This window comes from Petromyzon marinus, chromosome 21 (genome assembly GCF_048934315.1).
Source record: "Petromyzon marinus isolate PM22_M1 ecotype Great Lakes invasive population chromosome 21, UKy_Petmar_22M1.pri1.0, whole genome shotgun sequence".
Taxonomy (NCBI): Eukaryota; Metazoa; Chordata; class Hyperoartia; order Petromyzontiformes; family Petromyzontidae; genus Petromyzon; species Petromyzon marinus.
Window position 1 is genome coordinate 13,171,267 of NC_133687.1, and position 282,801 is coordinate 13,454,067.

Sequence of the window (282,801 nt, forward strand, 5' to 3'; positions counted from 1 at the left end):
TACTAGTGGTGAGTGTAGTCGTGGTGATTGTCTATTTGTTTGTGTGTTTCCCCTTGTGATAGGACGTTGTAGAATGAACGTTGAGATTTATAAAGGCACGGGGTGACCAATAAGGTCTGAATTTTTCTGTTATCAGGTAGGCACTAATAAGGGATTGACAGGTATGTCTGTTAGACAGGAAAACAGACTGCCTAACCTCACGCAGACTGCAGTAATCCATTGTGTATCAAACCACTCTCTGCTTTTTTTCCCTTGTTCTAATATACTCGACTCTGGAATTCCTTCCCATCGTCTCCTTGGCGAAGTTCTTATAAATTTCAGAAATGTACTGTGTGAACTCTTTATCTTACAGCACCGTGATGTTTGTTGCTGGGTGTTTAGCGTGTTAGGCCTGTGCTCACCGAACCGTGATGGGGGGGGGTTTATTTTTCTCGGCAGGTTTGCTAAACATAAAACTTGTTTTATTTGTGTGTGCACAGTATTGGCAGAGACAAGGCATACGATTAGTGCTGGATACAACCACATTTGGAAATGTCACGCGTAACTTTGATCCTTACCCATGCGCCGAATGTTCAATTTTAATGTACCATTTTATTGAGGGACTGTGTATTTGTTACCTTGCTGTGGAAGGATGGGGTTGGTTTAGTTTTATTTGTATTTGTTTAGGGGCCCTCCATAAATGACGTCACGCACCTGGGGGGGGGGGGGGGAGGTCAGACATTTGTGACGATGTGTGACGAGGGGGGGGGGGTTGAGAAATGTGACGTCACATCAAAATGCGCAACTTTAAATATAGACAACACGTTCTACTTAATTAAATATACTTTTTTATATAAGTGTTTTCTCCTACAACATCAGAGTACAGAGCCACATTAAATACGCACTACAATGACAATAATTTAAAGCGATTTGAAGCATGTTTTATTTTGTGGGGGGGGGGGCAGAGCTTTGTGATGTCATATTTGAGGGGGGGGTCTGACTTTTGGTGACGCCGTGTGACAAAGAGGGGGGGGGGTCAAAAATCGTCCAAACCCGCGTGACGTCATTTATGGACGGCCCCTTACCTTTCTTGTACTTTGCACAATTATCGTGTTTTTGTACTTTTTGTTGTTGTAACCTTCTTACCCGCCCCTACTGGACATCTGTGACAAAGAGCTTTATAGCTCATCGGATTCCTCAAGTATAAAGATTCTGATTTATGTGACTGTTTTTGTTGCTGTCTTTCCCAAGCTTGTATTTAGTATTTGAAAATCTGAATTAATGTATGTACTGATGAAGTTTGTACTTATGTAATAAGCGACTTCCGCGACGCGTCGTGTAGAGGGTACTTCTTTCATTCTTACACGGGCACAACACAGGCCAACCTTATCTTTCTCACTTTGAGTACAACACTTAGATATTAGCGTCTCTACTGGCTACACACACACGGCCGATCACTCGGCGCGGTTCCACCGTCCACACTCGGCCACGCCGCTGGCTGGCGGCGTGACGAGGATGGCAATGGAAGCCCCGCAGGAGATCTTCCACGTGGCCTGACGAAGAAGAGAGATGACGGCGAGCAGCGACACAGTCCGGGCCCAAGAATCCACCCACGGACCCCGAACCCCGGGTCCGCCCCCGCTTATATCCCCCCAGGCGTGGCTAGGCTCCGCCTCTGGCCACGCCCTCTCGTGGAACCTTCGAGCAGGTTCCCGGAGCATCTCGGCAAACCCCGCCTATGACCTTTGCCCCAGATACTTCTCCCTCTCTGATTGGATGTTGTCTTAGCGGTGCCCGTACCCGTGCTTCCCTTTCCCAGCCAGCAGGTGTCATCATGTCATTACACTTATATACCGTACTTTATTTATAGTGACTCATTTGACCTTTTCTCTATTCCACACTCCTTTCGTGTGTTTGTATTGTTTGTTGCTGTAACTCGCTGACCCGGCCCCTACTGGACACCTATGAGAAAAAAAGAGCTTCATAGCTAATTGGATTCCTCCTCCAGTCTAAATAAACATTCTGATAAGTGTTTTTTTTACTTATTTTGAAGCTTTCGTGACTCAAATCAAGTTTGAACCACCTCTACGGGAAGGATGTAAGTTGTTTTCTCTCGCTGTCAAATTTCAAAGGCCTCGACACAGAGGCATTGTGTCTCTGTGTCTATGTTGTCTCTCTCTCTCTGTGCGTCTGTTGTCTCTCTCTGCTTGTGTGTCTGTCTGTGTGTCTCCGCGTCTGTGTTTTGTCTCTCTCTAAAATTTAGTTCTACCTGATGACGGTTGCTTGTGATGCAATCAAAACGTCTTACTCTATTACTTATTTATTTTTCTTTCTACGTTAGTTTACCGAAAGAACCAAAAAGTGGGTTTTAGTTTAAACTGACAATTGCCACACTGAATTTCAATACAGTATTGTCTTTCATTGATGGCTGTCCCTTATCATTAACAGTATGTGGGAAGTGATCCGATACTTATCATCATTTGCAAACGTATTAACTGAACAATACTACCACGAAAATCACTCGAATTAGAAGTCGGAATATTCTATGGGTCTTTCGGTAAAGTCACGACAGCATCAAGTCAAGAAGTCGGAACGTTTATTGCCGGACAGCCTTAACACCGGTTTTTTTTTCCCACCCGGACTCTTCAAAGAGACTCAACCCTCGAACATTTTCGGTTCCGCCCTCGAGCGCGCCGTTTCCGCCCCCGGATGGCGAAAGCGAGCGGCACCCACTTCCGGTCGTGACGCGGCCACCCCCCCCACCTCCTGGTGGGCGCGCACGTGGTGGGGGGCAAAGTGAATCGATTCAACAATCGTACGCGTCTGTACAATTGCACCAAATCGATTCCTACCGGCGTTGTCCATTAATCCGATAATTGCGCGCCAAGAATCATTACGATCCTCATAGATTCCAACATCCCCACAAGACCCGCGCACCGATTTTGGACTCAACGAGGCGCAACGAAGTCCGGTACCGTACAGGTGCATCGATCTATTCTGGAATCGATTCACGCGAAGTGCCGGGCGATTCGATGCTTCTTTAGACCACGTGCTGCAACTGAGGTCACCCAAGAGCAACTTACCGAACAACAACAACCACCACCACCACCAAGCGATACAAACAGCAACCACAACAACAGACACAGCCCGACGGTCACAGCTCTGCAACAACACCGCCACCACCGCCACCACCACCACCACCGCCGCCAATCAACAACCACGGGAACCACGCTTGCAAAGACCACCGCCGACAACATCAACGCCACAATCGCCGCCACAGCTACCCCGGCAACGGCAATCGCAACAGCCGCGCGCGCCACGGTCGCAACAGCACACTCAACAACACCTACCACCACACTCAACAACACCACAATCAACAACACCCAACACCACACTCAACAACACCCAACACCACACTCAACAACATCTAACGCCACACTCAACAACACCACACTCAACAACACCCAACACCACACTCAACAACACCTAACGCCACACTCAACAACACCACACTCAACAACACCCAACACCACACTCAACAACACCTAACCCCACACTCAACAACACCACAATCAACAACACCCAACACCACACTCAACAACACCCAACACCACACTCAACAACACCACAATCAACAACACCACAATCAACAAACGCCAACAAGCACAATCGCCTGTTAGCCACAGTCGCAATATCACTTCCACCAACGACCACACAACTCGACACATCAGCAGCGGTGGAGAGTTGCGAGCGAGCGAGCGGTGTTGGTGGCGGCGGCGGCAGTGGTTGTCACGCCGGGAGGGTTTGTGTGTGTGGTGTGTGGCGGGGGGTTTGGGAAACCATGGTGTTGCGGTCCTTGTTGGCGAGGCTTCTCAACTCGCAGCAGCTCATTGAGCGCCTCTCCGAAACGCGGCTGATGCGGCGCGCCGCGCAGCTCACCGTGGCCTCCATCACGCGCGCTCAGGACGCGATCCGGGATGCGGTCAGGGCAGCGGCCTTGGGCAGTGGGCAACAACAACAACAGCAGCAGCAGCAGGTACAGTATCTGTGCCGTGTGTGTTGTAATGTGTTGTTGTTATTATTGTACAGGGGCGCCACGGTGGCTAGGAGATGTTAACTCGCTCGCCTGGTGTGCAGGAGGTCGTGGGTTCGGTCCCGACCCTGATGCCTGCTGCTGCTGTATATTTGAAGTTTGCGGTGTCTCTCTCCCCGTGGTCGCGTGGATTTTTCTCACCGGGTCCTCCGGGTTGTCCCCTCCACGTTTAGAATCAACATCACCACGCGTTCCTCTAAATGTCCACCTGATAAGCCACTTCGTTGAGCTATCACGTGTGGCCTGGTTGCTTCTGAAAAAGAGCTACATAGCTCAGTGGGCCAATATCTGGTCAAGTAAAAAAATATATAGTTTCGTAAAATTGTTATGTGTGTGTGTGTGCGCACGCATGTGGGGGAAGCCGTAGTGTAGTGGTTATCGCACTGCGCAACGATCACGACGAATATCTTGAGCATGACCTGGGCCTCCCCAACCTTGATTTAGTACCTGGTGCGGTGTGTGCATGTCACAAAGGCGGCCGGGCGCGTGGTCTTGTTGGCCCATCCTCTCTCGTGCCGACCTTAATGAGGCCCTCTCGCCAACCCGAACGCGTGTTTCCGACGACGCGGAACGGTATCTTTTGCCAGTCGTCTCGGTCAATTCACACGTTGTTTTTTTATGATTATTACACACTTTCTATTAACTCACTCTGTCTGTTGTCGTTGTTGTATCCTGAAATCGTGTAACTCAATTTTAACCCGCTTCCAAATGTGGTATCGACTGTAAACTTGGTATAGGTATGTCATACTGATGACAATAACTATATTCTATCATAAAAACAAATATAGTTTTAAACAATCTTTTGTATATGTTGTGTTTCGGCTTGGGTCTAATTGTCCACGGTAAACTGACGTTGGCTGTAATTGGCCCACGGTCCCTTACGTTGTGGCAAGCTTCGGGCCCACTTCCTGGAGTCGTGGAGTTCTTCCATTACTAGTACGGTACATTCCATTAAAGCGTGTTTTTTTTTAAAGTGTATTTTTAATATTACTTATTTTACGGTACGGTAAGTTACTCTGAACACTGGCGTCTCGTCCGTGACCTGCGAGCGAACCTTCCGACACTGCTCTATTGAGTCAGAAGGCACCTAGTCTGGCACAACCGCCGATGTGATGTCACAATCACTTCGTGGTGAAATTGGTGTCTACATTTCCACACCCCGTACACAGTACGGGCAGTCGTCGACTGACGAGCGTCATTTGTTCCCGAGACCCGTTCGTAAGTCGAACGGGGGGGTCGTAAGTCGGGACACAATAATGCACTCTTTAAATGCCCACACACTCCCAGCACGAGGCTGACTGTCTTGACATCTCGCGGAGGATAGCTCGGCTGAACAAAAATATTTACGCGGTTCAATTTGCAAGTGACAGTTCGTGTTTTAAAAAAAAAATACTTCTTTCATAGAATCTGGTTCATAAGTACGATGATTCGTAAGTCGGGAGCTGCCTGTATACGGTACTCGTGTGTGTAATCATACGTATCTGTGTTTGTGCAGCAGAGGCCAGGCAAGTCGCCACAGGGAGATGAGCAGAACCCCAGGAGTGGCCCACAGTGACTGGTATAAAGCACCCCCAACCCTTCACTTAATGCCACTGAACCAGCGGTGGCAATTCCACGTTATGATCACAGGGCCATTCTCACCATAGTTAACTTGCAGAGTTCATCATTAACATTGTGCATGTCTGGGTGGAGCGGTAGTGGCCTCAAAGTGCACCTAGCCTGGCACAGGCTCTGTGGTGATGTCACCGTCACTAATTGGGGAATGGCGGGTATTGGTGCGGTAGTCTAGCGGTTAGCGCGCTATACTACAAACCCGGTTCAATTCGTGTTCACGGCCAACACCAGTGACGAGTATCTGAATATGTCCTGGCCACCCCTAGGTCGACTCAGCCTCAAATGAATACCTGGTGCGTTGTGTAAACATCGTCATGAGCAAGACAAAGGCAGCCGGGCATGGTGTTGGCCACCCACCCCTTCATGTGTCGTTTCATAAGTGCTTGCTAACAGCACTTGCCCCAAGTCTTTGAGACAATACAGAATGGGGTAAACGCACAGCCACTGTGCATATACAAAAAAAAATCAGCATTTACTGAAATTCATTGTGGTCCTGTCTTTGATCAGCCATCAAAATAAATTTGATCACCAAACGTGACTGACGCAGCAATCACGAACTGTGGACCGGTTTCCATCCTAATCAGGATTCAACAGTTATTGTTATGATCACTGGCGATGGGATTTTTCTTACAGATTTGATGCGTACGTTTTTTTGTTTCAGGAACTTGCCCAGCGACCAGACGAACATCCCCCACTCGCGATTCCCCTGTGCTTGGTTCCTCCTCGTCCTCCCCACGCCCCAATGGGAACAACGCACAGCTTGAGAAGCCAGTATTCACGCGGAGGGGGTGTGGGTGGCATTATTGGTGCCTGTGAAAATGTTTGGTGGCAGTAATTGCTGTGTGCAGCAGGGGGGCACAGGCTACATTTCCTTTATTATATCTCCAGGACTTGAAGTCCTCGTTGGAATTCCTTACGGGGCCTTGGTTTACGTGGAGATTCCCAGCGTGCGAGATGGAATTGTTACATCGCGCAACGATGCGTCGAAATCACGGCTTAAAATTACTCACGTTGACGACACGGCAAATTGTACGGTTAACCGATGCGCGGGTTACAGATTGGCCGTGCTAAGTAAATCGTTGCGCGTGTCGGTTGTTTGCTGCTCCTTACTCGTCGAGGGAGTTGTCATCGGGACTACAAACTCGTTGGCAAGTAAAGCGATTACTTGACGCAGCAGTAAAACCAGACGATGTGTTCTCAATCCGTTTTTATAGCCGCATCTCCACGTTTTGCACTATCCGTGTTTTTTTTATCCACACCACCCCTTCAAGCGATTGCCTCGGATAATCGTGACATTACTGTAAATGCAGACGAGATGATCACGTTGCGTTGAGGCTAATGAGGGGGCGAACACAGCTGCTGTAGCAGGCAGGAATGGATTTTTCCATCCACTCGCAAATCCGAATGACTTTAATCCAGGCGCCGACGGAACTGGCAATAACTTGTTTTGATTCTGGCGGTCATCATGATTGTCATACACAATCCATCATACACCATCCGCCACTGAATGCCAGCTTTGCAGGGATGAATCAATGTTTTTGCCATCAGCCATTGCTTTTTAAGTTTCTGCATTTATATTGGTCCTGTTATAAATATTTGTGCGAATACCCCGGGGAAGTAAAATTGAGCGGTGTCCTGAAAAACAACTTGATAACCCACAATCTGGTTTTCCAGAAAATGTGTTTCAAGGGGGAGGGGAGAATGGTGGCATAGGAGTTTATTGCACTGCCATATGAACCCAGCGACCACTGTATTTATACCCCCACGTGGCCAAAATCGGTAGCAAGTGACATCACAAGCCGGCCCCGAGCCCTCTTTCACCAAACCCGCAATGACCAGTGCGGTAAAGTATGGTCAAAAACCACCTTTAACAGACACTTGTTTGGGAGAGGTCTTTTACCCAACAGTGGATCAGCAAAGGTGATGTGACCAAGTTGGAACTGTTACACTTGCCACACAACACAAACTGCCTTACGATTAAAAACCTTCCACAATAATCAATAAATCGACCTTTATTTGTCCAGCAGAGCCTCGATGAGTCTCAATATTTTCACGATTATTTAGCCAGTCATTTTGCCAGATCATTACGTGGATTAATCAACGTAAATCAAGGTGTTAGTGGGCTTCGATTTGAAAACACCATCTCTAATCTCACATTCACATCAATTGGGAAGGTGCAGATTGATCGTGGCATATTTTTTTTACACACATTTTACCCCGACTGGTGTGGTGTCATGATGAAGAATTCATTGGGATATCTCGCATAATAGGGTTTCGTCCTTCGTGTGAGAACGTTCCACCCGAAGCGGATAACGCAGAGCTACAGTGAGGGAAAAAAGTATTTGATCCCCTGCTGATTTTGTATGTTTGCCCACTGGCAAAGAAATGATCAGTCTATAATTTTAATGGTAGGTGTATTTGAACAGTGAGAGAATAATAAAATCCAGAAAAACGCATGTCAAAAATGTTATAAATTGATTTGCATTTTAATGAGGGAAATAAGTATTTGAACCCTCTGCAAAACATGACTTAGTACTTGGTGGCAAAACCTTTAGGTCAGACGTTTCTTGTAGTTGGCCACCAGGTTTGCACACATCTCAGAAGGGATTTTGTCCCACTCTTTGCAGTTCTCCTAGTCATTAAGGTTTCGAGGCTGACGTTTGGCAACTCGAACCTTCAGCTCCCTCCACAGATTTTTCTATGGGATTAAGGTCTGGAGACTGGCTAGGCCACTCCAGGCCCTTCATGTGCTTCTTCTTGAGCCACTTCTTTGTTGCCGTGGCCGTGTGTTTTGGGTCATTGTCATGCTAGAATACCCATCCACGACCCATTTTCAATGCCCTGGCTGAGGGAAAGAGGTTCTCACTCAAGATTTGACGGTACATGGCTCCGTCCATCGTCCCTTTGATAGTGAAGTTGTCCTGTCCCCTTAGCAGAAAAACACCTTCCAAAGCATGTTTCCACCTCCATGTTTGACGGTGGGGATGGTGTTCTTGGGGTCATAGGCAGCATTCCTCCTCCTCCACACACGGCGAGATAAGTTGATGCCAAAGAGCTCCATTTTGGTCTCATCTGACCACAACATTTTCACCCAGTTGTCCTCTGAATCATTCAGATGTTCATTGGCAAACTTCAGACGGGCATATATATGTGCTTTCTTGAGCAGGGGGACCTTGCAGGCGCTGCAGGATTTCAGTCCTTCACGGCGTAGTGTTACCAATTGTTTTCTTGGTGACTATGGTCCCAGCTGCCTTGAGATCATTGACAAGATCCTCCCGTGTAGTTCTGGGCTGATCCTCACCGTTCTCATCATCATTGCAACTCCGAGGTGAGATCTTACATGGAGATTGACAGTTCTTTTGTGTTTCTTCCATTTGCGAATAATCGCACCAACTGTTGTCACCTTCTCACCAAGCTGTTTGGCAATGGTCTTGTAGCCCATTCCAGCCTTGTGTAGGTCTACAATATTGTCCCTGACGTCCTTGGAGAGCTCTTTGGTCTTGGCCATGGTGGAGAGTTTGGAATCTGATTGATTGCTCCTGTGGACAGGTGTCTTTTATACAGGTAACAAGCTGAGATTAGAACACTCCCTTTAAGTGTGCTCCTAATCTCAGCTTGTTACCTGTATAAAAGACACCTGGGAGCCAGAAATATCTGATTGAGAGGGGGTCAAATACTTATTTCCCTCATTAAAATGCAAATCAATTTATAACATTTTTTGACATGCGTTTTTCTGGATTTTTTTGTGGTTATTCTGTCTCTCACTGTTCAAGTAAACCTACCATTCAAATTATAGACTGATCATTTATTTGTCAGTGGGCAAACGTACAAAATCAGCAGGGGATCAATACTTTTTTCTCTCACTGTACTTCTGAGAGCCCTTCAAGTGAATCTGGCCCACACATTGGAGGCCGGCACACTTTCCCACACACTCTGCGCTTCACAAAGAAGTATTTTCAGTGTAATTTTACACTTTTCAGCAGCAGAATAAGTTCTGCAATCTTGACACTCCTTTTGAAAAAATACATTAAAGAGAAACGATCATTTTCGCGTTAAGACAAAAATAAGTTAATCCTTTTATCATTTTGACCGCCCGTCTGCAACTCCGCTGGGCAGCCTCACTCCAGCGACCGATTATAAATGTGGATGTTAGAGTGAATAACGTGAAGATGAGAGGATGACGAAGGAGATGAGGGGGATAGTGAGAGATGAGATGAAAGCTTCGTTGTTGATGCAGAATTATGGGAGGCAATGGTAGGTAAAGGGAGAATGAGGTGAGACGAGCGGATGGGCATGAAGGCGAAGTCTTCACTTGTCGACAGCGATAACTCCCTCTTGAATTTCATTGAAAATTCTCCTCCGGATGCGGGGAATGTCGGCCTGGGAGAAGGAGAATGGGCGATCTAACACCAGACAGCGGCAGTACTGCACGCACGGACACACACACGGACACACACAGACACGCGCGATCAATGCCCTGCACGTTAACCCGCCGTAGTGTGTTGCAACTAAAGTGTTGCTAGCAGAGCCGCAAAAAACCGTGCAAGGTATCCACAATGCCATGTAGTGTGGGGAACGCGCGAGTGAGTGACATTGTAATTGTGTGGGCAGGTGTTTTGAGTGTCAGGTGGTGTGGTAAACGCGTGAGTGAGGGACGTAATTAGCTAAGTGGGTGGGTGTTTTAGTGCTGGGCAGTGTGGTTCATGCATGAGCAAGGGAATGCGAAACTAAAACGTTTTATTTTCCCAGCTAAGGCCAACTGAGCTATAATAGCTCTTTTTAGAAGCGACCTGGGCATCATAATAGCCCAATTAAGTAGCGGCTTATCATTTGGACATTTTATCGCAACCAAATACTTAAAACGCACCTTGGCGAGTGGGTGAGCAAGTAAATGACAAGAGGGTGGATGAATGAGCGAGTCACTGCATGAGAATGTGGGTCGACTGAATTGGTAGGTAGTTGAGTTCATGGGCGAGTGCCAATGAGTTGGCTAGCGAGCGACTAAGTGAATGGATGCGTGAGCGAGCAAGTAGGTTCGTGAGTAGGTGGGTAGGTGAGTGAATTAGCAATTGTACGGGTGGGTGAGTGACCAAATGCATGGGCGAGTGAGGGAGCAAGTAGGTTCGCGAGTAGGTGGGTAGGTGAGTGAATTAGCAATTGTACGGGTGGGTGAGTGACCAAATGCATGGGCGAGTGAGCGAGCAAGTAGGTTCGCGAGTAGGTGGGTAGGTGAGTGAATTAGCAATTGTACGGGTGGGTGAGTGACCAAATGCATGGGCGAGTGCTCGCACCTCTAACCAACGTGAGTTGAGAGTTGATTGACCAAGGTGAGTGAGCGAGTGATTATTCAGAGTTAACCGAGGGAGCGAGTAAGTGGGCGAGTTCTCACTTAAGTAGGTCGCCCAGTGATTAAGCAAATGAATCGATGTGTGGATGAGCGAGCTAGCGCCTTTAAACGGGGGCGAATGACTCCGCTCACCTCCAGCACGAAGACCCCGCAGTCGTTGCCATTCATTTGCCGCGGTAAATTCTGCAAATATAAAACAACGATTAGTCTTACTCTTTAACCATCATCATCACCGCCTGTTATTTAAGTCTGCGCTGCAAAACGAGCACGACACAAGGTAGCAAGCACACCCACGAGTGAATGACCCGAAGCAGTCGAAACAGAATTGGTCCGATTCATTCTGTTAAAACTATGAATGATGATGGGAGGTGATCGGGTGGGTCAGAGGTCAGAGCGCCAAGCTGACGCCATGGAGGCCCTGGCTTCAAATCCGGGTCTCAAGTCTGCCGGGTTCTCGGTGTTGGCGCAGGAGGGGGGGAGGAGATGAGTGTCTCAGCCAAGTCATCATTGACTGCACGTGCACACAGAGACCCACAGACTCACCGAGATCCACTCACCTCAGAAAGCACAGAGGAAAGCATGGGGAGATGCGGAGAAACACAGAAGCATAGAGATGAACGTAGCAGCATGGAGGAGCAGAGAAGCCCCGGGTAGCAGGAGGAAGCTCTCACCTTGGGGAGGTGGATGCTCCAGGGCCCCTTGAGGTCCGGGCGATCTCGCGCCTTGGCCTCCTCGGTGAGGTACCGGGACATGATCTGAGAAGGTGACACAGGACGAGCGCGGGTCACTAACATTTGGGGACAACGCTGTATCGATGAGTCCTAATAAGGACGAAGCCGGCCCACGAGTCGTCGATCTCGCTGCATCTGCTACCATTTGTTTGGTGACCTCGGCAAAAGGTGGCCACCGCGATGTATTTCTTCAGGAACTGTTGATGGATTTTTTCACAATGCTCGAGGCAGATTGATTTTTGTACTCGTCGGATGTTGTTAGCAAAGAGCACAGGGCAGCGAGCGGGGAGCCTTTTGGAGAAGCCTATATTGATGCTCTTTGGTTCTTTCGGTAATGTCACGTAGATAGAAAAAATAACGAATAAATCGTGATGTTTCGATAGCAACACAATCCATCGTCTTCAGGTGAAACAATACAGCCCGAAACGTCGTGATTTATTTTGTTTTTCTACCTACGTGACTTTACCGAAAGAACCAAAGAGTATGGATTCACAAAAGCGTAAAATCGAGATTAACCTATATTAATGACTCGTAAGTGTGGTTATCTCAGCTAGTTACTGTGATTAAGCTGGGCAGTGGTTGCTGTGGATACCATGAGTCAGGCAGTGGTTGCCGTGGTTACTGAGGCAGGCAGTGGTTGCCGTGGTTACTGAGGCAGGCTATGGATGCCGCGGTTATGCTAGGCAGAGGTTATGCGAGGCAATGGTTGTCGTGGTTACTGTAAGCAGGCGAATGTTGCCATGGTTACGATATGCGGTAGTTACCGTGGTTACCGTGAGGCGAGCAGTTGTTGCCATGGTTATGCTAGGTGGTTGCTGTGGTTACCGTGAGGCAGGCGGTGGTCGCCGGGCTTGGGGCCGAGTCGTAGAGTGAGATTTCGTGCGTTTGGAGCCGCACGACGCCTAGCGCCCAGTGCAGACCCAGGTGCAGGGGCAGGAGGAGCAGACGGCGCGAGAACACAGACACCTACTCACACGCAGAGACACCGCTGAGAGCTACTCACACACAGAGACACCGCTGAGAGCTACTCACACGCAGAGACACCGCTGAGAGCTACTCACACACAGAGACACCGCTGAGAGCTACATACACCGAGAGACACCGCCGAGAGCTACTCACACCCAGAGACACCGCCGAGAGCTACTCACACACAGAGACACCGCCGAGATCTACTCACACCCAGAGACACCGCCGAGAGCTACTCACACACAGAGACACCGCCGAGAGCTACTCACACGCAGAGACACCGCCGAGAGCTACTCACACGCAGAGACACCGCCGAGAGCTACTCACACGCAGAGACACCGCCGAGAGCTACTCACACACAGAGACACCGCCGAGAGCTACTCACACGCAGAGACACCGCCGAGAGCTACTCACACCCAGAGACACCGCCGAGAGCTACTCACACCCAGAGACACCGCCGAGAGCTACTCACACACAGAGACACCGCCGAGAGCTACTCACACGCAGAGACACCGCCGAGAGCTACTCACACCCAGAGACACCGCCGAGAGCTACTCGCACGCAGAGACACCGCCGAGAGCTACTCACACGCAGAGACACCGCCGAGAGCTACTCACACGCAGAGACACCGCCGAGAGCTACTCACACACAGAGACACCGCCGAGAGCTACTCACACGCAGAGACACCGCCGAGAGCTACTCACACCCAGAGACACCGCCGAGAGCTACTCACACCCAGAGACACCGCCGAGAGCTACTCACACACAGAGACACCGCCGAGAGCTACTCACACGCAGAGACACCGCCGAGAGCTACTCACACCCAGAGACACCGCCGAGAGCTACTCACACCCAGAGACACCGCCGAGAGCTACTCACACGCAGAGACACCGCCGAGAGCTACTCACACAGAGACACCGCCGAGAGCTACTCACACGCAGAGACACCGCTGAGAGCTACTCACCCAGAGACACCGCCGAGAGCTACTCACACCCAGAGACACCGCCGAGAGCTACTCACACCCAGAGACACCGCCGAGAGCTACTCACACCCAGAGACACCGCCGAGAGCTACTCACACGCAGAGACACCGCTGAGAGCTACTCACCCAGAGACACCGCCGAGAGCTACTCACACCCAGAGACACCGCCGAGAGCTACTCGCACGCAGAGACACCGCCACCCTCTACCAGTGACGACAGCGCTGACGATGACACCAGTGATGAAGATTATGATGATGTTGATACTTCTGATGAAGATGGTGCCAATGCCAGTGATACAAGCAGTGATGGCGATGGCAACGGCCATGTTTATTACAAGCAACGATGGCAGCGGTGATGTTGGCGTTTAATTCCCGAGCTCCGTACCTTCTTGGTCCATCGCTTCACGCCGTCGTAGCCGCGACGTTTGAGGTGGCTGTAGAAAAAGCTGGTGAAATAGTACACCTGGGGGAGACGAAGAGAGACGTGAGTGGGAGGAGACAAAAGAGAGACGAGGGGCGAGACGTTTGAGAGACGCCAGGAGTTACCGTCGATAAGATTTGAGCGCGACAACGAACTGCGTTTAAGTTCTGTGATGGGTACAGCAAGATCCAACCGCGTTCATTCAGTGCTCACTGGAGCTGCATTGGCTTCCGGTTGCCGAACGAATGCATTGTAAGGTCACATTACACACAAAATGCTTGGCACAAATGAACCACAATATCTTGCTATCTCGTTAAGGAGCATAAACCATGTGAACTCCGGTCATCCTTGCAGTAGCGGCTTTTAGCTCGCCATCGAACAAAGACGGTCACCGTATCGTGCGCTTTCAGATGCGCTTCTGCGACCATCTGGAACGCTCTTCCTTCCGATATTAGGAAGCCACTGGAGCTATGCGCTTTTAAATCTAGATTGAGAGCTCATTTCTTTAGAACTGCTTTTTGTATTTAGTTTGTCATTCCCTGCGCACCTCCGATTTAGGACGGTTGGCTACGTATGGTGCTAAAGAAGTTAAACATGCATACATTAAAAAGGGATCCTTACCTCATCTGGTTTCAGGTTTGCCAGCATCTCCCCGTATACATTGATCACCTGCGCACCGGGAAATAAATAGATGATGAGACGATACACGCCTCCTTCACCCCTCTCTCTCCGCATAACAAAAACATTTTTTTTACACATCTCATAGACTGCACACGGTCTTCTGGGTGTGATTTTTGTTTCAGCAGCATTGGTTCAACACGAGCAAACGTCAGAATGGTTTTCAGCTCTGCAAAGCAAACGATTAGCTTTTGTGAAGTATTCCACAGTTTTGCATAGAATTAAGACCCGTAACTAACAGAGAGCATCCTTGCCTGCAAATATCTGGCAGTTCACCAGCGTCGGTTTGAGACAATGAACGCTGAAAGATTCGATTACCAAGTCGATTAATAAATTTATATTTTTTTATAACCGATTTCTTGTGTATGGTCAATTACTCAGACCCCTTTAAAAATGACAGCCATCCCCACATCCTACCTTCCCGAAGGCAGGAAACCCCCTACAAGCCACGCCCAGTGTGACGCTATGATGATGTCATCAAGTCCCTCCCATCACCTATCCAGCGATACATTCAAACCTGTTCCTGGAGTCAGAGATCAGATCGCCATTCTTCCCCTTGAGGATGGTGATGATGGGGGTTGTGCTGTATGCGATTTCCTGACAGTATTTAAAAAGGCGATTTGTGATCATGAGCTGCCGGGGTAGTTTACAGCACAGGTACACACAGAGACCCACAACCACACGAAGATGAAGACCCCCCCCCCCACCGTAGACTTAACATACTCTTTGTGCAAGTGCTGTAATGGCGAGCACCTATGAAGGCCATCACAACACACGAGGGGGTGGTGTGGTTTGCCCCACACCCGGCCACCCTTTGTCTCCTAAATGGTGATGTTTTATACATTGCACTAAGTACTCGTTTCTAAGGCTGTGTAGACCCAGGCGAGGCCCAGCACCGATTCAGACAGTCATCACCGAGATTAGCCATGAACAGGAATCGAATTCGGGTCTCCGGGTTTGTAGCGCAGTGCACTAACATCATTGTGCCACCGCTCCTCATGAACGCGCGCACACACACACACCCATGTGGACACATACGCGTATTCTTTAGTCTCATAGCCCATTGGGGAAAATGCTTTTGGAGAGCTATGATGCAACAACAGCAACCCGCGTTCACCACTATGTGGTGGTGACATCACCATGGCGCTTGTGCCATGCTGGGTGCACTTTGAGGCCACATGAAGTGTCGAAGGCCCGCTGCTGGCAGGTCACGGAACAGACCCAGGTGCCATGGGTTGACTGAGATGGCAGGCAGATGCATTCGGTGCGCACACACACACACGACGGTACACAGCCCGGCAGGCACCTGATCATTGAGCCACGCACTCCCCTGCAGACACATCAGATCCTCTCTGGTCAGCATGTTCTTCTTGTAAGTGACAACGACGTCACGCTGCCTGTCGCCAACTCCGTCATCGTCATCCTCGCTGTCCACGTAGATTTTGTTGCCACCGCCATTCCTCATCGGGCCTTGTCCAGCGGAATCCGTGGAAGCATCAATATCCACTTCCCGACCGACAGTCAGTCCGATTTTCCAAACTCCGGTGTTCTCGAGTCTTACGATTTTACCCGAGCCGCTCTTCCCGATCCTTCCTTGTTTTATTTGATTGGTCCCGATTGTTCCACATTCACCCTTGTCAACGGTCCTGATCGCTCTTGATCTACCATCGTCATTCCTGTTTGCTTTCAATTCCAGGTGTCCACAGCTTTGCATCATCACCATTTTCCCCGTACCATCATTCCCAATTATCCCAGATTCCTGTTCATCAGATTTGCAAAAGATTCCCAAACCCTGGTTTCCATTATTCACGACGGTTCCCGATCCACTCTCGCTACCAATGCAGATCGTTCCCAATTCCTGGTCAACATCGCTTCCAATCGCTCCCAACAGTCTACCACCTTCATCAATGCTCGTTATCAACTTTCCTCCATTGTCACTACAAATCATACTAAATGTATTCCCTCCAGAATTTTTCAACGCTCTCAATTCCTCTGTACGGTTCTTACTAATTGTTTCAGATTCACAAACTCCATCACTCACGGAGATTCCAGATTTTTCATCGCCGGCGCTCCCCATCATTCCTGTCTTTGGTTGAAGCGAGGCCCTCTCTGTGTGCCTCTCCTCCCCTCTGGGGCGCTCCTCTGAGCTTCCCACATCTCCCTTTCCCTCATTGTCCCCCTTTGTTCCCCTGCTGCTGTCTGTCTTCGTGTCTCTGGTGTCAGTCACTTTCATCTCTGCGTCGACATTGTTCGTGTCTCCTGAAGCAGTCTCTTGCCCTCGTGTCTTCCCAGCGCCGACTTCCAGATCATCTCGCCGCCTCTTGCTTGGCCAACCACCCTTCTCCTCCTTATCCCGGTCTTCATCTCTCCCCCTGTTTCTGTCTCTCCCCTTGTCTCTGTCTCTCCATCTGTCTTTATCTCTCTCCCCGTGTCTTCCTTCCCTGTACCTCTCTCTGTCCCTGTGTCTCTCTCGGTCGCCCCTCCTGTCCTTGTCTCGGTCCCAGTCTCGGTCCCTCTTTCTGTGTCTCTCGTCGTGTCTCCCTCTGTCTTCCCTTCTGTCCTTCCCTCTGTCTCTCTCTTCCCATCTCTTTCTGTCCCTCTCTTTACGACTCTCTCCCCATCTCTCCCTGTCTCTACCAGAATCCCTCCGTTCATCTCCCTCTGCATCTCTCCACCACCCTCCTCCCCTATCTCCATCTCTACACCGATCTCTATCTTTATTCTCTGTCCCTTGATCTGTCCGCCTACAGCTCTCTCTTCCTTTTCTCCCTCCATTTCCTCTCTCCCTCCACCTCTCGCCTCCACTTTCCCCTCCTCTGCTTCCCCCTATCCCTCCTGTCTCATCCCTCCCACTACCTTTCCCCCGACTACGCTTGCGCCTTCCCTTCCCTTCCTCCTCCATCTTCCTCCCTCTCCGTTCATTCTTCCTCTCCCCATCGCCTGCTCTCATTCCACCCCCACACCGTGGCGTCGCACCACGCCTCCCCACCCAACAACCGCCAAATAACAAGGGGTGGAACAACCGTAAGATTTCCGGCGCCCAAACCAACCGCAGCCGCCGGAATCGATTCAACCGCCTCACTCCCCCTGGCCTTCGCTTCAGGCACGGACGCCTCTGCCCCAGATCCGGACGACCATACTTCTCTGCAACCTGGGACGCAGCCTCCTCTGCCTGCAATGGTGGCGAATTTCTGGCAGCCGACGCACACGGTGGCACCGCCAGCTGCTGCAAGACACGGCCGGAATTGGGATCGCTCAACAGCGACGATGATGGTGACGATGATGGTGATGTCGGAGGACAAGGTGAGGTTGACAATGCTGTCAACATTTTCGGCGAGGTCATTAAGGGCGGCGGTTTCCCAGCCGTGTCCCATCCATCGTCCGCATGATTTCGGATTGTTTCAGTGTTGAAGCCAGAGTACAGGAAGTAGGTTTGGTGCTGACTACCTATCTGCACAGCGGGGCATTGAGCATCGTCCCCTTGGCCACTTGCAGGTGTGGGTTCTCTCCTGGCACCCAGGTTGAATTCCCACATGCAGGACCCTCGTGAGAACGAGTCTTGAGACTCAGAGAGGGTAGATGAAGAGCGCTGTTATCTCCTCTCCCATTCATCCTCGAACATTTCTTCTGCTGCTCAAAGGAACTGGCTCTTGCCCGCGAGAGTTCAGTTGCTAATTTATTGTTGGCTTCTTGCACCACTGTAACGACAATCACAAACGAGAAAAGTCAAATGCATCCAGGTACTTATTCTCTCAACCAGTGGTGGAAATTCCACATATCTATGTCAGGGTTAACATGTACACACGTACACACGACACACCATGTGCATGCATCGGATCCAACACACACACACACACGCACCCAACAATACGTTCTCACACGACGCACCACATATACACACAAAGATACCACATACAACCTTAACAGACTGTTCGGGCAAGTGCTGTTAGCGAACACCGATAATGGCCGGCACGGCACACAAGGGGGTGGGTGTGGCCAGCTCAACTACTCTCCACACATACACCAATCATACACAATATACATACATGCACGTGGACACACATGTACACGTATTGCACACGTGTCTTTGTGTGTTCTCCCTTGTGATGGGACTTTGTAGGATGAATGTTGAGATTTATAAGGGGCACGGGGTGACCGATACTATCTGAATTGGTCTGTAATAAAGGAGGCACTGATAAGGGGTTGACAGGTATGTGCCCACTCCACATACAAACGCCACACACAAAGTGGACAAACCAGACATACACACATCATGCCATGTACAGACGCCCAACTCACCAAGTACATACACTAAAACACCATCTACCCATTGCACCAATGAGCACACGCCACGCACTAGCAACAATAACAATCGCGATTCGCCACCGAGTGGTAGTGACATCACCACGTTGCTTGTGCCAGGCTAGGTGCACCTATCCCCATCACAGATTCACATACTACACATCAGACTTTACGTATGCTGCACAAACCCTGCACACCATGCGTTCACCCCACACACACCCCTGGAATCACCCTTCCCCACACAACAACCGCCGTTTACCACAAAGTGGCGGGTGATGCCACCATTTGGCTTGTGCCATGCTAGGTGCACTTTGAGGCCACGTGAAGTGTCGAAAGCCCGATGGCAGGTCACGGAACAGACCCAGGTGCCATTGATTGACTGAGATGGCTGGTAGATGCACCAACGGTGTTCCCCACTGTGCCAACTCTCTGCGTTTTAGCTGCCATCATGAAGGCCCTTCATGATTGCGAGTAGGTGGTCTGGGACAAAAGCAGAGCTTCTCGCTTATTGATGGTATCATAGCAGCCATAGCAGCTGCACGAGTCGCTGTCTTGAAACTCGCCCATTTTCCCTCGGCGTCTGGAGAAGGGGACGATGCCATGCAGAACTTGTGACAGACACGCACACAACATACACAACCTGTGAAAGATACGCACAACTTCTGATACAAAGATCCCCCGTATAAACTTAACAGACTGTAGGAGCAAGTGCTGTTAGCGAGCACCTACAGTGAGGGAAAAAAGTATTTGATCCCCTGCTGATTTTGTACGTTTGCCCACTGACAAAGAAATGATCAGTCTATAATTTTAATGGTAGGTTTATTTGAACAGTGAGAGACAGAATAACAAAATCCAGAAAAACATGTCAAAAATGTCATAAATTGATTTGCATTTTAATGAGGGAAATAAGTATTTGAACCCTCTGCATAACATGACTTGGTACTTGGTGGCAAAACCCTTGTTGGCAATCAGAGGTCAGACGTTCCTTGTAGTTGGCCACCAGTTTTGCACACATCTCAGGAGGGATTTTGTCCCACTCCTCTTTGCAGATCTTCTCCAAGTCATTAAGGTTTCGAGAGCTGACGTTTGGCAACTCGAACCTTCAGCTCCCTCCACAGATTTTCTATGGGATTAAGGTCTGGAGACTGGCTAGGCCACTCCAGGACCTTAATGTGCTTCTTCTTGAGCCACTTATTTGTTGCCTTGGCCGTGTGTTTTGGGTCATTGTCATGCTGGAATACCCATCCACGACCCATTTTCAATGCCCTGGCTGAGGGAAGGAGGTTCTCACCCAAGATTTGATGGTACATGGCCCCGTCCATCGTCCCTTTGATGCGGTGAAGTTGTCCTGTCCCCTTAGTAGAAAAACACCCCCAAAGCATAATGTTTCCACCTCCATGTTTGACGGTGGGGATGGTGTTCTTGGGGTCATAGGCAGCATTCCTCCTCCTCCAAACACGGCGAGTTGAGTTGATGCCAAAGAGCTCCATTTTGGTCTCATCTGACCACAGCACTTTCACCCAGTTGTCCTCTGAATCATTCAGATGTTCATTGGCAAACTTCAGACGGGCATGTATATGTGCTTTCTTGAGCAGGGGGACCTTGCGGGCGCTGCAGGATTTCAGTCCTTCACGGCGTAGTGTGTTACCAATTGTTTTCTTGATGACTATAGTCCCAGCTGCCTTGAGATCATTGACAAGATCCTCCCGTGTAGTTATGGGCTGATTCCTCACCGTTCTCATGATCATTGCAACTCCACGAGGTGAGATCTTGCATGGAGCCGCAGACCGAGGGAGAATGACAGTTCTTTTGTGTTTCTTCCATTTGTGAAGTCGCACCAACTGTTGTCACCTTCTCACCAAGCTGCTTGGCAATGGTCTTGTAGCCCATTCCAGCCTTGTGTAGGTCTACAATCTTGTCCCTGACATCCTTGGAGAGCTCTTTGGTCTTGGCCATGGTGGAAAGTTTGGAATCTGATTGATTGCTTCTGTGGACAGGTGTCTTTTATACAGGTAACAAGCTGAGATTAGGAGCACTCCCTTTAAGAGTGTGCTCCTAATCTCAGCTCGTTACTGTATAAAAGACACCTGGGAGCCAGAAATCTTTCTGATTGAGAGGGGGTCAAATACTTATTTCCCTTATTAAAATGCAAATCAATTTATAACATTTTTGACATGCGTTTTTCTGGATTTTGTTGTTATTCTGTCTCTTACTGTTCAAATAAACCTACCATTAAAATTATAGACTGATCATTTCTTTGTCAGTGGGCAAACGTACAAAATCAGCAGGGGATCAAATACTTTTTTTCCCTCACTGTATGAAGGCCGGCGCGGCACACGATGGGGCGGGTGGCCAGCACCACGCCCGGCCGCCCCCATCTCCCTAGTGGCGATGTTTACTCACCGCACCAGGTACTAATTTTGAGTCTGAGTCGACCTAGGAGAGGCCCAGGACCGGTTCAGATGATCGTCGCTGATGTTGGTGGCTGTGATCGGGAATCGAACTTGGGTGGCCGGGTTCGTAGCGTGGCGCGCTAACCGTTATAAACTACCGGTCCCCACATGCCTTCTGATATACAGATAACATGCACGGACGTGACAGACACGCAAACCCTATGGACCTTTATGATAGACCCGCAAACACACACCCCACACTCACACCATACACAAATCAATCACCACCACATCACACCACGCCACACACCACGCCACACATCACACCACGCCACACACCACGCCACACATCACACCACGCCACACACCACGCCACACATCACACCACGCCACACACCACGCCACACATCACACCACGCCACACACCACGCCACACATCACGCCACACATCACACCACACATCACATCACGCCACACATCACACATCACATCACACCACGCCACACATCACATCACACATCACACCACGCCACACATCACACCGCGCCACACATCACACCACACACCACGCATCACACCACACATCACACCACACATCACACCACGCCACACATCACACCACACACACCACACACCACGTGAGCCGCTGCGATGGACGCCTTTGGGCCCTTCCTCGCCGAGCGCGCCTTGGGAGCGCGGCCTTTCCGCTCGCGGGTCCCCGCGCCTCAATATCTCCGCGCGGCCCCGCTCGCAGCGGCGACGACAACCACCGGCGGCGATCGCAGCGGTAACGACCGCAGCTACAAAAGCCGCGGCGATAACAGCAGCAGCAGCAGCGGCGGCGGCGGCGACGACACAGAGAGACTCCGTCCGCTCTGCGTCCCGCGGTGCCATGGACCCCTCCACACAGCACCTCCCCCTCCAAAAGCAACGAGCCACGCGATTGGCTCAAATTTGTCGGCACGTGACAAAGGACGGGCCTATGAGAGTTCGAGATGGGGGAGGGGAGGAGGGGCTGGAGTTGGGGGGGCTGGAGTTGGGACATTCACTTCACCCCCCACTCCTACACCACCCCCACCTACACCACCCCCACCTACACCACCCCCACCTACACCACTCCCACCTACACCACCCCCACCTACACCCCCACCTACACCACCCCCACCTACCCCACCCCCACCTACCCCACCACACCACCCCCACCTACACCACCCCCACCTACACCACCCCCACCTACACCACCCCCACCTACACCACCCCCACCTACACCACCACACCACCCCCACCTACACCACCCCCACCTACACCACCCCCACCTACACCACCCCCACCTACACCACCCCCACCTACACCACCCCCACCTACACCACCCCCACCTACACCACCCTCACCACACCACCCCCACCTACACCACCCTCACCACACCACCCCCACCTACACCACCCCCACCTACACCACCCTCAGCACCCCACCTACACCACCCCCACCTACACCACCCCCACCACCACCTCCATCTGGTGGACAAAAGACAAAGATGCCCCGCCGTGGCCTTTTTAGCGGACCGTTGAGGCAAGTACAGTACAGGCGTTGTTCGTGAGCACCTATTAAGGCCGGCACTGTGGCACACGACGGGGGTGGGTGGCCAGCACCACGCCCGGCCGCCTTTGTCTCCCCCCCCCCCAGCAGTGGCGATGTTTGCACACCCAGTAATTATTAGCACCACACCAGGCGCAGCACTGTTCCTCAATTTGAGGATGAGTCGACCTGGTGGTGGACGTGGAGATGTGAGAACGGATAGAGAGACAAGTGACCCAGCAAGCAGCGAATTGGAAAATTGTCTTCTACTCTTGTGGGAGGCAATACGTTTAGGGGTTAAATGGCAATTGCCAAGGTCTGCTAGCCAGGAGAGGGCTTCAGGAGAGAGTTCATTGAAGGAGGGCACACTAACAACAGTGGTTTATGGTCCATAGTTTAGGTTGCATTGCCGCAGCCGCACTTGTTGTGATTTATCTTTCATTTTCCACGAATGAAGAGGATGTTCTGAATGCTGCGGTGCAAGGCCGTAGCCATGGAGTCAACATTGGGGGGGACCAATTCTTCGAGGGGGTCTGGGGGTCCCCCCCCCCAGAAAAGAAAAAAATCGAAATTTGAAAGTAATTTCCTGCCTAAAATATAAAAAAAAAATTCACTAACACATGGGATTGACTTTTTATTTATTTTTAACAATAATGTCTAATAGTGTTATTGTATTACATTGCTCTGTTTTTTTCTTTTTTACCTTTTCTTGTTTTATTGTATGTAATGGCAGAGATTAGGGATTTATTCAGTACAACCGTAACCACAATCATATAAACAGAAATCTATTTTATAGCAATATATTGGGGGGACATTATGAGAATATTTGAATATTGGGGGGGGGGGTGATGTGCCCCAATATATATTATAATTACGGCCTTACTGCGGTGTAAGGTTACCCCAGTGTGTTCGGGGAATGCCAACGCCAATGTGTCCCCTCGTCTTGGATTGACGATACATTGCGTCATGTTTACGATGACGTCATAGCGAGCAGTGACGTGTTGTCAAGCGGCGAACTACTTACATTTTACTTCGAGCGTGCGCGGAGCGATACGAGAACAAACAAAAAAGTGGGAACGAAACATAGTCCACTGTGTGTGTTTAAGAACTGTTTTTTCAGATCTGACTGTGGAACTGTAAACTGAGCGTGCGTAAAGGTTAAAGCACGGTCATTTTTGTGAAAGCAAACTTCGGCTAACAGCGCGTATACAATGGCCATTTCACGAAGTTTCGTTTTCATTGGAAAGTGTCGGAAGAGTCATCATCTCATGAATATATATGAACGGAAGTTCCTAATGAATAATTAATCAGCTACCCGTGTGTTGAATATCAACAATAAGACACGCAAATCATGAATAATTAAAATGTATGATGTGTGCATTACCTCAATACCGTATGATCCACATTACAGGACGCTTTGGAAAACAAGATGCATCCTAAACCTTGTGCCCGGTGTCATAAGAAGTTAAACACACCCCCGCAACTTTACCTCTTAAAATTGGGGGTGGAAAGGCGCGTCTTATAATCCGGAACAGTACGGCATATTCCCGCGAGCTCATGAATAATTAATTATGCGAAGACGTCACCTATAAGAGGGGGGGGGGAGGCTCGTGAATAATTAATTTTGTTAGACGTCACGTGGACGAAGGGGGAGGCTCATGAATAATTAATCAGGTTAGACGTCACGTATCAGAGCAGGACAAGAGGGGGGTGCTCATGAATAATTAATCAGGTTAGACGTCACGTATCAGAGCGGGTGAAGGGGGGGGTACTCATGAATAATTAATCAGGTTAGACGTCACGTCTCAGAGCAGGACAAGGGGGGGTGCTCATGAATAATTAATCAGGTTAGACGTCACGTATCAGAGCGGGTGTAGGGGGGGGTACTCATGAATAATTAATCAGGTTAGACGTAACGTCTCAGAGCAGGACAAGGGGGGGTGCTCATGAATAATTAATCAGGTTAGACATCACGTATCAGAGCGGGTGAAGGGGGTGCTCATGAATAATTAATCAGGTGAGACGTCACGTATCAGAGCGGGTGAAGGGGGGGTACTCATGAATAATTAATCAGGTTAGTGGTCACGTATCAGAGCGGGTGAAGGGGGGGTACTCATGAATAATTAATCAAATCGCCATGCAAAGGGTCTCGGGTTCATGAATAATGCACAAAGCTCCACGTCACGAAGCGAGCGAGAGGGAGAGAGGGTTCATGAATAATTAATCGTTACGTCACGCATAATTAAAGCAAGAATAATGAGCCGAGGCCTGCGTTGAAGAGTTTTTTTGTGTGTTGGGGGAAAGTTTGAGGATGCGAAGGCGACGGCGCCTCGCTTCGATAATCCTCGCCGCGTCGTCTCCGCCGCCGCCGCTGTTCTAGCCAACTACGACCGAGCTCGAAAAGTCGCCAACAACGACTTCGACCGAAACTCACCGCGCGCTTCCCCCCCCCCCCCGCTACTACCACCACCACCACCCCCCCGGGTGAGGAGAGAAGGCGACTCGAGGGCGAGTGGAGGGGAGCGAGAGAGTTGAGGCGAGAGGAGGAGGTGGTGGTGGGTGGGTGGTGGGGGGAGAGACTTTAAAGTCGCGAGTGACTCAACGACGACGGCGGCGGGGTTGGGTGGTGGGGGGTTGAAGGCCCTCCTGCCGCTGAGAGGGAAGCAGAAGAAGGAGGAGAGTGGGACTCAACTCGGGAGACTTGTCGTCTCAACATGTTTCCTTTCTCATGAGAAGTTTGTTTTCCCATTGTTGTAAGTTCACACTCAGAGTTTGTTGTTGTTGTGTTGTTGTTGATGATAGCTGTAGAGTTGCTGCAACGGTGTAGTGGTTTGGTTGGGAGCAGTTCGAACAATCGCTAAAGTTTTTTTTCCCTTCAACTTGTTTTTGTATTTGCGTTGGGTGGTTTATTGGTGCTTTATTTTTGTTAGTTCATCTACAGTTAATTACACGCTTATTTTTTTATTTTTTCGTCATTAGCTTTGCTTTTTAGTCATCGTACCTATGTCACCCGTCAGCTGTTAAAGTTTGTTGTCAATAATAGTAACCAAGTGTATACAGCTCGCACACATCACCAAATTTGTGGCTACAATAATTGCATTAAGACTCGACAGTAGTGGTAATTAACTCCGTAAGTATACACAATTGCCGATATTATTAACGCTAAAAAATACAAATCACAACTGACCACTATCACCACTACCAATAACACTGCTCCTAACACAGCAGTACGAGCTATTACACTACAATTACTACTAATAACGTGACTAATAACGTAAAGATTACCAGTGATAAAATTACGATTGCACACTACAATTAACTACGACTAATTTTTATATCACTAACAAAATTGGCATTTTGCATTCACTTCACGATCACACTGATTATAATTAACACTAAGTGACAGACCTTTCATAATAATAAAGTAACGAGTGCCAAATCTCTAATAGTGCCAAATATAAGTGTCACCAGACTTAGAAAAGTTTAAAATCTATAGTCATTAAAGATATCGGTACTTTAGTTTCAAATACAAGTGATCTACGTTCAGCCCTTAAGTGCCATCGAAATAGTGCCAATCTATCAAACCCAAGTGATATCAACCATCTAAATCATAACACCTGTGTCAAAACTTTAACAAGTACCATAAGTGCAAAATCCAACCAGGATCATCAAGCCTTGACGAACCATCACAACAGGCACCGACTCAATCCTAACATTGCCAGTAATCTAAGACTACCAAAACCAGCAAGCACAATGGACGAAGACAACAACAACCATCACCACCATCCCGACCACCACCTCCAACGCCATCAGCAGCAGCAGCAACATCACCAACAACATCAACTTCAACATGAACACCAGCAGCAGCATGTGGTGACCTCCCGCGCCGACTCAGCCACGGACCTGGAGGCGCTCTTTAACGCCGTGATGAACCCGGGCGCCGCCAACATGCCGCAGTCGGTGCCCATGCGCAAACGCAAGCTGCCCGAGTCGTTCTTCAGGCCGCCCGAGGCCCGCGCCGCAGGCTGCCCGCACGCGCGCCAGGCGAGCTCGGACGCGGTGCTCTCGGGCGGCGCCGCCTACGCCGGGCTCAGCGCGGCCGAGGCCTGCGGCGCGGGCTTCCCGCAGGCGCGTCAGGCGAGCCCGCTGCTGAGGCCCGCGAGAGGTAAAAAAAAAGTTTTATTTTTAATTATATAATACAAACTTATTAACTTTCCGTACAGATTATAAGACGCAACTTCCCTCCCGGCTTGTGTTTTAAAGAAAAAAACATTCTACGTCCGTAGTATAACCTTGTGAGCGTTGTGTGATGTATATTATAACTATTGGCACCGGGCACAACTTGGGAGAGTTGCGTCTTACTTTTCCATATCGTCTCGTAATGCCTTACACTTCACAAGCCTTTTGTTTGATGCGCGCGGACGCGACACGCACAAAAACCCCGAGAAGATGGAACGATAATGAAAGAAGCTTTTGTGTGCAGGTACTTTGTGGGATTGTTGTGTCCTCCGCGAGATCGTGAGAGATGGCCGTGGATTGTTGGGATGGGGGGGGGAGATGAATTCATCCAGCAGTGGATAAGATCGTGGGTGATTGATGATGCGGATGTCGAAAAGTTGTTGGGGATTGTGAGCGGTGGGTCTTTGGTTGATTGGATGAATGTTGTGCCTATTTGTTTTGTAACTTCAACAGCACATTGGCAGATTCAGGAAAATCTTTAACTTTCACTCGGTTCGTTCTCTCCTCGGTTGAGTTTGTGAAACTCGTATTCTTGGTTCTTTCGGTAAAGTCACGTAGAAGGGGAATAATAAAATAAAAATATTTCCCTTCTACGTGACTTTACCTAAAAAACCAAGAATATGAATCCCTGCAGTCACGAAAGCTTTAAATCGTAATTTGTGAAACTCGTCCACGGTTTCGAGAGTTTGAGGTAAAATACTTTCAGGGTTTTCTGTTAAGCTGGTTTATTAAACGTTTGCGCTTTTTTTGGAGCATTACATTTTAATACCTCAAACGCGAATTCCCGTAAAATTTCCCTTCACATTTATTCAAGCTGGTTTATTAAATTCTAAGACGCATTCAAGAGTTGAGGTAACTTTAACCCATGGCGTTTCTTCAAAATACACTGCCTTTTTACAATACTATTGTATTCTTAGCTCTTTCGGTAAAGTCACGTTTTATTGTTTCCCTTCAACGTGACTTTACCGAAAGAGCTAAGAATATGAATTACTGCAGTCACGAAAGCTTTAAATCAAAATACTATTGTACTTAAGTAAAAGTTTGAGCCAATACTAAATCACAACTTGCAGAACACATTCCGTGAAATCCCTTAAACTTTCCGCTTAGATTGGTTTCTGTAACTCTTACACTTAATCAAGCGTTAAGGGACGAACGAACTAAGATAAATTCCTTAACTTTCATTTGAGGGCTTTCTCCAGTTGTATTCTGCAACACCATTAGTCTACTTAATCGCGAATAGTTTACACTCGGCACACTAAGTATAATGAACGGGAAATGTCTCAATCTTCACTTAAGCTGTAATCTTTAAGGAGGTTTCTGCAACACCCTTAACAGTCCAGCGCAAATTTTAAGACGCGATATACTTTCAGTAAATATTAAACGAAATAATAGAACTTTCCCTGTGGTAAACACTTCCTTTCCAAGGTGGTGACTGCAAACTCGCACTTAAGTTAGTGTCAGGGTACAGAAAATAACCGAAATAAAAGTTTCGCGAGATAACATTTTCCATAAGTTATTTAAACAAAACAAAATTAAAGTCACTAACATTGTCCACAGTACCTAGAAGCGGGAGATTAAGTGTTTAGCAGAATATTCGCACACAGCAGAAATCGTCAGATCATAATCAGAATATTTACGTATACTGGAGGAATTAAGATGAGCTTAGACGCTCTTTTTTCACAGCTGACTATAGCATCTGCTATGTGATGTGGGAGGGCACGAAGATCACAGATTATGCGCGTGATGCTATCCGCTTAACTGGAATCAAAACAGCCAATCGAGTGAATAGGAAGACTACAGCGATGGATAATAGGGAGTTTGTGTGGCCCCTGAAACAGCGACCGCGGTTAATTGGAGTCACGCGTAATTGAGTCATGGGTAAGGCAAATGTAGTCAGTTTGTTGTTTTCGAGTCAATATACGCTCTCTTAGGATTAGGTGCTCACAATGTCACGTGAAATGGCTTTTTGTTGTTGTTGTTTAAATGTTCCTGTTGGTTTTTGTGGACTGAAATGTGATTTTTGCGTATTTTGAGGTGGGTCGTCTGGATGGGTATTGCTTTAAATCTGTGATTTTTTTTTGACAATCACTTGCATTGTTCAATCACTAATTGAGAAGTATATTATTGTACAGTTCGTTTCTTTTACATTGAACGTTTCTTAAATGTTTATTTTCGTAATTAAGCCTACTTTGGCTTATGGTATTTGTTAGATTTTTGTGACGTAAATTGGAAGTTTATTATTTTGTCCAAATAGTTTCATAACCCAGAGTTCTCGCAGAATAAGATGAATATTTTATTTGTTTTAACCTTTGTGAGGTAAAACGTATTATACATTAGCGTTTTTTTACTAAATTCCAACATTCCCAACATTGCTAGGTGAAAATGGCTTCAATGTGTGTTTTTTTGTATTAAACATACTTTGTTGTTATGTAACTTTACTTATAGCGGGAGGAATTTTGATAGTTTCCAGAGCTGGGATGCTTAATCGATGAGTCGATTCATAAACTAAAAAGGATTTTTTTAATCGCCGAAAATAAAGTTGACAATTTTTGTTCATTCAGTTATACTCGGGCACATAGAGAAATAGCTACTCAAACATCCTCCTGGCCTCTTAAAGGTGGCAACCCACCCCGATATTTCATGCACAGCATGACGATGTGTGATGTTGCAAAGTGTATCAGCTATACAATACGAACCATCTGCTTCACAGTGGACGTTAAAGATCCTGTAATGTCACTCTAAAAGGTATAGGCCATTGTGTGCCGCGTCTCGAGGTCCAAATTGGCCAACTTTGAATATTACCTGCGAATTATGGCATTACTAAAGTTTACACAAAAACCTTGTCCCCCACTAAAACCGCAGCTGGGGCGCCACGGTGGTGAGATGTTAACTAGGTCGCCTGGTATACAGGTTGTCGGTTCGATCTCCACCCTGGCGCCTGTATATTTGGAGTTTGTGTGTGTGTGTCTCTCTCTCTCCCCCCATGGTCACATAGATTTTTCTCCGGGTCCTTCGTTTTTTCCATCCACATTTAGAGTCAACACGTGTTTAGAGTATTCGGCTGCTATAAATTTACACATGATAAGCCACTTGAGCTATCATTTGTGGCCAGGCCGCTTCTGAAAACGAGCCATATAGCTTAAGTGGGCCTTACCTGGTGAAATAAAAAAGAATTACTTCGTTTCATTTGGACTCCTCTGAGAGTCATGTCTCTGGTCGGAGTTGGTGCGTCTCTCCTCCAGGATGGACTCCACTCTGCTAAAAAAAAAAACTTGGAGGAGGGCTAGATTAGTTTTAGTTTACTGCAGAACTATGCAAAACATGGGCATCTTCGTCATAGCCTTGCGCTGTAAGAATGGTACGGGCCAATGGCCGAGACTGTTGACGGAATGGCCATTGGAAGGAGGGAACGCGTTCAGAAGAAGAACCGCTGTGGAGCAGGAGTAATGAGATTAGCTGACATGCAGGAGTGAGATGGGTGGTAGTAAAAGCACTGGGCAGTGAGGGATGACGATGGCGTGAGGAGGCATTCATCCAGCAGTGGATAAACAATGGGGCTGCTGATGATGTGTGCAATTGCAGAAACACTTTGAGAGGAAACCCTGAGGGAGGCTAAGGGATTTCACTTTAAGTGAGTGTTACGTGCGTTTCAGAAAGGCACCTAAGAAGAGGACATGAAACTGGAACATTGCACAAGGGTGTTTGTTTTTTGGGCTCCCTTGGGTATAGAAATGCTGTCTTAATGCATGCCCTTTAAGGCAGGTGAGAGGCTATTGTGGCCAAAGGGGACACGGTGATGAGCAAGCCTGTTGTAGGGCTCACATTGGAATACAACACGCACGAGAGAACTTACAATAAAAAAATATATATACATACAGAATAGCAAGCAGATATAGAGCAAGGTTGGCATGTAATGATTCACCTCTGGCAAGCGATTTGATTGTGTTGCTTTTCAGGCACACGAATTGATTCGACAATTTTATTCAAGAAACATCGTTGAACCTCGTGAGTGTAGCGGCCACTGGTGGCTGCGGCAGTCACGTGAACCCATTGCATCCTGCATGAATTCATCTGTGTTCACATAATTATCATGAGGGTTAGATAATCAATATTTATTGGTGTATTGTTACACTCTTAAAAAGGTCTGCGATAAATACTTAACTACATAATTAAAATGTAGTTTTGGAGGAGGTGCAAGCAGTTTATTTATTAGAATGATTTATAAATGCTTTTAATGCAATGAATTACAAATAATTACTTTTTGCAAGAGTAAACATAACAGTACAGTATATCGAATTTTTAACTTAACATCCGTAAAGACATTGCACTGTGAAGCGTACTGCAGTATTGCGTATTCCTTTTCAGTCTGCAAAAGCCAGTCCTCGTGGTGTCTGAAACTCAAGTAGTCTTCTATAATCGTATTGGTAGTGTTATGTGGGTCAATCGTAGAAAACCTCTTCTGAAACCAGCTTTCTCTCGTGGTTGACTAGCATCTACATTGACCGTTTTGCCTGGATTGTGCAAGCTATGTAAAGGCATTCGATTCACTGGAAACTAATGCAGAGTGATCCAAGCTCTCAAAAACAAAGACCTTCAAGAAAACCCACTAGACATTAAAAAAACACATTTACAAGGATAGAACAACTAACACTGGGAGTGTGTGAAGAAATAAATTACAACCAAGAACAAGGGTCGTGCAACGTGATGTGCTCTCATCAGGACTACTGGGCAAAACGAGAACTTTTCTGTTTAAAACATAGGCTTCCGCAACCAATATCCATAATTAAGTTTTTTTTGTATTAGATCGTGTAAATGTATATTTTATATTTACACGATCTAACACAAAATAACGTTTATTATGGATACAGTATAACGTTTCTTTCAAAAATTGTATTAAATAATAAAGCATACAATGAAAATGGTGATAGTGTGAACCATCTTATAGTGGCGGATAATATAGCAAATTTTTAGCAGCCAGTAGTAATCAATAACAATAAATAATTGAACTTCATAATGAATGCTTTAAATTTGAGCACAAAATGAATGATCAAGACAAGAGTTATTTATCAGAGGTTTGCTAAACAATTGAAGATTTTATTTGGATGGACACAACTTGAAAACACACACTAGAGTGTGTATACCCCTGCGGATTGAAGGCACACCTGCATTAAAACGATTATATAAAGAGGCCAGTGAGTGCATGTTGGAGTGATTTTGAAAACCTGAACGTTATAATGCAAAACAAAATATCAATGTGGTCAAACAAGACGGTGTTTAGTCAGTGCGTGTGACCAGCTACGGCGTTTATTAAAAACATGGACGTCGACAAAGCAATTTTTTACAAAAGTGCACAGAGAGGTGCACACTTGGAAATACACGACAGAGGCACAAACAGAAACCTGTGGATCAGAGAAAAAAATACAAATTAGAGACCTCGCATTGACCGAAAATAAAAGTTAGTGGGCTTGGGCATGCCTCAGACATGGCTAGAAGGGGATGATGGCCGATTATCGAGACTTAACAACAATGCCAGCCAAAGGGGGGAGTGAGTGCAAGCCATATCAGACTCTGGGGCACGTGGTGGGGTGGGAGGTAGAGAAAAGTATAGCAACTATGATAGATGTAAATGGGCTCGTCCCAGCTTCTAAACCTAGCAACTTGTCCTTGGAGTCTTAAGAGCCATAAACCTGTCCTTGATGTTAACCCCAAGCAGTGTGACGGAGGCCGGAAATGAAGGGGGGGGGGGTGTCTGCACAACTTGTTCTGTAGTAGCTGGGTGGGTTTTTTTTCGTAACTCCTTTTTACAATCTCCGAGTTGTCAACTTGCAGCCGCTTCTGAAACCGCATACAGTATCTTCATTTCCTGATCGTGTCAATTGAGAAAACTCTGCGGCTGTTCGTTAATGATTTATGGAGGGTCACCTGTCAGGCACTTTTATGGCGGCATCTTTACAGTTTTTTTTACTCAATCAACACGCAGCAGCCCTGATTTATCTACTGCTGGATGAGAGCTTCCCCAAGCCGCAGCCATCTCTAATGGTTTCGCCATGCAATTATCTGCCTAGCTCCCAAAAGACGAGCTGCACTCATCGCTGCATCTCCACATTGATCATGCATTCATTCAGGCGTGTTTCTTTGGCTGCGATTCTGTTAGCATCAACCGTTGTCCCATCATCACTTCTGCACATGCCCTGTCCACAGTTTACTTTTCTTTAAGGTGAAGTGATGTTTCTAACTTGCGCATGTTCTCTAATGCATGCGTTAATCTATTGTCTCTCAGTGTGATTTCGAACGTCCATTTCTCCGTGCTAGTTATCGCAGTACCTCCTCACATATCTGACTCGCTTAGAACTGACGTATAGGCGAATATGTAAATAGGTCAGATATGTGAACATTTATCGCAAATGACAGTTACACCGTGCACTGCATACTGCAGTGGTAGTGGGCCGTTAATTGGTCAGGGTGGATAAGCGATCGATATGTGACCGATATGACGTTCAATATTATGCTTGTATTAATTGGCTCCACGGTAGAGTGAGAGAAGCACAATTGAAATGTTGCGAATTCAACCCTGGTTGAGAGTTGATTCAGCCCATCATTTGTCCAGGGTGGATAAATTGAGTACTGCTATATAAGGAAGGCAACAGTATTTGTCCTCTCCCAGACTTATCCCTGTCATATGAATGTGGAATGTTTACCACTGGCTCAAGGCCGTAGAAAGGCAATGCGTACCGCTTAGATGCTCACTTGAGAAACAAAATCTCAGATTTTTAAAAATATTTATCTTGTGGTGGAATTCCTTATCTTCAAGTTGCTCTCTTCCTACATACAGCTACTCCTTTAGAAACATTTTTCCCAGAACATACAGACCACAGGCATGATTGAATTTTGTTTATTATGTCATCCCAAGGCTTGCTTTGTTGGATCGCTTGGAATTGCACTGATAGGAACAGGAACCATGTAATCAGAAAACATGCAAATTTGAGACATCAAATTGTCTGTTGACAAAGGTAAGTGCGCTTGAGCAAGACACATCATGGCTAGAAGGGTGATGGACGGTTGAAGAAACTAATGAAGTGATACCGGCATCCTAGAGGACTTCCACTATAGAGCTATTGGTAGAGTGGTGGCACAGTCCTTGGCTCACTGCGCCATGAACCACTTGACCTGATTTTGATTCCCGGCCATATATGTATGTATATATCCTAAACTTCTTTTGCACCGTACGTAGCCAACCATGCTAATCAACCGGTCATGGCTAACATCCTTGGCGAGTGATAGCTGAACCATCCTGGGCCACCTCCGCTCTTCGCTGACGTGCACTGACCAGTGTGATGAAGTATGACCAAACAACCCCTCCGACCAAAACTGCATGGGGAGGCCTTCACCCACCCGTGGATTGACAAAGGTCTGTGAATAAATATTCGGCCAGATGTGCTTATATCCAGTGACCTTGTATCCGAAGTGGCCCTTTGGCTTCCCTCCCATACCAGTGTAATGTAATAATGTGAACGTATTGGCGGTACACCGGTGCGCAGTGTAAAGTAAAATAAAAATCGCAAAAATGATTTATTTTGCCCGAAATTCGCAACCCTGGTCAGAAAATCTCACGGGGTGCGTCAACATTGGTTCTCGTGATGTTGAAACAGTGGGAAGATGATTGTTATGAGCAGCTGAATACGAAGCTTCACAGTCTGTTGCCGTATAGCACCCAGCCTGATGATTGGTTCCGTGTTCCAAAGGCAAATTTGACTCATGCCCGAGACTTGGTCAGACGGTTGCTCGATTCAACGACACAAATCAACGGTCAATATTGACCTGTTTTTAGAAAGTCTCAGTAGACTGAATAAACCTTCGAATCTCATCAAACTTGGCAGCTGGGTCAATTTAAAGACTTGATAAACAGATTTTCTGATGAAAATTTAGATTTTAAACAGTTATATGAGGACCGGTTTATTATACTGCACCGGTGTGTCCCGCCAATATATCCATGTATTCCTTTTAATCGAACTGGGCTTTATAAACCTAAAGGATGACGTTGAACGTGCAGCCCTGCAACTAATTGCTCACGCAACTGTTGGCAGAAGAGCCTCCACAATAATCCACTCTCGACATATTTGGCCTACTCTTCTATGCTGGCCAGACGTCTTGGAAGAGGTGGGAGTGACCACATGAGATGCCGATCCACTGTGGCATACACATTTAGATGCTGGGCGGAGGAATATACGACACTTACCTATTGTTTCTACTGTTGTTCTGGGTGATCGAACGGGCAACCTGTCCCGTGTGCTAACCATCGCACGCTACTTATGCAGCATCCCTCTGCCTATATGAGGTGTGCATGTATCATATATCCACAGTATTAGGGTCGGCATGAAACTCGCGCTGTGTGAGGTCATCCCCTCAATGCATGTAACCGCCCCTCCCCTCCTCTACAGGTGCCGTCCATGCGCAGCACTCGCGCTCGCACTCCTCGCCGGCACTCCTCGAGCCCATGTCGACCCAGCAGCAGCAGCAGGCGCAGCAGCAGCAACAAGCCCAGCAACAGCAAGCCCAGCAGCAACAGGCGCAGGCGACGGGTTTCCCACACCCCCTGTCCCCGCAGCAGCAGCAACAGCAGGTGGTGGTGGCTGCGCAAGCGGCGATGGTGCAGCACAGCCGGCAGGGATCGTACGAGCTGTTGGACCAGAACGATGCCCCCTTCCCACCCGGCTGGGAGGTGGCATTCACGGCCGCTGGGCAGCGCTACTTCATCAAGTAAGAGAGGGTTGGGCGACTTGTGCAGGGAGATGGACAGGGAGAGAGGTAGTCGGAGAACGGGCTACAGGCTGGGAGGTAGCGTACATTGCCATCAAGATAGCATTTCTTCGTCAAGGGGAAAAAGGGGGGGGGGGGGGCGTAGGAGCAGAAGAGAGATGGGAGAGAGTGCGTCGTGCGATGTGGGTGGATGGCGATTGGAAGAGTGGCAGGGAGAAAGGAGGTATAGAACCGCAGAAGTGTGCAATGGTGAGAAAGAGCAATGGGCGAACGGGAGAAAGAGATGGGTAGAGTGAATGAGATTGCTAGACGGAGTAAGGTAGAGAGGGATATATGGAAAGATGAAAAGAAAAGGGATTGGGGGGGGTGAGAAGAGAGGGGGGATGCAGGACAGATTGGGATGGAAAGTGAGAGAGATCAGGAGAGATTGATATTGATAATGGTGGTGACGATGATGTTGACGACAATTATGATAATGTTGAAGATGGTGACGACTTTGGTGCCGATGTGTGAATGTTTCAGCCACAACAACCAGACGACAACGTGGCACGACCCGCGCGGGGTACTGGCGGCGGAGAGCGGCGCCGCCAACCCTGGCGCGAGCCTTGTCGCAGCAAACCGCACCAGCGCACAGGGGCCACAGCAACTTGGTGAGAGGCGCGGGGGGAAAAAAGATGCTGGGGGGGGGGGGGATGGGGGGAGAGACGCGGTGGGGGAGAAAGGGTCAGAGGGGTTTAAAGAGGCCCGGTGGGAAACGCGGGGGGGGGGGGCAGGGAGAAAAGCGTGGAGGGTGGTGAGAGAGGCGAGGGGGCGGGGAGACACGTGAGGGTGGAAGAGAGACGCGGGGGGGTAGATAGACACGTGAGGGTGGAAGAGAGACGCGGGGGGGTAGATAGACGCGGGGGGGGAGGAGAGAGACGCGGGGGAGGGAGAGAGATGCGGGGGGGGGGGAGAGACGTGGGGGAGGGAGAGAGACGCGGGGGGGGGAGAGAGACGCGGGGGGAGACAAGTGCGGGGGGAGAGAAGCATGAGGTCGGGGGTGAGGAGATGCGTGGGGAGAGAGACAAGGGGAGAGAGAGAGTAATTAAGAGAGAGATGGAGAGGAGAGAGAGGTGGAAAGAGGGTGGATGGAGTGATAGAAGAGGGAAAGGGTGAGAGAGCCGAGGAGAAATAAGAGACAGAGTAAGATCAAGCAACCATTTCTAAGTCCGTCGCCTCTACTTTGTCGCGTCGTGGTGCACGCCGCTAATCTTAAACATCAACAGCTCGATGATAAAGGCGTAAACTCATCTATGGGCTGTGTGACAACGCATGTGCGATGAGGTGGGGCTTGCTGCCTATGCAATGATATGCTGATGGTGATGATGTGATGGCTGGTGTGTGTGTGGCAGGACCCCTGCCCGATGGCTGGGAGCAGGCTGTGACTCCCGATGGAGAGGTTTACTTCATCGACCACAAGAACAAGACAACATCCTGGCTCGACCCTCGCTTGGAGCCAGCTTACAGTAAGCGGTGACGGCGGCCGCCTGCCATCATCACCATGACCGCCACCACCATCACCACCATCATTACTATAAATGCCACCTTTGCCATCCAAACCTGAACTAGGCCTACGGCATTTTCAATGCTATCCAACTAAGTTTGAAAGTGTCGCCCAATACGTGGCACTAAAAGCCAGGGTTGAAAGGGACCAGCCTTATCGACCCCGTCACGCATGTGCCTCACCTCCCCATGTAATCAGCGCTCAAGGTTATCTCGTGGCGTCACGTAATGTGTGACGTCTCACTGCGCAGCTCAGAACGTGATATCACTCATTAAAACTGCTCAAGACAAACGCACATAGAGTTAAATAATTTTCTTGCTTAGTTTTCAGAACTAATTTTCCCTCTATTCCCCCTCCCCACAAAAACAGAATCTCCTCAGCAGCGGCTGACGCCCACCCCAGCTTTCCCCACACACGGCCACGCACCGATGTCCCCGGCGGCCAATCAGGCGGCTTCTGGCCGCGGGCTTCCGACCTATCAGGCGACGGGAGGGCTGGGTGCGGCACAGAAGCTGCGCCTGCCTAAGGAGAAGATGAGGGTGAGACACGACATGAGACAGGTGCGTCATGTTTGCTCGAGGAGAGCTGGGATATCCCACTAAAATAACCGATTAAAAAGGTTAATTTGCAGCCCTGCAATTGCTTGCTCGAGTCACTGCTAATGGAAGGGCCTCCATTAGAGGGGGGGGGGGGCGGTGCCAAAGAGCCCCTTGAGAGCAGTGGTTCTCAATCGGGGGTACACGGGCCCCTTGGGGTCTGTGGCAATGTCCCAGGGGGGTACCTAAGGTGATTTATTCGTGAAATTATATTATACATGAGTAATTGAATAATCATGTCTGAATCTGCCAATTACTGTATATAATGAGCCAAAAATGTCTGTGTCCTGCGTGTGACGTCACCCCACGTCGGTCAGCCCCCCTCATTAATACTCATGAACAGGTGACATCCTCCACATGGACCCCCCCTCATTAATCATGAGCGGATGACGTCACTCCACATGTAGCCCCCCCCATTAATAATCATGAGCAGGTGACGTCAGTCCACATCGAACAGCCCCCCACATTAATAATCATGAAGAGGTGACGTCTTCCAAATGGGCACCCCCATTAATATTAATTAGAGGGTGACGTCACTCCACATGGGGGGGGTGAGGCACCTCCTCCCCCCTCCTCAGCGTCAACTGCAAAGGCAGAACCCTCACGTCACGCGATCTCCGTAACGCTATTGAGACATCGAAGTAAAAAGGACGTCATGATGAATAAGGGATTATAACCTTTACATGAAATAATTCTTATCACCACGGCCTTACAAATTGCACACGAATTGATGCAATGAATATCACGTCGCGGTCTGATTTTCGCTTGCAAGTTTCAGATTTACTGAAATACACCCGTCCTTGGACAGGGAAAAGGCTAATATAAAATAACTACAATAAAATATAAATCCATATGGTAACCTAGATTGATATAATAGACCCTTCTAGACTCATTGATTCTAAACAATGTGGTTTCGAAGAGTAACAGAGAGCGTGAACAAATTACGTCATGCATGCGGAGCGTGCATTGAAATGTTTTTAGTGACTTGCAGTTATTAGCTAGTTAGGATACCTGACAAAATGGACAAGTGATTAAATGTTGATGTTCATTATTCATACATTTATTTCACAGAACCATGTTGGGACAGGCAAGGGGGTAATCGGTTGAAACAAAATTCAACCAGGGGTACAGTAGCCAAAAAAGGTTGAGAACCGTTGCCCTACAGGGTATTTGACATCTTACAAATGGTCAGAGTACCCCTACACATTACCGCACAACATATGAACTGCCTAGTGCTTGTACTCCTTGATACTGCTGGGTAAGCATAGGTAGGTTGATAGAATACAATAGTTGCAACTTGCAAGTATTTCTGGGAAGTCTTTGTCCAACTTCCATGATTTTCAAAATAACTCGGGAAAATTGTGGACATGACACTTTTTCCCAACACGTTACCATTGAACTCTCATTTGGGGATAAATGAGTTAGCTCAGGGCAGCTCAGGCCAGCGCGAATCCAGCTAGTTGTCCCAAGAAAATGCGGCATAATCAACCACTTTGTATAAGAGTAAAGAGGAGAAGTTAAGTGTGGGGGAGTTGTGTAGTTGAGGCAGTAGACTTTAAATTGCTTCTCTCACCCAACACGACCTAAGCTTAGATCACATGGCCATCATCATCTAAGACAACAATGCAGGTGACAGACACCGCAAAGCTGCTTCTGACGTCACTTTATCCACAATGGGAACACACCTTTTCATATGTCCTGCCAAGCATGTTTGCTTATAAGTCAAAACATAATTGTTAATTCTCAGAGCTGAAATGTGACCAAATTAAGTGAACAACCAAAATGAAATTTGGTGGGACGTGCATGCAGTCATTGGTGACTGGACTGCACCAAATAAACTCTATACCTGGAAACATACTCTTTGGTTCTGTCGGTAAAGTCATGTAGGTAAAAATAAAAAAATTAAGTTAATCAAATCACGACGTTTCAGAGGCAACACAAGCTTCCGTTATCAGATCTAACTAGCACAGTAAAATTACTGTAAAAAAACAAGTTTAAATTGCCAGTGTCTGATACCCGTTTTTGCTGGAAGGACATTGATGTGTGTCTACGGATGTGTGCGTGAGAAGGGGTGACGCTGTGGATAGTGCACTGCACTCTGTTCATGGGAAGTTTAATTTCCCTGCACAGTTAAAAGCGGTGATAGAGTTGGTTCTGGGCTGCCTAAAGTCAACTCAGGTTTAAATGAGTACCTGCTGCAGTGTATAAACATCGGCACTGCCCTGTGGCTGCACTTGCCCAGGCTGTAAGGCTACACGAGGGAGCTTTATTTCGTGTGGCTCTTATTGTGTTTGTGGGTGTGTGTTTATGCATATGCATTTGTGTGTGGGCACCTGCATGTGTAATTATGTGTGTGGGCATGCACTTGGGGAGCAGTGGATCACACACTGCTCGGGGAACCCAGATGTATAAGTTAAATCCCCGGCCATGGTTAACATCAATGACATGCATCTGAATCTTCCCTAGTTCGACAAACTCAGTTTAAATTACTGTAGTACCTTGGGCCGTGTGTTAACATCAGTACTCAGGAGATATGGAGGTGATTGGGTGACCACACACCACCTCCATCATAGCTCTCAAACAGCATTTACTCCAATAGTCTATAAGACTATTAGGGATGTCTATGTCTTCATGTGTGCGAGTGTGTGTGTGTATGCCTTCATAGGTGCTCGCTAACAGCATTTGCCACAACAATTTGTTAAGGCTATACGGGGGATATTTGTCTTTGTAGATGTGTGGAGTGGTATTGCAGTGGTTAATGCGCTGGGCTCCGAACCCGGTGACCCGAGTTCAACACCGGCTCACAGCAAACACCAGTGACGATTATATGAACCGGTCCTGGGCCTACCCTCGGTCGACTCAACCTTAAATGAGTGCCTGGTGCAAGGAGACAAAGGTGGCAGGGCGTGGTTCTGACCACCTCCCCCCTCGTGTGCCGTGCAGGAATTCATATGTGCTTGCGAATAGTACTTGCCACACAAGTTTATGAAGGCTATACGGGGATCTTTGTCTTGTTTATGCATATGTATGAGGCATGGGGGGGGGTATCTGTGTTTGGGTGTGGCTGTGTGGGTGTATGCCAATCCGTGCGAGTCCCTGTGCAAGTGCATGGGGAGTGGTAGCGGTGAGCGCGCTGTGCTACGAACCTGACGACCTGAGTTCAATTCTCGCTCACGAGCAATAAACAGTGGCGATTATCTAAACAGGCCCCGAGCCTCCCCTAGGTCGACTCAGCCTTAAATGAGTACCTGGTGCGATGTGTAAAAATAATGCCATTAGGGAGACAAAGGTGGCCGGGCGTGGTGCTGGCGACCCACCCCCTCGTGCTGTTACAGCCTTGATAAGTGCTCACTCACAGCACTTGCCCCAGCAGTCTGTTAAGGCGACACTGAGGGATGTTTGTCTTTACATGCCTGTCGATATGAGTCCCTGTGCAAGTGCTTGCGTTTGTCTGTATGTGCCTGTGTATGTCTCTTATTTGTCCAATGGCGTGTGCATGGGTGCGTCCCTGTGCATGTGTGTGCATGCATTTCCGTGTGTATGTGTGGGTGTGTGTAAACATGGAGCTGTTAGGACTTGTCGGCAGATACCTCCGGTTTTCCGGAGCTGGTAAAGCGTGGGTGTGCCTGCTCTGACGTTGCCAGTTTTATCCCGAAGGTGAAATGGGAGTCCCAGAAACAGGGGAGGAAAACCACACAAACCTGTTATTCCCCTGCCCTGATTTACGAGCTATACCAGTGTGGGGGTGCACGGCAGTGCATGCACATGTGTATAGTAGCGTTTGTGTGTGTGTGTGTGTGTCGGCAAGTATGTCTCTTCTTGGGTGTGCGTGCACACGCATGTGTGTATGGGGGGGGGGGGTGCGTGAGTGATTGCGTGTGCGCGAGTGCTCGAGTGTGGGGAACAGTGGCGCAGTGGTTACTACAAACCCAGATACCAGAGTTCGATTCCCGCTCACCGCCAGCATCAGTGGCGAATATCTGAACCGGGTCAGGCACTTCCTTGGGGAGACAAAGGTGGCCGGGCACAGTGCTGGCCGCATCCCCAACCCCATATGGCCTGCTGGCCTTCATAGCTCCTCGCCAACAGCACTTGTGTGCAGGCACAAACATGTATTTATTATGCTGTTGTCCACATATATCAATGGGACAGTATTCATGGAGCAGTCTTCCTATATCATCAGAAATCGAGGCAGTATTTGTTTAACAAACCACACCTGATGAGAAGCAGAGGTTGGAACTCATAAAGAGTTTGCTGCTGATGTAAATGCTGCTGGAAAACATTGATTGTATGTATGTTGAACTTCTTTCGCACTGTGCATAGCCAACCGTGCTCATTGAAGGTGCATTAGATGAGGCCCCTTTTCATTACCTTCATTAATACTTTATGTAAAAGCAGTTGAGAGTCATGGTGGTCGCCTGCGGGTGGGTACGAGGACAGCATTGAACCACGGAACCTTTGAGTACCTGGGTTCGAATTTGAGTTTCGGTTGTGCGTGCGGTGACCCAGAATGCCCTTGAAAAAGAGACTCGGTGTAAATAAATAGGCTCTCATATGCTTCTGTAAATACCTTTTATCCCAAATTTATCCAGATTTGCGTTATCGTTTTCATGTCGCGAGATGCAGAATTTCTCACTATTAAACTCTTAATTCTCAAATTAAACACGTTTCACTGACGAATCATCGTGTGCTCGGCTGTTGGCGATTAATAAACCGATTCAGAATCAGACTCGGAATGTTTATTTACAGATATCCATTAGAGGCGGGTAAGAACGTTACAACAACAGATGGATTGATCCCCGTGCCTCTGGTGTTTTTTCTGCAGGAGCTGGCGATGCGGGGGCAGATGCCCATGGATGTGGAGATGCTGAACGGAGTGCACACCCCCTCCCCGGGGAATGGCGCAGTCCAGGACATGAGGGCCATCAACACGTCTGGCTCCGACCCATTCCTTAACAGGTTTGTGAGCCACTTGTCAGACCGAGCCATTCACGTGGCAGTCTGGGCGCCACGGTGGCTAGGAGATGTTAACTACCTCACCTGGTATACAGGAGGCCGTGGGTTCGATCCCGACCCTGATGCCTGCTGCTGTATATTTGAAGTTTGTGTGTTTTGCTGGGATCCTTGCGTGGATTTTTTTCCAGGTCCTCTGGTTTTTCCCTCAACATTTAGAAACACGTGTTATGAGTAATTGCCTGCTATTGATTGCCACATGATAAGTCACTTTGTTGAGCTTTCATTTGTGGCAAGGTTGCTTCTGAAAAATAGCTATAGAGCTCAGTTGGGCCTTACCTGGTGGTAGGTAAAAAAACAAACCATAGCACCGTGCGAGGCCTCGTAATTCCTCTCGGGAGGTAACGTCATTCTCGCTAAACACGTCCTTCGCAGAGAAGTGCAACATTTGTGTGATGTTCCTTCCGCGTTGTCTAATGAGCGCATACTGCTCATTCCCAGCGGGGCGTTCCACTCCAGGGAGGCGAGCACGGACAGCGGCCTCAGCGTGGGCAACTACAGCCTCTCGCGCACGCCTGAGGAGATGCACGGCAATGGCGCCACCGACGACATCGATGGTAGTGAGAATGCGCACGCATGCGTGTGTGCATGAGTGAGTGCGTGCGTGCGTGTACGAGTGGGGAGCGGTAGTGGAGTAGTTAGTACGCTGCGCTACGAACCCCGGCCACCCAAGTTCGATTCTGACTCACGGCCAACACCAGTAACGATTATCTGAAATGGTCCTGGGCATCCCCGAGGTCAACTTGGCTTCAAATGAGTACCTGGTGTGGTGTGTAAACATCGCCACTGGGGAGGCAAAGGTGGTCTGGTGTGGTGTTGGCCGTGCACCCACCTCATGTGTCATGCCGGCTTTTCTAGGTGCTCGCTAACAGCACTTGCCCCAACATTCTGTTAACCGCGCACCCACCTCATGTGTCATGCCGGCTTTTCTAGGTGCTCGCTAACAGCACTTGCCCCAACATTCTGTTAAGGCCACATGGGGGAGCTTTGTCTCTGCATGTGTGTACGGTGGCGCAGTGGTTAGCGTGCTACGCTACGAACTCAGTTCGATTCCCGCTCACGGCCAACACCAATGGCGATTATCTGAACCGATCCAAGGCCTCCTTTAGGTCGATTTGGTCTCAAATGAGTACCTGGTGTAAACATCCCCACTGGGGAGGCAAAGGCAGTCTGGTGTGGTTTTAGCCACCCACCCCCTTGTGTGTCATGATGGCCTTCATAGATGCTCCCTAACAGCACTTGCCCCAACAGCCTGTTATGGCTATACAGGATATATTTATCTTTGTTGTGGGTGTATTTGTGTGAGTGTGTGAGCATCTCTGGGAGGGTGTGAGTATGCATGTGTGTGAATATGAAGTGCACGTGTAAGTGTGTGAACGCTTGTGAGAGTGTCTCCTTGTGTAGTTATGTTAATTTGTGGGGCTGCTTGCGTGCATGGTGTGCGAGTGCGAGTATGCGAGTGTGTGTATTTTGAATAGGTTTTTGTGCACCTGGCCTGGCACAGGCACTGTGGTGACATCACCGCCACTTAGTGGAGATTGGCGGGTGTTATGTTGTATGCGAGTGTGTGTATTTGAATGTTTTTGTATAAATGTTTATTTACAGTATGTGGGGGTGTGTGCTTGTACGGTTTGTGTGGGGGGGGGCTGGTTCTTTTGTGTGTACACAGCATCTGGAGGGGGCATGTGTTTGTGTTTATGTCGTATGTGGGTACGTGTGTGGATGTGTGTACAGTGTTTCGTGTATGTGTTAGGATGTCACTCGCCACTGTTCCGACACGGCCATGTTAACCACTTAGTCACCATATTACTAACTCGTGGCTGCGCGCGATTGCAGGCGCATCTAATCAATTATGTTAGGACACTACCAAACTTTTGTGGGTTCCCAAACTTGCTGGCGTTCAGCAAATGGGATTACAGCACGTGGGTTTCTGAGCCCATCTGTACAGACCCTTCTGCGTTATCCTCTTATACTTTTGGTTGCTTTTTTTCTCTGGGTATTTCCTTGCATATATACTTGGCTATAGAAACCAATGTGGGACCCTGATGAGAAAAAGTATTGAGACTCTGGGAGGCTTTCCTGGATAAATAAATAAATATGTACATTTATGTTAGCCTCCATTCACTTTGTAGGGGTTATTGAAAAAAGTCCATGACTTGGGAGAGATGTGGTGATACAAATAACAACATCAAGCATCTCTAAAGCATGTCATACAGAAGACTGATTATGTTGTTTTCACAGATCATCTTGTTTTAAATAACATTACTTGTAAACTTAACTTAAAAATGTGAAGAAAAAAACATGACAAATCTGGACACCAACAACGGAGAATCTGGATTTCCTCAGAGAACATTTTGAGATCTGGTGAAAGTGATGCCCCATTCGCCGGGTTTACACGCGACCCTGTCAGTCCGTGTAGAGCTTGGAGATGATCAATGTTTGCCCCGTTTCCAAACTAAAAATGAAACTATTTTATTTTACCAGGTAAGGCCCACTGAGCTATACAGCTCTCTTAAGAAGTGACCTGGCCACAAATGATAGCTCAACAAAGTGGCTTATCCTGTGGAAATTTATACCAGCCAAATACTCTCAGGGCCTGTTTCGAAATGTGAAAGGGAAAAACCGGAGGACCCGGAGAAAAATCCACACGGCCACGGGGAGAACATCCAAACTCCAAATATACAGGTGTCAGGGTCAGAATCGAACCCACGACCTCGTGCATACCAGGCGTAGTAGTCAACATCTCGCTAACACGGCGCCAAAGAAAGATCTTGCACCCACACACAACCGCAACCCTAACACCCGTCTCCCCTCGTGTGCCGGCAGCTTGCGACAGCTTGCCCCACGCAGGACATGGTGCTGTCCCCTTCACCGCCGCCGGTCATAGCGGCGGCAACAGCACCGGCATGAAGGCAGCGGCGCAGAAACCATCTCCATTTCCACAGTCTCCGTTGCGCGCTCACCAACACCAGCAGCCGCACCAGCCACAACAGCAGCAGCAACAGCAGCCGTTCTTTGAGTTTCTGGATGCGCTGCCGGCCACCCACGTCGATTACGGCATGATGGACACGCTCGGGGCAGGAGCAGGGGTGGCACCAGTGACGGCTGGGTCCGGCGTCGGTGCCGGATTCTCCGGGGGCGAGGAGGAGGGCGGCGACGTCAGCATGGACACGGATGACCTGGTCCCCAGCCTACAGGAGCCCATCTCCGCCGACCTCCTCAGCGACGTCGAGTCTGTGCTGGGCCCAGCCAGGCTGGACAAGGAGAACTTTCTCACATGGCTGTGAGACTGAAGGAGGATGGGAGAGAGAGAAGGAGAAGAGAGGAATGTGTGTGAAGGTGTGAAGGCACGAGTGTGAGCACGGTTGTGTGTGGTTCCATGTGATGGTGATGGTAGGATGTGTGTGAAGCATGGTGGTGATGATAGGATATGTGTGTGTGTGTTTGAGCTCTGGCAGGCGAGACTGTGTTGGCTGGGTCATGTAGCCCACATGCCCAGCTACTGCATGCTCAAGTAGCTTTTGTTTGGCTGTATAGAGGGGGCTAAACGAGTACGACATGTGCTGGAGAAGAGATGGACTGATGTGGTACGGGTGGATGTGGAGCTGAGTGGACTTGCCGACAACTGGTACCAACGGTGTCAAGATTGGCCTCCATGGAGAAGGATCGTGAAGGACGCTACTGGGCAGTTGGAGGCAGTCGTCCTCCAACAACAACGGAGGGCAGAGGTGTGACTCTCACAACAACGAGCTGCGCGCCGGAAAGATAAAATTCAGCAAGTTGGCATAGTAGGGGGGGTACAGCTGGTACATCTGCCAGACATATCGGTCAGCCAACCCTTGCAACCTGGGTCTGTCCTGTGACCTGTCGGCGAGCCTTCGACACTTTGTGGCCTGATACAGGTGCTGGGGTGACGTCACCGTCACTTGGTAGTGAATGGCAGGTATTGTTATTGATGGTGGTAATAGGGTCTTCTCCAAAAGTTTCGGTATCCACCCAGGATCTTTGGATGTAATCAGATAGTTCCATCATGGTACCTAGGCAGAGTTCGTGCTCACTCAGGCGTATCAGATGCATTTAACATTTCGAATGGAGTGAGCTGTGCTTGGGCTCCAAATCTGTTGAGCCATGGTGGATGAAGCTATGAAGGACCTGAACGCAGGAGTAGTGATCGAGACCTGCACAGATGGTTGGCTTTAATATCTTGTCACCTTTATTTGAAAAAAACTCTCATTTGAGCGGTCCATAGTATGTGAACTTCAGTATGCAAATGACTATTTTTTGACCATACAACAACTGCTAAGCAGCTCCTCCTTTGCAAATTGAGCCAGATAATTTGGTCTCACTGTGAGCCTCAAGACAACCGAGGTAACTCATAAACTGGCTCCTGGGAGCAGTCGAGCTGGAGGAGAAACACAAATTGACCAACATCTCACTTTACTCAATCAGCAAGTTCACATATTTGGAGAGCACAGTGTGACAAATTATGGTAGCCGGACCAAGAGATAAAAAAATGTAGAATAAACAACATCGTCCAGTTTTGGTCCCCTTCGAGGATGTCTTATGGGACAAACCAGGCATCCACCGTAAGGACTAAGTGTGCATTCTTGGTTCTTTCGGTCACGTAGAAGGGAAAGAATAAAATACAAATATAAAACAATAAAATTCTCACGACGTTTCGACTGCAACACAAGCAATCAGCATCAGGTGTGAAAACCACAGCAAGAAAATTAGAAAAAAGTGGCGTTTTTTTTTTACGTTAGCACCACGGAGAGCGATTTGGCAGTTATTCAGATGGACGAGTCCATCTATGTTCGGAAAGAGGAGGGGGGTGACGAAAATAATGGATGCCAAATCGCTCTCCTTGGTGCTAACGTAAAAAAAAACGCCACTTCAAATTTTCTTGCTGTGGTTTTCACACCTGATGATGATTGCTTGTGTTGCAGTCGAAATATCGTGAGAATTTTATTGTTTTATATTTTTATTATTTTATTGTTTCCCTTCTATGTGGCTTTACCGAAAGAACCAAGAATATGAATCCCTGCAGTCACGAAAGCTTTAAATCAAAATTTAAGTGTGCATTGTTTTACAAAGCCGTCGTTGTTGTAAGTGCTTCTCCTCGACGGCTCTGACACTTGGACCCCTTACAATCTCGAGCAAAGACATCTGGGACGCCTGATGGGGATCAAATAGCAAGATAGAGTAACTAATATTGAAGTCCTTTCTCTAGCAGGAATGACTGCTGTGTCAACTATGGTCACCATTGGCCAGTTTTGCTGGGCTGGACACGTAGAATGGAAGAATACAGAAGTCCAAAACAAATTGCTCTGCCCAGTTGCATGAAGGTTCAAGATGTAAAGAAGGTCTGTATTATAACGATGTACCTCAAACTTGAGAAGATACGGAATTCCTGTAGATTCATGGGAAAAGCTCCCGACAAACACTAGTAGCATGCAGCTTGGCTCAAGCTACTCTGTTGCTCGAGAGACAGCGTTATCAAGACAAGGAGAAACAACAAGCCAGGAGGTTGAAGGTCAGAAGTGGTGGTTAGTGTCGACTGGTGATGCTGGATCTCAGTGGTTACCCTCGGCCCACTGTGCGTGCGATCTCTGTGGAAGGGTGTATCGTTTAAACGCTAGTCTCCCTAAGTCACAAACTCGCAGGAACCAAACATAACCGTATAAGATGCTGAAGGATTCCGACTCCAGATGTAAGAGAGGTCATCATCCTTTGGGACAGACTGCATGATGGTAATAGGGTCTTGAGTTTGTGTTTGACAGTGGTCATAGGACGTGAGTGTTTGTGGTGGTTATTAGACGTGAGTGTGTGTAACAGTGGTCGTCACCCATGGTACTTGGGTCCCGTGACCTGCCAAAAGGCGTTTGACACTTCACGTGGTCTTAAAGTGCACATAGCCTGGCACAAGCGCCGTGGTGACGTCACCACTACTTAATGGCGAATGGCGGTTGTCATAGGATGTGAGTGTGAGTGTTTGTGGTGGTGATTGGATGAATGTATGAAACGATGGTGATAAGATGCAAGTTAGTGCATGTAACAGGAGTGGTGACGGTGGTTATCACACTCCGCTCAGAACTTGGTAAACCTGGGATAAATTCCCTGCCATGGCTATTATCAGTTACAAATAATATCTGAACCAATCTCTAGTCCTCTCTTCGGTCTGGTCAGATTTCATTGAATATCTGTTGTGCAGTGCGTAAAATTCGGCACTGGAGAAGCAAAGGTGGCCGAATGTGGTACTAACCGCATCACCCTTAAGTGCACTGTCGGCCTTTATGGGTGCTCGCAAACAGCACTTGCCCCAGCCGTTTGTGAGTTATGCAGGGGATCTTTGGTGGTGGTTGTAGGATGTGAGTGTGTGTGCCTTAAAATTCTGCCCTTATTACACAAGGACACCAGCGGTATCACCATTACCAAGTTTCTGATCCCGTTTTGGGGTTTCTCCTAGGTCTGCTCAGCCTTAAGATGGCTGGGCATGAGTGATGCTTACGATGCCACCCATGCTTGTGCCTTCCCCGGGCTTAATAGGTGCTCGCTAAGAGCACTTGCCTCTGAAGCTTCCAGGTCTGAAACAGGCGACCCTTGTGCCTTTGTGTGTGTATTCAAAATACGTAGCAACGGTTGTGTTGAATGATGGAGGTTTGTTATGTGTGCATTCCTCTTTTTTAAATGTGCACTGTGAGTATCTGTGCATCATGTGACCACTACCGTCACAGTCACTACCATTATCGTCATCTTCACCACCACCACTGTTGTCGTCACCACCGTCATTGCCATCACCACCGTCATCGTCACTATCACAGTCGCGTTAAACGCCAGTCTGCCTCGCCCGTCTCGGAAAAATGTAAATAGCAAAGAAGGAAGAAAAAAACGCTGAACTGCAAAGCATTTCAGATAAATTAGAACAAGCAATCCACGACAAACAGAACCTCAAGTGTCGATTGCGTTTGTAGGTTTTAGCGAGAACAAATGGAGCCACGTGAAAAATGAGCACGTAGCCGAAGCTGAGGAATTCTTTAACCCTCTGCTTAGAACAAATGTTAACTTTTTAATTGTCATCACAGCAGAACAAATTGCTGCGTTGTCGGCCATGGCTGCTTTCAAAACCGCATCTCCCAACGGTGTTCACACATAGCCTGGATAACGCCAGAACTGAAAAGCGATGAAAATTGGGACTTGGCTTGATATTGGAGAGGAGGGGACAAAGATTTGGGACTGGGTAATTGGATACAAGCTCTAAGCCTCACGATAATGCATCACCAAGCCGTCTTCCAGCATTAACTCCATCCTTAAGCTTAACCATACTGACCAATCAGACATTACCCTCCTAACCCTAATCAATTCCTCAAGCACTTCCCCTGTTCTAACCATACTCGCCAATCATACTCTGGCACTATCCCTACCCTAACCTTGCCAACCAATCATACCCTGACACTAACCCTAACCACAAGCCAATTAAACTCTCGCTTACCTCTAACCACAACTAGCCAATTAAACCCTAGCATGGGCTCTGACCCCTGTGACCCCTTACCCTAGCTCCAACTGTGCCGTTTCACCTCTCATCCCGATTATATTTTGTTCACTTTTCACGTTTGGTGTTTCAATGCGCTCCGTTTATACCATTTCTTACGTGCACGTATCTGCCAAATAATGATCAACTTTTAAGTTCTATTTTTTGAAATCGAAGTTTTTAACAAAAAAGTACACCTTTTTACACTGCTACCACATGCAACTCACCGTCACCTCGAGCCAACCGTGCCTCGCTTCCTCAACACTTTTGTACTTTTCGTTTTCTCTCATTGTGATGACGGAGGTTGCCGAGACAGGTCAGCGGATGCTTCCGTGGTGGATTCGGGGGCGAGTTCTTTGGGTTGCATCGCCAGGTTTATCGATTGCTAGCCAGGCTAATAAGTTCAAATCCGAGTCGCCGTCATTATATTCTTCCTTGGGTGAATGATATAAGTAGACCCCTTTGGATAAAGTCAACAGTGAGACCATTCCGTGCTTGGTTTCTCACTGAATATTTGCGGGGTCACTGCTTTACTGAAGTAGGCCTAGAGACAAGACTATAAGGGTGGGGGGGGGGGGGGGCACCTGGCTTAAATTAGGAAGTCAAGAAAAAATGTGGTGACTGCGCATTGTCAGAACACCTGGACGCGTAGATAACTCTTTGAGGTTCACACACACGCTTCGTTTTATCTCGTATGGCATATGCCTATAAGCCACAGCCCTCGCAAGAGGAGTATACTGGATGTGCTTGTGCCAGCTGTAGAAATGTTTCCTGGGCCATTCACCCGTACAGACCTGGCTGAAATGAAGCTCTGAGAATACCTATGGGGATGGCCTTGTCTCCCCCTGCTATGGGAATGTGGAATTTCCTCCTCTGCCTTGGAGCTGACAAACGGAGATGAGCGCCATTGAGCACTCGTTAAGACCGGAGGAGATGCTGTGGAAGAGGGCGATGGGCTCTTGTTGCTTTGTAGCCACATCGCTAACTTCCCTTTTTTTACGACGTACTTCTACTTTTTTATCATGGTCATGATCACGTTTTAAACCGCATCGATTTTAAATGGAGCGCAAATTTTAAATAATATAACACTTTAAGTCAAACAGAATTTTGCAACAAATACGAATGCAATATTTTCCAATGGGAAAATGACGGTTTTAGTTTACCCTTACACAAAATACGTTTCTCGGTGGGGGGGGGGGGGGAGAATCTTTTCTGCTGCTTGGCCGAAACGTCTGACCTGTGCTCGCGAACACACGGCTCCACTCGACGTTTTTTTCGTATTTTGTTTTAACCCTTTCCGCAGCCAACGCCTCCCGTAGAAAGCGAGCGGTCCAGACGGTGCGAGTTTTAATGGGAGAGGTATCGTTATTAATCGCTCGCGTTTTAATTTTTATTGTTGCTGTCGTCGGAAGAACAAGAAAGGTTTTTAATTCCCGAGACGTCGCCGTACCTTTATACACCCATGTCGTTTTTAACTTTCTTTGAAATTTTATTCTTTTTTGTTTGTCACGTTGTTGCTCGTAAACGTATTATTACTGAAACGCTCCTCGGAATTTTTAAGAAGCTAGAAAATCAAGGTTTCTGCAGTGGGGTGGTGCCTTTGATGACCCAACGTTACGCTAATAAATTAGGGTCCGTTAATAACACTATATTCATTACATTATGAACATTAAACACTACATTCTTAGCTGACCGATGTTACGTGAATATTGAAACACTAAATCCTCTGTAACCTTTATATGATGTCGATTGCAGGGACCTTTGTTGTGCCAATTTCCAACAGAACCGTTATTCTTATGAGCTGTGTTTACAGCCTTTCAGTGGATGGGGAACTGGTTTGATCAGGTGAATTTTTTAAAACCACAACATTTGCAGAGCATCTGCTGGATTTGCATCGGCCGCAGTCCTTCCACGTGCAATGCCAAAGATGGCTTTCTTGGCATCCGATGGTTCGACTTTGTTAGAAATTTCACCGTTGCATCTACGGCCGGGTCTACTCTGTTTTGAGAGCTTAGTTCGGAGGAGACGACTGTCACCATTTGGACACGTTGCCGTGTCTTGATGTGCAAACTCCAGTGAATTGCGCTCACTTCAGTTGGCGGATGACATTCGAAGCAGACTGCGACCCTCTGAAGGTTTGCGTCGCTCCCGCGATAACGTGTATCAAACAAATAATTTGATTAGCACGGTTGGCTACTTACGGTGCGAACGAAGTTCTACATGGCAGTAAAATAAATTTTTGCGAATGCTGTCCAGTAGTTACGTTTGGCGCACCGGTCCTTTGCCGAATGTGTGATTGATCTCCTTATAGCCTTTACTCGCATAGAGATCTCTTAATTCAAGGGCCCATTCACTGCCATTGAGATATTTAAGTCCATTCACTCTATAGCAATCTGGTAATTCAAGTGACTTCTGCTCAGAATCAATAGCAATAATTTTACTTATCCAGCAAAGCCTGAGTCTCGAGCCTCTTCTTTCAGGAAAGGGCTCTGCGTTTGGGACGTTTAGTCGCTTGTGAAGTGTTTGTGCGAGGGAGAAAACGCACACAAGAGGAGAGAAGATTTTACAAAGAATTATGAAAACTAACCAGAGCAGACATCTTGATTATCCCCTGTAAAGAATCGTGGTCGCTTTAAGAAACGGATCTCTGAACCGTGATTGGCTGACGATCCAATGACAAACGTATTCACGGCATGTAAACATTGTATCAGATTTTGATAAGTTTCACCTCCGGTGCCATAGTTCGCTGTAGAAATATTCTCAATATTCCGCGCGTTTGCCAATTTCTTCCCAAAAATCTTAGCAATTTCACATTCCATTCCTCGCAATATCGAGTCGGCACGGGCGATGGTAAAAATTTCACGAGGTGTGCAAAATCCCAACTTGGCGATGGCAACTCGGCCCGTTTTCGTCCATCCAGGGTGAATATAAAATGTATGTTGCCACGTGTGGGGAAGTCTATGGGGGGGAGGGGGGCTGGGGAGGGTCGCCATACATTTTGGCTTGCTCCCTTGCCATGCAAATGTGGAATTTCCACCATCGGCTGTCGACACGCACATAAGTGTTGCCCAACGCTCGTTATAGGTTGGGGGGGGGGGGGGGGGAGCCGCTTTTTAAACATTTGACCGCTAACGCCACTTAGAGCAAATGGGAAATTAATGTTATCGATTTTTTTAAAGAAACCCAACCAGTAAAAATCAGTGTTCACAACGTCGTTCTTTTTTTCCCCTTATCGTAATATTTTTTTTTTAACGCGGTAGTTTAGATGTAGCGTATATTATGAAATCACATACATTATATTTTTTAAACGATTATAGCCGAAGGTTCGTTACAAGTCTCGTCGTTGGTTTTGTATTTTGTAAGGTTTTGTTGGATGGAGCAAAGAGAATGTGTGTGGGTAGCGCGGTGCTGTCACGTGTACCGAAGCACGCAGTGCATTGTGTGTGGGGGTGGTGGGGGTTGGCGTCTCATCCAGTGGTCTTTCGCCTGGTGGACGAGCCGTGATTGTGTACAATTTTAACGAATAAAGAGAGGCTTGGAAAAGAAAAACGGATGACATTTTTGTTTGTTAATGTGTCTCCAAAAATACACGTTTTGCCAATGGTATACAGTTTCTCGATTGCTTGTCGGGAATTGCGTCGTCAGAAGCTAGTCGTTACCCATGCGGAACTGGCAGAGCGGTGCTGACTGCCTATCCCTTCGTGAATAGGAATGGCCCAACCACGGAAGTGGATACCGTAGAGTTACTTCTGAAATCCCTTGAAGTGAGCACGTATCCACACCGTGAGCAGAACTCCTCCCCACCCTGCCATAGAAAGTTATGTTCATAGATTTAGACTTACAACTTTCGTGACTGTTTGAATTCATATTCTTGGTTCTTTCGGTAAAGTCACGTAGATAGAAAACAAAAATTTAAAGCAAAAAACCCACGACGTTTCTATCGTGGTCTTCAGGTGGAGAGAATTTAATTTCACGTTAATCAAGATCGATTTATTTTTAAAGAGATTAAAAGTTATATACTTTATTGAGGTCTGTTAATGAGAACGGCTTTCCTGGAGATGTTCATTCAAGCGGCCTCAATTCACAATCGTCTTCTTTCGTGTGACCGATGTCGATGCAAAGCAACAACTACAATTTCATATTCGGGTGGTCAAGCCAGATAACCGCTTCAGGAGTAACGGAGTGGGTCGCAGTAAAGTCTTTTTCGTATTTGTGGATCGGGGCATTTGTGTCGTCATGTTGTACTACGGTCTGTTCTGGATGACCACAGTCGCGCACTGGAGAGTTTTTTTTTCTAATTGTGCATCGGGTTTCCGCACAAATGGGACATTTAAAAACTCTCACAATAAATATCTGCTTAAGCGACTGCCATTTACTTTCACGTACATCTGCAGTACAGCCCTGTATGTCGATGCATTGCCGGATGAGGGTCCCCTCCCTACGCCGTGTGGATCGTAGGAGTTATTTTGACCATACTTCACTTAGGTCAAAGGGCGCTGCAGAGTCGACGTTGGGTGGCAGAGCGCAGTCCTGGAGAACAATGCAATTTGCTGTACTGCCCTCTGCTGACTGCCCCCACAGAGAGGAGAGATCCACGGGCAAACCTCGTGGCTTCCGGGGTTGAAGCAAGCACGGCCCCGCCCCTAACACTGGCTCCTCCCACAGAGCTTGTGGACAGAAACCACGCCTCCCTTATCGTAATCTCGACCAATCACAACAACGAGGTCCCAACCCCCCCCCATCTCCCCCCACACACACGACACCACGCCCCCCCACCCTTCGCTATGGCCAATCAGCACGGGAATCCTACCCGCGGAGCTTACTTTTGGCCAATCGGAACGCGTCGTCTCGGCCCAACCCCCCTTCCCCTCCCCTCAATCTCTCTGAGATTGGAGCGCGCACGTGGAGTCGAGACTGCAGCATCAACAGCTGCTTGCAAGAACAGCAGCAGCATCGCGAGCGTTGTCATCGACAGCAGCTTCGGCAGCTGCATCTGCGTCATTAGCAACAATAGGAACGGCATCATCATCATCACCAGCAAAATCGGCAACATTGCTACCACCAGCAACATAAGTCAGAAATATCACCAGCAGCAGCAACAGCAACATCATCGTCAGCATCCTCTGCAACATCACCATCATCAACCACCACGATCGGCAACATCATTCTCATCATCAGCAGCAGCCCCATCAATCCGCCAAGCATGCGGGCAGCGCTGCTTGCAGTGCTGGCGACACTGGCTTGGGCAGCGGAGTCGGGGGCAGCACAGGGACCCCCGAGGGGTCGCGGGCGGCTGATGGGGGACACCGGGGATCCGGAGGGCCTGGGGGACCCCGGGGACCCAGACCCCGGGGTCCGCGAGGCGCGCTGCTCGGCGCGGTGCCTCTCGCTCCACACGGCGCGACTCGTGGCGGCCTTCGCAGGAGACCTGCAGGTGAGGGGGGGTTGCGGGGGTCGAGGGGGTCGTGGGTGGGGTGAGGCGGGTGAGGGTTTTGGCAGGGGGGTGATTGATTGGGTGAGAGGGGTGATTGGGTGAGGGTGGTGCTATGGGTGAGGGTGGTGCTATGGGTGAGAGGGGTGCTATGGGTGAGAGGGGTGATTGGGTGAGGGTGGTGCTATGGGTGAGGGTGGTGCTATGGGTGAGAGGGGTGCTATGGGTGAGAGGGGTGATTGGGTGAGGGTGGTGCTATGGGTGAGGGTGGTGCTATGGGTGAGGGGGTGCTATGGGTGAGAGGGGTGATTGGGTGAGGGTGGTGCTATGGGTGAGGGTGGTGCTATGGGTGAGGGTGGTGCTATGGGTGAGGGTGGTGCTATGGGTGAGAGGGGTGCTATGGGTGAGAGGGGTGCTATGGGTGAGGGGGGTGCTATGGGTGAGGGTGGTGCTATGGGTGAGGGGGGTGCTATGGGTGAGGGGGGTGATTGGGTGAGGGGGGTGCTATGGGTGAGGGTGGTGCTATGGGTGAGAGGGGTGCTATGGGTGAGGGTGGTGCTATGAGTGAGAGGGGTGCTATGGGTGAGGGGGGTGCTATGAGTGAGAGGGGTGCTATGGATGAGGGTGGTGCTATGGGTGAGGGTGGTGCTATGGGTGAGAGGGGTGCTATGGGTGAGGGTGGTGCTATGAGTGAGAGGGGTGCTATGGGTGAGAGGGGTGCTATGGGTGAGGGTGGTGCTATGGGTGAGAGGGGTGCTATGGGTGAGGGGGGTGCTATGGGTGAGGGTGGTGCTATGGGTGAGGGTGGTGCTATGAGTGAGAGGGGTGCTATGGGTGAGAGGGGTGCTATGGGTGAGGGGGGTGCTATGGGTGAGGGTGGTGCTATGGGTGAGAGGGGTGCTATGGGTGAGGGTGGTGCTATGAGTGAGAGGGGTGCTATGGGTGAGAGGGGTGCTATGGGTGAGGGTGGTGCTATGGGTGAGGGTGGTGCTATGGGTGAGGGGGGTGCTATGGGTGAGGGTGGTGCTATGGGTGAGGGTGGTGCTATGGGTGAGAGGGGTGATTGGGTGAGGGTGGTGCTATGGGTGAGAGGGGTGATTGGGTGAGGGTGGTGCTATGGGTGAGGGGGAGAGTTTGCCGTGCGTGTGGGGGGTGAGGGGGGTGGAGATGTGACGACGACGACGACGAGGTGGTGGATTGGAGAATGGGGAGGTAAGGACGAAGGGGTGAGGTGAAAGGGAGGAGGTGAGACTGGGAAGGTGCATGGGGTGAGGAAGTTCAGGGTGAGGAGGTGATGGGGGTGAGTGGGGTGAGAGGGTAGATGTAAGAATGAGGGAGGCGGTGAGGAAATGGAAGCGAGGGGCTTCGAGGGCGAGTGAGTAGTCGGGCTGAGACGCAGAGGGCATAGGGTGAGGAGGAGGTGATGATGAGGAAGTCCACGTGATGATGAAGGACTGGGGATAAGGATGGAGGGGGTGAGAGGGTGCAGGAGTGAATATATATTAGAGGATGACGGTGTCGGGGTGAGATGATGGAGGTGAGGAACTCAACTATTATTATTCACCCATAAACGTTTTTTTTATTTTACCAGGTAAGGCCCACTGAGCTAATAATTGCTTGGTCTTCATCAGTATTAAAATACGAGAAGAGGTTTTCCCCTTTTTTTTCTGGCAACAAAACAGATATTAACCACAATATATGTATTGTGGTTAAGTATTGTGGTCAATGCAGACATGATTCTTTGTAAAGGGTTTCAGTTTGGTGTTTTAACGTCTTAACACACCTGTTTTGTTGCCAGAAAAAAAGGGGGAAAACTTCTTCTCACAATAGCTCGGCCTGTTTCAGAAGCGACCTGGCCCACAAATTAAAGCGCAACACCAAGTCGCGTGGAAATGTTGTAGCAGCCAAATAGCCCAGACGCAGCCGCCACCGGGAGAGAGAGACACACGCAAACTCCAAATATACAGCAGCAGGCGTCAGAGTCGGGATCGATCCCACGACCTGTACACCAGGCGAGGTAGTTAACATCTCCTAGCCACCGTGATGATGATGAGAGAGAGACACACGCAAACTCTAAATCTACAGCAGGCGTCAGGGTCGGGATTGATCCCACGACCTCCTGTACACCAGGCGAGGTAGTTAACATCTCCTAGCCACCTTGATGATGATGAGAGAGAGAGAGAGACGCAAACTCTAAATCTACAGCAGGCGTCAGGGTCGGGATTGATCCCACGACCTCCTGTACACCAGGCGAGGTAGTTAACATCCCCGAGCCACCTTGATGATGATGAGAGAGAGACACACGCAAACTCTAAATCTACAGCAGGCGTCAGGTTCGGGATTGATCCCACGACCTCCTGTACACCAGGCGAGGTAGTTAACATCTCCTAGCCACCTTGATAATGATGAGAGAGAGAGACGCAAACTCTAAATCTACAGCAGCAGGCGTCAGGGTCGGGATCGATCCCACGACCTCCTGTACACCAGGCGAGGTAGTTAACATCCCCGAGCCACCTTGATGATGATGAGAGAGAGACACACGCAAACTCTAAATCTACAGCAGCAGGCGTCAGGGTCGGGATCGATCCCACGACCTCCTGTACACCAGGCGAGGTAGTTAACATCTCCTAGCCACGCCACGGTGGCCAGGGAAGAGGTGGTGAGAGGTTAACAGTGAGGCGGTGAGGATGAGAAGTGGTTGGGTGAGGGGGTTAGGATGAGGGATCGGGGGGCGAGGGTGGAGGTGAGGGGGGTGGTGGTGGGTGAGGGAGTTGAGGGCGGGGAGCGGTGGGGCAGCGCTTAGCGTGCTACGCCACGAACCCGGCCACCTGAGTTCGATTCCCGGACACGGCCACCAACACCAGTGACGATTATCTGAATCGGCCCTGGCACTCCTCTAGGTCGACTCAGCCATAAATGAGTCACCCGGTGCGGTGTGTAAACATCGCCACTCGGGAGACAAAGGCGGCTCGGCGTGGTGCTGGCCACCCACCCCCTCGCTAACAACACTTGCCCCAACAGTCTGTTAAGGTGATACGGGGGATCTTTGTTGTGATAAGAACGTGGGGTGAGGGGGTAGGAAGGTGGTGGGGGGAGAGGTGATGAGGGTGAGATGATCAGCGTGATAAACACTCGTGTCGTTATTACTATCCCCCTCCCCTCCGTTCTCCAGATAATTATAAGTACCATTGCGAGGGAAGTTACCAGTGGTATCGCTTTGGATGAACTGGCCCCCGTCACAGTAATGGGGAATTTCCACCACTGGGCAAGAGAGCGGCACCTAATTGGGCTTTTATCCAAGGGCATTGTCTCCTGGGTGACGGCAGAGATGGGAAGGCGGTGACGATGATCATGGTGGTGGTCACAATGATCGTGATATGCTGATGACTTGAATAGGTTGCTGCCGCTGCCGCTGATGGTGATGATACTTGTGTTCGTTGTTGATGTTGTATGCATGCTGAACTTCTTTCGCACCGTACATAGCCAACCGCGTTGATGATGATGATGATGATTGAGGTGTTGCTATTGGGGCTGATGATTTTGATGTACTGATGATGACGACGATTTTGGTGAACCTGCTGATTCTGATGATAATGCCGAAGAAGATGATGCTGATGATAGCGATAATTCGATTTTGCTGCTGTTAATGATGATCCTGGTGACGCTGATGCTACTGCTTCTGAATCTTATTCTGCTCCTGTTAATACTGATGCTGGGCTTTATGTATGTGTATAATATGTTGAACTTATACTGGTAGGAACGAAGTTGTAAACTGAGTGTACCAGCCTGCAATAGATTAATGTGTCCGTCCCCTTTCAATACTTTAACGAAGTGAAAAATTCCAATGTTCCTACCAGCCCACCCTGCAGGGACCTGTTTTCGCATCAATACGTAGCCAAGCGTGCTTATTCAGTGGACCTGGCGATGGAGAGAATGTGAAGATCCTAATGCTGCTGCTGATGATGATGCTGATGGAAGTGGTTTAGTAGTCTCAGGGGGTTGGACCACAGACACGATGGTCAGGGGTTAGAGGTCAAGGGTCAGAGCTTTCCTTCAGCCCCGTCGTCTGGGAAGCGATGAATGTGACGATGATGGATGATGCGCGTGATGCTTCCACTGCTGACGATCATCATGCTGTTGACGATTGCTATTCCTGCTGCTGCTGATGATGATTCTGCTGCTGTTGTTGTTGCTCTTGCTGAAGATGATCAGCAATGGTGGATGATGATGATGATGACACTTGTAGTCAATAATGATCGACGATATTGGTAGTATGTTATTATGAGTGATGATGGTTTTATTGATTATGATGATATTGGTGATCCTGATGGTGATGTTGAGTGTGGATGATGATGGTGGTGGTGGCGATGGTGATCCTGATGGTGATGTTGAGTGTGGATGATGATGGTGGTGGTGGCGATGGTGGTCCTGATGGTGATGTTGAGTGTGGATCATGATGGTGGTGGCGATGGTGATCCTGATGGTGATGTTGAGTGTGGATGATCATGATGGTGGTGGCGATGGTGATCCTGATGGTGATGTTGAGTGTGGATGATGATGGTGGTGGTGGCGATCCTGATGATGATGTTGAGTGTGGATCATGATGGTGGTGGTGGTGGTGGTGATCCTGATGGTGATGTTGAGTGTGGATCATGATGGTGGTGGTGGCGATGGTGATCCTGATGGTGATTTTGAGTGTGGATCCTGATGGTGGTGGTGGCGATGGTGACCCTGATGGTGATGTTGAGTGTGAATGATGATGGTGGTGATCCTGATGGTGATGTTGAGTGTGGATCATGATGGTGGTGGTGGTGATCCTGTTGATGATGTTGAGTGTGGATCATGATGGTGGTGACTTTCCTGGTCTGTGTAGGACCCACGGGTCATGTCTTGGTGTCAAGCAAACAGACGATGTCAGCAGGTAACATCGCCATCGCCACAATATTGTTACAGCATCACCGTCGCCACAACCTCATCATCACATCATCACCACAACATCATCACAAACTCGTCCCATCATCACCAAGACCTATTCATCATAACATCATCACTATCACCAAGACCTCATCATCACATCACTATCACCACCACAACATCATCCCATCATCACCACCACATCATCCCATCATCACCACAACATCATCACAAACTCGTCCCATCATCACCAAGACCTCTTCATCATAACATCACCACTATCACCACAACCTCATCATAACCTCATCATCACCATCACAACATCATGCCATCACCACAACCGCATCCCATCATCACCATCACATACGTAGACTATTGGGGCAAGAACTGTAAGTGACTGAAACGTCGCATGAGGGGGTGGTGAGATCAGCACCACGTCCTGCCCACCTTTGTCTCCCACAGTGCTGGTGTTTAAACACCGCACCAGGTACTCATTTGAGGCATGGTAGACCTAGGGAAGGTCCAGGACCGGTTCAGATAATCGTCACTTGTTGTTGGCCGTGAGCGGGAATCGAACTCGGGTCGCCGGGTTCGTAGCGCAGCGTAGCGCTAACCGCTGCGCCACCGCTCCCAATAGCCCTCACGAGCACGCACACGCTCTCACACTCGAGCTGGGGCGGTCGCGCGTCATTAGTCACAGCTCCAATTAGTCACGGCCCCATTGGTCACGGGCTGCATTAGGTCACGGGCTGCATTAAGTCACGGGCTGTGACGCTCAGTGTTTGTGAGGTGGGTGGTGTGAGGGGGGAGAGGCGTGTGTGAGAAAGTGTGCGTGTGTGTGCGTGTGTGTGTGGGGAGCGGTGGACAGCGGTTAACGCGCTGAGCTACAAACCCGGCGACCCGCGTTCGATTCTTGTTTATGGCCGACATCGGTGACGATTATCCGAAGCCGGTCCTGGGCTTCCCTGAGGTCGACTCAGCCTCAAATGAGTACCTGGTGTGGTGAACATCACACCACGGTCGAGCGTGGTGTTGGCCACCCACCCCCTCGTGTTGCCCTGCCTGCCTTAATCAGTGCTACTCACTAACAGCACTTGCCCCAACAGTCTGTTGAGGTTCTACGGGAGATCTTTAACTTTGTGTCAGCATACCTCGATATACCTGACTGTGTGGAAGTCGGATGGTTTGCTCTGAATATTTTTAACGATTCTCGGCCCCCCCCCCCCAGGTCGACTCGGCCTCAAATGAGTACCTGGTGTGGTGTGTAAACATTAGCGCTGTGGGCAGACAAAGGCGGCTGGGCTTCGTGCTGACCACCCACCCCTAGCAGCGCTTGCCCCCACAGCCGGTGTAGGTTACACGGACATCTGTACAGTATATTATTTTATTACAGTTTTCCCAGCAGAAAAGCTAAGTCCCATGACTCCTTTTCAGGAGGGTCCTACCAAGTTTCTCACGGTAGGGGGGTGGGAAGGGGGGGGGCGATGACGGCTCTGTATATTTTAATTGAGTAATTTGCGGTGTAATATTTAGAAGAAAAAAAATCTTGAAAATGCATGTGTGTGTTTTAACAGCAGCGTTGCCTGTGTGTCTTGGCAGTGCATGCAACCCTGCCAGCCATCATGGGACACAAACTCCACCTCCTGTCACAAGATATGCGAGGTAATCATCATCGTCATAATCAGCCATGATCTATCAACTGCTGGACGAAGGCCTCCACACACCGTCGCCGCCCCTCACGGCCATGAGATGTCACGATCCATCCACCTCACAGGATTGGAAGGATGGCACCTGCTGGGGGTCCCCCTTTGTATGCATGTCGAACTTCTTTCGCGCCGTACATAGCCTACCATGCCAATCGGCGGTGCAGGGGAAGGACGACAAACTAAACATAAAAAGCAAGTCCTAAGAAATGTGTTTTCAATCTAGATGATGATTTAAAAGTGCATAGCTCTAGTGGCTTCCTAATATCAGAAGGAAGGGCGTTCGAGATGGCCGCAGAAGCGGATCTGAGAGGGCGCGATGCAGTGACCGTCTTTGTTCGATGGCTACAGGTAAAAGCGGTTCTCGTGAGATGGCTTACGCTCCTTGACGAGCTCGTCAAGGTATTGTGGTTCATAAGAAGGGGGATCGCACTGATTGTGTAACAACTACTGGGGCATCTCTTGAGTGTGCCAGGAGAGGTCCCTGGCAAGGATTACTTCGGCATCTCCTTGCCAGGCACGCTGAGGAGAAGCTTGCAGAGTGCCAATGCGGTTTCAGACTCGGACAGTCCTACGGTGGCGAGATGTTAACTGCCTTGTCTGGTATACAGGAGGTCTTGGGTTCGATCCCGACCTGCTGTATATTTGGTGTCTCTCTCCCCATGGTTGCGTTGATTTTTCTCCGGGTCCTCCGGTTGTTCCATCCACATTTAGAATCGACGTCACGCGTTTAGAGTATTTGGCTGCGTTACATTTCCACATAATCTAAGTTTTCTTGTTGTTGTTGTTTGACTTGCATCCCACTGGGATTTTTTGCACACAGCGTTGGTGTACAGTGCTTTTTTCAGGAATATTTTGCTGTTTTTTTCATGGATTTTCTGTTTGCAGTCACATAGTCACTTTAAGATTGTTTTCTTGTTCGTGTTTTTGTTTTTTTGTTTGTTGCGGTTGCACCCGATTCAAGAGCCGAATGGCTCACAGGGCTATACCAAAATAAAGAAACTGAAACATGATAAGCCACTTCGTTGAGCTATCATTTGTGGCAAAGTCACTTCTGAAAAAGAGCTATGTAGCTCAGTGGACCTTACCTGGTCAAATAAAAATCGTTTCGTTTTACAGCAGAGGTGTAGGGAATTTCAGTAGGACCTACATCTCTGCTTTTGTGACCTGGTCAAGGCCTATAATACCATCAATAGGCCAGAGCTTTGGATTATTTTTCATACTTTCAGCATCCCTGACCTGTTCACAATCATTAAGGACTATCATGATGGTGGGCAGGTCTGTGTAAAGCTGCATGGCTGGAAATCGGAGCCATTCCCTATTCACCTTGGGGTGTGGTATATGTCTTCTGGCCCCTACACTATTTACCATTTTATGACCACGTAGTTTTAGAAGCTTTCCATGACTGTACCAGAGGAATTTCTATCTGGCACAGATGAAATGGGAGGCCGATCGATGCCCTGGGTAAGGTTATGGGATGATCAACATTGTTATGCTGATGATCTGGTAATTGAGTTGGAGACTCTCCTACTGAACCTGGAGCGTGCCAATACGGCGTGGTGCCTTACCACAAGCCTCACTTAAACAAGCACATGCCTGGGTATTTGTTGCGTGTCTGAGTGCCGCTATGAGAGCCATGTGCTTGCCTGTGTGTTTCTCCCAGGCTCGCTACGAGTGTTGTCCGTGTGTGTCCGTGTCTCCCAGGCTCGCTACGAGTGTGTGTCCGTGCTTCTCCTAGGTCGACTCAGTCTGAAATGAGTACCTAGTGTGGTGTGTAAGCATCATCACGAGGGAGTCAAAGGCGGTCGAGCGTGGTGTTGGCCACCTATCCCTTCGTGTGCCGTGCCGGCCTTCATAGGTGCTCGCTAACAGCACTTGCCCCAACAGTCTGTTCAGTATATTTGGGGGATCTTTGTCTGTGTGTCTCCCAGAGCCGCTACGAGTGCTCTGCGAGCTGCGAGTTCGCTCACTCGCTCCTCTCCTCCTCCTCCTCGGCGCGGCCCGGCTCGTGTGCCCCTCCCGCTCGCGCTCGCGGTTTCGCCGCCGCCTGCGTCGCCGGTTGCCGTAGCGATGCCGACTGCCCGGCTCCGAGGAAGTGCTGCCCCAACGGCTGCGGCCGGACCTGCCAGGCGCCCAGGGGCCTCTACGCAGGTGTGAGGGGCCTGCTTGCTCCCTCCCCGCACACCCCCGTGTCTCCCCGTGCACCCCCATGTCTCCGTATGCACCCCCGCATCTTCCTGTGCACCCCCGTGTCTCCCCGTACACCCCCGTATCTCCCTGTGCACCCCTGTGTGCAACTCTTCGTGTCTCCCCATTGCTATCTTGAATCTCTCTCCGTTTCCTCGTTTCCCCTGTCACCTCCTATTAGCACCGCACCTCCCGATCAGCACGGTTGGCTACGCACAGTGTGCAAGATGTTCAACATGCGTGCATATACACACGTGACGCTGCTCGATGAGTGTGTTGAGCGGTGTGGCGGAGGCAGTGTGCCTGCTCGTGCATGTGGAATGAAGAAGGGGCCATCGCCCGAGAGACATCACCCGTTATATATTTTTCATTTTAAAGCCACGGTGTGTTTGTTTGTTTGGTGTAAATTGCTGCCGCTGCCAACGCAGCAGCAGGGGTGCCACGGTAGCGAGATGTTGACTCCCTCGCCTTGTATGCAGGAGGTCGTGGGTTCGATCTGGAGCCTGACGACGCCTGCTGCTGCTGCTGCTGTAGATTTTGGAGTTTGCGTCTCTCTCATCATCATCACGGTGGCTAGGAGATGTTGACTACCTCGCCTGGTATGCAGGAGTTCGCTCCCAACCCTGATGCCTGCTGTGTATTTGGAGTTTGCATGTTCACTCTCTCCCCGTGGCCATGTGGAATTTCCTCCAGGTCCTCCAGTTTTTCCCTCCACATTTGGAAAGGTGAGGTTGAGTAATTAGCTGCTTTCACTTTCCACGTGATGTATGTTGAACTTCTTTCACAGCACACGTCACCAACCGTGCTAATCGGAGTGTGGTCCCCCTCTTGAGTCACGGCAGTCGGCCACTGGGATATTCCACCCTCACAACCGAAGTCAGTGCGTGACGCTCCGCCTGTCCCCAAACGCATCCCCCGGTTACTCCCCGTGTCTTGCTATGCATCTCCATCTCCCCGCGCATCTCCATAACTTCCCCGTGCCTCCTGCGTGACTCCCCCGCGTCGCTCCCGTGTCTCCCCTTTAACTCCCCGTGTATCTTCCCATATAACTCTCCGAGTCTCCCCTCCGCCGGGTTCCCCCCCCCCCCCCCCCACAGGCGTCCCCCTGCGTCCCCGCCCCTCGCTGTCTCTGCGGGAGTCCCCGGACGGAGACGCCAAGGGCGTCTCTCTCCTCGTCTCGTGGTCCTCACCCGCTCGCGTCTCCGTGGCGACAGCGCTGCACGTGCTGCAGGCACAACAGCAGGGTCACGGGACAGGTCCCCCATCGCCGTGGAGGACAGTTGCCATGGTGACAGATGGGGGGAGGAGACGGGGGCAGGGCATGATGACGATGTTGATGATAATGATGACTGTGTGTGCCTGTGTGTGGGAAGCGGTAGTGTAGCGGTTAGCGCGGTGCGATATGAACCCATTCTCTCATGTGCCGTGCCGGCCTTCAGAGGTGCTCGCAAACAGCACTTGCCCCAAAATATGTTTAGGATATACGGGTGATGTTTGTATGTGTGAGTACCTGTGTGTTCCCGTGTGTGTGTGTTTACCAATGTGTGTGTGTCAAACCATGGCACATCAAACTACACTAGCGCCGTGGTGACAGCACCACAATCATTTTAATGTGTGTGGATCTGTGTGTATACATTGTGTGTGTATCTGTGTGTGTACATTGTGTGTGTGTGTGTACATTGTGTGTGTGTATCTGTGTGTATGTATGTGTGTGTACATTGTGTGTCTGTGTATCTGTGTGTGTACATTGTGTGTGTGTACATTGTGTGTGTGTACATTGTGTGTGTGTGTGTATCTGTGTGTATGTCTGTGTGTGTACATTGTGTGTGTGTGTATCTGTGTGTATGTCTGTGTGTGTACATTGTGTGTGTGTGTATATTGTGTGTGTACATTGTGTGTGTGTATCTGTGTGTGTACATTGTGTGTGTGTATCTGTGTGTGTACATTGTGTGTGTGTGTGTACATTGTGTGTGTATCTGTGCGTATGTCTGTGTGTGTACATTGTGTGTGTGTACATTCTGTGTGTCTGTGTATCTGTGTGTGCACATTGTGTGTGGGGGTATCTGTGTGTGTACATTGTGTGTATCTGTGTGTGTACATTGTGTGTGGATATCTGTGTGTGTACATTGTGTGTGGGGGTATCTGTGTGTGTACATTGTGTGTATCTGTGTGTGTACATTGTGTGTGGATATCTGTGTGTGTACATTGTGTGTGTGTACCTGTGTGTGTACATTGTGTGTGTGTGTATCTGTGTGTGTACATTGTGTGTGTGTGTATCTGTGTGTGTACATTGTGTGTGTGTGTACATTGTGTGTGTGTATCTGTGTGTGTACATTGTGTGTGGGTGCATCTGTGTGTGTACATTGTGTGTGTGGGTGTATCTGTGTGTGTACATTGTGGGTATCTGTGTGTGTACATTGTGTGTGTGGGTGTATCTGTGTGTGTACATTGTGTGTGTGGGTGTATCGGTGTGTGTACATTGTGTGTGTGTGTGTATCTGTGTGTACATTGTGTGTGTGTATCTGTGTGTGTACATTGCGTGTGGGGAGCGATAGTGTAGCGGTTAGCGCGCTGCGCTATGAACCTGGCGACCCGGGTTCGATTCCCGCTCACAGCCAACACCAGTGACGATTATCTGAACCGGTCCCGGGCCTCCCCTAGGTCGACTCAGCCTCAAATGAGTACCTGGTGCGGTGTGTAAACATTACCACTAGGGAGACAAAGGCGGTCGGGCGTGGTGCTGGCCACCCACCCCCTCGTGTACCGATTCGGCCTTCATAGGTGCTTGCTAACAGCACTTGCCCCTACAATCTGTTAAGGCTATATGGGGGATCTTTGTTGTACATTGTGTGTGTGTGTGTGTACACTGTGTGTGTACATTGTGTGGGTATCTGTGTGTGTACATTGTGTGTGTGTATCTGTGTGTGTGTGTGTATCTGTGTGTATCTGTGTGTGTACATTGTGTGTGTGTGTATATCTGTGTGTGTACATTGTGTGTGTGTGGGTATCTGTGTGTGTACATTGTGTGTGTGTATCTGTGTGTGTACATTGTGTGTATCTGTGTGTGTACATTGTGTGTGTGTGGGTATCTGTGTGTGTACATTGTGTGTGTATCTGTGTGTGTACATTGTGTGTGTATCTGTGTGTGTACATTGTGTGTGTACATTGTGTGGGTATCTGTGTGTGTACATTGTGTGTGTGTATCTGTGTGTGTGTGTGTATCTGTGTGTATCTGTGTGTGTACATTGTGTGTGTGTGTATATCTGTGTGTGTACATTGTGTGTGTGTGGGTATCTGTGTGTGTACATTGTGTGTGTGTATCTGTGTGTGTACATTGTGTGTATCTGTGTGTGTACATTGTGTGTGTGTGGGTATCTGTGTGTGTACATTGTGTGTGTGTATCTGTGTGTGTAGATTGTGTGTATGTGTGTGTGTACATTGTGTGTGTGTGTGTACACCGTGTGTGTGCGCCCGTAGACCCCGGGGGAGAATGTGCTTGTGCTGGGCCTGCGCCCCGCTCGCTGGTTCCGATTCCGCGTGGCGGCTGTGAACGCGCACGGCACGCGCGGGTTCACCCCGCCCAGCGCCGCCTACAGGTCCTCGCTTGGTACGTGTGTGTGCGATTCTCTGAAATGGTCCTGGGCCTCCCCTAGGTCGACTCAGCCTCAAATTAGTACCTGGTGCGTAAACGTCGCCACTGGGGAGACAAAGGCGGCCGTGCGTGATGCTGGACACTCGCCCCCTCGTGTGCCGTGCCGGCTTGCATAGTCTATCCCTCGTCCTTGCGTGTCCGTGCGTCCGCTTGCAGTGTGTGTTCGTGTGTCTGTCCATACATGTGTCCATATGTTTAATGTGTCCACCCATGTGTCGGTCCGCCAACGTGTTTTATATATCTGGTGTGTGTCCATCCCTGACCGGTGTGCATGTGTGTGTGTTGGTCTGTGACAGCTGCTTCACCTGGAGCGTGCCATTGAGAGGGTGGGGCTTTACCATTGGCCACGCTAAAACAAAGCCCCGCTTGCCTAGATACTTTGTGCCGTCAAAGTCAAATCTCTGCGAGCATTGTGGTGGTTGTGGAGAGAGTGGAGGAGGAGTGACTACGGCTGGTGCCGCAGTGCTTATGGCCAGTTCCAACTCGGCAGCGGACTTTTTACCCCGTCCGATGAGCACGGTTGGCTACGTACGGCGCGAAAGAAGTTCAACACACATACGGTGGAGCAACCATTTATTTTCAGTGACTGCGTAACGCTGTGCCTAGGGGATGGCTTCCTCTCATGTTACAAAATGCTGACCATTTGCTAATTGGTCAGCTAATTGGTGCTGTGGCGGCGAGATGTTAACTTCCTTGCCTGGTACGCAGGAGGTTGTGGGTTTTATCCCGACCCAGACGCCTGCTGTATATTTGGAGTTTGTGTGTCTCTCCAGGTCCTCCGATTTTTCCTCTGCATTTAGAATCAACATGCGTTAAATGTATTTTGGCTGCTATAAATTTCCAAATGATAAGCCACTTTTGTTGAGCTATCATTGGCGGCCAGGTCTTTTCTGAAAAAGAGCCATATACAGCTCAGTGGGCCTTAAGCTGGTAAAATAAAGTAAGTTTAGTTTTGTTTAGTTAATTAATTGCTGCTCACTGTGACAAGGAGTTAGGAGTCTCTCCACTTCAGAACCTGGTGCCTGCCACAAGAGAGTGAGTGAGGGTCTGATAGACTTAGCATTACATATACAGTGAGAGTGCCATTGATATATAGAGTGAGTGAATGAGATTCAGCAGCTCTCCGCCCATACCTCTTCCCCTGTCCACATCTCCCATTGAAACCGCCCTCCCCAGTGAATTGAGGCTTCTTATGAAGAGTTGTGGAGGAAGAAAAGAGAGGGGGACAAGCGGATAGAAGAAAAAACCCTCCGTCTCCTCCCTTCCTCTCTCTCTCTCCTCTCTCGCTGTCTCTCTCTCCCTATGTAACAACGCGGAGAATTTTCAAAGGCGCTTGAGAGAGAGAGGGAGATTTGTCGAGGCTCTCCCCCCACCGCCGCTGGTTTCACGCCCAGAGTTCTTTACGTGAGCAAATGTCCTTTTCTTTGCTTGCTCAAGCGTAACGGCGGCGTCCCGGAGGCACCCAGAGCCGCATTCACGTGCCAGGAAACCCGCATTCATTAGGGATTAATCTCCCGCTGTATGCCGCACAAGTGCCCTCTATTTATTCGGCGCCCGAGCGGACCTGGAGGGGGGGGGGGGTGGTCCCTGCGTTTGTTTATTCGCTGTCACCTCCTTCTAATCGTCGTTGAGAGTGTCGTCGTCATCAATATCACCGTCATCTTCATCGTCGTCGTCGTCATCACTGGGATCACCACCACCAATATCATCATCATCTTCGTTGTGTGTGTACGCGTGTGTGTGCAGGTCTGTGTGTATGTGCTCATGTGTGGTCGTGTCTGTATTTGTGTGTGTGTGTATCTGCCTTTGTGTGGGGAGCAATAGCGTAGCGGTCAGCGAGCTGCGCTACCAATCCGGCGGCCCGAGTTCGATTCCTACTCACGGCCGACACCAGTGACGAATATCTGAACTCGTTCCGGGCCTCCCCTAGGTCGACTCAGGCTTAAATGAGTAGCTGGTGTGATGTGTCAACATCGCTACTGGGGAGACAAAGACGGTCTGGCGTGGGCACCGATCCCCTCGTCTGCTTTTTCGGTGTTCATAGGTGCTCGCTAATAGCACTTGCCCTAACAGTCTGTTCAGGCTATGGGGGGGATCTTTGTCTCTGTGGCTGTCTCTATATGTGTACATGAATATATACTCGTGTGTGTCTATGTACTCGTGTATATCTGCGTGTGCATGTGCACACACGCGCGCGCGCGTGTGCGCGCATATTTTCCACAACCCCCTTCACCCTCCACTGAAGCCACTAAAAGCGCAATTGGTCAAGGTTGAGAATTTTGACCTCTTGAGGATCTAAAGGGTTAGAGGTCAAAAGGTCATTATTTTTGCGTCTTAGATAAACAACAAACAAATAAAAAGATCCCCAGTATAGCCGAAACAGACTGTTGGGGCAAGTGCTGTTAGCGAGCACCTATGAAGGCCGGCACGGTACACGAGAGGGGCCAGTGGACAACAGCATGCCCGGCCGCCTCACCAATGCTCACGTTGTTTACACAGCGCACCAGGTGCTCATTTAAGACCGAGTCGGCCTCGTGGAGGCCCAGGAGTGGTTTAAATATTTGCCGATGATAATGGTCACGAGCAGGAATCGAACTCTGGTCGCCGGATTCGTTGCGCAGTCCGCTTACCACTGGATTACCACTCCCACGCGTGGTCATGCAGCCACACAGTCGCGCGTGCAGACACGCATACACGCACAGTCTGACCTCGTCACATAACAACAGTGCAAGTCTCACAACACAATAGCACAAAAGATGTATTTTTAAATCCCCTTTGCAGTTTTATGTACATATGACAGCATCACTTGTGATGTAAACAAAAATAGAAATATGAGTATGCATGGGTGCGGAAGTACATATTTCATTAGCGGATAGTAACGTTATACCTACACGGGGTGGTGAGGCACGCGCAGTGGCTGGTGGTTTCATTGCTTTGGCCGATAAGTCTTCTCCATTTAGCGCTGGTCTCTTTCACCTCCACGTTTTCGGCAAACCTTTGATATAAGTGTGGCCGGTTTTCTCTCGGGTAAGTCCCTCGCAACAACAACTCAACTTTTTACACGAAAGTTTTTGTTCAATTCGGATCACCATGTTGGGAGTTTGCTTGACCCCATCTTTCAGACACACAGGAGGACAGAGCAAATGCATTGAACATTTTCAGCCACGTACTAGAGCAGTGTTCTTCATTGGTGGCCTTTAGTGTGGCACCCGACAATAGACAAATAGTGAAAAACACCACCCCATCATCATCGTGCTGTCCAATCCCCAATGGTTTCAAATGTGTGGCGGCTCTCACACTGATGTTTTATCGGCGAAAGTGGCCCTCCCTCTGAAAATGAGTGAAGAACACTGCCCTAAAGTGTTAAATATGTCCTTAAATCCACTTGTGGGTGTGTGTGTTTCCATCGCCACAGCTCCCTCGCCTCCCCCTCCGCCTTCCCCCTACGTTGAGTGGTTCGGACGTTCTGCCGATGGAGGCCTCTCATTGGCCGCCCACCTGGCCTGGAACCCGGCAGCTGACACGGATCTACCAATCGCGCGCTACAAGTTGTTCTACGGGCGGCCCCGCACCACGGCAACGGGCGAGAGGCATCAACGACTCGCCATCAACGGGGTGAGATCCTCGACGTCCTCTTAGGGGGGACATGTAAGGGTTATCGCATTTCTGGGACGCCCAACCGGAGCACGTGGTGAGCTGTAGAATAGTTTGTTGTAAAACAATTCTCAGAACCAGTTTAGCAATTAGATACATTTCTTTTGAAACTGCATCAAGCATCTTCAAGACAATTGTATTGTGACTGCTGGTGCTGCTCGCTACTGTTACTGCTTGTATTAATACTACTGCTGCCCCTGCTGCTGCTGCTGACTAGTCGGCACGGCACGTGACGCTGCAGCCTCTGAAGCCGGACTCGGACTACGTGGTTCAAATGCAGGCCCTGAGCGAGTGGGGTCAGAGGTCGCTCAAGAGTTCGAAGGTCGTGCTCACCTTCCGCACCCCGCCCCTCGACTCCTCCGGTGAGTCTGGGTTGGAAATTCCACATTCCCATGGCAACGAGATCAGCATGTGTCTGTAACAGAGACACGTCGACTTCTCACAACAAAGTGTTTGTGCTGATCCTCGTTTTATCGACCGGTGAGCAATGATGATGGGCTGAATTAACCCTTAACCCAGGATTTGAACTCAAGGTGTACCGACACTGGGAGTCACGCAAATATTTTTTTAACTTTCCAAGAAAGGTTTAAAATGTTTGTGCATTATGCTTCTGCGGCCGTCTGGAATGCTCTTAATTCCGATATTAGGAAGCCATTGGAGCTATGCACTTTTAAATCTAAGTTGAAAACTAATTTCTTTAGAAATGCATTTTGTGTTTTGTTGTCCTTCCCCCACACCTCAGATTAGCACGGTTAGCTACGTACAGTGAGAAATAAGTTCAACCTACATACATTAGCTCTGTCCAGCCGTTCGTATATAAAAATCCAGTGCTAAATGGAGATCAAACTTTTCAGCCAAGGCGATAACATGACACACCGTGCGCACTCCTCGCCTTCCCCCGTGACGTGTGATGTCGTCTTGCATGTCACAGCTAATGTTATGAATGCTAATTGATGACTTTTGAGTAGAAGCGCTTGTGGGAAAGTGAGTATAGAATCCATTCATATGGATGATTTTTGTCCGCTTCTGATTGCATTTCCGCCCCCTCCACCCCTATTTCAGCATTCGCGACCAAATTACTCCACAAAGATGGGAAAAATCCCTCTACTTCAGAAAGTAGTTCCTTTTCCATTGCCAACGGTAACTGGACGAGAGGATCTGATTGGCTGCCGGGAGGAACTGTGGAGGAGTCCGAGAAGCAGGAAGAGGGGGGTGTTGAGAATTCCCTCTCGGAGTCCCACATCGCGCCACACGGACACGACAAGAGTGAGGGATCGTCATTCTCAAGCTATTTCTCTCTCACACACTGTATTTTTTTCCTCCAGTGCTCTCCCGATTGTGCTATCGCCATCATGTTACACAACGGTCGATTGTCCGGGGTAATGGGGATGAAAAACATAGAATGTGTCGTCTCTATTGCTTCTTGGTGGAATTACCTGTCGACGTGTTTGCGGTCACGTCGGCAAAATCACTGACCCCCAACGAGTGAGGAGCAGCTGATAATTACGTAGAGATCCGCACCTCTGATTAGCGCAGTTGGTTACGTACGGTACGAAAGAAGTTCAACATACATGTATAATTAAACCAGCACATGGCGTGTAAATATTTTTTGTTTGTTTTTTTGCACGGTTAATTGAAAACTCAGATAATCTGCAGACAATCTAGAGGGAGGACGATGGCTAAAATATTCCCAGGCTTTGCATCATTGTCTGCCTTCATCGCCATCAACTTCACTCTGCCATCGTTTTTTGCACTACTTGCTGCCACGATGTCACTTCCTCTCCTGATAATGTCACTTCCTGTCTTATTGTGATGTGCCCACGCAGGCCACGCCCACCGCAAAGATGGCCGTTCAGCGATGGGCCACCACGTGGAGAGGAGGCAGCACAGAAACTCGTAGAAGAGGGGAGGCCATTTTACATACATAGCCCTACTCATTGTTTTGTGAACATAATTGTCACCAGCCATGATATAGCCATCACAGAGAGACCAATAAACTCAAATAGAAACGCATAGACCAGCAGTGGCCAATTGTCGTCTCCCGAGCCGCATGCAGCTCTTTAATCCACCACACACGGCTCTATCAAAGGGGCATAACGTAGAACGTACTTTTACAGTTGCAAAGAATATTGAATGTCTCCCGTGCTGTGCCGAAAACTGTCAATATACACACATTAATATATACACTTGGCTCTTTGCAGAACTCATGAGTACTTTTTAGATATTGGTCTGTTGCAGGGTGGTCACCCCTGGCATATACTGATGTGTAAACCCATAGACTCGCATAAAGATTCATAGACTCGGAGACTTGACAGAATCGCATTGACTCGCACAGAGACCCACAGATTACAGAGACTTACATAGAGACCCACAATACTCACATTGAGACCCATGGGTTTCACATAGGGACCCATAGAATCACATGTACTTATCGACTCACACAGAGACATGTAGACTCACCTAGAGACCCATAAAGTGACATTCTGCGTTGTGATTAAATTGAGTTATCAAGAGTAGGGAGTTAATGATATCAGCCTGGCCACCACTAGACTTATAACGATTTAACCCTTGGCAATATGATGTCCCGTACTGGTTGCAATTCGATTCAGGAATCAATTCTTATCGTTTTATGTCGCGTTTGTACATTTTGTTCTGCTAGGTCTGCATAATTCTTACAGTATCACATCATTTGCGTATTATTTGCATAAATCGTCAATCGATTTTTTTCGCCCACATATCGGAGAGCGAATGCATAATATTTCGTCGATTAATCTGTGGCTCTTATAATGTACGACTCCTCCGTCAAACCACTGCTGGACGAGGGCCTCCTCACGCTGTGCGGGCCGTGGGGGTTATTTGACCATACTTCACCATGCCGGTCATTGTGGGTTGGTGAAAGGGGAGTCCCAAGACCGGTTAAGATTATCACTTGCAGCTGGTGTTAGCCGTTGCCGGGAATCAAACTCAGGTGTACAGGGTGGCACGGGGGTTATATTTATTTTAATAAGTCACATCGAATTATTGAATTCATTTTAACAAATGTTCAAACTGACTTCGAATTAACATTAATCCACGCTTGAATGATCTTTTCGAAGTCATTTAGGTAGTTTGTTTTGTATAGATGACAGGTGTAATCTGTAAACATTAATAAAAAAATGTTTGCCCCTAAAATAGACGTTTTATTTTACCAACTAAGGCCCACTGAGCTCTTATAGAGCTTGTTTACAGGAGCGACCTGGCCATCACAAATGACAGCTCAACGAAGCGATTTATCACAATTCATTCAGGGTTCTTCGTCGGGGTTTGAGGACAACGGTTTTGTAGTGACCCCACGGGAAGAAGAATACAAATCAATATGTATGATGATAATAGATAAAATACTAACTAAAAGAATAAACAATTAGAATGTTGTAATGCCAGTGTTATATTAAATGCAATAACCCTATGTCCCCTAACGTTTGGGCCACCCTGTACACGTACAAGGCTGCCCTCTTGAGGGGGAATTACCACTAACATTGCAATATACATTGTATGAATTACCGTACTGTACCAGAAAAAACGCCTTCCTATATCTGCCCCTCCAAATCAACATTTGAAGTACAGTATATATAGTTTACGCATCCCATCAGCCTCCTGAGAGTGCATAATTGGGCAGCATTGGTTTCGATGCAACTAAAACTCTGGACCGGTTTCGATGTTCAGGGTCTCATCAGCAATCGGGCTTTCTTCAACCAATACCGGTCAACTGCCTGATGATTAAAGTCAAGGAACCCCCTCCCATCTCTGTTGACCTACAACCTCATGAACCGCGGTTATCCGAGTTCGATTCCCAACACGGCTCAATTTACATGTGAACCGGGCCTAATCCGCCATCCTTCGCCAATGCCTACACTGACCAGCGTGGTGAGGTATGGTCAAAGTAACCCCCCCCCCCAGCATTAGAGAGCCCCCCCTCTCCCATTCAACAGTGGATTGATATTGGTGCCTGCTGCTGTGAGTGGTGGTGTGTGGCCTTGACCTCTAACGGCTGAGTTAGGGCGACACGCAGTGTCGTGCCAATTCACCTTTGTACAGACCGCGACTCTCAGTCATTCACTGGGTGGGTGCGTGGTGGTTCGTGTACAAGGTGGTCCAGTTGTCTTGTGACCACCACCCCCCTCCTCCCCCCACACATTTATTTCTCTAAAACTAGTTTTTTTTTAAAGGATTTAATTAACACAAATTAGGGGTCAGTTAATTGGGGGTCACACAAGGCACGATGCTAAATTTCGATTTAAAGCTTTGGTGACTGCAGGGATTCATATTCTTGGTTCTTTCGGTAAAGTCACGTAGAAGGGAAATAATAAAATAATAAAAATAAAACAATATTGTTTTAATAAAATAATAAAACAATATTGTTTTCTTTTTTATCATTTTATTTTAAAAGATTGTTTTATTTTTATTATTTTACTTAATTTTTTATTTTATTTTTATTATTTTATTTAAAAAATATATTTTTTATCATTTCCCTTCTACGTGACTTTACCGACAGAAACAAGAATAAGACGCGGATGCCTCTCTCCACCGAGAGATGTAAGTCACGACGTGTCACGCGATTGGCACTGCGTCTAACTTCTTTCCCACCGTACGTCGACAAACCCGTGCTGCGTCGCGAGGTGGACAGAACGACAAATAAAACAACAAAAAGAACAGCTCTCTAGACAAACGAGTTTTCTATCCGGCCGGCCGGCCCACACCCCCTCGTGCGCCCTTCAGAGAGGCGCTGCAGCACTCGCTGACGGCACTTGCCCCCCGATAGTCAAGGCTACACTCGACACCTTTGGTTTTGCCACAAGCTTCGCCTTGGGGGTGGGGGGCGGGGCGGCGTCCATAAATGACGTCACGCACCTAGGGGGGAGGGGTTGGGGGGGGAGTCCAAAATCGCGTGACGTCATTTATGGACGGCCCCCTTGGTCGTGATCTCGGCCGCGTCTTCCCCCCCCCAACCCGCTTCTTCCTCGGCTGCCACGTTGCGAGGCCCGGGGGGGGGGGGGGGGGGGGCCCTGGTGGCCTTTAGTGCGGCCCCACTAACGTGACCCCCCCCCCAACCCCACCATCATCGTTGTGCTGTCACAAACCCAACAATGATGTCGGCGGACCTCACAGCTGATGGCGAAAAGTGGCCCCCCACCACACCTCTTTAAAAAAGAGCGAAAAACACGGCCTTGGACCATCGCCCAAGCCCCACATTGGCTTTGCTCAGAGCAGCTTCAGTGATGTGCTTAAACCCCCACGTGTGCACGTTCTCCATGCCACGTGTTTCTTCTCTGGGACGCGTGTTCCTCATATTGGCAGTGTAAATACAAGGAAGCGTTGCATTGCCAGGCGTAATTAGAAGGTGCCGTGTTAGTGCGGTTTTGTATTGATTGATCCCTGTTACCGTTACTTTGATTGTGAATAAACAAGTCAGACTTTTAATGATGTATTTCGTTGGCCTCTCCTGCCTAGATCGCCACGGTGGCTAGATGTTAACTACCTCGCCTGGTCTGCAGGAGGTTGTGGGATCGATCCACACCTTGACGCTTGCTGTATATTTGGAGTTTGCGTGTCTTTTCTCCCCATAGTCGTGTGGGTTTTTCTCTCCAGGTCCTCCGGTTTTCCCCTCCATGTTCAGAATCAACAACACGCGTTTAGATTATCTGTCTGGCATAAATTTCCACACGATCATAAGCCACTTCGTAGAGCTATCATTTGTGGCCCAGGTGGCTTCTGAACAAGAGCTATATAGCTTAGTGGGCCTTACCTGGTGAACTAAAACATCGTTTTAAAAAAATAATTTTTAGTTTTGATCCGGCCCTGTGTGTGGATGAGTGTGACGCTGTAGCGGTGAGCTGTGGGGAACGGTAGCGCAGTGGTTAGCTGAGTCCCCTAGATCGATTCAGCTTCAAATGAGTACCTGGTCCGATGTGTAAACATAGCCACGAGGGAGACAAAGGCGGCCGGGCGTGGTGCTGGAAACCCATCCGCTCGTATGCCGTGTCAGCCTTAATAGGTGCTCGCTAACAGCACTTGCTCCAAGTCTATTAAAGCCGAAATGGGAGACATTTGATGCTGACCTCTAAGTGCACCCAGCCTGGCACAATATCCGTAACCACATCACGACTGCTGCTGCTGTTGTATTTCAATCCCCCACCTTTTCTCCTTAAAAGTGCATCTTCAAGTGACGCTTCATTAACCAACTTTGAAAAAAATCCACATTACCGCGGCCAGTCCAGTACATCCATCCCTCCATAAAGCGACGCCACCACGTGTGCCCACGTGGCCCCGTTCCCCAGTGACCCCGCCTGAGACGAGGCTCCCTGCCCTACCACTGAGGCCCCTGCGGGCACAGCCAATGGCAAGCTCGACTTTCCATCCTCGGATCAATTTTAAGACCACCAAAGTTAAAGGGGTCAGAGGTAAGCTGTTTGTGTGGTTGTGCTTTTAAAGCACCTATAATTAAAGGCACTTTAAAAAAGGACGTTCGAATTTTATGTGTTTAGTTTGTTCTTCCCCGCACCTCCGATTAGTGCGAAATAAGTTGTACATACATATTTATACCCATTTGCACTAGCCAGAAGGCTTCTGTGTTCTCTGTCCTACCCTTTGTGTATTCATACCTGTCAACCCCTTATCAGCGCCTACTTTATTACATACAAATTCAGACCTTATTGGCCACCCCGTGCCGTAATAAATCTCAACGTTCACCCTACAAAGTTTCATCACAAGGGAGAAACACAGACACATTTTTGGCCCGTATTGAAACGGCTGTTCGCCGTATGGACCTGAAAACTAAATTTCCCTGTACACAGAATACGGCGTTAAACCGTACGGGTTTGACAGCTGTGTGTGTTCTGGCCATCTCGCTTGCACCACATCCGTTCTGATTTGTTTTTTGTCGTTGTCGCCGTGAGGGTTTTGATCTGCCCGTTTCCATCGTCGAGTTCAATTTACTCCCGACTGTCTTGGTATTTGTCTGCATCGTGTTGTGCAGTTACTATCAGTTTCATACATTGCCCTTGCTCGATCTGCGTTAACTTTGGCATGCAGGGCTTCATCTTTCGCAGAATATTTCAAATTATTTGTATTTAAAATATATATGTATCCAAGTCTAAAGTGGGCGGCACGTGAATAGCAACCACAGCCATAACGAGAAGTATACTGAATCAAGTGTGCCGGTTGCATTAATATTTTCCGGGTCACCGGCTCAGACTCCAAGTTGCGTCTGCTGTCCTGTCCTGTTCTCCGTCTGGTGTGCGTGTGTCTGTTTACCTCCGTTGTTTTCGTCAAGCTCTTCGTCTGCACTCTCTGTACGCCCATTGATACCGTCTCATTCTGTGCTCTCTATTCCTGTCATATCTGCATCACTGGCAGCATCGCCGCGCGGTTGGCATGGGCCCTTAGTGCAGATAATTAAATGGGTGAGAGACTGTGGGGGTGGTGCTGTCCATCCCTTCCCCACCCCACCCCCCGTTCGTACCCCGGTGGCACCGCCTGCGCACTTGACATCTATGCCACGGACCGCTGGTTTCATATCTTGTGTAGTTCAGTGAAGCCTGGTTGTCACTGCTCACTATATTTTCTCGCTGATCGGACAAAACTTTGGTTTTGTCTTGTTTTTGACATTTGATTCGTGATCAGAAAGGAGTTTATTTTTAATACTACACCATGAAATATAATTACTTTGGTGATTTGTCTCAACAAGAATGAAACTGCATACGATATTTACTGCTGGCGGGGGTGTTTGTTTTGGTCTAAAGAATACAATTCGGGTTTGGCTTGGAGTTGGGTCAGGGTCGATGAGAGGCGTCATTATTAAATCCCCATCCACAGTCCTGTAGCCCAAGGCCTCCCCTCCCACCCTCTCTATCACCCACGGCTCCAGATGGTCCGGCATGTCTCCCCTTAGCTCCAGCCACACTCCAGGCATTGGAGATGCCGACGTCTCGGCCGCATTCCTCGACCTGTAAGTGGCCAGCTTTCGCTCGTGTAGTGCCCAGAGATGTTGGGGGGAAATTGAGGCTCAATTTGAGCATCGTATTCCACAGGAGCTCGACCCGTGGGGTGGCTCCAGTCTCCTGCACCGTGTGCACTGGGCGCGTGCCCGCATCTTCTCCTCGCCACAAACCGCTCAGCTCCGGTGTCTATGACCCACATGAGGTGTCGGTGACGGTGCCGTGTGGTGATATTGTGGCTAATGTCAACGTATCTTCTTGTAGGTCGCCTTGGTGTGGAATTGCCATCACAGAGGCTTCTGGTCTGCGCAGGGCGAGGTTTCCTTCCGAGGGTGATCCGTATGGGTCCTCGGCACGTGGACTACGAGGACATAAAAAAAAGTTGATTCATGGTCATATCCACCAAGTCCACAAGCTGGAGATCGCCCGGACGGCTCGGGCAGTGTTTGAGGCTTCTTGAATGGGTGGGCGACGTCTCGCCGATGCGATGGAGGGCTCCGATAGAGCAGGGTGAGGAGAGGCCGCTACGTCCCCGACACAACAAGGTAAGGTCCTCCTCACTTCCCCATCGTCGTACTCACCCTGGCAGGCAATGTTGGCATTAGTCGCCGGCTAACGCCCACCTGACATCCTGGGCGATTCCTTCACCCAGCAGTGGATACATCACGGCCGATGATGCATCTAGATTTTAGCACACTACTGTGCGAACCCAGTGCTGTCTGCGAGCACCTATTGAGGCCAGCGTGCCACCCACGTGAACTCCCAGGCCGCCTTTGTCTCACCAGGGGCATTGACGTTCATTCATAAAACCAACCGCAGACAACGGCGCATTCAACCTGGGGGTCAACCCGGCCCATCATCATCATCTCTGTAGGGGCGATAAACATTATCACCACAGTTGGCCGAGTCACACTCGCACCACGACCACTGTACAAGGTCACCTAAGAATCGCATCCACGAATCGGGTAAATCGACTAACCGATTCGATTCCAATACAGTACCGTACAGTATTCTCCATCGTCATCAACCCTGCCCCCTCCTTTCAAGCCCCCACCGCGGTGACGTCACTTCCCCCTGCCTCGCCCCGCCCCCGGGGTGACGTAACGCGTGGGGTGTCTATTAATGTCGCGGGGGTGCCTGACTCAATCACGCGTGTACGGCAGTCTCGCATCGCTCGGCGACTGGAGTATACAGGAAGTTAGGGAGTATTTGTCTCTTCTTTTACATTTACTTGTGCCCTCTCTCCCTCTCTCTAATATCCCTTTGGAGAGTCATGTCCATGCTGGCGGTCGCGCGTGGCGGTTCCATTCTGGTCCGGAACGGGTAAGTGGTTGATGGTTGTGTGAGGCTCATAGAGCCAGACCAGGGTAGTCTTGAGATTGTGTTCATGGCAGAGGTTTATAGAGCCACTAAGATTGTGTTACTGACAGAGGTTTATAGAGCCACTAAAATTGTGTTACTGACAGAGGTTTATAGAGCCACTAAGATTGTGTTACTCACAGAGGTTTATAGAGCCACTAAGATTGTGTTACTGACAAAGGTTTATAGAGTCACTAAGATTGTGTTCATGGCAGAGGTTTATAGAGCTACTAAGATTGTGTTACTGACAGAGGTTTATAGAGCCACTAAGATTGTGTTCATGGCAGAGGTTTATAGAGCCACTAAGATTGTGTTCCTGACAGGTTCATAGAGCCACTAAGATTGTGTTCATGACAGGTTTATAGAGCCACTAAGATTGTGTTCATGGCAGAGGTTCATAGAGCCACTAAGATTGTGTTCCTGACAGAGGTTTATAGAGCCACTAAGAGTGTGTTACCGACAGAGGTTCATAGAGCCACTAAGATTGTATTCATGTAAGAGGATCGTAGAGCCAGACCAGGGCTTGTCTTAACATTGTGTTTGTCTGATTGTGAAGGGATCTCTATTCGTAGGACAACCGAATACAGTCTGACTGTGTTGGGGTTAATCATCATCATCATCATGTAGTGATTAAATTGGTGACTGATGTAAGGAGGTCGTCCACCTGACAAGTGAATGGAGCAAAAGGTTCAAATAAGTGGGCCAAGAAGCGTGGATAGGAAGTTCGTTCGTGCCTGGAATTACTCAACTAAACTATAAACTTTTATATTTTTTACCTAGTAAGGCCCACTGTGTAGCTTTTTTTTTTCAGAAACGGCCTGGCCACAATTGATAGCCTAACGAAGTGGCTTATTTGGACGTTTAGAGCAGCCAAATACTCTAAACGCGTGGTGTTGATTTTAAATCTGGAAGGCAAAAACCGGGAGGACCCGGAGAAAAATCCACGCGACCACGGGGAGAGAGAGACACCCAGACTCCAAATATATAGCAGCAGCTGGCGTCAGGGTCAGAATTGAATCCACGCACTCCTGCATACCAGGCGAGGTAGTTAACATCTCCTAGCCACCGTGGCTCCATGGTGGCGGAATGGGAAGTGGACGCTGAAAGACTCGAAAGAGGAAGACACGGCTTTGAGAAGATACGCAAAGCCTCCTGGATACCACTGTCGTTTTGATTGACTCTTTGGAAGAGCACGGGAGTCGGGTTTGGGCAGGGACACGCCATGGCTAGGACGGGTTGAGGAGCGATGGGGAAAACGTGGTCGAGGCTAACGACGGAGTGGCAGCCAAAGGAGGGAGAGAAAAAAGCACGCGCCCAAGAGGGGACGAACGCGGCGGAGATGGAGCGACGAAATCGGCTCTCTGTGCGGGAGCGAGATGGACTGTGTTGCATCCATCACGAGAGCGCGGGAGATGGCGACGACTTCTGGGAGTTCTTCATCCGGCAGTGGAATGGGCATAGCTTGTGGGATGTTGAATCCAGGCGTCTTGTTCGGTTGCTGTATTGTTGCAGCCACCTTCAACAATTGTTGCCGTGGATTTTGCTGTCAACTCTGTTGCCGACCTATTGTTGCAACTGTTGATGCTGTTCCTGTTGTAGCGGGTGTGTGTCGTCACTGTTTGTTCGTTGTGTCGCCTCGGTGGTTTATCCTGCTGCTGCTTCTGCTGCACGGTAGCATGTAGTACAGCAAGTAGGGTGGTGAGTGACTCGCGGGTGGTTGTGTGTGCACAGGGTGCCGCTGGCCAGGGTCAAGTATGGGGTGAGCAGAGCAGTGAGCAGTGTCACGGAGGTGAGACATCGTCAACACCGATCTCATCATCATCAACATCATCACCGACAACAGCAGCAACAGCAGCAACATCATTCGGATAGACAACATCACCAAGGCCATCAAACAATATCACCAATACCACAAAACAATATCACCAATACCACCAAACAACGTCACCAATACCATCAAATAACATCACCAATACCACCAAACAACGTCACCAATACCACCAAATAACATCACCAATACCACCAAACAATATCACCAATACCACCAAACAACGTCACCAATACCATCAAACAACATCACCAATACCACCAAATAACATCACCAATACCACCAAACAATATCACCAATACCACCAAACAACGTCACCAATACCATCAAACAACATCACCAATACCACCAAACAACATCACCAATACCACCAAACAACATCACCAATACCACCAAACAACATCACCAATACCATCAAATAACATCACCAATACCACCAAACAACATCACCAATACCACCAAACAATATCACCAATACCACCAAATAACATCACCAATACCACCAAACAACATCACCAATACCATCAAATAACATCACCAATACCACCAAACAACATCACCAATACCACCAAACAACGTCACCAATACCACCAAATAACATCACCAATACCACCAAACAATATCACCAATACCACCAAACAACATCACCAATACCATCAAACAATGTCAACATTACCAACAATAACATCAACAGCACCCGCCATAAAGTGGTGGTGACGTCATCACGGCACCTGTGCCAGGCCAGGTGCCCTTTTGAGGCCACATGAAGTGTTCGGAAACTCGCTGACAGGATGTCAGGGGACAGACCAAGGTACCGTGGGTTGGCTGAGATGATTGGCAGATGCACCAGGTATACCCAACTTGCTCTATTTTATCTGCCGGGCGCTCCGCTCGTTGTTGTGAGCGTCGCTCCTCCGCCCTCCTTTGTCGTTGGAGGGCGACTGCCTCCAACTGCCCAGGAGCGTCCTTCACGAGCCTCCTCCATTACCAGCATCACCACCGTCTTCGTAAGCATCACCATCATCACTCCGTCGTCTTTCATTCTAATTATTACCATCGGCATCCTCGTCAACATGGCCAAACACCCCATGACTTACCATCAACCATTAAAAACACGGCTTCACCCATCAACACCATATTCATCACCATTGCCATCTAAAACTTCGCCAATAGTACCACGATTCTCTGCAACATCCCCATCACTGTGTGGTCACATGTCACAATCAGTTGTTGTTGGTTCTGCGTGTTTTTTTTACTCGCAAAGGCCACCCGGTTTACGTTTTTTTTACAAATCCCTCTTTTCAAACAAAGGAAGAACCAACTACAGCAACAACTGTAATAAAAATTGTTTTACTTTTTAAAAAAAATCCCCATTGCGGTGCAAATATTGTGCAGTATTTGCTTCACCAACATATTTTCACCAATACGTAGTGATTTATTTTTAGTAAGTGTGCATTTTTAGGAAGTATTTAAATGCGAACGGGCATTGGCGTGGACGCCCCAAGGCGCTGTAACCCGGGGTCCTTTGGCTCCACGCCTTGACATTTGTCCCAGATTCCACAGCCTGTGCCTCTGGGTCACGTGGCGACCTTGCCGAGTGCGGATTATAAATACACGTGGAGACGGAACACACGTGCTTGTGGGTGTGCGACCTACGCACACACACAGACACGTGTGTGGGTGTGTGCGACTGACGCACACACACAGACACGTGTGTGTGTGCGCGACCTATGCACACACACAGACACGAGTGTTTGCGTGCACACGTAAGGAGCGGTGATGTAGCGGTTAGCGCGATGTGCGACGAACCCGGCGACCCGAGATTGATTCCTGCTCGTGGCTTCCAACACTTGCGATAGATTATCTGAACCAGCCATGGGCCTATGCCCTGAAATGAGTACTCAAATGAGCCCATGTACTCAAATGAGTACCTAGTACAATGTATAAACATCGCCAAGAAGGAGACGTGCAGCTGGGAGCGGTGCTGGCCATCCACCCCTCGTGTGCCGTGCCAGCTTTCACAGGTGCTCGTTAAGAGAACTTGTCACTGCACGCATACACACCCACTCACTTGTAGGGATCGAACTCAACGAAAGTTCGATTCCTGACCGCAGCTAACATCAGTGGCGAATAATACCCGAATCTGTCCTGGTCCTACCCTCTAGGGCGACACATCCTGCCATAAATAGCTGGCAGAGTGTGCAAATGTCAGAAGTGGGGAGACAAAGGCGGCCAGGCTTTCGCGGTGATTGCCACACCACATCTGTCTTTATAGGTGCACTTGACGCAGCCGTCTGTCTATCTCTACATGGCAGCTTTGTGTGTGCCCACTCATGTAATTTGAATGGAAACGAGCTGTTAAGACAAACATTTGAACACTGGCTTGTTGGCTCATCCCAGAACGGAAGCCGTCAAATTTACGAAAAGTGTGAATTTTATAGCAGTGAATCTTGCACAAAACTATGTCATAAAACACCTCACTTCATGTCACTAGCACTGTATAGAACTGACCTTCAATTTGTTCAAATTCACTGCTCAAGATACTTTATTATCTTCTGCTTTTGGTGGCTGGGGTTGAAATAAATTTGAATTCGATACAATAGCTGGAAAATCACCGAGAAATGTCTATTTTACCATAATGTAGAAGCATTAATTAGACTTTACTTTTGTCTCGAGTGCTGAAGAAATAAATGAAGACACCAAATCCACTTTGTTGCTCTGTATAATTATTTATTAGATTCACTTTCAATAAAGAAACATCAAAATTAAAGTGAATTTGCGAAAAAAATATTTTCCGCTCGACCTTCTGCGTGAGTGTAAAAATCCACCCGCTCATGAATATTAATGACGGGGGGGGGGGGGGGTGCGGCATGTGGAGTGACGTCACCCGCTCATGAATATTAATGACGGGGGGGTGTGCGGCATGTGGAGTGACGTCACGCGCGTTACACACAAACACATTCTTAGCTCATAATAGTAGTAACTAGCTGTACTACCCGGCTTCGCCTGGGACTTGAATTCACCACGGGCGGCCGCCTTTGTCTCCCCAGTGGCGATGTTCGCACACCACACCAGTTACTCGTTTGAGGCTGAGTCGAGCTAGGGGAGGCCCAGGAGCGGTTCAAATAATCGTCACCGGTGGTGGCCGTGAGCGGGAATCGAACTCGGGTCGCCGGGTTCGTAGCGCAGCGTAGCACTAACCGCTACACTACAATGCGTTACGCTTCCACAGGCGCGGGTCACATGACAGATTTGACGTCACAACTCATCTGCTGTGCAAAATAAATATGCATTATTGAGCACCCACTGCCCCCCCCCCCAAAAAAAGCAAGTGTTTTTTTTATATTTTTGGCATGGTATACAGTCTGGAAAGTACCCACATGGCAAATTTCAAGTTTGTTGCATGTCGGGAAGTACACTAAACATTTTGAACAGACACACACATTCACAACGTTGCCTTTTATATACATGGAGATGGTCTTCATAGGGGATCACTAACAGTACATGCTCCGACTGTTGCTATGGATACACGGGGATCGCCGTGCGTGTGTTTCGGTCGTAAGTCATTACTCATGTTCTCGAGAACCAGGTTGTGACTTTGTTAATGCTGCTGCTGCTGTTTTGTTGTTGTTTATTGTTATTTCTTATTGTTGTGTGTGGGCCACAGGCAGTCTTAGAAAAACCTCATGCCACCAGCAAAACCGCGACTCAGGCAGCCGCTGCCGAAACGACTGCGGTTACTGTAAGTCGGTGTTTGTGTGTGGTGCATGTCATGGTGGGGTGTGTGGTTGTGTGCGATTGTGAGGTGTGTGTGGTGCATGTCATGGTGGGGTGTGTGGTTGTGTGGTGTGTGCGATTGTGAGGTGTCTGTAATAATGGTGCCGTGTGTGGTAATATTGTATAATGGTGGTGTGTGTGATTGTGTGGTATGTGTGATTGTGAGGTGTGTGTAATAATGGTGAGGTGTGTGTAATAATGGTGCCGTGTGTGGTAATATTGTGTAATGGTGGGGTGTGTGGTTGTGTGGTGTGTGATTGTGAGGTGCGTGTAATAATGGTGCCGTGTGTGGTAATATTGTGTATTGGTGGGGTGTGTGGTTGTGTGGTGTGTGATTGTGAGGTGTGTGTAATAATGGTGTCGTGTGTGGTGCATGTCATGGTGGGGTGTGTGGTTGTGTGGTGTGTGTGATTGTGAGGTGCGTGTAATAATGGTGCCGTGTGTGGTAATATTGTATAATGGTGGTGTGTGTGATTGTGTGGTATGTGTGATTGTGAGGTGTGTGTAATAATGGTGAGGTGTGTGTAATAATGGTGCCGTGTGTGGTAATATTGTGTATTGGTGGGGTGTGTGGTTGTGTGGTGTGTGTGATTGTGAGGTGTGTGTAATATTGTGTATTGGTGGGGTGTGTGGTTGTGTGTAGTTTATGTAAACAAAGATAATTATTGTGCGGTTGTGTAGTGGTTAGCATACTGCGCTAGGAACTCGGCCACACGAGTTTGATTCCTGCTCACGACCAACACCAGTGAGGATTACCTGAACCGATCTTGGGCCTCCCTTAGGTCGACTCGGCCTCAAATGAGTACCTCGTGTGATTTGTACACATCGCAACGAGGGAGACAAAGGCGGCAGGGCTTGGTGCTGGCCACCAAACCCACTCGTGGGCTATGTTGGCCTTCATAGGTGCTCGCTAAGAGGACTTGCCCCAACAGTCTGTTACCGCTATACGGCGGAGCTTTGTCTTTGGTGTATGTCATGATGTGATTGCGTGGATAGTGGTGGAACTGTGGATTGCACGCTCCACTATCAGCCTGTACACCGGGGATCGGTTCCCAACTGTGCACAGAATCAGTGGGAACTTTTACCCAAACCTGCCCTCGTCTTCCCCTAGATCGACACAGCCTTAAAAAAGTACCCGATGCAGTTGCAGTTTTGCTGGTAGCATAAGGTTTGTCTAAAAACAGACGTTTAGAGTGTTTGGCTGCTTTCAATTTCCCACATGATAAGCCACTTTGTTGACCTATCATTTGTGGCCTGGTTGCTTCTGAAAAATCTATATACCTCAGTGGGCCCTTACCTGGTAATATAAAAAATTTCTATTCTTGGTTCTTTCGGTAAAGTCACGTAGAAGGGAAACAATAAAATAATAAAAAATATAAAACAATAAAATTATCACGACATTTCGACTGCAACACCTGATGATGATTGCTTGTGTTGCAGTCGAAACGTCGTGAGAATTTTATTGTTTTATATTTTTATTATTTTATTGTTTCCCTTCTTTACCGAAAGAACCAAGAATATGAATCCCTGCAGTCACGAAAGCTTTAAATCAAAATAAAAAGTTTAGTTTATATACAATAAAAAATATAGTTGTGCCAGAACATTAATACAGTTTTTAACACAGTTGTGCCAGAGCTCAATATAGTACTGATGAGACAAAGCCAGCCAGGCGTGGTGCTGGTCACACCACTCGCGTTCCGTGCTCACTAATGGCACTTATCGATCATCAGTAATTCTTTATCACTCTGGGTGGCCTCAAAGTGCACCGAGCCTGATGCGGGCGCCCTGGTTGCTCAGGTGGTGGTGGTGGTTGTGATGCCAGCGACATGTTTACTACCTCGCCTCGTATAGAGGAGGTCGTGGATTTGTTCCCAACCCTTCACGCCTGCTGCTGTATATTTGCAGTTTGCGTGTCTCTCTCTCCCCGTGGTCGCGCGTATTTTTCTCTGGTTCCCTCCAGTTTTTCCCTTAACATTTAAAAACACGCGTTTAGAGTATTTGGCTGTTATAAATTTCTGCATGATAAGCCGCTTCTTTGAGCTATCATTTGTGGCAAAGTCCTTTCTGAAAAGTATTTACATAGCTCAGTGGGCCTTACCTGGTGACATATAAAATTAGTAGTTCTAGGAGTAGCGCTTGACCTCCAATAACCTCTAATCCCCTCCCCACCCAGGGTTCCAAGTCGTTTGCTGCGTCCATTTTCAAGGGGGAGCTGTCTATGCATCAGGTTTTGCCCTACCCGAACGGTAAGCCTCGCCTCGTTTTTTCTATTTCATTTGCTCCGTTTCTCACATGTGTAGTGACTAACTCGGAGACGGCAAGACTTCGAGGCACTTCCTAAGCAAGCAGCATCGGGATAACACACTATTATTATTGAGACCGTCTATTGTCGGCGGCACTACTTAGCACAGTTGGCAGGCTGTTTGACTAGCGGCGCCCCGGGGTGGTGAAGACGGTGACGACGACGAGGAGATGGTGACGACGACGACGATCTTGAGCAGCACGACGGGGATCCCACTTCCAGCAGCAGCCACGAGGTCCCCCACAGGGGCCCCTCTTAGACCCCCAGCGTGGCCTCGCTCAGCCCCGGCTACGCCCCCTCTCTGGAATCAACTGGGCGGGTTCCCGAGGCTTCCCGATGGGCCCCCCCCCTCTTTGACCTTTCCCCTTTAGATGTCCCCCTCTCGTGTTTTTCGTGGCCTGCTGACGTCATTACTGCCGTGCACCGCAGATCCCCTTTTTCGCCAGCGTTATGACACTACACATGTATGGGTTTTGTTTGTGCCATTCATAGCCCATTGTCACTAGGCTGGGCGATGAAATAAGTACCTCTTTGTCAGGAAGTAAACAGCAGTTGCTCTATAGATAAACTCACCCCCTGTCAATCGCATGTGGAATTTTCACCACTGGTTCAGGGCTGTAAACAGGAGATAAGCTCTCCTCCCCTCTATGCACATTTGAGCAAGAACTCACTTTGATTATAACCCTAAATGAAAATAATTTTGATGTAAAAGGTGCAGTATTCTTTTTGTGCAGTCTACCTTGCAAAACATGGCGGATGTTTGATCTCATTCCGTCTCGAAGGTTTTGTCTTGTTTACTCAGTCTCGTTGGCTCCGTTAGCCTTGTATGTATGCATGTACGTTGAACTTTCCTTCGTACCGTACGTAGCCAACCGTGTTAATCGGAGCCTCAGGGTCATACTTGCATGTAAGCTGCACGGATCGTAAATAGTGGCTTCTCACTCACGTGATTCGGCATGCGAATCGTGAGCACAATAATTTATTTTGATCTTTTTGATTGTCGTTATGGGGGCTTGTACCGCGTTGTGGTTCACAATTATTCTGATGTAAATCATCGCGGCCCCAGAAACTGCGCATTCGCCACTCTGTTGCAGAGATTTGCAGGTTGAAAACCGGCAGGCCGCCCTGGTTAATACTGCATTTAAGTTAGTGATACTGCGTTGGCAGTGGTGCGCAAGCACAAAACAACTCAACACATTCGTCAATAGCGCTGTGGCCTTGAAAAAGAGAAAGTATATAATCGACGATGTTTTGCTATTTTGATATCCGATTGAAATGAGAATTGAACACAGGAAGTAAGAACATTTGTTTTTGCGCACTCTTATCAGTCCAGTCCATCACGAATGCGCATTGATCACACATTGAAGTAGGCTCTCTGAAAAAACACTGTTTTGAGTCTGTTGCAGAACCGGCTCAGACTTGGGGATGGATCCCGAACAAGAGCTAGTAGCGTGTTCCAGGTCTTTAGGCCGGAGACCCTGAGACTGCGCTGGCCGCATTTCACACGGTTTACACGCTGGTACAGCAGGTTCCCGCGAGCCACGGTTCGTAGCCTTGAGTCGATTTAGGTCCGTTGAAGCTGGTACGCACTGATCGGCGAGATAGGATGGAGCAGATGGATGAAGACTTGGAAGAGGAGTAGGCATAATTTGTACACAATCCTATATTTAATAGGTAACCAGTGAAGCTCATCACGTGTAAAACTCGTCATCGGATCATATTTCTGTTTTCTAACGATCAGACGAGCTGCAGCATTTAACACCAACCGGAGTGGCTGCAGGTGAACAGCGCTGGCACAGCCGCGGATGCTGTTGCAGTCGTCCACGTGGCTGATGATAAATCCGTGGACGAGCATCCTAGCCGTCTCCACAGTGACAGCACGACGGACTGTGCCGGTAGAAGTATCGTCCAGTCAGGCGCATGATGTGAGTGTAAAATATCATTTCGTTATCGACAAGGTCACCAAGAGATGTTGCCTCATCCGATGCTGGGATGTCACAGCAGTCTATGTGGATAGACTCACAGTTGACACGAGAATGCTGATGGAGGGTCTCAAGTACGATATAGTTTGATGTCATCCAGTTCTTTATGACGTTGATACTCAATATGAGGGGTGGAATTAGCTTTCGTATGGAAGTAAAGTTGTGTGTCATCAGCATATGAATGCACGCCAATACTATGACGATGGGCGATGCCGATGACCTCAGCGGTGTAAAGTAGGAAGGGCACCGGGCCGAGTAGACTTCCCTGTGGTACACCGCACATCACCAATGACCTGTGTAACATGTTACCGGCAAAGCTGACCCTTTGTGTCCGACCTGTAATGAAGAACTCAATCCATGAAAGCACAGTACCTTGTATACCATCAGCAGTTCTGACGGCGGCTCACTAAGATGGTATGATCAACCGTGTCAAACGCAGCAGGCGGGTCTCGTAAGCAGAGTAGCGTGACTTCACCACGGTCAGCTACCATGAGTGCGTCGTGGATGACCTTCAGCATTACCATTTAGTTTATATTTTTTGCTGCTTAATGCTGTGGTAGTTGCTATTTATTATCTAATTGTAATTGCTGTTATGGACGAAGTTGTAGATTTGCTGCATTAGTAGTTAACTCTGTAGTAGTTGTCCCTGTTGCTGCTGTAACAGCCACACTCGTTTCTCAAACCAACACTGAAACAGCGCCCTTTAAACCCTCTACCTCCGCCCCCCTTCCGAATCCACGTCTCTGTCGAGCGCGCCGTGTGCGTGTGACGTCAGTTGCCCTTTAACCCTTGACCCCCGTCTCGTGTATTCCCGTGCGCGTGTGATTGGTGTGTGCGATGTTGAGTGCGGAGATTAAGTGTCTCTGTGGTGCGAGTGTGTGAGGAGAGCTCGGGCATCCTCTACACCGTTGTTACTGTACAACTGTAGTTGTTGCTATAGTTGCTGCTGTAGTAGAGGTTGCTGGTGTTACCGCAGTTGTAGCTGCTGCTGTAGTAATGGTAGTGTTGCTGTAGTCGTGGTTGCTGTTTTTGTTGCTGTAGTTGTTGCTGCTGATGCCGTTCCCTGTTTGCTGTGATCAGCCGCTAAGAAATCTCCGTGCTGGTCTTTCAGTCAGGCCAGCCGATAGAGTACATTAAGTACATTGAAACCCCTTGGCGCAACGTCACAATTCACAATCCATGTTTCAACAATCCGATCCGAACACGATATAATGCAATTGCAGACTGGTCAACAACAACAAAAACGGGCAAAAAACATAACAGAGAGATAACAGAGGGCAAACAACGTGTACTAGTTCACAAGCCCCTGGAGCACCGCACCCAGGAATGTAACACAAAGTGCATTTTGCTCATACTAATCCGATTGAAATGATAATTTATCCTAAGAATGCATCACTTAAGTGGATTATTTAAAACCTGTTCATCAGAGTTTTTTTTTAAAGAATGTAATCGGGCCCGAATGGTGTATAAAGTGCTGTCCCCCAACTCTTATCCACTCCGCCTCCCTCCGTGGACCGTGCAAAAGGGCCATTGTACAGAACGTCGCCTATTATATGCTTCTTAGTTTCTAGGCCACAGTTGTTGTGGTTGTTAGCGTGTGTATAGTTGTGGCTATTAGTGTGGGTGTACTAACCGTAAAACAGGCGACATTTCCTTTGCAGTGGATGTTAAAGATCCCGTGACGTCGTTCAAAGCGAGTAGGCCATTGTGTGCTGGCTGTCACGGTCTAAGTTTGCCAAATAAAAAAAATTCACTGCAAACGACTCCATTCAGATCACTCTCAAGAGCAACGTCCCCCCCCCCCCCCCCCGTACTGTGAAACGACTGTAGACTGTCTTTGAAACAGAGCAGCACCTTCCTTCACGATATTCTTGTGCTGTTAAGAATGACGCAGATACTAAATGTTACGAAATCACTGTCCTTAGTCTAATCATCCTTGGCCTGATCGCCGCTGTCATCCGTCTCGTGAAGGCAGCGTGCGCGACGATGATGAATGGCGACGACGTTAACGACACGTGTCCGTGTTCATTTGGCAGCTCTGAACGAGGAGCAGAGCCAGTTCCTGCAGGAGCTGGTCGATCCAGTCTCCAAGTTTTTTGAGGTGAGTGGAGTCGGCCCTGAAAGAGAGATGCACCAACTCCGACCAGAGAAACGACTCTCAGAGGAGTCTAAACTAAACTATGAACCATTTTCCTTATTTTACGAGGTAAGAAGTGACCTGGTCATGAATGTTCGCTCAACGAAGTGGCTTACGTGGAGATTTATAGCAGCCAAATACTCCAAACGCACGTTGATTCTAAATGTGGAGGGAAAAACCGGAGGACCCGGAGTAAAATCCACGCAACTACGGGGATAACACTTGAACTCCCAATATACAGCAGCAGCAGGCGTCAGGGTCGGGATCGAACCCACGACCTCCTGTATACCAGGCGAGGTAGTTAACATCTCCTAGCCACCGTGGCGACATTCATGAGTGCAGCAGCGGAGCCATCCGCCACTGCTAACTGCAGCAGTGGCCCCTTGTCAACGAGAGCAGCAGGTTAACGACACCTCGTGGTAATGAGCACAGCAGATGACAGACTGCGCCGCTAACTGATGACCGTGTGTTAACGGGCGCAGGAGGTTAACAACCCAGCCGCTAATGACACCCTGGAGAAAGTGGAGGATGTGACGATGCAGGGGCTCAAGGAGATGGGGGCCTTCGGGCTTCAGGTGCCCACAGAGCTCGGGGGCCTGGGCCTGACAAACACGCAGGTGAGGATTACACAAACACTCGCGCGTGTGCGCACGCGCAAACGCTTACGCCGTAACACAGATATAAACACGCAACACCAAAACAACACAAGTTGCGTGTGCACCCTTGCACGTTTACCTGTGCATTTGTGAGTGCGTGCTCGTGATGTATGTTATGTTGTGGGGAGCAGGAGTGTCACGGTTAGCGCGCTGCACGATGAAACTGGCGACCCGAGTTCGATTCCCACTCACGGTCAACGCCAGTGACGATTATCTGAACCGGTCATGGGGTCTCCCCTAGATAGACTCGGCCTCAAATGAGTACCTGGTGCGGTGTGTAGTAAACATCGCCACTGGGGAGACAAAGGTGGCCGGGCATTGGCCACCCACTCCCTCGTGTGCCGTGCCGGCCTTCATAGGTGCCGCTCGCCAACAGAACTTGCCCGAAAAGTCTGATCGGGCTATATGGGGATATCTTTGCCTTTCAGCTTTGTTACGTTGACGTTCACCTATCTGTGTGTGGAGATACAAAGGCGGCTCGGGTGTGGAACACCTGCCATACAGCCCGACTCGTGCGCCGTGTTTTTCCGGCCTACGTCGGTGCTCGGTAAAAACAGCACTTGCCCCACTCCCTATGGTCTGCTAAAGGCTGCACGGGGCAACCTCTTTGTCTTATGCGCAGTACGCGCGGCTGGTGGACATCGTGGGTCAGCACGACCTCGGCGTGGGCATCACGCTCGGCGCTCACCAGTCCATCGGCTTCAAGGGCATTCTGCTCTTCGGCAACCCTGAGCAGAAGAAGAAATACCTCCCCAAGCTCGCCTCGGGTAAGGTGTGGGCTCTTACCACAGTGGCTAGGAGATGTTAACTCCCTCGCCTCGCATACAGGAGGAGGAGGTTCGATTCCGACCCTGACGTCTGCTGTATATTTGTAGGATGCGTGTCTCTCTCGCTGTTCCCGTAGTTGCGTGGATTTCTTTTCTCCGGGTCCTCCGGTTTTTCCCTCCAAATGTATATGTAGCTCGCTGGGCCTTACCTGGTAAAATAAAAAATAGTTTAGTTTTATGTAAAACCGTGCTAATTGTACCTGATTATCACGGTTGTCTACGTATTGTGCGAAAGAAGTTCAACACATATACACATACCAAAGACAAAGGTCCCCCATGTAGCCTTCATAGACATTTGGAGCAAGTGCTGTTATTGAGCACTCATCAAGACCCGCACGGCACACAAAGGAGGTGGGTGTCCAGCACCACGCCCGGCAACCTTTGTCTCCCTCTTGGCGATGTTTATAAATCGCAGCAGGTACTCATTTTAGGCTTAGTCGACCTAGGGGAGGCTCGGGGCCTGTTCAGATAATCGCCACTGTGTATTGGTCGTGAGCAGGAATCGAACTCGGCTGGTCAGGTTCGTAGCGCAGCGTGCTCACGGCTGCACCACCGCTCTCCCATCTCCCGACTGCCCACTCGTGATGGTGGAGGTGTCAACAGTGATGTTGATGTTCGGGATGTTGTTTGTATGTTTTGTTGAACTTCTTTCGCACCGTACGTAACCAACCGTGCTATTCGGAGGTGTGGGGGAAAGACAACAAACTAAATGCAAAAAGCAGTTTGAAAGAAATGAGCTTGCAATCTGGATTATTTAAAAGTGCATAGCTCCAGTGGCTTCCTAATATTGCAAGTAAGAGCGGTCCAGACGGCTGCAGAAGCGCATCTGAAAGCGTGCGAAGCAGTGACCCATTTTTGTTCGATGGCCAGCCAAAAGCCGCTGCTGAGAGGATGACGTGACGGTTTATGGTCCGTGATGAGATCGGAAAGGTATTGTGGTTCATTTGCGGCAAGCGGTGGTTAATGGTGGCGCTATTGATGATGACGATGATGTGGTGATGCCGAAGGTGATGTTGCTCGTGATGTTAATGGCGATATGGCGGTGGTGGCGGCGGTGAGCAGGAGAGCTCATCGCCGCGTACTGCCTCACGGAGCCGGCCAGCGGCTCGGACGCAGCCTCCATCAAGACACGTGCAGTGCGCAGCGCGTGCGGGAAGTACTACACGCTCAACGGCAGCAAGATCTGGATCAGGTGAGGCCACAGCCTCCCCCCCGCCCCAGTCACACTGAACTAAAACTAAACAATTTTACTTTACCAGGTAAGGCCCAGTGAGCTGTACAGTGGTCCCTCGGTTAATGGCGGTCATTGCTTCCACGTCAACCATCATTACTTGAATTAATCGTAAATTTAATAGAGGAAATACGTGTTTATAAAGTGCTTAATTTGTTCTGAGACGGTCAGAAGTCGACCTTATTCACCCTAACAACATAGTATGTTAATAAATAAACGTTCTAGGAACATATTAAAACATTAATATTAATAGAAACATGGATAAAAAATATATAAATACAGCATAAAAAGGGAGTATAAAATAAGAAATGTTACCTTAGGCGATCCAGTTCTATTCCTATTGCTCTCAAAATGCTCATAAAAGGGCGTCGCTGATTGGCTGAGGTCTGCCACGTCCACTTTTGAGCGCTCCGATTTGCCGAAATTGGCAGCCGCTTGATATCGTAAACACATCGTTAATCGAAAATGTATCGTCAATAGAAACAATGGGACCCTATGGGAGGTGGATCGTTAATCAAAATATCGTTAATCGATGGCATCGTAAAGTCAGGGACCATTTTATATATATAGTTATTTTTCAGAAGCCACCTGGACACAAATGATAGCTCAACAAAGTGGCTCATCATGTGGAAATTTACAGCAGCCAATTACTCTGAACGCGTGACGTTGATTCTAAATGTGGAGGGAAAAACCGGAGGACCCGGAGAAAAAAAAATCCACGCAAAAATGGGAAAAACACGCAAACTCCCAAGTATAGAGGCGTCAGGGTCTGGATCGAACCCACGACCTCCTGCACACCAGGCGATAGAGGTTAGGGGGTCACGTGACGACGATGCTGTCTTGTGATTGGCCGCAGCAACGGTGGAATCGCGGAGATCTTTACGGTGTTCGCTAAGACGCCCGTGCGGAACGATGCGACGGGGGAGACCAAGGACAAGATCACGGCCTTCATCGTCGAGAGGAGCTTTGGCGGCGTGACCAAGTGAGTATGGGGGGGAAAGCGGCGACGAAGTGAGGGGGAGATGGTGACGGGGAGGGGTGGCGGGGGGGGGCGGGTTGGTAACGAGGTGAGACCGACAGCGAGGTGAGAGGCGAGGGACTGATGAAGATGAGAGACTCACGAGTCGCTTGACGGGAAGAGTTCCGTGACGACAGTTGTCATCCTCGTGGCCGCAAGCTGTTGTTGTGAACGCAGCGAGGCCTCGCCGATTGTTTTGACCACGTTAGGAGGGGGGGCGGCTGGGGGAGGTGGTGGCGTTGCTTCCAAACTCGAGTCTAACCCCCCTGTGCCCCCCCCCCCCCACTCATCAGCGGCGCCCCTGAGAAGAAGATGGGCATCAAGGCGTCGAACACGGCCGAGGTTTACTTCGAGGACGTGCGCGTGCCGGCCGAGAACCTCCTGGGAGAGCTGGGCGGCGGCTTCAAAGGTCAACCTCCTCGAGTGAAAAAAACTCGTTTCTTTACAGCTGCCTTGCGTGTTTAGTTTCCTTTGTTGTCCTTCCCCCCCGCCCCGCCCCGCCCCGCCCCGCCGCAACACTCCCGATTCGCGCGGTTGTCTACGTATGGTGCGAAAGAAGTTCAACATAACCCACGGGCATGGTCAACGAAACCGCCCGCGAGCGCCTGCTGACAGTGCTGAATGGGCGCACAGCACACGTGCACATCACCCCTAGAACTGCTTTGTGTGTTTAGTTTGGTGTCCCCCCCCACCCTGCCCCGCACCTCCGATTGGCACCGTTGGCACCTGCACGTCGACGTGGCGACGACGCACCGCATCTCCTTCATGAATTGGGGAAAGTGAAGCCACAGTGCTGCGATTGTGGCCGAGCAACATAAACTCTGGACCGTAGATTAGTACGGTGCGAAAGAAGTTCAACATACGTATATAATACATGACCCCTCCTGTCTATCTCCCAGGACCCCCCCCTCTCGCCCATTGCTTTGGAATGCTTTCCATCTCGTTTTCCAATTGGGACTATACATGGCGACCATCGCCCCCCCCCCCCCCCCCCCCCCCGCCGGCAAACTTTAAAGTTCCAGCTCACTCTTGCGAATGACAGCAATCCTGGTCTCTCTAAGTCCTCATTTGGTTGAACGAATGGAACTTCAAACAAAGTGTAAAAAGAGACCTGATGGTTCAATGAGCCACTCTGTCTACAGGAAAGCTACCCATACGGATGCTTATCTGAAACCGGATTCCCACCACCATCCATCACAGAAGAATTCTCTCATCAAGACTCTGTATCATAGAGCCCAATGCATATCCGACCAGGAACACATAAGCAGTGAACTCAAGCACGTACACCAAGCTCTTAGGGCTAATGGTTACTCCGACTATACAATCCGCAAAGCTATCACTCAAACCATGAAGAAGAACCCTCTTGAGGAGCCTTTCAAAACCATCACTTTACCCTACATTGCTGGGATCACAAAAAAGATCTCCAAAATCTTGAATAAACACAAGATCCAGGTCCGTTTCAACACATTACATAAAATCCGTGATCTGGTTCCGTCTGTAAAAGATGTGATTCCGGACATACAATACCCTGGTGTCTACAAACTAAGTTGCCTCTGTGGTAGTAGTTACATTGGAGAAACCAAACGCCATATCTCGGACCGCATTCGTGAACATAAAGCAGACCTTAAACACGGTAGGACCAACACCTCGGCCGTAGCAGATCATTGTTCTAATTCAGTAGGCTCACATGCCATTGACTTTTCCAAGACGGAGGTTCTTTGTAAGCCATCTGGCTTCCATGAGAGATTCGTTCATGAGGCTATCCACATATACAAACACAGAGACAATTTCAACCGAGAAGATGGATTCTATCTTAGCAATCATTGGAAAGATTTGATAAATCATTTCAGTTCTTGATTGATTGTTCACGCTTACAGTGGCTTTCAGACAGCATACATAAAAACAAATTTCGTCTCCCCCCTCCTCTTTTCAAAAAATAGATGGACTAGTCCTGGCAAACAGCCAATCGTTGCGCGTGACGCAAACGTTATTTATATATATATATAAATAAATATGCCCTTTTCAAAATAAATTTATGCAAACCGACACACCTGATGATGACCGTTTGAGTTATGGTCGAAACGTCGTGAGAATTTTTTTATTGTTTTTTATATATATTTTGTTATTTTGTTGTTTCTCTTCAACGTGACTTTACCGAAAAAACTAAGAATATGAATATAAAAAGTGTACGCCGTTTATTTATGAAGTACCTTTACCCGTCCGTCTTGTCTCGCATGAACCCCCCCCCCGTAAAGAGGAGGATCCGCTTTGAATGGAACTCTCGTGTAAAGTTGCCATTGGGGACATCGCCCAGGAGAAAACCGGCAACATTAATCAAAGTGTCGTCGAAAACTTTGGGAGACACAAATCGTAGCAACAAAAAAAAATATTCGCAAATATGCGAGCGCGTTTTTCTCCGGCAGCTACCACCTCCGTCAGCTTATGTACTCGCAAGGCGACGGAGATTTGTATCGAGGGCTGAATTTCGTTCCAACGCTGCGAGAGGAAGCTGCTCTAGATTCAAAACGAATTTCTTTAGAACTTCTTTTCGTGTTTAGTTTGTTGTCCTTCCCCCTCGCGGCGCTTTTAGGTGCGCTTCTGCGGCCGAATTGGAACTCCGCTTTTCTGATATTAGAAAACCACTGGAGCTATGCACTTTTAAGTCATCTAGATTGACTCTCATTTCTTTAAAACTGCTTTTTGCATTTAGTTTGTTCTTCCCCCTGCACCTCCAATTATATCACGGTTGGCTATGTACGGTGCGGAAGAAGGTCAACATAAATTTCGATTTAAAGCTTTCGTGACTGCAGGGATTCATCTTCTTGGTTCTTTTGGTAAAGTCACGTTGAAGGGAAATAATAAAAATTAAACATAAAAAAATAAATTCTCACGACGTTTCGGCCGCAACACAAGAATCCGTCCTCAGGTGAAGAAACAGCTGTCGGAAAGACAGCGCTGTCTTTCCGACGGTGGGAGTGTTTACACGGAATGGCGCTCGTGCGCGTGTTTTTTTATTATTACAGTTGCCATGAACATCCTGAACAATGGTCGCTTCGGAATGGCGGCCGCGCTCAACGGCACCATGAAAGCATCGATTAGCAAGGCGGTGAGTCGCGCTCGCCCACGTGATGGTAATGACGATGACGGTGGTGACGGTGACGACAATAACGACCATGGTGGTGGTGGTGGTGACGATGAAGGGCGCGACGGATTCGAAGGTCACAACAGTAACAGATTTGAATCTGCCGATGTCGTATCGCCTCTCCTCGCCGATGCCACCTCACCTCTATCGCTCGGTCTTACCGCTTCAACTCTCCTCACCCCGACTTGCCCCCCTCTCTGCTGTCAGGTTGACCCTACTCACCCACGCTCGCCCTTCCGTTGTCCTCCCTGCCCTCAGATTGAGCACGCCGCAAACCGGACCCAGTTCGGGAGCAAGATCCACACGTACGGCACGATCCAGGAGAAGATTGCGCGCATGATCATGCTGCAGTACACCACCGAGGTGGGGCCACGGAGCGTGCGTGTTCAGGCGATGGGGAGCGTGCGTGCGTACGTGCGTGCGTTTGTCTATGATGCGGTGTGTCTGTGTGCTGCAACAGGGTGTGTGAGAGACGGGATATATCTGCGTGAGACACGGTGTGTCTGTGTGTGTCTGTGTGTGTGCCTGTGTGTGTCTGTGTGTCTGTGTGTGACGGGTTGTGTGTTGGGGAGAGGTTGTGTGGCGGTTAGCGCGCTGCACTACAAACCTGGCGACCCGGGTTCGATTCCCGCTCATGGCCAACACCAGTGACGATTTTCTGTTTTGGTCTTGAGCCTCCCCTAGGCCGACTCGGCCTCAAACTTAGTACCTGGTACGATGCTTAAACATCGCTACGAGGGAGACAAAGGCGGCCGGTCGTAGTGCTGGCCACCCACTCCCTCGTCTCGTGCCAGCCTTCGTAGCTGCTCGCTAACAGCACTTGCCCCAACAGTCTGTTACAGTCTATACGGGGGGGATCTTTGTCTTGTTTTTGGGGTGTGTGTGTGTGTGTGTGGGTACCGCTTCGGTCTCATGTATAATGCCACATGTTTCGTGTTACGCACTGTGTGTATTTCGCTGTGTGCTAAGCGCTGTGCTGCATGTGTTGCGCAGGCCATGGCGTACATGATCAGCGCCAACATGGATTCGGGGGCGACCGAGTTCCAGATAGAAGCCGCCATCAGCAAAGTTTTCGCGTCGGTAAGAATTAAAAGTCGTCGTCGTCGTTGTGGTGCTGCTATCGATTTATCGAAAACAATCCTGTCCGTTTGTAAGACGAGAGCCAGCGAGGGGTGAGCAAGTCTGCAGCAACTTTCAGCGAAAGAAATTCCCCTTGCCAAAACGCACGCGAGGATGTTTTGAGATGGCGCGTCCCGACCTGGAGAGCGAGTAACAGCAACAACAACGACGACGTTTTAACGCGCGGTGGCGGGGGCGGGGGACCAACGGCACAACGACCGCCGCCTCGCCGCCGTCTGCGAGTCGCAGAGCCGAGAGAGCCGCGTGACAGTTGCGTTGATTTGGACCTGGCAACGAAGGAGAGAGAGCGGGGATTGCAGGCCGATTTTAATCATGTATCCATCGCGAACATGGCCACACGAGATCACCTGGCAGAAGCATCGGGGAATCTGTTTGGTAATAAACAACGTCTCTCTCGTGGCGAAACGTACGGAGAGGCGATGTCATTCGTTGATCCAGGAAAGCCTCACCGAGTCTCCTCCCTTTGGAAGGAGGCTCCTGCCAAGGTTGCATGTATGTATGTCGAACTTCTTTCGCACCGTATGTAGCAGCCAAGCGTGCTAATCGGAGGTGCGGGGGAAGGGCAACAAATTTAACGTAAAAATCGGTTCTCGGGAAATTCGTTTTCAATCTAGGTGATTTAAAAGTGCATCGCTCCAGTGGCTTCCTAATATCAGAAGGAAGAGTTTTCCAGACGGCCGCAGAAGTGCGTCTGAAAACGCGCAAAAACTGTATGCTGTAGGGGGCGATAATTGCTGTGCGATTCCCTATTTAACGAAATTTGTGAGTAATGTTTTCAAATTTGGGGCAACTTGGACACGTGACGCACGCTGATCAAGTGTTGCAGAGTGCCAGGTTGCCCGTGTGTTGTTGTTGCCACGCTGTGACCACGTTGCCGCGCTGCGTGTGCGATGCGCGTCACAGGAAGCGGCGTGGAAAGTCACGGACGAGTGTATCCAGATCCTGGGCGGCATGGGCTTCATGAAGGTGAGGCCATCGTTACGGTCGTTACGCCGTTATTCTTGCTCCGATTTCCGTTGGTTTCCTTTGCTGCTCTTTTCTCTCACCTGGATTAGCCGTTGGTCAATTCGGTGAACCCAAAGCCACTCCTGGCAAAAAGAGAACTCTATATGTCCTGGTCTCCCGAGTTCTCGCCTGGTTAAACAAAACTAAACCCGACTTGACCATCGCCATTCCCATCGTTATCGTCGTCGGGAAGCGATTGGGTAACCGGCCGTGGCTCCGTGACCACTTCTCGTGAGGCTGGCGGATGTTTCTTTGTGGCGGTCTTCACTGGTGGCCGGCGAACTGCGTTGCAGCGACTCGTCTCTGTGTGCGTGCGTGTGTGTGTATGTTGAACTTCTTGCGTAGCCAGCCCTGCTAATCGAAGGATGCGGGCAAGGAGAACAAACTAAATCACAAAAAGAATCGTCCATCAGAATCGAATCCCTGCACGTTTGTACGTTCGTAAGGCCCTGGCCACACGTCCCCGTCGGTAGCGTGGGGGCGGCGAGTACGCTTGCAAATGTGATCAAATGGGAGTGCACCTTTAGTGTAAAGTTGTGTTGTTACTTCAGGACTCGCCGATTGCGAACCGAATGCATTCATCAAAGTGTTGGCCAAATCCTCGAGACACAATCAGAGCAAAGAGGGGACTATTTGCAAAAATTCAAATGCGCTTTGCCTGGAGGAGCCGCACTCGCCATTTGTACTGCCGAGCCACGGCTCCCGAGGACGGGCGCATGGTGCAGAGCATTTGCAGAGCTTTGCGCAGCCAGTGCGCGAGCGTGGATCGTCCCGTCTCATTCCTGTTTCCTCGCCACGCCCCCCTCCCCCCAGGACTGCGGGGTGGAGCGCGTGATGCGCGACCTCCGCATCTTCCGCATCTTCGAGGGGACCAACGACATCCTGCGCCTGTTTGTCGCGCTCACTGGTATCCAGGTGAGCAGCGCTCGCTCGCTCATTCACTCACTCGCTCGCCTGCTCGCTCAACCCCCTCGCTCGCTCGCTCGCTCATTCACTCACTCACTCGCCTGCTCGCTCAACCCCCTCGCTCACTCGCTCGCTCAGCTGCCCGTTCATTTATTCGATCGCTCGCCCAATAACTCCTCGCCTCCTCGCCCAACCCCTCGCCCAACCCCTCACCCAACCCCTCGCCCAACCCCTCACCCAACCCCTCACCCAACCCCTCACCCAACCCCTCGCCCACTCGGCGTACGAGGCAATGCATGTGAAATGGCTCTCGTGTAGCTAATTCTGTTGCGAGGAATTTGCGTGTGTGCACCTGTGTGTGTGTGTGTGTATGTTGGTGTGGGGAGCGATAGTGTAGCGGTTAGCGCGCTGCGCTATGAACCTGGCGACCTGGGTTCGATTCCCGCTCACGGCCAACACCAGTGACGATTATCTGAACCGGTCCCGGGCCTCCCCTAGGTCGACTCAGCCTCAAATGAGTACCTGGTGCAGTGTGTAAACATTGCCACTAGGGAGACAAAGGCGGTCGGGCGTGGTGCTGGCCACCCACCCCCTCGTGTACCGTTTCGGCCTTCATAGGTGCTCGCTAACAGCACTTGCCCCTACAGTCTGTTAAGGCTATATGGGGGATCTTTGTTGTACATTGTGTGTGTGTGATCTGTGTGTGTACATTGTGTGTGTGTGCAAGCGAGTGTGTCCGGGTTTCTGGCGGCACGTGTGTGGCGGTGTGTGCATGTATATGTGTTTGTGCAAGTGTGTCTGTGTGTGCCTTTGTCTCCGTGTGTGTTTGTGTATGTATATAAGATAATAATGTATGTGTCTGTATGCGTGTGCATACCTCTGCTGTGTGTGTGTATCTCTGTGCGCGTGTTCCTGCGTGTAGGGTGCGGGCAAGCATCTGCAGGTGCTGCAGAAAGCGCTGAAGAACCCAATCGGTAATTTCGGAACGATCATGGGAGAAGTCGGCAAGAGGGCACGGAGGTGAACTCTCATGCACAAACATTTACGTATACGCCGACACACAAAGATCCCCTGCATAGCTTTGACAGGCTTGTGGGGCAAGTGCTGTTAGCGAGCACCTGCGAAGAATGGCCGGGCACACGAGGGGGTTGGTGGCCAGCACCGCCTGGCCGCCTTTGTCTTTTTTTCTGGCAATGTTTACACATCACGCCAGGTACTCATTTTAAGGCTGAGTCGACCTAGGGGAAGCCCAGGACCGATTTATATAATCGTCACTGGTGTTTGCTGGGTTCGTAGTACAGCGCATTAACCGCTACACTATCGCTCCCCATACACAGACATACAAACATACAGACACGTAAGCATGCAGAAAGATACACTTGCCCCAACATTGTCTGCATATGCACACACACTTGCAAACGCATACATGTGCATGCACACACACGTAGACCAACAAGGACTCTTCTCACCCACGTGCACACTCGTAGTTGCAGAAAAAGTAAGTTACTTTAGTCCTTGCTGAGCTGTATACTGAGATGCTGAACTGCATGCTGGGATGTATGCAGGTCTGTTGGACTTGGCAGTGGACTCACCCTCAAGGGCTCCGTGCATCCCAAACTGGAGAGCAGTGGAGAGCTGGTGAGGGACGGAAGGAGGGAGGGGGAGTCCTTTTGATCACGTTCACTCCTTTGGCTGCCACTCTGTAACCAATCTCGTCCATCACCATCACCGCTTGCCGTGACGTGTCCTGCTCAAGCCCACTCAATTTTCCTTAAGAGTCAAGGCGATGCCTTTCATCTGCGCCTGCTCTCCGCGCCACCAGTAATTTTCTTCTTCATCTCTGTGTAATGCGTTGTATTTTGATTCGCGCTCACTTTTAATTTCCACAAACTCTAAGCCAGTTGTTTGCTACGCGTGCGGAATGATAATTTCCGTGTCGTATTGTCTCGTTTGCATCGTCCGACGCGTTTGCTCCCCGCCCGGTTCGTGACGTCTGGCTTACTTTCCCCGTCTCCTCTGTGCTGTCCCCCACCCCCCCGCCTCCTGCATCGTACCCTCTTCGTTGCCGTGCCTGTCTCGTTTTCTCTTTCATTATCGAGTTTAGTTTGTACCAGCGCATTCGTTCTGGCTGTGCTTGCTTAATTGCTGGACATCTGTGGGGGAAAAAGTATTCGTAGCTCATCATCAAGCAAAGATTCTGATTGTACGTGTATATAATCTAGGATTGAAGCTTTCATGACCGCAGGGATTACTATACTCATTGGTTCTTTCGGTAAAGTCTGTGTGTGTGTGTGTGTGCTCTGTGTGTGATGTCCCTCTGTGTGTTCCCACGCTGTGTGGTTTACGCCATTTTCACCTGAGGACGAGCGCGTGTGTTGCGTTCAGAACGTCGCGATCTATTTTAATTGTATTTTTATTTTATTTCTACGTACGTGACTTTACCGAAAGAACCAATTAGTATGTACGTGTATATGTTGAACTTCTTTCGCGCAATACGTCGCCAACCGTGCTAATCGGAGGTGTGGGGGAAGGACAACAATCTAAACACAAAAGGCAGTTCTAAATAAATGTATTTAATCGAGATTTAAATGTGCATAGCTCCAGTGAAGGACAGCCACAGAAGCGCACCTGAAAGTGCGTTATGCCGTGACCACCGTCTGTGTTCGAAGTCTAGCCAATAGCCGCTGCTGCTGTGAGGATGAGCGGAGTTCGTGTGATGATGGTTTATACTCCTTAACGAGATCAGCAAGGTATTGAGGTTCACTTGTGGCAAGCACTTTGTGTGTAATGAGTGCGACCCTTCTAACGTGTTCGTTCGGCAAACGGACGCCATTGCAACTCGGCGGGCACTGCACGGACACGGTCGGATCTCGCTGTACCCATTACGACTTTACACGCGGCCTTGATTCTAAAACAACGATTCGGAATTGGCTTGAGCCGCCGTAGACAGCGGAGTGACGCCGGTGCCACGCGGTGACACGGCTCTCGTCCACGCTCAGGTCGCGAAGGGCGTGGATCAGTTCGGGGCGTCCGTGGAGGGGCTGCTGCTCAAGCATGGCAAGAAGATCGTCGGTGAGTGGAGTGGAGTCGACGGGGAGGGGAGGGAGGAGGGAGTATCCATCCATGCTTGCCAGAATCTGAATGTTTATTTACACTGCAGGAGGAATTCAATGAGCTATAAAGCTCGTTTTCACAGATGCCCAGTAGGGGCGGGTCAGAACGCTACAACAAAAACACGATAGGAGTGCAAAGTATAGGAAAGGTGAGCAAATCGCTTAAAGAAAAACTACAAATAAAACGAATAAATTTTTACCTTACCAGTTAAAGCCCACTGAGCTATTAGCTACTTTTTCAGAAGTGACCTGGCCACAAATAATACCTCAACGAAGTGGCTATCAGAGATCCCACGTAGCATTTCAACAGATTGTTGGGGGCATGTGCTGTAAGCGAGCATCTGTGAAGGCCGCCACATAACGTACAACGGGGCTGGTGTGGATAGCACTACGCCCAGCTACCTTTGTCTCTCGAGTGTCAATGTTCGCACAGCGCAGCAGCTTTGGGCGTCATGGGTAGTGTTAGTGCCGTAGTTGGCGCACTGCGGCATGAACCCAGAAACCTGAGTTTTATCCCTGATTCACAGGCAACTTCAGTGACGAATATCTGAACCGGTCCTGGACCTCCCCTTGGTCCACTCACCCTTGACCGAGTACCTGAAGCGTGTTTGTAAACATCGGCACTGGGGAGACCAATGCGGCCCGACTTGTGACTGTCTTAGTCATGAGTCGCCTTGAACGTAGGCTATACGGGGGGCTACGTGAGGGTCTTCGTGTGGCCGCGGGTGTGCGTGCGTTGCACATGACGGCTGCTGTAATGCGAGTGTGTATATAGTGGGGAGCGGTAGTGTAGCTGGATGTTACGCTGTGCTAAGAACCCGGCAATCCGGGTTCGATTCCCGTTCACGGCCAACACCAGTGATGATTATCTGAACCGGTCCTGGGCCTCGGGTGGGTCGACTCGGCCCCAAATGAGTACCTGTTGCAGTTTGTAAACATCGCCACTGGGGAGACAAAGGTAGCCGGGCTTGGTGTTGGCCAGCCACTCCCTTGTGTGCCGTGCCGGCCTTCATAGGTGCTGCTCGCGAACAGTGCTTGCCCCAACAGTCTGTTGAGGCTATCCGGGGGATCTTTGCCTTTGTGTACGTATTTGGCCTCCACTCGGTTCACTCTGCCTCAAATGAGTACTTGGTGCCATGTGTAAACATCAGCACTGGGGAGACGAAGGCAGCCAGCCGGGGGTGGTGTTGGCCATGCCGGCTTTCATAGGTGCTCGCTTAACAGCACTTTCCCCAACAGGCTATGTGGGGGATCTTTGTCTATTTTGTTGTTGTTGTTGTTGTGTGCGTGCACAGATGAGCAGTTCCTGCTGAACAGAGTGGCGGAGGCTGCTATTGACCTCTACGCCATGGTGGCCGTGGTGTCGAGGTGCGTGGGGTCACGACGCGGGACGCACGCAGAGTCACGCAAAAAAACTTTACCATGAATAATATTGGTCGCGAAAGCCGACGTGTTAAACAGACGCAAGGGCGCTTCACACGGACACGCAAGGGTGTATGCCACCATAAAGGGACGCGCAAGGATGCACCTGTGGGATGGCAGTACACATAGGGATGTATGAGGACACACACAGGGTCATACAGGATCACCCTTTATTCGGTACTCGGTAACAGCGCTTGCCCCCAACAGTCATAAGAGGCTACATGGGGGATCTTTGTCTGTGTGTGCGTAGGGCGTCGCGGTCGCTGAGCCAAGGCACCCCCACGGCGGAGCACGAGCGGCTCGTCTGCGAGACGTGGTGCCTCGAGGTGACGACCACACCGCCACCATCCATCGCTTGCTCGCCTGCCGTCGGGGGCTGCTCGCAGTCGCCCTCTCGCCCAGCAACTAACGACACCGCAATTGGCTGGGGGGGAGGGCTATGGATAACCCAGCCATGCATGTGGTGTTTGTTGTTCAACCAACTCCCCCCCCCCCACCTCCTCCCGTCTCCGCCCCTCCGCTCCCTCCCCCTTAGGCGTCGGAGCGAGTTTCCCTGAACCTGCGTGCGCTCACCAACTCCACGGTTCTCCAGACGTTCAAGAACATGCGCGCCATCTCGGCGGCCACGGTGGACAACGATGGCGTGCTCGCCCCCAACCCGCTGGGCTTCTAGCTCGGAACTCATGCCACACGCCCCGTGGAAACGTCGCCCACCCGGCCAGCACCCGCGTCTCTCTTTATCTCTGTCTCTCCACTATGCATTTCTAACATTTGTCGATAGCCCACGCGAGACTCGAAACGCCCGCTGGGTATTAACGGCGCCCACCATTTCGTAGACCGTATGCCCACCGCAAGCCTATGGTCAAATCTTAGCCGGTGGGCCACGTCCATTTAGTTTAGACCACACTGGCTCCCTGTAGGCCATGCTCGCTTGACTGCAAGGCCCTCTCTGGCAATAGTTCACATCCACTACCATAGGGCGCTCGCCAACCGGTTACGGTAGGCACCACGAATGCCACGAGAACCCCCGCCAAAGGCCCCTACACTAGAAGATGCACGTTGCTGATTGGCCACGGCCACTCCACGCAGGACCCGCCCACTGAATCGGCCACGTCACCCTATGGACCACGCTCCCTTTTAAACCACGCCCCCTGCCGAGGCAATGGCCTCTTTCCATGTTGACCGGCGCAGATGAGGAATTACGTCACAGCCAACGGGTCTTGTGTGACGGCGAGTAAATTGTGGTGAGGTATGACGTCACTACGAATTCGGTCCGTTCCATTAAGTGTTGTGCACCACCGTGGATACTAATTGCCAACGTGATGTCACTATACAGACCGTTCTCTTTGGTTCTTTCGGTAAAGTCATGTAGGTAGAGAAATAATAAATCACGACGTTTCGATCGCAACACAAGCATCACGTGGGACAACCACAGCAAGAAAAAAACTGCTGAAGTAGGCGAGAGATCTGCCGTGGTACGAGGTTATATAGTAGGCCTCGGCAGTGGGGGGGGGAGAGAGGAGGTAGGGGAAGAGAGGGGGCGGGGCAGAAAGTTGACCCCTCGGCAGCACTTAGAGATCTGAGAGATCGGCTGCAGGGGGGGGTGGGGGGGAAGGGGGAGGAGGCAGGGCATGGACCACCGCGACAGCACCTGGGTCACTGGAGTGAAGTGGACCACCACGGCAGCACTGGAGAGATTGGCTGCAGGGGGGGGGGGAGAGAGAAGGGGGGGGATGGGGAGGTTTTAAGAATGGTGACGTCATGTGTAGTAATACAGACTGCGTTGATACCCACCAGAGCTGTATTTTAATAAACAGCTCAACAAGTAGCTTCAGGCCTTTTGAATGCGTGCGGCGAGGGGGAAGAGGGATGTCGGCTATTTCACGGTAGAATTGGGTAAACAACTTGGACGTTGGGAGACACGACATGGAAGGTGGGGGGGGGAATGGCTGTCGAAGTGATTGGGAACAGGACGTTTGTGGCCAAGAACCAGGTGGTGGTGGTGGTGGTGACGAGACTGTTGGGCGCTGAAAAATGTAGTCCCTCGGCCCATTGGCTCTCCACACCCAAGACTGGTTAAGGAGCATTAGTTTAAACAAGTTTCAACCTTCTGGGGTCTCCATCAGCACTCGGGCTTGTTGAACAAACGCTGCCCACGCTGGTGCAATTGGCAAGAGCGCTCCCTTCTCGAGACCGGTAAAAGTGGTCTTTGAAACGATCCGTTTGGCTGTGCAGCAAGGCAAATGCCTGAAGCCAGATGGGCGGTGATGGTGGTGATGAGACTTTTGAGAGCGGTCCTTGTGGGTCGGGGTGTCGCTGAAACGGCTGCGGTATTTGTCAGAAGGAAAGGAGCAATGGCCGAGGGAGGGGCGATGGCTCTGAACAGTGAATTCCTGCAAGATGCTTTTTCGACGAGGACCCTGCCCGGTCTCGTTTTGACCTTTGTCGTCATCGTCGTACGCACGCGAGTGCGTGTGAGTGTGTGCGAGTGCGTGTGAGTGTGTGTGTGGGGGGCATAAACCAAAGTGCCCAGAGAAAACCCACTTGGTGCAGGAGAGGGCGCGAGAATTCTCGGGTATCTCCACGCGCACGCACAGCCTTATCAGTAACCTACTTGTGCTATCTCCCACAAGCGGGAGGCAGTGGGAGGGGAGCAGGTCACGTGTGCGTGACATTTCTCCACTCTCTTTGGTTCTTTCGGTAAAGGCACGTAGAAAGAAAATAAATTAAATAATAGCATACGACGTTTCGATTGCAACACAAGCAATCATCATCAGGTACAAATGAAAGAGAAAACGAACCTAGTAAACTTAGAAATATAATGCAATACAACACAGAGAGTCGGCTAACATAACAGTCAACACCCTAGCTGGTTGATTGACATTCTTCCAAAGATTGCTAAATTTGAGAGAGAGACAAAACACAGAACCGGAGACATAAACAGAGAGACAGCGCCTCTGTGTCGAGGCCTTAGAGGTTGGGGTCGAGAAATTAGCACGTCAATGAGAGACTTGGAGCTTTCGTGACTGCAGGAAATACTACAACACGAGGACACACACAGAGAAAACACTTAAACAAACTTAGCAAAATTTGGAAATGTAATGCAATGCAACAGAGTCGGTCAACACAATTAACGCATAGCCTGGTTGATTATGTTCTCTCTTTCATTTCTACCTGATGGCGACTGCTTGTGTTGCAATCGAAACGTCGGATGCTATTTAATTTATTTTCTTTCTACGTGACTTTACCGAAAGAACCAATGAGTAATTCCTGCAGTCACGAAAGCTCCAAGTAAAGTTTTATTTCTACACTCTGTTGTAGTAAAGTACACTTTGATTGTATATCAATTGTATTGATCCATATTAAAAAAAAAGTCTGCATTCACTTAATTTCAATAAAACATACGCAACACTTGTGCCTGTGTGACCTTTCATCGCAAGCCACCATGAGCTTTCCACTGCTGCATAAGGGCCTCACGATTCACCAAATCCACCCACGAGCGGATTTCGCCACTCCATCTCCACGGTTGAAAAACGGAAAAAAGCATCGGACATGTTCACGCCTTTGGCCGCCGCTGGCCTCCTCGCTGAGTCTTCACCCCAGGCCACCGTTCATCGCAGTCCAAGACCACTTCTTCTTAACAGTCGGCACACTCCGGTCATCCTCTCGGTCGCAGCAGCAGCAGCGGGTTTTTTTGGCTCGCCATCAAATGAAGAGGGTGGTCACCGCGTCGTGCGCAGTGCTTTCAGATGCGCTTCTGCGGCCGTCTGGAACGCTGCTCTTCTGATATTAGGAAGCCACTGGAGCTATGCACTTTTAAGTGATCTAGATTGACTCATTTCTTTAAAACTGCTTTTATGCATTTAGTTAGTCCTTCCCCGCGCACCTCCAATTATAGCACGTTTGGCTACGTACGGTGCGGAAGAAGTTCAACGTACATACGTGAAGTTTCAAATGTGCACGCTGTCCCACCCACGCGTTCCTCTTTTTTTCTGCCCTCTCGGCATCGTAATTCCTGCCGTGCGTCTCTCCTCCACGCTCCGAGGCGGCGTTGCCTCTCAGCTCCGCGTGCGCCCTCGAGGCGCTGTGAAGATTTGCGTGAAGATTCAGCCCGGCGTGGCAATCGGCTGGTCCGCTCCACGCCTGTGGCAGGGAGCAATGCATACATTAACCCCAGCAGTGGCACAAGCGTGGAACTATCTCTGGAACCCTTAATGCCAGCCCTGGCAAAACGATGAAGAAACGAGAAAGGGATTTACGCTTTCTGGCCAATAAAACAGGAGGCGTGAAGATGTTCAAACAGCAAATAGAAACTTCTTTGCAAGGAATCAAGTCTACATTAACCACACGTACTCGCTATGCAAACTAACGTGATCTGATATGAGAGATGCATTGTCTTCTAAGCGGATTTGCCTACACCAGAGGACAGCCTTCGTTAATGGGCCCTGTCTCACCACCAAAGGCGTTAGACGAGAGAACGCCAAAAGGCGACAACAGTTTAACAGGCAATGCAGGTTATCAAAGTAGTCGTAGCTCGGGTTGAGAAGTTTTATCTATGGGATCTCTTTGCCAGTGTCAAAATGATGAAATAATAGGAATAGGTATTCTTTGGGTCTTTCGGTAAAGTCACGTAGATATGTTGAAAGAAAATCACAAAAAACTACGACGTTTCATTCGAAACGTAGTTTTTTTGTTATTTTCGATCGAAACGTCGTTTTGTGTGATTTTATTTCAACCTACCTACGTGACTTTACCGAAAGACCCAAAGAATAAAAATTCCTGCAGTCACGAAAGGTTTAAATAAGAAGCGGCTTCATCCTTTCCGGCAATAAAACCGGAGGTATTGCGATGTTCAAACAGCTTTGGTGGTGAGGTCGAGTCGACCTCGCGGAGACCCCAGGCCAGGTCCTGACACCACGTGCCCACTGACGTCTCCGTGTGCTTTGCCCAGTGTGCTAACCACTGCACCATCATCATCATCACCATTATCACCACCATTATCATCATCATCACCGCCACCATCATCACCACCACCATCACCAACATCACCACCACCACCACCATCATCACCACCACCACCATCATCATTACCACCATCACCACCATCATCACCATCATCATCACCATCATCATCACCACCATCATCACCATCATCATCACCACCATCACCATCATCACCACCATTACCACCATCATAATCACCGCCATCGTCTCTCTTCTTAGACACATCTCGACCTGCCCCTCCGCAGCTGCGCACCGCGACGCTTCTCAAGAAGCCACCGCGCCGGGGGCACAACGCGAGTTCCCCCCCCCCATCACCACCCAACAAAGACAAAGATCCCCCGCATAGCCCCGACCGAACAGACTGTCGGGGCGAGTGCTCTTAGCGGAGTAGTCGCGCGCCGACACACAAAGACAAAGATCCCCCGTGTAGACTTCACAGACTGTTGGGGCGAGTGCTGTTAGTAGCGAGCAGCACCTATGAAGGCCGGCAACGGCACACGAGGGAGTGGGTGGCCAGCACCACGCCCGGCCGCCTTTGTCTCCCCGGTGGCGATGTTTACTACACACTGCACCAGGTACTCATTTGAGGCCGGAGTCGACCTAGGGGAGGCTCAGGACCGGTTCAGCTACCGGTAATCTACACTGGTGTTGGTGGCCGTGAGCGGGAATCGAACCCTGGTACATGGGTTCGTAGCGCGGCGCCACCGCTCCATCATCACCACCGCCGCGTCTGCATGAATAATAATAATTACCATGGCATTAATAATAATAATAATCACCATCGCATTAATAATAATCACCATGGCATTACTAATAATCACCATGGCATTACTAATAATCACCATGGCATTAATAATAATAATCACCATGGCATTAATAATAATTACCATCGCATTAATAATACTAATTACCATCGCATTAATAATAATAATAATTACCATGGCATTAATAATAATTACCATCGCATTAATAATAATTACCACCGCATTAATAATAATTACCATGGCATTAATGATAATTACCATGGCATTAATAATAATAATTACCATCGCATTAATAATAATAATTACCATGGCATTAGTCATAATTATTACCATGGCATTAATAATAATAATTACCATGAGCTACACACGCGCATGGTGACACCCTCGCTAGCGTCGCAACGCAGAGATTCATGACCCGGCATCGAACTCGGCGAAGAAGGTTTGGCTGGGCCGGGTGTCTACTGTTGTTGTTGGCGTTTGTGTTCGGGTGGTGGCCGCAGGAGTTGGATTTCGTGCGCAGATGTCCTGGGTGCCGGTGGTGACTGCGCGACTCGGCGCCTCCCCCAGGTCCCGCCGAGACTCCGGGCGAGGCGTCTGCCCCGCGGGTTTGTTCCAAAACTCGGCGGTCCATTGCAGTGCTGCTGTGTAGCTTGCCGAAGCAAAGTCTATTGTTGTTCTATTCTTGGTTCCTTCGGTAAAGTCACGAAAGCTTTAAATAAAAATCTATTGTTGTTGTTATTAATGTATTTTGTAGCAATTGGGTAGCAATTATAGCCTTGCGAGCCATCGTTGACAATTTAACTTCGAGTAATTAATGCGGGGTGGGGAGGGGGGCGTCCATCACAAGGGGAGGCAATTTTCACGCTTTGGTAGACGAATTGATGCTGACGATCATGACCATCAGCATCACCATCAAATCCCTGCGAGTGTCATCGTCTACTAAGAACGAAGTTACGATTCGTCAAAGCCTTTGAATTAAAGAGGTTAGTTCGCACGATACAGTCTAGATATATATACAGTACACACTGTGGGATACACAGTCTTGTGTTGTATTTGCAAGGACCGCACGTTACCATGTCCGCGAGGTTTGAATCGCGATCGTTGAAACTTCGGAAGCTCCGCGAGACGAAGCCACTGCTGGTGGAGCAGGAGGAGGAGGAGGTGGACGAGGATTGGGAGGAGGTTGAGGAGCAAGCGGTGGGGGGGAGAGGAGCTGCGGGCCGCGGTTGTGGAAGCTGCTGCGGTCGCAAAGACGAGGGAACACGGAGACGTGAGACGGAAGATCGAGAGAAGTCGACCCGAGGTGGTAAGGGCCACCACCATCATCACCATCATCACCACCACCACCATCACCACCACCAACACCACCAACACCACCATCACCACCATCATCACTACCAACACCACCATCATCACCACCACCATCACCACCACCATCACCACCAACACCACCATCACCACCATCACCACCATCACCACCATCACCACCACCATCATCACCATCACCACCAACACCATCACCACCATCACCATCATCACCACCATCACCACCAACACCACCAACACCACCATCACCACCACCATCATCACCATCATCACCACCACCACCATCATCACCATCATCACCACCAACACCATCATCACCAACACTATCACCACCATCATCATCACCACCATCACCACCATCACCACCACCACCATCATCATCACTACCACCACCACCAACACCATCATCACCATCACCACCACCACCACCACCATTATCACTACCACCATTATCACCATTATCACCATCATCACAACCACCACCATCACCACCACCATCATCACCATCAACACCACCACCATCACCACCATCATCACCACCACTACAACCATCATCATCACCATCAACACCATCAACACCACCAACATCACCACTATCACCACCATCATCACGATCAACATCACCATCATCACCATCAACACCACCATCATCACCATCAACACCACCAACATCACCACTATCACCACCATCATCATCATCAACATCACCATCATCACCATCAACACCACCATCATCACCATCATCACCATCAACAAAGACAAAGACCCCCCATATAGCCTGTAACAGACTGTAGGGGCAAGTGCTGTTAGCGAGCACCTAACCATCAACACCACCATCATCACCACCATCATCACCATCAACACCACCATCATCACCACTACAACTATCATCACCACTACCACCAACATCACCATCAGCACTACCACCAACATCACCATCAGCACTACCACCAACATCACCATCAGCACTACCACCAACATCACCATCAGCACTACCACCAACATCACCACTACCACCATCATCGCCATTACCACCACCATCACCACTACCACCACCATCACCACTACCACCACCACCACCATCATCACCACCACCACCACCACCATCATCATCACCACCACTACCACCACCACCACCATCAATGACCACCATCACCATCATCACCACCACCATCACCACCACCATCGTCACCACTACCACCATCACCATTACCACTACCACCATCATCGCCATCAAAACCACCATCATCACCACGACCACCACCATCATCACCACTACCACCATCATCATCATCAACACCACCGTCATCATTACTTTACCATCACCTCCAACTCGGCACCCTTCGAGAGCCTCACTATTACCCATACCCCCGAATGTGTGACCCCCTAATGCAGGGGAGTGGAACCCCCTAATGAATGGGAGTGGACCCGCTAATTCAGGGGAGTGGGACCTCCTAATGAATGGAAGTGGGACCCCCTATTGCAGTGACTGTGACCCCTGGTGCAGTGCCTGTGACCCCTGGTGCAGTGACTGTGACCCCTGGTGCAGTGCCTGTGACCCCTGGTGCAGTGCCTGTGACCCCTGGTGCAGTGCCTGTGACCCCTGGTGCAGTGCCTGTGACCCCTGGTGCAGTGACTGTGACCCCTGGTGCAGTGACTGTGACCCCTGGTGCAGGTCACGGGACGACGTTTCGCGGAGCAGGGATCATCCTGGCGCTGGTCTCTTCCCTCGCCGTCACCGTCAACTCGGTGTTGGTGAAGAGAATCGATTCCGTGCCTCCGTTGGAAATCGCCTTCATCAGATTCTTCTTCCAGGCCGCCGTTATCCTGCCCCTGCTCATCCTCTACAGGCGAGGGAGGGGGGGGCACGAGCCAGATCGATTCCGCGAAATCGATTTGGTTTATATATTGAAAAAAAAAATCGGATACACATCGCAACATCGACAGGACCTGCACATCGACGTGACGCCGACGCACCGCATCTCCTTCAGGAATTGGGGAAAGTGAAGCCACAGTGCTGCGATTGTGGCCGAGATGATCACGGTTGGCTGCGTACCGGTGCGAAAGAGGTTCCACAAATATACAAAGAGAGACACAGACTCGTAGAGATACACATTGGCCTATACTCAGAGATACATAGAACCGCAGTGATACATTAAAGATCGGCCAAAGGAGTGCGATTGTGGACATGCAATCCAAACCAGGATACCCACGGCAGGGTTTGGCTTCGTCAACTGAGGAGGAGGAAACCCACACGAATTATCTCCGTCTCCCTGCAGAAGCCCTCTGAACAGTGCCGGATTATCGTAGGAGCAAAAGTAGCTGCGTATGTAATAGCTACGGGCCCTGCGCTTTCATGGGTCCAGCGCTAAATGCTTTCAAGCTATCGATTCCGGTTCAATGATTCTGCACTTGCTCTATTACTATAGTACTATACCGCCTTCAACTTGTATGAACGACCGGGTGTTTAAGGTTAGCGATTTATCCTATTATCTGGCTGTATAGCAAATTAAAAAATACAATTACTTTACTATGCAAGTAAAAAAATGTGTTTTAATATGTACGTGTTTTTTTTTAAATTTAGGTCCCTTTTATAACAAATGCTACAGGCCCCACGCTAGCTTAGTCCGGCACTGCCTCTCTCCTCGTGGCAACGAATTTCTTTTCAAATTTGGACCACGACGTCAGCACAGCGACCTCCTCTTGGAATGACTTTACCGTGAGGATGTTAACTACCTCGTTTGCTATGCAGGAGGTCGTGGGGTTCAATCCCGACCCCGACGCCTGCTGCTGTGTATTTGGAGTGTGCACGTTTCTCTCCCCGTGGTCGCGTGGATTTCGACATCACGCGGTTTAGAGTATTTTGGCTGCTATAACTGTCGACATGACGGTACGCGATCATGTGTGATGGCCGGGTCGCTTCTGAAAAAGACGAGCTACAGATAGCTCAAGGGGGCCTTACCTGATGAAATAAAAATAAAACATCTATGGGATTTTTTTTCCCAGTAAAAAAAAGTTGAAAAGTAAACATTTTTCCCATAGAATGCGGACCCCCAAACCTGATCAATAACCCCCCCCCCACCACTCCCATCCCACAGAGAGCCGCTGCTGCTGCCGCTGCCACCTCCCGGCGGGAAGAGGCTGTCCATGTCGCTGCTGCTGCTGCTGCGGGGACTGCTGGGCGCCGCGGGGAACATCTGCGTGGTGGTCGCCGTGCGCTCCCTCCCGTTGAGCGACGCCACGGTGATCACCTTCAGCAGGGCGGCGCTCACCGGCGGCATTGCCAGAGGGGTGCTGGGGGAGCCGTGCAGCCCCTGGGACCCTCCCCTCGCCGCGCTCGCGTTCGCCGGGGTGACGCTGGCGGCGAGGCCACCCCTGCTCTTCGGCGGCGGCGACGACGACGATGGTGGTGATGATTGCAGGGGCGATGAAGACGAAAGTGGTGGCCAAGGCGGAGTTTGAACTTCTCTATTTGGGGGAAGGGGGGGGGTCGCTTTAGGAATCGAGGGTGCATATCATTAATTTATAATCTCAATTGTAAGCTACTACAAACAAATTCATAAAGGTGCTCAGTTTGGGAGGGCGTTGTCTGTGCCCCCCCCCCCCAATCTTCACCCAAGCATGAGTGGTGGTTACGATGAGTGAAGAAGATGGTGGTGGTGTTAGTCCTGTAGCTGTTACAATTGGGATGGTCACGGATCAAGGGGCTCGGCAAACCGGCGGCACTTGAAATATCGAGTCTCTTGGTTGCAGACCCCTGGCCATGATGTTGCTACTGCTGCTACTGATGATGTTGATGATGCCAAGAATGACAAAGACTATTTTAATGATCACCCTTTCTTTACCAAGGTCCATGCATTTCCCGATTAAGAAAACATTTTGACGGCGACTCCAGCACAATCCACATAACACACCCAACAGTATAAACCAAATAACACACCCAACAGTATCAACCAAGGCAGCAGATTCGCACCGTGATGATTGGAATGGTGATGGTAATGGTGGTAACGGATGCTATAGTTGGGTTTGGTAGAGGATGATGGCATTGTTGGTTGTGGTGGCTATTAGGATTGTAATTCTTCTTCTTTGGTTCTTTCGATTGTAATTCTTCGTAAATTCACGCATTCTTTTCGTCTTTTTTAATTCAATCCCCACGTCCTGACCACCGTCTTCCCGTCTCCTCTACCATTCATTCCTTCATTCATTCTTCCCGTCCTGACCATCCCCCCCCCCCCCCGCCGTAGACGGCCCCACTGTGACCTTGCGCCTGCTGGGCTCCCTGGCCGCCCTCCTCAGCGCGCTCTGCTCGGCGGGCGCCTTCGTGTGCCTGCGCCTCCTGGGCGCCTCGGCGAGCCTCCTCACCTCCACCTGGGCCATCTCCCTCGCGGGCATGGCGCAGTCCCTGCTGCTCCTGCTGCTGGTGCCGCCGACGCTGCCCTCCCTCCCGTGCCTGCTGCCCTGCGACCCTCCCTGGGCCCGCGCTGCCCTCGTGCTCACGGGGCCCGTGGCCGCCCTGGGGCAGCTGTCGCTGGCGCGGGCCCTGCAGCTGGAGGGCGCCGGCCTCGTGGCGGCGATCCGCACCTGCGACGTCCTCCTGGCCGTGGGGGCCCAGGCGGTGATGTTGGACGAGGGACTCCCGGGGCCCCTGAGCTTCGTGGGCGCGGCGTGCGTGGCCCTGAGCGCGGCGGGGGCCGCCCTGGTGAAGAAGAAGGGGCCCCGGGAGGCCGAGCGAAGGTCCGCGGGGCCCGAGGGATCGGAGGCGGAGTCGGATCGGGAGCGGCTCTTGGCAGACTCGCCCTCGTCACTAACACCTGCGGCCTCTGCGAGTTGCGGGAGGCACCAACCTCAAGCTCGGCCACCACCGCAAGTTGACATTGCACTCAGACCGCCCTGCTCAAAGTCCTATTCCGAGCTGCTGTTGCTGCTAGTGCTAAACACACAAATGAGTTGAACGGATAAATCACTTCGAACGGAATATCTACGTACCGTGGAAGCAAATGCAAACGATGATGCTCTGGCTTGTAGTCATCGTCGGTGCTACTCTACCGCGGTGTCGCTCTTCCTCCGCATTTCCCTTCACCCGAGCCCCCCCCCTCCACCCCAATGTGCAGTCTCCTCAGTTTGTAAAGAAGCGTCTTGAGATCCGGTTGCACCGAGGCGCTAAGCCGGGGTCGCCAGACGTCCGTCGACTTCGCGAGTCCGCCGACCGTGAGCGAATTTGGAAATCCGCAGGAGCACCGTGGGAGTTCCCTCGTCTGGAACCGCAAATGTCCTGGGCCACGAACCGCTTCCGTAGATTTGATTTCCCTCCCCCCCCGCCGTTTGAAATAAAGTTGCATTGAAAAGTCGCAAGTGAGCATCGTCTCGATGGATGGTTTGGCCCGCCCACCTTCCGCAGGCGACGTTAAATTAAAATTGTAATTGATGTGAAGCTGGATGCAAACAGAATGGCAGAGACGGAACGGAGACCGGTCACGCAAGACGACGGCAAGGAGAACGGTATGCGAGAGAAGACACGCTTGGATCAACTCGTGATCTCTCCGCTGCTGGATGGTCTACCAAGTCACTGCCACCCCCCGTGCCACCCCTACGGTCGAGATTCAACCTCCCGTCCCTTTCCCGAGCCGTCCGTGCTATCGACTCCCCTGCCACTGTTGAAGTCCAGACTCAAAACTTCCCAATGTATTTGTTCCCGTGACCCATCCAACACCGCCTCTTTTCTCCGACACACAAGTCCCTGTCCCAGCATCTCCAGGTGCGGTCACATTTGGAGTGACCACATTGGAAATCCAAACTGCGGACTTATCCTTCGCACGGCAAGCTCCAGAAGCACCTGGGGAAAAGCCACGCAAGCACACGAGGCGATCCCAATTCACACGCGCGCGGCCCCGACCTACTTGCTGTATACTACCAGTCACGTGTCACACACACAGTCACGTGTCACACACGCTGCCCGTAGTGCACGCACGCACACACACGGGGGTTGTGACGAGGCCGAAAGCAGTGCGTGGGTTTTATTTATTTATTTATTGTGTCCCGTTTCAAACCTACCCCTCCACGGGGGGCCAAAGGTCATTATTGCGAGACAAGTGCGACACGCACACAGGGGTTAGGGGGGGGGTCAGGGGTTATGGGTCGGGTAAATATACACGGGAAGAGTGGGACGGGAGGGCAAGAGCCAGCGAGTCGGGGAGGGGGAGGGTCGGAGTTAAACTCCAGGTAAACAGGCGGACTGGGTGGGGGTCGTGGGTAGAGGAAGGGGGGGGGTCAGAGGGTGGTTGGCGCGTTCAGGGGGAAATCGATGGCAGTGGGAGAGAGGAGAGAGACGAGGGCTCGCAGATGTTGGGGCGGGGGGGGGGTAAGAGGGAGGGAAGGGGGGGGGGGTGGAGGGAGGGTCAGGAGGGATAAATCTGGGACAAAAATACTTAATAACCAATCAAAATGTAAGCGAAAAAACGTGGAAACAGTTACACAACAAAACGAAACATCTGGGATCCCATTAGCTTCAACCCCAGCCTCGGGTCGGCGGCCACACCGCACCTGCGCGGCAAAACAGCCGACGACGGGGGTGCACGTTGGTGTGAAAGCGCGCGTGTCAGTGCGTGTCAGTGCGTGTGTGCGAGCGTGCGTCAGTGCGTGTCAGTGCGTGCGAGCGCGTGTCAGTGCGTGCGAGCAAGTGCGTGCACGCAAGCGTGTGCCAGTGTGTGTGCGTGATCGTGTGCGCAAGCGTGTGTCAGGGTGTGTGTAGGCGTGGTGCGTGCCTGCCTGCTGTGCAAAAACTGCAGAGGCGATATTGGCTGGGCACTGACCCAGGCTTGTGGAGGAGGAGGGAGGGGAAAGGGCAGATGGGGGGGGGTGGTTTCACCACCCGGCAGCGCCAAATGAAAAGTGAGAAAAAGCGGTGTGTGTAAGCGGGTTTGAGGAACGGGGAGGGGGGGGGCCACCAACTGGAGGCTGCAATAATCGCCGGGGCCGCGCCTCTCATCGGCGTCGGCAGCTGCTGGGAGAAACCAAGAAATAAAACAGAAACGAGCTTCTACGGCAACAGCCATGAGAGACGGCGCGCGGCCTCCACCTGCCTCCTTCCGAGTCGTCGGCCCGTCAAGCAGAGGGAGGCGCGGCGCGGGCGTGCGGTGACAGGTGGGGGTAGGTGGGCGGGTGGAGGGATGGGGGTGAGCGCGCGCTGCCTCCGCCCTATCCGAGCGGAGCGCGGGTTTCCGCTGGCGGGTATGGGGGATGTGGGGGAGGGGAGAGACAGCGGTGCTAGTCAACGTGCGTGCGTGCGTACGCTTTGGTTCGTGTGCGGGTCTGCGTGCGGTGTAATGCGCGAGCGTGGTTGGGATCGGTTTGTGGTTGTTGGTGGTGGTGGTGGTGTCGTTGGGAGAGGAAATGGGGGCAAGCAGCAGCAGCAGCAGCAGCAGCGTCGTCGTCGTCATCAGGGGGAAAGGGGGGGGGAGGGGGGAGCAGCAGCAGCGGTGGCGACGGTGCCTAGGAGAGGTGGAAGGAGCGCTGGCCCTCGCGCGCCGCAGTCAGCAGCCTCTCCCGCATGAGTGAGCACGTGGAGTAGTCAGGGAGCTTTAGGTAGTTGACGCACGTCATGACGGACGGCAGGAAGCCGTCCGGGTCCTCCGCCGCCTCCAGCGTCTTGCGCACGATCGTCAGCGGCGGGTTCAGGCTCCGAAAGCCTGCGGGGGTGGCAGTGCATTAGTGTCTGTACTTTGCGCGAGTGTGTACCACTGTATAATGCGTCGAGTGTGTGTGCGCGTGCACACGTGGGTGTATGCACGCGTACGTATTTGTGTGTATCAACGATGGTGGGTACGGTATGCACCAAGTGTGGGTTTGTGTCTTGGTCCGTGTGTACAAGTGTGTGTATTTGTATATGTGCAGCGGTAGTGTAGCTGTTAGCGCGCTGCGCTACGAACCCGGCGACCTGAGTTCGATTCCTGCTCAACGGCCAACACCAGTGATGATTATCTGAACTCGTCATGGGTCTCCCCTAGGTCGGCTCAACCTCAAACAAGTACCTGGTGCAGTGTAAATAAATATAGGTGCTCGCTGACAGCATTTGCCCCTACAGTCTTTAAAGGCTTACATGGGGGGATCTTTGTCTCGTGTATTAGTCCATGGCAGTGCGTGCGCGTGCGTACCTCCGACGGGCAGGCGGGGAGACCCCGTGACAAACTGCAGGAACAGCCTCTGTTGCTCCGAGTCGAAGGAACTTAAAATCTCAAACAAAAACTTAACCGCTCGGCTGCACGCGTGCGCGGGTATGTGTGTGTGTGTGTGTGCGTGCAAGGGGAGGGGTTTGGGGAAAAAAAAGCACAACGAGGTGATTAAACAAAAGAATGCACGGTGCTCACACGCGTGGTAACTAGTCGTTACGCAAGAGATAACGGTGGAACCAAGCTAGACACAATGCGACGGTAATACGGCGAGGGCCGCCACCTGTCATGGGTGTATCCGTGGTCTGGCCGGCAGCATTCCATCAGTGACTTCACGTCCCAGATCTCCGCCTTGCTACCGCAGAACAGCTGATCCAGCTGCGTTCACACGGTCGCCACAGAGACGCAAACACAGACACACGGTCGCCACGGAGACCACACACATGGTCGCCACGGACACCACACACACACACACACATGGTCACCAGGGTAACCGCAAAAGGAGCTCACACGGTGAACGACAGCAACCGTACAATGATGTATACACATGCGCGCATGTATTAGTGTGTATTCGTATGTATACATCATGCACATGTGTACAGACGTAGTTGTGTGTGTGCGCCACCACCTCCTCCGGGTAGAAGTAGTGCAGGTGGTGCAGGGGAAACACGGACTCAAAGCCTTCCCTGAAGGCCTCAAACTGCCGGCTCACGCCCTCCACCAGCGTCCAGTGCACCACCAACTGCAGGGGGGGGTAGCGACGGGGGGGGGGGGCATTGACAGGGGTAGAGAAATAGTGTAAAGATAGGGTCAATATTATGGCAAGGTAAGCATAGTGACCGAGTCGATCACAAGGTTAGGAGGAATAGGGGGTAGGGGGTTAGGAATACCGGGAGTGTGAGGTTGGTTGAGACGGTGTTCGCGATTCGAGCAAATGGTTGCGATTTTAACGGTGGTTGTGGTGGTGATTGTAAAAGTGATGGAAATAAATGTGGTGCTGTCGATGATTGTGCAACCAAGTGGTGGCCGTGCGTGAGACTGCAGTTGCGACTACTGCTGCAGTTGCTCTACAGTTAACACAGTTGGCCACGTGCGGTACGAAAGACGTTCAACATATATACATACGTGTTCATGGCTACTATGTATGTATGCATGTTGAACTTCTTTCACACCCGAAGTAGCCAACCGTGCGAATTGGAGGTGCGGGAAACACTGCTGCAATGCCATAGCTTCGGTTGTCGTGACTGTCGTTGCCATGGCTGCGGTTGCCGTGTTCGCAGTTGCCGTGATTGCCAGCACCTGTAGGTACTGCTGCAAGTTGTGGATGGTGACGGGGACGTCCTTGCCCCCACGCCGCAGCTCAATATGCGGGAACCCGGGCAGCGTGAAGTCCAGACTCAGGTCCTCGATGGAGCAGCCGCTCATGGTGAGCGCCTCCAGCGCCGACTGCAGCGACTCGCGCGTCTGCGCACACCGCAAGCAACCACCGGACGTCAACAACGGTCCAAAGCATTCACCGTTTAATGTGGCTGTCGTGGGGACTGGAGTGCCGGTGTCTGTGTGTACACGTTCGGAGGTGCTGCTCGCTAACAGCACTTGCCCCAACAGTCTGTTAAGGCTATACGGGGGTTCCTTGTCCTTGTGGACACGTTGCCACAGTCGAGAGCACAGGTGGTGCATCTGGTACTCATCTCAGTCAGTCAACCAATGTCACCTGGGTCTGTGCCGTGATGTCCTGCCAGCAGAGAGCCTTCCACACCTTCGAGAGGCGTCAAAAGTGCAACCATGCCTGGTACAAGCGCTATGGTGACGTCGCCGCCACTTAGCGGCGAGTGGCAGCTATTATGCAGATCTTATCTATATTTATAGAGCACCTTCAATGAAGGCGCTCGATACATGGTAACAAATAGAATGATTGAGATGGCAGTGGTAGTGCAAAAGCCGAGGAATGAGTGGCCGTAACAGCGGGCGGATAGGGGTCACATATGCAGTAGGTATGTTGAACTTCTTTCAAACCGTATGCAGCCAACTGTGCTAAACGGACGTACGAAAGGGCTACAGGGGAAGAACGGCACGGAGTGGAGGGGGGCGAGGGGAGGGAAGAGAATGGGCAATGGAGAAGAGGTGAGCGTTAAGAGAGGAAACACAGAAGGTTAAGGAGGGGGACTGCTTAATGTCGAGGTGAAGTTGATTCCAGCGGAGGGGGGGGGTGGGGGTGCAGGGAGGGAGAGGGATCACCTGCGTGCGATCCTGCTCCAGCTTCTGCTTCTCCCAGAGCACGGAGCGCAGCTGCAGCACGGAGCGGTGCACCACGGGGTCGATGTGCACCAGGTCGCCCTCGGTGAGCGAGCCCTCGCCGCCCAGCATCCACTTGTAGAAGGGCAGGCTCAGCGGCAGGTCCAGCTGCACGCCAACCAAGCACACGTACACACGCACGCACCACACACACGACGCGCATGCCACGCAGACAACACACATACACGCCGCACACACACCACAGACCAGACATGCACGCCACGCACACACACACGTGTGTAGAGAAAGCAAAAGAGGCAGTCGGTCACAACTTGAGTTTGGACTTGGGATGGGGGCAGCGAGCGGACAGCACGGACGGTTGGGGGAAGGGGGTCTGCGAGGGCGGCAGGGAGGAACGGCGCCCTCCCACCGAGAGGCGGTCGCGCGCGGCTCGCCCCTCACCATGCGCGAGTCCATCAGGGCCTTGGCCATGAAGCGGCCGAGGAAGCGGAACTTGATCTTGAGTCGCGTCAGCACCGTCGCCTTCGTGTTTCTCCCCAGCGGTGCCGGGAAGAAGCCCTGGGCGCTGTGCACGTAGCGCACGCCCTCCGACGCGCCTACACGAGCATGCGCGCGCACACGGGCAAGGCACGCACAAAACACACGCAGCACGCACACGCATGCAGGCAGCACACAGGCAGCACACACACACACGGGCACACGCAGCACACACGTGGGCACGCTGGTCAGGAATGGGGCTATTTTTAAGTTAGAGTTTGTGTTTGCGTTCAGTGCTAATACTGACTGTAGGGTAGTATTAGGGCTAGTGTTAGGGTTGCAGTGTTCGTTATAGTTAGGGATAATGTGTATTGTGAGTTAGTATTAGGGCTATGGTGCCCTAACGGTTCAGTGGCGAGCGAAATCTGCACTGGTCTTGGGGCCTCCCCTGGGTTCACCGTGACTCCCCTCCCTGCTTGCGCGCTCACTCACCCTTGGGGCTGGTGATGGTGAGCTCGTCTCCACGCCACATGCCCAGGTCGGCTCGCTGCAGCTCCTGCGACACGAGGGCGTAGAACTCCAGCGTCGGGCCCAGCCCCGTGCCCACCTGCACGCAGCGCCATTCACAACCACAGGGGCGGCCCCACAACCGTCACATCCCCCCCTCCTGCGACATCACTTCCTGTTGCCACGTGTGACATCACTTCCTATCTGGATGATCTAACATTAATCCGCTTTTGCGCCATTGCATCTGTCAAATTCCACGTTTATGATCCATGTCAAAGCATAACCCCGATCCTAACCCTAACCTGACCCGGCATATTTGGAGTTTGCATGTTCTCCTCGTGATCGCGTGGATATTTTCTCCGGGTCCTCCGGTATTTCCCTCCACATTTAGAATTAACATGCATTGAGATTATTTAGATTTTGCTGCAATATATGTCCACGTGATAAACCACTTTGCTGAGCTATAATTTGTGGCCAAATCGCTTCTGAAAAACAAGTTAATACCTCAGTAGTGACGATTGCTTGTGTTGCGATCGAAACATCGTAGTTTTTTGTAAAAAAGAATAGTTTTTTTTTATATGTGACTTTACCGAAAGACCCAAAGAATACCTCAGTGGGCTTTACCTGGTAAGAACAAAAATAATAATGCAGTTTTATTTGTATATATTTTTTATTAATTTGTTTACCCTTGCTATGCTTTGCACTCCTATCGTGTTTTAGTACTGTTTGTTGTTGTAACATTCTTACCCGCCCCCCTACTGGACATTGGTGAAATAGAGCTTGATAGCGCATCGGATTCCTCCAGCATAAATACTCTATGATTCCGATTCTGAGCCCAGCTGGACTCCAACCCGGGTCGTGTCCCTCACTCACCTCGTTGTCGTACTGAATCTCGAGCATGGCTCGCGAGCTTCCCAGCTCCGACATGACACTCTCCGCCTGCTTCAGGAGGTCCTCCCTGTTCACCGTGCGCTGCTCACACACACAGAACATAAACACACGCAAGTAGAATTGTGCGCACACACACACACAAAGATCCCACGTGTAGCCTGAACAGACTGTTGGGGCAAGTGCTGTTAGCGAGCACCTATGAAGGCCGACACGGCACACGATGGGGTGGATGGCCAGCACTATGGCCGACCGCCTTTGTCTTCCCAGTGGCGATGTTTACATACTGCACCAGGTACTAATGAGGCCGAGTCGACCTAGGGGAGGCCCAGAACCAGTTAATATAATCATTACAGTGATGTTGGCCGTGAGCTTGAATCGAACCCGGTTTGCCAGGTTCGTAGTGCAGCGCGCTAACCACTACACTACCGCTCCCCACACATAAACACAGACAGACACCTAACCACAGAGAACAAACATAGAACATACACACGCAAATAGAATTGTACACACACACCTAAACATACATATACAGAAGTGCACACACAAACACACAGGAACACAAACGTGCACAGTACACACATATCAAGGACCAAAACCTGAGACCTCAGGACCGCTGCTCAATGTCTCTGACTCGGCCATTACGAACCCACAGGGAGACAGAGGCATGATGAGCCCCAGGGCTTCAACCCAGGATCTCCGTGTCACTGACAAGGCCATCATGAACCACCCAAGAGAGCGAGAGAAAATCTCAGATCATGGGGACATGTAATCCTGAACTCCATAACGGTGGCTTCATTCATGACCCCCCCACCCACTATACCCTGAGACAGAGATCGAGAGGGAGAGACATCCTTTCACACCATCAATAGGTAAACTCCCCCTCCCTCCCCCCGCGCCAAACGGCAAGTCCACCCGCACGTACACCACCTCTATCCTAAGTCGGCCAATCAAATGCTAATTTTTATGCCAATTCCTTTGTCAAGGCACCTTGTTTCCTCGCACACAGCTTAAAGGTCCGCGGTCTGAGCGTGGCTGTGTTTCACTCCAGCGCTGTCCTCGAGACAGCCTGATCCCTTCACCTGATGAAGGCCGCTTGTGTTGTGGCCGAAACGGCAAGTCCACCCGCACGTACACCACCTCTATCCTAAGTCGGCCAATCAAATGCTAATTTTTATGCCAATTCCTTTGTCAAGGCACCTTGTTTCCTCGCACACAGCTTAAAGGTCCGCGGTCTGAGCGTGGCTGTGTTTCACTCCAGCGCTGTCCTCGAGACAGCCTGATCCCTTCACCTGATGAAGGCCGCTTGTGTTGTGGCCGAAACGTCGTGATTTTTGTTTTATTTTTTTACCTACGTGACTTTACCGAATAGAACCAAAGAGTATGGATCCTTGCAGTCACGAAAGCTTTAAATCCAGAACATCCTTTGTTATCATCAGGGTGGAGGGTGGGAGATGGCGGGCGGAGGGTGGTGGGTGGAGGGTGGAGGATGGGGGCACCTTCTTGCGGTCGAGGCGTGGTGCGACGCGGCTGTCCTGCGCGTCGGCCTGGCTGATGTCGGGGTTAGTGTCGAGCAGGCGCTGCATGGCACGGTCGCGGTCAAACGCCGTCACGTAGAGGAGCAGCTGGCGCGTATCAAACGGGAACAGGAACGGGCTGCGTGCGCGCGCGTGTGTATGTGCGTGTGTATGTGCGTGTGTATGTGCGTGTGTATGTGCGTTCGTGTAACCGCGTGCGTGAGTGTGTGCACGGATGCGCATGCGTGGGGTGTGTATGCGTGCAATAATAAGCGTGCGTGTGTGATTGTGAGCGTGGGTGTGTGTATGTATGTATGTGTGTGCGTGCAGACACACAGGACGAGACATTACTATTAAACTCTACAATAACATCCTCCATTTACCACCAAGTGACAGCGCTTGTGCCAGACTAGGTTAAACACACACACACCCCCTCCCTGACACACGCAAACTCATGGCCACATCTCCCACCCCATACACAACAAATATCACACCACACTCCCCTGCCACCCCACCACACACACCCCCCAGATCTCTCTTGAAAAATTTAAATCAAATCTTTGACCTCTTGAGTTCTCACCGATAAGCAAAAATAAAACCTGAAACCCAAACTTGAAACCCCCACACCGGATCACACGCACCCCACTCTTACCCACGCCCCCCCACGCCACCCCGTGCCGTACCAGGTCTTTCCGAGCTCTGTGAGCCAGGCAGGGATGTTGCCGGTCATGATGACGAGCGGGTCCTGCAGCTGCCGGTTCGCCTTGGCCGTCAGCTTGCTGTTAATGAACTCGCTGCTGGGGATGGCTTCTGTGCATGCCGCATCCTGCAATGCATGCACGCATAACCAGGTTCGACCCATGACCGATGACTTGTGTCGCAATTACAACCGGGACTATAATGTTATCACGAAAAAACTAAACTGACCAAAATAACTCAACTCTTTATTTTAAAAGGCAAGGCCCACTGACCTATATTGCTCTTTTTTAGAAGCAACCTGGCTATCACAAATGATAGCTCAACGAAATGGAGCTTTTCATCTTCACGTGGAAATTTATAGTGGCCAAAATATTCTAAACGCATGTTGATTCTAAATGTAGAGGGGACAGAGGACCCAGAGAAAAATCGACGCAACCACAGGGAGAGGGAACACGCAGACTCCAAATATACAGAAGGCGCCAAGGCTCACGATCAAATCCACGACCTCCGGCATACCAGGCGAGGTAGTTAACATCTCGCCACCGTGGCGCCCATGCATATCATTAGCGCAGCGGGCGTGGGGGCGAGTGTACCACCGTCGGCTCTGCTGCCCCCCCGGGCGCTAGCCGACGCGCTCACCTCGTACAGGTGGAACCAGTATCGGTTGAGCGCGTGCAGGAGGCGGATGAGCAGGATGACCTCAAGGGAGGGGTCGTCGAGGGTGAGCGCGTGTGGGGGGCGGGCGCACAGGTACGCGTCCAGGGGGCTGCTCGCTGGGGGGCACACACCGTCTGCACGCACGGGTACACACGCACATGTACACACGCACATGTACACACGCACATGTACACACGCACATGTACGCACGCATGTACGCACGCACGGACGCAAGGGTACACACGCGTCAAGTTTATTTGTTTAAGCAGGTAAGAACTCATTATTTGGTTCTTAAAGGAATGTCACGTAGATAGCAAAATAATAACTAAAAATAAAGTTAATAAAAATAAAATAAAAACTACGACGTTTCGATCGCAACACAAGCTGTCGTCATTAGGAAAAGGGGGGTTAGCCTCGAAAGGAAAACTGTTTATAAAGCTGGCAGTGGGACTCCACCAAAAGGGCCTCCAGGCAATCATTGCATCTCGCTTCACACACCCACACTGCTGACGGTGGAGGTTGACGAGAAAACAGAAATCAAGTCATGACCCAAAGTTGATGACATCTTTCCAACGATTGCAGAGTTTATTAACCATCCTCTCCATTGAAATTGTGTCTGTGTCTGTATATATGGATGGCTTCATGAACGAATCTTTGTTGATAGTCAGTAGGCTTGCAAAGTACCATCGTCTTAGAGAAATCAATGTCGTGTGAGCCAGCCGCATTAAAATAATGATCAGCACCGCAGAAGTATTGGTCCTACCGTGTTTCAAATCTGCCTTGTGCTCGCTCATAAACACGGTCCCGAGACATGTCGCTTAGTTTCCTCAATGTAACTGCTGCTGCAGATGCAGCTTAGTTTGTAGACGCTGGGATATTGCATGTCAGGAATCTTGTCCTTCACAGATGGGATCAGATCACGAATTTTATGCACTGTGTTAAATCGGAATTGGATCTTGTGTTTGTTCATAATTTTGGAAATCTTTTTGGTTACCCCTGCTATGTATGGCAAAGTGATGGTTTTGATTGAATCCTCAGATGGCTCCTTCCTCGCGGTTGGGGTGATGGCTTTGCAGATTGTGTAGTCAGAATATCCATTCGCCTTGAGAGCTTGGTGTACGTGTTTGAGTTCACTGGTCAGGTGTTTATGGTCGGAGATACATTGAGCTCTATGGTGTGGCGTTTTGATGAGGGAATTCTTCTGGGATGGATGGTGGTGGGAATCAGGTTTTAGGTAGGCGTCAATATGGGTTACTTTCCCGTAGCCAGAATGGCTCATTGAGCCATCTGGTCTCTTTTTGATTAAGACATCCAACAAAGGTAGCTTGCCATCCCTTTCTACCTCAATGGTGAATTTTATGGCTGGGTGTATGGAATTGATGCGGTTGAGGAATTGGTTTAGAGCCGGCCGGCCATGTGGCCAGATGACAAACGTGTCATCCACGTACCTCTTCCACAACGACGGGCGTAGAGTAGATACCTGGATGGCATCAGTCTCAAATTTTTTCATGAAAATATTGGCTACAACCGGAGATAAGGGAGAACCCATTGGGGTGCCTTCCGTTTGTTTGTAGAATGTTCCATTCCAGGTGAAGTATGTATTGGTGAGGCAGTGTCTCACCAGGGCTGGTACATCAGAATTAAATCCTTGTTGGACCAAATCTTCAATTATTGCAATGGTATCGGGCACAGGAACTTTGGTAAACAAAGAAACTACATCGAAACTGACGAGCAAATCACCTGGGGACAGTGAGATGTCTTTAATTGACCATACCAGGTGAGCTGAATTAAGTACAGAAGAGGTGGTCTTAACCAGTGAATGGCTGTAAGGTCTCAGACAGATATCGGGCCAGTTTGTAGTTGGGTGAGCCAATGGTGGAGATGATGGGACGAAGGGGTGTACCTTCTTGATAGATATTTGGTAAGCCATATCATGTGTGGTCTAACAGCAGAGGGTTTTAAGGAAAAAGGTTTGGTCTGTTCTCAGAGACCAGCAGAGTCTCATTTGCAAGAGAGAGACCATCTGGGTACACAACAGGCACGGGTACACAACAGGCACGGGTACACAACAGGCACGGGTACACACACCGGCAGAAGGAGCACACGCGGAAGTACACATATAAATGAGCGTGACAAGCATTTCAGGTTGTGAAGTCGCAATGATCAGAAGACTCGTGGAAGGCTAATGTTCAGTAAACTGCAATTGATCAACTTTTTACATTAACTTTACTCGTGCTGGAGGCAGCATGAAGCACAAACATGACACAACACAAATGCTAAATAACAATTACGAAGCTGTAGGAAACTGATATGATGTTAATCGTTACATCATGTACATTTCTACAAATGCTGCACATTTCAAGGTGAAGACTTCCTAAAGTTGGTCAACAATCCAACTGCAAATCTATCATTGTTATCATTATAATAAATTATAATTTACAGACAATCTATCCACTGCTGGATGAAGGCCTGCCATACGTCACCACGCTACTTGGCGTGTCAGGAAGATCCACGCCCCGGTCGGTGAAGTCGGGGGGGGGGGGGGGGGGGGTGAAGAAGACCCAGAGGACTGCTTCAGATCATCGCTCGCCACCGAAATTAGTCTTGACCGGGAATCAAACTCTGGGGACTCTTTAACCGAGGGAGGCGAAGGGAGTTTCACAATTTCAAAACGTACAAAGAGTCGGTGAACCATGCCAAAGACAGGCAGGCTCTCTTCCCCACCCCCAAGCCTGGGGAGCTTAATGCTCGGAAACTTGACCGAGAAAAGGTTTCTGTCAACCGTAGTGAGCGCCTCATTCAGTAGCAGCAGATAAACCACGGGTCGCGGCGATAACGACAGGATGAGGAAATGAGCCGTTTTGTACCGTGCCACAGGGAGTCGTGCTTCTTGCTGGCCTTGGGCGAGGGCTTGGCTGGCGCTGTCTGCGCCCGTCCCCTCTTCCCGCCACTGCCGCACACCTCCACCCTCACCTCGTCGTCGTCACACACCGGCTTGTACCTGCGGTCAACGCCAACGACCGTCGTCACGGCGTTGTCATCGTCGTCATACACTCGTCTTCTTCCCCCCCCCCCCACAACCCCTCTTCACCCATGCCCAGCATGAAACCGTTTCATTTTGTCACCATCGTCGTCGTCACACAGTGTGCACACCCCCCCATCATCATCATCGGCATCGTCGTCGTCGTCACACGGTCTGCACGGCCAGCATTGGTATTTTAACGTCACCATCCGTCAAAATCAGTCATCGCCAATGTCATCAGTATCAGTAATAGTAAAGCCAGTGTCGTCCTTGTGTTCAACATCATCACTATTTGTCATCGGAATCACTATTCACGAACGCCGTCACTCTCCCATCAAGCAACTTTTCCATGCAGATGATGCCCCACTGTGCATCCCCCTCCTCTCCCCTCTCCTCACCGTGTCTCCCCCTTCCTCTCTCCCCACCGTGTCTCCCCCTTCCTCTCCCCTCTCCCCACCGTGTCTCCTCTTCCTCTCCCGCCCATGGCTTTGCTCTCCTACCGTGTCTCCACGTCTCCTCCCCTCCCCCGTGAGCTTGTGCGCATCGTGTGTGCCGCGCACGCGCGCGGTCGTCACCAGATGGTGTGAGTCTTGATCCAGATGCCGGCGCGGCCCAGGGGGTTGCTCTCCTCGTCAGTGCTCTCGCGTTCCTCTTCGCTGGGCAGCCCGAACTGGCGGATCGCCTGGTACACGGTCATGTTGTACGGCAACGGGTGCTCGCCCATGTAGAACACCAGCCGGTGCCGCACGCTGCCAGCGCTCAGGAACTGGGCCGCCTGGGCAGAGGGTGAGGGGGGACGCAGACGTGGGGTCACACGGGGTCACACGGGTAGACGCGGGGTCACACGGGTAGACGCGGGGTCACACGGGGTCACACGGGTGGACGCGGGGTCACACGGGTAGACGCGGGGTCACACGGGTAGACGCGGGGTCACACGGGGTCACACGGGTAGACGCGGGGGGACAGGGAAGCAAGAAAGAGTCAGCCTCAAGCTGTTTTACAAGAATGAACCAACAAACAGAACATGACAAAATGACACCAGGGGAGACACGGGGAGGCGCAGAGCAATACAGGGACTTATGGAGTGACGTGCGGAACAGGAGTAATACGGAAGCACGGGGAGGCCAAGGCCACCTGAAGAGATCTCGGACATAGTTGTGCGACATCCTCTTCCATATTCTGTCGTGCAACAGGGGGCCGACGCTCTGCTCTGGGCCACGATGCAGCGCCGCCGGGGTAAAGTTGACGCTGCACGGCGCTCGTGAGGACACTCACAACGAGGGGCGGCAGCCTTACCAGAGACTCGTCCACCTCGTCGTCCGACGCGTCCTCGTCGCTGTCGTCATCCTCGTCGCGAATGCGCCCGTACCCTGCGAGCACGGGCGGAGAGGATCACGGGAGCATGTACAAAGACAAAGATCCCCCGTATAGTCTGAACAGACTGTTGGGGCAAGTGCTGTTAGCGAGCACCTATGAATGCCGGCCACAACACACGAGGGGGGGGGGTGGCCAACACCACGTCCGGACGCCTTTGCCTCCCCAGTGGTGATGTACACACAAGGCCAGGTACTAAGCTGAGGCTGAGTTAACCTAGGGGAGGCCCAGGACAAGTAAAAATATTCAGTCACTGTTTTTGGCCGTGAGTGGGAATTGCGATAAGAACCCAGCAGCCCAAACTCAAAACAATAACCGCTACACTACCGCTCCCCACGTTGTATGTAAACTCACTCACGTGCGCTCATCACTATTCTCATCACGCCAACCTCGTGTGTACAATCGCACACGCGCGCACGCACACACAAAACAAACACATTCCTGCGGAGGGAGCTGGTAGGAACATTGGGTTGCTCGGTCAATGGCCAGGGTCAACGGCGGCACCACGTGGTGTATTCCGCACAATATGCCCGACTGTGAGGGCGGGCACACGCCGGCGTGAGTAGGTTAAACGTTGAGTTTTATAAGGGCACCACGGGGTGACCAGCCCCTCCCCACCCAGCTCCACCCCTCCCACCCCCCACCCAGCCTCACCCTCCCCACCCATCCCCACCCCTCCCCTGTGGGCTGGTGTAACCAGGAGGTTCCTACCAGTAAGAAGCCCCGTACAGCCTAAGCAAACTGTTGGTGCACGTGGTGTTAGCGAGTAGCACCTACGAAGGTCGGAGCGGCACACAAGGAGGGGGTGGGTGGCCAGCAGCACGCATGCACACAAGACACACGCGCGTACGCACCTCTGACCACGAGGTATCTCTCGATGGCCTGAACCAACGCGAGGGGGTCGATCTTCACGGCCCCCCCCTTCCACTGCTTCACAGTGGAGCAGTCCGGGTGTCGGATCAGCTGACACTTGAGCTGGTGCGTGTTAAAAAACTTGAGCGCTTGTGATCCCCTGCACGCACGCCACACGCACACACGTGTGAACACACATGTGAACACACGCATGTGCACATTGGAATACGCATGCATGCGCAAACACAGCCAACAACAACCGCCATTCGCCACTAAGTGGCGGTGATGTCACTATGGCGCTTCTGCCAGGCTATGTGGACTTGAAGACCACGTGAAGTGTCAAACACCCGCTAGCAGGAGGTCACGGGGCAGATCCAGGTGCCATAGGTTGCGATGACTGAGATGACTGGCCAATGCACCATCAGTGACCCCTACTGTGCCGACCTGCTGTGTTTTATCCGCCCGGTGCTCCACTCGTTGTGAGCACACACACACACACAACTGCGCAACGCCAGAGTAAAAGAGGAGCTGCGACCGCACACAGCTCTTATCCTGTATAGCTACGCACGCAGGGCAGCCCTGCGCAGGATGTATGTATGTATGTGAAACTGTGCTAATCGGAGGTGCTGGGTGGGGGTAAGAAGGACAACAACCTAAACACAAAAAGCAAATTCTTGAAGGAAGTTTCAATGTAGATGCAACAAGGGGGCACGTCAACTGTGGGCAATGGATGAGACTGGTGACGGAATGGCAACCACAAGTATGTGTGGTTCATGCAGACATGATGCCTTACAAAAGGTTTCTGTTTGGCGTTTGAACATCTGAAACACCTGTTTATTTCCAGAAAGGGTAAGAACTATTCTTACACTTGGATACTGACAAGAAAGGTCTCATGTTATAACAATTTTTATTAACCTACACATTGGCTCTGTTCGTAACGTGGGGTGGGACAGGATCATTCTCGTTAAGCTGACCCGATGAGCACCAGACTGTAGCGAGTCGCTACGAGGGTCGTATCTCCTATGGCAGCAAATCGGCCACATTAATCATCAACAGTGTTGCGCAAGACTCGGAAGAGAAATCCAGGACTAACAAAAAAGCGATTTGCAAATTACGTCAACGCCTTTTTGCTGCTTTTGTGCACTCGCTAATTAAACACTTTGTAAGATGCGGGGGGGCGCACGTTTGGAGAGACAGCGAACACGCGGTAACACGTTACGCGAGCTTCCTTCCTCTCCGCGGACTGCTCTACAGCTCTCGGGGGGGGCAGCACCTGCTGCCTGTGCCATTGCCGCTGGGGAGGTCGTGAACCTTGACCGGGAACTGCTCCAGCTGGGAGAGGCACAGGTTCATCTTCTGCACGAGCGCGAGCAGCGGGGCCGTGTCAGGAGGATCCACGCCCCGGCCCGGCCCCTCCTCGGGGGGCTGCAAGTTGGGTGGAGGGGGTGGGGGTTGTTGGCAAGGAGAGGAATTGGCATTCACGCAACAAAAGACAGTGGGCAGCGACGTCACCACAGCACTTGTGGGCCAGGCTAGGTGCACTTTGAGGCCTGCACGTGGAAGTGTCTTAGGCTCACTGGCAGGTGGTCACGGGACAGACCTAGGTGCCAACTTGCTGCATATTTTAGCCGCCCGGCACTCCGCTTCATTGTGAGCGTCGCTCTTCTTCTGCCCTCCACCGGCAAGTAGTCACAGAACAGACTCAGGTGCCAAGGGATAACTACCAAAGACGCCCCCCCTTTGTATAGCCTTAACAGACTGTTCGGGAAACTGCTGTTAGTGAGCACCTATGAAGTCTGGCACAGCACACGAGGGGGTGGTGTGGCCAGCACCAGGCTCGGCAGCCGAAGTTTCCCCGATTCTTATGTTTACACACCAATGCGTTCGGTGTTTCTGTTAACCAGGTTTCTATTGCGTAACCCCGCATCGAAAATGGATATTCATTGTATGTATGTGGAACTTCTTTTGCACCGTACGTAGCCAACAGTGCTATCAGAGATGCGAGGGCAAGGACAACTAAACACAAAACGCAGTTTTAAAGAAATTACTTTTCAATCTAGATTTAAAAGTGCATAGCTCCAGTGGCTTCCTAATATCGGAAGGAAGAGCGTTACAGGCGGACGCAAAGACGCATTGGAAAGCGCCGTGTAATACAGTGGACCGTCTTTGTCCGATGGCTGGCCAAAAATCCCCCCCACTTGCGAGGATGACCGGAGTTCGTGTGGCAGGTTCGTTTTTTTACCGGGCAGCCCATGAAGACGTGCAGAAAGCGGCGGCTGCGGGCGTGGCGGCATTCGCCAGGCCCACTAAGGTAGTGCAGCAGCTTGGAGACGGTGCCACTGTGCTGGATCTCAAACGACGACACGTCCGAGTCGAGCACGATGCAGCGCATCTCCTGCAGGCAGTGCAGACCCCCGTCCGGCTGCACACGCGGGGGACGCGCGGACAGATGGACGGACGGAGGGACACACAGGCAGGCATGGCGGTTAGGGCGTGCACGTGCATTCAAGTGTGCATTGACTGGACGTCTGTGAAAAAGAGCTTTATAGATCAATAGGCTTCCTCCAGTATAAATAAATATTCTGATTTAATCGTGTGATGGCGATGGTAATGGTGGCAAGTAATTTTAGGAGTGATTGTTGTGGGAGTGGTGGTAGAATGGAATGTTGTTGATGGTGGTAGCATTGATGTTGGAGGTGTTAGGTGTGGCGTTTCGAGTGGTGTTCGTAGTGGCGGAGGTAATGGCGTTGATCGTGGCGGTGTTTGTTGGCAGTGGTAGTGGCAGTGATTCTGGTGGTAGTGGTGGCGTTTGCCGCGATGGTAGTGGCGGTGGTTGTGGTGGCAGTGGCGGTGGTAGCAGCGGTGGTAGCGGCAGTGGTCATCGTGGTAGTGGCGATAATCGTGGCGGTGGTTGTGGCGTTGATTGTTGGTGGTGGTTGTGGCGGTGATCGTTGGCAGTGGGAGTAGTGGCTGTGGTGCGGTCGTACCTGTGAGTTGAGGTTGTGTGCTGCATGGCACAGGCGCTGCAGCACCCCGAGGGCCGGGGTGGCACCGTCGCTGGGCGGGTCGGAGCTGAAGTAGCGCTGCAGGAAGCGGCCGGCCTGCTCCTTGATCCACGCGCGGATCTTATCCCTGGGAACACATACGGTTACCACACAGTGGCGTGGTATACACCGCTTGGTGTGCAGTGTGTGTCGTGTGTGGTGGGTGCATGACGTGCGTGTGCAAATTCGGTGCATGCACGTGTGGGCGTGGTACACACCGCTTGGTGTACAGTGTGTGTCGTGTGTGGTGGGTGCATGACGTGCGTGTGAAAATTGGGTGCATGCACGTGTGGGCGTGGTACACACCGATTGGTGTACAAGTGTGTGTCGTGTGTGGTGGGTGCATGACGTGCGTGTGAAAATTCGGTGCATGCACGTGTGGGCGTGGTACACACCGATTGGTGTACAGTGTGTGTCGTGTGTGGTGGGTGCATGACGTGCGTGTGAAAATTCGGTGCATGCACGTGTGGGCGTGGTACACACCGCTTGGTGTACAGTGTGTGTCGTGTGTGGTGGGTGCATGCACGTGTGGGCGTGGTACACACCGATTGGTGTACAGTGTGTGTCGTGTGTGGTGGGTGCATGACGTGTGGGCGTGGTACACACCGATTGGTGTACAGTGTGTGTCGTGTGTGGTGGGTGCATGACGTGTGGGTGTGGTACACACCGATTGGTGTACAGTGTGTGTCGTGTGTGGTGGGTGCATGACGTGTGGGCGTGGTACACACCGATTGGTGTGCGCCGCCTCCCTGTGCGCCCCTCCCCGCACGATCCCCTGCAGCCTCAGCCCCTCCGCGCCCACTCCACCGGCCCCGCCCACCTGGTTGGCGACCCCCAGCCCCGCAGGGGAGGGGGCAGCCACCCCGTGGAGGAGGTGCGAGGAGGAGGACGAGGTGGAGGAGGACGAGGGCACGGGGTGAGTGTGCGACGAGGAGGACGAGGAGGAGGCCGAGGACTGGGCGGCGTGCCCCGCCGATCGACCCCAGCGGCTCGGGTTGAGGCTCCCGAAGAACGACTTGGGGGAGGTCGAGGCCGTCGGGCTCTTGGCTGTGGGGGTCATCGGAGAGGTTATCGGGGGGGGGGGTGGTGGTGGGGGTCAATTGGGGGTCGAGTGGGGGAGCGGGCGAGCAAGAGCTGGTAAATGGGTGGGTAAACCAAGTGGGCGAGCGAGCGGGAGCACAGCGGTTACCAGAGGCATCCCTCTGTCCCTCCTCCCGCGTGGGCGAGTACTTGGTTCTCCGCGTCGTTCTCTTAGGCAGACGCTTGCGCTTCAGCACGTCACTCAGCCGTCTGCACAGCACGCACATGACAACGCAAGTCGGCGAGGGATGGAGCCAGCGATTCGCCGGATGTGCAGCCGAGTGAGCGATTCGGCAAGCGGGTGAGCCGCGACAGGAGTCACCAGGGCGGCCTGGTGAGCGAGCGAGGGATTCGACGGGCGAGCGAGTAAACGGTTGAGCGAGCAAGCGAGCGTGCAAGAAGAGCGAGCGACCGGGCGAGCGCGCACCCCTGCGTGGCGTAGTCGAGCGAGTCGTCGGTGCTCGTCGTGTGGAAGCTGGGCGTGTGCGTGTCGGACGACGGGCTCGGCGTGCCGGCCGAGGCGCACGCCGAGATGGGGGAGGGGGTGTGCCCCCCCCCAACCGCCGAAGCGTGGGGGGCCCCCAGCCCCAGCCCCACGCCGATCGCCAGGTTCCCCGCGTCCTTCTGCGGGCTCGCCAGCGCCGAGTCCGACTCGGACAGCGTCTTCACCTGGTGCATCACACCTGGGCACGGAGACACGGCAGGAGCGAGGGAGGTTGGGGGGGATGCAGGATGGTAACGATGAGGTTGGTAGTGTGACTATGCTTAAGCCGATTGATTTAAATAGATCTTTGTAGGTGGCCAGGTGGATCAGAGATCTAGCACCACTGAGAACCTAGGTTTGAATCCAGGAAGATGTCGGTGATTAAATACAACCTTATTGATTATTTTTTGTAATTTCCAGCTGAGAGAATAACAATGATTGATCCAATGATTTTGACCGTCACGCGACACACGCCACTCTCCGTAACATGGACGGGCGGAACGTGCCGCTGACCCGACTGTGCACGATCGGTAACAAGAAGCAAAATTTCAAATGATAGTTCTGCGACGTCGACATCCACGGACCGTTCTCCGAACACTAGGAAATGCAGTGCTCACCTCGTAATGTTCAGCATCACGACACCGTTAGCTCAACCGTCATAGGATTTGGCGGACGAAATTAACCGCGGGAGATAGAACACCGAAGAGGTCGACTGTCGACTCTCTCCGGTGACCGCTGGCGTTGGGAGTGGCGAGGTGGGGGGTGATAGGGCCTCCCTCACCTTCCCTCCTGAAGTAAATGTGGAAAATGTCCGGCAGCTTCTGCATGAGGATCTCGGCCATCTGCAGCGCGCCCACCACCACCTTCAGATCCTGGCTCGACAGCATCGACGCGATGTGGCTGCGGGCGACGAGACACGACGCACGATTAGGACATGGGGAAGACACGACGAGGCGAGGCGAGGCGCGACACAACACGACCACACCTCGGTGGCTAGGATATGTTAACTACCTCGCCTGGCATACACAGGAGGTTCGATCCCGACCCTGGCGCTGATATATTTGGAGTTGGCATGTCCTCCTCGTGATCGCGTGCATTTTTCTCCGGATCCTCCGGTTTTTCCCTCCACATTTAGGATCAACATGCGTTTAGAGTCTTTGGCTGCTATCAATTTCCACAAAAGCCACTTCATTGAGCAATCACGTGGCCAGGTCCCTTCTGAAAAATAGCTATAACTCAGTGGGCCTTACCTGGTAAAATAAAAATAGTTTTAGTTTAAATAGTTTAGCTTCCACTGCTAACATTACCAAAGGTCAAAAGACAAAGGTCCCCCGTGTAGCTCACACGGGCTGTTGGGGCAAGTGCTGTGAGCAAGTAGCAGCACCGATGAAGGCTGGCATGGCACACAAGAGGATGGGTGGCCAGCACTACGCATTACCACCACCTCCTCCCACCACCACTCTCCATCCACCACCACAGCTATTCCTCCCGACACCACCACCAACACCACAATCATCTCCCACCAGTCTCTTCTCCCCCACCCCCCTATGCCCCTGGCGCCCGCGCACCTGGACACGGCCTGGTTCTTGAGCACGTCAACGAGGAGCTCCGCCTCCGCGAAGTAGACGATGCGGAGGATGGCGCGCAGGCACTTGTGGCGCACGGCAGGGCCGGCCGACGAGCTGTAGGCCTCGTAGAGGACCCCGAACAGCGTGCGCACAAAGTTCTTGGCGAGCGCCGGCTCCGTGCGCATGAGTGCCGTGCGCGCATCGTCCGCAGGGCGCGGTTCCAAGCCGCCCGCCGCACTCAGCCGCGTCGCGCCTAGACGGGGAGATGTATCAATCAATCACAGTTCATTGGTCGCATACACAGTGAAGCAGATGTTACAGCAGGTGCAGCGAAATGCTTAAGTTCTCGGCTCCAGAACATCGCAATAGAATGTCGAACAAATAAACAAACATTTGCTCACCGGGCGCGAGGGGGTTGGGCTTGCGCTGAATGGGACGTGCGGTGCCGGTGTCCTCGTTGATTTGCTGCATGGAGTTGAAGTCGATGGTGTAGACGCGGCCTAGCGTGGACAGGCTGATCTCGTCCTCGCCCGACACGTGGGCAGCCTGGCCGCCCGTGACCGGGGGGACGGGAGAGGGTGAACACAGCAATTAATTAACAAACTAACTATACCATCTATTTTACCAGTAGTTAAGGCCTACCGAGCTATATTGCTCTTTTTCAGAAGTGACATGGCCTCAAATGATAGCTCAACGAAGTGGCTTATCACGTGAATATTTATAGCAGCCAAATACTCTAAATGCATGTTATGTGGAGGGAACAAATGTGGAGGGAACAACCGGAGGACCCGGACAAAAATCCACGCGACAACAGGGAGACAGAGAGACAAGCAAACTCCAAATGTACAGCAGGCGTCAGATTCGAGATCGAACCCACAACCTTCTACATAACAGGCGAGGTAGTTAACACCTCGCCAACGTGGCCAGATGTCAAAAGGAAATGCACAAACGAATGCACAGTAAACGCACGCAAACGATCACGTGATACAGGGACGCCCGGCTCACACTTACACCCCAAGTGAGTTGAATCCATTGTGCTTGGGTTTCAAGCTGAAACCATTTAAACCCCACGTTCTACCACCCCTGAGAGAGTTTTAATGGATGTCGCGTTTAACCCCTCGGAGCACTTAAGCCCTCCTCTCTCTCTTCTTGCTCGTGCGCCGAGACGCTGCTTTGATACAATCAAATCGGATTGCGGCGGAATCACCGATCATGCAGATATTAGCCAATCAAAAAAAGGGGCCTGTCACATGACGATATACTAACCAATGGGATTACTCGATCCATGGATCGACTGGCAATGAAATTACGAAAGACTTTGAGCTGGCTTGCCGGATCGACTGAGAGCAGGAATCGATACGATTAACCTCAATTCACGATCCAAAAAGACCATATATGGGCAAAGACACACCCCCTTTGGGCAACACCACGCCTCCTGTATAGACAGATCTCTGACCGGTGGTTTCGTTGGGTGTCCGATTTTGTTGTATTAACAGCGCCGTCACCTCGATGATACGGCAGTCGATGTGCGAGTAGGCGTGCCACGCGCCGCGGTCGTCCCTCCACTGCCACGAGGACGCGTCCGGCGTGTGCGCCCCGCCCTTCTTCAGCATCGCGTCCACGCCGAAAATACCGTCCCGCGGCAAGCACGGCATCAGCTCGCTATGGCACACACACACACGTGGTATCAGCTTGCTACGGCGTGCACACACGCACAGGGCATCAGCTCATTTCAGCACACACACACACAGTACACACATACACGTGGCATCAGTTCGCTATGGTGTGCACACACAGAATCGGCTCACTACGGCACAAAGTCAAAGACCCCCCGTATAGCCTGTAACATACTGTCGGGGCAAGTGTTGTTAGCGAGCACCTATGAAGCTCGTCACGGCACACGAGGGGGTGGGTGGCTAACACCACGCACGGCCGCCTTTGTCTCCCCAGTGGTGATGTTTACATACCACACGAGGCACTCATTTGAGGCCGAGTTGACCTAGGGGAGGTCCATGACCGATTCAGATAACCTTCACTGGTGTTGGCCGCGAGCGGGAATCAAACCCGGTTCGCCAGTTTCGTAGTGCAGCGCGCTAACGGCTACACTACCGCTCCCCACTACGGCACAGACACGGTACACACACACACGTGGCATCTGCTCGCTACAGCGCACACACAGCAAACACATTGCATCAGCTTGCTAAAGCACACAAACGCGGGTACACACACGGAATCGGCTCTCTACGACACACACACAGTACACACACAAACACAAGGCATGAGCTCGCTACAGCACACACACACACGGTACACGCGCACACCTCTGATTAGCACTGTTGGTTATGTATGGTTTGAAAGAAGTTCTACATGCATACATGCAGGGTATCAGCTAACTAGGGCACTCAAACAGTAAACACACACACAGCATCAGCTCGCACGGCAAACAGACGGTACACACACAGCACAAATTCACACGTGGCATCAGCTCGCGACAGTGCACACACGTGGCATCATCTCGCTACGGCACGCACACACATTTATATATTCCCATGGCAGGGGCCAGCGTGTCCACGGCAGGGCCACTCACCAGATGAGCGAGGTGAGCTCATAGAGCTCCTGGGGGCTACGAGCCACCAGCTCGATCGTCTCCTGATTGCTGCTGTCCGATGTCCCACACAGCAGGAAGCTCAGAGTCTCAGCGATGTCTAAATATAGGCACACACATGCATTAGCAGACACACACACACTACTATACGGACTCACAAAGGCATAGACAATCACCGTTCGCCATTAAGTGGCAGCGATGTCACTATGGCACTCGTGCTAGGCCAAGTGCACTTTGAGGCCACGTAAAGTGTTGAAAGTTTTCTGGAAGGTCACAGGACAGATCTAAATGCCATTTGGTTGTTTGACAGAGATGAAATAGCACACACATGCACTTGTACAAATGAAAGCCGGTACGGCACACAAGGGGATGGATGGCCAACACCACAGCCTTCATCTCCACAGTGCTATTTTTACACGACCTAGGGGAGGCCACGGACTGGTTCAGATCACCAGTCACCGGTGTTGGCCATGAGCGGAAATCGAACTCGGGTCACCGGGTTCATGCCGCAGAGTGCACAGGCATGTGGATGCGAGCGGTCCACTTTGGCGCACAAGTCGCACTGCGAGCTGCGTGTATGCGCGAGTACGTGTGAGAGCACGTGCGTGTCTCGTCCTCACTCTGGCGCACAAGCCGCGCTTGCGAGCTGTGTGAACGCTCATTTACGTGCGTGCGGTTTGACGCATTTATGTAAGCACGTGCGTGCGTGCTGCGCACTCACTCTGGCGCATGAGCCGCGCTGCGAGCTGCGGGCAGTGGCCGCACACGACGGCGAGCATGCGCACCACCATGATGAACATCCCCGAGCTCAGCACCGGCGGCGACATCACCAGCAGCTGCTGCACGTTCGTAAGCAGCTCGTGCGCGGCCACCTGCTGCAACAGGGCCTGCACGCACGCACACGCGGCGATTGGGTGCACGAGCGGAGAGAAGGAAGGTAGGTTTGGTTTAGCGTGGGTTGAGTGGGTGGGTGGACAAGCGGACGAGCGAGTGAGCAGGTTAGCACCGGAGCGGGTGATCGGGTGAATGGAACAGGGAACTGACAAGTGGGCGAGTGAGTAAGAGGGTGGGTGGATGACTGGGTGAGTGAGGAGGGCAGTAAGTAAGTGTGGGTGTAAATTTGAGGGGTGGGGGGGAACGCCCGCACCTCATCGTGCTGGAAGTTGTCGACGAGGCGGGTGAAGCAGAGGCAAGCGCTTTCCACAGACTTCTTATCCTGAAACAAACACACAACGACGACAATCAACAACAAACACCACCACCACCTATCCCTATTTACACATAACAACAAACACCCACCATGGCCTTTTGCGTATCAACACACCAATAACAACCCCTTCGTTTCGCCCTTTCCATTTGCTTCCACCGCACCGGAATGGATGTTTACGGATGTTGTTGCAATGAAAAAAAACACACCAATAACAATCGACAACACCCACCACTGCACTCTGACGATGAACACTCTGACCGTCGCATCTTGCTGAATATTTATAATCCGAGGTAACAATTCGATTTATCTGAAGGATACTTGTGTGTGTGCGCGCGTATATATACACACACACACTTTAAATTACAGGTGGGCATAGGTATACCGAAGATCATTTGGCTATTAAAAATGTCCATATGCTCATTCACTTGTTCAGCTATTATGTGGTAAAGGTCACTTCGGAAAACTTACTATTAGCTCAGTGAACTTTACCTGAACAAAATCTAAAAGTTAAGTTTCAGGCTATTTATTTATTCATAGTGATTTGCTTATCTTTCCTATATTTAGCACTCATATCGTTTTTTATTGTTTGCCGTAACTTAATGACCCACCCCTATTGGACGTATGTGAAAAAGAGCTTCATTGCTCATCGGATTTCTCCAGGATAAATAAAGATTCTGATTCTGATTCGAGCTGCCCAAGTGGCATCAGACCACGTTTAGGATTCTTAATGATTCAGTGTAAATACTCGACGTAAATACGGCAGCAATTTAGCAAATATTACATCGAGATCTTGATGCAATAGGGTCTTGATACGGGCGGCAGGGTGACGCAGCGCTAATGCTCTTGGCTCACAGCAAGAAACTTCTGGGTTAGACTCCTGAATGGGGCGTTTTCAGAGTGCAGTTTGTATGATGAAATAATAAGAATAGGTGTTCCGCTTTCTGGCAATAAACAGGAGGTATATTCTTATTCTTGGTTCTTTCGGTAAAGTCACGTAGAAGGGAAACAATAAAATAATATTGTTTCCCTTCTACAAAGAGCACTTGCGGTGGACATGCAAACAAATGTGCTCTGATAATATATAAACCACAGACAGCCTTCTTCTTAATTGGCTTGTCTCACCACCAGTGTTAGACCAGAAAACGGCAAAAGGCGAACAGCACAAAGGCAATGCACGCATCAAAGTATCAATAGCTCAGGTTGAGCAGTTATATCTATAGGCCGCCACATGCCTGGTGGGAGAGGCGAGCGGAGAGAAGGGGCAGGGAGTCGGAGACGAGGTGGAAGTCGTCCGTGGTGACGCTCTGGCAGCAGTTGGCGGCGATGGCGAGGGCATTGCGGTGAGCGCTGATGCTGAAGAACTCCAGGTAGAGGAGGCTCGCGGCCAGGCCGCCCTGATCGCACGCGGGCAGGTGGGAGAGCACAAACGCACAGTCACGGCCAGGTGAGCACACATGCTAAGACACCGGAAGGCGAGCACAAATGCACGCACGGAACGTGCAGGTGAGCCACACACGTACGGGCAACACACACAGGGCAGGTCAGACAGGTGATGGTACACACACACATGGGCAGCTGGGTACGTGAACATACATGTGCAGGTATTCCTATGCAAATGTGGGCACATATATACACACACACAGGCATGCATGCCTTGTTTATGAGGTGTGATGTGGTGAGGAGGCAAGTTGGTGAGGTGTTGTGGAGGTGCAAGGGGAAGGCGTGCCGAGTGGGTGAGGAGTTTGTGAGGAGGTGTTCTGGTTGCCGAGGATGTGCAAGGTGGGTGGGGACGCGTGCGGAGATGTGTATAGGTTTCAGGTGGTGGTGAGGAGGCGGTGGTGAGGAGATGAGGGCCTCACAGCCTGCAGCACGGCCTTGCTGTGTCTCCGTGACAGCATCTCGAGGGCGGTGAGCGCCTGTTCAGCCACGTCCATGCACTGGATCACCTGCAGCTGTAAGACCACAACCGTATAACTACAACGAGTAACAACAACCACGACCTTTACTGCCAACAATTACTACCAACAAACAACAAGATCCTGAGTGGCGGAACAAATAATCCAAGCCGTATCACACAGCCACCTTTGTTTAACACCACGACGAACGTATCTCCTCCAGAGGACGCCGATGCCACGTGACATTATCACATCAAGATCCTGATGGCACAGGGTCTTGATATAGGCGGCAGGGTGGCGCAGCGATAACACAGCTGCCATTCGTGGCAGTGATGTCACCACAGTGCTTGTGCCAGGCTAGGTGCACTTGAGGCCGTCACGTGAAGTGTCGAAGACTCGCTGGCAGGTGGTCACAGGACAGACCCAGGTGCCGTGGGAAAACTGCCAAAGACAAAGATCCTCTGCAGAGCCTTAACACATTGTTGGGGCAAGTGCTGCTAGTGAGAACCTATGAAGGCCGACACAGTACACGAGGGGGTGGGTGGCCAACACTACACCTGGCCACCTGTCTCTGTAGTGGCAATGTTAACACACCCCACCGGGTACTCATTTGGGGCTGAGTCGACCTAGGGGCACCCCAGAACCAGTTCAGATAATTGTCACTGGTGTTGGTTGCAAGCAGGGAATCGAACTCGGGTTCCTGGATTTGTAGCACAGCACACTAACCGTTGCACTACCGCTCCGCACGAACTACCACCGACACTGACACCTGCAGCCGTAAAAGGAAGAGCGCGCAACTTCACCATCACTGCAAATAACTGTGCCCACCCACCGCCACCTCTGCCGCCTGTCACCTACCTTCTCCACCAGTGCGGGCACGGCCTCCACCACCACTGCCGACGAGCGTGGCAGAGCCTCCATCATGTACGTGAGGGCACGGCACGCGTGGTTCATCTGCTCATACGCGCACAAACACAAAAATCCCCCGTGTAGACTTAACAGACTGTTGGAGCAAGTGCTGTTAGCGAGCACTTAAGGCCGGCACGGCACCCGAGGGGGTGGATGACCAGCACAAAGCCCAGCCGCCTGTCTCCCTAGTGGCGATGTCTACACACCGCACCGGGTATTCATTTTGGGCTGAGTTGGCCATGTGTTGATCATGAGCAGAAATCGTCACTCGTGTTGACCATGAGTGGGGAATCAAAACCGGGTCGTTGGGTTCGCAGCGCAATGCGCGAACCGTTCCATTAGTGCTCCCCACGTACATGTGCACAAACACTAATAAAATACAACTCGTGTACAAAGGCACACGCGCACACACACATGTACTCGCACATATGTACACGTATAAAGGCATTTTATACAAAAGTATACGAATGCACATGTACACGCGAATACAAAGCTATATTATGGATATTGGTCGCGAAAGCCTACGTGTTCAACAAATACATGAATAACGTACACAGACATCACCCCCCCCCTTGTCTCTAACAGACTGTGGAGGCAAGTGCTGTATGCATGATGAACTTAATTTGCACCGTACGTAGCCAATCGTGCTAATTGGAGGTGCGGCAGGAAGGAAAACAAACTAAACATGAAAGTACTTTTGTCGAGGGCCTATTAAGTCCAGCAGCACACGAGGGGCGGCGAGAACCACACTCAGCCCCCTTTGTCTTCTCAATGATGATTATTTACACACCACCCCAGATTCTGAAATAGCCCCAGGACTGGTTCAGATATGTCACCGCCGTTGGCCGCGAGCAGGAATCGAACTCAGGTCGTTGGGCTTGTCGCGCAGTGCGATGACCACGACGCTACCGTTCTTCGCACAAATGCGCGCACGCATACACACACTAATAAAATACAAACGCGCTGTCAAAGGGACAAGTACACCCCTCGAGCAACACAGTCACCGTCATGATGCACATGCGTGCTCAAACAGCCATGACACACAGGCCCCTATATGCACGCGCGGCCACTAAACCACGACTTCCCCCTTGCTTCCAGCGTCACTTACCATGTCAAAGTTGTGCTCCATCTGTAGCAGGCTGATCTGTGGAGCCGAAGAGTGGGGGGAGAGAAGCATTAGGGTCATGGGTGGCCTTCAGGGTTAAGGGTCACGATAACGGTACCAGTTATAGTTCCAGGTGTAGTGGTATTAATGTTACGGGTAAGAGGTCAGTGATAAAGGGTGGCCGTGATCTTAGGGGTTAGTGTTACGGTTCAAGTGATTTAGTTAGGGTTAGCGTTATGGCGAGGGGTTAGGAATAGCGGTAGAATTCATGTTAGAGGTGAGGATCAGAGGTTAGTAGTGGGTTGGGACAGTCTTAACGCTAAGGCGAGCGTGGTCCTGTCAGTGAGGTGCTGCCACTAAGAAATTGTTGACCACTCCACTCCATGGTCAACAAGACTGAAAAACTCTGGCTAATTGCCTAAATGAGGCTGGTTGTAATTACCGGCAAAACGTCATACTTTCATTGTGAATGTTTTGGGTTTACTCTCCAACACACAACCGGTATGCTGAACTAGTAACGAATTGGCTTGTTTTGTTTATGCGACAAACTTTATTAATTGGGCCGTGCCGGATGGTGGCGGGTTTAACGACGCATTTATATTTACGCGATCGAACCCAAAACACCCCTATTATGGATATTGGTCGCAAAAGTCTACTTGTTAAACATTCCATGGTGTCCATGAAATTCTGTGAACCGTGCAATTGCTCATTCAAGTTTTACCTTTGCAGACCATTGCCTGCATGATCATAGCTGCCCACACTGTAACGCTTTTATTTTACCAGGTAAGGGCCACTGAGCTACTCAACTCTTTTTCAGAAGCGACCTGGCTATCACAAATGATAGCTCAACGAAGTGGCTTATCGTGTGGAAATGTACAGCAGTAGCCAAATACTCTAAACATGCGATGTTGATTCTAAATGTGGAGGGAAAAACCGCAGTACCCGGAGAAAAATCCACGCGACCACGGGGAGAGTGAGACACACGCAAAATCCAAATATACAGCAGGCGTCAGGGTCGGGATCGACCCCACGACCTCCTGTATACCAGGCGAGGTAGTTAACATCTCGCCACCGTGGCGCTGCCCGTGCCACAAAGTTGCCCACGCCATGCCGCTGCCCGCATTTTGGGTACCAGCGCGGGAACGACGCTCTTGACGGGGAAGCCACCCAGCGTCTCCTCGTTGCCCATGACGAGGAGCTGGCACATCTCGATGACGGCCTGCAGCTGCTGGGACTCGTCACCCGTCGACTGCAGCCCCTGCAGTAGCTGCTGCGCCTTGGAGCCTGAGCAAGATAAAAAAAAAGACAAAGATCCCCCCCGCAGAGTCTTAACAGACTGTTGGGGCGAGCGCTGTTAAGCGAGCAGCGCCTACGAAGGCCGGCTTGGTACACGAGGTGGTGTGTGGCCCAGCACCACGCGAGGCCGCCTTTGTCCCCCTAGTGGCGATTGCTTGCAACACACCGCATGAGGTACTCATTCGCGGCTGAGTCGACCTAGAAGAGATCCAAGACCGGTTCAGATTTTCGTCACCAGTGTTGGCCGTGAGCGAGAATCGAACTCGGGTCACCGGGTTTGTAGAGCAGCACGCTAACCCGCGACACAACCGCGCGCGTGCACACACACACACATACTTACACATACGCAAAAACAGACAGATATACGTACGTGCGTGTGTGTGCGTGATAACTTGCACACGTTGTGTAATATTGGAAGAAGTCACTCCCTGTAAGTGGCTGGCTGAGGTGCCATCTGTTGAGGAAGTACTGAAGGCGATCCGGAGTCTGAGACCAGGAAAGGCAGCGGGCAGAGATGATCTCCCAAGCGAAATGCTGAGGGAGGGTGGCGTTTGTGCACAGACTGCCCTATATGACATCATAACAGCAGTATGGACCACTGGATGGGTTCCGCAGGATTGGAAGGATGCCCTGGTGGTCCCCCTCTTTAAGAAGGGGGACCGCACAGACTGTAACAACTACAGGGGCATCTCACTCCTCAGTGTGCCGGGAAAAGTCCTGGCAAGGATTATTCAACATCGCCTTGCCAGGCACGCTGAGGAGAGGCTTGCGGAGCCCCAATGCGGTTTCAGGAAAGGGCGGTCCTGCACAGATGCCATATTTTCTGTCAATCTGCTACAGCAGAGGTGTAGGGAATTCCAGCAAGACCTACATCTCTGCTTTATTGACATGGTCAAGGCCTATGATACCATCAGTAGGCCTGGGCTCTGGGTCGTTCTTCGTGCTTTTGGAGTACCTGACCCTCTGCTCACAATCATTAAGGACCTTCATGATGGTGAGCGGGCCCGGGTAAAACTACGTGGCTGGGAGTCAGAGCCATTCCCTGTACACCTTGGGGTGCGACAGGGATGTCCTCTGGCTCCCACATTATTTAACATCTATTTTGACCACGTAGTTCGTGAAGCCTTCAATAGCTGTACCGGGGGAATCTCCATATGGTACAGATATAATGGGAGGCAGATCGATGCCCGGGTGCGGTCAAGGGATGGCTCCCTATTGGTCAACCACGTTATGTATGCCGATGATTTGGCAATAGCCGCTCATTCAGAGGAGGAGTTGGAGACGCTGCTGCTGAGACTGGAGCGTGCCACTAAGAGGTGGGGCCTTACCATCAGCCCCACCAAAACTAAGCACCTGCCTAGGTATTTTGTACCATCGGACACTCCACCCCCACAACTCCCAATCGGTGATGGGGCAGTTGTGGAGAGAGTGGAGAGTTTCCCATACCTGGGCAGTGTGCTTATGGCCAGCTCCAGTTTAACAGCAGAGGTCTCACTCCGAATCAGTCGAGCGGCAATATCTTTTCATCGGTTGCATAACGCTGTGTGGAAGCTACCTGGTCTGTCGCTCCGCACTAAGCTTCAGGTCTTCTCGGCCACGGTCATTCCCTCCCTTCTCTACGCTTGCGAAACGTGGACCCCCCTAATGGAAAATCTTTGCTGGTTAGAAACATTTAGGCTGGCCTGCCTACGATCCATTCTGGGTTTAACCAGGCTGGTACCAGCGGTGTCAAGATCGGCCTCTGTGGAGGAGGCTCGTGAAGGACGCTACTGGGCAGTTGGAGGCAGTCGCCCTCCAACAACAACGGAGGGCGGAGGAGCGACGCTCACAACAATGAGCGGAGCGCCGGGTGACCAAGGCACAGCAGGTTGGCACAATAGGGGGCACAGGTGGTGCATCAGCCAGTCATCTCAGTCATTCGACCCGTGGCACCTGGGTCTGCCCCGTGACCTCCTTCCAGCGGGCGTTCCACACTTCACGTGGCCTCAAGGTGCACATGGCCTGGCACATGCGTCGTGGTGACGTCACCACCACTTAGTGGCGAATGGCGGTTGTTGTTGTGTACGTTTGTGTGTAGGTGTGTGTGTGCGTGTACGTGTGTGTGTGCGTGTGTGCGTGTACGTGCGTGTACATGCGCGTGTGCGCATGCGTGTGTGTGCGTGTGCGCACGTGCGCGAATTGCTCACTGGTGCCCGTGCCGATGGTTCGGTGGAACAGCTGCTGCATCCTCGGACCCAGGGAGCCAAAAAGGTGAGGGGGCAGCCCCCGGGCCTCCAGCAGAGCTGAGTGCAACACACACACACATATATATATTACACACACATATAAATACAACTACATTCGCTACTCAGAAAGCAGTCACGCCACCACAGCATTTGTTCCATGTTCGGTGCACTTTGAGGCTGATAGATCATGTGGGACAGACCCAGGTGTTATAGATTAACTGTCTGACATGACTGGCATATTCACCACCTGTCCTCCCACAATGTGCCACCCCCTTACTGTGTTTAACTGCCCAGCGCTCCTCCACCTTTGGTTGTTGCTAGGGGGCGGTTGCCTACGAGCAACTTTTTGGTAGCGGCTGTCTGCAATTCCACCCACCACAAAGTCCTCCCATTCCCCATCAAACCGTCTCTTCTCTAGCCCTCTCTATTCGGCCAAACAGAAATTGCTTGGGCATGCGGTGGCTGCAGCTAAATATTCCTCGCCTGCCAGAGGAGCTCACTCATGGGACTGTGTCCAGAGAATCTGTGAGATCCTCACACAAACCAGTCTGGTTAAAACTCAGGATGGATCATTGGCAGGCCAGCCTGAATGTGTTAAACATGCACAGGCACTCCTGTGCATGTTTAAAGGGGTTCACGTTTCACACGCAAACAAAAGAGAGGGCTTGATTATTGCCAAGAAAGCTCAGAACTTTACGTGGAACAACAAACCAGGCAGCTTACACAGTGTTACACAGCGAAATAAATGATAACCATGCCTTCGTCCCAGTCCTATCGTTTATGAGTTGCAGTTTTTAAACATTTGTAATTTCGATGAAAGCACATCACGTGTTTAGGCAAGGCCAAGACTACAATAAGCAGATGAGGAGGGACACTGGGAGGTGAGCAAGGATGCACCTTGTAGTCGGCCCATGTCCGAGTCCTCCGATTCGCTCTCCCCAGACGTGGCCACGCCCACAGCGCCCAGACTGGATCCGGAGGCTGGGCACACACAGGGGCACAGGGACACACGGAAAGCACGGAAAACACGGCGTTACCAGAGTTGGTGATGGCACCATCGTCACCCCCTGCTACTACCTCAGCTAAATTTAATTTAAAAAAGCACGACTAAAAATGGATTACAAACACCCAGTTCCATTGCTCAAGGGTTGGGAGAAAAAAAATACAGCCTTAAAACAATTCTCAAAACACGTGCTAAGAGGAAGTGTGCTCCTTCACTCTCCGATGACATCACGACGTGCGGCGTGGCCTAGCGCGAAGTGGTGCGTCGTGGTTTTGTTGTGTGGCTTGAGGTGGAGCACAATTATTATTGTTGCTGCTGCTTTTCAGCGACGACAAAGGCGCGTCGGGAAGCATCGCTCAAGTCTTGCACGTGCACGGTTTTCCATCCCATTTTTATTATCACGACCAGCCCCTTTGTCTTGTCCACTGCCAGAGTTGCCTCTCCAAGCCGCATCAGTAATCTGGGTTGTTCCACCATACTTCACTATGCTGGTTAGTAGTGGTTGGTGAACGCTGGGAAGGTGGTGGGGGTGGTGTTGAGAGCAGTAGCCAGACTGCTTCTCATTCAATTTGCCAAGGACGTCAGCCGTGGCTGATAGTCGGTCGGGTGCAGGGGGGCTGTTGCCTTTTAACCGTTACACCACCGCGCCGCCATCTCAAAAGACGACAGAATCAGCGGGCATATTGGTTTCACACCGAGGCAGTCGGAGGAGAAAGGGAAGCTCTTGAGATGAGTTCCAGACTGCAGGGTCAGCAGAGAATGAGTGACCTACCACCGAGCACAGGTAGACTAGGGTCTTTGATAGAAAGCTTCGGTTGCTGGAGCAGAGTGTGTGCGGAGGGTAGAAAAGCAAGATGAAACACACGATGCCACGCACACGCACACGTGCAACACACCAAGACTGCTGTGGCAAAGCACCTACGGAGGGACTACGTGGCGGCGCACGAGGGAGGAGGGGGTGTGGGGGCCAGCACCACGCCCGGCCACCTTTGTCTCCCCCGTGCTGATGCTTACACACATTCTGGGGTGGAGGGGGGGGGGGAGGAGCACTCACCGGCGGCTCCCTGGGGGGCGTCGTCCAGGGGGCGAGCCCCCCCGGGCCCTGCGCTGCCTCCACCGCCTCCTCCTCCTCCGCCGCCGCCACCTCCTCCTTCCTGATTCCCATCGCTGTCGGCCATCTTGTCCTGTCTGCGCGATTCTGCCACCCCTCCCCCGCGCTTGCCCAGTCCAGAGCCGCGGCGGCTACGGTGGGGGTGGGGAAATGGTGGGTGGGATGTCAGTGCACGCAACCACACACAAAGACAAAGCTTCACCCACACCGCTTTTACCGGACTGTTTGGGGCAAGTGCTGTTAGCGAGTGCCTATTACGGCGGGCATGACGCACGAGGGGGTGGGTGGCCAGCGCCACGCTCAGCCGCCATCATCTCCCCAGTGCTCATATTTGCACAGGGCATCAGGTACTCATTTAAGGTTGAATCGACCTAGGTGAGGCCCAGGACCAGTCTAGATATTCGTCACCATTGTTAGTAGCGAGTGCGAGTCACCGTGCGAGTCACCGTGCGAGTCACCGTGCGAGTCAACGTGCCAGTCAACGTGCCAGTCACCGTGCCAGTCACCGTGCCAGTCACCGTGCCAGTCACCGTGCCAGTCACCGTGCCAGTCAACGTGCCAGTCAACGTGCGAGTCAACGTGCCAGTCAACGTGCCAGTCACCGTGCCAGTCACCGTGCCAGTCACCGTGCCAGTCACCGTGCGAGTCAGCGTGCGAGTCACCGTGCGAGTCACCGTGCGAGTCACCGTGCGAGTCACCGTGCGAGTCACCGTGCGAGTCACCGTGGTACCTAGTGCTAGCACACGAGCCCGTGGTTTTGAGGCGAGTGCTCCTCCGTAGCCCGGGGAGCTCCAATGGAGGGGACTCGCTCCTCTTCTTACTGCTGCCCTTACGCAGACCTACACACGCACACGCAGGCAGGCGTTCGTAATGGCCACATCAGAGACACCAAGTTCCTGGGTTTGAGACATGGGTCTGGGGCACCACAGTGGCGAGATGTTAAATACCTTGCTAGGTATAGAGGTCATGGGTGCAATTCCGACCCTGGGCTGCGAGCGGGGGGGTGGGCAGGACGGTGGGCAGGGCGGTGGGCACGGCTGTGCAGAGGGCTGGGGGCAGGGCTGTGAGGAGGGCTGTGGGCAGGCCGGTGGGCAGGCCGGTGGGCAGGGCTGTCGGCTGGCCTGTGGGCAGGGCTATGGGCAGGGCTCTGGGCAGGGCTGTGGGCAGGGCTGTCGGCTGGCCTGTGGGCAGGGTGGTGGACAGGGCTATGGGCTGGACAGTCGGCCGGTCTGTTGGCTGCGGGCAGTGCGGTGGGCAGGGCTGAGGACAGGGCTGAGGGCAGGGCTGGGGGCAGGGCTGTGGGCATGTGGTTGCGTTCGTGCTGGGAGCAAGGCTGGAGGAGGGGCCGGGGGAGTGGCTCACTGGCGAGCTTCGCCTGCAGCCCGGAGGGTCCGGCCCTCGTCTCCCTGGCGCCCGTCGCCACGGAAACGCCGGGTGGCGCCGACAGCGAGAGTGCAAACGCCGCGGCAGCAGCGGCTGCCGACGTCGATGACGACGCAACAGCCAGCCCCTGTGGAATAGAGGAGGGGGAGAGAAGAGAGGAGGGGAGAGAAGAGGGGGAGAGGAAGGGAGAGGAGAAGAGAGGAGGGAGAGAAGAGAGGAGATGAGGAAAGCAGGTAAACACGTTTTGACTCAGCTGTTCCCACCGGCCTCTGGCACACTGCCTCCGATTCTGATGCTCACCTAGAACTACCTCAACATGACTTCATCATCATCAGTATAACCAAAATGATACGTCTGCATCATCAGCATCTTTGTAACCATCATCATATCATCTTCACCCAGACTCATCGCCCGGGCACACCCAGAGGATCTTGGCAGCGCATGACGACCATCTCCAACATGGCCATTATGAACCTTCCTGCAGACACACGCGTGCACACACACACCAGCTCACCTGCCCAAGCTACCACCGGCCATTCTTAGTTCCTACGACTCCGCAGGCGACCTCGGGTAAGGGGGTCAGGACCGAGGTCAGGTTGAGGATAAAGCTCCGACGTCACGCACCTGTGGGGCGGCGCCCAGCGATGACGACGACGATGCCGCCGCTGAAGACGACGACGCTGCTGCTGCTGCTGCGACAGTCACGGTGGACGCGGTGGGTGAGGAGGTGGCGGAGGCAGTGGCGGCGGCGGCTACCGCCGTTGACGCCGACGACGAAGAGGAGGGAGGCTGCCCAGGAGGCGGCGGAGGTCCCTGAGCCGAGCTCAGCCGCAGCTTCAGCAAGTTCGCGCTGGGGCTGATCCTGGGGGACACGGCTGACGATGACGACGACGAAGACGACGACGAAGAGGACGACGAGGACGAGGAGGACGACGAGGAGGACGACGACGACGATGACGACGAGGTGGCCGAGGCCGTCACGTCCGTCGCCTTGGCGTTGCCGTGAGTCAACGGCTCCGTGGCGATTGGAGCGGTCGCTGCTGCTGCCACGGACGATGTTAGCAGTGACGACGGCGGCGGCGGTGTCGGTGCCGAGGACGAGGAGGCTGCGACGAGATGGGGGGCAGCGCCGGGCTTGGCCCGACGGTGGCTGGAGGTCGTGCGGGAGGACCCGCGACCTTTGGCCTGGTGCTCCTTGGTCTGAGGGAGGTCGAGAAAAAGAACAAGCGAGGCAGAAGTTGCCGGCTGTTAAAGCCACGCCCGACCGTGCCGGAAGTTGGGATACACAAATGTTGATTGGTGTTGGGGTTGTTGGACCGCCGAGCGAGTGGTGCGCGCCAGCGTGCGTGCCACGAGATATTCTCAACCCCTGACCTGTGGAAAGTATGTGACAGTTCATCTCATTCTTACACCTTCAAACATTGAAAGCCTTAGCTCTGTCCATAGGGTCACGATGAGCGTCACGGTGGGAGGTCGTGGGTTCGATCCAGACCCTGATGCCTACTGTATATTTGGAGTTTGTGTTCATTCTTCCCGTGTTTGTGGGCATTTTTCTTCGGGTCCTCCAATTTTTCCATGCACATTTATAAACATGCCTTTTATAGTATTTGGCTGCTATAAATGTCCACGTGATAAGCAACGTTGCCGAGCCATTATTTGTGGCCAGGTCGCTTCTAAAAATGAGCTACATAGCTCAGTGGGTCTTAGCAGGTAAAATAAAAATTGTTTAGTTTAACGAAGGCTCTCGAAAAAGAGACCATTCAACATGAAATAAAGTGTTGTTGTCTTACGGGACTTACCCAGAAATACGACCGTGGAAACACATAAAAAAAATAACGGCCAAAACATGGCGATGAAATCTAAGGGTGAATGGGCGAGCGGCCTCGCCGAAGGCAATGACGTCACACGGCACGCGCGCAGTCGCGGTGACGTCACCACGCGACGTCACCTCGCGACGGCGCAAGAGGTGGGCGAGCGCGCACGCGCGTGTCGCAGCGATGCGTTCAGCCTGTCGGGCAGGAGCTCGACGGATCGTTGTGCCTCGTGACCGTGAGGGATGGCGACGGCTTGAGGAGGCCTTCTCATCCTCCAGCGGCAGCCGATGACGTCTGCGCACGCGATGCTGTGACGTCGACACGCCGCTAATCATACGTCACGTCGCCCAACAGCACCTGTTTGTTCCATTGTGGCAAATCGTTCGCATGTAGAATTTATGAGGAAGCCACTGGAGATTTAAACTGTTCAATCTCAGTTGAAAACATCTATCGTGCTTTTTCTGTTTAGTTTCTTGTCCTTCGCACGAGCCTCCAATCGGCACGGTTGGCCACGTACAGTGCGAAATAAGTTCTACATACATGCAAGACATCCTCTGCCGCCCCTCGGTGTGAAACTCCCTTTCCACCGAGCCATCCATGCTGTTGACTCCGTGCCCCTGGCCAGGGTCCAGGCTTACGGCCTTCCTCATCTCCTCCTCGTCCCTACGCCTGCCGGCCTCCCGCTATAAAATAAGCGACCGGCATCTCAAGACGCGGTTGTCTTGAGGTGTAGTCACACCGAGACGCTACATAAATCCACACCTGTTATAACTGTAGTGCTAGTAACTGTGACTGTATTGCAATGAATGCATTTGGTCATTGTGATGACTGTGATGGTATCGCACCTGCTTGAGAGCGGCTCCCTGGGCTGCCCCGGGCCTGGAGGAGGAGGAGGGCGCGCTGGCCGTAGACTCCGTCACGGGTTTTGTTACTGCCGCTGCCTCCTGCTGCTGCTGAGCTGGCCTGGGCCGCGACGCCAGCTTGGAGCTTCCCACTCTAAAGAAAGGACAGACGCGCCACGCAGCCACTCAGCTCGCTCGTTCGACTGCTCGCTCATTCGTCGCCTCGACCGCGCCATTAATCGTTTATTCGTATGGCTCGCTCGTTCTCGCATCAATCGCAAAGGCGCTCATTCGTTCGGTCAATCAGTTATTCAGTCGTTTGGTTACTCGTACATGTTCCATTCGAGGTTCGACCAACTGCACCATCCAAACCGTTACAACTGTTTGCACCAGGCATTCATGCAAGGCTGAGTCGACTTTAGGGGAGGCCCAGAATAGGTTCAGATATCACTGGCCAATGATGTTATTTGTGGCAATAAACCAAACCAAAATTACTGGTGCGTAGTGCAGTGCGCGTTAACATCCAAACCACCGCTCCCACAAACACATGCATGCCATGACAAAGATCCCCCAAAATAGCCTTAACAGACTGTTGGGGCAAGTGCTGTAAGCAAGCACCTATGATGGTCGGAACGCCCGGCCGCCTTTGTCTCCCTAGTGGTGATGTTTACACACCGCACCAGGTACTTATTTGAGGCTGAGTCGACCTAGAGAAGACCCAGGATCGGTTCAGATAATCGTCACCGGTTTTGGCAGGAAGTTGGAATCGAACTCTGCCTACCAGGATCGTGGCGCAGCGCCCGAACCACTACACACACGCAGACACGTGCCCGCACCGGCTAACGGTTTTGCTCCCCTCCGCTCGCTCCTCTTCCTTCCTCTTCTTCGGACGACTTGTCCTGACCTTCGGCTCAACTCCGGGCCTATGCAGTTCAAAGGCGAGAAGGGGGGCAGAGGGGCAGAGGCTCCGTCAGGCGATGCCCCCCTCTCCTCCTCTCAACGAGCATAACCACCAGGTATGGCGGAACCCACGAGACAAACGGCGCACACAGAGAGGCAGGACAGACAGGCGGTACACATGGCACTTAATGACGGCTGGCAGTGGGTGGGTGGTGGGTGGTGAACACTCACCTCTTAGGGCCCTTGCTTTGCGACTGCCCTTGATTGGCTCCCCGCCCTCTCCCCCGCCCCGCCCCTCCCTGCCCCCGCTGCCCTCCCCGGCTGCCCCCTCCCCTGTCCTGGCTGCCCTTCCTGAGGGCGACAGACAAGGTCACAGGTGCATTGATGCGGCGACAATAATAATAACAGGGTTATCGATGCGCGTATCGTGATGGTAATCACGTTAAAAAGAGTCAACGTGATCCACAGATGAGGACTTCACTAAAACTCCAAGGGTCGTCGTCAAATAGAAGTCTACGATTTAAATAAACAACGGCGACAATAGTGACGGAAAAAAGTATTTGATCCCCTGCTGATTTTGTACGTTTGCCCACTGACAAAATGATCAGTCTATAATTTTAATGGTAGGTTTATTTGAACAGTGAGAGACAGAATAACAACAAAAATCCAGAAAAACGCATGTCAAAAATGTTATAAATTGATTTGCATTTTAATGAGGGAAATAAGTATTTGACCCCCTCTCAATCAGAAAGATTTCTGGCTCCCAGGTGTCTTTTATACAGGTAACGAGCTGAGATTAGGAGCACACTCTTAAAGGGAGTGCTCCTAACCTCAGCTTGTTACCTGTATAAAAGACACCTGTTCACAGAAGCAATCAATCAGATTCCAAACTCTCCACCATGGCCAAGACCAAAGAGCTCTCCAAGGATGTCAGGGACAAGATTGTAGACCTTCACAAGGCTGGAATGGGCTACAAGACCATTGCCAAGCAGCTTGGTGAGAAGGTGACAACAGTTGGTGCATATTATTCGCAAATGGAAGAAACACAAAAGAACTGTCAATCTCCCTCGGCCAGGGGCTCCATGCAAGATCTCACCTCGTGGAGTTGCAATGATCATGAGAACGGTGAGGAATCAGCCCAGAACTACACGGGAGGATCTTGTCAATGATCTCAAGGCAGCTGGGACCATAGTCACCAAGAAAACAATTGGTAACACACTACGCCGTGAAGGACTGAAATCCTGCAGCGCCCGCAAGGTCCCCCTGCTCAAGAAAGCACATATACATGCCCGTCTGAAGTTTGCCAATGAACATCTGAATGATTTAGAGGACAACTGGGTGAAAGTGTTGTGGTCAGATGAGACCAAAATGGAGCTCTTTGGCATCAACTCAACTCGCTGTGTTTGGAAGAGGAAGAATGCTGCCTATGACCCCAAGAACACCATCCCCACCGTCAAACATGGAGGTGGAAACATTATGCTTTGGGTGTGTTTTTCTGCTAAGGGGACAGGACAACTTCACCGCATCAAAGGGACGATGGACGGGGCCATGTACTGTCAAATCTTGGGTGAGAACCTCCTTCCCTCAGCCAGGGCATTGAAAATGGGTCGTGGATGGGTATTCCAGCATGACAATGACCCAAAACACACGGCCAAGGCAACAAAGGAGTGGCTCAAGAAGAAGCACATTAAGGTCCTGGAGTGGCCTAGCCAGTCTCCAGACCTTAATCCCATAGAAAATATGTGGAGGGAGCTGAAGCTTCGAGTTGCCATACGTCAGCCTTGAAACCTTAATGACTTAGAGATCTGCAAAGAGGAGTGGGAAAAATCCCTTCTGAGATGTGTGCAAACCTGGTGGCCAACTACAAGAAACGTCTGACCTCTGATTGCCAACAAGGGTTTTGCCACCAAGTACTAAGTCATGGTTTGCAGAGGGGTCAAATACTTATTTCCCTCATTAAAATGCAAATCAATTTATAACATTTTTGCCATGCGTTTTTCTGGATTTTTTTTTTGTTTTTCTGTCTCTCACTGTTCAAATAAACCTACCATTAAAATTATAGACTGATCATTTCTTTGTCAGTGGGCAAACGTACAAAATCATCAGGGGATCAAATACTTTTTCCCTCACTGTACGTGAGCACTGCTCACCTGTCCGTCGACAATAAACTCAGACAGGAAGTCTTCAGCCACCGGCGAGGAGATTTGTCTTTCAGAATTTGATTGATATATCAGCGGCGTCTAAATAATAACAATATCCATATTGTAATAATAATATGGGGGTGCTGCAGTGGTAAGATGTTTACTACCTCGCCTGGTATAAAGGTTGTGGGTTTGATCCCGACCATGACGACTACTGTATATTTGGAGCTTGCAAGTCTCTCTCCCCCGTGGTGGTGTGGATGTTTCTCTGGGTTCTCCGGTTATTTCCTCCACATTTAAAATCGACGTGCGTTTATAAGTATTTGGCGACTGCTATAAATTTCCACATGATATAAGCCACTTCGTTGAGCAATCATTTGTGGAAAGGTCGCTTCTGAAAAAGAGCTATATTAGCTCAGCGGGGGCCTTACCTGGTAAAAGAAAAACCTTATCGTAATTTAGCCTTCAGTTTAAATAATATCCCTGTAAGCATGACAATCCTGCCGGGTGGTGTAAAGGGAGGGTTATTGACGATAATTTTTTTTGCAAAAAAAAAATCTCTCCCACGTGGCCAGACCCAAAAACAAACATGGATCCTTGCTTGCCTGGTCGCCGCCGCCGGCGCCGCCGCCGGCTTCGGGTCGCCGGCCTGGCTCGCGACTTCGTCAGCCGCTGCCGCCTCTCTTCCTCCTCTTTCTCCTTCGCCAGGCGCTGCCGCCAATGATGACGATGACGACGACGACGACGCAGAGGAGGAGGAGGTCGCTGACGCTCCGGGGGCGTTCCAAGCCGCGCTCGTCCCACCCTTGGCGGACCTACGAGCCGCAAGGGTGACAACAATTAAACTCCGATCAAGGGTTGACTCTGCTTTGTCACCAGTCGTTTTCATAGTCACATTATCATGATTGCGATCGTAATCATCAGCAGGGTCATCGTCACCGTCAGTATCACCCTATCTCCGGGGTCATATCAAACGAGAAGACATTTGTAGGAAGTCAGCAGTGGTTGTCTTGTGGATCAGCTGGTACACACCATACAAGGATGTGGAATTTCAAGCACCGTTGCTTGAATGGCGTTGGAATTGTGCCGACGTCGGCATCCAGTAGTTGAATTATGAACACTCGCAATACTGTCGCGCCGCGTCAGTGAGTGGGCAGCTTGAATATTATTTTACAACATTACCACTCATCCTGTATGTGCGCGTGTGGGTGTGTGCAACTGTGTAAATGCGAGCGGTTGTGTTCGTGTGAGTGAGAGATTGCGCGCGTGCAGGCAAGCAGCAACTGACCGTTCCTCCGCAAGTGTGTCCATATGTGCAAGTGACTGCATCCACGTGTGACTGTTCGATATAACGCGTGTGTGCGCTCGCTCTCTCACGTCCGTGGCTTGGTGTGTCGCGCGACGGGCGACCGCGAAGCTCTGCGCTTAGGAGCCTCCCCCCTCGACCTAGACATGCAAACACAAAAACAAACGTCCCCACCGTATATAGCCTTAACAGACTGTTGGGGCAAGTGCTGTTAACAAGCAGTCACCTATGAAGGTCAGCACGGCACATGGGGGGGGTGGGTGGCAAGCATAATTCCCAGACGCCTTTGTCTCCACAGCGGCGACTGTTTACAACACACCGCACCAGGTACTCCTTTGAGGCTGGGTCGACTTAGGGGAGACCCAGGACTAGTTCAAATAATCGTCACCAGTTTTGGCCGTGAATGGATTTCATATGGCGATAACCGCTACACCACCGCTCCCCACACATGCAAACACACAGAAGACAAAGATCCCCTCCCATAAAACCATAACAGAATGTTGGGGCAAGTGCTGTTAGCAAGCACTTATGTCAACACACGCACACATACAAACACGCACACACATGTAGGAAGTGATAGTGCTAGCATTCGAGATACCGTGGCCTTAGGCAAGACTATCCAATGGACTGCTGACCCATCCGTGCTGTACGTGCGTGTATGCGCCCGCGTGTGTGCGTGTATGCGCCCGCGTGTGTGCGTGTATGCGCCTGCGTGTGCGTGTGTGCGCACTGACCAGTGGGTACTTGCGTCCGTGTGGGAAGCCCGGACCCCGGCGTTGCTGCGTGTCGTGCGGCGTAGCGTGGACCCCCCTGGATGGTGGTTAGGCTGGTCGGACATTGGCACCTTTCAGCTGAAGGGACATACCCTCTCTAGACACTACCATTCACTGCGTGCGGGTGGGACGGGGAGGACAAACGCAGTCAGCAGATTCAAGGGATGGGAGAGACACACAACACTCGTATTAGTTAACACGCGTGCACACGTGCACAAGGTGCGTCTTAATATCGGCGTACGAGCACACACATACACATAGGCGCACACAAGGTCTTCGTGCAGGCGTAAAGATGCGCACATTATGATGAACCCGGTGACCAAGAGGTCCATTGCCGGCCAGGGCTTAACATCAGTGGCGATTGATAGTTGAAACGGTTCTGTTACCCACTGCTTTTCTAACCTGGGAGTGACCTGCAGGGGGAAGTATGGTCAAACAACCCCCATGACCGTCAAGGCATGAGGAGGCCTTCATCCAGCAGTGGATTGATAGAGGGCTGCAAATTAATTTAGTTTATCATTATACACTGCCAGAATACGTGGGAGATAAAACACACACAGGCGAACACAGATTCCACCAATACATAAGCTCCCTCTAACAAAGGCCAGCCAACAAATACACGTGCCAATTTACACATTGGCTTCACACACAAGCACACAATGCACACTCGTCACTGACCGTAGTCACTGACCGTACGTAGCCCCCTCTATCAATCCTGGGTCACCCTAGCCGATTAAAAGGTGGGGAGCCCGCTCCTGCAAGGTAGCGTAATTGCAACAAAGATGATGATGAGAATGACGATGGTGGAAATGAACATGGCAGAGATGAGGATTGTGATTGATGATGATCGTGACGTTGGTGCTGACCATGATAGTGATGTTGAGGATCATGACAATAACAATGGTGATGACAATAACGATGACCACGATGGCGATGATGAGGATCGTGACAATGACGACAACAATGGGTTATGACAATAACGATGACCACAATGGTGATCATGAGGATCATGACAATGACGACAATGGGTTATGACAATGATGACCATGATGGTGATGATGGTGATGAGGAGGATTGTTATGATGATAACAATGGCTTATGACAATGATGAGTATGATGGCAATGATGAGGATTGTGATGATAACAATGATAGTGATGATAGGGTCACAGTCGGGACAGAAGGGAGCCAGTGGGGGGGGGGGGGGTGGATGGGAGGGGATAAGGAGGAGTAGGGGGGAGGTTGTTCACGGAGTCTCCGACTGGAGAAACAGGCAGGGCTGGCCTCCATTACAGACCCCCGTGTGTTGCAGACAAGGGCCAGCCAACCGCTTGACAAGTCAACCAGGCAACAGCCACCACTCACCGACGACAACGGGGCACAAGAGAACACCACGAAAGCCGTAACACAAACCACCGTTACCGCACAAAAGGGGGGCATAACCTGAGCACAACACGGCCAAAGAGGCCTGGAGTTGGTTACCAACAAACAACTTCAGGGAATTTCCCTTGCTTGGGGAATTTAAGGGGACGTAATGTTCAAGGGAAGTTAAGGGTATTTATCCACTCCAAATCGGCGTAAACTGCAGGAATTCACCACTCGGGGTTCCGTGTTACGCACACACACACGGGCCAGCGTCTACCCAGAGCTACAACTCAACCGCACGGGTGTACAACTTTAACACAAACAAACAACGGTCACAACGGTCATACTACAACAACCACAAAACCACAACCACAACAAAGCCACACAACAACAATACAACCACAACACAACATCCACACAACCAGAACACTGCCACAACACAACCACAAAAGCAACACAAGCATAATTCAGCCACAACAGAGACAAACAACAACTACAAAGCAGCCACACGGCCACAAAACAAGCAGAACCTATGTGAACACAACAACCAAAACACAACAAGTCACACAGCCACAATACAACTACACAGACACACCTACAACAGACACAACCACAATACAACTACAACAACCACAACAAAGCCACAATCACCACAGCCACATGTTAACCAAAACAGCCATACAAACACAATACACCCAAACAATCACAACACGGCCACAATACAACCACACAGCCCACATCCAAACAACCACAACATAGCTACAACACAACCACACCACACATCCACACAACCACAATACAATTACAACAGATACACAATCACAACAAAAACACGACTACACACCCACAACACAAGCAAAACACGACTACACACCCACAACACAAGCAGACAAACCACAATACAACCACATGTTAACCACAACAGCCACAAAACTACAATACCAGCCAAAACACGACCACCCATCAACCACAAAACAACCACAACGTTGCAACACAACCAAAACAGCCACACAACCACAAGACAGCCACACAACCACAACACAACCATACAGCCGCACAACCACACAACACAACACATCCAAACAACAGCCACAACACACAACCACAACAGAGCCACACAGACAATACACAAGCAAACAAACCCAACACACGCGCATAGCCCCAACACAACTACCCAACAACCACAGCTCACCCAAAGCCAAAACACTGCCACACGACAACCACAAAAAAGCCACAAAACAAAAAGCACGCATCCACAACCACAGCAACAACCACAACAACGATACAAACACAACCACAACGCAACTGCACAACCAAAACAGAGCCACACAACAACCAGAGTGCAGCCAAAAACACAGGCATAACACAACCACAATACCGCCATAAAACCACGAGGCACTCACGCACACTAACCGCGGCAACAGCCGCGCACTAACCGCGGCAACAGCCGCGCAATAACCGCGGCAACAGCCGCACAATAACCGCGGCAACAGCCGCGCAATAACAGCGGCAACAGCCGCGCAATAACCGCGGCAACAGCCGCGCAATAACCGCGGCAACAGCCGCGCACTAACCGCGGCAACAGCCGCGCACTAACCAGGGCAACAACCGCACAATAACCGCAGCAGAGCCACACAACACTGTGGTGGCTGCGGCTATGTTTACGGAACTTCGTGTAATTGTGATGTTTGGTTTGGATGACAGCGAGTTGCAGGGTCAGGAGACCCAGACAGCTCGTGTGAAGACCCATACAACTCACAATGCATACACACACACAAAGACCCCCAACCACCCCACGTCCCATATTGCCTATCATAGACTGCCGGGGGCAAGTGCTATTTGCGAGCACCTATTACGGCCAACAAGCATGGCACGCGAAAGGGGTGGACGGCCTGCACCACAGCCTTTGTCTCCCAACGTATTCACCGAGGGCCGAGTCGACCTATGGGGACGGGGGGGGGGGCAGGACTGGTTTAAATATATCTGCCACTGTTGTTGGTCGTGAACGGGAATAGAACTCCGGTCGCCGGGTTTTTGGCCGTACCACTTGTGTGGCCGCCTGTGAAGACTGACACAACACACGAAGGGGGTGGGTGGCCGGCACCGAACGCCCGGCCGCCTTTGTCTCCCCAGTGGCGATGTTTACACACCGCACCAGTTGCTCGTTGTGAGGCTGAGTCGGCCTAGGGTCGGTTCAGATCATCGTCACTGGTGTTGGTGGCCGTGAGCGGAAATCGAACTTGGGTTTGCGGGGTTGGTAAGCGCAGGGCGCTGGACCCGCTACACTGCCGCTCCCTACAAAACAAGAGTGTACGCAGTGACACAGATGAACAAATGGGCACAGAAATTAACATGGGACCAATACAGACACGTATACATAAACAGACACATACAAAAACAAAGACATTCACACACACACAGGTACAGATAAGACACACATGCAGTAGACAATCACACTGAAAGACACAGTCATTCAGATAAACACACATACATACACTCTTACACAATCGCAAAGACACTTAGAGAAACATTGACACACGCTTACACAATCACGTAGATCCTCACTCGTATATACACGCTCGTCATACACTCAGAACACGTACGCATTCGTGGAAATATACACGCACATAGATTGCATTTGCACATCACACAATGCACACGGTCCGCACAAAACACTGCATCACACATCATAAATATACATCACAACACACACACCAGTACTGTACATACAGTATTACACGTCACTGTCTCGTGACAACCATCACGTACACAAAACACCTACATATTCATTCACGTCTAATACCTACACAGCACGCACACCGATCACACGCGCACACACACTCGCACTGTGATTACACGCACACACGCACTGTGATCACACGCATACACACACTTACACTTTGATCACACGCGCACACACACACACACTGTGATCACACGCACACACACTGTGATCACACGCACACACACACTGTGATCACACGCACACACACACTGTGATCACACGCACACACACACTGTGATCACACGCACACACACACTGTGATCACACGCACACACACACTGTGATCACACGCACACACACTGATCACACGCACACACACTGTGACCACACACACACTCGCACTGTGATCACACGCACACTCGCACTGTGATCACACGCACACTGTGATCACACGCGCACACACTCACACTGTGATCACACGCACACTGTGATCACACGCACACTGTGATCACACGCGCACTGTGATCACACGCGCACACACTCACACTGTGATCACACGCACCGTGATCACACGCGGACACACACTCACACCGCGATCACACGCGCACACACACGCTCGCACCGCGATCACGCGCGCACACACGCTCACACTGTGATCACAAGCGCACACACACTCACACTGTGATCACACGCACACACACTCACACTGTGACCACACGCACACACACTGTGACCGCACGCACACTCACACTGATCACACACTCACACTGTGACCACACATCACCTATCAAACACACACACACCACACACTCACACACATCTAAAACCCCGCGGCGCCGTCACCCCACCCAGTGGCATGGAGCCCCGCACCCAAACTCACTCAGCACCACCTCTCCCCTCGCTCTCTCCAACCACACGCTAACCCACCCAGCACAATCAACACAACACACAACCACACACACACAACCGCGAAGGCTCCTCAACTCGGTTCAACCCCTGGTCACAATCCTGTCTCAGCCACCGCCGCCATTTGGAGTGTTCTCATGGCCGCTAGGGACGGCCTTGCCGAACGCTCTCCCTCCTCTGGGTTTGTCGCTACCACTTGCAGTCACAGCCGGGTGTCGAACCCATCAGCCCTTCCAGCTGTTGGGGGGTGGGGGGGGGGGAGCCGACGCGAGCTGCGTGACAAGTGGGAGGATTGCGTTGAGCAGGAATTCGCGACATGTTGACAGGGCCGAGGATGCGTGCAGTGTCTTTGTCTTTTGTAACGCGCACACACGAACACCACCCCCCCCACCCCCCTCTCCTTGTTGGTGGCCGGCAAGCACGCCCGGCCGCCTTTGTCTCCCCAATGCTTGGATTGACACAGAGCGCACCAAGGTTGGCTCATCTGAGACGACCTCGGGGGAGGCCCTGGACCGGTGCAGACATTCGGCATTCAACTCGGGTCGCAGGGTTCATAGCGCGCACGCTCACCCACTGCACACTACACCGTACGCGATAGAGACACGTGCACAAGCACACCTCCCGGTTCAGTGTATACACAGATAAGCATATAACAATACAGTACACGCATCGATACACGCATAATGTAATATATATGCATGTGAATAAGCGTATACAATATGCACAACTGCTTATACATATGTGCATACGATTATTGCCAATGTACATACGTGCATTGCAGTACCTTAATACACAAACACATTGATACACAGGTGCATATACAGTACAAAGTTACTAACATAGTACACGTAAATAATTATACAAACACGTAAATAAATACACCGACTACACAATAAATACACATACTATACGAGAAATACACATACCTGTAAATACATACAGAGCCAGCTTAACACGAAGGCTTTCGCGACCAATATTATTCATAATAAAGGTTTTTGGGTTAGATCGCGTTATTTATAAATGTGTCGTAACCCTCCACCACCCGACACGGTCAAAAATTACCAGCGAAACGTCGTACTCAAACTGTAAATGTTGTGGATTCACTCTTCAACACACCTGTGGGCTAAAGTAGTGAATTATTTGTCTTTTGTCAACGTGACACTTTTTTTGCTGATTGGCCGTGTCGGGTGGTGGAGGGTTACGACACATTTATAAATAACGCGATCTAACCCAAAAACCTTTATTATAAACATACAGAGACAAATACACCAACACATACATGTTAATTTAATGCACAGACCTGTATCAATGCACTGCTGGATGAAGGCCTTATTGTTCCATATAATGTAATTTACATACACATCGTACATACACATTCATATACAGACACCTACGTCTAGTACATATACAGACACACGCATGCAGTAGATAGCATAAACGCAAATACACATGCACCCTCTTACATGCATACACATACAGTGAGGGAAAAAAGTATTTGATCCCCTGCTGATTTTGTACGTTTGCCCACTGACAAAGAAATTATCAGTCTATAATTTTAATGGTAGGTTTATTTGAACAGTGAGAGAATAACAAAAAAATCCAGAAAAACGCATGTCAAAAATGTTATAAATTGATTTGCATTTTAATTAGGGAAATAAGTATTTGACCCCCTCTCAATAAGAAAGATTTCTGGCTACCAGGTGTCTTTTATACAGGTAACGAGCTGAGATTAGGAGCACACTCTTAAAGGGAGTGCTCCTAATCTCAGCTTGTTACCTGTATAAAAGACACCTGTCCACAGAAGCAATCAATCAGATTCCAAACTCTCCACCATGGCCAAGACCAAAGAGCTCTCCAAGGATGTCAGGGACAAGATTGTAGACCTACACAAGGCTGGAATGGGCTACAAGACCATTGCCAAGCAGCTTGGTGAGAAGGTGACAACAGTTGGTGCGATTACTCGCAAATGGAAGAAACACAAAAAAACTGTCAATCTCCATCGGCCTGGGGCTCTATGCAAGATCTCACCTCGTGGAGTTGCAATGATCATGAGAACGGTGAGGAATCAGCCCAGAACTACACGGGAGGATCTTGTCAATTATCTCAAGGCAGCTGGGATCATAGTCCCAAAGAGCTCTCCAAGGATGTCAGGGACAAGATTGTAGACCTACACAAGGCTGGAATGGGCTACAAGACCATTGCCAAGCAGCTTGGTGAGAAGGTGACAACAGTTGGTGCGATTACTCGCAAATGGAAGAAACACAAAAAAACTGTCAATCTCCATCGGCCTGGGGCTCTATGCAAGATCTCACCTCGTGGAGTTGCAATGATCATGAGAACGGTGAGGAATCAGCCCAGAACTACACGGGAGGATCTTGTCAATTATCTCAAGGCAGCTGGGATCATAGTCACCAAGAAAACAATTGGTAACACACTACGCCGTGAAGGACTAAAATCCTGCAGCGCCCGCAATGTCCCCCTGCTCAAGAAAGCACATATACATGCCCGTCTGAAGTTTGCCAATGAACATCTGAATGATTCAGAGGACAACTGGGTGAAAGTGTTGTGGTCAGATGAGACCAAAATGGACCTCTTTGGCATCAACTCAACTCGCCGTGTTTAAGAGGAGGAATGCTGACTATGACCCCAAAAACACCATCCCCACCGTCAAACATGGAGGTGGAAACATGCTTTGGGGGTGTTTTTCTGCTAAGGGGACAGGACAACTTCACCGCATCAAAGGGACGATGATGGACGGGGCAATATACCGTCAAATTTTGGGTGAGAACTTCCTTCTCTTAGCCAGGGCATTGAAAAAGGATGGGTATTCCAGCATGACAATGACCCAAAACACAAGGCCAAGGCAACAAAGGAGTGGCTCAAGAAGAAGCACATTAAGGTCCTGGAGTGGCCTAGCCAGTCTCCAGACCTTAATCCCATAGAAAATCTGAGAGAGCTGAAGGTTCGAGTTACCAAACGTCAGCCTCGAAACCTTAATGACTTGGAGAAGATCTGAAAAGAGTGGGACAAAATCCGTCCTGAGATGTGTGCAAACCTGGTGGCCAACTACAAGAAACGTCTGACCTCTGTGATTGCCAACAAGGGTTTTTCCACCAAGTACTAAGTCATGTTTGCAGAGGGGTCAAATACTTATTTCCCTCATTAAAATGCAAATCAATTTATAACATTTTTGACATGCGTTTTTCTGGATTTTTTTGTTGTTATTCTGTCTCTCACTGTTCAAATAAACCTACCATTAAAATTATAGACTGATCATTTCTTTGTCAGTGGGCAAACGTACAAAATCAGCAGGGGATCAAATACTTTCTTCCCTCACTGTACAGAACATGGATATTTAAAAATAATACATATTATACCGTCCTATATATAGTGATTACTTACAAATATGACATACCTACATATCCACACACACGTAAATGTTCCTTCAAGAACATACAACTCCACATATAGAGAAACATACATCACCACCCACCTACACACATGAACACAAGCTGCACATTGCTCTACAGTACGAACCCAGCAGACGTGGACCTGTAAGAAGACACGCATACCACTGGGCCACACGCGTACAAGAAAAGCACGTGTCAATCCACTGCTGGATGAGAGCCTCCCAATGCCGTGCGGGGTCGTGGATGATATCTGACCATACTACACCACGCCAGTAAGTGCGAGATTGGCGAATATACAACAAAGGCGAAGAGGTAACAACAACTAGATCAATGGGACGTGAAACTAGCATTGGCCCACTGGTGCCAATCGCCTGTTCACAGCCCGTCAGGCGGTTGTGGAAATTCCACATTCCATATGGAGGGGGAAAGAGCTCGCCATTGGACGGCCACAGTTGACTTGCCAATAAAGTGGTACCGATTTTATCGACCCGGGAAGGATGATGGGCAGAGTCAACTCGCCCCAATAGAGGATTTGAACTCGCACTTAACTACCGAGCCACCTGGCCGGATCCACAATAGATCCACAAATACTGTACATATATAGCGATAATATAAAAAGCAGTACTTGTGCACATAGGAATACAAAGACACCCCCCCCCCCCGCCCCCGAATGTTGGGGCGAGTGCTGTTAGCGAGCACTCGAGGGGGTGGGGGGGGTGGCAAGGACCACGCCCGTCCGCCTTTGTCTCTCCAGCGCTGATGTTTACATAGCCACTCATTTTAGGGCCGGGACCGGTTCAAACATGTGCCACTGTAATTGGTCGTGCGTGGGTATCGAACCCGGGTATCACTGGTTTGTAGCGCAGTGTGCTAACCACCGCGCCACCGCTCCCCACAACACAGACAGGTACACGGGAATACTGTACACCCATACACACGCACATGCGCTGACACATGCGTACCAACACAGCATTTGGTATTTGACCTTTATATAGTAAAAGACGCCCCGCGTATGGCCTTCCAGGCTGTTGAGGCAAACGCTGTTTGCGAGCGCCTATTAAGATCAGAACTTAGCACGAGGAGATGGTGCGGTAAAGAATCACCGTCCATTCGCCTCTGTCTCCCCAGCACTGTACTGGTGATAAGGCCGGTGCAATGGTGTGTGTGTGGCCCAGATCGAACCGAGGTCGCCAGGGGGGTTTGAGACATTGTTGTGTTGTGCTCTGCTCCAACGTACACACACGGTGTGGCTGCCTTCACCAGCCCGCACTGACCGGCGTGGCGAGGGCACGGATAAATAACACCCACGGCGCCACGATCTCTGTACAGGACGGGGAAGATGATGCCTTCATCCAGCAGTGGACTGAAATGGCAGCGCATGTACAATGCACACGGTAGGTCTACTTACACAACACGCGCGTACACAACGCTGTACAGCATAATTACTTCGCAGCAATGTGCTCTCAGCTAGGTATACAATGTGCTCACGAATAGACACACACGGTACTTACTATCATAGAGCTCGAGTTCTCCATTGGAATAATTGTCAGCCCCCCACCTGCCCCGCCGTTTCCAAACAACGAGGCGGGGATATTTTTCGGAGCTCAGCCGTGGACAGCTCCCGTATAAATTACAAAGTACGTACAATAACATTTTTTTACCGTGCTAGTTACACCTGTGTTGCCTCCGAAACGTCGTGATTTTATTCACTTTATATTTTTTTTACCTACGTGACTATACCGACAGAACCACGGAGTATGGATCATTGCAGTCACGAAAGACTTCAAATCTAGAATTACGTACAGTATATAGAAGCACATTATTTAGACGCGCCACGTTGCAATGAATGTGTCAATTTACAGAGTTTGTGTGCGTACACCTACTGGAGCATTTGCAGTTGTACGTATACTGCCCCACGGATGAGCACGGTTAGATACGTACGGTACGAAAGAAGTTGAACATACATAGGGGGTACGTACACTCAACACAAATATGCGTGCGTTATTCCAGGCACCTTCGTATCAGCGAGCTCTTTACCTGGTTAAATAACTCGCGTGTGAACACACACGATCAAGTGTATACATATCTGTGTATGTACACATGTCTCGCACACGTACACATTGTTAATCAATAGAGTTCAAGTGTCGACTTTACTTCATGCACGTGTACACATATACTGTATGTGTAAACTGTACATGTATATATGTGTTCACCGATGAGATTGTTTTGTTCTTGGTGAGCTCTCACTGGTTCTAAGATTTAACGTACGAAGTACACACACGATAATTTGTATACGCAGGTGTGAATAAACAATACGTGTACAACGTGCATCTGCTGCGCGCGCGCAATTATTGCAAGCGCTGTATGCACATATTGTGCTACAGTACTCATTCAGCTGTCCCCCCTCTAGGTCGACTTGGCCTAAAGTGAAGTTCGTTGTTGTGTAAACAGCAGTACTGGGCGAATGCCACCCACACCGGCTGATACGCCATGGCGCTTGCCTGAACAGTCTAAACGTCTGGCCGGGGAACTTTTTTGTATTGTATCTGGCATACACATCTGTTATACGTTTACATTATACGTATATAAACGTGTGTATATATGAGCCGATTTTAAATTATGTCTATTTTATTACTGATTACATTCGTCCCAGTGGAAGATGATGCATGTAAACACAGGTGTGTGTGTGTATATATACTTCGATAGATATCCACTGGGGAGATGGAGCGATGAATCAGGTACGACGTGGATTGTTGCATCGCAGGATCGTGAGACAGGAGAGGTGTGGGGTTACGGCTTGGGGGAGGCCTTCATCCAGCAGTGGATTGACCACGGCCCATGGCAATGATGATGCAGATGTATACAGTGTACGTGCTAATGTAGACATTTGTACGCCTTCTAGATTCAACTCCTTTGTCTTGTTATAGAATGAATGCTTGGCCATACATTCAAGTATGCTAGTATGTACATCTGTGTGTCATATACTGTAGGCTACCCTTTCACGAAATACCTTCGTCTCCTAATGGCCTTTTACGTGGTTATAAAAGATCACGCGTAAAGGCTCGAGATTGTTTATACATATAATGTACACGGCCACTGTATAGTCCCATATGTAAATGTGACATTTACGAAAAACCTTCACGTCACTGGGGCTCGTGTCGTTAGTACACTCATGTACTGAAGTTTATGTATTATGTACACACATGGACATATACATACATATGTATACCACCTATTGTAAACATAGGTTATTGCTAAATACCTTTGTCTCATTCGCCTCTTACCTTATTATAAAGCTCATGTAGACTCAGATCCGTATTTGTATGTACGTACGCATGTGTGTATACACACACGTACATACGTACCGTACACTTATTGTGTACGCACACAAAACCGATACACTGCCGTTTCAGGTGATGACCCTTAATCAGACTCGTCTCATTCCACCTGGCTGCTGGAATCTGCGCGGCGTGTAAGGAAGGCGCAAGCGAGCACGCAGACCCGAGATCACCACGAATCGCCCCGTGACGAGACGCTGGGCGACTTTAACACGACGACCTGCCGTCGTGTTAAAGCGGCCGACAACACACGCCAAGGCCGCAGTGCACCGACCGTGTGCAACCCCTCACTCAGCCAGAGCTAGCGGCGCACCGTCAAAACGAATCCGAACCGCGGCGTCTCCCCCCCCCCCCCCCCACTTCTCGAACCGCATCCCGGACTACACGAAACAAACCCCCCGCAGGCCACTTAACACGGCATCCGCCGCGGATTTGAACGATTACGGAAAACCTTCACAAAATTCTCAGGCGGGTGTCCACCGCCGCGGCCTGCTCGCTGGCCCCCAGCCCTCGGCTCGCCTAGCCTCCCCCCTCCACCACCACCACCACCCCCACCACCACTCCCCGGGGCCGCCTTCGCGTCTCAACTCGGGCGACAAAAAAAAACCACCCCGAGACGTCGCCTTCCACCGCATCGCGCCTCCTCCACGGTCACCATTTTAGCTCGTGGCGTTTACCTAGAGTCGTGTCGCGGCCCGCAGAGACACGGAGGAGGAGGGAGGAAGGAGAAGGAGGAGAAGAAGGAGGAGAGGCGAAGAGCGGCAGCGCTAGGGACGCGAGGAACTCAATGGTGGGCGCCCTACGTCACGGCTTCACTGCGCCTCAGCTGGGCCGCGTCGCGCGCACGACTCCGCCGGTGTCCCTCCGCTGCAGACAAAGAGGGCGGCGCGCTCGGCTCGCTCGGCCAAGGGGCTCAATCGCGCGCGGCGCAGGACGAGGACGACGACTACGCTGAGGCGTTCAAGGCGGGCCCGTCCGATTCTGCGTCTGTGCCGCATACGTTGCGATGTGGTTCGCGAGATCTCGCCGACGGGCGGGGGGGGGGGCGTTTTGAGTGGAGGGGGGGGGGTTGCGTTATTAATTTATTTAGTTGCTTGGTGTGGGACACAATAGCCGAACAGCGTGAGGGGAGTATCCCTCCGCGCGAGAGAGGGTCGTGACCCCGGAAGCGAAACACCGGGGGGGGAGGGGGGGGTGGTGGACGCGTGGGGGCCGTGGTGCTCCGGGCTGTCAGAGCCGGCCTCCAATTAAACAATCGGCGTAGAATTTGCATACAAATATCGCGTGTTGATTCATTGTGATGATTGGTCAATTCGATTTTTGTTTTAAAAAAAAAATATTCCTTTTAAGTATGGTATTGGTTTCACATTTATCTATTTAATGGTCGATAAAACTAGGAAACAATTTGGTGAGATGTCACAGTGGTTTGTTTACCTTTCCTATACCTTGCGCTCCTCTCGTTGTTTTTGTATTTGTCGTTGTAACGTTCTGATCTTGCCCTTCCTTACTCGACGTCTACGGGAAAAATAAGCTTTATAGCTCATCGGATTCCTCCAGAATAAATACATATATTGATTCTTACAGTGGCTGTCCACGAGACCGTTCGCGTCAAAGGAACGTGGAGTGGAGAGACGCAACATGGACTATTAAATGATTGGAGTGGTCGTAAACTACTTATTCGTGTCATTTGTGGTTATTTTAATCAATGGTTACGGTCCTAAAATATAGCGTGAAGTATTAAATAATTAGGCAAACATGCCAGGCAAGATTCCGTTGCAAATGTGTCTTGAGACTACATTATCATGAATCAAATCTGTAAGTTAAAAGAAACCCCATCATAGTGCTGGCTGAAACCCCTAAGTTTCAAAACAGCCACACACGCGTAGAATGCACTCAGCCTCTGAACATTATGCAAAAGATCATGAGTTCCTGAAGAAGTGCATTGCAGCCTGCTGACGTATATCTCGCTGCTACCGTCAGTCACATTTGCCCATATTTATTTTGATGGTGATCTAAGACAAGATGAACACATTACACTTCTTGAGAAACTTGATAGTTTTGCACTGCCGACGGTCTTGGGCTGCGGTCGTCCATTTGGAAGCACTATTTAGCTCAATGGGCCTTACCAGCTGAAATAAAGTCCGTGCCTGAACATATTCAAGAGGGGGTGTGTGCGCTTTTAACGCATTTAAATGTGTGGAGCGGTGGCACAGCCGTGAGAATACTGCATTTGCACCCAGAATACCCGAGTTCAACTTCAAACCACGGCTAACAGCAGTGGCAAGTGATATCTGAACATGTCCTGAGCTGCCCTTTCAACCCGCACTGATCAGCATGAAGTATTATGGTACAACCTCCACGATGAACAAAGCATGGCGAGGCCTTTATCCAACAGTGGATTGACAAATGGCTGTATGTTTTATTTACACTTGGAGCACTTGATTTTCAATCGGAAATTAGCTAATGAAAACCTCCATAAACGGTCTTAATTTCAAGGCACGCGGGCCACTGGTGGCCTTTAGTGTAACCCCGACAATACACAAATATGAAAACACCCCTTGCAGGCGGTGTGACGGCCCTCACAATGATGTCTTGTCGGCAAAAAGTGCCACCCCTCTTAAAATCAGTGAAGAACACTGGCCTCGCCCATCATACCTCTGGAATAAGACGAGTATCACTGGGAAGCCAACATAGGTGTGCGATGCGAGGACTGTCCCCATCATGAAAATGTGGAATTTCGACCATTGGATGACGGCCGACAACAAACATATGCGGCACCTCAGTCGTTTGATGGCTTCCCAACATTTTCCATGCTTTGACAAAACAAAATGTTCCAAAACAAACCAAACACTTGAAAATGTTTTTTTTTATTGAAAAGTATTAGCTCTTGAACATTCAACAAACTCGATGCAACTTTCGAAAAGCCGACACGATACTGCAGCAAAACCAACCCTCCAGAGTATACACACTGGGAAAACTCCAACAATTTTATGCAATGTACGCGACCGCGTGATGCAACAAAGGCTGTTGCCAAACTTTACATCATATATTCCAACAGATCCCACTTGGTCTCTTCAGCCCATTAGTTGAGCTGCCACTCCACCACCCCTGACCTATTGTTGCCATTCTACACTTGATGCCATCTCTTCCAGTCCTTGCCAATGATGGGCCAAGTTGGCAACTGTTTTTTTGCGTTTTCCTCGAATTATCCTGATTCTGCTACGTCATGTAATGGGGACAAATAATTATCAATTGCGAATTCTTAAGACTGATGCAGCCCTTCTCTTTGGGACAATGGCTAACAAAACATCGATTCCAATGTCAAAAGGTGGAATTTAATGAATACAGTGCAGAATCTAAAAATACAGTACCTTATTTGAAAAACATTTTGTTGCACAATTAAGATCAGCTGAGCTGGCCAGGTGGTCCAGATGCCAGAGCGCTGAGCTGGCACCGTTGAGAGATCCTGGATTCAATCCCGACAGCTGCCTGTGATATGATTTAGTTCCAAAGTGTAGCGAGTTGATGATGCTCTCGAGCTTGGTCAGTAATTACTGCACACACAAAAAACCCATCAATGAAAATTTGGTTCTGCACTTAATTTGGAACTCCAGGTTCGAGAACTTTTAATATTGGTCTGTCATGCAACGAATATTATTCGTGTTAGCCAGATGCATGTGAATGTACTACCCTCTACAGTGTTGACCAGAGGTCACTTGAAGGGATCTCAGTGATAGCTGTGATATCTGCTTCCATGGGGCCGTTCTCAAACATGAAGGACTGCAGTGAGCTGGGAGAGTTCCCAAAGGATCCTTACGTCTCTTGATGATGCGACGGCACAATCAGGATAACATTGGGGGAAAGGATTGCATTCACTTTTCAAAGCTACACATGCCTGAAGCACAAACTCCCAAACAAACATCTCCATAAACCCTCTGTTAATAAACAGCCACATTCTTTGGTACCAGCCTGTAAATTACTCGTAGGTTGTCAATTGTGCTGTACGGGTCTTTATGTTTTCAGGTGTTTTTTTTCAGCATGTTGCTTGCCATGTCCGACATTTTCATCCACATGCTGGAAGCTGAAATTTCTCAATTCAGTTCCTGAAGCTCCCGACACAACATGACAACGCATCTAGCCTGCAGATTTATAAATTCCACACGGAACATCGAAAAGGGCGGTGTGCTCAAAAGGGGCAAACACAAACCAGGCTTCTGTGAAAGTTGGGGGTACACAATGAATTGTTAGATTTTACCGGAAGTGTTTAACTTTGGAATCCATTGCTATTGGATTCCATACGACCCTGTAGCATGGGTTTTGCAGTACAGGCCATTGCATATGTACAAATGTGCATAGGTAGGTCTACATTTTCCACTATGTTACAGGTCGCTCATTGAGACTGGAATAGGCATCACTTGAGTAGTAACCACAGCCAGAGGTATACTAGACGTGGTGTGCTGCGTATAGAACTTCTTTCAGAGTTGCTGACCTGGACCCAGATAAAATTAAGCCCCGAGCATGGGTCTGTTTAAATAACCAACAAAAATGCTTTGCAATCAACAAAAATACAACTTAAATCACACAACTCTCTCAACAGGCAATCACGATCCAATATTTACCTGCATTGTTTAAGACAATACCTGGACCGGTTTTGACTTTTATGATACTCATTAGTAGAATCTAGCCAATTGAAACAAAAGTTGCTGGGTTTCCTGGTCCTATGGATTCCCTGTTAGTGTTAGTTACGACCAGCCATGAACGCTGCTGTTGAGTAACATTAAATAAAGACAACCGATCTCATCTACCCGTCCTCTTCCAGCTATTTTTGTGTGAACCTTCAGCATTTACATAAGCGCCTCATTCTTGGCTTCCTTACACGACAAATGCGCTTTAGGTAAAATAACATTACAAGCAGTCTTCCCAGTCTAAAACACTAGCCTGCAAAGGTAGCCCGGCAGGGTGAGTGTTAAATAATTGTTTAACCAAACGGCCTTGCATAAGGGATCAACCAACGTTAACATTTGTATGACGAAGCCATTTTACGGTGGTGAGATGGCCCAGTGGTTTGCGGTTCGAGTCCCACGGCCCTCCCCAGTTAATACCGAGGGAGTATGAACATGAAATATGTGCCGGCTCCTTAAGTTGACATTTAAAAGATCCTGCGACTGCAAAACTTCTGCAGATCATCAACTATGCCGAAATAGCATGACTGTCCTAAAAAAAGTTTTAAACTGAGTGAGGCTCTCCTGGTATAATAATGAAGCCCCTAAGCTTCCCACAGCAATTATAATTAAAAATTTCAGTTGCCTAAGAAACAAGAAATGTCACTGAAAATTTCAGCTGAGGGATAATCAGTTTCATAACTAGCATCGATGATGTGAGCAGAAAGGTCATATAAATGTAACAATATATAGCTCTTGAAATATACGTGTTGAGTGATGCTATATAAATGTAAATTATCTACAAATTGTAAAAAATATTAAGTGGACAGTTATTTATATTACAACAAAAGTATTTGAAAGACATGTAAACAAAGGGCATAACCATGGCCCTGTCTCACTGCAGCCAGAATAAGTCAGGAGCAATAGAACCATAACAATAGAACCATAACAATTGTTTCTAAATCTTCAAACTCCAATAATTATTTACAGCCCTTTATAAATTTAAAGCTTAAGGTCTTCCCACTGCGTCGAAGAGGCATTCGACCATACTTCACCACACCCGTTAGTGCAGCCTGGTGAAGTTGGGTTGGCCCAGGAACGATTTAAATATCACTCGATACTGATAACACCTGTGGCCAGGAATTTAACTCGGCTGGCTCGAGTTTGTAGCACACTACACCTAAGTTCTATGCCACCACTTCCCCGACTGTTAAAACATTTGAGGAACAAAAGCACTTCTTTGGAGGATGTATAATGCGAGTCAACTCTAAAGACGACTGCAACAAAGCACTCTGTGGTGTAAACTGATATTGTTATTCTTTTATATTTTCCACTGCACAATGAACAATAATGAGAGGTCTGATTTGCGAGTACATGACATGCTAACGTCATACCACAGAACGCAATTGTTCACAATTTACTCTAGCAATTATAAGCGACCAATACGACAACGCTACATTAAGGCAAATGGAGGGCAAACAAAACTGTACAAGTTAGACTTAAAATATAAAGATAAAATATACAAACGAGATAGTCAAAATAAGACAAAAAAAACAATCTATTCTTGGATGGAATAGCTACGGCAGTGACGAGTTACACACTTAGCAGGTGCAGGCTGCTTAGGACTGAAACGTTTCTGAAGCAAACCCCAGGAAAGAAACGTCCAGACCTAGGGCTTCAACCCAGAATTTCAGCGGTGTTGCTTCAGTGACACCAACACGGCCATTATAAATGTGTATGAAATACCTGCACGGTCGCAACGGTCCATAGCAGGCAGACTGCTGGTGACTAGAGTGTGGCCATGGTGGCCATTATGAGTGATGCTTGTTAAACAAAAGGGCTAGGGTGCCACAGTGAGATGTCATGACACCGCTCTCATCTACCCATCCTCATATTCGTAGCCTCTCCCCCCAAGTGCTCATGTGAACATGGTGTTAAGAGGCAGAATGAAAACAAAGTGCCGAACCAATATTCTAAATGATCAGTTGCTCCATGTGGACGAGGGTGCGTAGGTTTTCACAGTACGGTCTTCATAGGCCTTCATGCGAAAGCAGGACCCAGTGACATATCAGAAGAAGGGGGTGCTGAAATCCTGATGGGGGAGGGGTGGGAAACAGAGATGAACAAGCAGGTAAATGGGGAGATCCGACAAGGATAGAGGGGCATGTGCATAGGGAGGCCTGTTAAGTTGATGCTTTCTCACCGTTAAGTTATTGAAAATTTATATTAAGTAACTATGATTTTGTCATCTACAAATCCAGTCAGAGACAGGTCTGTCAGTCGACCATCGTCTACAAACCACATTTAAGATGCTTTAAATGTAACATTTAATCTCGTCAGAAAAGTGACCTACGAATCATATTTATTTCTGGGAAAGCGTTAGTCAGAAATATTTATGGAAAATTGGGACTCGCATTGCAACTCAAGTGACTCAGCAAATCATGGGAACGTCACATTTTTAGCCAACTTTAGTCATCTTTCAACTGGAGGTCAACTCCTGCTGTCCCATGGAAACAAACCATTTGTTGCAATTATTTTTTTCCCCATTGTAAAACAAAGCCAGCCCGGCGCTGCTCAGTAGGCAGCAGGTTAATTTTAGATTGCAGAGGTCGAGCCGAGACGTGCACATCACTGGCAATGGTACGAGTTGAGATGCGTGTACACAACATAGAAATGCTGTGTCCTCAGAGCGTACCGACTGACTTTACACATCATACAATGAATGCGTAATCAGACCACACCGAGCCCCACTTTGCCCAGAGCCAGCTTAAGGTTATGTGAGGCCAGCAGATCACGATTTGGTTCTGGCTCAGCATGAAAAATAGCCAATGGAAAACCACCCTTACTGTGAGGTGGCAAGAAGTTAACTACCTTGCCTGGACCAAAGGAGGTCGTGGGTTTGATCCCAACCCTGACGCTTGTATATTTGGAGTTTGTACGTTCTCGTGGTCACGTTGATTTTTATTCGATATTTAAAATTGTATTTTACAGTATTTGGCTGCTATAAATGTTCCCGTAAGCCACATCGTTCAGCTATCATTTGTTGCCAGGAGGCTTCTGAAAAAGAGCTATATAGCTAGTGGGCCTTACCTGGTAAATAAAAAAAGTTTATTTTAGTTTAGCTGGCTTGGCTTGGATGTGGCAGTGGAGAAGGGGTAAATATCACCGTCAACAAACTGTTCATACCACGTCTGTGTCCATAGCGTCCTCTGGGCCGTTCAGAAGTTGACTTCCGCGTGATGTAAACCCGCTGCTGAGTTTATCAGCTTTCGTGTTGTCCTCGTCATCCTCATCGGAAACCTCCTTAGTTACCGCAGATATCAAACTGTGGCCCCTGCGTATGCACACAAATTACAAACATCCACCGTATATACTTTAAGAAACTGTTGGGAATAGTGCTGTTAAGCGAGCACCTATGAAAGTCAGCACAGCACACATGGGGATGGAGGTGGCCAGCACCATGCCCGGCTGCCTTTTCTTCCTCAGTTACGATGCTCTCACATCACACCAGGTACTCATTTGAGTCCGAGTTGACCGCAGGGAGGCCCAGGACTGGTTCAGATAATCATCACTGGTATTGGCCATGAGCAAAAATAGAACTGGGTCGCCGTGTTCGGAGCGCACCCACACGCGAGCACATACATCTACACGTAGAACACAATACAGAATTACACAAATACGTATACATGGCAAACATACCACACATAACATACAAAACCACACACGCAAATATACTGAACAATACGTACACACAAAATACATAAATGTAGACACACAAAAACAGCGCACGCAGACACAGACAACACCACACACAAATTACCAGACACCTCACATAGACCAAAGACAAAGATCCACCTTACCGTATAGCCTTAATACGGGACAAGTGCTGTTCGCGTGCACCTAAGAATCATAATAATAATGCAATTTATAATGCGCGCAAATTTGCGGACGTAACGGCCACAACTCAGACGCGCGGAGCCAAGCTCAGAGTCGCTCGAAAGCATGGTTATAGAGGTGAGTTTTTAAGTGTCTCTTGAAGGAGGCGATTGAGGTGATGCTGCAAATGTGCAGAGGGAGAGCATTCCAGACTGTTGGGGCTGCCACCGAGAAGCGGAGCATAGACATGACCATCCTGGATCTTGGTATCAAGAGGAGGTCGTGAGTCGCGCTGCGCAGGCATCTGCCGTGTGCTGAGCTGCAAGTCGTCAATAATGAAGAAAGGTCCGGCGGGCAGGGAGATGTGAAAGAGCATAAACCATCATGCAAACTCTGGTCATCCTCGCAGCAGCTTTCGGCTAGCTATTGAACAAAGAGTCACTACATCTCGTACTTTCGGGTGCCCTTCTGCCGCCGTCTGGAATGCGCTTCTTTCCGATATTAGGAATCCACTGGAGCTATACAATTTAAAATCTAGATTGAAAACTCATTCCTATAAAACTGCTTATTGTATTTAATTTGTTGTCCTCCTGCATCTCCGATGAGCACAGTTGGCTACGAAAGAAGTTCAAAATACATACGTATAAGAAGGCAGGCACAACACACACACAAACAGATACACCTCGCACACACCAGGATTACGCCCCCTACCACCTCCCTCCTCCGCTCACCTTGAGCGAGTGTAGACATTTCCCATGGATCCGGCCGACAAGGAGCCTCTGCTGCTCACATTGCCACGCCGCGCGGTCGCCATGGCGACCCCCTCTCCCCCCCTCAGCACCGTGGAGGTGAGCTGCGGTGTCGCCGGGGTCGCGATGGGGGTGCGGGCACCCCACTCGAGGCCTGAGGCCTCCGTAGACATGGAGACTGAGTCGGTGGGAGGTGGTGGGGAGAAAGGAGGAAGACCGATGGGCAGGTGAGTAACAATCAGTGCTTGGAGATAATGTGCACATCTGTGTCTGTCTGTGTATGTGTGTGTCCGAGACAGGAAAAATAACCCCCGCCTCCTCAGTGGTTGCAATTCGGCAACTCGTGTGCTTGTGAGCAATACCATTGGCGGGGGGGGGGAAAGATTGACAATCATCAGCTGTTACCCTCATGGTGCACGTAGCCGCAACAACGGCCAACGGGAACTCTGGATGTGCACATGGGTCTGGTGACCCCCTCTAACCTTCAACTAAATTACCAAAAACACACATGCCAAAGAACAAACTAAGCTTGTGCCAGGGGCCTTGGGAGGACGGGTGCCCATGACGGCTCCTGGCCAAACGACATTTGGCGGAGCCAAGATATGGAAGCACCCCCCCTTGGGGTTGCTTCACAAACAGGAAACTACTGAAAGTGGCCATGTCGAATGTTCGAATGCTCACCTGCGGAGAGGCTGCCACTCGTGTGCCAGGAGCTGGACCAGTACCGCCTGGGCCGCGGTGACATTACTGCCACTTAGTGAACGGCCGTTCTTGTTGTGTACATCTCCATGATGTGTGTGTGTTGTCCAGGTAGATATGCATCTTGCGCGTGTGTTGTCAGTCTCTGTGGTGTGTGTGCATCTATCTATGTGTGCAGTGCATGTCTCCTGTGTAAATGGTGATAGCCGTCTCTGTGCTGTGTGTAGACCATGTTGCGTGTGTATACGTGTATGTATTCATGTTGGTGCGAGAGTCTCACTGTTGGCACTGCCGTGTCGTGTGCGAATCCTGCGTCCGGCGCTGGCATCAGTCGCCGGGGTGCCAACGGCACCATCTGGCTGAGCGGAGGCGATCAGGGAGTTGCGGTAGGTGAACACAGGCTGCCACTCCGAGTCCAACACGTTCCTACGCGTGGGCGGCTTGTAGCTCTCCATGTACCCGCAGCTGAGACAAAGACAGAGGAGGACCTTGAATGTAGCCTACACAGACTGTTGGGGCAAGTGCTGTTAGCGAGCGCATATATATGAAGACCGGAACGCCACACAAGGTGGTGAAATTAGCACCATGTCCTGACCAACCGTCTTTGTCTCCCAAATGCTGATGTTTACACAACGCACCAGTTACTCATTTAAGGCCATGGCGACCGAGGGGAAGCTCAGGGTCGGCTCGGATATCAATCGCCACAGATGTTAGCTGTAGCTGGAAATTGAACTTGGGAAGTTGAGTTCGTAGCGTATTAGTCCGAGGCACTCGAGCACAAAGACTACGTGTTAAACTGACTTACGGTTCTTTGTAAATTCACTTCTGGATTAATATATACCCCACACCATGTCAGTCATGGGGGTTTTTTTACCATACTTCACCACACTGGTCAGAGCAGGTCAGTGACGGGTGGGGAGTCCCTGGAATGGTTCCGGGAATCTAATTCAGGACGCTGTGTTCACAGCATAGTGCGCTAATCACTATGCCGCTGTCACCCCGGCCCAAACTCCCCCCTCTGGCTAGAAGAGAACCATGACTCAAGTGAGACACAAGGCAAAAGAGACACGCAGAAACAATCGTCACCAGGCGTGACACAGATGAAGCGACCCAGGAGGCAGAAATGAGTCCAAATGAGTTATAAAAACGTTGCTGGATAACGTTGGTCTGGTGCAGCAGTGTCGCAGTGGTTAGCGCATTAGTGACACCGTTTACATGATGGCATCATCATTTATTTATTACTGCCAAACTCGAGAACCAGAATTATGAATTTCAATTATAATTAATACATCCAAACAATACCCCCCACCCCAAATCCAAGTTTATTGGCGATAATAATGAACGGCGATGATGCCGGAGATGGTGATGATGATAATGAACAAGTGAAGATGATGAAGACTATGATGGCGTCATTGGCGATGATGGCAATGAACGGTGAAGATGGTAAAGATGAGTGACGATGGCGATGATGAAAGAATAGAGATGGTGGAGAGGGTACGTACAGTGTTTTCTTGTCCTGAGAGAGGAGTTTTGGAGAGAATTCGCACAGCACCTCCAGGAAGAGGATGTTCGGCGGGGCAGTGCCCGGCTTCTTCGCTTCAAATGCAAAGTCGATGCCGTTCCTAATGACAAAGACACCACATTCACACACACATACAAATGCATAACACTGACAGGCACACATACACAAGTATTCACACTTACACACAAACAGGCACTTGCATGCACAAAGACATCCCATATAGCCTTAACAGACTGTAGGGGCAAGTGCTGCTTAGCAAGCACCTATAAAGGCCGGCAGGGCACATGCATTGAGTAGAGTGAGAAGCCAAAGCCATGTCTGGCTGCCTTCATCTCCCTAGTAATGATATTAAGACACCACACTTTGTACTCATTTGTGGCCGAGTCAAGACGAAGAGGATGCCCAGGACCAGTCAAATATTCGTCACTGTTATTGGTCATGAGCGGGAATTTGCATCAGCTCGCCGGGTTCATAACTCAGTGCGCTAGCCACTAGTCACTACAAAGACTCGCCATATTGCCTTAATAGACTGTTGGGGCAAGTGCTGTTCGCGAGCACCTATGAAGACTGGCACACGAGGGGGGTAGGTGGCAAGCACCACGCCCGACCGCCTTTATCCGTTTACCCACCAAACCGGGTACTCATTTGAGGCCCGGGACCGGTTAAAATAATCGTCCCTGGTGTTGACCGTGAGCGGGAATTGAACCCGGAGTTGCCGGGATCATAGCGCAGCGCGCTATCCGCTACACTATCGCTCCCCACGAGTCACTCCCCAAACATACACACACATGCACGTACTTGTGCAGGGCAGCTATCGCGTGCCGCGAGCGAACAGCGTCCATCCCAAACGTCAGCGAGAAACGACGCGCCAGCTCCTTGACAGGAACCAGGTTTGACGTCTCCTCCAGCATCACCGTGAACATCTGCCCACAGTCACGAGGTCAAGGGTTGGCTTATGGGGTCATCCAGTGTCAGTACTGTCTCATAATGGCCATTACGAACCAAACGAGGAGACACCCATTAGTGCGGGGGTGGAGGCATCACCTGCTTGAGCGTGAGGGCGAGCGTTTGGGCATACTCCATCAGGTCGATCTGCCTCAAGCGACTCAGCGTCTCCTTGATGATGTCCCCATAGTTGATGTAGAACTGAGAGCAGGATAAGGAGGATCAGGGTATAAGGAGATCATCGAATAATGTTTGATGCAACGAATGCAAGGAGGCAAAACACAAGTGAATGTTTTAAATTCCTGCACTGGCATTGGCCGAGCATTTGCGCAGAAGACACGGCCGGGGGTAGAGGGAGGCGTGACATCAGCACAACGCATGAAACCGGCTCAACGCTGTGGGATGCAGGTGATGTTATCACGCCGCAGATGTGCGCCGTGATGTCACCACCATGCACTTGCCGACAAGTGCACCCGCCAGCCAGTCTGCCAACAAAACTTACCTCCTTCATATAATACTTATACAGTAGTACCCCTCTTAATGGCTCGAACTGGTTCCATGAAACCAGTCGTTAAGTGATTTGGTTGTGAAGCGAGTAGAAAATACATGTTAAAGGCTTCATTCGTTCAGATAGCATCGAAAGTTACCCCTTTTTCACAAAAAAATGTACTTTATAATATTTAAACAATGGATATTAATGCATAAACATTATAAACAAATAATATTTAAAGAAACATGGTTAATAAATGCATTAATTCATATTACTGTACCTACAACAAAAATCTTACCTTGGGCTAAAAAGATTACTGGCAAACACTGAAGGTAAACAATGCCACAACGCTCATGAATGGACGTCGCTAATTGGCCGAAGCCTGCTCAGACCACTTTGGAGCTCGCCGATTGGCCGAAACTGGCGGTTGCGTACTCGTTATAAGCCCTTCGTTAACAGAATGGTCGGTAAGTGAACACATTGGAGGTTCTACTGCAGTATGATGTTATATTCTACCCTATGACCAAAATGTGGTGAGCCGAGCTGTAGTAAGCCATGGTAAGCTGAGACAGAGTGAGCAGTGGTGAGGTGTGAGACATGGTGAGCTGCGGTGAGCAGTCGAGACCTCAGACATGGGTGAGGTAAGTTGTGGTGAGCAGTGGTGGACCAGAGGCGTGGGTGAGGTATGAGATGTAGTGAGCTGTGAGCCTCAATGAGCCTCGTTGAGCTGCGTCCTCTGCTCACCTCCACGTATCGGCGGAAGATGTCAACGCCGGCGCGCATGTCTATGGCTCCATACACCAGCAGCTTGCAGTAAGCGGCGAGGAGGCACCTCCGCTTGTGAAGCACCTCAATATTCTGCATGTCCTCTTGCTGATCAAAAATGTCTGAGAGGACACAAGGTTCAAGTAGTCACACACGAGCAAGAACGTACAGACACAAACCGGCAGTGGCGGCGACAACAGTAACGGCCAACGTTGATTTTCAAGCGAGGACTTTGGTCAGGCCGTATTGTTGGACAGTTATTCTCTCTAGCTTTCACCACATACAACTGCGAGCATCTCCAGGAGTATAATTGCCGAAGATGTCAGAAGTAGTGAAAACAAGTACTGCTCTAAAGTTGCCACCCGTCCTGGTTTTCCGAGGATCACTTCTCTTTTTAAGGTATGTGTCCTGGGAAATATATGTCGCGGTTTTTGTTATTTGTGTAAAAATACACCACTCCAGAAAATGCATTTAAAGCAGTTCTCCCCTCTTTCGATATTGTGAAATATTCTCCTTACAATGTGTTCCAGTTTTAGTACCTCAGAGGTGGTAACTCTATTGTCTGCCCATCAGACTGATGGACAGAGCTAATGCATTAACACTTTTCAACGTGAGTTTAAAAGCGTTAAAGAGAGAGAAATGTGAACAAGAGAAATTAATCCCCACCCTCGTTGGTGGAGAAGATTTGCTCGATGATGAAGCTGCCCATCTCGGCCTGCAGCTCAGGCTCGGCCTGGACGACGAGGGGGAGCAGAGCATGGCGGCCCTGCTCTGCCACTGAGTGGCCAAACACGAGCAGTGTGTCGCACAGCAGAAGGAACACCTGGACACACGAGGGACACGAGAAAGACACAAAAATTGTGACACACAAGCAATGTGTCGCACAGCAGATGGAATACCCTTCCCTCACTCTATTCATCTCCCTCCCCCCTCCTAACCTCCTGAGTCAGCGAGTGATTGAGTGAGCGAATGAGAGAATGAGCAGTGAGTGAGCAGTGAGAGAGTGAGCAGTGAGAGAGTGAGTCAGGGAATACACAGCTCAGCGAGTTGACAAGCGAGTAACTGAGTGAGCGAGGAAGCAAGTGGGCAAGTAAACGTGGGTGCAAGTCACCTGCTCTTTCAAAGCCAGACCGATTCCGATGAGCAACTTGTTGCACAAATGCAAAAACGACCTCAGGCTCTTGCGCAGGGAGACAACCTCCTTCTGGAATTGAGAAGTGAAAGCCAAGTGGAGGTGGGACGATCATTAGATGATGACGGTTTGAGCGGTCGTACGATTATCCGCTCGTTGCAAAGGCTCATGGTTTAAGCCCAGTGGCCGCCCTGGTTAACAATGCACGGATGTATTTACGGGTCTGTGTAACGGAGAGTCTACGTTGACAGCCTTGCGATTTAAGAATGGCGCAAATACCAAATATACGAATAATTTGGTTATGGGGGAGGGGTGGCATGGACAAAATAAAAAGTGTTTCAAGTACCTTATCTGGTTGGTCTTCTGCAAGAGCGGACAATCTCCAAAACAGGCTGTAATGCACGCACTTAGTGGCGTAGATTAAAATCTGTGGACAAACAGTAAAAAACAGAATATATATTTGTTCATACATTATGCTATGACGAACATGCCAAGTATTGTGTTAACTTTTATTACGACAGTAAAATCTTGGCTAGCCTGACTCATATTCAAATACAGTAGACTCTCGATTATCCACGTTAATGATGGGGAGAACCGCCGCAGATAATTAAGATTCGCGGATATAATCCAAAAATAATCAAACTACAACCACTGTTGTAAAGATAGGAAAACTACTGTACTGTAGAGGCAATCACGTGGATCTCGGATTAACCTGAGCACATTTGTTCAGTTTAAGTACGTGACTAGTAATAAACATTGCCAAGAATAATAATGTATAACCGTTTTTAGATTATTAATTCGGGCTTAAGGGGAAATCCTTGAATTAAGCTTTATGTCAAAATCACAGATGTACGGTTAATCCGTAAATCGGATAAACCGCAAGCGGACAATGGAGAGACTACTGTATGTTTTTGTTGGTATACGGGGGGAAGACCCATTGAGCTAGCAAGCTCTTTTTCAACAGGAGGGGAGGGCTGTTCTGAATAGCTGAAAAGGCTGACTAGCTGGGAATAAAATGAAACCTACGTCAAAAAACAACAACCCTGGGGTGTATTCGTGTAGTAAATATCAGTGTATATCAGCATTCGCAGAGTGTATGCAACTTACCCTACCATAAAAAAACTCAAATACTGCATGAATTCCATGCTATGTTCCATGCAGTATTTAATGGTAATTCATAAGAGATGTTATGGGTTCGATCGCATAAATATAAATGTGTCGTTAAACCCGCCACCACCCGACACAGCCAATTAGTAAGGTTTGTCATGTAAACAAAACATGCCAATTCGTTACTAATTCAGCACACCGGTGTATTGGAGACTAATCCCACAACATTTAAAATTTGAGTACTACTTTTCGGCCAATCGGGTGCGAAGACCAGAGGTGGGGGGGTTAATGTATTCATATAAATTGCAATTGATGTCCATTTCCGGTTGTTTCATAGTTAATCAACATAAATAATGTACATGCATAACCCGGAAGTTGGTAGTTAAGCCCGTCAGTCCAAGGGTACATCGGTCACTCCCATCCCCCACCATTCTCCCCAGATCCTTCATTACTCCTGCCCAATGACCCCTCTCCTTCATTGCCTACCACACCTCCCCCACCACACTGTAATGTGTAATAGAGCATTTATTATTATTATATATCACATAGCATATTCCACAGTGCATCATAAATTATGGCATTTCATAAAGTTTAGATTTTTATTTTACCAACCTGGTCTAATTAAGTCCGACATCTGGCCAGCCAGGATTTTACTGTACATCACATAACGTATTATATCAAGGATAGAGTATGTAAATCATGTTTATACTTCGTGTTCCTCATATAATTTACTTTATATATTTTTTTTTATTGGCAGACCCAGTTTGGGCTAAGTGCGGATTCCAGGTAGCTTGGGTCTGGAGAGCCAGTGGGTGATGTGGTGATATCAGGATCTGGTTAGCTTGAGGGAGTTCCAACATAGAAACCGCTTCATCACAGCACTACAGCTATCTATGTCACCACACGCGGTATATTGTGGGATCTCGCGCATCAGCTAAGTCAACGCAACACACGGTGCATTGGCGCTGTGGTGGCGAGATTTTAACCACCTCGCCTGGTATGCAGAAGGTTGTGGGTTTAATCCCAACCCTGACGCCTGTATATTTGGATTGCATGTTCTCTCCATGATTGCATGGATATTTCTCCGGGTCCCCCAGTTTTTCCCTCCACATTTAGAATCAAAATGCATTTAGAGTATTTGGCTGCTATACATTTCCACGTGATAAGCCACTTCGTTGGGCTGTCATTTGTGATCAGGTCACTGATGAAAAAGAACTATATAGCTCAGTGGGTCTTGCCTGGTAAAATTACAAAAAGTTTAGTTGAGTTTAGATTGTGGGAGAGGGAAGAAGTCACCTGATCGGGGACATCCCCTCCCTTGTCCGCATGCTTTATGAGAGTCAGACAGCCCTCGTGTACGTCCAGCCTGGTCAGGTCGTGACCACTGAGCAGAAGGCATGCACACACAAGTATAAGACAAAGATCCCCCATTGTTATACACACACACCCCAGAAGACAAAGATCCTCTGTGTAGCTTTTTTACAGATTGTTGGGGCAAGTGCTATTGCAAACACCTACGAAGACTGGCACGGCATATGAAGGGGTGGTGTGGCCAGGACTACACCTGGATGGTTCGTCTCCCAGTGCTGACGTTCATACACTGTGCCAGCTACAATTTTTTTTGAACGGTGATTAGACCGAAGGGGAGGCCCAGGCCTGGTTCAGTTTTTATTTGCCATTGCGGTTAGCCACCGCCAAGAATTCAACTCAGGCGGCTGGGTTCGTAGCGCAGTGTGCACGACGACCAGCACAGCTCTATCCGAGAACGTCAAATTGATTCCTTGTCTCATGACATGACGCAAACAGCACAACCGTGAGAAAAAATTAGGGAAAGGTCGTTTTCGTTATTAATTATTCAACACACGGCTGGTGGTCGGAAAGTCAAATTAAGTGCTCACTTGTAGAATGAGGCCAGTCTCTTCAGCACGGACAGCAAGTCGTAGGCGACGCTGCCATCCGCGTCATAATCCTGGAAATGCACGACAGCAACTTAAAACAAAATTCACTTGTATACCCAGCAAATCCTCACTGAGCCACAAGACTGATTTTAGGAGAGTCCTGCTAGGTTGTTGCAGTAATGTGTCCATGTGTAATCCCAATTGGGTAATTTGGAGGCAATTATTAATTTATTGAGACGTTTGTTTAGGGTCGTTAACCCTTGCCTGCTAAAGTAAATACTCAACCAGGCAAGGGCCCATGGAGATTTTTATTGTTTTGCTCACTAATGGTGGTAAATGCACACCTGCTAATGGAAACACAACAAAGATCCTCTGTATAGCCTTTTTAGGCAGTTAGGGCAAGTACTGTATGTATATTGAACTTCTTTCGCACTGGATGTAGCCAACTATGCTAATCGGAGAGGTGCGACTGTTCTGTTCAGCGAGCACCTAAAAAGACCGACAGCGCTTAAGGGGGTGGTGCGGCCAGCACCACATCCCTGGGCTCCTTTGTCTCACCAGTGCCAATGTTTACGCGCGGCACCAGCTACTCATATGAGGCACGGTCGATCTAGGGGAGTGGCCCAGGACCGGTTGAGATATTCGTAAGTAATCTTTTGTATTCTTAGTTTTTTCGGTAAAGTCACGTTGAAGAGAAACAACAAAATATATATAAAACAATAAAAAATTCTCACGACGTTTCAACCATAACTCAAACGGTCATCATCAGGTGTGTCGGTTTGCATAAATTTATTTTGAAAACGGCATACTTATTTATTTATATAAAAAATTAACGTTTGCGTCACGCGCAACGATTGGCAGTTTGCCCAGGACTAGTCCATCTATTTTTTGAAAAGAGGAGGGGGGAGACGAAATTTGTTTTTATGTATGCTGTCTGAAAGCCACTGTAAGCGTGAACAATCAATCAAGAACTGAAATGATTTATCAAATCTTTCCAATGATTGCTAAGATAGAATCCATCTTCTCGGTTGAAATTGTCTCTGTGCTTGTATATGTGGATAGCCTCATGAACGAATCTCTCATGGAAGCCAGATGGCTTACAAAGAACCTCCGTCTTGGAAAAGTCAATGGCATGTGAGCCTACTGAATTAGAACAATGATCTGCTACGGCCGAGGTGTTGGTCCTACCGTGTTTAAGGTCTGCTTTATGTTCACGAATGCGGTCCGAGATATGGCGTTTGGTTTCTCCAATATAACTACTACCACAGAGGCAACTTAGTTTGTAGACACCAGGGTATTGTATGTCCGGAATCACATCTTTTACAGACGGAACCAGATCACGGATTTTATGTAATGTGTTGAAACGGACCTGGATCTTGTGTTTATTCAAGATTTTGGAGATCTTTTTTGTGATCCCAGCAATGTAGGGTAAAGTGATGGTTTTGAAAGGCTCCTCAAGAGGGTTCTTCTTCATGGTTTGAGTGATAGCTTTGCGGATTGTATAGTCGGAGTAACCATTAGCCCTAAGAGCTTGGTGTACGTGCTTGAGTTCACTGCTTATGTGTTCCTGGTCGGATATGCATTGGGCTCTATGATACAGAGTCTTGATGAGAGAATTCTTCTGTGATGGATGGTGGTGGGAATCCGGTTTCAGATAAGCATCCGTATGGGTAGCTTTCCTGTAGACAGAGTGGCTCATTGAACCATCAGGTCTCTTTTTAATTAGGACATCCAAAAAAGGTATCTTGCCATCTATTTCGACTTCCATGGTAAATCTGATGGCTGGGTGTATGGAAGTGATGTGGTCGAAGAATTGGTCTAGAGCAGGCCGGCCATGTGGCCAGATGACAAAAGTGTCATCCACGTACCTCTTCCATAAGGTTGGGCGCAGAGTGGCAGTCTGGATGGCGTCAGTCTCAAATTTCTCCATGAAAATGTTAGCTATAACTGGAGAAAGGGGGGAGCCCATTGGGGTGCCCTCAGTTTGTTTGTAGAAAGTTCCATTCCAAGTGAAGTATGTATTGGTTAAACAGTGTCTCACCAGGGGGGGTACCTCAGTGTTTAGTCCTTGATGAACCAAGTCTTCAATGATTGCAATGGTGTCAGGTACAGGAACCTTGGTGAATAAGGAAACTACATCAAAACTGACAAGCGGGTCGTCTGGGGACAGGGAAATACCCTTGATTGTTGATACCAGGTGAGTAGAATTTTGTACCGCAGAGGTGGTCTTTCCAGTGAAAGGACGCAGGATTTCAGACAAAAAACGAGCTAGTTTGTAGGTGGGGGAGCTGATAGTAGAGACTATGAGACGAAGAGGTGTATCAACTTTATGTATTTTTGGTAAGCCGTATAATCTTGGTGGCCTGGCAGCAGAAGGTTTCAACGAAAACTGTTTAGATTGATCAATTAATGCGGTTGAATCAGAAATTATCATAGAGCCCAATGCATATCCGACCAGGAACACATAAGCAGTGAACTCAAGCACGTACACCAAGCTCTTAGGGCTAATGGTTACTCCGACTATACAATCCGCAAAGCTATCACTCAAACCATGAAGAAGAACCCTCTTGAGGAGCCTTTCAAAACCATCACTTTACCCTACATTGCTGGGATCACAAAAAAGATCTCCAAAATCTTGAATAAACACAAGATCCAGGTCCGTTTCAACACATTACATAAAATCCGTGATCTGGTTCCGTCTGTAAAAGATGTGATTCCGGACATACAATACCCTGGTGTCTACAAACTAAGTTGCCTCTGTGGTAGTAGTTATATTGGAGAAACCAAACGCCATATCTCGGACCGCATTCGTGAACATAAAGCAGACCTTAAACACGGTAGGACCAACACCTCGGCCGTAGCAGATCATTGTTCTAATTCAGTAGGCTCACATGCCATTGACTTTTCCAAGACGGAGGTTCTTTGTAAGCCATCTGGCTTCCATGAGAGATTCGTTCATGAGGCTATCCACATATACAAGAACAGAGACAATTTCAACCGAGAAGATGGATTCTATCTTAGCAATCATTGGAAAGATTTGATAAATCATTTCAGTTCTTGATTGATTGTTCACGCTTACAGTGGCTTTCAGACAGCATACATAAAAACAAATTTCGTCTCCCCCCTCCTCTTTTCAAAAAATAGATGGACTAGTCCTGGGCAAACTGCCAATCGTTGCGCGTGACGCAAACGTTAATTTTTTATATAAATAAATAAATATGCCGTTTTCAAAATAAATTTATGCAAACCGACACACCTGATGATGACCGTTTGAGTTATGGTCGAAACGTCGTGAGAATTTTTTATTGTTTTATATATATTTTGTTATTTTGTTGTTTCTCTTCAACGTGACTTTACCGAAAAAACTAAGAATATGAATTACTGCAGTCACGAAAGCTTTAAATCAAAATTTAATCTTTTGTAATTAGCGAAACGCAGGGTTTGTGCACGAACCACTACGCTATCGGAGACATGCACAAAGATCCACTACTAAACACACACGTGCATGCAACCCCACCTGCTCCATGAATGCGGGCAAAGCGTGAGCAAAGCGGTCAACGAGGAGGTCCATCAGGCTCGACACGGACACGAGGGCGCGCGAGTGCACGGAGGAGTCGGGGACGGTCAGTGCGACCAGTGCGCGCGAGCACCCATCCAGCACGTCCGGCAAGACGTGCTTCTGCACCACCTCGCCCACCTGGCGCACCAGCGTGTCCAGGTGCTGTGCAAAAACAAAGAACCCCCCATGTATGGCCTTTAACAGATGTTGGAGCAAGTGCTATTAGCGAACACCGATGAATGCTGGCACGGCACATGAGAGAGTGGGTGGCTAGCATCATGCCTGGCCTGGCAGCTTGTCTCCCGAGTGGCCATGTTTACACATTGCACCAGATACTCATTTTAGGCTGAGTCGACCTTGGAGAGATTGCTTCAAATAATCTTCACTGGTGTTGGCCGTGAGGAGGAACTGACCTTGGGTTGCTGGGTTAAAAATGCAGTGCGCTAACTGCTACACTACCGCTCCCCAATACACACACAAAGAAAAAGATCCCCCCTATATAGCCTTATCAGAAGGCTGTTGAGGCAAGTACTGTTCGCGAGCACCTATGAAGGCCCGCATGGTACGAGGGGGTGGGTTGCCAGCACCATGCCTGACTGCCTTTGTCTCCCCAGTGGTGATGTTTACACACTGCACCACAAGTACTCATTTGAGGCCGAGTCGACCTAGAGGAGGCCAAAGTCCTGTTCAGATATTCGTCACTGGTGTTGGCCATAAACGGGAATCAAACTCGGGTTGCCAGGTTCGCAGCGCAGCACTCTAACCGCTGTGCCACCACTCCCCACGCACACAGGTGTACACACACAAAAACACAGATACACAAACACGCACACTCACAGGTATGCACAAACACATGGTTATAGACAGAGATAAACTGTGCATGGTCTTTTAAAAGAGACACGAGCCAAAGAGCAAGAAGCTCTTACTTTGCAGAGATGACTGATTGTCACTGTGTGGTGCCGGGCTTACGAAGCCACGGCGGATAATGTGTTGGCATTATGTGTAGCCCGCTTACTGGGCGTAGTACCAGCCCTAGCGGGGCTTGGGTGAGCGCTGGTCAGCGTGGAGGCACCACGTAGAGTGTGCGGTGCGGGCTCCCGGTGAGGGAGCGAGAGGGAGTATCAGCCAGCCAGGGTTACGTTGGGGCATGATACGCCGGTTGACCTGCCGACACGTGACCGGATGATATTGGAGGGGGGCCACCGGTGGTCGGGGGCCGCTGGGTGGTCACGTGGTATAAAAGAGCTCTCGGGAGCCTTCGGGAAAGAGCTAGAGAGATCTAGAAGGTGGGCGGGGCGAGGGGCGGAGCCAGCCCCAGCCCAGGCCGATATAACGGGGCCCCGTGAGGGGCTCGGGGTTCTTCGTGTTGCCGGTGATGAAGAGCCACGTCGGCTCGGGACCCAGCTTGTGGTCCATGCCGGGATAGCAAACCGTGTCTAGTTCTACCGTAGCGTGGCTAGTTGAGCATTCAACACCCAAGTGTAGGCTGTTATGTTATGTTGAGTTACTTAATAAAGTGTTGCTCCCAAGGCAACGTCTGCGACTCAGTTGGACTCACTACATATATAACCACGTAGTAGCCCATTGACATCAGGAACATCCTGCACAGGGAGAATATGGGGGTAAAAGACAAACAGCCTCACAGGTACCTTTTCCAGTCTCCCATTGGTGTAGACCTCAAGGGCGAAGTACATCGGCACTTGGAGCAAATTCACCACATTCTCTTCATCCACCGCATACTTAGAGAGAACAGACACACACACATGAACAATCAGGCACACGCATATACACCAAGGCATGTATGCACGCGCATACATAAGCATGTGCACGCGCACGCAAACGTGTACAAACACGTGTACATGTGCACATAGAGTTGAATGTGAAAGTAACCTTCATACAAAAGTACAGCAAAGCACTACACTATATAAATATGAACTATAATTAGTTATGGGAACGTGATATCGTGGTTATGGTTTACGCAGGAAAGCCTCCATGTCTCTTTTTCAGGAGGGTCTTGCAATATTGTTTCAATAGAGGGCTACGGTGGCTACGGAAATTTTCATGACGCCGACGCGCAATGGTCTACTCTTGCGAATGGCGCCAAGGGATTTTTCACATCTACTCTGAAGCAGACTGCGTTTATTTGCTTTTTGTAAAAACACTCCCCGCAATACCAACCAGAGCAGTCGCTGGATTCAAAACCGTGAGCCTCTGCAACCTGCGGCGAACGGGCCGCTATGCCAATGCCCAATAGCCATGGAGTAAAAAATGGCCTCGTGTAATCCCAGTGACGGTGTGCAGGTGGTGGCGTCTGCCCCCGGGGCCCACCTTGGCAAGAAGCTGTGGCATGGCGATGATGAAATGCTGCGTGAGCCGCATCTGCTCGTCTTGTTTGTTCTTTTTCTCTTTGGCCGACTGAGTCTGGGGAGGAAGAGACCCCAGAGGATGCTCTTCAGGCACAGGTGATGGTGGTGCACGCAAAGACCACAGGATGATGATGATTTGTCAGGAAGCATTGATATTTTTTCATTTCCTTTTGGTTCAGTCTCAATTATGTTCCTCTCCCTTCTCGCAACAGGTCCTGTCCAAGCCAACTTACTTTTTTTGACAACGGGCCGTATACTACAAAGTAAAAAAACCTTGCTGCTTCATCCACTGTGATCTGGTCATTCTCACCTGGTTTCATAATCCAAGGGTGGTTGACGCAAGTTTCAAGAGAAACACAAAATCTAACTGCAAAATTTGTTTTAATAAACTTTACAACTTATAGTCACAAGGCTGCAAAAATGAAAGTTGGTCTGTTAAACGCTCACACATGTGACAATTTAGGTCAGGTGAAGGAGGTTTTCCCAACAAGAATTTGGCCAGATCACTATGTGGAACAAACCAAAAGCCAATTGTGAATCATAGTTATATTGTCTGTGAAAGCACTCTTGTATAACTTGAGAAAATGTAACAAAATCATTATCAGGTCATATGTTCAAACCATGTAAATCTACTGCTGGATGGCGCGAGTACACGGCAGCGTGAATGGGGGAGGAGGCGCGTACCTTGCGACTGGAGAGGCGGCCAATGGGCGGGAGGCCCTCAGCAGCCTGCTTCACACAGCAAACCATGATGTCGATGAGGCCCGCCTCCTCTTTGTCCGAGAGGCCTTTGTGTTGGGGGGGTAAATGAGGAACGATGCAAACAGACGAAGATCCCCCAACTGCTCTTTTCTTCCGTGACATTAAATAAATTGCTGAATATTAAAGACGTCCAGTGGATGCCGACGACTATGTACAAGAAACTGCCGCGTCGATAAAATGGTACGCCAAGCGGTTAAAACATAAAATCAATAACAAAACGTATAGGTATACTTACATTCAATTCAAATGCAGCCCTGATCACCATCTTGGGCGATTCCTATTTAAGAATTAATTGTATTTGTCTAATTGTTTTTTTACCCTTTTATCTGGAAACAAAACTGACAGCTTTGTTACAAGGCTCTAAGAAAAGCCGTCTCTCGGGTGTGGACCAATCAATTTCAAGGACAGTACATACATTATCAGAGTTATGTTTTTTGTTTGCATTCCGACCGCAGGTATTGTGGTCAATGCAAGCATGACTCCTTGTAAAAAAGCTGTCAGTTTTGTTGCCAGATAAAAGGGTAAAAAAACAATTATCATATTTTTCTACTGGCAAAGGAGGTGGTCAATGGTGTATTTGTCTCGTTTGTATTGTTTCTCATCTTACCATCTTGTTTGTGTGCCTTTCCTTTCTAGCGACGTATCCCACCCAAACGCACCAACTTCATTCTAAGTCTCACACACTTCTTCCAATCCATGCGTTCCTCTGTCCCCTCTTGGCGTAAACCTCAAGCGTGTGCCTTTCTGTGTACTCGGCGTCGCTGGGCATCATTACAGCACTCCCTGGGGGGGGGGGGGGGCAATGATTCCCCACTCCCAGGGCCACTTACCCTCGTTGGGGCTGTTGGCATTATGCGTGGGCAGTAGAAGGCTCGTCATGGCCTCCCAGTCATGCAGCTCCTCCCGTGCGTGCTCCCACAGGCTGTCCACCATGTACGCCGCGTGCTGGTGCATCTGGAAGCAACACAAAGGTCCCCCGCGTAGCCTTGAACAGACCGCTGGGGCGAGGTGTTGTTAGCGAGCACCTATACAGGCCGGCACGGCACCCAACAGGCGCATTTGTCTCCCGAGTGCTGATGTACTCATTTAAGGTTGAGTTGACCAAGGAGTGGAATCCATTCCTAATTCTCGCAGACTAATGGAACTCCTCATGCAACTTTCCTTTTTCATATTCATTTGCATATTATAAATGACAGGGGTGGCACAGTGGTAACACTTATGCTCCACTGCAAGCAGGCCCTGGGTTCAATTCCCAACTCAGGCCCCTTTCTGTGTGGGGTTTTGTAAGTTATCCTTTTTTAATGGGTTTCCAACAGGTTCTCCAGTTTCCTTGCATGGCTGAACAAAAAGAACACGCAATGTAACGGGTCCAAATATCCCAATGCCGAAATATTACCTGCAAATTACTCCATTGGACTAAACCCATGGCAACATTACAATTCTTGCTCCCAAATACACAAAAAAACTTGGCAGGACCCCCACCCCCATAAAAGTCTTGAGAATCAGCAACGTTTTCCTGGGTAAACAAGCAAAACAATTTAAAATATTTTGGCACAGATGAAAAATTATTTGCTCGAACCATCAGAGAAACCCAGCTGTGCTGTCTCATCCTCTAAGCCAACTCACTTCACTCTCAAGCAAGAAGGAAACGAGCAAGCGCAGAAGAGTCGTGTTCTTCTCCGTCCTCCTCCGGCTGTGGGAGCCCATGTCCTCCTCATCGTCATAGCTATTGCTGATGTAAGAATGCAACCTGCAATGAAAGCAAGTGCCATGAACACAAATAACAGCGAAACTAAATTTATTTAACCAGGTAAGGCAAACTGAGCTTAACGAAGTGGATTACATCATGTGGAGATTTATAGCAGCCAAATACTCTAAACGCATGCTTCTAGATGTGGAGGGAAAAACCGGAAGACCCGGAGAAGAATCCACGTGACCATGAAGAAAACATGCAAACTCCAAATAAACAGGCGTCAGGGTCGGGATCGAACCCACGACCTCCTGTATACCAGGCGAGGTAGATAACATTTCGCCACTGAAGCACCCCACGTGCCCATTCACTCACCTCCTTACTCGCTCACCTGCTTCCACACTGAACTTCTCACTCGTTCGCCCACTCACTAACCCAATCTCAGTCTGTTTGTCCACCAACTCACTCGCCGACTCACTTCTTGTAGAGGAACTCGCCGGCAGCTGTGGCCAGTTGTCGGTGCATAGAGAACACCATGCTGTAGACATTCTTACAGTCCTCCACTGACAGCGATTCTTCATTGTTCCTGCAAACGGCAGCGCACACTCCACTGTAAATAAGAGCAACTGCTGTTGTTATCAGGCCGCTTGAGTTCACGTGGTGCGGCAGGCGGGCGGATGAGGGATTGGTGGAGCAGAGGACGTGTGTTGGGTGCTCGTCCACTCACTCGAGAATGCTGACGAGGACTTGTGTGGCCTTGACAGCCACATCCAACTCCTTGTCATTCACCATTGAAACAATCCGCTCCTGGAACAATAGCAGCATCACTACCATCACCCACTGTTTTCATTGTAATTGTCATGAACATCGTCATCATCATCATCATCACCAATATCAACATAACAATTATCATTAAACCATTACAAGGATCAAGATTAGTCACAAACATCAAAATCATCATTACCATGACAAACTTATCAACATCATTACAACTGTGATAATCTTCACTTTCACCACCATTATCGTCAACACAAACACTACTCCTGTTATAAACAACATCAGCACTACCGTCATTATCAACACCAAAATTATCACGGCAGTTTTAAAAAACATCACCCCCACCATTATCATGAGCGATTTGCATTACCTACATAATTAACATTACCAATAATCGTCACTACTGTCATATTGACTTCAGAAAAACAGGTGGCCATGGGCAGAACCACATTGCTAGGAGGAATATTGGCCGATTGTCGATTGAGCCATGGAGCGGCAGCAAAAGTAACACGTCAAGAGTTCACCCACCGCGGAGGAGCGATGAAATCCGCTCGTGCGGAAGAGCTTCGCGAGACTGTGACGAACGGCAATAGCTTGAGGATAGATCATGGCTGGTGATTATGAAATAATAATATGCAACCAGGTGGCACTGTTGCAAAACACCCACAACTGAAGAAGTTGGAAATTCAAACCCAAGATTGGAGCATCAACTTAGCCCACGCTCAACACAGAATTTTGCAGGCAACATTTATGGATCGCGATTCATGAGACGATGTGCAACCGCGCACCTTGAAGCGTTTTGTGAAGAGTTCCAGCTTCAGGAAGAATTCCTTCTCCGAGTAGAGGCCCTGGAGAGCGGAGAGGCATCGCAACCTCACCTCTCCTTGCTGTGGACAAAGACGATAATATACAACAGCAGCACAAGGACCAAACACAAGATTATTATTGTTACACTTGTTTGCATAGGAAAGTCTCACCAAGTCAAGTTTTTTGCAGTAGGAAGCAATATTAATGTGTCATCCAAATTGAGTAATTTGCAGGTAATGTTTCAGCATTGGGATGTTTGGCTAATACCAGTAACACTATATTTCTTTAACTTTTGGAGGAAGCTGGAGGATGCAGAGGAAACTCATGCAGAACAGAGCAGAGGGAGAACAAGTGTAACCACTGCGCCACCACCGTGCTGCCCAACACCACCGTCAACAACATCAGCACGATTTTCAAAGCCAATAATACCACCACCACCAACAGCTGCTCCAGAATTGTATCTAATGCCAAAGCAAGGAGGGGGATTGTGGACGATTTCCCAAGCTGTCAAAGAATCGAACTCATTTTCATAGAGACAGAATCCTTCATTCATATGAACAGGATTCAGTGGCAATGAAAATAATGACCAAATAACCTGGAATGCACCCAATAGTGCCAGATGTCAAAAGCTAAGCAGGTCTGAGCTGGGATAGGGCAATGACGCACAACCATTGTGCATAAAAGGTGTTATAGGCTATATTCTTAGCTCTTTCGGTAAAGTCACATTGAAGAGAAACAATAAAATAATAAAATATATATTAAACAATAAAAATTCTCACGAAGTTTCGACCATAACACAAACGGTCATCATCAGGTGTGAAAAACCAACGGCAAGAAACATTTGAAAGAAGTGTCGGTTCACCATTTATTTATTTTCAAGCGGCGTTTTACCTTATTTATAAAAACCATTAGCGCCACAACAAGCGATTTGGCAGTTATATATATTTTATTATTTTATTGTTTCCCTTCAACGTGACTTTACCGAAAGAGCTAAGAATATGACTGACTGCAGTCACGAAAGCTTTAAATCAAAATTTAGTGTTATAGGCTGCCAGGCAGCAGATGCCAGTGGATAAAACCTATCATTGGACTGTATTTTTATGCTCTGATGTCCAACGACCACCTTCACAAAAATGCATTGACCAGCAAGGTAAAGTATGGAAAAATAACCCATATGACCCGCGTGGTAATCCAACAGTGGATTGACAAAAAAATAGCTGTACAGGTACATGTAGAAACCTTGATTGGAGCGAATGTGATCATTGTCCATTCCAATCGAACGCCACAAGAGGGCGCGCCAATGCCGACTGAACCCCATTCAAACCGATGAAGACTAACGTGGGAATTGACTATATAAACAATTGAGAGAATCCTGCAGCAAACACCTACGGGTAAGATAATAGGATTCGAATTCAACTGCAATAGGAATTGTCCAGTACTAATTCACGATTCTATTCAACTCTTCACGTATTATTTTTTTGTATGGCAGGGTGATTGTCAACCTTTCTATGTTGATGCCGAGGTTGTCGAGAGCCAGTTGAGGGCTACAGGAGTGATGATGTAAAGGTCTGAGAAGTACCCAGCCAACCCTTCAGTGACATTAGCCGTCGTTAGGAATCGAACCCAGATAACGGTGTTCATATCGCAGTGCAAAAAACTGATGTTAGCCATGGTCAAAAATATTCACTGCATTTTGCCGTGATTCGGAAACGCCACTGATGTTAGCTGTGGTCATAGCGCAGGGTACAAACTACCGAACCAATGCTTCACCAGTACAGCACACACTTTTGTAACGTGAGGTTTTTGTTATTCAGTGCCACGGGTAACCAGACAAGTGGGAAGGCAGCCAGAACCGGCACTAACCATGTCCCCCAAGTTCTCTGTTTAACCAACTCCACTAAGCAGTGTTAATTAATGTAGGAGGAAACCAAAGTATATTTTTATTATCATTGTATCAATATAAACATGCATTTAAAAAACGGATACATTCTCACACGCATCATTCAATGCATGTACCACGAGCATGAAAATAAATTGTAATCATTGAATCTCGACGCCTCCACTGCTTACCTTGTCGTTGAGAGTCCAGCCAATGTACTTGAGGTAACCATCATCGAGGAATACGTCACTGTAGGCCTTCATCCACACTCCAATCTCCTCCATGCACAGGGCTCGGATCTCTGGGAACGAATCCCTGCACACACACATCACCCCTACAGCCCTTGCACTGTTGGGCTAAGTGCTGCGAGCGAGCACCTATTAAGGGACAACACAACAGAGGAGAGTGGTGGTGTTGTGGCCAGCACCACACCAGATCGCCTTTGTCTCACCAGTGCTGATGTTTACACAGCAAACTATTTAAGCACCAATAAACCTAGGGGAGGGCCCAGGACTGGTTCCAATATCACTCAAAGATGTCAGCCTTGACCTGGAATCGAACCCGGGTCGTCATGTTTGCAGCAGTGTGCTAACTACCTGCCATGCACGCATGCACGCTCTTGCACCGATACATCGTCACCTCACTGATACCCATTGCATAGGAGCACAGCATTAGGTAAAAAAACACTCACCGGTAGCGATGTACAAAGACAGACTTGAAAATAGAACGCATCATATTCTCCACATCCTCCTGATGTTCATTCAACTGCAAACGTGAGTGACATAAAAAGTGGAGTTTATCACCATCAAAATAATTATCATTCACAGCAATTCAGCATCAACATAATAAATATTATAACTTTACATTCATCACTAACATCACAATTATATTTTCTTCCTCGTCGAACACCAAAAGTGCCATTAGAGCTCCTGATGTATGTCAATCAGGATACAAATGTGGTATTCTCAATATAATTACCATCGATTAATCATCAATGTATCATCACTATGACGGTAATGTAATATAGCTTCATCAACAACTGCATATTACATGTTGATATATGGATCAGGAACATGGGACAGTGAGAAAGTGGAACAAAAGATAAATAAGAGCGTCAAAGCAGCATGGCATGAGGTGCACGTTTGATCTTTGTTGCAAGAGACAGAAAGATGAACACACAGGATGAGAGAATGTACACAAGTTCAAGAAATCGTATTGACTGTTAAGAATATCAGGCTTGGGCAGGGTACATCTCTCCAAGAGACGACAGCCGGTGGTCGAGACCATCAGAAGTTGCAGCCAATGGAAGCAACACACCAGAAGGCACGTCCACTGCTTAGACCAGGGGTCGTCAAGCAAAATACCAAGAAGTTACATTTTTTAGAACTGGGTAATTTTTTTTTAAAATATATATAAAGTTCAAGAGCCGCAACGCATGTGAAAAACCTCATGAAGCAGTCGTTAAAGAGCCACATGCGGCTCCGGAGCTGCAGGTTGCAGACCCCTGGCTTAGACGAAGCAATGAAATTGGCCGATCTCTGGCAGCAAGATATTGCTGCATTGCGTGACCGCGAGAGATGGCGATGGCTTGGGGGCCTTCAGCAAGCAGCAGACAGATCAAGGGCACGTGGGTGTCATCCCTACCTGCTTGATGGTGTTGAGCAGCCCCTCGATCTTGTCCACGGCCCTGAGCCTGGGCTCCTTGCTGCGCTCGGCCTGCAGCTGTCGCGAGGCGTTCTCTAAGCTCCCAGTTAGAGACAAGGACACCTCCACAAGCCCCGTCTGCAGCTTCAGGGCTGAGCACACACACGGGAAGTCGCGAACACATGGCGGGGACTCGCACGAGGGATCAGAAGATCCCAACCACGAGGGATCACAAACACAAGGGTTCATGAATGGTAGGGGTATACTGATCCTCCCCCCTTCCCCTGATAACGGTTCAGTGCTGCAATTTTATTAAAGACTCAATATATATGTACATTAGTTTTGTTTGCCTTCGTCTTTCTGCGTTTCTGTGCCGTGTGTCCGAATGGCTATGTCTCCGTGCTTTCCTGCATCTCGATTTGTCTGTGTGTATGTCGATGCGAATTTATCTGTCAATGTCTGTGTCGCTGTGTGTATCTGTGTCTGATCCGGCAAAACAACCCCCTACCTCCTCGCGGTGCCGGACGGGCAACTCTGTCGTGGACAGTGCTGTGGGGGGAGATCCAATTTTGATTGGCTCCTCCCCTCATGTCATATGTGTCCACCACAGGGGCTAAACGGGGGCTCTGGACGGGTGCGAGGGGCTGGTAACCCCTCCACCTTCAATTAATTACCACGAAACCACGAGTTAAACTGAAATATGTAACTAATAAGCTTGTGCTGGAGGCCCCGGGGGGCCAGGCGTCTATGGCGTCTCCTGGCCAAACCCCAATTGGCGGAGCCAGGAGATTGAATACCTACCCTCGGGGCTACTCCAAAAACAACGAAAAGCCACTATGGGTGGCCACGTGGAATGTTCGAACGCTCACTGCGGTGGAGAGCCTGCCACTCCTCTGTCGGGAGCTGGACCGGTACCGCCTGGATCTATGCGGCATTCAGGAGGTCCGGTGGACCGGCTCTGGCTCCTGCCACCATGAGGGGTGGACAGTCCTCTACTCGGGGCAGCAGACTGCCAAACAACAGGCTGTGGCTCTTCTTTTGAACAAAAGAATGACGGGGGCGTGGGAGCGTGGCGGTGAGGTGTGGGAAGCTGTAAGCCCCAGGCTACTTTGGGCTCGCCTTCCCATCAACCGGAGGCGAGGAATGGTGGTCGTGGTTACTTATGCCCCCACCGAAGATGAACATCCGTGGAGGGATGCAGGCAAAGCCGATGAGTCAGATGCCTTCTATGACCTCCTGTCACAGGTGCTGGCTAAAGTGGCCCCTCGGGATAGAGTCATCCTGTTGGGTGACTTCAATGCCCGAGTTGGTCATGATACTGGCACCTGGTCTGGAGTGATTGGAGGGCATGGGCCAGATCAGCTCAATAACAACGGTAGGAGGCTGCTAGATTTTTGTGCAGCCCATGGGCTTGTAATTACCAACATGCTGTTCCGGCATCGGCGCATCCACACAACATCATGGATGCATGCCGGGTCCAAGCAAGAACATCTGCTGGACTACATAGTGACGGACCAGCGGATGCGAGCCCATGTCCTTGACACCAGGACCTACCGTGGAGCTGATCTGCCCTCTGACCATCGACTAGTCATCTGTAAGATGCGCCTGCCATTCTTCCACTCCGGTGGTGGGTGTACACCCAGGACCCCATTCCGACCTAAAGTGGCCTGGTCTCAGTTATCTGATGAAAGTTGCAAGCGAGAATTTCATCATCGCTTGCGGCTGGGATTGGCATCGTCCCCGACTCCTCCTGATGTCGAGGGTAAATGGGCGAGGTTTAGGACTGTGACTCATGCAGCTGCAATGGCTGCTTTAGGTACGTGGTCCAGACCTCCCCAGAGACCCTGGCTGACAGAGGAGGTGTTCAGGATGGTTGAGAAAAAGCGACAGGCCCACTGTCATCGGCTACAGAATCCCACGTCAGAGAATGAGGAGGCTTACCGCAGCCTTCGCTCGGAGGTTCGGAGAGCCGTGAGGCGCTGCAAGGATGGGTGGTGGTCGCGGGTTGCTGAGGAGATGGAGTCTGCCTCAGTGGCCCGTGATCACAAATCTCTATTTAACTCAATCAAAAAAGTAACCTGCAGCGCCACACCTATTACCATCATTAGGGGAAAAAACGGTGATCCAATCTCCGACCCCCAGGAACAGGTTTGCAGATTTGCTGAGCATTTCTGTGAGGTCCTGGGGGAGGGAAAATCCCTCAGCCAGGAAACACATCGTGGTACAAAGTGAGGATGACCCTGCTGAGGCTGCGGTGCCTTAAATATTGGAAGAAGTCACCCCCTGTGAGTGGCTGGCTGAGGTGCCATCTGCTGAGGAAGTACTGAAGGCGATCCGGAGTCTGAGACCAGGAAAGGCAGCGGGCAGAGATGATCTCCCAAGCGAAATGCTGAGGGAGGGTGGCGTTTGTGCACAGACTGCCCTATATGACATCATAACAGTCTGGACCACTGGACGGGTTCCGCAGGATTGGAAGGATGCACAGACTGTAACAACTACAGGGTGCCGGGAAAGGTCCTGGCAATGATTATTCAGCATCGCCTTGCCAGGCACGCTGAGGAGAGGCTTGCGGAGCCCCAATGCGGTTTCAGGAAAGGGCGGTCCTGCACAGATGCCATATTTTCTGTCCGTCTGCTACAGCAGAGGTGTAGGGAATTCCAACAAGACCTACATCTCTGCTTTATTGACCTGGTCAAGGCCTATGATACCATCAGTAGGCCTGGGCTCTGGGTCGTTCTTCGTGCTTTTGGAGTACCTGACCCTCTGCTCACGATCATTAAGGACCTTCATGATGGTGAGCGGGCCCGGGTAAAACTACGTGGCCGGGAGTCAGAGCCATTCCCTGTACACCTTGGGGTGCGACAGGGATGTCCTCTGGCTCCCACATTATTTAACATCTATTTTGACCACGTAGTTCGTGAAGCCTTCAATAGCTGTACCGGGGGAATCTCCATATGGTACAGATATAATGGGAGGCTGATCGATGCCCAGGTGTGGTCAAGGGATGGCTCCCTATTGCTCAACCACGTTATGTATGCTGATGATTTGGTAATAGCTGCTCAGTCAGAGGAGGAGTTGGAAACGCTGCTGCTGAGACTGAAGCGTGCCACTAAGAGGTGGGGCCTTACCATCAGCCCCACCAAAACTAAGCACCTGCCTGGGTATTTTGTACCATCGGACACTCCACCCCCACAACTCCCAATCGGTGATGGGGCAGTTGTGGAGAGAGTGGAGTTTCCCATACCTGGGCAGTGTGCTTATGACTGGCTCCAGTTTAACAGCAGAGGTCTCACTCCGAATCAGTCGAGCGGCAATATCTTTTCATCGGTTGCGTAACGCTGTGTGGAAGCTACCTGGTCTGCCGCTCCGCACTAAGCTTCAGGTCTTCTCGGCCACGGTCATTCCCTCCCTTCTCTACGCTTGCGAAACGTGGACCCCCCTAATGGAACATCTTCGCCGGTTAGAAACATTTAGCCTGGCCTGCCTACGATCCATCCTGGGTTTAACCAGACTGGATTGTGTGAGGAGCTCACAAATCCTTGAAAGATCTGGGCAAGGTCCCATCGGTGAGCTCCTCCGGCGGGCAAGGCTGCGATGGCTGGGTCATGTAGCCCGCATGCCCAGCCACCGCATGCCAACACGGCTTTTGTTCGGCCGGATTGAGGGGGCTAAGCGGGCGCGGCACGGGCTAGAGAAGAGATGGAGTGATGTGGTACAGGAGGACGTGGAGCTGAGTGGACTTGCCGATGACTGGTACCAGCGGTGTCAAGATCGGCCTCTGTGGAGGAGGCTCGTGAAGGATGCTACTGGGCAGTTGGAGGTAGTCGCCCTCCAACAACAACGGAGGGCGGAGGAGCGACGCTCAGAACAACGAGCGGAGCGCCGGGTGGCTAAAGCACAGCAGGTTGGCACAGTAGGGGGCACAGGTGGTGCATCACCAAGTCATCTCAGTCAGTCGACTCGTGGCACCTGGGTCTGCCCCGTGACCTCCTGCCAGCGGGCGTTCGACACTTCACGTGGCCTCAGGGTGCACATAGCCTGGCACAAGCGTCGTGGTGACGTCACCGCCACTTAGTGGCGAATGGCGGTTGTTGTTATCTGTGTCTGGCATCTGTCTCTCTCTCTCTCTATGCAGGGTGCCACAGTGGCGAGATGTTAACTACCTCACCTGGTATAAAGGTTGTGGGTTCGATCCTGACCGTGACACCTATATATTTGGAGTTTGCATGTTCTCCTGGTAGCGTGGATTTTTCTCCAGGTGCTCCGGTTTATTCTCCACATTCAGAAACATTCGTTTAGAGTATTTGGCTGCTATACATTTCCACGTGAATATCCACTTTGTTGAGCAATCATTTGTGACCAGATCACTTCTGAAAAAGAGCTATATAGCTCAGTGGTCCTTACCTAGTAAAAATTTAAAATAGTTTCATAGTTCATTTGTGTCCATGTCTCAAGGCTCCCCTCTGCCCTAGAGCACTCCGTACCGGCGAAGGTGGCGGTGTGCCGGAAGGCGCGGACCTGGGAGTCGGTGAGCCCGGTGAGCAACCCAAGCAGCATCTCCTTGAGGTCATACAGTGGGCCATTGCGGCTCTGCCGCACCAGCATGAGCACAAAATCGGCCAGCACTGTGCGGAAACGCTTCGCCTGCAGCCCGGCTTGTGAGAGTGGGTACTCCGCACTCTCCTGCGGGCGTGGGGAAAACATTTTCGCAGATGGTTCACCAATAGTGTCAAACAACACCCACACAACCCCGAGTACGAATTGATGGGGCGGAGCCGTGGTGCAGTGGATTAAAGATTGCTTACCAAACTCATCTGTGGAACAGTTTTTCGGTTTGCTTTCAAGTTGAGATTCACTTTTTCATACCGTCCATGTGGATATAATTTTATTCTAATCAATGAAAGCGCCTATCCCTACCCCTTTAAACCTAATCCCTGTTCGCTCATTGTAACCCTACCTCTAACCCTAAATCTTAGCCTTTATCCCTAAAATTACCCTAACCAATAAACCATAAAACCCTAACCCAAAACCTTAGCCCCTGCCCTAACCACTGGATCTAACTCCTAATCTTTAACCCAGTGGCACAAATAAGCAGGGAGGAAGAAATGGGGAAAAAAATATTACTTTCTCTGGGGAAACAAGTATCCTGAGTAAATACTGTATACATCATAATTATTCCATGAACCAATATTCATTTGCACGAACAGACCAACCCTACCTCGTCGAATCCCTCCGTCATCTTGCGGATGATGTCCGCATACTCCATTGTGCGATACATGTCCATTGTGACGCAGCCTAGTTCACAGCAATATTGCAGGGAGCAATGACGTGCAGAGCGGGAGGAGAGAGACGCAAAGCAAAATAAAATAAATTAACGTGCAGATGACATCAGCAAATCCCTGCAGCGGTTGTTTAATACGTCTGCATCAACCCGTACACATCAGTGTGACGTGTAGTCAAACAACCCCCACGGCGTACGGAGACCCACAGCCAGCAGTGGATTGACAAAAAGGGCTGTGCATATTACACATGTATGCTGAACTTCTTTCGCGCCATACATAGCCAACCGTGCTAATCGGAGGTGCAGGGAGAGAACAACAAAAAGCAGTTCAAGAAATTACCTTTCAATCTAGATCTAAAAGTGCACAGCTCCAGTGGCTTCCTAATGTTAGAAGAGCATGCCAGACGGCTGCAGAAGCGCATCTGAAAGCGCCCGATACAGTGACCGTCTTTTTTAAATGATTATCCAAAAGCTGCTGCGAGGATGACCAGAGTTTGCACAATGATTTATGCTCCCTGACGAGATCAGCAAGGTATTGTAGTTCATTTGTTGCAAGCACTTTGTTAAAAGAAAACACACCTTTGCAGCCAGAGCTCTGGATGAAGAAGTTGATTAGACTCAGTGTGGCTTCATCCTGGTCTTCCTTGTAGCTGTCGACCCATGTGTCCACAACGGTCTGCAGGCATTGTTATGAGGCAACGCTTTTAGATTCTGTGATGTGTGGCACAAGTCACACACATCGCACACCCAAAGCGCCTTTAAACAAAGGAAATATAAACGCATAGCGTGTGATACTTTTAGAGATGCGTCACACAAGATACTAGTGTTTCGTTTAAATTGGCTGCATCAAAACTCAAATAAGACCCCAAGGCCAGTCCTTATACAGATGGCTTGTTTCCATGTTTTGGGCAATGCTTTAATTTGGCTGCTTTTCAATGGGATAAGTCCTTAATAGCAAAATCAAGTTTGGATAATATTGGATCTTCTTTGGATGGATAGTTTCACCCAGTCACGTATGGATAAACATATCAAATAGAGAAACACTTTCAACCTGACTTAAAAGGTGCTAAAAAAACACAAGGATTTACCGCACTATTGTAAGGTGGATGATAACACAAATACAATATGGATTTATATAGCGTCTAGATGTGATTGCATCTCAAGATAATGTAGAGAAACAGCAAGCATATTTTAGAGAGAGGCAGTCAGTCATAGGCAGAGGAAGGTCTTGGAAGCCTGGACTTGAACAGGGGCAGGGGAGTAGACAGCACGGATGAATGGAGGAGAGCGGGTTCAAGACAATAATGGAAAATGTCACGCACACACAGAGAATGGCACACACGCACAACCCCTCTCACCAGCATCACGGCTTTGCCAATGCGGACAGCATGGTACAGAGAATTGGGATCCGGTGGAGTCGATGTCACCACCGCTGCTGCTCCCCTAGGCTTCGCGGCAGCAGCCGGCTGTGCTGGCTTCTTGGGGGCACGGGGATGCTTCGCCTGCCTCGGCAGGGTTGCACGAGGCTTTTTCGCCGCCTGAGCCACAGAAAAGAACAGTCACTAGATTGTCCTTATTTATTTTACCAGATAAGGTCCACTGAACTATAAAGCTCTTTTTCATAAGTAACCTGGCCACAAATGATTTGATTTTATATTTCACCTTTAATTAAGCAGGTAAAAAAACCCTTGAGGTTAGAAACCTGTTTAGCGAGGGAGACCTAGCTCAACAAAGTGACTCATCATGCGGACATTTATAGCAGCCAAATAATCCAAACGCATGTTTATAAATGTGGAGGGAAAACAGGACCCAGAGAAAAATCCACACGACCACAGGAAGAACATGCAGACTCTGAATATAAAACAGGCGTCAGGGTTGGGATCGAACCCACGACATAATACAATGACGATAACAATGAAGGTGGCGTTTCACAAAGATGTCGACGCTCTCTCACCGGTAGGGCCCCCCCCCCTCGCGCAGGACGTTTCGTCCGTTGCTTCCAGTCACGCACGACAAACTCCTCGTCCGACAAGCACTCATTCTCCCTGTAAGTAAAGACACACGGGCGCGCGCGCACACACACCAGCGATCAACAGTTCTCTTTAAAGTGTTTTTTCCCTTCAATTCTTTTATCCCGGTTGTGCTATTGGTGCCATGTTAAAAGATGACAAATCCATGGCAGAGCAGTGCGACTCCCCCCCCCCATGTTAGAAAACAACCCACAGAAACATTTATCAGAGAGCTACTTCTCAAAAACATTCTAATGACCACTGGCCCTCAAAGTAGGAGCCAGCACTTTCCCGCCCACTCTGCCACAAGAGAGTAACATTTGTTGCCTAACATTCAAATTGATATTGTAAACGCTCACAGCTGAGATTTAGTCAAATTTGCCACAGAAACAAATTTTACGCCATGGCTTTGAGCGCAGGTGAGTGGTGATGGGATTGGGTTCATCAACTCACCACACGTGCAAATTCAGTTTAACAATGGATAGCTGAAACCCAGATTCTAACACAGGATGTCAGTGCTTCAGGCTCAGCATCCCTTCGCCACGTGTTCGTTCTTCTATTGCGTCACTCGTAAGAGAATACAGCTCTCCTCTCCATCTCATTCCTCCCGCACCTCACTAATCTGTTATCTCGTCTACAGCTCTCTCATCCCTCTTATTTATCTATATCATCCGCCTAATCCACGTCTATTTTCACATCTCGGCAAGCCATCGTGAAGGTTCACGCCGAGAACCTTCGAAAGGCCACAACTGTCGCAATGACGTGGAGCACTCACTGGGTGCTGGACGAGTTGGAAGACGTGTCATCATCGTGATTGTCTTCTCCACTGCCGTTCTGGGACTGCCTGCCCAGTTCGCGCAGCACTGGCTTGTTGCGCTGCTGCTTCTGGATGTTGGCGTTGGTGATCTCACGCAGCGACACAACCGCTAGCGCACTGGAGCGAGTTCGCACGCCCAACATGGTCGCTGCTGTGGGGAAGGGGGCAATTCGGGCGGTGATGAGAATGGTGGAGTTTGTCACCAATTACGATCGCGTACAGAGGAAGAGCAGAATTTTTACAGCGTAATGTTAAATTGTATATCCAGCCAGGAGGTGGTCAAGTACTGTAATTGCTTGCTCATGCCGTTTCAAACAGTGTATTAAAATTCCTCACTCTCGTTTACAAATCGCTCCATGGTTTTGCCCCACCCTATCTTGCTTCTCTTGGTATTTGGTCTACCCTTCCACGTTCCCAGACACAACCTGCCAATCGGCTCACTGCTGTGTACCCATTACGTTGGCAGTTTACTCTAATAGTGAGCGACTCGCAATCAAAATGTTGAGAATTCAATCCTGGATGAGGGTTGACTCAGCCCATAAGCAACCGCTAAGGAAAGAGAGATGGGGTGGGATTTGAGAATCTACCTTCACCATACTTCTCCACAATGGTCAGTGTGGGTTGGTGGAGAAGAGCAAGAACATGGGAGCATAAATGTACAATACAACAATTGATTTTGCTGCACTGCCTTTTCTGCTGCCCACCATAACCTGGTATGCATGGTCACCACCCATCTAAGCACTATCCAAGCGTAATGCCTTGGCTTCCGAGTTATGGTGCGGTTCTGGAGTTGGTTACAGCGCGGCGGAACATAGAGTACATGTGCAGCCCTTTTTCAATCTGCTGCTGGCTGAGGGCCTCCCCACACCGTGTGGGTGGGTCATGAGGGTTATCTGGCCATTACTTTACCACACTTGTATGTGCTAATCGGAGGTGCAGAGGAAGGACAAACAAAACACAAACAGCAGTTCTTAATAAATGCGCTTTCCATCTAAATTTAAAAGTACAAAGTGCCGGTGGCTTCAAAGTGAAAGTTGGTGGAGGCGGAGAGGCCCAGGAAAAGTCCAGATATCACTTGCCAGTTGTTTAAGCCATGACAGGGAATTAAATTTAGGACGCTGGGTTCACAGTAATGTGCTAAACACTGCCCCTTGGTTTATAAGGCGCAAACCGTGGCTCACATGAGACAAGGCCAATAAAACGAACACAAACAGAAACACCCGTCACCAGACCAGACACTGCTGAAGAGACCCCAAAGGCAGAAATCATTCGAGATGCTTCTTTAAAAATGCTGCAAGAATTGTGTTGGTCTGGTGCAGCGGTGATGCAGTGGTTATAACAATGAGTGTATTAGTGACACTGTAAACACTAGGGCACGATTACTGATTGATGCATCGCAAACCTTTATTTCGGCGTCTTCCTTGAAGAGACAATGACTGCGAGAGGGTGTTCTCTTTTCACCTGGTCAAAGCAGCAGCAATCCACTTAATATTCAGTGCTTTTAGTTGCGCCTCCTATCATCCCAATGTGTTCACGACACCAACCAACGATTTAAAAGACACCGATTTACATAAACATGCTATGCCCTGCAGGGTAGGGCGGTTGTCAGTGCAAATTCCATATTCATATGACGAGTCCACTTATATAAAAAGCTATTTACAGCAATTACAATGTTGTGAATTTGCTCCCCAACACACGGGTGTGCTGTACTAGTAACGAATTGGCACGTTCTGTTTACGTGACCCAAAAAAACCCCTCTATTATGGAGTTACAATGTATTTTGCACCATTACGTTTTAATTGGTACGGCGATTTATTTGACAAGTTTCGTTAGCGCGAATATCGTTAACAAATAGTTAAATGAAAGCTTTGCATATAATCAGCCGCGTAAAGTTGACACCATCGTACGGTTACTTAATAATGTTCGTATGTAATTGTTAAACGGACGTTATTGGCTTTAGAGTCAAAGTAGTTGAAACCAGATTACATGAAGCTTAAATTAATACTTTGATTCTTTCGGCAAAGTCACGTAGGTAGAAAAATAAAATAAATACAAATATATCACGACGTTTCGATCGCAACACAAGTGGTCGTCGTCCTTAGGCGAAAAAAATAATCCAGCATTGGGAGCTGCTGAATCAGGACAATCGCTTGTGTTGCGATGGAAACGTCGAGATATATATAATTTATATCTTATATTTCTATATACGTGACTTCACCGATAGAACCAAAGAGCATGGATTCCTGCAACCACGAAAGCTTCAAATCTTAAATTAATATAGACGCTAATTCACTGCGAATTATAATGCTCAATTATGAGGAAGCATTTACAAGTTTCAAGTTTTCACGTTTCATGTATTAGGTATAGCCCTGTGAGCCATGCGGCTCTTAAGTCGGGTGCAACCGCAACATTTGAACACAGAACGTCTTAAAACGACAACGCGTAACAGAAACATTCTGGAATAAACCAGCAAATATTCCACACAAATAAAACGTATTAAAACGCTGTGTGCAAGAATGACAATGTGGTGCAAGCCAACAACAACAATCATAAGACAATTTAGATTAACCATGTTTTCGAATCACCAAAATAAAGCTATAAAAACAAGTGTTCAACTCGCACTTTTATACAAGTTACGGACCGGATACAATTATTTTGCTTCACTTAAGACGTTACCTCAGTTTAAAAAAAGTGTGATTTTGTATATATACACACACGTGAATATACATTACTGGGAAACTAAATATGTACAGTACTGCGCTGTACATTATTCTTCCTTTACGATGTGTATTACTGAACGATTCAGCCATTCAATTGTATCATGTGAAGTACACTAAATACATTGTAAAATAGATTTAACTCGTCCATGTACACATTTTATACGTGCAAAAATATGTAGTAAATGTTATTAATCAAGGCAACAAATAGGGGTGTGTTTATATAAACACGTTCATTTATCAAGCGTAGTGGTCTCCTCAGAACAGTATCCAGAAATACGCGAAATTACAATGTATGTGAAAGTTTTTAATCTGTAAAAAAATACAAGCAACACGGAAGAGCAAATTACTACATTTCTAGATATAATCTAGCGCGAAAAATCTAAGCATTAAAGGACGGTATATAACAAAACGTAACATTCATGAATACCGTTGTTTTTAAACGCTCGATAAGACGCACACATAAACCGATTTTACCTCAAAAATTTAGAAAATATTCGCGATGTTGCTTTTAAATATCGACGAACGTGAAAAATCCAAAGCTCGCTCGCTGCCCGTGCACCGAAGCAAACACGGCGCTGAGGTGAATATTGGCGCGAATAAAAACTTCGCGCCTTTTTCTTGGCCGCATTGGCGATCCGACTACTGCCGGACACGCCGAGCCGATTGGTCGCCGTGCGCGCACGTGCGTGGAATGACGGTCGGCGATTCGTTGGAATTCCTAGACACGCGTGATAGGCGCACGTAACCAGACACTGCTGGCCAATGGAATACGCCGCTGCACGACCTAATTCTTATTCATGACGAGCAGGAACCCGGTTATACTTCCGCGGTAAACGGAAAGGCAAATATGTAGGTTTTATCGTTTGGTATTAATGTTTTAGACATTTTAATATTTTTGCATCCTCACATTTATGTATCTTAATTAATTTAAATGTTTTGTTGTCGCGTGACGCCAATTTAGCGTGACGTCATCGAGACCTTGTCACCACTACTGCGTTTCTTGACGTCATCACTCCCTCTCCAATTCAACTGCGTCGCGTGACGTCATCAATCCCTCTCCCCACCACCCCGAGTCTCGACGTCACCCCCTCCTCACCAACTCAGCACCGATCTCGCCTGACGTCATCACACCGATCCCTCACCTCCCCAGCGTCGCGTGTCCATAGTTTCCATTTATTTTGGTATAGCCCTGTGAGCCATTCGGCTCTTGAATCGGGTGCAACCGCAAAAAAACACAAAACAAAAACATGAACAAGAAAACATCTTAAAGTGATTATGTGACTGTGCAAACAGAAAATCCAGGGAAAAAAACATCAAAATATTCCTGAAATAGCACCGTACACCAACGCTGTGTGCAAAAATCCCAGTGGGATACAAGTCAAACAACAACAGCAACAACCACACGACAACTAAGATTTAGGCCATCAGTCTAACTCCGTACTAGAATAAACAAAAACATGGCCAAACCAAAAAAACGTTTTCGAAATCACCAAAATAAAAGCCATAAATGCAATGTAACAGTGATGATAGGGACTGTGACCGAATTTTTTTTATTAATAAACAACATAAATAACATCTAACACCAAACCCTAGAGCCATATTTTAGGCCAATGAATAGCAGTGGCAGCTATGGGTGTACAACTCCTCTAGAGCATACTCTTTGGTTCTATTCGGTAAAGTCACGTAGGTAAAAAATTAAATAAAAAATCACGACGTTTCGGCCACAACACAAGTGGCCTTCATCAGGTGAAGGGACTGGACTATCCAGAGGACAGCGTTGGAGTGAAGACAGCAAGCCCAGGTCGCGTCCTTTAAGCTGTGTGGGAGGAAACAAAAAACGCCTTGACAAAGGAATTAGCATAACAATGATGTACTGGACAGGCACGGTGTGGGCGGGGGGGGGAGTTTACATAATGTTGGCGTGAAGGGAAATAATCTGCTGTGAAAGTTTGGAATACCACTTCTTGAATAAATATACTGTACCATTGAAAATTTGTTTAATGTTTGGTTTGATTTAGAACATCTTTCCAATGATTGCTTAATTTGAAACCATCCTCTCGGTTGAAATTGTGTCTGTGTTTGTAAATCTGAATTGCCTCGTGGACAAATCTCTGATAAAAACCCGTGGGTTTGCAGAGAACCTTGGTATTGGAGAAAACTATATCGTGATCACCCACTGCGTTGTAACAGTGATCAGCTACAGCAGAAGAATTCGTTCTGCCGTGTTTCAAATTTGATTTGTGCTCGCGAATTTGGTCAAAGACATGTCGTTTCGTCTCCCCAATATAGCAGTCACCACAGGTGCAGCTCAGTTTGTAAACCCCGGGGTACTGTAAGTCAGGAACGACATCCTTCACGGATGGGATCAGGTCACGTATTTTGTGTACTGTATTGAACCGGACCAGGATCTTGTGTTTGTTTGGAATTTTGGAGATCTTTTTAGTAACGCCTGCTATATAAGGTAGTGTGATGGTTTTGACCGGAGTATCAAGTGGTTGTTTCTGTATGGAGGGAGAAACAGCTTGGCGGATGGTACGGTCAGAGTATCCGTTTCTCTTGAGGGCCAGGTGTACATGTTTTAATTCACTGGTCAGGTGGTGTTATTTTATTTTTTACCGACGTGACTTTACCGAATAGAACCAAAGAGTATGGATCCTTGCAGTCACGAAAGCTTCAAATCTAGAATTCTCTAGAGCAGTTTTGAGTGAAGATCTCATAGGTAGTGATTCAAGTTGCAGTTTATTTGCATTAGCATTCCAGACCCTGGGGGCATCAATAGCAAAGGCCCTCCCTCCGGTTTTTGTACGGCAATAGGGAATGTGAAGCTGGTAAATAAGCGAAGACCTGAGGTCAAATTTGTTCTTTGAAACAGAGAGGAGATCCAGTAGGTAGTCTGCGGATATTTTTGTAAGTACATCGTGAATAAATAAGATCTCGTGCACAACCCGTCAAACATTAAGAGATGTTAAGTTTGACCCAATGTAGAGATCACAGTGGTGAGTCCTATATGGGCAGTTCAATGCAAATCTTAAGGCCGAGTGATAGATAGAATCAAGCTTCTTCAGTACAGTACTTGGGGCTGATTTATACACGATGTCACAGTAGTCAAGTAGAGGCAGTATGGTAGCTTTTATCAATTCCAAACGGAACATCGGGGGGAAGCAACCAACCCAAGTATCCATCCTGGTGTGATGTGGTACTTGCTTGGCCGCCTTCCCCATAGCCCCCAGTAGCCGAGCGAGTGATATCGAATTTTAAACGCGTTGTGTAATAAACACAGCACCCCGCTCGTAATTTACGCGGAGATACGACGATACGAATGAGGCGTTGTCTGCATTGTCCGATTTGTTATTCGTCTTCTCCAGCAACGACGCCACTGACTGCTTACGTCTGGTCTCGTTGACATCAAGAACAACCTCCAGGCGACGATGACGACGGTGGTCGTGGCGGTGGCGGTGGTCACTCTGGGAGGAGTTGTGCCGCCCGTCTCTGGGCAGGTGTTCAGATTTGGGCCCTGTCCCAACGTCACAACCGTGGCCAACTTCGACATCGAGAAGGTGCGCGGATGTTCGTATGTATGTGAGTACCTGGTGCGGTGCGTAGTAAACATCGCCACTGGGGAGACAAAGGCGGCCGGGCGTGGTGCTGGCCACCCACCCCCTCTCGTGTGCCGTGCCGGCCTTCATAGGTGCCACTCGCTAACAGCACTTGCCCCAACAGTTTGTTCAGGCTATACGGGAGATATTTGTATTTAACTGTATATGTGAAATTCTGGGTATTATACTGGTAGGAACCTCCTGGTTACACCAGCCCACAGGGGATTATTGTGTCCGTCCGTCCGTCGTGCATCCAAAAATGGGAGGGGTGGGGCTGGGTGGAGAGGGTGGGGAGGGGCTGGGTGGGGTGGGTGGGGCTGGGTGGGGGGTGGCAGGAGTGGGACTGGGTGGGAAGGGGCTGGTCACCCTGTGGTGCCTTTATAAAACTCAACGTTTAACCTACTCACGCCTGCTTGTGCCCGCCATCACAGTCGGGCATATTTGCGGAATACACCACGCCGCCGTTGACCCTGGCCATTGACCGAGCAACCCAACGTTCTTACCAGCTCCCTCCGCAGGAATGTGTTATGCTGAACGTTTCATTTAGGCAAACCAAACTTCACACGCGAGATAAACAATTGAAAATTAAAAGGAAAAATCACGACATTTGTTGTGTTCGTATTCTTAAGCGGAATCGCGACCCCGTGTCGTGGAGGGAAGAGAATTGCCATGCGGCTGCCGACGAATCGGCGGTATTCGTTGTGTTTAGTTTGATGTCCTTCGATTAGCACGGCCGGCTACGTATGGTGCGAAAGAAGTTCAACATGGCGTGCATACTTGTGATGACCAAACAGGGGTGTTTAGAGACCGCTCATTCACTCACTCACCACACCTCAGGTCACAACAACACACTCACCCATTCACTAACTCATGCACCCACCCACTCACTCATTCACTCACTCACCCACCCATTCACTCACCCACCAGACTGCAGGTCACAACAACCCACTCACCCACCCATTCACTAACTCACCCATTCACTCACCGACCCATTCACTCACCCACCAGACTGCAGGTCACAACAATTCCACTTCTTCGCTCGCATTGCTGCACCTTGGAATTCCCGCCCATCTCACGATTTCCCCAAGTTCTTACGATGATAAAAACAACAACATTATTGCTCAATCCAACAACGTGTTAACCCTTGGCTATTACAACTTTGAGGGTGCTGGTTGTTGCTGACCACTTGACGTTTTTTGGGGGAGGGGCTGTGCTCAGAAGCAGTATAAATTAATTAACGACGCGCTCACAGCGGACCTTCATTGTGCACAGCAGAGGGCAGTGCGGTAAAAGCTCCTGCTGACCTTGCAATACGAGCTCTGCTCCCCACGCCGATGCTCAGACTCAATGTTAGACTGTTGGTATCAGCGTGAGCCTGTGGAGCCACTGTGCCAGTCTGTGGCTTTCTGTGCGAGTATATGGGTGTCTGTGTGAGTCTGTGGTTCGTTGTGGATTCATATACCGGTATTTAAATACAACTGCTTCTCAAGACGCTGTACAGAGACAGGGGCCGTGTTTATAGAGAGAGATGGGGGGGCGGGCACAGCAAGAAACTGAATAATCTCTTGAGCCTGGACTTGAGCAGGGGCAGAGAGTTCACAAGCATGGGTGGAATACTCGGAATTCCATGCAGAGGAGACAAGAGTCAACACCGGCAGAATTGTCAATGCAGAAGAGACTGTTGAAGGACGTTACACATTGGGAGCAGAGCTACGTGGGCGAATTATGAGAGGTGGAATTTCCCATCGCAGGGATCCATGAGAGGTGTAGCGGCGGTGGCAGAAGGCCTTCATCTGGCAGTGGATTGGCCGTGGCTGATGATGCCAACCGTGCGGAGGAAAGACAACAAACTAAACACAAAAAGCATTTCTAAAGAAATTAGTTTTCACTCTGGATTTTAAATTGCATAGCTCCAGTGGCTTGCTAATATGGGAAGGAAGAGCGTTCCAGCCGGCCGCAAAAGCGCATCTGAAAACGCGCGATGCGGGTGACCGTCTTTGTTCGGTGGCGAGCCAAAAGTCGCTGCTGCGACGATGACCGGAGGTCGCGTAATGGTTTACGCTCGTTGACGAGATCAATTAGGAACGAATAGTGGCAGATCGTGCTTGGCTGGGCCACCGCCGCGCATGACAGCTGTTATAGGATGTGGCGCTACATTGTAAGGGGAGCAGAAAGCAAGTGCATCAAAAAACGTTGCTGTACCGCACTATTTCTATGTTCCCACATCAATCCGCGCTGACCAATATGGTGAAGTGTGCTCAATTGGGATTTTAGCAGCAAGCATGCGCCCCCCCCCCCACCATTCCCCATTACTGGCAGACTAATTCCCGTTTGCAGGCCAGGGGACAGCTGCCACTGGGGGATGCCCTTAAAACACATGTGTTGAGATGCAAAGCGCTCAAAGACGCCCCGGGGAACTGAGCACTGAGAACCCTGAGGAACCTCCACGCAGAAGGGGAACTGGGCCCTGAGAACCCTGAGGAACCTCCACGCAGAAGGGGAACTGGGCCCTGAGGACCCTGAGGAACCTCCACGCAGAAGGGGAACTGGGCACTGAAAACCCTGAGGAACCTCCACGCAGAAGGGGAACTGGGCCCTGAGAACCCTGAGGAACCTCCACGCAGAAGGGGAACTGTGCCCTGAGAACCCTAAGGAACCTCCACACAGAAGGGGAACTGATCCCTGAGAACCCTGAGGAACCTCCACGCAGAAGGGGAACCAGGCCCTGAGAACCCTGAGGAACCCCCACACAGAAGGGGAACTGGGCCCTGAGAACCCTGAGGAACCTCCACGCGGAAGGGGAACCAGGCCCTGAGAACCCTGAGGAACCTCCACGCAGAAGGGGAACCAGGCCCTGAGAACCCTGAGGAACCTCCACGCAGAATGGGAACTGGGCCCTGAGAACCCTGAGGAACCTCCACGCAGAAGGGGAACTGGGCCCTGAGGACCCTGAGGAACCTCCACGCAGAAGGGGAACTGGGCACTGAAAACCCTGAGGAACCTCCACGCAGAAGGGGAACTGGGCCCTGAGAACCCTGAGGAACCTCCACGCAGAAGGGGAACTGTGCCCTGAGAACCCTAAGGAACCTCCACACAGAAGGGGAACTGATCCCTGAGAACCCTGAGGAACCTCCACGCAGAAGGGGAACCAGGCCCTGAGAACCCTGAGGAACCCCCACACAGAAGGGGAACTGGGCCCTGAGAACCCTGAGGAACCTCCACGCAGAAGGGGAACCAGGCCCTGAGAACCCTGAGGAACCTCCACGCAAAAGGGGAACCAGGCCCTGAGAACCCTGAGGAACCCCCACGCAGAAGGGGAACTGGGCCCTGAGAACCCTGAAGAACCTCCACGCAGAAGGGGAACTGGGCCCTGAGAACCCTGAGGAACCTCCACGCAGAAGGGGAACTGGGCCCTGAGAACCCTGAGGAACCTCCACGCAGAAGGGGAACTGGGCCCTGAGAACCCTGAGGAACCTCCACGCAGAAGGGGAACTGGGCCCTGAGAACCCTGAGGAACCTCCACGCAGAAGGGGAACTGGGCCCTGAGGACCCTGAGGAACCTCCACGCAGAATGGGAACTGGGCACTGAAAACCCTGAGGAACCTCCACGCAGAAGGGGAACTGGGCCCTGAGAACCCTGAGGAATCTCCACGCAGAAGGGGAACTGTGCCCTGAGAACCCTAAGGAACCTCCACACAGAAGGGGAACTGATCCCTGAGAACCCTGAGGAACCTCCACGCAGAAGGGGAACCAGGCCCTGAGAACCCTGAGGAACCCCCACACAGAAGGGGAACTGGGCCCTGAGAATCCTGAGGAACCTCCACGCAGAAGGGGAACCAGGCCCTGAGAACCCTGAGGAACCTCCACGCAAAAGGGGAACCAGGCCCTGAGAACCCTGAGGAACCCCCACGCAGAAGGGGAACTGGGCCCTGAGAACCCTGAAGAACCTCCACGCAGAAGGGGAACTGGGCCCTGAGAACCCTGAGGAACCTCCACGCAGAAGGGGAACTGGGCCCTGAGAACCCTGAGGAACCTCCACGCAGAAGGGGAACTGGGCACTGAGAACCCTGAGGAACCCCCACACAGAAGGGGAACTGGGCCCTGAGAACCCTGAGGAACCTCCACGCAGAAGGGGAACTGGGCCATGAGAACCCTGAGGAACCTCCACGCAGAAGGAGAACTGGGACCTGAGAACCCTGAGGAACCTCCACGCAGAAGAGGAACTGTGCCCTGAGAACCCTGAGGAACCTCCACGCAGAAGGAGAACTGAGCCCAGGCACTTATTTGTGGTGAGGCGCAAGTGTTCCCACCGTGCCACCAACTGATCCTCATGGCAATTAAATATTTTATTTGTGGGACACTATGTTTTCCCAGGGCTGTACTTAACTCCGCGACAGGGGAAACCAATCAATCCGAAATCAGTGCTACCCTGTGATGTTGAAATGCAAAACATCATTAAAAAAATCCGTTATCGAAAATCTCAACTTTGATTAGTGCATCGTGTACAGCTCGTCGAGATGAGTCGATTGCCGCATCGCCGAGCATCAACAGACTAAAAATGACTGCATCACGGACATCGTGCGAGAGCCGAGGTACTATGGTACCGCAACAAGGTTCAACTCTGCAACCCGAAAGTAGAGCATGTCTCTCACATTCAGCAACCCGTTACGCAATTGCTTGCAACTGGCACACACACACACACATTGGATTCAGTCGCATGCAATCACGTTATCAAATCTGTGAATGACTGAGAGAACCCATCGTAACAGAAATATTGTAGTCTATCCACAGTAGTCTATCCACAGTAGTCTATCCAAAGTAGTCTGCTGTTGTCTGTTTGTCTGGCTGCTTCCTTGGGGGCCGGTCACATTTGCTCAAACTAGAGGACCACGGAACAGTTCAGTTCTTCAGGAACCACTGATGGGGTTTCTTGTTTTTATTTTGCAGAACGCACAAAAGGCCGAGTGGAGTGAATTTTTTTCGCGGCCGCTTTTCTTTGCGTTGTTACCTTCAACTTTTGCAAGCCGAGTTGCCGGACAGAATCGGGTGGCATCGCCCACCGCTCGCTCCTTTACCGTGCCCCCTCACGCACGTTCGCGTGTTTGTCTGTGTGCGTCTGTGTGTGTATGTGTGTGTGTCTGTGTTTGTGTGTGTCTGTGTGTGTGTGTCTGTGTGCGTGGCGCGTGTATGTCTGTGTGTTTGTCTGTGTGTGTGTCTGTGTGCGTGGCACGTGTGTGTCTGTGTGTGTGTCTGTGTGTGTGTGTCCGTGTGTGTCTGTGTGCGTGGCGCGTGTGTCTGTGTGTGTGTCTGTGTGTGTCTGTGTGTGTGTCCGTGTGTGTCTGTGTGTGTGTCCGTGTGTGTGTGTCTGTGTGCGTGGCGCATGTGTCTGTGTGTGTCTGTGTGCGTGGCGCGTGTGTGTCTGTGTGTGTCCGTGTGGGTGGCGCGTGTGTGTCTATGTGTGTGTCCGTGTGCGTGGCGCGTGTGTGTCTATGTGTGTGTCCGTGTGCGTGGCGCGTGTGTGTCTGTGTGTGTGTCCGTGTGCGTGGCGCGTGTGTGTCCGTGTGCGTGGCGTGATGTTTGTCTGTGTGTGTGTCCGTGTGCGTGGCGCGTGTGTGTCTGTGTGCGTGGCGTGATGTTTGTCCGTGTGCGTGGCGTGGCGCGTGTTTGTGTGTCCGTGTGCGTGGCGCGTGTGTGTCTGTGTGCGTGGCGTGATGTTTATCCGTGTGTGTGGCGCGTGTATGTCCGTGTGCGTGGCGTGGCGCATGTGTGTGCGTGGCGCGTGTGTTGTCCGTGTGCGTGGCGTAATGTTTGTCCGTGTGCGTGGCGCATGTGGGGAGTAGTCGTGTAGTGGTTAGCGCTACGCTGCGCTACGAACCCGGCGACCCGCTCATGGCCAACACCAGTGACGATTATCTGAACCGGTCCTGGGCCTCACCTCGGTCGACTCATCCTCAAATGAATATCTGGTGCTGTGTGTAAACATCGTCACTGGGGAGACAAAGGCGGTCGGGCGTGGTGGTGGCCACCCACCCCCTCGTGTGCCGTGCCGGCCTTCATAGGTGCTCGCTAACAGCACTTGCCCCACCAGTCTGTTACAGGCTGTACGGGGGATCTTTGTCTTTGTCTTTTTGGCGCGCGCGTGTCTGCGTTGCGTGACGGCGCGACAGACCTTTCGGGGATGCCGGTCACCGTGGTGGACACGGACCACGCCACCGACTCGCTCGCCTACTCGTGCCCACGCTCGGCCTCACGCGCCTGGAGATGGCCTGGGTGCACTCGCGTGACCCACCGCTTCCTCGACCCCGGCGCGCACGCCAGGATCGTGGACACAATGCGGGCCGAGGGCATCGACCCCACCAGCCTCATTGCCACCAGCCAGGCTGGACGCTGCTAACCGCCAGTCAGAGAAGACGTGGCAGGGGTGGCAGCAGGGTGGCAGGGGACGTACTGGAGATGGGGAAGGAGGAGGCCCTGGGTCAGGTTTGGGGATCAGGAGATCAGGGTGTTGTTAGGGGGTCCAATTTTAGGTGGCAATAACCACCAATAATACTAATATCGATACGCCACCATATCTTGCCACTCTTGTATTTTCTACGTCACCTTCTCTCCCCCTGCGTTCACAATCTTTGCTGTCTCTCTCTGCTCCGCCTCCTTCTTGCGGTCAATCCACGCTTCCGCTCTTTTTATCTTCTCGCCTCCCTTCACTGGAACAAACTCCCCCTCCACATGAGACAGTCAACTTTGCTCACTCGTTTCCGCTCCTCACTCAAAACCCACTTATTGTCTCCTAGCTCACCTCACGACCCCTTAATCTACCCCTCATAACCACCATCGTTACTGTTCCCTCTTCATATTCTCATTACTCGGCTATCACTCATTCCCCCATTCATTCATCGTCATTTTACTGTCGTGAATTTCGCTTTCACCAAAGTCACGCATCACAGATTTGCCCATTGCTTCCTCTCATCTGTTTTATTCACCTGTTCTCCACCATTAAATTCATATGTACCATTGTTAATACTGGTAGGAACCTCCTGGTTACACCAGCCCACAGGGGATTATTGTGTCCGTCCGTCCGTCGTGCATCCAAAAATGGGAGGGGTGGGGCTGGGTAGAGAGGGGAGGGTGGGGAGGGGCTGGGTGGGGAGGGGCTGGGTGGGGAGGGGAGGGTGGGGAGGGGCTGGGTGGGAGGGGTGGGGCTGGTGGGGGGGAGGGGAGGGGCTGGGTGGGGAGGAAGGGGGGTGGGAGGGGTGGGGCTGGGTGGAGAGGGGCTGGTCACCCCGTGGTGCCCTTATAAAACTCAACGTTTAACCTACTCACGCCGGCTTGTGCCCGCCCTCACAGTCGGGCATATTGTGCGGAATACACCACGTGGTGCCGCCGTTGTTGACCCTGGCCATTGACCGAGCAACCCAACGTTCCTACCAGCTCCCTCCGCAGGAATGTGTTACTCTTCGTAAAGTGCCTTGGCGAGGACGCTATATAAACTCCGTGAAGATAAGATGCCAATTAATGCAAAGGTGAGGGTGCAGCCGTTCAATTGCTGGCTCGCACCACTGCTGGAAGAAGGGCTTTCCACAAGACGGTATTTTGGCCAACTCTCTCACGCTGGCCTAAGTGCCTTGGGAGAGGTGGAAGTACCCGCACTTTGACAACCCAACACGTGATGGTGGGGCTGGCGGGGGTTGGGGAAAGAAACTAAGAATGCCAATTATGCATTTAATAAATGTATTACAAGCTATTATTGTCAATGCTTTCGTGACAGCAGGAATCCATACTCTTTGGTTCTTTCGGTAAAGTCACGTAGGTATAAAATAAAATAATTCACGACGTTTCAGGCGCAACACAAGCGTCCAGTTCGCTGCTGGATGAAGGTCTCCCCACACGGTCCCGCCATCCCTCGTGGACCCGCGTTTGTTTGTTATACATTCTGGCACTGGTCACGTTTAATCTCCACAGGGCTCGCCAATAATGCACAAACTTGGCTCTTGCTGTAGATTTCACAAAATATAAATATACTCTGTAATCCTATCCATAAGCAGGATACGCTTGGAGGAGGAAGTCCACATTCGCATCCACCCTGTCAATTGTCTAGAATAGATTAATAATAAAGTAGTTTTTTGTGTGTTAGATCGTGTAAGTATAAATGTGTCGTTAACCCACCACCGCCCAACACAGCCAACCGGTAAGGGTTTGTCACGTAAACAAAACGTGCCAGTGAGTTTATTACTTCAGAACCACCGGCTGTGTGTTGGAGGGTAAACCCACAACATTTACCAGTTTAGTACGGTGACGTTTCGTTGGTAATTACATTCGGCTTCATCGGGCGACTTTTACCAAAACCCCACAAAATAACAATTTATAATGAATAATATTGGTTGCGAAAGCCTTCGTGTTAAACTGTCTAAGAATAGGCTTTGTTCGAAGAAATTGGCGTAGTGGCTGTACACCGGCGCAGCATAGCACACCGGTCCTCGTAAACCAGTCAAATCAACATTTGAACCGACATTCCGTCTTCCGACTGTTTCGACATCACGAGAAGTGATTTTTGACGCACCGCACAAGGTTTTCCGACCGGGGGTTGCGAATCGCAGGAAAATAAACAATTATTGCGATTTTTTTTAAATATACCAACAACAACCGCCATTCGCCACTAAGTGGCGGTGACGTCACCACGACGCTTGTGCCAGGCCATGTGCACGTTGAAGCACGTGAAGTGTCGAACGCCCGCTGGCAGGAGGTCACGGGGCAGACCCAGGTGCCACGGGTCGACTGACTGAGATGACTGAGATGACTGGCTGATGCACCACCTGTGCCCCCTACTGTGCCAACCTGCTGTGCTTTAGCCACCCGACGCCCCGCTCGTTGTTGTGAGCGTCGCTCCTCCGCCCTCCGTTGTTGTTGGAGGGCGACTGCCTCCAACTGCCCAGTAGCGTCCTTCACGAGCCTCCTCCACAGAGGCCGATCTTGACACCGCTGGTACCAGTCATCGGCAAGTCCACTCAGCTCCACGTCCTCCTGTACCACATCACTCCATCTCTTCTCTAGCCCGTGCCGCGCCCGCTTAGCCCCCTCGATCCGGCCGAACAAAATCTGCTTAGGCATGCGGTGGCTGGGCATGCGGGCTACATGACCCATACTGCACAGCGATGCACCCACAATATGCGTTCAAATGGCACTGAAGTCGAGTCTCTGGATCGCCCTCTAGTGAGGTGGCCCTTCTGCCAACGGTGGCGTGAGCACTCGCTGGTTGCCATTGCAGCTGTCACCGCCACAACACGCGTATGGAAAGAAGAAGAAGAATGCCTCGGACAAGTAAGCGGCAGTGCCGAGGAGTTGGTGGTGGGTGGTGGTGGGGGGAGGTCACTGCATGGCACGGCCACCGCATCACGTGCTTTTAAGATGCGCTGCTTCTGCGGCCGTCTGGGAATGCTCTTCCAATATTAGGAAACCACTGGAGCTGTGCACTTTTAAGTCGTGTAGATTGAAAAGTCATTTCTTTACAAGTGCTTTTTTTGTGTTTAGTTTGTTGTCCTTCCCTCTGCGCACCTTCGATTAGCACGGCTGGCTACGTACGATGCGAAATAAGTTCAACTTACATACAAGAGAATAATAATAATACGAGGATTGTGATAGAACAGGACTGCTTGAAAAGCGTAGTGGGAGGTCGCTCAATCTCTCCTGCTGCGCTCACCATCTGAAACTCCCACCCCCACCTCCCAGACGCCCGTGCTGTCGACTCCCTGCTCTTCTGTTCAGATCCAGGCTCACGGACATCTCTTTTCCTCTGTCTATGACCGACTACATCTCTTCTTGCTCTCAGCAATCTTCAGATGCGGTCGCAATTTAACCGATATTCAAACTAAGCTGTACGAATCCACTGTGGATTGTAATTCGTGGGGTCGCTGACGCAAGATGGATGAACGGGTAGTCGATCGGAAAACTGATTTTTTTAAATGTTTATTTTATTTTAATTACAAATGCTGTTCAGCCTTCACTCGAGGAGCTGCGAGTGTGCCACTGGAACAACGGAGTCACACGACATCGTTTTTAAAAAAATGGCAATTTGCCCTAAGGGAAGAGTGATTCAAACGGTTATTAGACCAGCGGTTTTGTGTATAGATCGGAGTGCCGGGTAACCAACGAAATAGCCGGCCCTCATGTTTGATTGTGCCAGAGGTGAGAAGCTGAGACGATGGATATTTTGCGTGTGCAAAGTCGCGAGATTGCGGTGAAGGCAGCGTAGCGTCGGTGGAGGAAGAGAGGGATGAGTGACAATAGACCGAGATGGTTCTGACGTGCGGCCAAGAAGGCTGGGAAAGAAAGACCAGATCGTGACTTTGAGAGAACGCGGGGGGGGGGGGGGAAACTGAAACAACATATGGTGTGGGAAGCGATGTTACTTTTTGTTTACGAATTTAGTGGCTAAACTATTCGCCAAGCAAGTGGTTTTTTAAAAAAAATTTAGTTTAGCCAAAGATGGGAAAGTGTGGACAAAAAGACCCGGGCGTGATGATGACGAGGCAAATCGTGAGTCCGATTGAAGACGAACACTGTTGGTTAGCGAGCAGTGTCCTTCCTTATTCAAGATTGCAGTGCACTGAAGAAGACCAAACGTCGTGCAGCAATTTGATGTTTTATAATATATATCCGGAGTTTATTGATTGGCTGACTTCATAACATTGGGGAGGGGAAGGAGTCAATTGCATTGTCCCTCACACCAACATTTAATAACTTAGTGAATGTGTGATGGCTTTAGTCGACTGGACTAAGGCGAACAGCTAAATGGAATCTACAAAGACTTTATTGGAACTTCACAGGTTGCCATGGACCAGACTTTTCCTTTCGTGCGGCATTTCACAAGCAACTAGCAACATATTATAGCCATGTATCGAGTATGGTAATCCATCCCATGGCATCAAGGATTTACTTGATGATGTGTACAGCATGCGTGCCTCCTGTGTAGTCAACGTGTCAATGGGCAGTGGTTGGTTACGTGATGAACAGATAACACTTCGCCACATTCGCAGTAACGCGACGACCGTTTAATTTTCCATTTGAAATCATTCCTGAAAAAAAATGCCTACATGAACGCTGGTGAGAAGTTATCCCGCAACCTCCGATTAGCATGGTTTTGCTATATTAAATATAAATTTGTGAATGTGTGTGTCTGTTGGAAATGTTTAGCATACTTCCCGACATGCAACAAACTTGAAATTTGGCACGTGGGTAGCTTCCAGACTGTACACAATGCTAAAAGTATAAAAATAGACTTTGCATATATATTTTTTTGGGGGGGGGAGGGATGACCATTCAGTGTGTGGCGTCAGTCAACCCGCACACAGGACTGGCGATAATCGATATCTGGGAGGCGTTTGTGGTATCGATTAAACGGGAATAGGCCGATTCTAAATAAATCTACATTAGATTCCTTTGCTCGAATGAAAGAATCGATTCTTGGCGCGCGATCGTCAGTTTTTTTTTTCCCACCGCGCGTTGGCTTTTATTTTAATTAATGAGGTAATGATCAAAGTTTTATTTTCATTTATCATTAAATTGCTTTAAAATATATATAATTATATGATTTATAAAGAATAGGGTTGTTGTGTGCAAACTTTACATGTAGCACGTTAAACGTTTTCCCCCTAATGGGTCTTTTATGTTAAAATCTATTTAGGTAAATTATTATTGCAAGTACTTTTAATTATTAGCTATAAAAGTAATTTGTTGTCTGTCTCTCTATCTGTCTGTGTACGCAACTTGCGACGCTTTTAGCTCACAAACTGGGGTTTACATTTCTAACTTTAAAGTAGTTAAATTGACAATTTAATACTATTAATTACTATTCTACTCTACGCTGAGCGCGCGCCAAAGCATGCAACTTGGCATACACGAAACGTCGTGGTTCCCATAGCAACGCACGAAACGTCGTGGTTCCCATAGCAACGCACGAAACGTCGTGGTTCCCATAGCAACGCACGAAACGTCGTGGTTCCCATAGCAACGCACACGCTTTGCAAAAAAAAGACAACGCTGAGGTAATTCTTCAAAGTGTGATGTACTCTTCTCCCCCTCCCACCCCAATGTGTGCAGTTACTACTGTAGTGAGTATATACTTCTGCAGAGTTTGTAGATACGGCTATAGAGTCAGCAGATACTACTATGGAGTTAGTAGTTACTACTATACTCAGTAGATACTACTATTGAGTCAATAGATACCACTATAGATTCAGTAGGTACGACTATAGTCATTAGATACGACTATAGGGTCAGTAGATACTGCTATAGAGTCTGCAGATACTGCTATAGAGTCTGTAGATACTACTATAGAGTATGTAGATACTACTATAGAGTATGTAGATACTACTATATAGTCTGTAGATACTACTATAGAGTCAGTAGATACTACTATCGAGTCTGCAGATACTACTATAGAGTCAGTAGATACTACTATAGAGTCTGCAGTTACTACTATAGTCTGCAGATACTACTATAGAATCAGTAGATACTACTATAGAGTCTGCAGTTACTACTATCGAGTCTGCAGATACTACTATAGAGTCAGTAGATACTACTATAGAGTCTGCAGTTACTACTATAGTCTGCAGATACTACTATAGAATCAGTAGATACTACTATAGAGTCTGCAGTTACTACTATAGTCTGCAGATACTACTATAGAGTCAGTAGATTCTACTATAGAGTCAGTAGATACTGCTATAGAGTCTGCAGATACTACTATAGAGTCTGCAGATACTACTATAGAGTCTGTAGATACTACTATAGAGTCTGCAGTTACTACTATAGAGTCTGTAGATACTACTATAGAGTATGCAGTTACTACTATAGTCTGCAGATACTACTATAGAGTCAGTGGATACTACTATAGAGTCTGCAGTTACTACTATAGTCTGCAGATACTACTATAGAGTCAGTGGATACTACTATAGAGTCTGCAGTTACTACTATAGTCTGCAGATACTACTATAGAGTCAGTAGATACTACTATAGAGTGTGCAGTTACTACTATAGTCTGCAGATACTACTATAGAGTCAGTAGATACTACTATAGAGTCAGTAGATACTGCTATAGAGTCATTAGCTACTACTATAGAGTCTGCAGATACTACTATAGAGTCTGCAGATACTGCCAAATTTCCCGATGATGCTAGATTTAATGAGCAGCGAAACGTCGTACTCAAAATTTTAAATGTTGATTCACTCTGCAACACACCGGTGGGCTAAAGTAGTGAACTATTTGCCTTTTGTAAACGTGACACATTTTTAACTGTTTTGCCGTGTCGGGTGGTGGAGGGTTACGACACATTTATAAATAACGCGATCTCACCCAAAAACCTTTATTATGAGTAATATTGGTCGCGAATGTCTTCGTGTTAAACTGCTATAGAGTTTGCAGATACTACTATGGAGTTAGTAGTTACTACTATAGTCAGTAGAAACTACTATCGAGTCAATAGATACCACTATAGATTCAGTAGGTACTACTATAGTCATTCGATACTACTGCAGAGTAAGTAGTACTGGTAGGAAGCTCCTGGTTACACCAGCCCACAGGGGATTATTGTGTCCGTCCGTCGTGCATCCAAAAATTGGAGGGGTGGGGCTGGGTAGAGAGGGGAGGGTGGGGAGGGGCTGGGTGGGGAGGGGCTGGGTGGGGAGGGGCTGGGTGGGGAGGGTGGGGCTGGGTGGGGGGTGGGGCTGGGTGGGGAGGGTGGGGCGGGGTGGGGGGTGGGAGAGGAGGGGCTGGGTGAGGAGGGGCTTGGTGGGGAGGGGCTGGGTGGGGGGTGGGGCTGGGTGGGGAGGGGCTGGTCACCCCGTGGTGCCCTTATAAAACTCAACGTTTAGCCTACTCACGCCGGCTTGTGCCCGCCCTCACAGTCGGGCATATTGTGCGGAATACACCACGTGGTGCCGCCGTTGATCCTGGCCATTGACCGAGCAACCCAACGTTCCTACCAGCTCCCTCCGCAGGAGAATGTGTTTGTTACTGTAGAGCCAGATACTACTATAGAGTCACTATATATTACCCACTCTATTGTATGTTTGGTGTTTAGGTATATATGCCTAAGTGGGGGCAAAACTTTTTTTTAGGGTGGTGGGGGGATCGACAATTTTCGGAAACCTTTTAAATCAACGATTTACCCCCCCCCCCACACTTTCTATAACTTTTTTTACTTATAATTTTGTTGACGCAAAAATGGACAGACAAACCGTACGCCGGGCTTTCACAATAAGCTTAGTATTTGTGTATGCATATGTTATGTTTTTAAGTTTTGAGAAGTTTTTAAAATTATTTACCCCCCCGGGCAACGCCTGGTACTTCCCCGCTAGTAGTTAAATAAAGAAGATCATTAAGTGATCCATGTTGTCATTTACACCATGACGTCACCGCATAGCTGGGCCAGTCCACTACGAACACCAGTGGGAGGGGGGGGGGTGAACTCGCAATAAATACATCCAACAAATACCGAGCCTATAACTTATCAATTACAATGCATACTTAATTACACTAATTTATATTTGTAGTAGAAGTTATTTTATGATACTCGTTAAAAGTGCATGATTTTGTTCACGAATCTCGTGACTGTTTTTTCCCGACTCCCCCAGTGTGCAACAAGGCACTTGGTAGGGGCCCGGGACGCGCCTCTTAAACTCTGGTTTTTCCGCGCCTTACGCGTTTAAAATGTCCAATGTAACAAACGGGGACTTTCTCACAAACATAACCACTCGGCGCGTCCTAACACACGGTAAGCCGTCGCTTCGCAACAGTTTCGCGATTCAAAGCTTTGAACGAATAAATTACCAAAAACATTTACCTCAGATTTGTGTCGAGTTATAACGGGGCTGGTGTTGGAAGGGTGGCTAAAGGAGATCGCTCATAACTCTGCGCGCAGAAGCAGCGATAGTGTATTTATTTGTTGTAAATGTAAGTGTAAATTAACGTGTTTTAATAATACATATTAACGAGGTACTGCCTCGCGTCACCAAAGTTAAAACTCTATCACTAAAACGTTTGCCCGGGTATATCAATAAAGTTATACAAAAAGTGGTTTCTCACAATCCCCGCACCGGATTATAAGACGCAGCAACCCCCCGCCCGCCAAACCCCTTATCCATATCCCTGTAAAAAGAACAGGCGAATTAAAACAAAGTGCGTCTTATAATCCATATAATTCAGTTACATACTTTGACTGCCCTGTGCTTACTGTTACAACATGACATGATTGTTATTGGTAGTCGTCGGCATATACGCGTGTAGGTTTAACTTCTTTCGCACCGTACGTAGCGAAGCGTACTCATCGGAGGTGCGGGTGAAGCACAACAAACAACACAAACAGCGGGTTTAAAGAGCATAACGCATAATGTGTTGTGCCGGACATACCGGGTCCCGTCATAGAAATGTATAATTTCCACCGCTGCCTCGGAACTGTGCAGAGGGTGGGGGGGGGGTGAGTAAATGATGTCTCACGCCTGATTAACATTAACTTTAGACGTTCTGGTACCGTACACTGCTACTCAGGGATTGTGGAACGTAGAGATCATCGTTCACTATTACTCTACTCAATTGCTGGCCAGACAGTTGAGCTAAATGCTCGTCGTCCGCTCACTTTGAACGACGAATATTATCGTGATGTAAGATTTTTGGTAGACACTTTAGTTCGCGAACGATCAGGGATATTTTTTTTAAAATAATGTATTTAAAATGTAAGGTAAGCTAACTTGCGTGAGTGAATGGGGCGGAATGCGCCACATTCTCGGATGCTAAAGCAAGGGTTGAGCCCGGATAGTGCTGGGATGGGTGACCTAATGTTTAACAGATTATATCGGCTGGTTGGGGTTCTACAGCAGAGGGCGATGCAGCGAAATCCATCGTTGTGCTGTACTTCTATGCTCCCATCTTTCACCAACTCACGCTGACCAGCGTGGTGAAGTATGCTCAAACAAACCCCCACAGCATATGGGAGCCCCCCCATTACAACAGTGGATAGATGGACAAAGGGCCGCAAGTTAACTTTATATTGGATTTTTTTTTAAACATGCCAAGCGATTGTGGAATTCGTGTATTTAGTGCAAAGATGCAGAGACTAAGGTTTTAGGTACAGTGGTCAAAACCCTTGTGTGTGTTTACATGAACGTCGATTAAAATGTTATTTTAAAAGTGTTGGAATGTCTAATCTTAAGTAAGATTGGATTCCCAGACTGGCTTTCATGTGCTTTACTGCCCAAAGAAACTCATTTTGTTTATTGTTTCAGTAATTTCTCTGAAATAATAATAATTTAATAATTTGAGAAGAAACTTGCACAACTTCCACAAATTGTGTGGATAGTCTCTTTGTAAAATGTTATGCTGGATGAGGCCCCTCACGCAAGTCGTGATGATAATTTGACAATACTTCACCATGATGGTCAGTATGGGTTGAAGGCAAATAAAGTGTAAACACAGGAGCACAAGTACAGTACAAAAGTGGATTTAACTTCACTTCTCATCATTGCCTACCACGAAGCCCCGCTCTCTACAATAATCAGTTTTATACATGGTGGTGGCCCACCAAAGCGCTATCCAGTCTCAACCGTGCTTAGCTTCGGAGATCTGATGAGATTTAGTGGTACATTGTATGTGATTTTGTCATAAGTTGCCCAATGTTTTAAATCGCAAATGTTCAGAAACTTGGTGTCTTTCAGATCAAGCATGCACTGGAGTTATTTTGGGGGCCCTTGTTGGCAACCCTAGTCCATAATCCAGCAGTGTAAATTTCTACTTTCCCATGACAAAGCACAATATCTCCATAGGACTACCACTGCAGATGTCTCACAACGTGGCACTGATTTTATCATCCTCGCAAAAGGAATGATGGGCGGAGTCCATTCCAATTCACAACACAAATTTATTTTATAGTTACTTTATTAGTAGTGCAGTGGGAATGGAATTTTGCTATAAGCTCAAGGAATTAAGTTTAATTCCTGGCCACTGTTAACATCAGTATCAAGTGATATCTGGACTGGTCCTGGGCTCTCCATTCACCAATCCACACTGACCAGTATGGTGAAGTATGGCCAAACAACCCCTCCATGACCGACGTGGTGTGGGAAGGCCTCCATGCAGCAGTAGATTGGCAAAAGCTCTGTATATTATTTTATTATAAAGTAACTTCAAAGTGGGCAAGATATTAATTAGGAAACCGATACAAATGTAGCATGCATAGATTAAACCATTAATACAGAGTCCTAAACTCGTGATACGTGCTTGTGTCAGAATTCTTGTTTTACAGTTCATATATGTTGTGTGTAATGGGTTCATGTTACACCGTGCAGCCACTAGAGGCCGCTATATCCCCCACAGTGTAAAATAATACACCACAGTATTTCTGAATCGAATTGCGGCTCTGAATTTCAATTCTTGGAAAATTCTGGGTAGGTGTTTCTTATTTTGCTTCTAGAAATGAGACAGTAGTAACATACATAAACATTAGGTGTCTAACGATGCATAATTTAAACGCATTAAAATGTATTATTATGCTCATGATGTGCACGTACAACCGTTTCATCAGTGTCCTGCTGGATAAGGGCCTCCCCAAGTATTTGTGGGTCGTAGTGGATATTTTCCCATACTTCACCCTGTTGCTCAGCGTGGGTTGGTGAAGGAGAGTAGCATAGGCGTGGACGTATGGAAATACAGTACAACAATGTATGTTACATCACTGCCCGCTGCTGCCAATTGAACTTCCTACGCACCGTATGTGGCCAACCGTGTTTAATCGGAGCTGTGGAATTGTGTGTGTGAAAGTAGGTGATTATGATAGTGGGACTTATCGACGTAGGGAGTGACTAAAACGGTACGAATATATCTGCGATAGTAAAAACGATGCAAAAAAATTGAATCTTGGATCAAATCGCGGCCGTGAATCCTCACTCTGATTGTGAATGGTTACTTCCAAAAGAGCACACATGAAATGTATATTTTAAAAGCCCACGCAATGTAACTGGTACTTGTCAAACATCCCAATGATGAAAACTTACCTGCAAAACACTCAATTGGGAATAAACATATCAACATTGACCCCCTACTGCGAATACCTGGCAGGATTGTCTTGAGAAAAAAAAACGAGTGTTGAGACTCAGGCTTTTCTGGGTAAACATGTGCACTTACATCAATAAGTAATACAAATTGGCATTGCCGCACAACTATTCCACTGTTCACAAAGAGAGGTCACCTTTCCCCTTATTCACAACGGTGCTCACTCGTGTTGTGTTTTGTGACAAGCTGCAAACTTGGGGGGGAAAGGCTGGTTGTCCTATGAATAGCCAGGTTCCTGCCAAAGGAATGTGTAATTTCCGCCACTGGCTCAGGGCTTCCAGAGTAGCTTAGCGCCTCCCAATGACCCTTCCCCAGAAGATGATTTAGATGCTAAGTTATTATCTATTTTAAATGAAACTAAATGGAACTGCTTTAAAATAGTTCATTTATACAATGCAATGTTGCATATCCGACCATTACATATTCATCCTGACAAATTAACCGCCCACATCCAGTGTATTATTTTAGCATCATGCAACAGTAATTTCTATAGATGTACACATATCTGACCTTATCGCATATCCGCCGATACCTGAAATCCCAGCGGGTCAGATATGCGATGTGTACTCTACTGTTTTTGCATTTATTACTGATTTAATACTTGGTTGTATACGTGACTCGAATTTTTATTAATTCAAAATTGAAGGTGCAATTGGACCTTAGTTTATAGTATTTTGTTTATTAATGTTGTCCTATCATGCTTAGTTTTACCTGTAATATTTTGAAATCAAATTAATGGTTTAAACATGGACACCATTGCAAGTAAGAGCATGTATCATATTACCTTAACTGGTCATTGTAGGCTGAGGGTTTAAAGTTAAAGTTGACTACAACTATTACCAGTAGGCCACTTGATTTTATATCCTAACCCTGACTCTTAACTCCAGCCTACACATCCAGATGTCTGTAAACGGGACATGAAGAGCTGCAACATCAACCCAAATGACTGGGAGAAAACTGCCGGCGACCGACTCAGCTGGCAGGAGACTGTGAAAACAGGCCTCAGGAGAGGAGAGGAGAAAAGACACACCGCTTGGCAGACCAAGAGGGAGCGACATAAAGAAAAAGCAACAAACACCTCTGGAGCTGCCACCACATTCACTTGCAATTGCTGTGGCAAGGATTGTCACTCAAGGATTGGCCTACTAAGTCATTCTAGGCGCTGCAAAACCTACAGCTGACCTCGTAAGGCGCAAAAATAATTGTCTCTCGAGACACAAAGGCCTATGGAGTCGGAGGATAAACTGATTTAGAGGTTGTAGCTTTGGTCATTAGTCCTAGTTCTGACTCGAAAGTTAACACCACCAGCCCAACGCGGGCGGCAGGGTGGCGCATTGAAAACTCTTGTGCCTCACAGCAAGAAGGATCTAGGTTTGATACTCGATTTGGGCTCCTTTCTGCGTGGAGTTTGTCCTTTCCCTGTTCTGGGTTTCCCTCCCTGGGTTTCCTCTGGGTTCTCCAGTTTACTCCCAGAGCTAAAATAAAACATACAATGTAACTGGTATTGGCCAAACATCCTAATGCTGAAAAAGTACTTGCAAATCAATCGATTGGAATGACACATATCAACAACCTGCTCTAATGCAAAACTTGGCAGGACCCTCCTGAACAATATTCTTGAGACTCATTGAGGAATTCCTTGGTCAACATGCATCATAATAATAAACAATGAATGCATTATAAACTTGGGTAGCCTTGGTCTTGAGTAGCCCCGTTCTTGCTGATGATGAACGAATACATTATAAGGTCGCACTCGTTACACACAAAGTGCTTGTCACAAATGATCCACAATACCTTGCTGATCTCGTCAAGGAGCATAAACCATCACACAAACTCCGGTCATCCTCGCAACAGCGGCTTTTGGCTAGCCATCGAACAAAGATGGTCACCGCATCGTGCACATTCAGATGCGCTCCTCAGGCCGTTTGGAATGCTCTTCCTTCCGATATTAGGAAGCCACTGGAGCTATACACTTTTAAATCTAGATTGAAAACTCATTTCTTTATAACTTCCCCCGCACCTCCAATTAGCATGGTTGGCTATGTACGGTGCGAAAGAAGTTCTACATACATACATTAATTTACTTTGCTGCGAGCGATTATTGCTTCATGGGACCGTGTGGGATGGTAATGGCTTGGGGGGCCTTCGTCAAGCACTGGGTTGATCTTGGCCAATGATGCGGTGAAGATGATGAATTGCGTGTCCCCGCTGCCCAGCATATGTCAAGCGACGCGACGCGACGGTACCCCCCGTGGTTGCCCTGTGGTCCAATCTGCACCGTAAACAAGGTTTAGTGTTACGGTCACGCGTCTCAGCTAAAAGCGACCGCCTCAATAATGGCCGCTTTAGATAAATATATCCATTTATTTACACCCGTAATAGTGCGGCCGACCTCGTACAATCTCACACAAGGTGGGTTTGTTGTTGGGGTGAGTGCAGCTTTAAGTTTATATATATTTTAACCAGGTTACAACTAAAGAGACAAAGATGGTCTCATTTACAAGAGTTGGAGAGGGTTGCGTAGAAAGGTTGCTAACCATGGTCTCTTGCTCCTTCTGACCTCATCTGCTTAGAAGCTAAGCAGAGTTGGGCCTGGTTAGCACTTGGATGGGTGACCGCTGACAGCTGGGTGTGGGAAGCATGCTAGAGGGCGCCCTTTCCTCTGTGTTCCGCAGGGGTCACATTCCTGTAGACTCAGAAGGAAACTTTCGGGTTTTTAAAGATGCGCAATCAGCACTTTAGCTGTCTCAGTTCGGAGACACCGCTCTGGGTTCAGTAGAAGACAGTCTTTCCTCGGAGTTCAGTAAGGACAGTCTATCCTCTGGGCGTCTCAGTGGTAGACACTCTCTGCTCTGTAAGTTCATTAGCCAATGCTTGCCTCTTGAGGTGTCTCAATATCAGATATTCTCTGCTTATGACTCGGCAGCAGACATTCCTCTGCATTCAGTAGAGACACTCTCCCACTGTATTCAGTACAGACACCCTCCCCTCTCAGTTCAGTAAGAGACACCTCTCCATCTGGGTGTCTTAGCAGTAGATACTCGTCTACGTTAAATAGCCTACACTCCCCTCTCTGTGTGCTTTTACTCCCAGATATTATGCTATATTGACTCAGCTGCAGACATTCCTCTGTATTTAGTCAGTGCAGACACTCTCCTCTCTGCGTTCAGTATGAAACACCCTCCCGTCTGGGTGTCTCAATATCAGAAACCCGTGCAGGCTGACTTGGTGGCAGAGGCCTGCGAAGAGATTGTGGTGACTACACGGTGCAACAAATGTATTTATTGCACATCTCTTAAGGGTTGTGATGAAACAAAGTTCACGCTGCAACGATTAGCGTGATGTAAGGGTCCCTTTGTAATGGTATTTTGCCTTTCTATCATCTGCGTTTTGTGCTTTGATGTACTTCAAGTACAAATAAAGGTTACTTAAAATGTAATTCAACTGCAATGCACTCAGGATGAGCCTGTCTTATGCCTACTAATCATTGCAACGCTTATTACCCACATGCTTAAAAAAAGTACAATTTCTTATTACCATTATTGCATACATTTCTCCTGAAATCGTTTTACAAACCGATAATTTGATGGGTGATAGTTATTATTATTATCCGTACCTCTGATTTGCATAGTTGGCTACATACGGTGCGGAAGAAGCTCATTGTACATACATTGTAATTGTGAACTCTTATTATTGTTATATACTTTTTATAATTATTGTCTATTATTTTGATAAATATTTAATCTGCTAAGATTGGATACTTCAAAATAAAATCAGCAAAAAGATAATCAAAATACAGCAATATTTAGCAAAACGCACGATACGGTTACGTAAAATTTTATATCCTAAGATACGTCTTAGCATCGCCATGTTGCCGCAGCCTGAGTACAGACACTCTCTCCTCCAGGTTTTCTGAGACACCTTCCACTCTGAGTGTCTCAAAAGGAGACACTCTGTAATTTCTAGGTTCATTAGGGTCACTCGTCAACTCATTACTATTTGATTGCTCAACACCATTGCGGGACTGTCACAGGCAGGAGGATGTTGAACGTGAGACCTGTGCAAAGTGGCTCAGTGGCAGTAGTTGGCAAAGCGATGGTATGCGTTGGGGCAAGTGTGAAGCGACTCTCACACACCAGACTGCATGCACACACACACCGTCTCATCATGTGTGGCGGTGGCAGCGTCGCCCCACACACAGTGGGGTTCTGGTTAAAATAGTATACGGTGCTAACAGGTGACGGTGTTCTAAAATAGACGGAAACCCTCTTGCTGCTGCTGCTGTATGGCCAGGGTCAGCGGCCGGGTCAGTGTGCTGTCTGTGCGACGGATACACGGGCCTGCATGCCCATGTACGCACGTTGCACACTACAAGGACTCCATCTAAATATACAGACACTCTTACTGTATATCCGGCAGAGTGGTTAGAATGCGTGACTCACAATCAGAAGGATACGAGTGTAAGGTCCAATAGCGAGTCAATCCAGCCTGGCGTCACATCACGTGATTACCACTTCGTGGTAGGGTAATGGTGGATGCCTGTGGTTATCTGCTATAGGAATAAGGATTGTCATGGAAATCCCATAAAATCTCATTGTCACAGAAAGTAGGGTTTTGATTTAAAGCTTTCGTGACTGCAGTAATTCATATTCTTAGTTTTTTCGGTAAAGTCACGTTGAAGAGAATTTTTTATTGTTTTATATATATTTTATTGTTTTGTTGTTTCTCTTCAACGTGACTTCACCGAAAAACTAAGAATATAAGTAGGGTTTTGTTGAGTAAATGGATGGGAATGTTGACTTACTAATTTCAATGCACAGCCGTCTGGAGAAATATTACAATAAAAAAAACGTTTAAATGTATTAAAAGTTAATCAAATGAAGCTAGCATTAGTTATGTTTAAAATACAAATATATATTTGGCGGATCAGATTGTGAACACAAATGTGACATTTACACCATTGCCTCAAGACCAGCAGTAGAGATGGTAAATGCCAATTCATATCCCTCAGAGTAATAATGAGATAGAATAATTTTGATACATGCCTTCTGCACATTTATTTTAATGTATTGTGCATTTTATTTTCAGATAACTGAAGAAATGCTACTGGAAATTGACTGGGAATGAAAATCGTCGTCATTGTCAGCATGTAAACGAAGATGATGACCTCTGTTAGTCATATACAGCGTTATCATAGTTATTATCTCTGATATGCATCATCAACATTGCCATTACTGTCTTCATCGTTGTCATCAATGTAATGAACTTGAACTGCAAAATTGACAAATTAATGCTAAAACTGACCCATTAGATGACAACTGCTTTTAATTTAGTTCATACCCAGAGTTATTTCGAAGATGTAGTTCTTTAGATATTTCATATATTGTTTCACCTGCCCAATAAATAAAAAAACCCATTTAATTTACAAATGCATGCAGATCACATAAAAAAATATATAACATATAATTTTTAACACTTACCCTTTTTGTAACTAGGAAATTTAAACTCACTAACGAATACTTCCTTACAAAAGTTAAAAACTCTGAATTTTAGAAATAAACGTACAACCGATAAAAGCGGAATCCTCATAATGGAAGACTGGCGGCAACAGCAGCTGCTGCTCTCTCAGTCACTCTCCACCTCGTCATCCCTCTCATCTCTGTCATCCCTGTCATTGTCGTCATCTTCGTCGTCGTCCCTTCGCCCCGGCCCTCCGGCCGCCTATAAACTCGTGGCGACGAGCGTGACCCATTTCGGGAGCGCTCGCGCCGAGGCCTGCCTGCCCAGCATCACCACGCCACTGAGCCGTGCCGTGCACCATTGCGTGGCCACCGACAACGCCGCCAAAACCGCCAGCACCGCAAAAACCACCGGTCAAGGTGGCCACTTTCAAGACGTTGGTGAAACTGGAGGTGCTTTTCCAGTTTTGGCACCCCACTGTGATGAGCTACAAAATGGCTGCTTTCGAGAGGGTGTCACGCCGGGCTGGTGCGGCGTGGCTTCGTGCCGGGTGGTACACCGCGGCACGTGTTCCCCTGCAACCCCACGAATCGTGCATAGCTCATCCGTGAAGGCGACTGCCTTCGCCACGGGTGGGGGTCGATTCTCGAACGACGATGGTCTAACTAATTTATTCATCGGCAGCAGTGGTGACTCCTCCGATTGCGGTTCCCCGGCTCCCAAGAATAACGTGGTCTTTGCCCGGAAGAGCCTCGCCAGGCCTAACGTCGCTGTGGGAACAATAGAACTGGCGAGCGGCAAAATCAAAGAGTTTTCCCGACAAACGCAGCAAGTGCAGGTGAACGCGGCGCGCAGGAGCCCCCGCCGGAATAAAGGAGCCTCCGACGCCAAGGCCCCTGTGAAAGTGAAACACGCGTCGAGGATGAAACCAATCTCAGATCCAGAGACATCACTGTGCTTGGCCCGACCGAGCGGCAGGGCAGGTCCTGATGCGGCCTTCGACCTGCTCTTGCCGTATCTGCGCCAGGGCCTCCTCGTCAGGCTCCTGGAGGAAGCCGGCGCCTCCACGGGCGAAGGTAACACCGGGAGTGTCGAGCAGTTTCTGTCGTCGTTGTTCGCATCGACAACATCGGCGCCTTCGACGGCCGCTTTCTCGTCCACAGAGGACATCCGAGCCTGCCTGCAGATCCTGGTGAAGTGCTCGGAAGACCTGAAACGGTGCACCAACATTATCAAGCAGTGTGTCGACGAGAAGTCTCAGCGCGATGGCAAGGCGGTGCGTGCCGGCTGCGGGTCGTCTACTCCTGACCTCCACCGGACCCTGCCCGACACGGCCGGGCCTGAATTTCTCGCGGCATTCCTTGGCGGTGCCGTCGCCGCGGCAGCCGCAGCGGGATTTGGTTCTATTGCCCCCCCGTCCTACGAAGATGTTGTCTCCTCCTCGTCCCACCCAGGCCGCCCTGCTACACCTCTGCCACCAAACGAAATGCCATTACGACGGTCGCTGGTGTTGAAATCGTCATCATCTTCGCATCCGACATCAAAATTCACAGGAAGGAAACCGTCGAACAAAACATCATCTTTGTTCTCATCGTCTCCTAGTCCGAATTCTGTGGCAATTGTTCCACCATCGCAGGGTACAGGTGCTGACTTGCTGTTGCTACCAACGCAGGCGGCCAGTGAGGATTGTGCTTTCAGAAGTGTTGATGGTGGTGTCGCAGACAGCGGGAAGCTGCCTCACATGTTGATAAACTCCACCAACATGGCGGCTGATTTTCCACAGCTCCTTCCGGCCGTGGAAGGTGAAGCAAGTATCGGGAAAAAGCGTGAATATGATGTGGATCAGATTCTGGTGGAGTTGGAGAGCATTTCCAAGGAGTTTTCGTCACCATCTCCTGTGAAGTCAAATGCTAAATTGGATCCGGCAAAAGGCGCGAAGGTAAACGACCGGAACGATAATGACGAGGATGAAGATAAACTGCTGGGGAAGGGTGAGTCGCACATTCAGTTATTATTTTACTGAAGTTAATGCTCGATTGTGTGCAAGTGCATTATGCAAGTTGTGGATTAACCGTACTTGCCAAGAAATAACATTTACATTGCATGCTGGTTTAATGAAAAGCTGCTCCTCCTCGATGGTTAATAACTATTGACAGCACAATTCGTTGGCAAGGAAACCGATTTACTTTTAGGAACCAGTAAAAACAGACGATGGATTTTACTTCTTAATCCCCCCATTCTATGGACAAATTACATTTTATAGTATAATTGACTTTTCACTATCCTTGTTTTTGTTTTAGCCAGGCCACAATTCCCCCTCCCTCCAACACCCCGGATAATTGAGGGTTTGACTGTTCATATTTTTCCAATGTTCATTTTTCTTGAGTTGTTTAAAGTAATTGTTGGCACATTAACAAAGTGTAATAAACCGTGCCCATGGGGCGTTTTATCTAAGCGGAGGACTCGGCTCTATAACGGCAAGCAGCGTCATAGAGGGATGCCATTATTTACGAAGAACATTTTAGGACAGTCGTTCCCAGTAACCATCACCTGTGACCATTGGTGGGCAACTGGGCAATGGAATTTTTTTATGCAGTCCATTCTTACCAGTGAGGTAGTCACTTAGTCAATATACAATACATTACAAGCTCAGCTTACCAGGAGAGTTATCAGTCCGGAGGCTGCTCTTTCATACATCCAGATCCCACTCATGCAGGAACTTAAATCTGCCATTTCTTAAAATTAAGAGAGCGCGTGACATCAGAGGCAGTCTCTGGGCCTCTGTCTATGATCTGATTAGGAGTTGCTGTGGTAACCGTTGCCTGTTATGGTTGCCCTAATATTCCCCCAGTGGATCATGGCTGTAAGAGCAAGCAGGCAAGAGTTGACAGACTTGAATAGGGTCGGGTTATGTGGGGTTGGCGGTGAAGCAGTGGCAGTGTTCTTCTCCTCACTGCAGCTTTAATGCAGAACAAATCATTCCTACTCCTGCTGTTCTTCTCGTACAGCTCAAACTTTGTAACTCCCTTTTAGATTTCCAATCCCATATAAACTGTTATTTACAACTATATCTCAAACCACTTCTGGAAAAATGAAGGCCTCCCCACACTTTGTCGGTCTTGGGGGTTGTGTGACCATACTTCACCATGCTGGTCAATGCGAGCTGGTGAAATCAGGGCACAAAACCGGTTTAGATTTCACTCGGCTGCGATGTCAGCTGTGCTCAGAAATCAAACTCTGGTTCAGGTTTCTAGAGCAACCACTACACCACCGCTTTGAGTCTTACATTAAATCGACATAAATAGATACAGAGCTAACAAAGTCTTGTGTACTTTCTGTAGGTTTTCAGAAAATTCATCAGCCAGAAAAATATACGTGCAGGCTGGAAACGATATATACACACCAATTGTACAGTATTAGAATGTATGCAAACAAAAATAGAGAACATTAATACACCACAAAGTTTCAGCATGCTTTGTGTGCCAGAGTAATTGCACGACATTCTTGCATTAATTTTGCACACAGCCTGCGATATTTACCAATTTGGTACATAACACTAAGAGGGCAGCCTGTTCTACAGACAAGATTACGTGACGCCTGACACCTGACCATTATCAGACACTTAAATCTTCCACCTGTCTCTCATTAGACACTCAGCTAACCAGACACCCACCACTCACCTGACTGACAACGGAAGTGTCTGTAGGTAGGGCTGCCCTCCAGGACCCTTTGCCGTAACTACGTAAAGTGCAATGGTGCAATTCGACAAGCAGGCGGTGCATCGCACATTTCGATTAGTGTGTGTATGTTCACAATTATTTTTTTACCTAGGTCAAAGGGCGTAAAATTCAATACCAATGATCTCTAGTTACGGTCAGAATGAGCCATCACTGGATCGCTTGTCAAAAATATGACTCAATAAATGCTGTGACAGACTTATCGACTGACTGACGGACAGACTGGCAGACTGATAGACACCTGAAGTTAACTGTTTATATAATAATAATTTACACTTCTAAAGTGCCTTTACCCAGAGGTCTCAAGGCACTGTACAGAGAAAAAATATGCAGGCTGACACCAAACATTTTTTAGTGCCATTTTCGATTAAATCATTTGTTTTGGCATATTTTAGTAAAAATAAGTGTCTGAGGCAGGATCTGAATAAACCGAGGGAATGAGCACAGTCGATGTCCAGTGGAAGTGAATTCCATTGACAACAAATTTAACGCATTCATCAATAAAACTGCCTTAAAAGAAAATAATATGAATGGACAACGTTAAGGCCAGTATTATATGAATGTGTTGTGTTTTATTTTTTAATTGTGCTTGTGCATCACTGCCAATGCAGCAGTAATATCACCAAAATAATTTATATAGATGTAGATACCCAGGAACCAATCGGTTACATTGGAATGGTATGCACCAGTAAGAATAAAGCTGTTAGGTGCCCAACATAACCGATACCATCGCCAAGGTGGACTGAACGCTCATCAACAGCCTCCTGGTCAGAACAGTAACCAATGTGTGGATTTATAACTTTTGGTGCTGTTCCACGGTGAACTTTATGTAGTATATAATATATAAAATTATCATAGAATGTGTTATTGCATATATTATGAACTAGCCTTTTGCCCGTCCAAGGACGGGTGTATTGCAGTGAATCTTAAACTTGCGAGCGAAAAGCAGACCGCGATGTGATATTAATTGCATTATTGAGTGTGCAGTTTGTAAGGGCGCGGTGACACAGACCTATTTAATTTTAAGGTTATAATCCCTTGTTCATCATGACGTCCTTTTTACTTTGATGTCTCAATAGCGTTATGGAAATCACGTGACGTGAGGGTTCTGCCTTTGTAGTAAGGGTTGTCAGTTGACGCCGAGGAGGGGGGAGGAGGCGCCTTGGCCCCCATGTGGAGTAACGTCAGCTGCTAATTATTATGAATCGGGGGGGGGGGGGGTGTCCATTCGGAGGACGTCACTTTATAATGATTATTAATTAGGGGGGCTGTTCAATGTGGAGTGACATCACCTGCGCATGATTATTAATGAGGGGGGAGGGTGCTCCATGTGGAGTGACGTCACCTGCTCATGATTATTAATGAGGGGGGGGTCCATGTGGAGGACGTAACCTTTTGCTCACCCACCTATAAACTGGCCCGATATCTGTCCGAGACCTTACAGCCATTTACTGGTAAGACCACCTCTTCTGTAAACTCAGTTTACCTGGTATCGTCAATTAAAGACTTCTCACTGTCCCCAAGTGATTTACTCGTCATTTTCGATGTAGTTTCCTTGTTCACCAAAGTTCCTGTGCCCGATACCATTGCAATAATTGAAGATTTGATCCAACAAGGCTTTAATGCTGATGTACCAGCCTTGGTGAGACACTGCCTCACCAATACATCACCTGGAATGGAACATTCTACAAACAAATTGAAGGCACCCCAATAGGTTCTCCCTTATCTTCGGTTGTAGCCAATATTTTCATGTAAAAATTTGATACCGACGCCGTCCAGGTATCCACTCTATGCCTGACCCTTGTGGAAGAGGTACGTGGATGACACGTTTGTCATCTGGCAACATGGCCGGCCGGCTCTAAACCAATTCCTCAACCACATCAATTACATACACCCAGCCATCAAATTCACCATTGAGGTAGAAAGGGATGGCATGCTACCTTTCTTGGATGTCCTAATCAAAAAGGGACCAGATGGCTCAATGAGCCATTCTGTCGAAAGGAAAGTAACCCATACTGATGCCTACCTAAAACCTGATTCCCACCACCTTCCATCCCAGAAGAATTCCCTCATCAAAACGCTACACCATAGAGCTCAATGTATCTCCAACTATGAACACCTAACGTCTTAACCAGTGAACTCAAACACGTACACCAAGCTCTCAAGGCGAACGGATATTCTGACGACACAATCCGCAAAGCCATCACCCCAACCGTGAGGAAGGAGCCATCTGAGCATCCAATCAAAACCATCACCCTGCCATACATAGCAGGGGTAACCAAAAATATTTCTAAAATCATGAACAAATACAAGATCTAGGTCCGATTAAACAATACCTAAAATTCGTGATCTGATCCCATCTGTGAATGACAAGATTCCTGACATGCAATATCCCGGCATATACAAACTAAGCTGTGTCTGCGGCAGCACATTGAACCAAGAATACAGTTATCGCTTGTTTGATCTCACAGCATAGCATTTTTATTTTTTTTACAAGTTTTTTAAATTCCTCTGGCTCTGAGTACCGTTTACACAGCAGTACAAATAGGTTTACCAAAGTGGGTCGCGTTAGTCAGGGTAAAGTGTGGATACGTCCACCCTCTGGGAGATCTGTAGAGCGCCCTCTAGTGGAGGGCTGTCAGCCAGTCGTGGCAACAATTTATTCGGGCCTTCACCATTATCTTATTTTTATTGGCATCATCATTATTATTGGTCATTGCCACCTATAATTGGAACAACAGGTCACCACTTCTTCCAACCCTATAACCCATATACCCGAACTCTAAACCTAACCCAGGTCTCCTCTTTGCATCTCGAGTCTGCCCCCCGCCCCCGCCAGCAGTAAGCATGAGAGCTGCACTTTCACCACTTTTACAAGACTGTTGTGTAATATACAATTTTTTTATGCACACCTTTTTCACTGGTCCTAATGCAAACTGCACCACCGCCACCCCTCCACACACCACCCGCCCACCCTCCCTCCCCAGTGCTGGCAGTGATGGAGGGCCTGGCCACGGACCTGGCGCAGTGCGGCGCCACCGGCACGGGCGCCCGTCTGTCGGGTGAGGCACAGGTGCGGGCGAAGCAGGACCTCATGGGGCTTCTCATGGAGCGACTTACGACGGCGCTGCAGGGTCCTGAGTCAGGCTCCACGGCCCTGGCAGTTTCTCAGGAGCGGCACGCCCACCAGGCGGCTGGCGCAGATGTGGCGGAGGTGACGACGCATTTGGTAAGCAGTGGAGGGCTTGAGTGTGTGCACGTGTGCGCTGTTGTGACGTCACCGTCATCAATAGCTATTTTTCGCTTACAGTGAGGGAAAAAAGTATTTGATCCCCTGCTGATTTTGTACGTTTGCCCACTGACAAAGAAATGATCAGTCTATAATTTTAATGGTAGGTTTATTAGAACAGTGAGAGACAGAATAATAACAAAAAAATCCAGAAAAACGCATGTCAAAAATGTTATAAATTGATTTGCATTTTAATGAGGGAAATAAGTATTTGACCCCTCTGCAAAACATGACTTAGTACTTGGTGGCAAAACCCTTGTTGGCAATCACAGAGGTCAGACGTTTCTTGTAGTTGGCCACCAAGTTTGCACACATCTCAGGAGGGATTTTGTCCCACTCCTCTTTGCAGATCTTCTCCAAGTCATGAAGGTTTTGAAGCTGACGTTTGGCATCTCGAACCTTCAGCTCCCTCTACAGATTTTCTATGGGATTAAGGTCTGGAGACTGGCTAGGCCACTCCAGGACTTTAATGTGCTTCTTCTTGGGCCACTCCTTTGTTGCCTTGGCCGTGTGTTTTTGGTCATTGTCATGCTGGAATACCCATCCACGACCCATTTTCAATGCCCTGGCTGAGGGAAGGAGGTTCTCACCCAAGATTTGACGGTACATGGCCCCGTCCATCGTCCCTTTGATGCGGTGAAGTTGTCCTGTCCCCTTAGCAGAAAAACACCCCCAAAGCATAATGTTTCCACCTCCATGTTTGACAGTGGGGATGGTGTTCTTGGGGTCATAGGCAGCATTCCTCCTCCTCCAAACACGCCGAGTTGAGTTGATGCCAAAGAGCTCCATTTTGGTCTCATCTGACCACAACACTTTCACCCAGTTGTCCTCTGAATCAGTTTCAGTTTTCAGTTTCTTTATTTTAGTATAGCCCTGTGAGCCATTCGGCTCTTGAATTGGGTGCAACCACAACAAACAAAAAAACAAAAACACGAACAAGAAAAACATCTTAAAGTGACGATTCAGATGTTCATTGGCAAACTTCAGACGGGCATGTATATGTGCTTTCTTGAGCAGGGGGACCTTGCGGGTGCTGCAGGATTTCAGTCCTTCACGGCGTAGTGTGTTACCAATTGTTTTTTTGGTGACTATGATCCCAGCTGCCTTGAGATCATTGACAAGATCCTCCCGTGTAGTTCTGGGCTGATTCCTCACCGTTCTCATGATCATTGCAACTCCACGAGGTGAGATCTTGCATGGAGCCCCAGGCCGAGGGAGATTAACAGTTCTTTTGTGTTTCTTCCATTTGCGAATAATCGCACGAACTGTTGTCACCTTCTCACCAAGTTGCTTGGCAATGGTCTTGTAGCCCATTCCAGCCTTGTGTAGGTCTACAATCTTGTCCCTGACATCATTGGAGAGCTCTTTGGTCTTGGCCATGGTGGAGAGTTTGGAATCTGATTGATTGATTGCTTCTGTGGACAGGTGTCCTTTATACAGGTAACAAGCTGAGATTAGGAGCACTCCCTTTAAGAGTGTGCTCCTAATCTCAGCTCGTTACCTGTATAATAGACACCTGGGAGCCAGAAATCTTTCTGATTGAGAGGGGGTCAAATACTTATTTCCCTCACTAAAATACAAAACAATTTATTACATTTTTGACATGCGTTTTTCTGGATTTTGTTGTTGTTATTCTGTCTCTCACTGTTCAAATAAACCTACCATTAAAATTATAGACTGACCATTTCTTTGTCAGTGGGCAAACGTACAAAATCAGCAGGGGATCAAATACTTTTTTTCCCTCACTGTATGCAATGCAGCTCAAAAAACGCAATGGGGTTTTTCCAATGCAAAAGCTGAGACTGTGCCTGCCGACACTACACGTAGTGAACAAGTTGAGATTCATGTAGATGAATTGGTGACACCATCTTCACAGTCTACTGACTGACGTTACACAAAGAATACATCATTAAACCTGCCCCTGGCTCTGCTTGACTCTGAGACACATTTTAAATGTTTTGTGAAGCTAGAGTGTATTACCATTTTGTTCTGGCTCGGTGTAGCCAGTAGAAAACCACCCATATCATGAGGGCTCCCGTGCTATCTCTGCTCGCATGCACCAGTGTAAAAGGGATATTTGTGGTGAATAACGGCTATTGTTGTGTTCATACATTTTTGGGCAGTGTGCTCATGACCATTTCACCCTGAAAAGGAATTGGAAACTCTGCTGCTAAACCTGGAGCTTTCTACGTAGCAGTGGGGCCTTACTATGAGCCCCACCAAAATAAACCACCTACGTATTTTTATCATGAAAACACTCCTCTGCTCTCCATGTGGATGTAGAGAGGGCGGAGGGAGCTCCTGTACCTGGGCAGTGTGCTCAGGGCCAGCTCCGTTTGGCAACAGAGATCTTGCTATGAAGCAGAATATTTATCTTTGGTTCTTTCGGTAAAGTCACGTAGAAAGAAAATAAATTAAATAGAATACAACATTGCGATTGCAACACAAGCAGTCGTCATCAGGTAGAACTACATTTGAGAGAGAAACAAAACACAGACATGGAGACACAGACAGAGACACAAGCAGAGAGAGACAACACAGACACACAGACAGAGACACAACATAAACACACAGAGACCCAGTGCCTCTGTGTCGTGGCCTTAAATAGAGAGGGGGGCGCAGAGAGAGAGGTGGGTCTGTTGGAGCAGAGAAATTAGCATGTCAATGAGAGAGCTGTGTGGAAATCCACCTAATTTCTCTGCTCCAGCAGACCCACCTCTCTCTCTGCCCCCCCTCTCTCTTTATTTAAGGCCACGACACAGAGGCATTGGGTCTCTGTGTGTCTGTGTTGTGTGTCTCTCTCTGTGTCTGTGTTGTCTCTCTCTGCTTGTGTGTCTGTGTGTCTCCATGTCTGTGTTTTGTCTCCCTCTCAAATGTAGTTCTACCTGATGACGACTGCTTGTGTTGCAATCGAAACGTCGTATTCTATTTTATTTATTTTCTTTCTACGTGACTTTACCGAAAGAACCAAATAATAATTCCTGCAGTAATGAAAGCTTCAAATCAAGTCCGAATATTAATTTCATTGGCTGGGTAATGCTGTGTGGAAACTGCCTGACTTGTTGCTTCACACAGATTTATCTAGGGTTGAACGAGACTGGATTGTGTGAGGAGCTCAATAATCCTTGAAAGATCTGGACACTGTCCCATTCGTGAACGCCTCTGACAAGGCGAGGCTGCGTTGGCTGGGTCATGTAGCTTGCATGCCCATCCACTGCATGCCCAAGCAGCTTCTGTTTGGCTGGATATAGGGTAGAAAATGTGTGGAGCATGGTCTAGAGAGTAGACGGGCTGATGTGGTGTGGAAGAACTTAGAGCTGAGTAGACTTGCCGGTGACTGGTACCAGTTGAAGGCAATCATCGTTCAGCAGCAAAGGAAGACAGAGCGCCGGGTGGCTAAAACACAGTGATGTGCCACATTGGGAAGCTCAGATGTTGCATCGGCCAGTCATCGCAATCAACACCTTGGACTGTCATGTGACCTGCTAACATGCCTTTGACACTTCAAATGGTCTTAGAATACACCTACCCTGGCACAAATTGGGGGTTATTGATGTGTGTGTGTTTGTGAAGGATGCTAGGAGTTGTATGACAGGATAGGGTAAGCAATTGTAATGGTACAATTCACTTCCACAGCGTTTTTGTGAATGGACATGATTTGGGGTTGTGATTAGATACAAGAAACCATTTTTGTCTCATTTGTATTCTCTTAAAAGCAGACCTTATGAGTGTGTGTTTGTGAGTGCTTGTGAGTATGGGTGTAATTATACGCCCTCCTCATGATTCGATGAATTGTTGCAATTTAGGGTTACAATTACATTTATTTTTTTACATCGTGGTGAATGCAGCGGTGACTAGTGGCTACAGGGGGTCATGCATGTGTAGTGATGGGTTTCGCGAGGGTGGAGACGAACGTTGGAGGCATAACGTTTATTAACACAAGGCTACGATACAGTGCATAGCGAACCCTTAACACTAGAAGGGGTTACGGCCCCTTCACCCGCTGCCTAAGGGGGTACCGCCTCCGGACTGACGTGCCCTACTACTGGGGCCACGGTCTCTGGGTCCTCCGGCTAGGGGTAACCTAGGGGAGGCTGTTCTGACCCGACCCAGCCAAGGTACAGGTCCCGACCACTGGCCCACTCGGTCCCGGCCCTTACAAGGACGTCGGGTCAGGTGAGTTCCAGGGTCCTAGCTAGCTGGGCTTCAGTCTTCAACTGGCCCCAGACCCGTCCAGAGGTCCGGCTTTTATACACCTCCCAGGTGTGTCAGCCCCTGGCCACGCCTCCCTTCCAGAGAGTTCCAGTCTCAGAACTGGAATTTTGCCAAATTTCGTGAAAAAAAAAAACACAATGTTCTGTTATGGGTCTTTCTGTACTCTCATTGGTGACCAAGCTGAGACCATAAACTCACCACCTGGTTTAAGAACCTGGTTTAATCCCTAGGTGGCTGACACCCGGATTCAAACCCATATTCTAGATTTAAAGCTTTCGTGACTGCTAAACCCATATCTTCAGGTTCTGGTTGTATATTCTTGATCTCTCAGGCACCAGGCCACCTCCGTGACATCATTCTCAGGTGGCGTGCATTGGAATTTTTTTAAATTATTTTGCCCCAACTTCATCCGAATGTTGCGATCATTGGTACGTCATGACGAGAAGAATCCATGGTATCTCGCAGAGGGTTGCAGTACAATCCGAGTACAGATTGTAAATCTGAGTACAAAATGTTGCAGACATGCTCTCTAACACACCGGTGTGCTGCACTAGTAATGACTTGGTATGTTCTGTTTACGTGACAAACCTTACTAATTTACGCGATCTAACCCAAAAAACCTATATTATGGAAACATTTATTGTGATGGGTTTTTTTTGTCTGGTCATTGGTGACCGGGCTGAGACCATCAACTCACTTTACTTGAAACCCCGGTTTGATCATGTGCGGCTGCCTGGATTAAAACCCAGGAGCTCAGTGGTGCTGGCTCTGCATATAAGACCCCTGAGCTACACGGCCACCTTCGCATGAGTGTTTTTTTAATGCAACTGCGATAACATGACTGGCGCCAGAACGGCGCCACAAACAGGATGTTACTTGCTGCGTTGCATCCTGGGAATTTCTGTTTATTTATGGAAGGAATTATGTCGCGATTGAAGCTTTGTGTTGTACAGTAATTGACTATAATCAAAACCAGGTCTTACTGCGCGACTCCGTGGTCACAGCACGTGCACACGCGCACACTGGCATGTATAACAAGCCCTTAATTATACTTTGTAGGCTATCAGGGAGAGTGCCGTTAGCCCATTAAGGCTTGGACGGTACACATATGAGGTCTGGGGGAGCCAATTTGTACCACACCAGCGCTAATGTTTGTAACCACTTACCACACACCAGGTGGAATGCATGTAAGGTTGAATCGACCTTTTTTAGAATTTTTATTCAGACTCGAAGAATACGATGAACTATAAAGCTTTTTTTCACAGATGTCAAGTATGGGTGGGTTAGAAAGTTACAACAAACAATGCAAAATGTATTAAGGGTTTGGATTAAAATACCGATTGGCAACTCAATTCATCAACACACACTGGCACATGCATGAATGAGCACCCATTCACACACCCATGTCCATGCACACACAATCATTCACTCATACACATCAAATCCATTAACATACATGAACGTATTATTTGTTCTTTCGGTAAAGTCACATAGAAGGGAACCAAGAATATGAATCCCTGCAGTCACGAAAGCTTTAAATCAAAATGTATACATGAACGTATACATGCACACTTAAAAAGCCATGAATGGATGTTCAAACGCTCTTATATCCATCAACAACGCATACATACACACTCGCACACTGTTCACTGAACACTCACAAACCCATCATTTGACAAAGGTCCTCCGTATAGCCTTAAAAACAGACTGTTGGGGCAAGTGCTGTAAGCGAGCACAAACTTACAAACATGTAAAAAGATACACTCATTTAAATGTGTGCATACTGTACTCACAAATCAATAAACGTGTCCACCCCCCCCCCCCCCATCAACATATACTCAACTCACCCATAAATGTGCACACCCACTCACGTTTTTTGTATTTTTACCAAGGAAGGCCCATTGAGCTAGATATCTTTCTTCAAAAGCGACCTGGCCACAAATGATAGCAGAACGAAGTGGCTTATCACGTGCTCATGTATAGCAGTCAAATACTCCATATGCCTGTTTCTAAATGTGGAGGGAAAAATCGGAGGACACTGAGTGGATTTATAAGTCAACTCTACGCAGGTGTCAGGGTCCGGATCGAATCCTCTTGCATGCCAGGCGTGGGAGATAACATCTCGCCACCACGGAACCCCAACTCCTACCCATCAGTATAGACCCTCGTACACTTGCAGACTGTACACACACTAACAAATACCTTCCCATCAGTGCCTATATACCCACACTCCCATCAACGCGTATACCTACTCACACTTGGACACACCAATGAAGACACATACAACAACAAGAACCGCCATTCACCACTAAGTGGTGATGACGTCCCCACGGCGCTTGTGCCAGGCTATGTGCACGTAAAGGACATGTGAAGTGTCGAACGCCCGCTGGTAGGAAGTCACGGGGCAGACCCAGATGCCACGAGTCGGCTGACTGAGATGACTGGCCAAATCACCACCTGTGCCCCCTACTGTGCCAATTTGCTGTGCTTTAGCTGCCTGGCGCTCCACTCATTGTGAGCGTCGCTCCTCTGGCCTCCGTTGTTGTTGGAGGGCGACTACCTCCAACTGCCCAGTAGCTTCCTTCATGAGCCTCCTCCACATAGGTGGATCTTGACACCGCTGGTACCAGTCATCGGTAAGTACACTCAGCTCCACATCATCTTGTACCACATCACTCCATCTCCTCTCTAGCCCATTCCACGCTGTTTAGCCCCTCTATCCGGCTGAACAAAAGCTGTTTAGGCATGCCGTAGCTGGGCATGCGGGCTACATGACCCAGCCAGCGCAGTCTTGCCTGCTGGAGGAGCTCACCGATGGGACTTTGTCGAAATCTTTTAAGGATTTGTGAGCTCCTCACACAATCCAGTCTGGTTAAACCCAGGATGGATCATAGGCAGGCCAGCCTAAATGTTTCTCACCAGAAAAGATGTTCCATTAGGGGGGTCCACCACATTTCACAAGTGTAGAAAAGGGAGGGCATCACTGTGGCCGAGAAGACCCAAAACTTTGTGTGGAGCGACAGACCAGGTAGCTTCCACACAGCGTTACACAACCGATGAAAATATAATGCCGCTTGACTGGTTCGGAGTGAGACTTATGCTGTCAAACCGGAGCCGGTCATGAGCACACTGGCCAGGTATCGGAAACTCTCCACTCTCTCCACAACTGCCCCATCACCAATTGTGAATCGAGGGGTTTGGAGTGTCTGATGGTACAAAATACCCACGCAGGTGCTTAGTTTTGTTGGGGCTGATGGAAAGGCCCCACCTCTTAGTGGCATGCTCCAGGTTCAGCAGCAGTGCCTCCAACTCCTCCTCTGAGTGAGCAGCAATTACCAGATCATCGGCATACATAACGTGGTTGACCAATTGGGAGCCATCCCTTGACCGCACCGGGCATCGATCAGCCTCCCATTGTATCCGTACCAGATGGAAATGCCTCCGGCAGCCATCGAAGGCTTCACAAACTACGTGGTCAAAATAGATGTGAAATAATGTGGGAGCCAGAGGACATCCTTGACGCGCCCCAAGGTGAACAGGGAATGGCTCCGACTCCCGGCCACGTAGTTTTACTCGAGCCTGCTCACCATCATGAAGGTCCTTAATGATTGTGAGCAGAGAGTCGGGGACTCCGAAAGCACGAAGAACGACCCAGAGCCCAGCCCTACTGATGGTATCATAGGCCTTGACCAGGTCAATAAAACAGAGATGTAGGTCTTGTTGGTATTCCCCACACCTCTGCTGTAGCAGACAGACAGGAAATATGGCATCTGTGCAGGATCACCCTTTCCTGAAACCACATTGGGGCACCAATGAAGACATGAACATACACACACTCGCACACACCCATCAGTATGCAAAACACTAACTTCACACACACCATTAACACACATACCCTACCGCTCCCCACACAAACATACACACCATCAACGCACGCATGCACGCACGCACGAACGCAGGCGCTTCGGATGTCAGAAGGAATGTGTTCTGTGGCTTTGCCCATCTATTTTAGTCTAGCTAGCAATGAGCGTGGCGCCAGCGTGTGTGCTCGTGGTGCCACTGCAAGGGACCTGAGGGGGCCCGGCTTCCCTCCGGCACCGCATCACTGAGCTACGTCCGGTTCGATCCGAGTCACACGAATAATCGCAGAGTGGGTGCAGTCATTTGGCAACTGGGTCCATGTTGGGGGGGGGGGTACGGTGGGGGGGGGGGAGGTGTCTCATCCCTGGTCAAATCGCCCTTATCCAGACGGAGGGAGGAATTGAGTGGGCGAGATATATGCAGGCTCCTAATTGGTATACTCTCAGAACCAAACTCTGTCATGTTTTAAAGTACACATGCGCTTCACACAGCACCTGCCTTCCTCTCACAGGCTGTTGTGAGCCGTGGAGAATTATTGTACTTATGTGGTAGTGACTGTGTGTGTAGGTGCCTCATTGGCGAGATTTTAAATCCCTCACCCGGTGTGCAGGAAGTCCTGGGTATAATTCTGGCCCTGACGCCTGTAAATTTTGAGTTTTCTTGTTCTCACCGTGGTCGTGTGGCTTCTTCTCGGGGTCCTCTGGTTTTTCAAATTTTGAAACACGCATTTATTTGGCTGCTATATATTTCCACATGATAAGCCACTTCGTTGAGGTGTCATTTGTGATAATCAGGTTGCTTCTGAAAAAGAGCAATAAAGTTCAGTGGACTTTACCTGGTAAAATATAAATAGTTTTAGTGTAATAGTTTAATGTGTTTGCATGGTCATGTTGTGTCTTACTCGAACAGATGGTTAAGGATCCATTGTCCAAAGGGGGTGGTTGTCTCTCCTTGGGTTGGGGGCGTGGCGGGTGAGGGGCCAGCCGTGTGTCTAGTCTCACCCCAGAGTGCTGTCCATCTCTAGATTTTCTACCCAGAGTGATGTATATCTATAGCCATGGGGGGCTGCCATGAGCCTCTACCCATGGAGCCGTGCTTTTCTACCCAGGGTGCTCTGTGCGTTTTTACCCAGAATGCCGTGTCCAACCGTGCAGCATGATCTTGTTTAAAGCGAAGGCTACAAAAACTCATAATCGATATTAGGCAAACCTCAAAGAAATGTCAAACACTACACAGTGACGATAATGATCTCCACCATCATAAGCGCCACTATACATTTATATCTCCGTCATCTTTAGGACCATTATTATGTAAAATCTTGACTTACAGCTTGCGTGACTGCAGGAATTCATATTCTTTGGGTCTTTCGGTAAAGCGACGTAAATAGAAAAATAATAAAAATATCACGAACTATATCTATATTTTCTCCTGCCTCGGTAGCTCTCCCGATATCTTTTTTCATCTGATGACGATTGCTTGTGATTGAAACGTCGTTATATTTGTATTATTTTCTATCTACGTGGCTTTACCGAAAGACCCAAAGAACATCATGTTATGTTGTTAAAATTTAAAAGGGAGGCTGAGCCTTGAGCAGTGAGCGGGCTGAGCCCCCCTTGCAGCCCCAAAGATGCTACGGGGCTGTTGTGAGTGTCTCAGGGTGCCGTGCGTCTCGTATCTCGACACAGAGGGCCTTGTGTCTGCCAAGCAGGCCTTATTGTAATCGTTGAGGGCATCCGTGTGTCTATTTTCCGGACCAAATGAAACCTAACGTCTGGGCTGTTTGATGCTAGAAGACCTCGCGTATCGCCTCCCACACCCGCACGCATGCCACCCACATTGATTTTTGGCAAGCTCATGCATATTCTGAAGTTGTCCCATGCAACACGCAAATAGCAACAGGCGTTTTGCCAAACAACCCGAATTAGATCTGGCAATCGCTCTGTGCTTGTGCGTGCGTACGTATGCACACACACGCCCCACCACACGTACACACAGAAATAAGAGCACATACGCATTTTGCCACAAGTACACAGTACTTAGTCATACACCCGCACAGCGATAGGCATGCACAGTCACAAGTAGACACGCGAGTACTCTAGTCACATACACACTCAGAGCCATGTACACACAGCTACAAGTCCACACATACTCTCCCGCAAGTAGACACACACAAGTTGACACAAATACAATCAAAACCACATGCACTTGCACACAACCACACATACTCACATATGTACACAAGCACACATCAATGTACACACACTTTTCAATACGTATACATGCACAGAGCTGATTGAATGTAGGTGCAACTGGAGCTAGCTGGAAACTACACGTGCACATACTTGCACGCACGCACACAACTAGACATATGCATAGTCACAAACACAAAGATACAACCACCCACATGCACATGTGCATACACAAAGACACAGACACGTACACACAAATCACACGCACACAGGCACATAGAGACCCAATATGCAGACATAGCCACATGCCATCACACACATGCACACATAGCCACTTGTACAAACATACAATGGCACATACACATCTCTTGAACACAACCACACATGTACATAGAGATACACTTATGGCCATACACTTAAAGATACTTACACAAAAGCAATTGAACGGGCACGCACATATCCACCGAAACAGGCACATACACACGCAGTTATACACAATCACACAGCCACGTGTACAGACATGCAATCACACACGTGCACACCCAATGACAAGAATCACAAACAAATCACACACAAATACACTCACTTCCAAATACATGCATGCACAGCTACCCACACGCACATACAGCTACACACCTAAGACCACAAAACTTACAAAACGCAAAGACAAAGATCCCCCACATAGCCTACATAGGCTGTTGGGGCACTCACTTACAGACAGACACGCTCGCGCGCACGCGCACGCACACGCGCAGGCACACACGCATGGACACACAGCCAAGGGACGTAAGCTCACTCGTGAACCAAAATGGATCGGTGCTTGAGATAAGATTAACTGTGATGCCATTTCATCTGAATTTCAATCTTTCCAGAGCAGCGTCAATGAGTGTCGGCAGCGATCGGTCGTGCGCTTCACGTGGGGAAAGGCAGCTCGTCCGCACTTCAAATAACCGCGTTTCACGATAAGTGATTCTCCCCTCCTTCGCTTTTGGTTTTATAGCTGTGAGCGTGTCGGTGCCGCCGTGTTGGTGCTGTGGCAGCGCAGTTACGTAACTCCGTGGGCTCTGCTTTGTGTGTTCGTGGTTGCGGTTGGTACGACTTGTGCTTGAAACTTCATAGGCTTAACAAAAAAAATGCAAGGAATGTACTTTTAAATGATTTTAGTGTGTTTTTTTACTTTTCTGTCAAAGGGACACGTCAGGTTTGTGTTTAGAAAATTGAGAATTTATGCGCTTGGCACGCGGAGTGGATTTATTAGTCAAATAGCGGAGTGTGAGGTCCCGGGAGGTGGGAGTGGGGGAATTTAAAAATTAACTCTTGAACTCGTTTCTTTTCTTGTAAATATTATACTATGAACATATGCTGCATTCATTTGTGTGTTTTCTTTGAAGCTACGCTTCAAATAATTTGCTGTACCTTTGCTTAAGCAAAGCCCACTGGTCGTGGTGAAGGATTTTTAATGCGGGTGTGTGGAGAGTTCTGGTGTTTTCACACCAGATGAAACCACAGCGACTAGCCGGCTATGAAATGAAAGATTGAATAACATGCAGGCAGATTGTCACACAGGTTAAGGCGGCTTTTGTACATGGAAAAGGCGGTCTCAGTCAAAGTTTTCCCCAACTCTGCGGCCCCTTGCTTCAAACTTTAATTAAAATCTTCACGCGCGCCAGTAACTGATACTTGGTGTCACTGTCCGTGTTCTTGTCATTGATATTTGTGCCTCGAAAGGATGTGTGGAGTATTTTTTACATAATTTGATGTAATGGTGGTCGGTAGCAGCGCCTTACAGACTCGTCAAAAGGTTGAGGTTTTAGGTAGATTTGCTTTTTTAGAAAAGTTGTGCAATGGTAATTTGTGAACCCGGCATTCATTAGTGTAATTTGACCGTTGTTCCTTTAATAGTGCCTCGTCTTGACCTAGATAGATGACCTTTATTTATAACTAAGAGCCCATTGAGACCACGAGTCTCTTTAACCTGACTTCACATTAAGCGTCTCCGAGGATCTCGGCTCCATTTTCACTGCGTGTAAACAAAGTTAACGTTCGATTTGCCTCTCCTAGCTTCAGCCGTCTTGTCACTGTAACTTCAATAATTATTTTCAACAAAAAAATACTTTCGCCAGCGAAGCGTGCGAGATGCGTGAGGGCCGCTCTGTGGTCAGCCCTGACTGGAGGGCGGCCGCGCTAAAGAGGTCTGAGGTCGTGACCCAACAGCCCCGAGTGCTGGCGTCCGACCGGTTCAGGGTCGGCGGGTCGGGGGTGAACGGCGCGTTTTGGGTGGGCGAGACGGCCCTGGGCAGGTCGGAGGTTGCCGACCTCGGGCCAGGGTTGAGCGCGGCGGTGGGAGGAGTGAGGGCGATTAGGGGGCCGGGCAGGGCGGAGGAGACGGTGCAGGGGGTACGGTCACTCAGGCAGGACCCCGACTTGAGGGGGGAGCTGGCTACGCTGGCGAGGGGCTGCGATTTCGTTCTACCGTCCAGGATCAAGGGTCGCCTCAAAGTCAACTACCAACGTCGCAGCCCCGAGGTGCGTCCATCTCACCCCACACATACCCACGGCCGTGGTGGGGGTAGTGTTTTAACCCCATAAAATATTGACCTTGGGGTCATAACACTATGGATTATCCGGGTTATAAGACTTTCCGGAGAGGAAGACTCATCACAAAACTTGTGCCCCGTGTTAATACAATTACACAAATATGAGTGCACACACATGCACCAACCGGATTACAATGCGCACCCCCAACTTTTGCTTTATATTATGGGGGGGAAAAAGTGCACCTTATAACCCGGAGGCATATATTATTTAGACCCCAGAGTAAATAAACGATAACTGATCGCACGGGGGTATGAATACTATATAGGGTTACAGTTACGGTTTGGGTGTCCACCCAAGGTTTCTAACAACCTTGTTCAAATTAGCCTTTGTCTATTTAAAGGTACAATACTAATAGGCTAACTCTCAACATCATTACAGCTATGAGAATAGGAGAATGATCCAAAGTGACTGTAATGTTAAACTACCATGGGAGGGGAAGTGAATGATATGCAGTATGTTGACCCCAGGTTCAGAATTCTATGGGGGTCAATATATTAATTCACAGTGGTCCTTAATAGGCACTCTCTAATACGCTTGTTAGTTGACAGTAGAATTTTCAATAATTGTATTCAGAATCTCTTCGATTACAAAAGTCACAGAATCGATGATAGAATCCGGTTCAGTTGTAGTAACAACCGAACCGATTGGCACACTCGCGCGCAAACGTTCAAATCGCACTGCATGTTATAACGTCATAAGGCACTAGTGGCAGGGCTCACCATTGACCTCGTGGTACATTCCAACAGACTCGCCCACACACACACACAGGGCTGGACTTTTCAATCAACATTTCAATATGGTCGGCAAACTAATAGCTAGTCAATAAAAAAACGATTAATTGCGTGCGATTATCAAAAAATGCTCGACAAACAACCCTAATTGCGCTGGCACTCGCACTTTAAGGCATTGGAAGGTTGCTGTGTGCATAAATGTATCATAGAGATGGGTTGTTTATTATTCTAGTAAACCATTACCCGACCAATTATGGCTTCGATTACTCGACTCATTGGACAGCATGAAAATATTTTTTTGGGGGGGGGTGGGGGGGAAATTGTCACTTCTGTCACCACATGTGGCACTAGACAGGAGGTGGTGGGCAGAGTTTTGTGACGTCATCATAATCATCAGCCACGTCACGCTAGGTGTGTCTCGTAGGAGGTTTCCTGCCTTCGGGGGGGCAGGATGCATGGCCAGTCGACATTTCTAAAGGGGCCCGAGTAATCTGCTGCAAAAACAGAACTCATTGCTAATTTTGGTCGATTCACCAAGAAACAGAGCCCAGCTATAAGTGCGTTAGCCATATACCGATTCCCCCCCCCAACCCTGCTAGCGATTCGATTAATTGTCACGATTTGGGGTGATGATTCTGTTGGATTTTGTTTGGTAGTCTCGTTTTTAGCATCTCTTGTTTGTAATGCTTCTCTTAATTTCTTTACATTTCGTGTGTGCAGTTGACGCACGCACGACTCGTTGCGTGTGTCACGAGTACGAGAATAAATTTGAATCAATGCTCAGTAACGTGCCCATCACGACCGTCTGCTGATGAGTCAAAACTTGTGAAGTGCATGTGTCTCGCTCCTCAAATGAGTGTGGGGCAGCATACCATCTCTGTAGCCCCATGCCAGCAGTGGAAATTCCACAGTCCTCTGGTGGGGGTTGGTTTTTCCACAAAGTGGTACTCAATTTATTTATAGAACGGGAGGGATTATGATGATGGTCATGATGATTGGCTGGGTTGATCCTTGTCCTGGGTTTTAACGGGAAACTTTTTGCATGTTCCACGTTCGTATGATGGGGGCTGGTGTTTCCACAACCTGTTCCTACTAATTTTAGTGAACCAGAGGGATGATGATGATGATAATAGGTTGAGTTGAAGCTTGACTTGGGTTCGAAATTACAAGTTTTTCCTTTGTGAGAAGAGCTAACTTAACATGGCGACACCCGGCCGGTTTGATCAATGCAGGATTTTTCAAACGTTATTCCTTTGCAACTCACCATGGCTAGTCTTTCCACCTTTACAAAACTCAGCTGTAACACGTTGCACAGGCCTGATGATTGCTAAACAGCGCTCTCTGCGTCTCGTGAGACTCCAATTATAAATATGGAGATGACAGCGATGACGATATAATGCTATGACGACAATAGTGGTTATGAGGAGGATAAAAATTATACGATGAAAACGTTTTGATTGTAATGATGACTACAACGATTATATGATGATAATGATGGCAACAGCGATTACAGTGATGTTGATGTATGCGTATCTCTGAATTCCCTCAGGCGCAGGACACACGAGAGGAGTCAAAACCCAAACCGGTCCTGCACAATCACCTCCCGCATGCTCCGGATCCTGACCCACACCCTCCGAGCTCCCGGATTCACAGCCTCAGCTCTTTCAAAAGCTCTGGGGAATCCGTTCCTCACTCTCCAGTCTCCTCGACGCGCAAGTCCCCAGCTCCAGCGCTGCGAGGATGGAACTCGCGAGGGCCGATGCCACAGAGCGTACTCATCTCCGAACCCACGCCACCTCCGCCGCCGCCACCACCACTACCATCTGCAGTGGTTCAAAACAGTCCGGATCCAGATTTGCAAATTCCGATCGCCTTTGCACAAGTCCCCGAGCTGGCGAGTCCAGGCCGGGAGGGAGTGGAGGAGCAGGGAGGTGCTGCCGGCGCCGTTGTTGTGATCTCATCCACTGTGCCCCCGGCACCGGATTCAAACACTCTCCGTCCCGGTTACGAAACCCGGAATGTGGAATCTGGAGTTTTGCTTCATGATGGGGAGTCCGCTGTGGGTTTCCATGCGAGCTTGCTGTCAAGTGACGATGATGTCGGCAAAGGCGAAAGATTTGGAAAAGGAGGTGGCGGTGGAGCTAGCAGTGATGAGGATCTGAGTGGGGTGATGATTGCTTTGAAGGAGGTCTTCGGAGCTCTGCCTGATGGGAGAGCCTATCTGGATAACATGACGGATGTCACAAAGGTGCGCTGACGGGCCGATGTGTTCTATTTGTGTATGTCCATACATGTTATCGCATGTCTTTGTTTTTTGTACATCGTTGTCGCTATCTACTGCACTTTTTTATATTAAAATTGGGCCTGGAAGGATGTGTATAGTGAGTTTTGGAGTGGGCACTTTGTGTCCATGTGTGTCTGTGTTTCATTTTATATCGGGAGCGGTAGTATCGCAGTTAGTGTGCTGTGCTGCGAACTTGGCGATCCGAGTTTGATTCCTGCTCACGGCCAACACCAGTGACGATTATCTGAACCGGTCCTCGGGCTCCCCTAGGTCGACTCAATCTCAAAATGAGTACCTGGTATGGTGTGTAAACATCACCACTGGACAGACAAAGGCAGCCAGATGTGAAGTTGGCCTCCCACTGCCTCGTGTGCCGTGCCGGCCTTCATAGGTGCTCGCTAACAGTACTTGCCCCATCAGTTTGTTCAGGTTATACGGGGGATCTTTGTAATTAACTGTATATGTGACAGTCTGGGTATTATTGTGTTTGTGTATGTCCGTATGTGTCGGGCAGATATCTGTGCATTACTATGTGTGTGTCTTTGTGTGTGCATGTCCGTACGTACCAGTGTATGTCTGTTTACCATTCAACCACTGATTGATTTTATCGCCCTTCGTGGACTTGAGAAGGGCGTTACAGAGCCTGAGACCAGGCAAGGGGCTAAGCAGATATGACCTTACAAATGAACTGCTGAGGGGGGTAGCGTGTATGTGTGCAGGCTGCCCTTTGTGACATTACAGCCATCTGGTCCACAGGATGGGTTACACAATACTGGAAGGATCAGAATCAGAATCTTTGTTTATCTGTATTGCTTAGGCTTGGTTGTCCCCATTTTTAAGAAGGGGGACTGCACTGATTGCAACAATTCCTGCAGCATCTGCCCTACTCAGTGTCCCGGGAGAGGTCCTGGTAGGGATTATTCAAAATCGCTGCCACTTAGTAGCGGACGGCGATTGTTGCCTGTTTACATTTGTCTGTATGTGTTAGCGTATTTCCATGAATGTCCATTTATGTGTTTATTGTGTATCTGTATTTGTGTGTCCGAGCATGTCATTGCATGTCTGTGCATGACTGTGTGTGCCAGTGTGTTTGTTTATATCCATACATGTCAGTGTGGGTTTATGCGTGTCTGTGTGTGTTTCTGTGTGCTTTTGGAAAACGTGATTTGATCATGAAAAGCAAGATACCAATGTGCCTAAAGACACTGCACATTACTTGTTATGCCGAAAAATCTGCAAAGAATCATGGAGAGACTCATGTCGGCAATTCAATAGAGAGAAAGATGAATGCATGAATATGAGAGCACAAATCAGAGACATGTTGACAACTGCTAAAAAGAAATGTGGTCTTGGGTAGGTCACATGGCTAGAAGGTTTGACGATGGCTGACGAACGAGACTAGCAATGGAATGGCATCCATGCGCAAGAGCAAGCGGGATTATAGTGTCACAAGACCTTGCAGGATGGCAACGGCATGGGGAGGCCTCCATCTAGCAGTGGATGGACCCTGGCTGACGTGCTTTCCCTGTTGTGACGAGGTGTGCAGGCGTGCAGGTGCTGCCCCTACTGGAGAGTTGCCCTCTTTCTCGCCGCCCATGGGGAGGAGACTGGATTCGTTACCATGGAAACCTTCACCCTGACCTGGTTACGGTGAGGGCTGCTCAACTTCCCAGCATGCACTGGGCTCAAACAGGGTCTCGCCTTCCCAAAATTCACCACAATGAATGAAGACTCACATACCCAGCATGCACTAGGCATAACAAGGGCTGCTAAAGATCCGGTGATGTCATTCGGAAAAAGTCGGCCATTGTGTGCCGGTGTCATGGTCTAATTAAATAAATTACCTGAAAACTACTCAATTGAGATTACACACAGCACCAACATTGCTTCCAACTGGCACACTATACAGTATCAGTTAAATTTAGTGACTTCACAATAGCCCTGTGCCATAAGAATGGCGCAAATACCAAATATAAATTATTATGTGCCACGCTTAAGACAATTACAAGTATGCACATGAGTACAATCATGTGCACAAGCAAGCGATATTGCGATGTTGACAAAACAAGTGTATATGCGAAAGTGTGAGAGCGCAAACGAGTGAGAAGAAATGTGTGTATGGGCGTGTGTATGAATGACCAAGTGAGCGTCCATCCTCGCCACATTGTCCACCATAAGGTGACGAGTGTATTTTTGTGTACGGGTTTGTGTTCAAGTGTGAGCGTGGTAGTGAGTTAGTAAGTGGTTGAGTGTGTATGAGTGAGTCGTTGAGTGTGTGCATGAGTGCGTGTGTGTGAACGTGTGCGTGAGTACGTGTGCGATTGTGTGAGTGTGGGAAGCGATAGTGTAGCGGTTAGCGCTTTGTGCTAATCGAGTTCGATACCTGCTCACGGCCAACAACAGTGACGATTATATGAATCGGTCATGGACCTCCCCTAGGTCGACTCAGCCTCAAATGAGTACCTCGTGTGGTGTGTAAACATCACAGCTGGGGAGACAAAGTCGGCCGGGCGTGGTGTTGGCCATCCACCACCTCGTGTGCCATGCCAGCCTTCAAAAGTGCTCGCTAACAGCACTTGCCCCAAAAGTCTGTTTAAGGCGGTACGGGGGATCCTTGTCTTTGTGTGTGTATGAGTGATTGCGTGTGTAAGCGACTGATTGAGCCGAGCATGTGTGTGTGTGCGTATGAGTTAGCGATTGTACGTGTCTATTTGAGTGAGTGAGCGAGCGAGCGAGCCTTACCACAACTTGTCCACCACAGGGTGACGAGAGCGAGTGAGGATGACGCGGCGAGGTTCGTGTCGCTCCTGGCTCGGCCCGGGGTGGCTGGACTCACCCAGGAAGACTTCATCCCCCTTGTGCAGGTGTGGAAGCGGATAACACAGAGCTACATCTGAGATCTATTCAAATGACGTGTGGTCCACACAGTAGGGGCGACATATTCAGAGTCACCTTGCTACCGAGAGTAACGCTCGTTGAAATTGTCACATTACGATCAAAACGATATTTTTTATTTTCCCAGCTGGCATTGAGCCAAATTAGGTATAGAGCCAAAATCACTGTGATGGGTTTTATTGTGCAGTCATTGATGACTGGGCTGAGACCATCAACTCTCTACACTTGAGAACCCGGTTTAAATATAGACTATAATTTAAACCGAGGGTCTCAACGGTGCTCGCTCAACGTTCTAACCTCTTGAGAAACCTGGCCACCTCTACAACTCAACTGGAGATGATGATGACCACGACGATGATGATGGCAGCAATGGTTGTATATGATATTTATGATGATGATGGGAATAGCTATTCAACATATAGTGATGCATCGATTCATACATTTAAACCGATTCTTATGCTCAGGATACATGCATTGAATCATGTGCATCAGAGCTGATTATGTACAGCATGTGCAAATTATATGCAAAATAATTTATACTCTTTGGTTCTTTCGGTAAAGTCACGTAGGTATAAAATAAAATAACTCACGACGTTTTGGGCGCAACACAAGTGTCCATCATCAGGTGGGAAAGCCTTGGTCTGCTGCTGAGGCAGACTGTTTTAAAAGGTTTGAAATGGGTGTAGCCCAAGGGTCATAAAGAAGTGGCCGGGGCTATTGATGTTAATGTGAGAAATTAGCATGTAACTGTAAGATAGGAAAGCGGCCTCCTCGAAATAATTAATGTTGCGTCTAAGTGCAACTTTATTTCCAAACACTTTACAGGGGTAAGATATTTTTTGTTGCTAAATTGACATGAAAACAAATGGGTCTTTAGTCTTAACTTGAACAAGGGCAAAGCCTGTATGAATTTCAAGAGGAAGTGAATTCCAGACAACAAGAGCAGAAACTGAGGAGCGACTTGGAACAAAGGTTGACTGTGGGCTTTGTAAGAATTTAGCAAATGTTACATTCACTCTCATTCAGGCTTTAAAACTGTACTAACGATGCAGAAAAAACCTAGTCCAAGATAACATCGTGTAAAACGACAGGAAAATCTCAACCCTGACTCGTGGTGATGATGATGATGAGTGCTTTCATGTATTCTAGGACATTGTGGACACTCATCCAGGGCTGGCGTTTCTAAAAGACGCTCCGGAGTTTCACTCGCGTTATATAACTACGGTAAGGCACACACGGGCTTGCACATGCACACAAAGATCCCCTGTGTAGCCTTTAACGGACTGTTGGGACAAGTGCTGTGAGCGGGCGCCTATGAAGGCCGACATGGCACACGAGGGGGTGATGTAGCCAGCATCACGCCCAACCACCTTTGTCTCCCCAATGCTGATGTTTATACACCGCACTGGCTACTCAATTAAGGCTGAGTACTAACTAAACTATACCATAATATTTTTAATATTACCAGGTAAGGGCCACTGAACTATAGAGCTCTTTTTCAGAAGTGACCTGGCCACAAATGATAGCTCAACGAAGTGGCATATCATGTGGAAATTTATAGCAGCCAAATACTTTAAATGCATGTTTTTTAAATGTGAAGGAAAGAACTGGAGGACCCAGAGAAAAATCCACGCAACCTTGGGGAGAACATGCAAACTACAAATATACTGGTGTCAGGGTTGTTAACATCTCGCCACTGAGTCGACCTAGCTGAGGGCCAGGACCAATTCAGATAATTGTCACCGATGTTGGTTGTGAGCGAGTTCGTAGCGGAATGCGCTAACCACTGCACTGCCACTCCCCACACATGCACACGTACACACAAAAAAGAATAACAGCTGCCACTCTCCACTAAGTGTTGGTGACACCACCACAGCACCTGTGCAAGCTAAGAGCACTTGGAATGCTGAAGACTCAAGAGCAACAGGTCACAGGACACACCCAGATGTTATGGGTTAACTGACCAGGGTGACTGATACGCGCGCACACAGACACAGAGCCGAAACACTGTTTTTGTGGGTTTCCCTCGACATGCTTATGATTGTGTGTGTATGTATACATGTTTTTGTGATGATGTGTTTATACACTGCTGTTATCCGGGTGTGCATATATGCGTGTGTGCATGCGCGTGTGTGTGCGTGTATGCACCTGTAATCACGTGTGTTTACGTGCAGATATGTTTATGTGCGTGCGCACATGTTTGCATTCATTATCCCTAGGTTATCCAAAGAATATTTTACACAGTCAACCGATCGTGGAGTGGACGAATTACAGTTAACGAGCTCAGGAGAAGTAACTTCCTTCAAGTAAATAACATCACATTCATCATCACAATCATCATCACATTCATCATCACAATCATCATCACAATCATCATCACAATCATCATCACCTTCATCATCACAATCATCATCACATTCATCATCACATTCATCATCACAATCATCATCACATTCACCATAACTTCCACCAACTTTTACAACCACTATCATCATCTTTGTCAAAACAAGCATCACCATCACAACCTTTTTCAGTGCAACTGTCCCCATTATGATGTAAGGATGAATACATTAATTAATTAAAATTGATTGTTAAGCTTACAACATGCTGTGTTTTACAAGGGAACTGCTTCATCCGCCAGCTTGTTGCGTCGATTACCGGCGCGGCAAGTGGCCAGCAAATAGCTCGGCCCGATGTACTAACCTCACAGAATAATTTTTTTGTTCCTTCTGCCTCTACCGCCATGCTGCGTGACGTGGCTAGACGCTGGCGCTGGTGGCGGAAGAAGACGACATCAACCAGGTTACAGAATACTTTTCTTATGAGCATTTCTACGTCATCTACTGCAAGTTCTGGGAGCTGGACACCGACCACGACCTCTACATCAGTGCCAGCGACCTGGCACGGCATAGCGACGGAGGTAACGCATGCCTCGCTCATTTCAACTAGACACGTCCGATTAGCACGGTTGACTACGTATGGTGCGAAAGAAGTTCCAACATACATGCACGCATACATAGGGGGTTCATGATGGTCATGTCAAAGACACATTCAGACCCTGGGTTCAAATTCAGGTTTCAGATGCGTAGTGAATTGATGGTCTCAGCCCAGTCGCTCCTGACTACACGAAAAAATGCACCACCTCTGATTAGCACAGTTGGCTATGTACTGTGTGAAATAAGTTCAACATACATCACATACATCACATACATCACATTCAATTGAGTTCTGGACTTAATTTGTCACTGGTCTTGGGCAGTCGCTAGAAGGGATGTTGGCCCGGTGGTCAAGGCTTAATGATGTAATGTCAGCCAAAGGAGTGGGAACACGCCCGACAAAGAGTCCACAGTGTAGATGGTGCAATGAGATTGGCTCGTGTGCGGGTGCTGGGTGGATTATTGCATCAAGGGAGCGTAAGAGATGGTGACGGTTTGGAGGGAGGGGGGCTTCATCCAGCAGTGAAAAGATCTGCAAAAATGTGGCAAGTGTATCCAAATAAATAGGCGAGTACACACAGTACTACTAACGTGCATCTTAATTTGCATCTTCTATTTCAGCTATTTCCAGTTGCATGATTCACAGGATCTTCTCTGGGGCTGTTACACGGTAAGTGTAATCGTGAGTCTGCCTGAGTGTGTGTCTGACTATACCAAAACTTTCCCCATGGAAGGTTTTCCCATTGTGGATTTGACCATTTGCACAAAATGTATTGAGGTACAGTTCGCAATCGCGCCCTTGTCGCTCGACCATTCGCGATTTTGGCCGTGAGATTTCTGTACAGTACACATCGTAACGAGTTACTCTACAGGTACTCTAACGGCACTCTGCTCACAATAATGCTGCTGCAGAAGAATACACACGCCATCATCGTAATTGAAAATGTTTTGTTCTTTTTTTAAACTGCATATTTCCTGTACAGGTCATTAACATGTTTATTTTCAAATTTATGTGTTCAGGACTGTACACTACATTCTTTTTTTTAATTCTATACGTTGACTGTACAAACTATATTTAACACTGGGGAGAATTATAACCATATTTTACTTGAAAGAAAAACTTTCAAGTAGGTTAATCAAGGGTTACATAAAACAAAAGGAGGGGTGGGTGGTGTCTTATTACGAACCTGGAACCAAACCCTAGTTGTACCCACGTGCCTTTCCAGTTTGCTGATCGAGGATATGCCAACTGCGGATATTTTAAGGAACGTAACCCCCGCGATGGGGAAGGTTTTAGTGTGTCTTGAGTGTTGTATCTTTGGAAGTGTGGGACTTTATGTGTGTATATATCTGTACGTAACTGCTCAACACAGATGTCTTGGCGTGCGTTATCTGTGTCAGTTTGTGTTACGAATCTGTCTTTGTGTCTGTGTCTAGATGCACACAAATCAGGGGAGTAGTGGGTAGTGGTTAGCCCACCAAGCAACAAACCCAACCACCCGAGTTTATTTCCCAGCCAAGGATAACATCACCGTTAAGTGAAATCAGATCTGATTATGCGCCTCCCCTAAGTCAACGTGGTCTTAATTGGATACCTGATGTGGTGTGTAGACATTCGCACTGAGGAGATAGAGGCAGCTAGGCATGGTTCTGGCCACACCACCCCCTCATGTACCATGCCAGCTTTCATAGGTGCTTGCGAATAGCACCCACTTGTCCCAACAGTCTATGTAGGAAACACGGGGCATCTTTGTATTTATATGTATGTGTGTGTGTTCCAATGCTCCTGTATGACTAACAGTGAGCTGGCATTGTGTAGTGATGCCAGTTACCCTGGTCTGTTACTCCATAACGTCTGTGACTGTCCTGTAACATCCTGGCAGCGAGCCTCTCCAAACTACACCACTCTAAATATACGTATTTGTGTGCATGCATGTGTCTGTTTTAATCTTGTCTGTATACGAGTGTGTATGAGTGTTCATGTATGTGTAATGTAGCTCTCAGAGACACTATCTTGTTCAGTTATATGTATATTTATAATGAATAAAGTCCGACGATTCACTGATAATTAAACGAATAACCGCGAGTTGACTATATACAGCTGGGTAACTTCTGTGACTCTACGCGACTCTCCCCATGTAGTTGGCAGGCTACACAGGAGCAGACGTGTAGTAGTCACGGAGACAATATTAACTCTAGCCTTCCAAGACTACAAGGTGCCCGATCCAAGATGATGAAGACGATCCGCTCCAAGACGATGACCGTGATGACAGCTTCTTGGTTCCCCCACAGTAGCAGCCCAGAGCCCTGTTCCACGCCGGCTTTTAGCCACTCCTCGACCCGGCCACGCCCCTTTTCCCCGAACACTCTCTCACCTCATCTGGGCCCGTCTGTCCCTGTCTCAATTATTATTTACGACCACTTAGGTCCCGTGCTATCCTTACGCCTGCCCCCCGCGTCAATTAATAACCACGACCATGAGGAGCTGTGCTGTTCTTACATATGTGTTTGTGTGTATGAATGTGTGTATGAATGTGTGCATGCCTTGTTGGCCTTCTCTATCAGGTCTTCCCTGATAGAACTTAACCCCATGGAGTAGAAAGTTAAGGGTATACAACTGTTGTGTATGTGTATTTATGTATGCGCATGTTTATATACATGTAAACCTATGTATCGTGTGTATTGTTTTTGTCCACAGCTGTGTATGTTTGCATCTGCTGGACTTGAGAGATGCTCGCTAATAGCATTTGCGTCAACAGTCTGTTGAAGGCTACATGGGGGATCTTTGTCTTTTGTCTGTGTGTACAGATATATATGCATGCACGTGTCTGTATGTGCGGTGTTTAATCTTCACCACTGGGGAGACAAAAGCGGCAGGGCTTGTCGCTAGTCGTGTCCTACACGGACGCTCACTAACAGCACTCGCCCCAAAAGCCTGCATAGGCTTTACTGGGGATCTTTGTCTTTGCGTATAAGTATGCATGTGTGCGTGTGTGTGTATATATGTGCTATTAGTGGCTCCATGGCGCAGCAGGCCGGACGCATGAGCTATGCTGATTTCGTGTGGTTCCTGTTGTCGGAGGAGGACAAACGGACACCCACCAGGTACACGGACACACATGCGCATGGACGCACACGTCCACTATATGACGTGTACCCGTGGCACTCGGTCGCTCTTACCATCCCCCAAAACTCCCATCATGTGAACCCCTCGTCTCTTCCTCGCATCCCCCTCCCTCATTCCCTCCGCTCTCTCCTCCTCCTCTCGGCTCCCCCAGCATCGAGTACTGGTTTCGGTGCCTGGACTTGGATGGGGACGGCGTGCTGTCTCTCTACGAGCTCGAGCACTTCTACAGTGAGCAGGCGCAGCGCATGGAGGTCCTGGGCATCGAGCCGCTGCCCTTCTGCGACTGCGTCTGCCAGATGCTCGACCTCGTCAAGCCTGTTCGGCCAGGTGTTACGCTCGCTCACTCGCACGTGCGCACTCAATCGTTGCACCTGTATGCTTATTGGCTTGCTCACTGTCTCGGGCACTCGCTGAATCCTCTGTGCACGAGTGCACAATTACTCACTTGCTCCCTCACTTTTGCACTCACTAGCGCGTTCATAGCTCAAGAGCTCGGCGTCTGACGTACATTTCCCAGTAGACTCGCCCACTTGTTCACTCGTGCACACTCTAGTGTGCTCATGTGCACAGTAGCTTGCTTACTCACTGGTGCAATCATCTCTAATACGTTTGCACACAAACTGTTATGCTTTCCATCTCAACCACACTCGCTAGAACAACACCCGCCATTCGCCACAAAATGACAGTGATGTCACCACAGTGCCTGGGCCAGGCTAGGCGCACTTTGAGGCCACGTGAAGTGTCGATGGCTTGTTGACAGGTCATGGGATAAAGGTGCTATGAGTTGACTAAGATGACTGGCAGATACACCAGCTGTGCCTCCAACTGTACCAACTTGCTGCATTTTAGCCACCCAGCACTGCACTCACTAGTGCACTAGCTCACCCACACACTAGCACACCATCCCAGCTACACACTCACTAGCACACTATCCCAGCTACACACTCACTAGCACACTATCCCAGCTACACACTCACTAGTGCACTATCCCAGCTACACACTCACTAGTGCACTAGCTCACCCACACACTAGCACACTATCCCAGCTACACACTCACTAGCGCACTATCCCAGCTACACACTCACTAGCACACTATCCCAGCTACACACTCACTAGTGCACTATCCCAGCTACACACTCACTAGTGCACTTGCTCACCCACACACTTACTAGCACACTATCCCAGCTACACACTCACTAGCACACTATCCCAGCTACACACTCACTAGTGCACCATCCCAGCTACACACTTACTAGCGCACTATCCCAGCTACACACTCACTAGCACACCATCCCAGCTACACACTCACTAGCACACTATCCCAGCTACACACTCACTAGCGCACTATCCCAGCTACACACTCACTAGTGCACTAGCTCACCCACATACTCACTAGCACACTATCCCAGCTACACACTCACTAGTGCACTATCCCAGCTACACACTCACTAGTGCACTATCCCAGCTACACACTCACTAGCACACTATCCCAGCTACACACTCACTAGTGCACTATCCCAGCTACACACTCACTAGCGCACTATCCCAGCTACACACTCACTAGTGCACTATCCCAGCTACACACTCACTAGTGCACTTGCTCACCCACACACTTACTAGCACACTATCCCAGCTACACACTCACTAGCACACTATCCCAGCTACACACTCACTAGCACACTATCCCAGCTACACACTCACTAGCGCACTATCCCAGCTACACACTCACTAGCGCACTATCCCAGCTACACACTCACTAGTGCACTATCCCAGCTACACACTCACTAGCGCACTATCCCAGCTACACACTCACTAGCGCACTATCCCAGCTACACACTCACTAGTGCACTATCCCAGCTACACACTCACTAGTGCACTTGCTCACCCACACACTTACTAGCACACTATCCCAGCTACACACTCACTAGCACACTATCCCAGCTACACACTCACTAGCACACTATCCCAGCTACACACTCACTAGCGCACTATCCCAGCTACACACTCACTAGCGCACTATCCCAGCTACACACTCACTAGCGCACTATCCCAGCTACACACTCACTAGTGCACTATCCCAGCTACACACTCACTAGCGCACTATCTCAGCTACACACTCACTAGCACACTATCCCAGCTACACACTCAGTAGTGCACCATCCCAGCTACACACTTACTAGCACACTATCTCAGCTACACACTCACTAGTGCATTAGCTCACCCACACACATACTAGTGCACTAGCTCACCCACACATTAGCACACTATCCCAGCTACACACTCACTAGCACACTATCCCAGCTACACACTCACCAGTGCATTAGCTCACCCACACACTCACTAGCACACTATCCCAGCTACACACTCACTAGCACACCATCCCAGCTACACACTCACTAGTGTACCATCCCAGCTACACACTCACTAGCACACCATCCCAGCTACACACTCACTAGCGCACTATTTTACTCACACACACACTAATGCACTCTCACTTGCATACTCACGAGCCTATATCCACGCATGTTTGTGTGCGCGTGCGTGCACCTGCCTGCGTGTGTGCAGCGTGCGTGACGTTGGGAGACCTCAAACGTTGTAAAATGTCACACATTTTCCTGGACACATTCTTCAACCTGGAGAAATACCTCGACCGCGAGCAGAGAGAGCCGTTCGCCATCACCCGGGTACGTATATACACACACACACAAAGATCCCCCATGTAGCCTTTACCAGACTGTTGGGGCAAGGGCTGTTAGTGAGCACCGATGAAGGCAGGCACTGCACACGAAGGGATGGGTGGCCAACACCCTGCCCTGGACGCCTTGGTCTTCCCAAGTCGACCTTGGGAAAGCCCAGGACCGGTTTCAATATGCGCCACTGTTATTGGTCATGGGCGGGAATCGAACTCGAGTCACCGGGCTTGTAACGCAGTTCGCTAAAACCACTTCACGACTGCTCCCCCACGTACACACACACTGGCCAACAAGCGATTGTGAGAGGAGGAATGAGTGACCAAGGAAGTGTGCGAGTTTTGATCATGCGAGAGAGCTTGTGCATAAAAATGAGTGTGATTGAGTGAGAAGTCATGCAAGGTGAGTGATCGGATGAGTGAGAGAATGATGGAGTAAGAGTAATTGAGTGATCAAGAGGGTGAGCAGTTGAGACGGTGAGCGATCGAGCGAATGAGCGATCGAGATAATGATTGAGTTCGTGAGCGATCGAGTGAGAGCGAGGTTGAGTTAGTGAGCGAACGAGTGTATGAGTGCCATCGTGCTTGTACGAGAGATACGTGTGTGCACGCTGTGGCCGGCCTTAATAGGTGCTCGCTAAAATCTCTCGTCCCAACAGTGTTAGCGAGTGAGCATGCAGTTAGTGAGTGAGCATGCAGTTGAGTGAGCCAGCGATTAAGTTAGCCTTCGCCGTGTTGGCGTCCGTGCGTACGCGTGCGCAGGATTTGGATGGAGACGCACCCGAACTGTCCGACTGGGAGCGTTACGCCATGGAGGAGTACGAGATGCTGGTTGCCAAAGAGTCTGAGGCGGATCAGCTCACCAAGGGGTGCGGATGTTGCGTTTGCGACAGTGATGTCACTAAATTCGAGATCATCAGTGGTTGTGACGTTAGGAATTGTGATGTTAGTGGTTGCGACTATGTTGGGGTGCCATGGTGGCGAGATGTTAACTACCTCGCCTGGTATTCAGGCATTCATGGGTTTGATCCTGACCCCGACGCCTGTATATTTGGAGTCTGCATGTTCTCCTTGTGGTCGTGGTTTTTCCCTCCACATTAAAATTTTGGCTGCTAAAAAATGTCCACATAAGCCACATTGTTGAGCTATCATTTGTGGCCAGGTTATTTCTGAATAAGAACTATATATAGCTCAGTGGGCCTTACCTGGTAGTAAAAAAAAGTGATTATCCCCATTTTCAACAACCCCTTCCAGGACGTCCGACGAAGACATTGATGATGAAGACGACATCCTGGCGGCCGCGGAACTCGCCGGCGAAATTAACGCTCTCACCGCACAGAGCTGACGGTGACAAGAAACTCCCTCCTCCTCAATCCACGTCATTGCCACTCCACCAACATGCACTTATTTTTCCTACAACCCTCGACCACCAGCTTCCATGGCATTTGAGGGCAGGACAATCAGGGAATGCAATCCTCTCCAAGGATATCTGGGGGGAAGTGCCATCCCCTTGGTCAGTTTGAACCTTGAACCGTGTTCTGGCAGCATTTCTGCTCGGTCCACAGCTCATCGTAGTAGGTGAGGCTGAGGGCAAGGCTGAGAGCCTGGGCTATAATGCCCGGTTAATCTCGTGTAAGGCTAGAACAGCTCCAAGCATCGTTCCATCACAATCACAGCCCTTTGTGTAAGACGGATGAACGCGTGGGGGTGTGGAGAGGGGAGACCATACACAATCGTTCCTTCTGTCCATCCGTCGGGAGAAAGCTGGACACGTTTGACAGGCGCTATTGGCACAACGCGTGAATGGTTAAGCGTGATGCATTACACGCGTGAGGTATGTGTGTGTCTCAGTCCGTATGCGGTCTCTCGTACGCAAACTTGACCTGTGTATACACCCGCGTGCCGGTGTTGGAGCTGACAGTTCTGGAAACTCGTGTTTCCGGACTTTTGTATGTTACTGTTATGTTTTTTTCTAAATTATTTTAGTTTTTTTTTCCTCCCTATCGCCATTACGTCTTGAGATGAAGGGGGGAAAAAAACGTTTGTTTGGCAACTCTCGCCGAGAGCGGTGCAACATCTGGGGAGGATGGCTGCTGAAGATGACGTCGTGGGAACTACTTACGAACTACCGTGTAAGCTTTCGTGCTTGTTATCGTACAGCTCTCCCGCGTGTTTTGTGGTTGTGGCCCACGAGCCGTTCGACGTGCCGACGTTTTACGCTGGGAGCTCCTTCAGGAAGCGAATTCGGTTGTCGTTTCGAAATGAACGTGCGCAATTTGCAGTTGCAAATCGAGAGGCCGTCGTTGTTGGCAACTTTAATTCGGTTCCTGAAAAAGCGTCCAGATCTCAGTTCGTTCAATGCCCAACGACGTGCGGGAACAGCCAGAAAAAAAACACATGGGAGGGGCTATACATCTGAAGTCGGTCACTTCAGCTGCGTCGCATCCCCCACGCGAGTGGGCAGCACCACCTCATATACTATGCAAAGAGTGTTCGGCGCATGACAATCACAGCATCGGTCAATTTAAATAAACGATTTAAGAAAACCACCAGAGTGACGGGAAGATATCTGCGCAAGTGCCATCACTTTCACCCATGTTGATGTACGCTGCTGCAGGGCTATGCTGTGGGTATTGCAGTACAATCTGTGCTTGTGCTATACATATATGGCTCCACACAACAACAACCGCCATTCGCCACTAAGTGGCGGTGACATCACCACGACGCTTGTGCCAGGCCATGTGCACCTTGAGGCCACGTGAAGTGTCGAACGCCCACGGGCAGACCCAGGTGCCACGGGGGTCACGGGGCAGACCCAGGTGCCACGGGTCGACTGACTGAGATGACTGGCTGGTGCACCACCTGTGCCCCCTACTGTGCCAACC

The 282,801-nt window shown here is 49.3% G+C and overlaps 8 protein-coding genes across 16 annotated transcripts; 5 read left to right on the forward strand and 3 right to left on the reverse strand.

Moving 5' to 3' along the window:
* Window positions 1–7,235: 7,235 nt before the first annotated feature.
* LOC116944605 (uncharacterized) lies at window positions 7,236–27,074 on the reverse strand. 3 transcript variants are annotated; one of them, XM_032958316.2, is made up of 8 exons: window positions 26,982–27,074; window positions 16,115–18,506; window positions 14,752–14,799; window positions 14,095–14,172; window positions 12,590–12,730; window positions 11,705–11,788; window positions 11,166–11,216; window positions 7,236–10,111 (listed from the first exon to the last, which is right to left on the reverse strand). In XM_032958316.2, the coding sequence occupies exons 2-8, from the start codon at window positions 18,341–18,343 to the stop codon at window positions 9,995–9,997; spliced, it is 2,748 nt and encodes a 915-aa protein (XP_032814207.2). In that variant the 5' UTR covers window positions 18,344–18,506; window positions 26,982–27,074; the 3' UTR covers window positions 7,236–9,994. The 3 variants fall into 3 exon arrangements, with proteins under 3 accessions (XP_032814207.2, XP_032814208.2, XP_032814206.2); XM_032958317.2 differs by lacking the exon at window positions 26,982–27,074 and adding an exon at window positions 24,463–24,592; XM_032958315.2 differs by lacking the exon at window positions 26,982–27,074 and adding an exon at window positions 22,139–22,434.
* On the forward strand, window positions 25,275–54,303 carry LOC116944606 (transcriptional coactivator YAP1-like). Its single transcript, XM_032958318.2, has 8 exons — window positions 25,275–27,243; window positions 35,756–36,074; window positions 36,597–36,724; window positions 37,466–37,579; window positions 37,987–38,177; window positions 43,039–43,172; window positions 43,668–43,783; window positions 46,053–54,303. Exons 1-8 carry the CDS (start codon window positions 26,832–26,834, stop codon window positions 46,511–46,513), a joined length of 1,875 nt encoding a protein of 624 aa, XP_032814209.2. The 5' UTR covers window positions 25,275–26,831; the 3' UTR covers window positions 46,514–54,303.
* A 1,325-nt stretch (window positions 54,304–55,628) lies between these two features.
* Window positions 55,629–77,752, forward strand: LOC116944604 (anosmin-1-like). Its single transcript, XM_032958314.2, has 10 exons — window positions 55,629–56,188; window positions 61,059–61,106; window positions 62,699–62,761; window positions 64,734–64,953; window positions 66,087–66,277; window positions 68,467–68,596; window positions 72,057–72,256; window positions 72,513–72,657; window positions 73,358–73,561; window positions 74,122–77,752. The coding sequence occupies exons 1-10, from the start codon at window positions 55,958–55,960 to the stop codon at window positions 74,193–74,195; spliced, it is 1,506 nt and encodes a 501-aa protein (XP_032814205.2). The 5' UTR covers window positions 55,629–55,957; the 3' UTR covers window positions 74,196–77,752.
* Window positions 77,753–81,367: 3,615 nt separating this feature from the next.
* Window positions 81,368–111,524, forward strand: ACADVL (acyl-CoA dehydrogenase very long chain). The gene is made up of 21 exons (XM_032958313.2): window positions 81,368–81,591; window positions 83,359–83,416; window positions 87,123–87,197; window positions 89,406–89,478; window positions 93,553–93,617; window positions 94,136–94,270; window positions 94,932–95,076; window positions 96,199–96,328; window positions 97,224–97,349; window positions 97,679–97,794; window positions 100,409–100,491; window positions 100,786–100,890; window positions 101,521–101,607; window positions 102,571–102,633; window positions 103,486–103,587; window positions 104,501–104,598; window positions 105,144–105,216; window positions 106,578–106,650; window positions 107,987–108,059; window positions 108,364–108,439; window positions 108,649–111,524. The coding sequence occupies exons 1-21, from the start codon at window positions 81,542–81,544 to the stop codon at window positions 108,784–108,786; spliced, it is 1,944 nt and encodes a 647-aa protein (XP_032814204.1). The 5' UTR covers window positions 81,368–81,541; the 3' UTR covers window positions 108,787–111,524.
* A 2,714-nt stretch (window positions 111,525–114,238) lies between these two features.
* On the forward strand, window positions 114,239–120,555 carry LOC116944314 (solute carrier family 35 member G1-like). Its single transcript, XM_076068613.1, has 5 exons — window positions 114,239–114,486; window positions 114,942–115,187; window positions 116,883–117,057; window positions 118,306–118,616; window positions 119,452–120,555. Exons 1-5 carry the CDS (start codon window positions 114,402–114,404, stop codon window positions 120,156–120,158), a joined length of 1,524 nt encoding a protein of 507 aa, XP_075924728.1. The 5' UTR covers window positions 114,239–114,401; the 3' UTR covers window positions 120,159–120,555.
* Window positions 120,556–121,215: 660 nt separating this feature from the next.
* TRIP12 (thyroid hormone receptor interactor 12) lies at window positions 121,216–177,090 on the reverse strand. 3 transcript variants are annotated; one of them, XM_076068612.1, is made up of 48 exons: window positions 176,735–177,090; window positions 173,994–174,082; window positions 164,277–164,429; window positions 163,614–163,682; window positions 162,842–163,051; window positions 160,327–160,446; window positions 160,032–160,118; window positions 159,199–159,349; window positions 157,164–157,739; window positions 156,519–156,666; window positions 155,887–155,995; window positions 155,100–155,287; window positions 153,940–154,023; window positions 153,004–153,099; window positions 150,654–150,805; window positions 149,525–149,560; window positions 148,366–148,461; window positions 147,472–147,564; window positions 146,845–147,006; window positions 145,550–145,618; window positions 145,124–145,289; window positions 144,385–144,502; window positions 143,303–143,459; window positions 142,199–142,343; window positions 141,798–142,050; window positions 141,011–141,129; window positions 140,173–140,428; window positions 139,855–139,955; window positions 139,394–139,712; window positions 138,609–138,753; window positions 137,864–138,043; window positions 136,895–137,046; window positions 135,624–135,781; window positions 134,692–134,765; window positions 133,971–134,170; window positions 133,241–133,374; window positions 130,356–130,507; window positions 129,701–129,843; window positions 129,000–129,156; window positions 127,486–127,584; window positions 126,598–126,712; window positions 126,070–126,224; window positions 125,611–125,775; window positions 124,672–124,836; window positions 124,001–124,114; window positions 123,656–123,750; window positions 123,358–123,461; window positions 121,216–122,892 (listed from the first exon to the last, which is right to left on the reverse strand). In XM_076068612.1, exons 3-48 carry the CDS (start codon window positions 164,378–164,380, stop codon window positions 122,696–122,698), a joined length of 6,888 nt encoding a protein of 2,295 aa, XP_075924727.1. In that variant the 5' UTR covers window positions 164,381–164,429; window positions 173,994–174,082; window positions 176,735–177,090; the 3' UTR covers window positions 121,216–122,695. The 3 variants fall into 3 exon arrangements, with proteins under 3 accessions (XP_075924727.1, XP_032814203.2, XP_032814202.2); XM_032958312.2 differs by lacking the exon at window positions 173,994–174,082 and having other exon boundaries at window positions 176,861–177,090; XM_032958311.2 differs by lacking the exon at window positions 173,994–174,082.
* Window positions 177,091–178,905: 1,815 nt separating this feature from the next.
* On the reverse strand, window positions 178,906–228,335 carry LOC116944600 (cohesin subunit SA-2-like). Of its 3 annotated transcripts, none has more exons than XM_032958308.2 (33): window positions 227,978–228,335; window positions 216,895–216,953; window positions 215,451–215,643; window positions 214,621–214,711; window positions 214,025–214,204; window positions 213,246–213,342; window positions 212,604–212,680; window positions 211,870–212,068; window positions 207,386–207,537; window positions 206,433–206,506; window positions 205,933–206,056; window positions 203,844–203,942; window positions 203,006–203,085; window positions 202,757–202,864; window positions 202,215–202,338; window positions 201,419–201,542; window positions 200,511–200,614; window positions 199,789–199,881; window positions 199,110–199,199; window positions 197,419–197,622; window positions 193,902–193,972; window positions 193,300–193,387; window positions 191,243–191,323; window positions 190,876–190,968; window positions 190,431–190,587; window positions 189,744–189,886; window positions 188,609–188,710; window positions 188,363–188,487; window positions 187,545–187,664; window positions 186,323–186,507; window positions 185,326–185,521; window positions 183,905–184,052; window positions 178,906–182,810 (listed from the first exon to the last, which is right to left on the reverse strand). In XM_032958308.2, the coding sequence occupies exons 3-33, from the start codon at window positions 215,633–215,635 to the stop codon at window positions 182,787–182,789; spliced, it is 3,738 nt and encodes a 1,245-aa protein (XP_032814199.2). In that variant the 5' UTR covers window positions 215,636–215,643; window positions 216,895–216,953; window positions 227,978–228,335; the 3' UTR covers window positions 178,906–182,786. The 3 variants fall into 3 exon arrangements, with proteins under 3 accessions (XP_032814199.2, XP_032814200.2, XP_032814198.2); XM_032958309.2 differs by lacking the exon at window positions 227,978–228,335 and adding an exon at window positions 226,817–227,884; XM_032958307.2 differs by lacking the exon at window positions 227,978–228,335 and adding an exon at window positions 218,687–219,219.
* An 8,091-nt stretch (window positions 228,336–236,426) lies between these two features.
* Window positions 236,427–282,465, forward strand: LOC116944599 (uncharacterized). Of its 3 annotated transcripts, XM_032958305.2 has the most exons (16): window positions 236,427–236,576; window positions 240,793–241,090; window positions 244,994–247,356; window positions 252,090–252,331; window positions 267,535–268,233; window positions 269,816–269,919; window positions 271,031–271,133; window positions 272,314–272,388; window positions 273,384–273,470; window positions 273,928–274,084; window positions 274,722–274,770; window positions 277,116–277,205; window positions 277,379–277,554; window positions 279,793–279,911; window positions 280,679–280,785; window positions 281,171–282,465. In XM_032958305.2, the coding sequence occupies exons 3-16, from the start codon at window positions 245,496–245,498 to the stop codon at window positions 281,259–281,261; spliced, it is 3,960 nt and encodes a 1,319-aa protein (XP_032814196.2). In that variant the 5' UTR covers window positions 236,427–236,576; window positions 240,793–241,090; window positions 244,994–245,495; the 3' UTR covers window positions 281,262–282,465. The 3 variants fall into 3 exon arrangements, with proteins under 3 accessions (XP_032814196.2, XP_032814195.2, XP_075924729.1); XM_032958304.2 differs by lacking the exon at window positions 240,793–241,090 and having other exon boundaries at window positions 236,428–236,576; XM_076068614.1 differs by lacking the exon at window positions 236,427–236,576 and having other exon boundaries at window positions 236,599–241,090.
* Window positions 282,466–282,801: the final 336 nt, after the last annotated feature.

What these genes read in the sequence shown, in the direction of transcription:
- LOC116944599 (XM_032958305.2), top strand. Translation starts at nt 245,496, where the DNA reads ATGGAAGACTGGCGGCAACAGCAGCTGCTGCTCTCTCAGTCACTCTCC. An exon ending in CGGAGGTGACGACGCATTTG is followed by an intron (nt 252,332 to 267,534) that starts GTAAGCAGTGGA and finishes GAATTCCCTCAG; the next exon opens with GCGCAGGACACACGAGAGGA. An exon ending in ACTTCATCCCCCTTGTGCAG is followed by an intron (nt 271,134 to 272,313) that starts GTGTGGAAGCGG and finishes CATGTATTCTAG; the next exon opens with GACATTGTGGACACTCATCC.
- LOC116944600 (XM_032958308.2), bottom strand. Translation starts at nt 215,635, where the DNA reads ATGTTGGGCGTGCGAACTCGCTCCAGTGCGCTAGCGGTTGTGTCGCTG. An exon ending in TGACGGAGGGATTCGACGAG is followed by an intron (nt 212,069 to 212,603) that starts GTAGGGTTGGTC and finishes CCACGCCCGCAG; the next exon opens with GAGAGTGCGGAGTACCCACT. An exon ending in TCTTCCGCCGATACGTGGAG is followed by an intron (nt 188,711 to 189,743) that starts GTGAGCAGAGGA and finishes TCCTGCTCTCAG; the next exon opens with TTCTACATCAACTATGGGGA.
- LOC116944606 (XM_032958318.2), top strand. Translation starts at nt 26,832, where the DNA reads ATGGACGAAGACAACAACAACCATCACCACCATCCCGACCACCACCTC. An exon ending in GGGCAGCGCTACTTCATCAA is followed by an intron (nt 36,075 to 36,596) that starts GTAAGAGAGGGT and finishes TGAATGTTTCAG; the next exon opens with CCACAACAACCAGACGACAA. An exon ending in TCCGACCCATTCCTTAACAG is followed by an intron (nt 43,173 to 43,667) that starts GTTTGTGAGCCA and finishes GCTCATTCCCAG; the next exon opens with CGGGGCGTTCCACTCCAGGG.
- TRIP12 (XM_032958312.2), bottom strand. Translation starts at nt 164,380, where the DNA reads ATGTCCGACCAGCCTAACCACCATCCAGGGGGGTCCACGCTACGCCGC. An exon ending in GAGATACCTCGTGGTCAGAG is followed by an intron (nt 134,766 to 135,623) that starts GTGCGTACGCGC and finishes CCGTGCTCGCAG; the next exon opens with GGTACGGGCGCATTCGCGAC. An exon ending in ATCAAGACTCACACCATCTG is followed by an intron (nt 133,375 to 133,970) that starts GTGACGACCGCG and finishes CGTTGACCGCAG; the next exon opens with GTACAAGCCGGTGTGTGACG.
- LOC116944605 (XM_032958316.2), bottom strand. Translation starts at nt 18,343, where the DNA reads ATGTGGGAATTCAACCTGGGTGCCAGGAGAGAACCCACACCTGCAAGT. An exon ending in GTGCGTGGCTCAATGATCAG is followed by an intron (nt 14,800 to 16,114) that starts GTGCCTGCCGGG and finishes CCCGGTGCGCAG; the next exon opens with GTGATCAATGTATACGGGGA. An exon ending in CAAACCTGAAACCAGATGAG is followed by an intron (nt 14,173 to 14,751) that starts GTAAGGATCCCT and finishes CGTCTCCCCCAG; the next exon opens with GTGTACTATTTCACCAGCTT.
- LOC116944604 (XM_032958314.2), top strand. Translation starts at nt 55,958, where the DNA reads ATGCGGGCAGCGCTGCTTGCAGTGCTGGCGACACTGGCTTGGGCAGCG. An exon ending in CCTTCGCAGGAGACCTGCAG is followed by an intron (nt 56,189 to 61,058) that starts GTGAGGGGGGGT and finishes TGGTCTGTGTAG; the next exon opens with GACCCACGGGTCATGTCTTG. An exon ending in GCCCAGGGGCCTCTACGCAG is followed by an intron (nt 64,954 to 66,086) that starts GTGTGAGGGGCC and finishes CCCCCCCCACAG; the next exon opens with GCGTCCCCCTGCGTCCCCGC.
- LOC116944314 (XM_076068613.1), top strand. Translation starts at nt 114,402, where the DNA reads ATGTCCTGGGTGCCGGTGGTGACTGCGCGACTCGGCGCCTCCCCCAGG. An exon ending in GCGAGGCGTCTGCCCCGCGG is followed by an intron (nt 114,487 to 114,941) that starts GTTTGTTCCAAA and finishes TGTATTTGCAAG; the next exon opens with GACCGCACGTTACCATGTCC. An exon ending in AGAGAAGTCGACCCGAGGTG is followed by an intron (nt 115,188 to 116,882) that starts GTAAGGGCCACC and finishes CCCCTGGTGCAG; the next exon opens with GTCACGGGACGACGTTTCGC.
- ACADVL (XM_032958313.2), top strand. Translation starts at nt 81,542, where the DNA reads ATGTCCATGCTGGCGGTCGCGCGTGGCGGTTCCATTCTGGTCCGGAAC. An exon ending in TCAGCAAAGTTTTCGCGTCG is followed by an intron (nt 101,608 to 102,570) that starts GTAAGAATTAAA and finishes TGCGCGTCACAG; the next exon opens with GAAGCGGCGTGGAAAGTCAC. An exon ending in TCGCGCTCACTGGTATCCAG is followed by an intron (nt 103,588 to 104,500) that starts GTGAGCAGCGCT and finishes TCCTGCGTGTAG; the next exon opens with GGTGCGGGCAAGCATCTGCA.